The sequence below is a fragment of the Poecilia mexicana genome, unplaced genomic scaffold, assembly GCF_051168715.1.
Source record: "Poecilia mexicana isolate PSO_F unplaced genomic scaffold, ASM5116871v1 scaffold_6, whole genome shotgun sequence".
Taxonomy (NCBI): domain Eukaryota; kingdom Metazoa; phylum Chordata; class Actinopteri; order Cyprinodontiformes; family Poeciliidae; genus Poecilia; species Poecilia mexicana.
This window is the reverse complement of record NW_028263375.1, coordinates 6,268,060-6,538,059: the sequence shown is the minus strand read 5'-3', so window position 1 is coordinate 6,538,059 and position 270,000 is coordinate 6,268,060. Positions and strand designations below refer to the sequence as shown.

At 38.5% G+C, this 270,000-nt stretch overlaps 9 protein-coding genes, 1 long non-coding RNA gene and 6 other non-coding genes across 22 annotated transcripts in view; 10 read left to right on the top strand and 6 right to left on the bottom strand.

The window, feature by feature from the left end:
* znf423 (zinc finger protein 423) overlaps positions 1-28,749 on the bottom strand; it is a 180,649-nt gene extending 151,900 nt beyond the window's left edge. The window contains exons 1-2 of the mRNA XM_088006140.1: positions 27,734-28,749; positions 907-969 (exon numbers count right to left, since the gene is read on the bottom strand). Coding sequence (XP_087862266.1) covers positions 907-969; positions 27,734-27,773 — 103 coding nt within the window. The 5' untranslated portion in view covers positions 27,774-28,749. The remainder of the gene's footprint in view (positions 1-906; positions 970-27,733) is intronic.
* Positions 28,750-45,018: 16,269 nt separating this feature from the next.
* Positions 45,019-56,267, bottom strand: LOC106921679 (uncharacterized). The gene is made up of 9 exons (XM_014993503.2): positions 56,079-56,267; positions 55,840-55,926; positions 53,445-53,518; positions 53,165-53,303; positions 50,379-50,578; positions 47,274-47,552; positions 47,029-47,196; positions 45,801-46,043; positions 45,019-45,695 (listed from the first exon to the last, which is right to left on the bottom strand). Exons 1-9 carry the CDS (start codon positions 56,138-56,140, stop codon positions 45,658-45,660), a joined length of 1,290 nt encoding a protein of 429 aa, XP_014848989.1. The 5' UTR covers positions 56,141-56,267; the 3' UTR covers positions 45,019-45,657.
* A 2,820-nt stretch (positions 56,268-59,087) lies between these two features.
* cnot1 (CCR4-NOT transcription complex, subunit 1) lies at positions 59,088-87,775 on the top strand. Of its 2 annotated transcripts, none has more exons than XM_014993512.2 (49): positions 59,088-59,234; positions 62,058-62,356; positions 63,157-63,264; positions 65,734-65,832; positions 66,152-66,220; positions 66,367-66,421; positions 66,561-66,764; positions 66,851-67,019; positions 67,821-67,947; positions 68,134-68,244; positions 68,703-68,873; positions 68,949-69,076; positions 70,021-70,261; positions 70,390-70,509; positions 70,650-70,772; positions 70,876-71,027; positions 71,826-71,976; positions 72,085-72,298; positions 73,276-73,398; positions 74,529-74,653; positions 75,029-75,315; positions 75,395-75,473; positions 75,573-75,815; positions 75,889-76,029; positions 76,764-76,943; positions 77,043-77,159; positions 77,246-77,356; positions 77,615-77,692; positions 78,163-78,340; positions 79,050-79,204; positions 79,348-79,644; positions 79,737-79,877; positions 80,347-80,451; positions 80,532-80,651; positions 80,961-81,155; positions 81,258-81,400; positions 81,883-81,991; positions 82,070-82,239; positions 82,688-82,919; positions 83,750-83,998; positions 84,086-84,249; positions 84,496-84,613; positions 84,700-84,801; positions 84,907-85,080; positions 85,166-85,315; positions 85,693-85,873; positions 86,101-86,233; positions 86,311-86,445; positions 86,854-87,775. In XM_014993512.2, exons 2-49 carry the CDS (start codon positions 62,255-62,257, stop codon positions 86,930-86,932), a joined length of 7,158 nt encoding a protein of 2,385 aa, XP_014848998.1. In that variant the 5' UTR covers positions 59,088-59,234; positions 62,058-62,254; the 3' UTR covers positions 86,933-87,775. The 2 variants fall into 2 exon arrangements, with proteins under 2 accessions (XP_014848998.1, XP_014848996.1); XM_014993510.2 differs by having other exon boundaries at positions 71,826-72,000.
* A 938-nt stretch (positions 87,776-88,713) lies between these two features.
* Positions 88,714-88,785, top strand: trnap-agg (transfer RNA proline (anticodon AGG)). Its single transcript has one exon. It is a non-coding gene; the product is annotated as a tRNA-Pro (tRNA).
* Positions 88,786-89,633: 848 nt separating this feature from the next.
* Positions 89,634-89,705, top strand: trnap-agg (transfer RNA proline (anticodon AGG)). Its single transcript has one exon. It is a non-coding gene; the product is annotated as a tRNA-Pro (tRNA).
* Positions 89,706-90,535: 830 nt separating this feature from the next.
* Positions 90,536-90,607, top strand: trnap-agg (transfer RNA proline (anticodon AGG)). Its single transcript has one exon. It is a non-coding gene; the product is annotated as a tRNA-Pro (tRNA).
* Positions 90,608-90,981: 374 nt separating this feature from the next.
* Positions 90,982-96,725, bottom strand: setd6 (SET domain containing 6, protein lysine methyltransferase). 2 transcript variants are annotated; one of them, XM_088006139.1, is made up of 9 exons: positions 96,653-96,725; positions 96,356-96,430; positions 95,518-95,662; positions 95,291-95,432; positions 94,368-94,562; positions 94,154-94,289; positions 93,663-93,861; positions 92,181-92,317; positions 90,982-91,482 (listed from the first exon to the last, which is right to left on the bottom strand). In XM_088006139.1, exons 1-9 carry the CDS (start codon positions 96,677-96,679, stop codon positions 91,156-91,158), a joined length of 1,383 nt encoding a protein of 460 aa, XP_087862265.1. In that variant the 5' UTR covers positions 96,680-96,725; the 3' UTR covers positions 90,982-91,155. The 2 variants fall into 2 exon arrangements, with proteins under 2 accessions (XP_087862265.1, XP_014849000.2); XM_014993514.2 differs by having other exon boundaries at positions 93,681-93,861.
* Positions 92,926-92,997, top strand: trnap-agg (transfer RNA proline (anticodon AGG)). Its single transcript has one exon. It is a non-coding gene; the product is annotated as a tRNA-Pro (tRNA).
* A 247-nt stretch (positions 96,726-96,972) lies between the features above and the next one.
* trnap-ugg (transfer RNA proline (anticodon UGG)) lies at positions 96,973-97,044 on the top strand. The gene has a single exon. It is a non-coding gene; the product is annotated as a tRNA-Pro (tRNA).
* Positions 97,045-97,984: 940 nt separating this feature from the next.
* On the top strand, positions 97,985-98,056 carry trnap-ugg (transfer RNA proline (anticodon UGG)). Its single transcript has one exon. It is a non-coding gene; the product is annotated as a tRNA-Pro (tRNA).
* Positions 98,057-98,831: 775 nt separating this feature from the next.
* bbs2 (Bardet-Biedl syndrome 2) lies at positions 98,832-107,880 on the top strand. The gene is made up of 18 exons (XM_014993516.2): positions 98,832-98,946; positions 99,449-99,582; positions 99,705-99,932; positions 100,029-100,154; positions 101,212-101,274; positions 102,083-102,160; positions 102,286-102,390; positions 102,856-102,942; positions 103,039-103,174; positions 103,317-103,456; positions 104,308-104,437; positions 104,528-104,699; positions 104,817-104,943; positions 105,054-105,173; positions 105,618-105,755; positions 106,047-106,159; positions 106,289-106,437; positions 107,164-107,880. Exons 2-18 carry the CDS (start codon positions 99,469-99,471, stop codon positions 107,268-107,270), a joined length of 2,133 nt encoding a protein of 710 aa, XP_014849002.2. The 5' UTR covers positions 98,832-98,946; positions 99,449-99,468; the 3' UTR covers positions 107,271-107,880.
* Positions 107,881-110,479: 2,599 nt separating this feature from the next.
* Positions 110,480-116,734, top strand: b3gnt9 (UDP-GlcNAc:betaGal beta-1,3-N-acetylglucosaminyltransferase 9). The gene is made up of 6 exons (XM_088006138.1): positions 110,480-110,608; positions 110,689-110,808; positions 111,141-111,461; positions 111,786-112,027; positions 112,395-112,650; positions 114,011-116,734. Exons 1-6 carry the CDS (start codon positions 110,501-110,503, stop codon positions 114,353-114,355), a joined length of 1,392 nt encoding a protein of 463 aa, XP_087862264.1. The 5' UTR covers positions 110,480-110,500; the 3' UTR covers positions 114,356-116,734.
* On the bottom strand, positions 115,889-132,602 carry phaf1 (phagosome assembly factor 1). The gene is made up of 16 exons (XM_014993521.2): positions 131,355-132,602; positions 130,040-130,122; positions 128,949-129,032; positions 128,800-128,843; positions 128,379-128,458; positions 128,210-128,304; positions 126,423-126,487; positions 126,156-126,268; positions 125,598-125,731; positions 125,410-125,493; positions 124,718-124,800; positions 124,547-124,590; positions 124,404-124,453; positions 123,822-123,880; positions 123,593-123,665; positions 115,889-123,061 (listed from the first exon to the last, which is right to left on the bottom strand). The coding sequence occupies exons 1-16, from the start codon at positions 131,416-131,418 to the stop codon at positions 122,966-122,968; spliced, it is 1,251 nt and encodes a 416-aa protein (XP_014849007.1). The 5' UTR covers positions 131,419-132,602; the 3' UTR covers positions 115,889-122,965.
* Positions 132,603-133,168: 566 nt separating this feature from the next.
* On the bottom strand, positions 133,169-173,322 carry cbfb (core-binding factor subunit beta). 4 transcript variants are annotated; one of them, XM_014993525.2, is made up of 7 exons: positions 172,824-173,322; positions 172,322-172,408; positions 165,052-165,168; positions 146,429-146,545; positions 146,237-146,332; positions 144,538-144,607; positions 133,169-136,729 (listed from the first exon to the last, which is right to left on the bottom strand). In XM_014993525.2, exons 1-6 carry the CDS (start codon positions 172,899-172,901, stop codon positions 144,578-144,580), a joined length of 525 nt encoding a protein of 174 aa, XP_014849011.1. In that variant the 5' UTR covers positions 172,902-173,322; the 3' UTR covers positions 133,169-136,729; positions 144,538-144,577. The 4 variants fall into 4 exon arrangements, with proteins under 4 accessions (XP_014849011.1, XP_014849010.1, XP_014849009.1 ...); XM_014993524.2 differs by having other exon boundaries at positions 133,169-136,734; positions 172,824-173,321; XM_014993523.2 differs by lacking the exon at positions 144,538-144,607.
* Positions 173,323-194,604: 21,282 nt separating this feature from the next.
* The window catches only part of LOC106925363 (guanine nucleotide-binding protein G(o) subunit alpha), a 106,695-nt gene continuing 31,299 nt past the window's right edge, over positions 194,605-270,000 (bottom strand). Inside the window, exons 5-9 of one of the 2 annotated variants that reach the window (XM_088006136.1) lie at positions 233,256-233,416; positions 220,786-220,914; positions 218,362-218,491; positions 201,557-201,710; positions 194,605-197,296 (exon numbers count right to left, since the gene is read on the bottom strand). In XM_088006136.1, coding sequence (XP_087862262.1) covers positions 197,109-197,296; positions 201,557-201,710; positions 218,362-218,491; positions 220,786-220,914; positions 233,256-233,416 — 762 coding nt within the window. In that variant the 3' untranslated portion in view covers positions 194,605-197,108. Of the gene's footprint in view, positions 197,297-201,556; positions 201,711-202,152; positions 208,235-210,663; positions 210,818-218,361; positions 218,492-220,785; positions 220,915-233,255; positions 233,417-270,000 lie in introns of those variants that run through there. The other variant, XM_088006135.1, reaches the window with a different exon arrangement.
* Positions 224,492-226,064, top strand: LOC148158607 (uncharacterized). The gene is made up of 3 exons (XR_015763007.1): positions 224,492-224,644; positions 225,325-225,749; positions 225,926-226,064. It is a non-coding gene; the product is annotated as an uncharacterized LOC148158607 (long non-coding RNA).

The window sequence follows — 270,000 nt, the reverse complement described above, 5'->3', positions numbered from 1 at the left end:
GCAATCAGTGTGAGTGTAAACGTTGAGCTATGGGTCCTGGTCAGCAGCAGCTCATTTGCATTTAAAGTGACAAGACACCCGGAAACATCTCAAAATACGCAGAACTAAACTGCGTATTTTTATCATTAATAAGAAAGAATTTGTGGAAAAAATGCAAACATGTTTTGTATCGCCCTGGTCAATTTTGGTGTTTTATAAACCAAACTGAAAATTATTCATATAAATAACAAAATCAGGCAAAATTATTTTTTCAAATCAATTTCTGTCAATATAAAACTTATGATAAACTTATTAATAAAAGCAGCGGATGTGGGTCTGTTTGGTTAAAACAAGTTTCTTTTGCAGTCAGTGAAAGTCAAATAAGAGTAGCAACACTTCATCATAAAGTCACTCAGGTAAAAATTACTGAGTAAATTTAAGCAACTATTTCTTCTTTTGTGATTTTGTGGAAGATATGATTTAAGCAATTGTTACTGCAGATGCTTATAAGCAGATGTGGGGAAAAATTCAGTTTTTGATTTTTTTTTTCCTTGTAAAAAAAAAAGGCTAATGTTGAAACATAAATGCATGCAAGTTTCCACTTGGCGGCAGAAGCAAGAAGGAAGCGACAGACAGACTTGGAGAAGATCTTACTGAGGAACAAGCAAAAAAAGAAAAGCTCATCCATCTCTGAAACTTCTTCCCCAGATATCAGACAGAGAGAAAATCTCTCGCTCCTCCCTCCATCTCTTCATAAATCTCCTCGTTTCTCCTCTACATCCATCTCCTTCATCTAACACTTTTTAAAAGTCCCTTCATCCTTCATGTTTGTTCACAAATCTTTCCCAGCAGGAGTTTATCTCCTGGTGTGGATCAAAAAGAGTCTCTGGAAGTTTATTAAAGTGCTTTCAGGTCATAAAAACTGACCTGTCTGGACGGCGGATTCATCCCACGTCCCTCCTCCTTCCGACGGTTCTCCTTCTTCCACCGCTGAGGGGAAAACAGCAGAGACACAAAGAAGACGGAAACTTTATGACTTGCATACAACAACTTGCATTTTCAAAGATAATAACCAACATGAAGGATATGAATTTTATTAAACAGGACAGTTCAGCAGAAACATGAAACATTACATGTGGTCAGTGTTTTTATTGATCTGTTTGATTCATAGCTTTAAACTGCATGGAGTTTTATTTTTGGAGAACTTTCAGCTGTTTACTTCCTGGTTGCACCTTGAAAAGAGGACGACTTCCTTAAAGCTCCAAAGCAAAATGATCTTTAAAGTGTTTATAAACTGTAAACTATATTTGCATGTACTAAACTGTGCAGCATGAGTAAAGTGACCTCTGACCCCATGTAGCGACAGACATAAAAACATTCTTCATGTTTAATGTTCTTCGGGCAGGTACAGTTATTCCTCAAAATGGGAAAGATGCCACCTTCAGAGACAGAAACTAAAGTTCACACAGCAGGTTTGGAGGCTCAATTCTGATATATATATATATATATATATATATATATATATTTTTTTTTTTTTTTTTTTTTTTTTTTTTTCTTTTCAGAAATACAATTTTTTTTGCCTGGTTATTAAAGAAAACAGCAATAAGATTTTTGTGTGAACGGTTTACTACCCGCATGCGCTGAGGAAGAAATCTGATGCCACACAGCAGAGCTCTGTCTCCATGTTTGTTGGTAACAAGAGTGGCGGGATTGTGTCGTGATGCACTTCAGTGAAAAAGACTTCTTCATAATTTCATAGTTATAATTTTCAGCCATTGTTTACGTTTAGATTTACCGTCTGGCTTCTTCCGGTGCAGAATTATGACGCATGTCTTACATCAATGACATAAAAACCAGATAAAATCCGACACTCCAGACTGCAGACACTTTGAAAACAATCGGATTGATGCCTGAAAACAAACGGGCCTGTTTAGAGACACAAATAAGTTTTCTTTGAGGGGGTGAAAAGATCGGAAATGGCTTGTGTTTGAGGGAAACAGGCGGATTTGGGTCGTCTTAGCCTGCTGTGTGAACGTAGCCAATGATGGGGCTCTGGTGAACCATCAGAGGCTCCAACCTGAGGAAGCGCCAAGATTTTCTCACGTTTAAAATATTCAGAAAATAAGCTGATGACAAACTAAAAACAAATAAAACACAATAAATATAGGAAATATAATCTGGACACAGTTTAAAAAGCCAGCTGACAACTCTGATATCCTGGGATCTCTGCGACACGTTCACACGCTGAGCCGATCACAGGAATGTGATACCAACTTCCTGGGTACGACGGGAAGAAGGGAAGCACAGCTGGCACACAAACAGGAAACGGCCGGAGTCAGCACACAATGGGATTTCCTCTTCCCCCCTTCCCCAGCACGCAGCGTCGCACCTCTCCCCGCTTACGCACGGCCACTTCTGATCCCTGAAAATCCTCCGCTCTGCTCCCGCTCCCACCGCTGACCTCCGCCCTCCCTCCGCTCCCAGAACAGCAACACCTCCCTCCACGTCCGCAACAACTCCCCCCGGACCGCCGCCGACCTTGCATCAGAGCCGAGCCAAGAATGTGGATCAAAACAAGAAGTTATAAATCAGCCGATTGTTCCTTCGTAAAGATAAACTCTGCAGCAGGAGCTGAACTCCACTTCTGTAAGGAGAAACGTCTGATTAGCTCCCTATAAGCTTTTTAACAAGTGCCTGTAATTTTCTGGATAAATAAATACAATCCTGGATGAGTTGCAGGTTTTTATGGGGAGCGATGCTTTCTGGCTGCATGCTGTGTGGAGTAATGATGCTCTGACCGGCTGCTGCTGTCAGCTGTGTGTGAAGGAAGGGAATCCCCCTAAAGTACAGATCAAGCTTGTTTCTGATGCTGATTTCTGGTTTTCTGTAGTCTGATTTTCTTTCCAATGATTCAAGTTTATCCATCAAACCATCTGTGCCTTTCCTCTGTCTTTTTTAACTGAAGTGCATTTGATCCCATCCAGACCAAATTATTTTCAGCTCTGATGTATTTAATAAACAAGAACAAAATCAGATTTTTGGGGATTCAACAGGAAAGGTCTGAGTGTGGATTTTTGCTTTCCTATATTTAAATTTGCTGAATTTAAATATTTGCTGATGCCAAAATTTTCTGATCCAAACTGGGTTTTTTTTTGTTTTTGTTTTTGAACAAAATCAAAACAAAATCAGTCTGCAGAGTTGCTAAATCTGTACTGAACAACCAGCATTTTTACTGAAACGACTCAGTACCTGTTAGGAAGCAGGCAGCATTCCTGTTGCAGCTAAAGCTATGTTGCTCTTACTGTAATACTTTCAGATTGCGCTTTGCACAAAACAGAACTTTATATTTGCATTTTCTCCTTTTCAACACTAAGATATCTTAGAAGAAATGAAAGCTGTGGCCTGACCCAGTAATTAATCTGGCAAAATCTAAAAACTAAAATTTGCTGATTTCCATAAAGGTTTGTATTTATATACAGTCTGTGACAATATTATGATATTATGCCATATTTGTAGATAGCAAAAAAAAGGAATCAATTTCTGCCAAAAGAACCCTGAAATTTCTAAATTAATCTCAGAAATTTTCTAGAGCAAAAACTTCTTTCTGAGCTTGAAAAGAAAAAAAACTGTCACATTTCCAGAAGTCGAAAATTTTCAACTTTTGAATTCAGAGGTTTTATTCTAGAAAATTTTTGAGATTAATCTGAAATTTTCTGAGTTTGTACCTTGAAAATTTTCACCTTTTGAGGGTTAGAAATTTCTTTTTTTTATAGAAAATTTCTGAAAAATGTCAAAATGAAACTTTTCCTCTGGCTTAAATTTTCAAAGTAAAATCAGCCAAAGATCAATTTAAAAGAAATAAATTTCAAGTTCTGCACAAATCCTGGATCGGATTGCTGTCTGCCTGACCTGGACTGATTACCAAACCTAAAGATCAAAGAAAAGCTACAAATGTCAGACTGAAGCATCTATAACAAAAAGATGATTTAGGATTTTTTTTTAAATAAAATGCTGCGATTGGAAGAGTAACTTTGGATCCGATAAAAGCCCGTTTTTCCTGATGAGGCTGTAGGGAATAACATGTGTTTCATTAGCCAAGCACACACACACACACACACACACACACACACACACACACACACACACACACACACACACACACACACACACACACACACACACACACACACACACACACACACAGCTTTATTTAGACTGTGTCTTCCTTGGAGACTCGCACATCGTGAACCGTTAGAGTTTGTGCAGCACATGTGCAACTATGTGCAGGGAGGGAAGAGGAGGGAGCAGAAATCTGCATCTGATTATTAACATCTGAGAGGAAGAATGAGTGGGAGAGGTAAAAAGAAAAAAAGTCCAATTAATATCTTTACACTAACAAGAAGAAATCCTTCCTTTGGAAATTTAAAACTGGCACAAGAAAACAATTAACAACCCAACAACACCAGTAACTCTGATTTTTACACCAAAAGCAACACGTTTATACTCCACTCCTTTCATTTCCTCCTGAACACCTGCAGAAACGGGTCAATTAATAGATTTCCGTTTTTAGTTGCACGTAGGAGTGATGTCCAGAGAGTCTTCTCACATTAAATCAAGAAATCTCTGGACTTTTTGGCACAGCAGGACGAGGATTTTCTGCAGATAAAATGCCGTCATTGCATGAAAGAAGACACTGATTTACACAGAAGACAGAACATGAAGCATGTTTCATTAAGTATGGAAAATGTTGAAAAAAGCTCCCGGCTTGATGCAGATGTTACACCTCTGGATGCTTCCTAACTAGTTAGAAAAACTACTCTCCACCTTGGATGTTTTACCGTTTTATTGCTTTTGTAACTCAAGCACCATCAACAAAATCTGGCTTTTTATTTTCACAAATAAACAATATTTAATGTCAAAGTGAATTAAGGTATCTGAATCTTTTCCACACTGAAAAAAAATCTTTTAGCTTCTAATGATGAAAACAAGATCAAGTTTTGTTTTAGTGCAAATAAATTACTTCCTCTTTCAGAGCTCAGATCAAACATTGATATATTAACACTTATTGAAAAAGAAATGAATATTATTTCATGCTTTATACAAAAATACTGACAACTAAATAAGAGTACTTAAAGTAAATAAAGTAGCATAAATATTCACCTTTTTCTAGTTGGTATTTAGGTTTCTTCCATTCTTCCTGCTAAACTGCTAAAGTTCAGGTTGATCAGCTCTTTTGAAGTCCTCCCACAAATTCTCTATCAGATTGACATCTGGGTTTTGACTAGGCCACTACAGAACAAGGTGGATTCCTTCTTGTCTTCCTTGTAGTTTCAGCTGGAGGTGGTTCAACTTAAAATGTTAAAATAAGTGAACTCAATTTAAAAATAAACTAGTTTCTATGTTTGAACGATAAACATTTATTGTTTAAACTTGAATTGACTCCCTGCAGAACGTTACTCCTTCCAAATAAAGGTGGCTGCCATGACAGGTTTTTCCTCTGCCTACATCCCCCAGAATGCCGTGCGGTTCTGAATCAGAGTTCAGTGAAAATTCTATCAAACATATGGATATTGATCATGCATCAATATGTACTGCCATTGATTTATTGTCCAACTCTAGTAGAAATTAGCTGAATATTCGTTTCTTTTTCAATAAATGTTTAAATATTTAACTGAAACAGAAACATACACAATTTGAAGTTATTTGTTCTTGTAACCATCAGACATTTTCTCTCTATCATTTTTTGAAAACTCATAATGAAATGCACTGCTTGTATTTATCCACAATTTAATTCAAACTACAGCAAAATACCTGATTTTTATCTATAAGACTGATTGATGTTTTGTAAATTCACAAATAATCTCTGGATTCATAAACTTAATTTTGCTCTAAACATTATTTGCATTATTTTGTAATGAACCAAGTCAATAAACTGGATTTGTATGTTCACAGTTCATTTATTGATGTCTGATCTTGTTATTTTTCTCCCGTAAGGTGACCTGGGTTTTTAGTGCCTGCTTCTTCTTGAGAACCGAGTAATCGGATGCAAAAACATGCATCACACAAGCAGAGGAACACACTCCAGCACTAACCTCTGCATTACAGCAGCTACAGCACCAAACAACAGCCACTCCTGTCTCTGTTGTAATGAGATGCTACGCTTCATTAAGCACACAATTATACCAGGTTGTCCACAGCGACAAAACACACATTTACATGCAAATCGAACCTGAGATGCAAATGAGAATTTACCAAAACCAGGGTCTGTCGGTCAACAGCAGGCAGGAGCCTGGAGTGAAACCAGAGCAGAGATATTAGAGGACTAATGTCTCTGCAAGATCTACAGAAACTCATCCATGCCTTTATCTTTAGTCGCATAGATTACTGCAGCAGCGTCTTCATAGGTCTGCCAAAACAAAATAAAAAAAATCAATCCTCCAGCTGCAGCTGATCCAGAACGCTGCTGCTGGAGTTCTGACTAAAAACAGGAAGATAGACCACATCACCCAGTTCTACAGTCCTTCCACTGACATCTAGTCAATATTTTAACTAGATGTTAAAATATTGTTAGTTTATAAATGGTTTAACATAATGATGCATTAAAGATCTGCTGCTGTTGAATCAATCTTCCAGAACCTCTCAGGTCTTCTGGTTCTGCTCTGTATACAGAACCCAACATGGAGAAGCAGCTTTCAGCTTCTATGCACCACAAATCTAGAACAAACTTCCAGAAAACTCCAAAACCGTCAAAACACCGAGTTCTTTAAAACCTGACTAAAAACCAGCTGCTTAGAGTTACTGACCCATAATAAATGAAACACCGACCAACATTTTGATGTGAAATGACGGAAAACTGTGATGTTTCACTTGTTGATTTTTTGTGTTTTGATGATGACTTGTTGCTACATTAATATACTAATAAACTTGATTGATTGATTGATTGATTGATTACCAAAACATCAGAACAAGAGGATTTGAAACCCAACACAAATATGGCTTCCTGATGCTTTTTTTATGAATGTTTTCATCTTCTGAACTGCAGGAGGAATGAGATGAGAGTAAAATTGAGCTTTCCAGCAACAAACACTCCAGATGTGAAACCAAGTCCCGCGTACAGTGGAGGGTCCAGGATCCTGTGGGCCTTGTTCTCTCTATAAGTTGGGCTCTGTGACGCAGAATAGTGACGTTTGTGGAGTATCAATGACATTAAGGTCAGATACAAATTCAGGTTGCATTAAAAAGATCAGATACGGGTGGCATTAAGACAAAAAGATGGGATTTGGGCCACTTCAGGCTGCAGTGTGAACGCAGTCTAAATCTGGTGAATTCTGTTTCTTTTCAGCCATTAATGGTTCAACAGACACAAAATTCACCTTTTCCTAGACAATCTCAGTCCTCAGACCAAAACGCTACAGAAAACCTCTGAAGCTGAGGAAAAGAAACCATCCGAGGAAGCCCAGAAAACTGGATGATCTAGAGCAGGGGTTCCTGGAACGGCTGAATTTCCTCATCAGCATCCAGTCACTGAGCTCTGCAGAGGCCTAACGAACCTTTCACTAGATTCAGGCCATGCTTCACGCTGCTTTTAGACAAACTGGAGTAACAAGCTTCATCCGTTGTAATAAATTCTGGTTCATGATGGTTGGAGTTTTTTTCATGCTCCATATTTTCCCAGTTCATCACAGACGATCAGACGGTGAAGCACTGCTACAGCATGGCTCTGCATCATCATCACCAGGTTCTCATGTACAAATATTTACACAGTTGTTGTTGTCATTAATTATCTGCTCACGCTCCTGCAAAGCAAAGCAGCCCAGCCTTCCTTGTCGCTCCCATTTTCCTCCTGTGTTTTTAACCCATTTCCACTGTTTACTCCAACACACCTCATTTCTAGTTTTCCTTTCGTCGTCTCTTAAAGCTACAGTATGTAACATTTGCAAAAAATATGTTTTTCCACATCGTGACATTTCAGTATGAGGCAGAAAAAATTAAGCTCTTCCACCTCCTCCCTGAGCTACTATAGCAGTCTGCAAAAATGCGCTGGTCCCAGTCAAAAACAACCAATCAGAGCTGTCAATCATGCTCGTATATGCTGCTGAATGTGCGAATCATAAACAAACCATTTCTCCACCGTCCTATGCTAACTAGCCTTAGCATCTGTTGCATGCTAAGTTACAGTGACCCAACTGTAGGGTAGCACAGAGCATCGGTTAGAGGGTGAGCATGAGAGTGATTGACAACGCTAAGACCCTCCTCCTGGCTCTGATTGGTTGTTTTTGATCCGGAGCGGTGCATTTTCTTATGTTACACTGTCACGACATAATGATAATTTTAACAAATATGTGTTTCTTTGTAAAAGTTACATTCTGCAGCTTTAACTGCTTGAGATTTCAACCCCTATCAACCACAGCAAGTCACTGATTTATGTTTATTTCCAGTTAATTTTGCTGGACAATAAATTATCCCAGACTTTATTATGATAAATTATGATATTGTTGTTTTGAGACCATTTTCCAGTAATATAATGGTAATGGCAAAATAATACAAGAACACATTCACAAAGATCAACAAATTCTAATGAACATTTAACAGTGGAACTGTTATGCAAATAAATAAACAAAGCAACAGAATTAACAAATAAAATTAATTCTGGAGTCTGTAAAAAACACTGTCCTTCAGAAAAACGCGCTAGTTGAGACCAGAGGACCAAACTGAAGATCCAGTTTTTGGTAGAAAGAGAGAAAAAAGAAAAACAATAAATCACACTAATGGAAATTATTGAGCTCTTTTTAATTTATCATGTCATTAATTGATTTATTGATTATCGCGACAGGTCTACTTATAGCACACATTAGCTCGCTACAATCTTTGTTTTACCTCCAACAAAGCAGAGTGAAGGAAATCCTTTGTCTTTTTTCCATCTAAACAGCCTGCACCCACAGTATCAGGGCCATATATTCCCAAAGCAGCCCGCGGTTCCGGTTATTCCCACATCTATTTGACGAACGGGTCAGCGCGGCCAATCTTCCGCCGGCCAGGCAGCCCAAGGAGGCGGGACTTTGGGCCAGGGTAGCCAATGACAGGCGGGCTCTCCTCCCAGAGGGCCGTGCTGATTGACAACCGGTGTTGGACGGGAGTCAAGAGGCTAATTGTCATCTGACACTCTCTCCCTCTTTATCTGTCTGTCTCCCCCATCTCTGTTTCTGCTCCCTGTGTCCCCTCTACAACCCGTTTCCTCCCCCATATCCTCCACCCAGACCAGCGCTCCCTCCTGGATCCAGAAGGACTCTCTCATTGGCTGGCCCTCACATCCCTCCGGAGCGACTTTGTGATGCTACTGGCCTGGAGCTGATGCCAATCTCCATCCCCAGCCAGCCCTCAGGGACCACCAGCACGCCCCCCCCCTCTACATCTCCATCCCAACATCACAAACTTCAATGGCTTGTGTCAAACACACACACACACGCAAACAGATCAACTCAGGGGACGGGGACAGAAGCTGATTAACCAAATACTTTTATCAGCAGTGAAACTGCTCTCTCTGCCTGCCTGCACTCTGCACAAAACAGCCTTAAAACACAAAAAACATCCCCAACACTGTGTCACGGGCCAGAAACACCAGGCCACTCAGAGATTTGGGACTGGGCGAGTGTTCGTCCATGTCTGCTTTTGCCTGTGACATTGTGAGCGAGTTGGGGGACAGAGTTAGCAGCGGGCTTGGATGGATGGCAGAGAGGAAGACAAACAAGCACAGAAAGCCTGGCGGACAAGCTCCGTCGCCCTCGCTATCTTTTCCCTTTCCGCTGCCTCTCTTATCTCGAGTCTCTTCCCTTTTCCTCTGATTTGACCCAAAATGTTTGCGCTATCTGATTCTGTCTCCAGCTGCGACGGCAAAGTTGGTTTGGTTGTCACCTTCAGTCTGCCAGAGAGACTCGGTTGTACAACTTACAGTTTCCACCCTTTACAGATTTCTTCTGGTTTTGTTTTTCTGTCACATTTAAATCCTTTACATAGTCCATCAAATTTTAATCAAATAAAGCAACCAAAGGAAGCACAAACAACAGCGTTTTTACTTATTAATGCTGACCTATTATGCTTCTTTGAACATGGCCTATACAAAACATCACCATTATATTTTTTGCACATTCTTAGATAATTAGATTTTAGTCTGGTCAGTTCTGTCTTACAGCCTCTTGTCACTTTAAATTCAAATAAGCTGCTGCCAGCAACCCTCAACTCAGCGTTTGAACTCACATGTGAAAATGGCTGCAAACACATGCACAATTACACAACAATACACCTTTGAAAAGTAGAAGTGGAGCCTCCTGCACAACCAACAAGAATGCAGCAAGTGGTTTCTGTACAGTAAGCCAACAGCAAAACACTTGTCTTTTCTAGCAGCCATTGTAAAAAAAAAATCCATTATATAACAAAAAAATGTATAAAAAAAAATGCAAATGTAGGTCCATTTAAGTAAAACAACTAACTGTGATTTAAAAGCTAAATCCTGCCAGATCTGAGTGACCAAGAAATGACCTAAGCAGAACCTGTCTGACAACATGAAGTAGGTTAATAGGTTTATAAAGTAATTAACCAATTTAGCTACAAACAATGTTTTTGTTTTTTTTCCCTGCTTAAAACTGAAAATCCAACATTCTAGAAATGGGATCAGTAAATTGTAAGCCTGGAAAATAAAAAGGGTTTTGCATTTTTGGATCAATAAGCAAAAGACACATAATGCCTTAATTCTGGAGTCAATCCATTTTCTCTTTCTTGGTCTGCTAAAACAAAACAAAAAAGTTTATTCTAAGGAACAAGATGAGGAAATGAGTCAATCCATCCTCAAAAACATCTCTGCATTTAGTTAAGTTTAATTAATAAGGAAGTGTATAAAAGGTCTGGATGTTAATAAAAGTTGCTGAATGTTTGTGGTCCTGTGTACTTTTACAACCGTTTTATATTGAACAGACACATTTAGAACCATCTATAAACTTAACAAGATAAATACCTGATGTGTTTTACAACTGCAACGTTAATAAAGTCAACTATTTAATCAAAAGCAGTTACACTGAAGAACTTTTGTTTGCAGCCACAGAATACAGATTCTGTGGCTGTATGTTAAATTGGAATAAATCTTTAACTGCTGTTACATTTTATTATTGGCACGAATAAAATTCACATTAATTTAGAGTTTAAATTGGCCAGATAGACAAGAAGGTGCAGAGAAGAAAGTTAGGAGGTCAGTGGTGATAAATTGTGTTGAACTGAAAGAAATTAAAACATAGAAAAAGGCTTTTATTTTGCTGAAGGGTTGGATTCTTTCAGCTCCATCTGTTGTCTGAACCGAACTAAATAAATAGTGAGTATTTACAAAGCTTTATAAATGCAGAAAGCGCTCCAACACAGAACAAATCTATGGAGTACAGCACTCATTTCTCTCTCTCACACACGCTTACAATCAGATGAGCACAGAGTTGATGTTCAGGGCCAAACAACACAGCTTGAGTTTAAAGAGCCTCTCTGATCTGACATTTGTTTTTCTGTCTGTCAGAGAGAGAGAGAGGCGGGAAGAGAAATCGATCACAGGAGAAACAGGTAGGGGAGGGGGAAGGAAATGAGGCGGAGGGCTAAACTTAGAACAAGAAGGTTAAAAACGACAGAGGAGTTGGAAAAAAATGAAAGTGAAAGAGAAAGAGGAGGGAAGAACGACACAAATATCAAATACCAAATACATTGTGGTCTGGAATACAACCATGATAAAAAGAGTTCATTCAACAACAAATCCAGGGTTTTAACTAGAACTGCAACTTCAATTATTTTAGTGATTGATTATTCTATCAATTATTCTAATACATTAAACGATGCAAATAAATAAACAACAGATCAATTTTTTAAATGAGAAAATAATCATTTTATTTCCTAAAATAAAAAAATAGCATTCCTTTCGAGAATTTGAACCAGGTGAAGCCGAAACTGCAACTTAAGGAGTTTGTTGTTGTTCTTTTGTGTCTAAAATGTAAAGTGTATTTTTTGTATAGTTTTGTCTTAATTCCTGCTCTAATTATGATTTTCTTTCACCAAATTACATTTTTGAGTGGAGTTAACAATTAGTCGATTACTAAATTAGTTGACAATTATTTCAATAATCGATTCATCACAATAAATCGTTTCCGAACTAATTAAACATGAACAATGTGGTTTTTACAGGGTTTAAAAGGATTAAAGTGTAAAAAACCCACAAAACACAGAAACGTCTGTGCTAAAAACGCAATAAAAAAGTTCTATAATATACATAAATATTATATTAACAGTGTTGTTGTTTTTTAAATAGTATATTTTAACATTTCATGATATTGAAATTAATTTCAAACTCTGATTATGGTTACTGTAAGTACTCAAATACAAGGAATAGATATTTATCTCATGTGTTACATTGTTTTAACATACATTTAAGAAAATAAATCATTCTGAACTGTTATTTGGTCGTGGCGGTGCACATGTACTTTAATCTGAACTGAACATTTGTTTTTGGTGCTTTTTGAAACAGCCTTCATGAGATAAAACAACGTTTTAAGTCCTTTTATTTTCAGTTCTTCTTCTATTGTCTTTGTATTGATCCATGTGTTTGAAATAAATGTGAAGAAGGTGAAGAAGAGCACACATGTGAGACAGGAGGAGAGGTGAAGCAGGGCACAGAAAGAAAAGAGAGGGCAGCAGGAGGAGGAGGAAAGCATTCCTCTGGAGCACCTCCACTCTGGGGAAGCCTCCAGAAATAACTGAACTAGAAGACACCCCCACCTCCCAGTAAACACCGCCTGCATCCACCAGTACAGACTGGGCCCAGAGCTCACTGTCAGAACACCTCAGCTGCAGCAGATCGCGCACACATATGCAGAACATGAACAACGAGGGCAGCGAGGGTTGGAGGGGAACATAATTGCTTTCTCTTGTAGCGCAGGCTCAGGAGTGCTTTTTGACTGAAGACACCAATTTCACGCTAAGGCATTATTTAGCTTGATACAAACTTGATTAGGCTTTAAGGGCGGTGAGACAGAGAGAGAGAAAGGGACCGTCGGAGAGGAAAAAAGGGAAATAAACAGCTTTGTGTCGCTGGCGGACAGATTAACTCGCTCGTCATGCTCCTTCTGGGAGAAACGAGGAAAATATACACACAGCACAGCGAGTGTGCGCTCGGAGCGTGCCTCGTTGTTTGCTTTATTATTCTCCACCAGTCTTATAATCAAATATGCTGCCATACTTTCTATTTTTAAATCGTTTTTTTTTTAAAAGAAACACTCAAACTGTTTCAGCTTGTTTGTGAGCTTCCTCTTAGGAAAACAATATCATCAATATTCTGTCATAAAATGCAGATAAACCTTGAAATCCTTCAGTGGAGACTGATTGTTGCTCAGTCACAGATAATGAAGGAGAAAGAGACTAAAAGCCTTTTCACACTGCTTATAATTTTTTAATCCTTCCCTGCAGGCATTGGAGCACGAGCACCAACCAGGTTTAGTTAAACTCGCTTGTTCTCCATGCTGATGTCTACAATTAGAGAACAGAGAGATTATGCATGTATTTAGCAGGAGCTGTGCTTCCATTAGAAGTAAAGTTTGGCAATTTGTCATTTTTTCAAAAATAAATTTGCTTAATGGAAACATGTCAATTTTGAAAAATTCTTGTTTTCATTAAAAGTTTTGCCACTAGGATGAGGTGGTTATCAAAACTCATATATTTCACAAAACTACGATGGAAACATTTCCAGACGTCAAAAGTCACATGATCGACAACCGGACGTTACTACTGGTGGAAAAGATGAAGAAGTCGACAGGAAGTGGTAGGAGGACGACAGCGTAGCATAATTTTTACTGACTTGTGTCGTGAACAAACTTATTCACGTGTGATTTCTTGTTAAATGAAGAAACTGCAATTGTGAAATTGTGATTTTTTTTTTACTTTAGCAGAACATCGACAATTTTTTTGCACATTTTTGTAATGAAGCAGCTACTGTTATCCTCCAAACATCAATCAAAAAATGTCTCAAATAATCAAAAAATATGGAGGAGATACTGCACATATCAAATTTGTTTTATGCTGAGCAGAAACCAAAAAGTCCGTTTTCAAATCATGGTTTCATTCATTAAAGATAAAAACCAAATTCGACCTGATCATGTGTGAAAAAGTAATTTACCTTCAACATAATAACTGATTGAACCACAGTAGAGGCAACAGCTGCCATCAAGCAATAAAAAAACAAGTATACTTCACACCTCTTGCAGAAGCTAGCTGTGCTACAATGCCAAAGCTATGTTCAAAATAAGCAGGAAATATATTACTTTGTAGCAGCGAAAAACTTTTACCATAACTTTTGAGAAAGAATACATTCTTTTCTTTAGTTTTTTAAAGTTTAGCTGGGTTGTTTCTGAGTTTCCACAGGGGTTCAAAATCCTCATTTCACCCAGACAGAACAAGTTTGGTTTTGAACCTGCTTAATGTCCACAGATACATTAAAACCCCACCACACAGTCTGTTGTTCTTCTCTGCACTCTCCTCTTTTCATTTTGTCTCAGATGGTGTGAACTTTTCATGAGAGCAGAGAACACACTCCCTCCGCTGATAAAAACCAAGTCTAAGTTTTCTGAAGATAACAATTAATCTTCCAACCTGAGCAAATCTTCACTGTAGGTCTGCAGCAACGATGATTTTTATTTAAACCCCGCTGTTGGATGTTTCTTAACTTCTAAATCCAATATGGCTGCTGTATTTATAAAAGGCAGCTTCAGTTACACACTTATTGTTCTTTACTTTTGTAGATAAAACTGTAAGTTTCGAAGGCTAATTTATTTTTAGTGCTAAACAGAAGAAAAACCAATTGTTTATGGTTAACCTGGAAATCTCACATCTGAGACGATGTTATCCTGAAAACTTGAAACTTTTTAGTGACGTCATTCCAGATGTGAGTTGTGAGCATTTTCAACATTTTTAACCATGAACTGCTGCAAATTTAACTGTTTTCTAAGTGAAACAAAGGCTTTGTTTACAAATGTAAGCTATATGCAACTTTTTTAACGGCCCGATTTCAATATTTTCACCCAAAAAATTCAATCTGTGCCACTTCCATATGTGATACTAAATCGAATATATATCCAACAGAAACGTCTGCAATCACAACAATCATGTCATGTTTTGTCCAATTATTATTGTACAATAATGTAAAAGATATGCATCTTAATTCTAAACCTGAAGAAGCCAAACACGATAAATCTGGACCAAGAAAATGGCTGAAGCAGCAGATTCATAGCTAAAGGCCCTGAACAGAGTCTCTGTGTTAGTAATTTCTCCAAATTGCACCAGAAACCTGTGATGAATCTCATCCACGTTGAGTTTGCTTCATGCTTCAGTAAGATAATCGTCTTTTTCCTCTTAATCTTCCCACTGTTTTCTTCAGTGATACTAATCATTTGTCAGAACCTGATGCTCGTTCATTCAAAATTAAACTGTCTGAAAACTATCTACTGTATGTAGATCTGTAAACTCAAAAGGTAATTTTGACGGCTTCACATTTCTGTCTGTAGATTTAAGCTTGTTTATTAATAAGCTGTTGGTTGCTGGAGCTCAGACTGGTAACAAAACTTTCCATAAATAAAAAAAACAAACATTGACCCACATTTTTACAGAATTTCTACTTCTAAATGTTTTCCTGAAGCAAACTGCTCTGGTTTTATCATCAGCTTCTAATCAAATCTGAAATGATCTTCTGTAAATTCATTCAGTTTTAATATGCATGTTAAAAAATTACTTTAAAAACAAGTTTGGAAAAATAGCTTTGATTAACAGTTTTTACAACAAATAAAAATTCTGCAGTAAATGAGTAACTTTCCAAAAAGGTTTGCATCAGGAGCAACTAAGTTACTTTAATGTGAAGATGTAATTAAGTATCTATTTCTAACTAATCCAGATTTTGTTTTGTTCATGTCTCCTTATGTTTAGAAACTGATTAAGTAGTTGAAAAGTTAAATTAGATGCATGACGAACAAGAGACTACGTAAGAAGGTGAAGGAACTCTCAATATGTTCCTTAGATTTTCATGCATGACCCAATGTTTCTACATTTCTTTCAGACTGAAGCGAAGGAGGAATTTAGAAAATAGAAAACTTAATTTACAGACACACGTCAGGTCTTATTTTTCACCGAAACAGTTTCTGCAACATCTTTTTCAGCCAGGAGCCTCTCTGCCTCTTGCTGTTTTACTCTTTCCTTTCTCCTGCTGCAGCTCGCTCCATTGTAGGCCTCCCAGCTGGACGCCGTTGCCTTTTGACTGGGAGGTGAATGGAAAGGAGTTAGAAAAACCAACTGAAGACTCCAGTGCTGAAAGGAAACATCGGTGGGTCTATAGCGAGGCGCGCTCTACAAAGAGCTGGGAGAGCGCTCGATAAAAAGCAGAAACACAACAGAAGCAGCTTGTTCTGCAGAAGACTCCCCGCTCCGAGGACAATGAACATTAGTCTGGGTCCCAGCCCGGGTTCTGGGCGTTTTGGGGGGCTGTGTGGATGCTTCAAAATGTATATGTATGAACTAATGTTGAAGTGGCAAAACTGGAAACAAAAATGTAAGATGCTGGAATCTCTTTGGGTTGTGAGCTTAAAAACTGGCGGAAAATGTTAATAAAAAAATCTTAGCGGTTGTAGGATTTCTCTTTTGTCTTTGGTAAAAGACCACAAGTCTTTTCTCCTGCTAGCGTTAGACTCATGCGTTTGTTTTGGTTGTATTTACCCAGAATGCACTGTGTTGTAGTCCGCTTCCTGCTTTTGGAGTGGTCTCCATTCCCATTCACATTCACATTCGAACCGCACCAGAGTTCACTTCATCCGAACTGAGACTAAGGTTTGCAGCCGGACCAGAGTTCAGTGTATTTGTCCGGATCAGAGTTTTATGTATTCACATTTCCCCAAACAAACCGAATTAGATTAAAGCAGACTAAACATGGCCGGTGTGAATGCACCCGAAGAAACACAAATTCCCTTTTCCCAAAAGTCCTCCTTTCATCAACATCAGTGTGTGGCGCAGAGAGAGGAAGGGGAGTGCATTAAATTCATTATGCATCAGCCAGGTGTGCAAAGGGGAACTGCTAATTGCCCCTCCACTAATGTTTAATGTACAGAATATGTTGGGGTGGGAGAGAAGAGGAAGACTTTAAGAATTAAGAAGTGTTAGAGAAATGGTGCAAATCTGTCCAAAATCCCAAAAATTCAAAGACAGCTGCAGATATTTATAAAATCACCACTCTAAATGTGAAGAATTTACATCTTGGAGACTAAAATCAAATAAAATATTGCCGTTATTTGCCACACTAACATCTTACACACTCAAAGACACCGTTGCTGTTGGTTTCAGTGTGTGTTTGTTTCCGGGGCGTTGGGGACAGGGATGGTGTTCAGGTTCAGTGAGTTTGCAGCTGATAGACAGGACTAGCTAAGCTGCTACCGCGGTATTGGCCTGGTCTGCTGGTCCCACGCACACGCAGCCGCCCGACCGCACCAGGTCGGCGGCTGATAAGGAGACGAGCTGGCATGATGCACACCTCACTGAGGATCAAACGAGATCAAGCTGCTACGACCTTTTCTTTTCTCATCCAATATTTCAAACATCTAGTTTACGTCACACCTTAAATCTAATTATTTTGTTAGAAATATGAAACAACTTCATAATTTATTTGAAAATTGTCATCTACAGCAACCAGGAGCAATCATCACCAAAGTCTGAGAGGTGCAGACATTAGAGGTCTGCACCAGCGTCAACTTGAAACTGATGCTAAAATTTGCAGTTGTGCACACAGAGAAAAGTCAGATTCCCTCTGGAGAAACTTTTATCATCAGATGAAACTATGTTAGAAGGATTCTCTGTAAGTCGTTTAAATGTAAAAACACAGAACCAACTGTTGAGCACGGTGGAAGCAGCATTATGCTATGGAGTAGAGGTAAATTGCACTGAGTTGATGGGAATAATGAAGGAGTAGAACTAACTGTAAATTGTTCTCAAATTGACAGATGATTTTAACCTGAACAGTTTGGTTTTTTAACATGACGATGATCTAAAACACGTTTCAGAACGGCTAAAACAGGCTAGCATTAAGCTTCCAGAATGGCCTAACTAAAACCCTAACAGGGCTGTATTACAAATTTCCCAGTCACATAGTGACATTTTACAGCACTTCAAGTACCTTCAGTTGTAAAAAAAAAAAAAAAAAGTTGTACATATAAAATATGCCATAAAAGAAATTGGGCCTCTGTCTCTTTAAAAACTCCTGCTCTTTCTAAAGCTCCGCCTCCAGGAAGTCATCACAACAAGGCTCCTCTATTAACCCTTTAACAACATTTTAAGCAGCGTTTCACTGAGATGTAGCTCCTATAATAAGCTCAGCAGGTGTTTGCTAATTGCTGCTGGCTAGTCTGAAGGAGCTGATTGGTTGAGCCATGGAGAATGTCTGCTCTATGAGGCAGGAGCTTGGGAACTGCAGCTCTGAGGAGGAGCTGTGTCCCTGAGGGCGGAGCTAGGTCCAACCAGACGTTTGCTCAGGTGAGTGGTTGCCATGGAGATTAAATGATTTCTCAAAAATGCAAGAGAGAATCAAAGCAACACTCCTGGTTTATTTTACATGAAGTTTTATATGAGGTAAAGCCCAAAAAAGTACAATTTTCATGATACCTCCCCTTTAAAGATTTGGAAGTCATGCTTTAAACGAACTGCACCAATTCTGCAAAGAACAGTAATCAGATACCCAGAAAACATGTGGTACAGGTACAACTCGCTGGAGGAAATTAAGCTAAATATTAATGGGATACATATCAGCCAATATTTCTACCCTGAAAAAGAACACTTAAAATCAAACATGATGAATAATTTCTGACTGGAAGTGTAGTCCGATATCTGTTTAAATCTCACTAGTCTTTGCTTTAAAAGGGATTATTATAAAGATGTTGTTTAGACTAATTTTTACTCCTGATTAATACCTGAAATCCTTTCTGGATCAGCTAAAATAAATTTAAGAGTGACTACTTTCAATATTCACACATTCACTTTGTTTTCTTCCCAGAGTGAAAGCAGGCCTAATCTACTTAGGTATGTGTTACTCTCTAAGCTTTCCATTGTGGAGTAATTTGGTTCTAATTGAGCGCAGATCCACATGAGTCCATTACATTCAATTCATGGTGCCGCTGGGCTCCACCAATCACCAATTACATTAGCTTGTTTTGTCCCGTTTATCAAAGAAAAATACCAAAAACTCAAATCCACCCCCTGCTGAGGAGTCAATGGAATTTCTAACAAAGCTTTCAGAGAGCCATTTAATGGTTCAGCAAGCCTTAATGCAAAGCAACGACAGGCTTTTTATACAGGAGCGACACGTGCAGCCGTCGCAAACCCGCTCTAAAGCAGCGCTAACGCTAAACGGGATGTTTTAGAAAAGGACACACAAAGCAAAACGCAGCCTTTACAGTGCTGTTAAAACTCAGACGTACCTCCGAAACACTGCAGCCTTCATGTAATCAAAACCACATGTTGGAGGTTAGAGTTTTATAAGAGCGGGTCGCCTGTGAAAGAGTCCGCGCTCTGCCAAAGGGTGACATTAAAGACCCGCTGATGGCAAAGCCAGATGGAGGGAGGAAGACAGACAGACAGCAGATCTGTGCTGAACACACCATCTTTGTGTGACATAATCCTCAGCCTTTATAGTAAAACACAAGAACCGTGAAACGTCTTTCCAAATTAAACTGACTCTCAGTGCTGGTTGTTAAATGCTATTCCTGAACTGGCTTCCAACTGAATGTCATTTCTAAATAATTTAATTTCGATATGACGTGTTGGTGTTGCAGTTATTCGGCTCCTGGGCTGTTAACTGACAAGATCACCAGGAAAAGAATAATTACCATCTCAGGATGGGTTTATGCAGTAGAGCATAAGGTCTTCCACTTTTTTCTGGAAACTCTGGCTGCTTTTCCACTTATTTCAGTCCATTATCCAAGTCATTAAATCTGACCTACAAGTCACTCAAGACTCAACCGAAACGGAGGGGCTGTAGGGTTGGGGGGGCTAACGTTTTTACATTTTTTAAAGTTTTAAGTGTTTTATGTATGGGAGACAGAGATGACAATTTCCCTGAGGGTTGATGGAGTTTCCTCTTTCCATTCATCCGTCATTGAAAAACAATCCTAAACTCCAGAGATGCACAAACACAAAAACAGGAAAGCAAGAAAAGGAGAAACTTTAAACTGTCTGACAGACAGAAAATAGGATTTTAACACCAGCAAAGATGACGAGTTAGCTGAAAACTGGACATATAGTAGATGGTCAACCAAATTTTTACTTTATAAACTAAAAACTATTAATTTCAGTTGAGTTAAACTTTTATTAGATGATAAAAGTTGAGCTTAACATTCCACGTCTTGATTTAGCGTCAACCTTAACTTAGCATTGCTTAGCTATATTTAGCTTAGCCAACCTTAACTTAGCATTGCTTAGCTATATTTAGCTTAGCCAACCTTAACTTAGCATTGCTTAGCTATATTTAGCTTAGCCAACCTTAACTTAGCATTGCTTAGCTATATTTAGCTTAGCCAACCTTAACTTAGCATTGCTTAGCTATATTTAGCTTAGCCAACCTTAACTTAGCATTCTATTGTTTGGATAATGATCTAAGGAATCTCTTAGGCTCCGAGTTAGGTTTTGGGTTTTTTTTGTCCAAATTCCTAAAAGACCAAAAACAAATCCAGGATGGTAAAACAGCACTCTGTATTTTCTTTTTTAATAAAGAAACAATAAACTCTGCGATCGTCTCTGACGTAGACAGATTACGTGACTTTTTTCCTAAGAAGGTTGTATAAGTTTCTCGGCTTCCTTAAAGCTCACAGATTCTCTTTATCTTATTCACTTCAAAACAAACTGGCTTTCACATCATCGCTGCAGAGCAGCTGCAGGCTGACCGTTAATGTGAGCTGCATCTGTCAGAGTCTTTAACAGAGAACGTATCTCTGCATGTCGATGGAAAAATGACCGATCTATTGGTCTGACTGTGAAGAAAGAACTGGGGAGTGAAAAGTTCAGACTCTGTGGAAACCTGTGATGCATGTAGAAAAACAAAAACATACATGTATGTTCGTACTGTAAAGACCTGACCCAAGGTTATTACAGTTACAACTAACAAAATAAAAACTGAAATTGAAAAAAACATTTTCTTTAACTGAAATCGGTATTTAATGACGACTAGAGCTGTATTGTGTCTTTATAAAACTAAAACATGCTTAAATTATAGATATAATATCCTTTATTTTTGTGTTTATGAACTTATTTATCTTTTTCCCCACACAAGCTATTTACATAAGTTATCTGCACTCCATACTCCTCCTGGCTAGCAAAACAGCGATGATAAAACGGTATCTTCTGTTCAACATCTATTACCTAATCAATACAATAGTTTTACCTTTATGAGTTCTGCACACAGGGATTAACCAAAGTATAAAAAATGTAAAAACTACTACTGTAACTAAGCTGAAACTAAACAATATTTAACTAATAAAAACTAGTAAACACACTAAAAGTTAATTAAAACTAACTGAATTAGAAAACCAAAATTAATTAAATAAAACCCAAACCCTGACTTGAGCCAGTATTGATCTGTAAATGTGTACATTTAGACTTTTTCTGTCCAAAACTTCACTATTATAATTCATTCTGTTAAAATACAAAGCAAACAAAGTGAAAGAAAGGATCCCGATGACGTAACTGAGAATCTGTGTTTACACGAATCAGTAAAACCCTGACCCTGTTTGCATGTAAGCATGGAGCAGGAAGAGCAGAGAGCAGGACAAGAAGGAAGGAGGAGACGGAGTGATGTCATTATCCCAGATCCCTCCAGCAGCAAATCCAACCGCCACAGAAATCATTTGGCTCCAAACAAACAGTGGAAAACAAAGCAAAGAACAGCTAAAAAGTGAGCGCCCCGCTCCGGTCTTCCCACTCTCCTCCATCTCCCTGTCACATGCGCTCAGCTCCCGTTTAATGTCCTGCAAATGAAGCGGATTTATTAATGTGTAATTAATTATCACTACATAATGCATGAGAGACTCCAGGGGCTGAGGGCTGAGAGGGAGAGAGAGAGATAGCAGACGCAGAATGAGATTTCTGCCTTCCTCGCTTCACTAAAGACACATTAAAAACGGATTAATCCACTGAAATAATATTTAGATAAGAGGGAAGCGGAGCTTGCTTTCATTTCTTCCTCAGGCTCATCTCTGCTTTCTTTTTAACCCAGGAGCTCCATCATCGCACCATTAGTCCATGTTCAATTAACAGACAGCAATTAGTCAGGTCCCGTCCCTGCTAACAGGGTCTAATCGCTGCAGAGGCTCGCCCGTTCCACCAAATCCGTCAAACGAACCTGAGGGCCGCTGCTCATCAGGACGTTTCCAAACATCTGACCGCATTTCTTCACGCTACAAATCTGTGAAAAAGACCAACAGCCATGTGGGAAGAGGATGGACTGATGAAACAAAGAAAGCCCAATATAATACTAGTAAATATGCCTCATTATTTCCATTTCTTTGAGAACCCATTTCCAGCAAGCACATAAACCACATCTATCCTTATTAAACAAGACTTTTTTTATTATTATTATTATTTCAGTTACGGTTTCTACAGCCTGAGTGAAAGTCCTGACTTTCTGATAAAGCTTTCTGATAACTTGACCAAGGTCTCGTTCTCTCAGGCTTCCAAAGAAAATGTCAACTGATAAATACAGGAAAGCTTCACCACTCTAATCCTGCTATGGATTCCTCAGAGCAGCTGCTTATCACTTCATTCAAATAATAATAACATCCAGAGAAAACCGGACAAAGATATTAAAATATGCGTTAAAGTGCTCATGCACATTATTTTTATCTTTTCCAAAAGCAAGGAACATTTCTGTAAAGATGTGTTTTAAAGGAATGCTGCTTTATAAAAAGATAACACTTATCAAATAAAACTTTGTCTCAATTTTTTTGCTGACAGAGAAAAAAATGTAAGCAATAAGTTGCAGAAAGAGCAAAAACGCATGAAATTAATTGAAAAACAAAAATAATGTAACTTCATAGTTTCAGAGATAAACAGCCGAAGATTCAGAGTAACATCTTCAATTTTGACCAGATCCAAGACTTCAACCTCTTCTTTACAGAAACTGAACCAACTGTAGCTTTCTACCTAGAAATACAGATAAGATACAAATCATCAGGGCTGTAGTGATACAATAATCCACGATACGATACAATACACGATATTCTGCTCACGATACAATATATATTGCGATATTCAGCAAACGATACAATTCAATATACTTTTGCAAATTTCTGAAAGATTTTAGAGGGACAGAGTGATTTTGATGACATTTTGTGACTGTTATAGAGTTAATTTAACTGAAAACTGATTAAAAGCACCAACTACACAAAACCTGGCTCTGGTTTGACATGGACACAGACTTAAAGTCGACAGCTGGAGAAAATGAATCAAAGAAGTGGTGAGAAAACATGTTTCTTTTAATTGAAACAGTACAAACTGTAGCTTACATGCATTTGTAAAGTAAATAAAGTGCACCAAGTACCTGCTCTGAATAGTTTGATACCTTTTTAACCTTGACACTTAACATCTGAAGGAACCGCTCTAAGCCTGATGACCTAATCACTCTCCCAGCGAAGCAAGCAGTGAGTGAGCAAGGTCACAGTTGGATGCTACGATACTTGCGGATGAATATCGATTTTTTTTTCTAGGAAAGAAAATATCAATATATATCGCAAAATCGATATTATTACACAGCCCTACAAATCATAATGTGACATGGTGATCAAAGAGTGAGGAACTAATTTGTCTTAAGTTCCTGATGGAAAAGGATACAGTACACCAAAGTTTGGCCTGCACAACGTTAAATCATAATAATCATGGCAATATCTATATTTACAATCCTAAAGGTTCACTTTGATACAAAATGAATCAGGTTATTAACGTCTGCATGACCATATTATATTAGACGAGTTGCATGGATGTTTACTGTCCTTCGATGCACCAAACAGCCTTCTCAGGATCCAACACCAGTTTGTCATCAGATCAAAATGTTCAGGGTTCCTTGATGAGGTGGTCGGCTTAAGATTATCTTCATTTATTCTTCAAACTTTAACCCCAATCCATATTAAACAAATGGCATCGCAGTGCATACTGCTGGTTGATGCATTTAACAACTCAAAATGGAGGAAGTTACAAGATTTTATGCATTTAATGAGCAGAGAAGAAAGCTCACTTTTTTAAAAAGATTAATTGATATATTTCAAGTTCTTTGCATTCATCCTCTGATTTGCAATATATTTGACTAAAAGACATTGATTAGGATTAGAAATGTGCTGATCAGCCATTTTTTTTGGCCAGTAAGAAGCTCCAATTTGAGCCCCAATCAGCCGATCCTGATTTTGACCACTTACGATACATTCTGAAACAACGAGCTTCAAGTTTATGACAGAGGTGTTGGTTTGTAATTAAAGAATAAAATAAAGATTTTTCAATAACGTTTATGGATCAAAACATGTTGCAAACATTTTGGAGATTTTTTTTATCAAACTCTAAAGTGCAACAAAGAATAAACAAGAATAAACATCAGAAACAGAGCTGCATTTAATGAACATGGGGAAAATACAGGTAAAGGTTTTAGTATTTAATCTAACAATGAAGAGAAGAATTGGTGGATTCCAGTCTCTGAGAATTTACTTTTATATTTCATGTCAAAATGAAAAAAGAGAAAGAGTGACAAGTATAAAGTTCAGCAATTATAAATGTGTGTATTATCACGCCGCTTTTGATTCACTACTTGCTATTTATATTTATAACATAAAATGTTGCACTTAATGCACAAACATCCCAAGACAAATTATATAATTTGATATAATATAGAGAAGCACTTTGGAAAAGGAGTTGGGATGAATCTCATTAAAGCTTTTCTTTGCAGCTTTAATGACGGACGACAGAAACCTGACAATATTTCTGACATCGAACCTCAGACTGGTGAGTGAACGATCTGTTTCTGATCGGGTCGCTGCGATCCGGTCCGGACCTGCAGCAGCAGCAGAGACGGCTGAGTTGGGATTCTGCTGCTGATGCTAAGCCGGTCAGAGTTGGGTGAGCAGGTGAAAGACAGAAGAACATGAAAACACAGATAATCCCTCGGTGATGCCCACCTCACCTGCTGCACCCCTCCTACCTTTTACCCCTCACCCCCTCCCTGCTTTCCTCCTCCATCTCTCTCCCCCTCACCACCGCCCCCACCCCTCTACCCCCCAACGCCAGGTTGTGCCAAGCTGTCAGAGGGGCAAGGTGCGGACGGGAGATAGCAAACACACACAGGAGTACACATAACACATGGTGCTTAAAGGCAAGACAACAAGGGCCGTATTTGCAGAAAACACACAGATAGAGAGAGAAACAAACATAAAGAGGGAGCGAGAGAGGGAGAGAGAGAGAGTGTGTGTGGTGGTCGTCTGCATCGGCTTTGCCTCGCTTCGCTCCGCTCGGCTGCTTCACTGAAGCTAAGCTCCGGTTATCCAGGCTGCTGAGACCTGCCGGCTTCAACGACGAGATCCCACTTCCAAAAACATGAGCGCAAACACACACACACACACACACACACACACACACACGGATCTACTGATCCGGATGGGATACAACAACCATCTTCATCCCATCTCTCACATTCTGATCAGAGAAAAACAGGATTGTAGATTCTCATGTTCTCCAGATCTAAACGTGACATTATTTAATGTAATTTTGAGTAATTCTGTTATTTTACAGTAATGATTTTTGTTTAATCTTTATTGGAGACTCTTCAGTCCAGCTATACATAAAGTTTCAATAAATCCACTCCGATTTCCTTTCTTTTGAGAGCTCTGTGATCGGCAGATACTTGCATTTGAAGTCGATCTTATCCACCTCAGCAAAGAGGCATTTGACCTGCGCCAGGTCACGTCTGCATGTTTGCAGTTAACATTAACCACCCCATGTTGCCCACTCGACAACGTTCTTTCTCTAATTAGCAACATTTCAGACCAATAAAAAATCTGCATCGACCAAAATCAGAATCAGCAAGTGACGCTTTTTAAAAAGTCTAATCAGTGCACACATAGTTAAAATACAGAAACACCAGCTGCGTTTCCATTACAAAATTTGCTGATATTCTGCTAGTGCAGAAAAGAAAACACAATTTTGCAATTGCGTTGTTTCCATTAACTGAGAAATGCAATTAAAATCACACGTGAATAAGTTTGTTCATGACACGCCATCATCCTCCCACCACTTCCTGTCGTCTTCTTTGCCATTTTCGTCACTATTAGCATCCCTTTGATTTTGTGATTCATGTGATGCAAAAAAGTGTTTCCATTGCAGCTTTGTGAAAAACTAATTTTGATACATCAGTACAAAAGCTTTTTATCAAAAAACTTGAGTTGTTTTTTACTTAAGCAAATATATTTTTGTAATTCCAATTTGTGCAACTATGTAGTCGATGGAGACGCAGCTACTGTTGAAGGAGGTGGACGATGTGACACATTTCTAAACCAGAAACAGATCCATGCTGCAGGAATCAACTCAAAATGAACCAGAGTTTGCCCAGGATTCCTGAGGCGGCTGTGGAAAGCGAGAGCTGTCACTGCCGATCACATCTTCCTCCCTACAAGAGCTAAAAAGCAACAGTTTTAAACCGTTTTCCTGCACACGCAACCCGCAGTAGAAAGACATAAAAACCACAAACCCATCCCCGAGGGAGCGCATTAACACGTTCTGTCAGAGATTCCTGCACAGCACATGCAGCATCCCCTCTAAAGAATGAAAGGCGTCCCGCCTCAAAGCAAAGGCTAAAAACCTCCAAACATCCCCAAAATATATCCAACAATCCTGATTTATAATTAATACCAGGAAGGCTTCACGGACACAGGAGGAAAAAAGCAAAGGAAAAGCGTGGATGGCTTTAGGAAATAGAGGAAAAGGGGGGAGGAGGAGTTGGTGACCACATGGTCGGACAGTCCCGCTGCCCATCTGGGTCCCATAAAGGAAACAGGGAGGCCAAGGACACCACATGCCCCCCCTCCACCCCGCCCCTGCGCGATGCCCACTCAGCCATGCACTGCAATGAACGCCACTTCATGACGATGGCGGAAAAACTCACGCCTCGTTTAGCAGCAAATAAAACTTATTTTTCAAACAGAAACAATCAATTTTATGGATGTTTAGATAATAAATATGCGGGAAAATAGCCGTTATTAGGCTTAAATAAGACGGAAACCTTCAAACCGCTACAATTATGCGGTTTTCCATATTCTAAAAGCATATTTAGTACATTTTTAAGAGTAAATAAAAATTGGGATTTCTCCTCTAATTGGAGATCATTCAGTGAACCACAACAAGTTGGTGTAAAAATAATAAAACAGCCCACGCTGTCAGAACAATGATCCACCCGTGTTAGCTAATTAAAAAACAATTTCCACTCAGTCAGGTATACGCGGACAGGACTTGCTTGTTTTTTTTATTTTCCACAGTCTGACTCAGTAAACTTCAGGTTTTAAGCCAAGCAGCTGTAGAGCTTCACACAGCCTGCTTACAGCCCTTTAGGGGAAAATCAACTTAAATTAAATTAAGAGTCAACGCTGCAGCGGCACAAACTCCGGTTCCGCTCCCAAACCAGCACTTTTCTTACCTTTAACAGAGCGCGGCTTGGCCTGTTTCCGTCTGGACATCTCCGCTTTGCGCCCTGAAACCTGGATTTTGTCTAACTGCTCTCGTTCCGCTCCTGGTTTCAGCTTCCCATGCAGGCGGCGGAGCAGCCAGGCTGTCCTTTCCTCTTCCTCCCTCTTCTTCTTCTCCTGCTTCTTCACCTCCACCACCTCTTCGCTGCTTCTTCGCCTGTTGCAATGCGGCAGCTTCGGTCACTGCCGTCAGTCCGGCCAGTCAGCTGCCGCTGCTGCTGCGTTTTGTGGGAGAAGCGGACACAACTTCCTCGCTCGCCGCGACTCCGACAACCTTGATTTTGTTTCTTCTCTTCTCTCTGCCGCGCCGCCGCTGCCGCACGCGTTCCGCTTTCTCCGACCTCTTCCAGCGCTCGCGGACGGACCTGTGCGCGAGCTGCCACCCACGCGCGCGTCCAAAAAAAAAAAAGAAAAGAAAAAAAAACACCAACCAACACCTGGACAGGACCTCCACGCGCTGCGATAGAGAGAAGTGACAGCCAGCACCTCGTACGGATTGTTGTTTTTGGTATTTCGGGTATTTTTTTCAAATATTTTCTATCGATTGAAGCGCGCCTTCTTCCTCCTCTCCTCTTCCTCTCAGCTTCTTTAGTTTAGTGTCACTGTTTCAGGCTGTTCTGGTTCTCTTCCCCCCACCCCTCCAGGAGCCGAACCGGGCAGAGCCGTCCGTTATTTCTACTCTAGGTGTTGTGGATCTGGTGGCATGGACAGTGCGCTCCTTCCCCCCTGCCTCTCCACCCCGAGGGGAAAGCTGCTTTTACAAGCCGTTCTGTTTAATATTTCCTAATAAACGGCAGGCTGATGTTTGGAGCGGTCTAACCCTGCGCTAGCCTCTGTCTCCCTGCTTTTTCTTTGTCCTGACTCTGGCTACCAGCCTCCCTCCTCCTCCTCTGCCTGCCTCTGCTGGCGGGGCTGCGGCGCAGACACACATAATAAAGCCAAGGCAGGCAGTGCTTGGCTGGAAATGTAGCCGCGTCCCAGCAGGGGGATGTGAGAGAAGGGTCCCGGCGGGGGAGCGCTCTGATCCCGCAGGGAGCAGCTCGGCACAGCCCGGGTTGGCTGAGGCAGAGAGGCAGGAGAGGGAGAGAGGGAGAGAGCGAGAGAGGCAAGATGGGCAGAGGGAGGGAGAGAGGGGAGGCAGGGGAGGAGAGTTATGCAACAGCGGCGAGCTGTGGCCAAATGGCGCAACTGCAACCTGGAATTGGACTCAACAGATCAGATGTGTCAAACTCATTTTCATTTTTGGCCAGAGTTGGGTCGTAACTAGTTACATTTAATTTGCATAAAGTAGAAATTTCTGAACTCCAGAAGTTGAAGATATGGGAGAAAATGATTGTCATAAATTTTCTGCAAAAAAAAAAGGGGGAAATTTCTGGAGTTGGCAATTCTTGACTTTCTGAGCTTTGAATTTTGTCAATATTAAAGCTTCTTTTTTCTCACACAAAATTGACTTTTGAAATTCAGAAATTTCCAGGCTATTTTCAAGCAAATTTCTGAGGTTAAAAAATTTTTTTTTATTCTTGTAAACTTTGACTTCTCGAGCTCAGAAAATTCATTTTTAAATTTCTGAAATTTATCTAAAAATGTCTGTATTTGTCAGAGAACAGAATTAGACTGAATATATCTGTCCTTATGGATTGGGCACATTGGATGGACAGACCAGAGGATGGATGCATGACATTTAAAACTTAACATAGTGGCAGTAACATGTGTTTTCCAGGTACATAGTTACTTGATTGCACTTTAAAATGGTGCTATGTTATGTTCAGTTGTTATGAAAAGCTATAGAGATCCAACATACCTTAAAATAACTTTACTTCGTAATTTAACACCTTGAAATTCGGACTCTGTCTCTTTAAGAACTGCTGTCAGGAAGTCATCACACCATTGCTCCTCTATTTACCATTTAACATTTTTATCAGCGTTTCACTGACAAGTAGCTCCTACAATGAGCTCAGCAGGTACTCAGTTCCACCAGGTGTTTGCTAATTGCTGCAGGCTAGTCTGAAGGAGCAGAGATGGAAACTGCAACTCCAAGCAGGAGCTGTGCCTTGAAGGTGAATCTAGGTCCAACCAGGCGTTTTGCAGCTGAATGGTTGCCATGGAGACTAAAGGATTGCTCAAACAAGCATCAAAGAATCAAGACAACATTCCAAGTATGTTTTTGATGAGATAACATTAAAACATGATGTAAAACTCAAAAAAAGTTGATTTCACATCCGTTTAACCTTCATGTTCTGTTGTTTCTCTGGACCACACTGACTTACAATCTGGCAGTGAGTGCAGACAAGCAGGCCCTTTGTGTAAAGGGAACGTTACTCCTCGGTTTAAAATCTGGTGACATTTTCCTTAAAATGTGCCTCTCTGCGTCCTCCGCTGGCCTTTAGGAGAGCTGCGCCCCTTCAGAGAGCTGCTTTCACGGCGAACAGAAAGCATCTGACTCACTGTACACACATAATTCAATTAGCCACACATGTGTGTGCATTTATGTCTACATGGTTGTGTGTGGCTGCGTCTCCTTTGAAGCTCCTTTATTCCCAGTAAAGCAAAGAGGGGACACGTCTGTGGACAATATAAAGCAAACAAAGAGGGAGAAATGAAAATCACTGGGTGCTTTGTTCTCGTCTCTCTGCTCCAACCGAGCGCTCTCTGACCGCAGCTGAGCTTTTCCATGTTCCCTGACTTTCCCTCTCCCGTCTCTCGCTCTGGTTGTCATGGATAGCCCAGCAACGTGGAGCTCCCAGTGCTGACCAGCGGGGCCACAGATTGAGCCTCCCTGCCCCCCTACCACACCCTGTCCTCCCCGCGGAGAGGCAGAGAAGCCTTTAAGACCGACCCCTGCTGGAGCTGCTGGAGGGGGGAGGAGGAGGACTTCTTTTCTCTCTCCATCCCCTCAGTTCTCACCCACAAACCTTCAGCCTTCCCTCCAAAATGAAATGAGCAAGAGGTGAGTAAAGTAACCTAAAAATGTGCCCAACTAAAGCTGCGTTTACACTGCAGCCTGAAGTGACCCAAACCCGATATGCGACCCGAATCTGATCTTTTCATGACAATGAACAACACAGATCACATTTTTTTCAAATGTGACCCACTCTACTTAGATATGTGTTCATAAATCTGATACTATCCGATCTTTTCAAATATGACCTGTTTCTTAACGTTCAGGTCGCATTCATCCGACCTGAACGTCACTGATACTCGCCCACAAGCATCACAATCAACAATGTTTTTGATTGTTGATTCAATGTTGCATGACTGTGTTTTTGTGTTGAATGATGAAAAGCACATTGAAATGCCTTGTTGCTGAAATGTGCTATGCAAATAAAATCTGATTGATTGATTGATTGATTGATTGATTGATTGATTGATTGATTGATTGATTGATTGATTGATTGATTGATTGATTGATTGATTGATTGATTGATTGATTGATTGATTGATTGATCACTGTTTTGCGCCCTGCCTACCAACATGGCGGTTCAGTGGCCCGGATCACTTCCGGTTCAGGCTTATGGGAATTCAATTCAAAGCAACTATATTAAAATTAAATGTTGCTGTAACTCATATAAACTCAAAACATTCATAGAGTTATTGTGGATGGTGATGACTGTTTGCAGGACAGATGTTTTGCAGCAGTCTGTGTTACAGTGAATTTGAAGAAGCCTCTGACAGAAGACAGTCTGTTTTCCTGTGTATTGAGTTAAAATGATCATTTAACATTTAGAAATCCAATCATCAGATGGACCAAAATTTAAAGTTATGTGGAAATTTTGGTAGTTTAAAGACTAAAATGAAAATAATTCATATAAATATCATTCAAATTACAGAGCACGCCTGTTACTGTTGGAGAGAAAAAAAACAACTAACGTTTTATGATTATGTTGGATTTTTTTTTTTTCTCCCACCAGACAGGCTCCATAAAAAAATTACAAAATCAGGGAAAATAAAAAATTTTCAAATTTTTGTTTTTCAATATAAAACTTATGAAACTAAAACTATGCAGGTTGACTGAGTCTGGTGATTTTTTTATTAAAACAATCTTGTTCTTCATTTGGTGAAGTTACTCACAGTAAGTCAAATATCCAGAAATGTTACTTAAGTATCAATACTTCATAATTAAATTACTCGAGTAAAAGTAAAAAGTACATTCTAAAAATATTACTCAAATAAACTGTAACTGAGTAAATGTAACTAGTTACTATGCAGCTCTGGCCATGCAGGACACCCATGTGTGCATGTCTTTGTGTGCGTGTGTGTGCGTGTGTGTGTGTGTGTGTGTGTGTGAGGCTCCCCCTGTATGCTGCCAGTGGCATGGAGGGCCAAAAGCCCCCGCTCAGCGGTCGGTCCCCCATCCACCTCCGGCGCCCCTCCCCGTTTGTGCCTGTAAATACAAAGAGCGGGGGAAAAAAGCCCACATTACAAGCTCCTTAAGGGTCAAGGACAGGCCCCACTCTGAATGGCTTCTAAGGGCCTTATTGTTGAATCACATAGCCAGCGATTACACCCTCTGTCATCTCCACAAGGATTTGGCTTTTTAATGCACACAACAAGAGAACATCAAGCAGCAGCTTCTGAATAAGTCCGCCAACAGACATGCAGCGGGAATTGATACAGACAGGACATCAATAGAATAAACCAGCAGCAGATGTAGCTTTATGGCTCCAAAATGGGGATTTGGCTCAAAGATTTCATACCTTAACAGCAGCGAGACGGAAAACAAGGAGCCGGAGGTGATTCCATGAAGATCTCACTGATCTTACACCTTCACATTAAATAAAACCTACTGCTGGCTGGACACTGGGCTATTCAGTGAGCTGCGCTTACATTAAACTTTAAACCTGCATAAGATATTACATGAAGGCAACATTTACATGAATATTTTTAGAATTTCATTAGTTTTCTGAATAGCTATGCATAAGTAACACATTCTGCCACATCTTCAGAAATGTATCCGAAAAGATAATGATTTTCTCTTCTTGATTTTTATTGTGTTCAGTTTCTCTGACAGTTAAACAAAAATGAGCCATTAGACTAATTTATTAAGACAAATTTTTAGGATGATTGAGTTACACAACTCTTAGACATTATGAATCGTTTTAAAGACTTAAAATAAACCACACGTTACTATGGGAACGAACAGTTCATCAACTCCGCCCCACGCTGAAATCTGATTGGCTGATCGGCCCAGAAGGTAAACATTTATAATGACAGATGTTTTCAGCAAACATTTTGTTCTACAGACTCAAATTCTCCTTTAATCCACGTTTGAAGGAAAATGGATGGATGGATGGATGGATGGATGGATGGATGGATGGATGGATGGATGGATGGATGGATGGATGGATGGATGGATGGATGGATGGATGGATGGATGGATGGATGGATGGATGGATGGATGGATGGATGGATGAATGAGTCATTGCCTTGTGTTTTCGCTCCTCTCTGCTCCTGAGCTGCAAACTGCCTGAACTCCTGGTTAGTTAGTGAACCTCTGGCATAAGCAGGAAAGGTGCACTTACTTTCTCAGATGCAGGTTTTACCAACTAGAACAGAATCTGATTTTCATGTTTTCACTTTTTTATGTCCTTTCAAAAGAAAGATAAGAAGCTAATTTTATGTTTCTGTTTTTTTAATGACGATAATTCAAAAATAAAAGTACAAAGTACAACTTAATTAATAAATAATGTAAGGACTGATTTTAAATGAAATTGAGGGGAAACTTTTAATAAACATTCAGCCTTCAGAAAATGGGAATTCGTTTTGTTTTTTTTTTCAAACATCATCCTTCCATCCAGACTGAGGATTTTCGCAGCTCACGTGGCGTCAGCTGGACGACGACACAATGCGAGGTGAGAGCATCTGCAACAGGAATAAGACTGAGAGGGAGTGAGAGTGGAGTTACGGTCAGAGAGCGCTGCGAGCTGTTTCCACATCAGTCGCTCTCTGTCTCCCAGCTATCAAAGCCTGGAGTTCCTGAGGTGAAGAGGCACAGAAAGTCTATTCTCCACTGCTGAACAAAGTGCTGCTGAACATGGCTCCTCTGCATTGTGCTGCTTCCCCACCTGCCACCTGCGAACACAGTTCATGTTATATTTATGTAGCCTAAAGCACATTCTCTCTCCCCGCCTGCCTTAATCCCTCTGCTGCCTCTCGTGTCTCTCCCTGTCCTCAAATCTCATTCTTTTACACTTTGTATCGCCTTCTTTTATTTGAAACAAGTTCATGTGTGACCGACTAAAATGCTAACACGAAGCTGCATCGTTTATCTGCTGTTAACAACAGAAAGGAGATCATTTTTCTGCAGATGCACTGCAGTCGCCTGCATTATTCCTTACTAGTTTGAATTTCAATTTAATGCATGCTCTGGTGTACATGCTGCATGTATGCATGAATGAATAAAAAAAAAATCTGATTATGTGTGCTCACTGCTGCTTGTGTGTTTGTCTCAGTGTAAGCTGGGTTCGTCAACTGATCCAAAGGTGAAAAAGTGGGAGAGAGTTTAGCCTGCAGCCATATACCAATAAATATTCAGCGTGGAGACAGAGAAAAAAGATCAACATCATTTTCATGTTTGCTTTGAGGCTTTGCTCATTTCCAGCCTGACTCGCTTCCCAAGGATTTTGCAGAGGAAATAATGTGTTTTTGTGAGTAATGTGCAGAATGAATGAAGCAGAAGTTCTTGCTGTTGAGTTTGGAGTCATTTTAATATTAGAAGATAAGGCTTGACACATCTAAAGTCTCCAAAAGGTTCTCCATCCAGGTTCAAGGTCGTCCAAGCTTTTAAAGTTATATTCTAAAGTAGCTTAGCAATAATTTTAAATTTTGAGTTTCTTTCAGAATGAGCTGCTTTAGGGCTCTGTCTTTTTTATGCAAATCTGCTGCTGGCCACGCCCCCAAATCAAAGTTTAATCTCTAAAATGGCGGCAAACAGATGTGCAACTATACAACCTTTTGAAAAGCAGAGGTGGATCCTCCTGCACGACCAACAAAAAAGTAGTTTCAGGATGGTAAGTCAAGGACAACAAAACACTTATCTTTGCCAGCAGCCGTTGTACAGTACATACAGTGGTAAAACCAGCTAACCAGCTCCATTCGGGTTGTTAGTTGATTGTGACTTCACAACTGGGAGGTTTTTGAAACGGCTTGTTTTCCAAAAACAAAAAAATCAATAACTTATTCCCAGAAAACTTGATTGGAGTATTGAGAGACCCAAATGGAAGAACAAAAACATGCAAAAAGTGAATTTTGCATAATAGTTCCCCTTTAATGGCAAAATGAAATATGAGTTATTTGTCTTTGTGGCAATTTTTATTGATAGCAAATATAATAGGAAAGGTAAAATATGAATTCCTGGAGAGTGAAAACATCATTATGACCACCATGAGGCAGCCTTGCTCAGCCTGAGTTGGTCATAGCGGCACACACCTTTGTTCAGTTTAACTGAAGGCTGTTATTACTGCTCTCTTTGTAAATTTCTTGGCTCAGCTGCAGGAAAGAACATTTTCTTTGTGTTAGTTTTGAACAGGAAAGTGGGAAATTGTGTGTCTAGAAGCCATGTGCACACACACAATGACACGTTTGTATTCCTGGGTGTGTGCCCCGTCTCTCAGGGTCGTGTGTGTCTGTGCCATGAGACGTTGTTAAAAAGAAACTGTGGCAATGTGACAGCCCTACAACGAAAACCAAATCTACTTTCCTTCGCTCCCTTTTCTTTCTTCGTTCTCTCGGTTCTCATTGAGCGCTTAGCGCTGAACAATGCTGCACTTCCCCCGACACTGTCCCTCTGCAGGGAGCCCACCCCCTTTATCCTAATTTCCCTCCACCTAAAGCAGAATAGAGCCCCGTTAAAGAGCGTCATTATTGCCAGGCCATTTTTTTGTTTCCATACTCTCCGAAGAAAGAGGAAGTGTTATCTGTGGCGGACAAACTTAACCCAATTAAGATCTGGAGGGGCGCAGGGGCTTGGCTTGGGACACGACTGAGGCTGGTGAGCTTGCCAACCAGGCACCGGGCCAACCAGTCAGCCAGTAAACCAAGTAGGCAGGCAAGAAGCCAGCCGCCCACTCAGACAGCCAGTCAAACAGTCAACCAGCCGGGAAACCGACCAGCAGTCTGTTCAGTACACCTACCAGGCCGTTAAAGCCTCCATGAGAGCCAGTCACTACCAAACATCCTGCTGCATGAACAGGCTGCGGGTTTCAAGGCTTTTTCTTTCTTCTGCATTTTGTCTACATGATGTGATCTCTGCTGTAACAAGGTGAATGTGTTTTTATAAGACAGATACCTTATTTTTACCTGCATCATCTTCCACCGTAAAACAGTGACTGCTTTTCTTAAAGAGCACTGCTTTATTTAAGCAAATATATTTATTTCCTTTACATATTTACTAAAACTGACACCATGTTGTGACAGTGTTGTGAGAATGCCTATTAGGGTCATTGTAGATAGAAAAAAAGAAAAATTAGGAGTACATTTCCACTGAAAACTTTTAAATCTTGAGATTAATCTAAGAGTTTTTCTAGAAGAAACAAAGAAATTTCTGACTGTCAAAAGTCCATACTATGCAAAAAATATATAAAATAATGAATCTAAGAAATTTTCTTGAAATAATTTTGGAATTTTGGAATTTCAAAAGGCAATAATTTGCTAGAAAATCTTTGGAAATTTTAAGATTAATCTCAGCAATTTTCTAGAAAAACATTGGAAATTTCTGAATATTTCAGAGTTTTTTTTCTAGGGTGCATGTGTACCCCCACGCATGCACAGGGAGAACATGCAAACTCCATGCAGAAAGACTGGGGCTGGGAATTGAACCCAGAACCTTCTTGCTGCAAGGCAACAGCTCTACCAACTGCACCACTGTGCAGCCCCAGCAGGATTCTTTCCACAGATTATTGTTTTATATCATACTGTCACAGCATAATGATAATTTTAATAAATATGTAAAAAACATATAATTTTAATGAAAGTTACATACTTCAGCTTTAAACAAAAACAACAACAAAAATAAATAAACGCTCAGATTTGGATGTAATTTCTTCTACATGCAGCCTAGGTGTATAAACGATTCAGTTTGCAAACCGTCAGGAATGAGGCGGGTCTCACGGAGTCATCTTGAAGGTTTGCATTGTCCAACTGCCCAGTATCCCGGGTTTAATGTTCGCCACATGGTGCAGGATGTGCTGGTGCCCTGGGTGTTTCCACAATGGACCACCGTGGCGTCAGGAGTCTCTGCTAAGCCAAAAATAATTCATACTCCTTGCAGATTTAGACTTAAAGTAATATTAAAGGTTTGAGATGGCCCAGTAAAAGTCACGACTTCAGTTTGATAGAGAAACAGTGGAGGGTGCTAAAGATTAGGGTGATGGTAAGAAGGTCATCCAACGTCACTGACCTGGACTTCATCATGAGAGTTAAATTGTCAAGGAGAGTTTTAAGATCCTTAAAGATTTTCTCAGGGTATGGATCATTTTTGACATCAAATTTTACATGTTTTATCTTTTTTAGAAACACTAAAATTTCTGATTATTTCCAATCAGAAATTAATTTCAGGTTTGAATGAAAATAGTTTTAATTCTAAACCCATCCAGGGTGAACATAATGTTGACTCTAAGTGACAACATTAACTGGAAACTGTTGATCAACCTGTGTTGCTATCCTCTCTGGTGCATTGGCCCACGGGTCAGTCCCTGGTTTGGTAAAGAATTCAAACCGGTGTCAAAATGGGACCAGTTCTCTTTTTAAAATCTGAAGTGGTTTATATGTGAAACTCAGTCTAAAATATTTCTTCCTGCTGGGAGTCACTGTTCTTATCTCAGCAAGCTGCTGTCTCAAACAAATCTGGTTTGTTCATGTTTTTTCTGAACAGTTTTTATAATTCAAACCGATATTTTTCCATGGACGGGGCCAAAAAGTTTGCCAGCTGGGATCTGATAAGATTTAGGGGACAAGATGAGACTGAGAACAAAATAATGTGATTTTTGTCATGCAGCTGCAACATTTACAACTAATTTTGGCATTTTGACTCAACCATGCAGAGCCCTTAGCTAGCTGCTGGAAGTTAGCGGTACAGTGAAACTAAAGCAGCAGCCAAGAAAGTGTGTATTTTCCAGAAGATCTCAGTAAAATACTGAATGATTAGCTCTGTGAGTGTTGGAGAACATAAACCAAAACAAACTGTCCAGCTAAAACTAAATGTAATCCTTCGATTTACGTACAAGCTAGCATTAGCAGAGCAGCTTGGACAGTAAAACTTTCTTGCTGCCAAGACAGAGCCAGTTTTCTGGTATTAGAGTCAGCAGATAATGACTGTTGACAACTATAGCTCATGTCCAGATTTAAAACTCAAAAACTGTTCCTTCAAACGACGACACAAGTCTTCCAGTTTGGCTCTGCTGGATGATTGTGACAACATGTGATCTGCAAAACACATGACAAAGATCTGCAAAAATCTCTCTCTGTGAATACAACAAACACATTCAGTGGAATGCATTGCGGTGGTGTCATTTCTCAAGCAGAGCCTTTTGCAATTAGCTAAACAACAAAAGACCTCTTGTCATATGCAAATCCGGACTGAGACTGAGACATCATCGCCCCATACATGAGAGCATCCACCCCTCACACCGAAGCAGGCACAGCAGCATGTTCGAAAATCATCAAACCTTCCTCCCTCGGTGCCACACCTCACACTGGCACACACACAGAAACGCTCACCCCACGATCTGCGCGCAAGTGCCAGATACACACTCCCACAGCCAAACATGTTGATAATTAGAGTCTTGTTATTGGAAGGTGTTATCACAACAATTAACACCCTAATGTGTGCATGAACGCATGAGTGTGTGTGGAAGGGTTGTGGTGATGCTGGGTGGCAAGGACGTGTGTGTGCGTGTGCGTGTGTGTGTGTGTGTGTGTGTGTGTGGGGGTGTGCGTGCGTGTGTGTGTGTGTGTGTGTGTGTGTGTAGGTGTGTGTGTGTGTGTGTGTGTGTGTGTGGGGGTTTGTGGGGGTGTGTGTGTGTGTGTGTGTGTGTGTGTGCATTCCATTAATTCTGCCACTGAAGCTCGACGCACTCCTTCACAAAAACACACACAGCGAGAGTTCGATGTAACAATAAAACAGTTTCCAATTCCGTGAAGTTCCTGTGAATTCTGACACAAAGGCAGCAGGAATAGGTGGAGTGATAGATTCTGATTGATATCCAGTGGGGAGCAGAGAAAGAAGGAGGAAGAGGAAGAGAGGAGGAGGAGAGGGGGGAGTGAAAGGTGCATGGAGGGAGAATGAGAGGAAGGGGGAAAACTGAAGCTGTACAGCACAGAAAATGGATTTCGTGCATTATCGTTTTAATGACAGAGACTTGTGATGATGTTTGTGAAAAAGGAGGAATAAAAACTAAATTCAAAAGGTGGAGACGTGGAAAATGTGCAGGAAGAAGTGGGAAAGCATGAGGAGCAAAGCTGACGGATGAGAGAGCAGATGAACAAAACCTGTTTATCTGCGCTATTCTGGAGCCAAACACTGAGATGGGAACGCTGCAGAAAATAGCCCATATACTTTCCTGTAACTTTCAGGGAACTCACTGGGTACTTTGAAGAATGAGGCTGTGTTCTGTGACTTATTTATAAGTGATTTATATTGAGGAACTATTCTAGATCTTAACTAATAAAATGAGCAAAAATAGCCTGATAATTTTTCAATACAAACTGGAAGTTAAGAGAATTTGAGGGTCAGATTTGTAAAGTTATTGAAAGCAGTACTGGGTTAATAATTTCTAAGTTCTGGGAAAGTGTTGATGAGTAAAAACAAAATCTTTTAATTTATGAAAGCTAACTTCTACGTTCTGGGAAAGCAACCTGTTCCAAAATGCATCTAGTAAATTCAGACAAACTAGCCTCAAAGTTCTGGGAAAGTAATCTCTAACTTTTAGGAAAGTAATCATCAAGTTCAAGCAAACTGGCCTCTAGATTCTGACAAAGTAACTTATAAGTCTTAAAAAGTAACTACCAAGTTCTGAGAAAGTAACCTCTAGGGTTTAGAAAAGAAATGTCCAAGGTCTGGTAAACTTTCCTCCATGTGGAAAAGTAACCTCTGAGTTTTAGGAAAGTAACTTATAAGTTAAAGTATCCTGTAATTTCTAGGAAAGTGACTTATATATTCAGTCTAATTTAATCTAATTGCATACTATCAGATTTAATTTGTCAGGTAAAGTTTTACCAGATAACATCTTAAGACTTGAACAATATTCATGCTTTTCATGAAAAGTCTGACAACTCAACTCAGCATTTTCACTCCAAGGTGAAGCTTGTTCCCAGAACTCTTCCCTTTGCCTCCCAAACCATTTGCGGTCTTCCTGGGCAAGATTTCAAGGCGTAGTCATGGGGAGAAGGTTGTCTGCTTTGGAAATGCCGGAGTCTGTTTGCTTTTTGCAGATGTTGTGGTTCTGCTGCCGCTTTCAAGCCGCAACTTTAGCAAGAGTTGGACTGTTACACAGCTGAGCATGAGGTGGTGAGCATGAAAGTTCACTTCTCTAAATCTGAGATCATGGCTTTCCTCTGGGAAAAGGCGAAGTGCTTCATGCGGGTTGAGAATTGTCCCTAAAAGACGACAGCAAAGAGGATAAAATGAATAGATGACTCTGGATTTGTCTGGATCCCTGCAGTGACTGATCCGGTATTTTGAGGTGAAGAAGGAGCCGAACTAAAAGGTGGATTTTCTGGATTTACTGGTCCAGCTACGATCCAGCTCTGACCTTTGACAGACAGAATGAGATCCTGGTACAAGAAGTTGCCTCTTCTGCAGAAAGACTAAACTCTGGGAGTATTTGGTGTAGAGAGGGAACCCCAGATATAGAAACGACAGACAGGACACAACCGCTGAGGTTTAATCTCTTCTCCTTTTGTCCTGGCCCGTTTTCTGGTTGATACTTTGAGGAAAGCTCACTAGCTAGTGTTGCAAAGTCTTTAGAAAAAGAAAGGAAGGAAAGCTAGGCTTAGATGGAATCGTCAGGGTTGTTTTTATTTTTGGGGTTTTTCTGGGTTTGTATTTTTGACCTTATTTGTTTTCCATTTCCTTTGTTTTCTGTCTGACCTTAAATCGGTGCATTCTACATTGTTGAGATATTTGTTGATGTTAGGAGGCCCTCAATTAAGGAAAGAGTGGAATTTAGTCAAGTTATTTGTATTTAGGGACATCTTTATAACATTTTATTTGGAATATATAATCAAAAGGTAACTTCAGATTATTTTAAATGTTAGTTTATGCAATCAGACCAGCTGGACCAGCTCTGGGAGAAGGCTATTCTTAATATTTGGTGAAGTACATCTTGTGCTAGGTTACAATTTATTTAATTTAAAATGCCACATAAAGTTCACCACTCAAAGTCCCAACTGTGTGAAATTTACCCACAAGTGTTGGATCAGTGTGAGACATGAAACCTAAACCACAACATTTTGTAGATTTTGGAATATTCAGCTGTTCTTTCTGAAGCTCTTTAAATGCCAGATTGACATAAAACCCTTTGTAACAATTTTTGGTTTTCCAGTTGGTGTACTAACATTAGTACAGTGTATAAGGTACAGTGTGTGTCCCTTCTAGCCAGGCACACACATTTTACGCCTTTGGAAATTCTCTAAAACACCTTCAATTTCTTTGTGGTTTCAAGATGTTATGTCATTTCTAAAACTAGAGAAAGAAGATCTGATAACTGCAGTGGCGTATCAGGACCAGGCAGCAGAGGAGCAAATTTCAGGCAAAAACTGACTTTTTAAAGTACAAAAAAGGGAAATTTCAGAACAAGTTGAAAATTTGCTAGAAAAAAATTAGAAGTTTTGAGAATATTCTCACAATCTCAAAAAAAGCATCCCATAAGAAAAAGTATTGAATGACAAATTTTCATTAAAAAAAGAAACATAAAACTTTGAGTGTCAAAAGTCGAAATCTGTCGACATTTCAAACTCATAAAATTTCCAAATGCTGAAACATTTGTCTTAGAAAACTGGTTTTTCATTAAATTTTTCTAGCAAATTTTCAACTTTTCAAACTGAAATTTGCTTGTTTTTATAGAAAATGTCTGAAATTAATCTCAGAATAGTTGAGTTTTCTGAGCGTAACTTCAAAGTTTCTGAGAGTTTGGGCAGAAATTGACTCATTTTCTCCATTTTCCATGGCCATAATATGCCATGGCAGAAAACTGGATCAGGTTTGGGGCTTTTTAATACGTGGATGTGCGTTTGTGTTTGTCGTTTTAGCCATTGTAAATTCTGCTGAAGCTGGAACATGGTAAAATATGACCCAATATGTACTTAAAAAACAAAAAGGAGACATACACAAGAAAAGTGGATTACACTGAATTGTAATATTGCATGTTTCCTTTTTCTCTAAATAAATACATTTGATAAGAAAAAAAATTGACACAAAACCATGATTAGAAACCTGCAGAAGTATCAGATAAAAGTGAGACCCAGAGTGAAATGTTGAAATTTTGAGTTTAAGACACCGGAACAGCAGCATTATCCTGTTTCCAGACACGTGTCCAATCAGAGTGTGTGTGTAGTGTGTGTGTGTAGGCTGGAGTAATGAGGTGGAGACGGTTGTCCATTACTTCCTGAGATGATGGGCTCTTCACAGCAGCGCTCCCACAGCTGGAGAAGACGAGGAGGAGGCTCCATGAGGAGAACATTCAGCCACATTCACGTCGTGTATGTTTGTGTCGGAGCATCTTTAACTCCCACTTCAGCCGCTACGATGACAGTAATAACAATAATGATCTTACTTATGGTACACTTTTAAAAGAAGGAGATGGATTTTTTTCTCTCTCTTATGGAAAACAATTGGAGGTTTATGGGAAAAAGAAACTTAACTGTTGAGAAATGTTTGAAGAAAGATTCATTTGTTTAATGCTCAACACAGATTTAATAAAATGTGGTAAATCAAATTTAACAAGATCTTTATGTTGAACATAAACCCACATTTCTTCCATGTTCAGATTCAACACAGATATTTAACTATTACAACTTGGCTCACGACTGGATGGAGAGTTTTCCCACAGATTCCCAGTTAGATTTAGTTCTGGACTTTAACTAGGCCACTAACACATGAACCTACATTCAAGTACGCCATCCATTGTAGTTTGGACAAGCATTTTCCTGCAACAGCTGCTGTGGAGCGTTATTTCATGAACCAACGCATTAAGGAGAGCGTTTCAATCTTATTGGTTGAACCCAAACGTCTGACATTGTGTCATATTAAAGCTTTGACAAACATGATGACTGTGGATTTTATAGTTCAAAATAGTCTCAAACCAAAATGAAGTAGTTTTTTGGTCAAGTTTGTTTGTCTTGAGTCGTAGCTGCAAATTTATATAACGAAACGTAGTACGCAAAGAAATGTGATTAACATGACTGCATATTCATGAAGTGAAGAATTATGAAACAAGACCTGATAAACTTTGACATGTGAGAAAAAGAACATCTTTACATTTACATCTGGAACAAAAACATTGTTCCAATTTTTTTTATGTCATTTCCAATTTTTATAACTTTATATATTTTCAAATATTTCAAGTGAATCGTGTTTTTGCACTATTAAACATCCCAAGTCCACGTGTTTTTTTCATGTGACTCACGTCCACCTGTCAAAATGTGTGTACCATATTTAATGTTTTTTTCTTTAATAATCTCTAAATAAAACTCATCTTATAATTTGTGCTTCTCATTACGTGTCCTCGGCTCACCGAGGTTGTCAAAGAAACATTTCTATGCATTTTGAAACCCAACAAATATTTCCTAAACATGACTCATAGCTTAAATATTTATTAGTTAAATATTTTGACGACAGCAGACGGTAAAAACTAAATTGACTCATGAAGTTCAGCTTTCACTGCAGTGGGGGGGGGGGAAAGCTGGACTGTGTCGCCCTCTAGAGTTTAAAACGTGTAAAGACAACATGCACAGGATTTGGCAGACAGGGAAACTTTTCAGGCATGAAAACGTTTTCTTTAAAATTACAACCGAGCAACCAACAGAACTAGATGGATAAATAGAAAACTAAAAGCACTAGTTCCATTGATGGATTACCTAAATTAAAACATGGAAAAATGTCAAGTGAAATCTACCAGTAGAACTAGCACCTTATATTAATTATTGACTTAAAACAAGATTCCATATCTTGTTGAAAAGTTACTTGCAAGTTAGTTTTCTTATTTATAGTGTACTAGGATATTTACACAAGAAAATAGACTAAATTACTGAGTAAGATGCAGTTTTTGGAGCATAAAGCTAAAAAGCAGTAAAATCATCAGGAAGGCCAGCTCTGTTTGGATGCTCCCTCCATTCAGTTCAGGTGGTGGGAGACAGAACAACTCTGGTTAAAACCTCATCTCCTACTTCTTGCATGAGTTGTTGAATTGGAGAGCGCCATCATTGACAAATTGCTGCATCCTCGATGCACAAAACAGCGTCAACACAAATCCTTCCCCTCAGCAGCTGTTACTTTATGACCTTCTCTTCTCCCAACAAACGGTGTCTATATCCCACAGTCACTTTCACTTCCTTGTAGTTATTTTTGCATAAAGATGCAGAACACGCATTTCATTTGAATCTGAATAGTTCTCATAATTACATTTTCAAAATTCTTCCTTCATACATTTGGCTAAACTGTAAGTTCTTTGTTAGTATTTCTACCTTTACCTAAATATGCATATTTCAATTTGCCTGTTACTTTGCTGCTGATGCATCTGAATGTTCCCACAGACACTAAAGGACATTTCTGTCTTATTCTCACGGATGCAGATACACAGTGACGTTAATTCAAACATGCCCTTTCAATTGGTGAACAGGAAAGAACTAAAAAGAGGAACAATTTGGGTTTTCCAGACATAACCCTAAACTCGTAAATTCAATTTTATGCATAGAGCAGAAAAACAGAATTTTGTTTCAATCTCGTGGAAATGTTTTTAGCCCAATAAAGGCTACAATGACTAAACAAATAAAAAAAGGATTTTATTCATTCATGAGTTTCTGCAGGAACATCCCTTACCTTTTGGTTAAAATAAAATGAATGAATGAATGAATAGCTGACAAACTGCCTGTTATATAAATATGATTTTCGATGTTTCCCGTTTCAACTAAAGATAAAAAAGTTCTCACTAAACACTGAAGCATTTCAAAGGTTTTCCAAACATTTGAAACTTCAAACCACAAACCTTAACACAGCTGCAATGAAAGAAAACCAGACTCAATATTCACATTTAAAAGAAAAAAATGACAAGATTTAATTGCCATCAGAAATACAGAACAAACAGGCCTTTCAGAAAGAAATACGCTTAACAGTTATATTTAATGTCTGCAGAGTTTGGTGCGTTTGAGTCCATGGGATCTAAAATCTCTGTACAATGCAGAAAGAAAATGATGGCCTGCTTAGTGATGAACATTTACATATTTAACTGAATTTTATAAACAACAAAAATATGCAGAATATCAAAACTTAAATCCTACACAATAAATCATAAGAACTTGCTTTTTTTTTTGTTTTTTTTGCTGAATCATGTTTAAACTTTTGTACTTTGTGTTGCTGCTGATGTTACCACCACAAAGAAAAAGTTACATTTCCTCCTTAAATATGAAACTTCATCAGAAAAAAAAATGGCAGAAAATTGCAAATAAAGCTGGACTATTTGCAGCAAGAGCAAGTTTTAACCTCTTGCTGCAAATCAGGTTAAAAGCCGGAAACAACAAAAAGAAAAAGGCATCAAAACATGAAAATATGTATTACTTTATGTGTTATTTTAATAAGAAACACCAACAGGGGATTCCTCTGGAAACTTCCTGCTCTGAAGTCATCTGAAATACTAAAACGCTTTGTGTGTTACAGTGTCGGCCTTCAGTGTCTTGGTCCACCCAGTCGCAGATGGGGACCAACTGTAAAAACGTAAAAATAATTGCTTACTCACAGAAATCATCTTAAAACTAATCCTGCAATTAGTTTGTCTAAAAAGGCCAAAGATCTCAAATGAAGAGATTTACCTGGTGTTGACAGAAGAGGAGGACGAGAACCCTTCAAGGACGGAGGGGCCGCCCTGGGCCTGGACCGGAGGCCCGGGTAGAGCGGAGGAGCGTGGTGGAGCAGCGGCCCTCGGGACAAACCTGGAGGTCCGTACAGATCCAGAGAGGACGGGGGGACCCGGGAACCCAGGGGTCCTAAAGACATCCCAGGAGGAGTCCGATGCAAAGACAGGAGCGGAGGAGGTTTGGTTTTGGGGAAAGAGCCTGAGGAGGAAATCATTTCAGGACACAAAGATGAAAAATACCAAAGCACCGATAATCACTGCAGTGTTGGTAACTAGGCATGGGCTGGTATGAGACTACCAATTATGATTACAGTGTTATTTCACCTTTTCTTTAGCATGCTTTGATGTGAATGCTAATTAAATGTTAGCTGAATTGTGAGCTGATCTTCAGCCTCACATGACCTGCTGCTGCCAGAGCCACTGCTGTTCTAAAAAACAATTAGGACAGATGTGAATTTAACTGGAGTTTCAAATCACCTCCACCTCTAGTCAGCCAACTTTATCTGGAAACTGCTTTTAGATCGCAGGTGATGTGGAAATTTCATTCCCCTCTAGCAAACACATTCATACTTAATTTTCAGCATATAACACAATTAAGCTCTACTGATAAAGTTTGCATCCAATCGCTTTAATCATGTTATTGTTTAGATCCAGAAATCTTGCGCATGCACACAACACAGGAGGGCAAAAAACCTAAAAAACCTATTCTACTTGCCGTGTGTAGCTGAGCTGCTGCGTTAGAACAATCCAATTAACAAAATGAAACCTGGAGGTGTAGGCATTAATTCAGTTCACTGCACTACAGCAAAGGGAAAAATAACGCCGAAAAAAAGTTGAACTCATTTTTTTCTCACTCTATGTCGGCTATTGAAATTTAATAGCAAAACAGTGCGTCCGTTTTTCTTTCATATATTACGTGTACATTTAAAACTTATGTCGACAACCTGACCACTAAAACCAATGGTTGTCATCGTTTCTTGCCCTCCAGTAGGGAGCCGGGGGGCGAGATCTTGCATGTGTGACATCACGCTTCAACGTTTCTATACCACAGGAACAGAACAGAATATTTTCATGGTTTTGAAACTAACTTTTTCATACCACAGTATACTTTGAAACCAGCCCATGCCCATTGGTAACTGCATGTAGATTTAGTAAAATAGGACGTAGCTGTTTGCAGTCCTGACCTGGTGTTGGCAGCAGACCTACAGATACAGGTGGAGAGTGGTCCCCAAGAGATCCTACTGAGGCAGACTGAGGCGGTGGGCCGGGTGGGGTAGGAAGCAGAGGAGGGGGTTTCCCCAATCCTGGGGGTATCATGTTCCCTTTATCATCCTCATCACCTAAGGCCAGAGCTGAAAAAGAAAAAAAAACATAAACTGCAGCCATTTGTTCAGACTATATGAGCCCCAATCAGTCACCAGTGTCTCACCTTGCAAATGGTCCTGTCGGGAAGCGACGTACTCCGAGATGGATTCCAGCTCCTCCAAATACAGATGCACCCCGTCGGCTAGCAGCGAGAGGAGATGTCGGATTTCGGAGGGAACTGTGTGCCGTGCAATTTTTTCTCGATCCAGAAAGTCGTCCAGCAGCTGCGATGCCTGCGCTGCGATGTCTGCAGGATCCCTTGGTGAACTCTCCTTGTGGAGTCCACGACTGTACTCGGCTTGGACAAAGTCCAGAGCCTGGTCTTTAGGCATGTTACGGTGGACTGGGAGGAAAACGGGAGTGTTAAAACCGAGCTGGAAGAAAATTCAACTTAGAGTGAAGAAAAGGTTTTTAATTGTTCTTTTCCATCATAATCAGGTGGATTTTATTTTTTAATATTTGTTCAACAAATCTTGCGTTTAAAACGCTGAGGTTTAAGGAGATAATGGGTAGCAGTGTGGAGCTTATGCAATCGCAATAAAATTTCCTTACAAGCTTCTTTCTGTTGAAGTTTTGCTTTGTTCATGATCCAGAAAATTCAACAATTTTATATTTGATTTTCAACTGTGCATTTAACAGTTTAGTCTTATGCTGTAAAGGGCAAATAACTCATTTATTCACTCAATTTTGGTGAATTAGTTGGACTGTCTACTCATCAAAAATCACCTGAAATGTTGTGCATTGTGCATTTGTATTGGCTTAAATGGCTGTTGATTATTTAACCAGTGAAATTTGGAGACAAAAGTCTCTTTTTTTAAGAGTAAGGACTTAAATGATTGGGGCACATGCTGAACAATAAAATGCATCTTTTGTGTAAATGACAAAACTTGTGTTTATTCTTTTTGTTTTTCCATCTTTTTGTATAATAATGTTTTCTTTGGATTAAATTATTGATTTCCGCTAAATGGTGGTAAGGAAAATTCATGTGTGGGTTAAGCAGCAGGTTGTGTTGCACCCATGTAAAACTTGGAAATTCAGATTTAATTCAATACTGCTTCATTTATTTCAAAAGAAAATTAAATGTAGCTCTAACAAGACCGTTACTGTGTGACAGCTAACAAATGTGTTTTCCTTACAATTGTGGCAGGACTTGAAATTTCCTAGATTTATAGCCATTTTTTTTTTCATTACAAAAGGGAAAAAAACAAAAATCCTTATTTTGTGGCAAGTTCAGGTTGAATTTATTTGGCTTCTCATCTTACCTAAATTGTTATTTTATGACAGTTTTCTATTAGTATGCAGATTTATGGTGCATGAAGCACGTAAATGAAAGTCAGGTTTAGATTTTGTAAATGGCATCAAATGTGAAAACTCGATGAAAATAAGGAGTTTCCCCTCCAACTTGAGTTGTGTTTCAGTTAATTGGGTCATTTGTTCTGTTGGTTAAACCAAACTTTTTCTGACAGGCGCCCTCAACAAAATCTATAAAATATACAGTAAATGTTTGTCATAAAATATCAGGTAATTTCTCTGATCTTTAGATCTTTCCTTAGAGTTTCAACTGGATAAAAGTCAGGAGATGGACTTGGTCATTCTAGTTGGTTCTTTTTCTGAAACTAATGAAAAATGTCCATTGCTGTGTGTTTGGCCCCTTCGTCTTGCTTGGAAATTCATTTTCAGGCTCTTACCAAGAGTTTTTTAATGCATTTCTCTACGTTTCTTCAGGAATATGAAGTGTGCCAGAATGTTTTTGGGAGGTGTGATGTGCAGAATCAGTCTTTCTACAATATTTATAATGACTTCTAGTGAGTTCAGTTTTGGTCTAATCTCAGACTATACCAGTATTTCACTACCTTCTCCAAATCTTCTGCTGTGAACTTTAAACTTTATTTTCATGAGTGGAGTCTTGTGCAGTGAATGTGCGCATAGATTGTTACGTTGGAGTGAATTGCACGTTGTTGGCAACGTGTGATGGGATAAATTTTACCACTTTGCTTTCTACAGTTTATTAACTTTACAGACATTGTTTCTTTCAAGTGTTTGAAACTGATTTTCCTATAAGAACCACATGGGTAATGACACAAAGTTGATTACTTTGGTTATTACTGACATTTGATGTAAATTTGACTGTGAATATAAATATTCCAAATATAGCTGGATGTGCATATTTCATAGCTGACCAAGTATTGCATCCAAGCTGGTCTTTGTGATAGTGGCAATGCAAATTTTGATCCTACCATTAGATATAGTGCATTGTGAGGATGGAAACGTAGGTTGATTTCCAAGAAGATTGTCATCACAATATGCACAAGTTAAAATTCAAACTACTTTTTAAAAATTATTGTTCCCTAGTGAGGATTGATGATGTATCTTTGTTTTATAAAATGCAAATAATGCAAACTCGATTTCACAAAGCAAAGATGGTGATCGATTTACAGAATGCTTCTCAACTGGATGGACTATAGTATATATTTTTATGGAAAGTTGTCACAACTGGTCTGTCATTGTCATTTACTTGTTGTCGCAACTGACTACTTAATTAGACCATCTCGCCCTTCACAAGTCAACCACTAAAGTCAGCCAAGGCAATGTTTAAAATCCCAACTACAGTTTTTACAAAAGTGAAACTGGCAGTCAGAGTCAGCAGTACTGCCTTGTGGGCCCCAACCTCAACTCTGATTACTTTTCTTATTCAACTTCCAATCTGGCCACCTGAGTCTTTCCACAGGTCAAACTGAAACAGGACAACTGCATAAAAGGTCAGGGTTATGATTAGCCGTTAATTCCTTTCAAAACGTGAAGGTTTTAACCAAGTCAACAATGTCAGCTCAAGCCAAAAAGAACAAACGACCCATCTTTACAATCATGATATAAGTTTAGTTTTTTCTAAGCATCAGAGTTTGCATTTGGTGTTTTGTTATGGTGTTTATTTCAGAGGCTATTTCCTGAAAAGTTTAGTGCTCATGGTGTGTATTTGCTTCAACAGAACTCAATTTTAGTACCCGTTTAAAAGATGAGGAGAATAAGAAAGCTTTATGAAACTTTTATGTCAATGTGTTAAGAGCAAAATGCAGTTTTTTGTTTAAGTGGAAAGAGTTTTAAAGAACTGAGGGTTGTAACGTACATGTTCTGGGGAGGGCTTGAAGGATTACGAGGGGTACGGACTTACTTTTGAGGGACTCTGAGAATATGATAACAGTGCAGGAGGACAGAGCTACGTTTTTCTGCTCCACCAGTATACATAACGGGGAGCCGTCTGCTCGGACGTCCTGCAGGGCCCGGGTCAGGCCCGATTCCGCTTGAAGGTACAGCATTTCCACTGACAGGCCACGCTCCTGCAAGCACTGGCTTAGCGATTTGGGGTAATCCCTTTGAGAGGAAGAGAAACACTTTGTTAACTAGACTTTTCTGTGTTGAGTTAACTAGATGGCATATAAAATAACCATTTCTGAGGTGAAGATGAGAGTTATTTCTTCAGTTAAAATATATATTTTTAAAAACAAAACTTATTTATTGAGTTTCAGTTGATAAGGTATTTTTCAGATATGAAATTGTGCAAGAACTTTTTTTAAAGTTCATCTGTAGATCGGTGTGATGATGGAAACGGACGCAATAATCTACTGGCCACTTTATTAGGAACTTCTTCAGTTTCATAACTTGTTACCACAAACATGAATTAGCTAAATGCATGGCAGGAACTCTATGAATCTAGAAATATTGAAGGCAACTTGCTTGATAACTTTAAATATGAACCAATTTCACAGTGTGACTACTTTTAGATAACGGGAAACTGAAGCTTCAATACAATAAAATTGAACAACAGGTTGGATGAATGTCACCTTTTCCAACAAGTCTTGATTTATTGGAGAAGGTCTAAACTTAGCATAAACATGAAAATGTGGATTGTCCTGGCTTGTATTGGTCTAGACTGAGGACAACCAAATAATGATGTATTGGATATTTTATTGGTTCAATCTGGATCGCTTGGTACCAACTGAGCATCATTTAAACTGTGAAGCTTCTCTGAATAATATCGTTGGTCCTGTCCACCACTTTATGACTACTGTCCATCGATGCTCTGATGATTACGTCCATCAGTCACCTGATGGAAATTGAGCAGAACATATTTGGATTGTGGCGAAAATCAAAACTCTCATGAAGCATAAACAAGAAAACTGCAGAAAATTAATGATGCCATCATCTCAAAAAGAACAAAATATCTAAAGAATGTCAAAAGCTTATTGAATCTTTAACAGAATTAGAATTCTGAAGGCAGACCAACACTAGAAAGGTGTAATAAAGTGGCCAGCGATTTAACCTGAAGACAGTCCTGGTTTTAACCTTTTTCCTCATGTATATGCAAAAAACAAGACATCTAAAGTGTCTTGTGTGTCTTCTGACCTACAGCCATTGTTCTGATAGGTTATCTGGTAACTGGCTGAAAACTCCATTCAGCCAATGTGTTGCATCTGTTCCAGACACACCAGCTCTGTGGAAATCAAATTATCTGAACCAAATCATATGTCCGAGTTGGACTCTTACTGGTTTGGGTTTGACTTTTTCAGTGAGTGTATTTTAAGCAAACAAGAAGCCTTATTGGCCAACTTATTTGCATTTTCAGCAGAAAGTGTGAATGTTGTATGCAAAATAAAAGCTGAAATGTAAACATTAAATATTACCCCTCTTCCATAGAAATGTTTCAAGTGTGAAAATGGTTGTTTTGATGTTTCTTCTGTCAGATGGACAAAAATGTCTGAATGTAAAGATTTAGGCTGCCTATTGCATTTGTTGTGGTGTGTGATTGACTGTTTTTCTACACATAAGCTTACATTTAAATCAATTTTCCAACCTGGCAAAGAAAAGTTTGTTTTTATGGTGTAATGACACGCAACCCATTTTTAAACTGTCCCTGTTTTCATCATGAAGGAAAACTTACCTGTCTGATGGCTGAACCACCACACAGCGACAACAGCAGCCAACAAAGAGGATTAACTTTTAATGTGAAATGTTTGGTGATCATTTCTGGGTGGATTTATATGGGTGTGCATGTATGACTGAATAAAAGGAAAAACGGATCAGTTTCTCTAAAAAAAAGAAGTTTACGTTAGTGAGAATACAAGCTGAAACTGCACTAAAACGAGAACCAATCAGATACATAGTGAACCATTAAGATATTACAGCAACATGTGTGTTCACATATCTGGCATCGATGTAGAAGACTGCATATTGTTTATGTTCCAAAATCAGTGGTAATTGTTATTAGTCTGAAAAAACTGCAGTTTTTCATCTGAGGATGCCTCAAAGATGTAATAGTTTGTGTTTTTAATATGAACATCTGCTGCTCCATGTTGTGTTGAAAGAAAAAAAAAACACTTCATGTCTGGCTTCAGTCTGAAAGAAGTGGAGTCAGAAAGCTTAACTAGATGCAGCATGTAGCTCAAATGTTTCAAATCCTGGCCTTTGTGTGTTTTATGTCCTTGAATGATTTGTGCCAAGTTTCCTTACCTGTTCCATTTATATTTTTCTTTTTCATTTGAAAATGGAGTAATTTAATGCAAAACTGTGTGATTATATGGGTTCACTTCAAACCAAGCTGCCATCACACTGGCTTCAAGTATCTGCTACTATAAGGTTAGTCTTATTTACTGGAGCAGTCAAGAACTAGCACTGATGCATTAGATATTTGCTGAATAATGACACTAATAGTGAAATTATTCACCATTATACCCAATAGGGTATAGATGCCCTATTCGTAGCGGTTTAAAAAGAAACATAAGAAATTCAAATAAATTCTCAGTCAACAGCAGATCTGAAAAAGTGTTTCAATTAGAACACATCCTGAAACTGCAATAAACGATAAATATCCATTAGTGGAAGCTAAATATCCTAAGCAGAACATCCAAATCTAAACTCAGCTGAACTCTTCAGTTGAACAACTGCTAGAGGAAAACTCACAGGAACTTGTTGGTGACGGACAGGACCACGCAGTCGGCTGGCTTTCTCTCCTCCTGGACCTGCTTGTAGAACTTCTGGTACAGAGCTTTACGTCTGTCCGCCGGAGTGACGACCTCGGTTTTGACTGGCGGGTTCAAGACTTCAAGAAATTTGGGAAGGGGTAGCGGGATGGGTGGAGGAGAGTTCACATTTAGATGATGGGAGTAATTTAAGTGACCAGGAGTAGTAATTTTATATTAAAAACATAAAAGGTTCTGCATGATGAAAATGAAAGTCTCACCACTTGGCTGAGGTTTGTATGCCTCAAACTTGACACTAGTGGAGTAACCTTGAAGCTGTTCCAGTTCTTCATAACTAGAAATGGAGCAAAACAAGTTTCAATGTGCAGAATTTCATTGAGTTTTTCTGGGTGGTTATAATATACAGATTTCTGTGCACTGAAAACATAAAGCCCTGTTTAAAAACTGGAGAGGTAGGTACAGTAACGCGAGCAAAGGTAGCAGGAATTTTCACATCCTTTCCTCTTATGTATATGCAAAGTATTTTCTAAATATTTGCACAGTTGAACTCCTGAAATGTGTACATTTGTTAAAGCTGATCTAAAAAACAGAAAAACCCCAACAGGTGACGACACAACTGATGCAGCACACACTGCAGCAAAAACCACAGCAGCCAACAGTGGAGTACAGTATTCAGAGTGACAGCGATCAGATAAGACTTATCCACTTCCTTCTAACTTAGAGTAACTTGTACACATAAACGCACTATGCACAACAGTAGAAACTGAAAACTTGACACCATATAAAAACAAAGGTGTCATGTTTTTAGGAACTAATTTCTGAGAAAAACAGAACCAGATCTGACCTTAAAAATAAAAAAGACAATTTAAACAGCCCAAATAAACACTGAAAATCCTGCTGAAAAACAATATTTAAAACAGACAGAAGCTGGACTGTAGCTGTTACACATGTGGTAGTTGCCATGTTCTTGTTGCATTGGTCCAACCTGCAATTTGAAGTTTGTAGCAATCATTCCTCACCTGTTGCATCTGTTAAATGTGCTGAAAGCGAAACACCAATTGCACATTTAATACTTTATGCTGTTGCTCTGTTTGCATAATGTAGATGCTATACTATACTGTAACAATAATCTTCTATCTAGATATCTATCACTGCGGATATGTATAGATATCCCCAATACATGGATATTGTTATTGTAAAAAAAATTCTGATAAGAATTTTGATTCATGATGATAAATTACTAGAAAATTTCTTAGGAAATATAAAACATGTGCGATTCAGAGAACAAAATCAGAGTTTCTGATGCCGAGTTGGGTCCAGATGTCCTTAGGTTTCAGTGTCAAGTCCTAAAAAACAAATATGTTGATCTACAGAACCTCTGATTCAGTTCTCTGAACCACAAAGTGAGGCAGGAACCTCTTAAATCTCTGCAGTGCTAAGTGGTGCAGATTATTACATCTGTGTTTATAACACCTGACATAAGTGCGCCAAGCTGCAGATCTATTTGTCCGTTAAATGGAATTCACAGTTGAATCATTAGTTTCTCCAAATCAGAATTTTTTGTTCCTTAAAGTTTTAAAACCAATAATTAAATTTAAGTTTTGATTCATAAACTGATGTAAAATTCAGGCCTTTTGATCAAAGCCATGATGCGAAAGATTTCCAACCTAAAGATGAGGTTCTGTTTTTGTCCAGCAGATGGCATCTGAAGTCTCAGAAAAAACTGAAGAAACACACTTAATGTGAAACTATAAACAGGCTGCAATACACCTGATGAAATGAGAATCTGGATAATGGAGACTTTCCAGAAATTAATGTAAAAGTCAAAGTGAAGCCTGACTGCTGTAGAGAAAAACTTCCCTGTTTCCTTCTGAAGACAAACTAAGTTGATATTTTTCTTCTACATAACAGACCGACACTGGGGAGTGAAGCGGAAAACTGATCTACTGTGTTTCTACTGTCAACATCGGCAGCAAACGGGAAGATTGAAACTTTTCTTCTGGACTCAGATCATCTGAAGGGATGGGTGAAATCTTTAGGACCATATAAAAACTTTAAATTATTTTAACTTATCCAATCTGTTCTCTGAGTTCAGACACGTCTTCTAGCAGAAACTTGCGGTGTGGGAAGAGATGAATCCCAGAACTGTTTAATAATCAATATTTCAATTCAATTTAGTTTATTTCTATATCGCCAACTCAACAAATTTTTTGTTGAGGAACTTTTATAAAAAGAAAATGGATCCAGGGTTAATATTTTTTATTCTAACGGAATCATTCAAATGTTTACTTTTCGATTCCAGTTCAACTGGAATCCCAACGAAAAAGAATAAGCTAGAAGCGAGTGGTTTCATTTTAGTAAAAGAGTTGTAATATCAGCTTACTGCAATATTTGCAACAAAAATACAAACAAGCTCCAGGTGGAAATCTTTTACTTTTCAAATGCATATTTATTCAACTAAGTAAAATAATAAGTACACTGAAATAATAAGGGGGAGCGATTTATAATAACACTATACAGTACAAATTCAACAAGCCAGCCCTCCATCTACAGAGAAAACAAATGGTCTAAAAAGTATAGTTTCCAGTGAAAGCTGCACCCTACCGCCTCTCATGTGTTTAAGCTGTTGTGTTAGCCGCCGTTAGCCGCTTTTACCTGTCCAGAGCATCCTTTAGCTCCTCGGTTCTTTCTTCTCTACTCGGGTACGGAGCCGCTCTCCGGAAAAGCCGCAACTGCTGAGCACTGCAACACAACGAGAACCCTTTTAACGTCGACATCCATGGTAACTTGAACATATAAGTTCGCACCCGCTGCGGAAACATGCACTTGTAATTGGGTAAAGTTGTTGTTCGAGGCTTCCGTGCAGGCTAGCTGCTAAGGCTAAAGAAGCTAACCTTCCGTTTGGACTGCCGGACGGTCTCCGCACACCTGCAGCTGGTTTCGCCCAATTCGACATTTTTCTAAAACTGAAACTGCAACTTGACTAAAAACAACACATCTGATCTGACGAATCAGATAAAAATGCCCTGTCGATGTCCCTCACGGATGTGTATAGCATGAACGCTCCAGTGGAAATGAGGTTTTAAAAAGGGGAGGAGCGCCGCGCTGATGAGCCCTTTTTAGGCAACTACCGCCACCTAGAGGGTTATACTGTACTTACAAGTCATAGTCTTAATTTTAGTCTTTTAAAAACCAGAATTTGCTCATAACTGTATATTTCATAATGTTTTATATTAAATCAGATGTCTTGATTAGGTACTCATTATTTGAGTCCCCCTTTTTAACAAATACTTGTTTTACTCTTACTTGAGTCATTTTCTACCCACTCCTTTGTAAGAGTAGCATTACTTCAATATATTTTACTCAAGTGAAAGATAGCCATCTGAAAAATTACTCAAGTAACAGTGAAGAAGTATTAGGTAAAAGGCTGCACTGAGAACTTGCTGTCTAATTTCAATAAATATCTGAAAAGAATGTAGTCATTCAGACAAATACAATATGTGCAAGTTCTAATTAAAAGTTAATAAAAATAAATCACCTCAATGCAAAAATAAATTCAGACAGAAGAGACACTCATTCCCAAATCTACTTTTTCCATAACATTTAACTTTTGAAGTAAGTAATGTTTGCATATTAGGGCAGAGCAAAATACTTCCAGAGATAATGTCTGTGGCTTATTGTATGTTCACTTGACCTCCAAATGGCATGACAGGCTCAGAAGATCTAAAATAACACTAGATCAATGAAGCCTGTTTACAAACCAGACATCCCACCAGACTACTGCACAGTGAAAGTAAAAATTAAGTTGCGGTAAAACTACTCCTAGGAGTACATTGACTTGAGAAAGTTATTCAGTTAAATTTAAATGAGTAAATGGTAAAAGTTTTATTAGTTCACATCAGGTTAAATTTTAGTGAACAAAGAAACGCAATGCTTGTCTGTCATTGGAAAAAATTGTAAACAGGTAATAAGAAAAGACAAAATTGACGCTTTAAACTAAATAATAATAATGATGAGTCTGATGAAAACATGTACAAGATATACACAATGACATGATAAACATTGTGAAAATATAATTATAAAAAATATTAAGATAAGGCTCAATATTTGCAAAGGTATACCTGAAACATGTTAAAGTAACATCTTCTCTACAGCTTGCATAAAAAAACTATAAGAGGACAAAATAAAAAATATAAAAAACTGATATATCTTTGTTGCAAGTATGTACACCCTTTAACCAGTAATTTATTAAAGCACTTGGATTCAGTTTCAGCATTAAGTTTTTTTTTGTTAGAAATCTGTCACCATCCTAAATCTTGACAATATTTGTCAAAAGTTTCAAAAGTTCTCCGACTTTCTCAGATGTCTTTAGAATCACCTACAGATTTTTTGTCAGATTTATCTCTGGCTTGGCTATTAAATTTTTTTTAATGTCACAAAGTCATTATTTTGTTGATGTGGATGTAAGTTTAGACTCACTGTGATTTTGAAACACAAAACCTGTCTTCAACTTCAACTTTCTATCAGACACTGATTGGCATTAAGAGCTGTTCATAATTTTTATCAACACATTGATAAAAAAAGAAGAAAGTCCAGTTCGACATGGAGAAGAGTTACCTCAGAGCATGATGCTGCCACCACCATATTTTACTGTTTGTATGGTCTTCTCTAAGTGATGTGAACTGTAACCAAAAGGTTAAGTTTCCATACTTGACCCACTTACCAAAATTACTGCACGTCACGGCTCATCCAGAGGTTCACAGAAGAACCCTGTACAACATGTACAGTTTCACTTGCGTCAGCTAAGGCAAGAGTTCATGATTTAAAAATAACAGACAGTGTGACAATGACATATTTCCAGGCACCAAAAATAACATAGGAAGCTTTTACATTTGGTTAAAACAATATCTGGAGAATTTCTAAGACATTAGGGAAAATATTCTGTGGAGTGGCATGACAAAATTAAAGCTTTTTTGAAGTTATGTGTCCTGCAACATGTAATATTTGAATAACTTTCAAAATTCCTCTACATTAAGGAATTTAGCCGTGATACAAATACGGCTAAAAAAAAACTGCAAACCCTTGAAAGTAGTTGATCTCCACAAGGCTGGCTTAACCATTTGGCAATAATATATATTTTTTATGAACTCAAACATTTAGGAGTGACAAACAAGCAAAGACTGCAAAAATCTATATGGAGAGAAATCCTTTTTCATGGCGTATTGTGTATTGTGTATTTTATGGCGTATTCAAGTCAAGTCAAGTTTATTTGTATAGCACATTTCAGCAACAAGGCAGTTCAAAGTGCTTTACACCATAAAAATATTATATGGTAATCACGTATGAAACAAGCAATAAACATTAAATTTTGTCAAATGCCATCCTCAAAATTATCAAGCCAATATACATCAAATACATCAATCAATGTTCATATTATTATTGATCAAAGGCAGCTGTAAACAGGTGGGGATTTAACCTTAATTCAAAGGAACTCGGTGTTTCAGCAGCCTCGCTGTTTTCTGGAACTTTGATAGAATGACAACAGTATTTTGGTGCTAAACCACACAATCACTTGTAAACTAACAAAAGTAGTTTAAAGTTTATTCTCTCAACATTTTGGTAGACCTGTCAAGACACTGCTGCAGAAATCAATTCGACTAAAGATAAACGAATGGAAGAGTTTCTCAAAAATATTGTTTGGACATAGAACTTTAATTATGGATATGTTTTTCAGGTGATAAAAGGCCAACTTTGTAACTGTCTTTATGTGTTTTTACCTACGAAAAACTGTTTAGAATTAAAAAAAAAAACGCTAAATACCCTAGTTTTCTTCGGTTGTGTTACTTATATTATTTGTTTCAGGTGTCTGGCCTCATCGGGTAACTCGTGCACGTCTCCGCCTGGTAGCGTGAGCGCGCCGAGCGGTGACAGACGCCATTTTATTTTGAAAATCAAACTAAACTGGAGGCGCTGCAACCCTTCCATTTCATCAAGTTTGTTGTGGGGAAACTAGAAGGAATGACGATCTGAATTACTTTACTGGAAGCACGGTGAGACTGAGAATGTATTTAACAAACAACAATCGACAGGATTACATTCAAAGAAAAAACAGAGATTTAAGTAGGGGGGATGTCCGTTTTACACCAACATGAGGGAGGGGGAGTCTAATTCCTGAAAACAGCTGTCATTTTCTTTAGGTAAAAAGTAGCTTACTCTTCAGTTAGTAGTGTTTCTCGTTGATGGAAATAGGATAGCCACTTTGTGTTTTGTTGGTGGTATCCGAAAGCCACCGCCACGTTTGGCTGAATGAAGGTTTACAGACTGGTTTAAGAAATCAACGTTTGTAGCTACGTTAGCATATTCAGAGATTAGTTGGAGCCGAGGAAGGCAAGCTAATAAGGCTAATGCTACCGTTGGCGAACTATATCTCGTAAAACTAATGTCCAATGTTCAAACTAAACATTACATGTGACTGTGGGAATCCTTACAACTCATAATGTAGCTGATTGATTTAAAACCATTAAAATGGAAATATTTTTTCCGTTCACATTTATATGAAACATACTCGTGCTGCTAACGTTAGCTTCTCGCAAATGCTATTTTGGTCATTTTTAGCTTAGGAAAAATTGAAAACACATTTCCTTTGCTCATTCCTAAGTTGAAACGTAAACATAAAATATATTTTTACCAGGTCATGGATTAATGGACAGGGAGTTATGTTTTATTGGCTTTAAATCTATCAAATATGGTAGCTAGGTTCTTAACGGTGTTTACCAGCGTCATGGTGGTGGTAGCCGAACTACACACCTAGGTTTCCTCAGTAGTTGCTGAATGTGGTCGCTGAAGAGTCAAATATTTTCCAAAAGTAGTGAAATGATTTTATATCAGTAACATTGGTGGACGTTTCGGGGCTGCTTTGAACGCTCTGCTTTATTAATTTAATTTTTGTTAGCTTCTTAGATTTGCTAACTTTCATTAGCACGTTCTTTGTCCGGAGAGCGACTTCTGTTATTTTTGTATCTGCTCGCTTGAATGCGTGGAAAGGGCGACACTAAAGGTGGCACTAGTTTTTTTTTAATATTAGTTATTTTTTTTAGAGGATGTGTGCTATCTTTGGATTAGTCAGCTGTCAAATGGAAAATTTAGACTGGTTAAATTTGAACTTTGAGTGATCAGTGAAGTTATTCTGTCTGTGGAAAAACGAGTGAATTCAGTCTATTTTTATGGCCCTTAGACTACCTTTAATATGGCCCTCTTGGCCAATTCCACATTTAAAAATACAATGTGTGACCAGGGAAACATTTATTCTTATGGCCCGTTAACAATCCAGTGTAGATTTTATTTGTTTGAAGATATAGAATAGTGCCAAAAACACAGAAATGACTGAAATACCCTGCTTCTGTGTTTCTATAAACAGAATTAAAGTTATGTGTACAACTGGTGTCTTAAGTTTTTATTTTTATTCAGTGTAGAATAATATATTTTATGCTGCTGGTCATTTCTGCCCTTTGATGTGTATTTTTTCACTTGTACTATCTTTTTTTTGGAGAAAGAGGAGCCTGCCAATTTCATTTTGATCATTCTTAAATACATCCACTTATCAACTAATAGTTTAATATATTTTTCAGCAGTATTTTGTCTTGTATGCATTATGAAAATATACTAATGTGATTTGCTCATAGTTATTTTGGTTTGATCAGGGACCATTGGATTTCATGACAGTCACTGGCCCAAACAAGAATCAGAACCACAAGCCATGGATTTGTGGTGTATTATAAAATTATGGAGTTTGAACTCATTTAAACTAGAGGGATATTATTTTTTAAATTTGAATACAGTTAATATTTTTTTGAGTCATTTTTATTTTTTTTGCAAGCAAAATAGTAAATCTAACAACTCATGTAGAGTAGCATAATATTTACATTCATTTGGTCACTTCTGGGAAAATATAAAATTAAGCAGAATTTCACTTTTAGCTTTCTATTTAAACCTGTAAGGTTATAATGCATTTATATTATATGTGTTACAGTTAAATTTTGAAACTTGTATCAGTTGCTGATTTTAAATTTGAAAGAAGCAGACATGTTACATTTCCTGTTTTTATGTCAGTGTCACTGTGGGGTAGATTATATGGGTGTTATTGATTTAAAAATCTCAATTATTTCTAACTGGTAGCTATTGTGAAATAATCACATACATTTCTTCTCGACCGTTCCTCTTATTCAAAAAGAGGAGTCAACATGCCAGTCTGCATCAGCCAAATACGTTTAACTTTTATTCAAAGTTACATCTGTCTGTAAAGTGTGACATGACCCTTAATAAGTCATTAGGTATTATCACTATAATATAATCATTCATTATAGTCTTATTGCAGAAAACTGCAGATTTTATTTGTGTGACTGAAACTCTTTTCTTTCCTCCTCACACACTTGGGAGTTGGGATTGGTGCAGTTAACTTAAAATCTATTGTAGTTACTCTTATTCACATAATTTGGAGTAACGGTGCTTTTCTTTTAAACCATAATCTAAGAGTGATGCTATCATTGACTGGGTTTCCCTATTTTTAAGTCATATTCTAGACTCTGGTGGGTGCAGATGTGTTCTCCAGATTGTATCAACATTCTGCCTCAGCAGACATAATTTATGTAAATATCTTTTTTTTTTTGGACAGCACAGTGTAAATACACATAACTGACCACTCTAAACAGAAAATGGTTTAACATGAACAGAACTTAATTAAATGTAATCCCAGAACATTTATTATGCTTCTTGAATAATGTTTTGTCTTAAAATTATTTGCTCACATAAAAATATTAATACAAAAAAAAAAATCTGTTTCCTAATGATTTATAAAAACTGTTCTTCCGTTACAGATGCTGTCCATGGTTTTAAACTGAAGGATTCTACCTGCTAGCACTGGGAGCCACCGATCGGAGCACACATTTGGAAGACAACATTTGTCGCACCTTTTGGGGGGGGGGAGCAGAAGTAACCTATCACTGAAGTGACTAAAGGGGAATAATGGTGATTTTGCGCCGTGCTCGGCTGCCTGCTTCCGCCCCAACCAGCAATGAATCTTGACTCGCTCTCGCTGGCTTTGTCTCAAATCAGCTATCTGGTGGACAATTTAACGAAGAAAAACTACAGAGCCAGCCAGCAAGAAATACAGCATGTAAGTAGGAGCAAAATCCACTGCTTTTAGTCTGTATTAGTTTCCCGGATCTGCTTGTAAGTCAGCGTAAACTGTCAAAACATACAGAAAATCTGACATTTAATTCAAACGTTCATAGTTGTGTTCAGTCACTGACGTGAATAATTCTCCTTATAAACACCAGGTGTGCCTCTTGTATGTTTCATCCTCATTGAGATTTGAGTAAACACCATCAGAGTTATGTGTTTGACTTAACCAACTTGTTGACATCTGTTTTCTAATGTTTGGCTGTCATTCCAACACAAGTTCTGTTAAAAGCCACCTGCAGAGTTTTGTTTGGAGTTCAGTGTGCAGTGATGAGTCTGATTAGCCCAACTAGATTGTGCCAAAAAAAATTAGAAAAACTTTTGGATCCTTCAAAATGTGTATTAATTTAAAATATATTTAGTTTTATCTACATCATCCACCCTCTTCGTTTAGATTCTTTGGAGTGACTGATCATTGTTTGCTTCATGCAGTCCCTCTTACAGCTTAATTGCTGCTTTTGATGTTTTCCTATCAAGAAATAATGATTTGGTCTGCTCACTTTGCCCCATCAGAAGTCGGCTATTTGTTTTCTCAAGAACAATTCCTCATTTTTATGTCTTTCTCATATCAATGCGTGTAAGGTACATGATACAAATAAGCTTTAGGCTCGCATGTAACGACTGTTTAGAGAAGAAAACGGTCTTTGTAATATGGATTGCTTATTGGAGAGCTTGTTAAAGCTTTATCTACATGGATTGTGTAAAAGAAGTTGTCTCCACTGTGGTTGATTCCAGATTGTAAATCGTCACGGTCCTGAGGCAGACAGGCATTTACTACGCTGTCTCTTCTCCCATGTGGATTTCAGTGGCGATGGTAAAAGCAGTGGCAAGGACTTTCACCAGGTAATCTTTGAACAATCACATTTATCTCCCGCTTGTGTTATTGTGGGGCAACATTTTATGGCATTTTGAAATATTGGAAAGCTTCCAACTTTAACTAACCTAGACTAACTTGTTACACTGGTGTGCCTAGTTGCTTTTCATAGGTGTACCCAAATGTTTCACCTCATCATATTTAAAATCAGTTTTACAAGTTTTTTTTTTTTCTTTAAATCACTGTTCATTAACACAATTTTGACTTGAAAATGATTAACAATCTAGCTAACATAAAGTAATTTTATTGACATTTATTTGCACAAGAGAGGAAACTTACTGAAAAGTGTTTAAAGGGCCCCACTGAGCTGAAATTTAAATTTAAAAACAGAATTTTTAAAAGGTTTTATTGGCTCTATGGCCTTCATTTGATAGTGAATTGACAGGAAAGTGAGTCATGAGAGAAGTGGAAGACATGCGGCAAAGGTCACCAGGCCGGGAATCGAACCTGCGACGGCCGCAACAAGGTCGAAGGCCTCCTTATGTAGGTTGTGCTTAACCCCTGCACCACCAGAGCACCCTTTAAAAACATAATTTATGAAAAAGAAAAATGGAATAAAATTAAATATGCAAAAAAAATGTAGAGGCTGAATATCTGATAAATGTGTTAAACTGAACGTTTTACGATGTTCAAAATATTTTTCTAATGAAAAATTATTTTGGACTCGAACTAAGTGAAAGGAAATTCTTCCTTTGCAATATAGTGTGCAACACCGAACTAATAATCTGATGGCATGTGATATTTTTATAGATGCGTTAAGATTTTTCAGTGTTTCAGTTTGAAATGTATCAGAACCGCAGCGATGTTCACATACACTTTACTAATTTGCAAATGTGGAGAGTTGGAGTGTGAGATTTAAACACACACTAAAAATTCTTTGTTTGCATTGATATGTATGCTCACATCAGTCTCACTGTGCGCACAAATATAATGCCATAATTATCAGCAGTGGAATACAAAGAGATCAGTTGCTCGTTAACCTACCAGCTCCTGTGAGGTTGATGGTTCCAGGTCCCGCCCATCTCTATTCCTGATTGGTTTAAAGGCCTAATATGTGTATGTTGTTGAACCACAAGGAGGCTTTCAGTGTCTGAGACTTTTTCCTCGACTGAGTGCTTACACCGGCCGTAGCCTCAGATATTTTTTAGGCGCCCTATTGAGAAATGAGGTCACATTTGTGACCTAATTCAGTGTTTTTCAACCTTTTTTGAGCGAAGGTACATTGTTTTAATTGAAAAAATCACAAGGCACACGACCAACTAAAAATGTAAACAAAGATACTCTGTAGCTGCCTATATTACGTATATAGTCATTCTTATCAAAATGTCTTGAATAGGAATCAAATAAACACAAAAAATTATTTTTATCATATTTTACATTTCTTATTTCAAATTGCACGTAACATGTCCACTTCAAAAATACACCTGAACACCTGAAAGGTGCCACAACACTGTGGTGTGTGAAGCATGAATGTAGTAACATTCATGCATCACTAATTCTCTTGTTTTAACCTAAAATGCTCTGTACCTACTGCCATCTAGTGATGATAAAATTACATGATTACGCTGCTAGTCCTGCTACAGCAAAGACAGCATTATTTTCAGATAATTAATTCGTTTTCAAACAATCTTTTAAGACCAATTACCATATTTTCCGGACTGTGAGCGCACCACACTATAAACTGTACCTTCAAAATTTTTTGAACCCCCCCGGAAACTTATATATATATATAAGCCACACCGGGCTACAGGCTGCTGGTATCCCCCCGCTCTCAGTTTCCCATAAGGACCCAGCAGAGGGCTGCGTCCTAATAACTGCTGGATATCTTAAGGACGCAGTTTTCCGTCTCCAAATCTGGTTTTGTTTACGTGCAGCGGCTTTATTTCCCTCCTGTACTGCCAGATCGATACTCCTCAACTTAGAAGCTGCATCATATGAGTTTGAAAAGATTTCTCCGTTGTGCCTGCTGCTAGTATGTGCTTGTTCGAAATGAAAATTAGCATGTTCTTCTTTGATTTCCAATTTTGACTTCCAATGATTCACTTCCTGCTAAAGAGCCCCCTGGTGGTTGAAGAAAAATCCACAGAAAAGCCGCATGTTCAAAGAGTAGGAAAAAAGTAGCGGTTTTTAGTCCGGAAAATACGGGAGGTGAAATTGGATAATTTCCACGGCACACCTGACAATCACTCATGGTGCACTAGTGTGCCACGGCACAGTGGTTGAAAAACACTGACCTAATTGGTTGCACTTTAGAGCCCTGTCTGTATAAGTGAAGTTGTACCAAATAGAAATGGAAATTGACCCGTTAAGTTGGGAGCATTCTCTTTCTTTTCATGTCCAGTTGCCACAGCAAGTTCTTTTTCTTTTGTATAAAATTTTGAAGTCTTAGTTTGTTTCTGCTGCTGATGCATCTCTATTCTTTCTTTCCTCACTACCAGACACAGTTTCTGATTCAGGAGTGTGTGTCGCTGATATCAAAGCCAAACTTTATCTCTACTCTCTGCTACGCCATCGACAATCCCCTGCACTACCAGAAGGTAAGCAGTGTTATAAAATGCTAGTGGGCTCAGTTAACGCCCAATGCTTCCACTGTACTTTTGGTTCTGGATTGGCAGCCAGTGGTCTTGTCATTGGTTTAGTTTTAGAGCTCAACTGTAATCTTCTGTTCTTGCTTCGAAGAAATGCTCAGACTTTTACTGAGATTTTAAATTATTCTAACTTGAAGTGAAATTCAGGTCTATTTAACTGGTGCGCAACAGAACTGGGGTGTTGTACGTTAATTATTGTACGTTTAATGTGTGCAACAATCAAAAATTTAAGTTTGATCAAAGATGTTCTCCCTAATTTATCTTTCAGAGTTTGAAGCCATCCGCCCACTTGTTTACTCAGCTGAGTAAAGTACTTAAACTCAGCAAGGTTCAAGAGGTGAGGAGGATCTTCACTGGACTTTGTTTAGAGATATGTGTGCTAACGTATCGCTGTTTGATTTTAACTGAAACCTTTGTGTTCTGTTTATCTAAAAGCTGACATGTCAGAACCATCTTTGTGACTTATTTTTTTTTATTTTCCAGGTAATTTTTGGCCTTGCTCTGCTCAACTCCAGCAACACAGATCTTCGGGGATTTGGTAAGTGTTGTAGCAGAGTCTTGCATGTTTCAACATAAAATAGTTTCAGGTTTTTTTTTTTTTTCTATTAATTTCTCATGTTTCTCCACCAAATATTAAATTTAACCCTGATTTTTTTTTGTTGTTGTTGTCGTTTCAGCTGCACAGTTCATCAAGCAGAAACTTCCCGACCTTCTGCGGTCATACGTTGACGCAGATCTCGGCGGAAACCAGGAAGGTGGCTTCCAAGACATTCCTATAGAGGTGTTGCACCTGCTGCTCTCCCATCTACTGTTTGGACAGAAGGGAGCCAGTGGGGTAGGGCAGGAGCAGATTGACGCCTTCCTTAAGACACTTTGCCGAGGTATTAATAGGATAAAATAAAAATATGGCATCCGTCTGCCTGATGATGTTTGAGATTGAACTTATGAACATATTTCTGTGTGTCAGATTTCCCCCAAGAGCGCTGTCCTGTGGTGCTCGCACCACTGCTGTACCCTGAAAAACGGGACATTCCCATGGACAGGATCTTACCAGACTCCGGGGAGTTAGCTAAGACCATCATGGAGAGTTCTCTCGCAGACTTCATTCAGGAAGTTGGTTACGGCTTTTGTGCCAGGTGAGTTCAGTAAGCTAATTACTGAACTCACCAAGTAAGTTTTTGTTCTTCACCACAGACACAAAATTTTACAAAGTATTTTTGGTCCAGTTTTTAGTGCAAATATGTTAGTTTTGTCTTATTTCAAAAACACCAACTTTAAGGTGACTTTTCAGCAAGATATAGAAGTTTGTTTTAAGTAAGCAATTGCTTAATGTTGATAAATTACTAGTTCCATTGGCAGATTCTTTCACATATAACAAGACATTTCTCCCATGTTATAAGTGAAATAATCTGCCAATGGAATTAGTAATTTTTCATTAATATTAAGGAACTGTTGACTTAAAACAAGTTCCTATTTCTTGCTAAAAAGTTACATTCAAGTTATTTTGGTATCATTTTAAGTGTACTGAAAAATTTACACTAGAAATTGCATAAAAATACTTGGTCAGATTTTGTATTTTTAGTGAGTCTAATCTTGTTGGAATTTAAAATGGATGCAATTAAAGAAAAACTGGGACTCTGTTTGAAACTGAAAAGTCCAAAATTTTCAAAACACATAATCTCAACAGCCAATACAGAAGGCAGAGTAACTCTATTCACAAAGTTACAAAAAAATAAAACAATTTCTGATTATAGAAAAATGTACTGCTGCAAAAATTAGTTGCAAATTGCAATGTGATGGTTGCAGTTTGAACCCTTCGATCTTTATTTCTGAGTTCTGTTCTCTTTGTTCAGTATGAAATGAGCTGTTGGGAATTATTAGTTCCAGGGTTTTCTGGACATTCACCCCTGACATGGTTGGTGTCCTTCTGTCTCCAGTCTTGACGAATGCAGAAACATAATCCTCCAGTATGGGGTGAGAGAGGTGACAGCCAGCCAGGTAGCCAGGGTTCTGGGAATGATGGCCCGGACACACTCCGGCCTGTCTGATGGCATCCCACTTCAGGTAAGGCATCTGTTTCTCGCCTAAAATTAATTTCACAACATAGGTTTGATGCTACATGCTTTACATACACTGGAAGTTTTAAATATAATTTTTTAAAATTTAAATGCAGCTCGTTCAAATTTTTTTTATTTACACATTATTACATTGTTGTTCTGTATGTTTTTGATTTTAATTTTTTCCCCACAGTCCATTTCTGCTCCAGGAAGTGGAATTTGGAGTGATGGTAAGGACAAGAACGACGGCTCACAGGCCCATACGTGGAATGTTGAGGTTCTTATTGACATCGTCAAAGAAGTGGTAAGGAAAGGGTTTGATCGTGAAAATAAACCTTCTAGTTCTTTTATGTTTGATTGGTTGTCAGAATTATCAAGATTTTTTTTTTTCTTATAGCAAGGGACAGAATTTGGAAATAATAATGGAATTACTCTGAATAAACATTCTATTAAAGAAAGTCACTTGGTGCTATTTCCTGGAGTTCTGCAGGTGTGATGCTATCAGCACAGTTGGGCATTTTTATAGTTATTGAACCTAAAGTGCACAGAGTGGAGGCTTGGTGAAGTTGAAAAAGTCCTAGAACATTTTTACTGAACCATAATTTATATTTTCATTGCAATTACCAACAACTCCACCAAGAGGCTCTCCAGATATTGTTCAGTTGCAGTTCTGTTTCCGAGCAGAATCTTGTTCTACTTGCTCAGAAAAGTAACGGTGTTAAATGTTTCTTGTTTGTTTTTTGTGTTTCATGACTGTCTTAGAATCCCAACCTGAACTTCAAAGAGGTGACGTACGAACTGGACCACCCCGGATTTCTGATCCGGGACAGCAAGGGCCTGCAGATCGTGGTGTATGGGATCCAGCGGGGGCTGGGGATGGAGGTCTTCCCCGTCGATCTCATTTACCGCTCGTGGAAACATGCAGAGGGACAGGTAACTGCTGTTGGACAAACATAGGATCTAGATTTGACATAGTATTTTGTCTAAGTGTGAGTTTTTGTTTTTCAGCTGTCGTTTATTCAGTACTCTCTGATAAACCCAGAAGTGTTCTGCTTTGCTGACTACCCATGTCACACTGTGGTCATTGACCTCCTTAAAGCCCCACCTGAGGATGACAACAGGGAGATTGCTACATGGTAGGAAAGCAGGAGTCTTACTGCTGCATCCAAGAGATATAATATGAATGTGTTACATGCATAAGGTGTTACTCTGACAACAGACAAAAGGTTTGAGTAACTCTCTTTAAAGCAGGGGTGTCCAAAGTGTGACCCTTAATATTTTTTTGTTCAGCGTCTGACCACAAGTCGATAAAGGTAAAAATTTGGCCAACAAAATAGAAAACTTCACCCCAAAAAATGTGTAAAATGTAGGATTATCTTTTTGTGAAGCAACATTCCAAAAGTCTTTTTATGTTTTGGATCTTTAATGATACACTGCAAAAGCACAAAATCTTAAGTACTTTTGTCTTTGTACACTTTAAATAAGGTAAAACTAACTCACAAGTAACTTTTTGGGACAAAGTAACTTTTTGGCACAATAGGAGTTTGTATTAAGTCAATAAATCCTTAATGTTGATGAAAAAGTACTAGTTCTATTGGCGGATTACTTAAGAAAATTTCCCCATGTTTTAAGTGAAATAATCTACCAGTGGAAGTAGTACTTTTTCATCAATGTTAAGGATTTATTGACTTAAAAAAGCTCCTATATTTTTGCTGGAAAGTTACTTATAAATTAGTTTTCTTACTTCAAGGATACTAAGATATTTACACAAAAACTAGACAGATATACTTGGTGAGATATTATGTTTTTGCAGTGTATACAGATTTCATTTTTAAAAACATGGTGAGCAGATTAAACAAATAAATTAAAAAAACACAAACTAATTTCTAATTTAATGAATTTTATAGTTTAAAATATAAAATTGTTATTTTATAGTTTTTATAGCCTATAGTTTAAATTAGCCAGTTTTGGCCTCTGGAGCAAAAAGTTTGGTCACCACTGCTTTAAATGTTCATCCCTTTCAAAATATCAAACAGTTTTCCGTTGATTTCTTTCACAAAGTTTCTGTAACGTCCTGCAGGAAAAGTCTGGACTTGGTGGAGAGTCTCCTCAGACTCTCTGAGCTTGGGCAATACGAACAGGTGAAGCAGCTCTTCAGCTTCCCCATCAAGCACTGCCCGGACATGTTGGTGTTGGCTCTACTGCAGATCTCCACCTCCTGGCACACGTTGCGCCATGAGCTCATTTCCACCCTCATGCCCATCTTTCTTGGCAACCACCCCAACTCTGCCATTATCCTGCACTACGCCTGGCATGGACAGGTTGGTCCTTTTCTAATTTTAGCTGAATAAACCAGTATTTGCCTTTTATTAGTTGACATGTTTTTTTTTTTATTGTGCCTTGATCACTGGCTCAAAGTGACCTGTTATTTTGGTGTTCTCATCCACAGGGTCAGTCTCCTTCCATTCGTCAGCTGATTATGCATTCGATGGCTGAGTGGTACATGAGAGGGGAGCAGTATGACCAGGCCAAGCTGTCTCGCATCCTGGATGTGGCCCAGGACTTGAAGGTTTGTTTATACTGTTTAATCTTTTACTTATTTTCCAAAAATATGGATTCATCTTCATGGCAAAAACATATTTTCTGCCATTGCTGAGTAAAATTCTAACTTTTGTAGTTCCAAATGACTAACTCATTTTCTCTTTTCAGTCTCTATCGATGCTGCTGAATGCTACTCCGTTTGCCTTTGTCATTGACCTCGCTGCACTCGCCTCTCGCCGTGAATACCTCAAACTTGATAAATGGCTCACTGACAAAATCCGGGAGCATGGAGTAAGTCTGAAAAATATATGCAAATACTTTTAACAGAGCTTTTGCTAAATATTAAGTCATTTAATCCAAAATTTATTTATTTTTTGTTTCTTCCCCATCAAAGGAACCGTTCATCCAGGCATGCGTTACGTTTCTGAAGAGACGCTGCCCATCCATCATGGGAGGTCTGGCTCCTGACAAGGACCAGCCCAAAAGTGCCCAGCTGCCCCCAGAGACTTTAGCCACCATGCTTGCCTGTTTGCAGTCATGTGCAGGGTGAGAAGCAGCATTGTTTGTTGTTACAGCTGTTGGTGTTTGGAATGAAACTAAAAAATCTGAACTCTTTCTGATTATTGAATGCACCATTACTCCACTGGGGGTATGATGCAACAACAGCGTGGGAGCTTTTACTGCAGGATTTTGTCATTTTCATAATCTGTGATTGAGCAAAAAATGTAAGAGGCTGTTAAAAAGGAAATGGCATTTCTTTTACAACATGTCTGCAGGGAGCTGAATATTGTACTCTAATAATTTTGTTCGGCCCCACAGTTCAAGAATGATACAAAGGTGGATGATGTAGATGGACAGGTTTTATTTCTAATGAAGGCAAAAATAAAATCTTGTCACAATTGAAAATGTTTTCATACTTTCTGCGTTCTCCTTAGTTTTCTTGTGAATAGGACCACATCTATCCAGTGACTTTTACATGAAAGCAGATGTTGGTGCACGCACATCTGATTTTCATTAGTTTATTAAACATGGGTAAACTCAGCAATATTTTCAAATGTTTTCTGTTCATATTGCTGAAAAAAGTCCATTTTGCAAACCTTTTTTAAATCTTTTCCTGCAGAAAACCTTAAACGTGTGGCTACCAATATAGTCTGTAATTTTAGATTTTTAATTAATGTTGTATTATTTGCAGCTTAATTTTGATTGTAAAATGTGTGATTAACTTCTGTCGCATTTTCATTAATGTTTTAAACCATTTTATCTTTATTTTTCTGCTGTTCTTACTTGACCAGTAACGTGTTTACAGGTATATTTAATTTTCCGTTTCCCCTCCTCCGCCCTCAGGAGTGTGTCCCAGGAATTGTCGGAGACGATCCTCACCATGGTCGCCAACCGTAGCAATGTAATGAATAAAGCTCGGCAGCCTCCACCAGGAGTGATGCCGAAGGGGCGCGCCCCAAGCACCAGCAGCCTGGATGCCATCTCACCTGTACAGGTATCGGCATGTGACAAACAAACGGTACTTTGACAGAAAACATTTTGCATTGGTGTAGATCTGCTGCGTTTAGCTCTGGTTCAGTCTTTTCCTCCTTCTGTTCTCCAGATGGACACTCTGACTGGCATAAGCGCCTTGAGTCTGGGCAGCACCGCCACCTCCCACACTCAGAGCTTGCAGTGCCTCGCCAATTCACTGACCTCGGCTCTCACTAACCCTCTGTCCCCCTCAAAGGCCTTCCCTCCTCTTCCAAACCCAAACCCCACCACACCTTTTGGGGTTCATAGCAGTATCAGTTCCCAGCTTCCTAGTATGGACTCTGGTACTTATCCTTTTTGGTTTTCCTTCACACACCAAAACATTCATATTTCTGATCAGACAGTTTAACACAACACTGTCACTGTAAGTTTAACAAATTAGATTAAAGCTGCAGTTTGTGATTTTTATAAAAAAAAGATTTTTAGATATTAAAATTAGGCCTGTTGCAATAAGCAATGAATCAATCGCATAATAAAGTTAAAATGAGGTCAATGATTTCCATTTCAATTACTTAGTTTTTCCTTTATTCTCTCTTTCTACCAAAAACTGGATCACAAAAGTGATCAATCTGATATTTTGGTCTCAACTAGCCATTTTTAATGATAATTGTGTTTACAGAGACATTTTATTTATTGTTTGTTTTTATTTATTTTGGATATTTAATGTCTTCCTGTTCCAGTGTTAAATGTTCATTATAATTTAAAGATGTGTTCTTGCATTATTATGCCATTACCACTATGTTACTTAAAAATGGTCTGAAAACATCATTATCACAATAACTTCTGGGAAAATTTATCGTCCAGCAAAATTTGTTACGACAGACCAAGTTAAAACTACCACGTTGTTGTGACAGTATATTTATTACATGATAATCTGTTTAAAAAAATTAGCTGCTCTGCATTCTCCCAGTTCTAACTGCAGAAATACACAGCTTGGTCAGAAACAACCAATCAGAGCCAGGGGGAGGGTCTTAAAGCTGTCAATCATGCCTGTGTACAGCAGAGCCTGTAATGAATGCTCAGGCTAGTTAGCATGACCACCAATGACAACAGATGAACAGTTTTCCTGATTATACCTAGTGACAGTTTTAACAAATATGCTTAAAAACCCCCAAACAATAGATTTTTATATACTGCGTCTTTAATGAGTAATTATAGTTGCATAAAACCAACATGAATCCAAGGGGCTATAGTAAAGCCACAGTTAGGCTGAAGTTCTGTTGGTTAATCTTTGTGTGATTGAAGTTTCTGCTTTGTTCAGCCATCAGCTCCAGCATTGGCTCCAGCATCGGCTCCAGTCTGGGAATGCCGTCAGTCAGCACGGATCCCTTCGGCACCAGGAAGATGAGCACACCTGTCCTGAACCCTCCTACCTTTCAGCAGAGTAAGATGAAGGCCTGTAAGTGGCGATGGTAGTGGTGTGACTGAGAGCCCCGCCCTGCGTTGCTCTGCACTGTATTTCCTCTTCAAGTAACGACTGCTTTAGTTTGTAAATTTGATCTTGAACTGCTTGATTTGGAGCCTTGAGTTAATTATCATGAGCTCTCCCACTGAATTTGCTTTAAATCTGTGAAAAATTGTGGCAATTTTTGAAGAGGAAATACAGCTCAGTCTTCCATTCCTTGTCTGCTTACGCTGATTGCCCCATTTTATTGTGTTTTAGAAGATATGCATGTATCAGAGATTGAAATGGGACAATTTTTCTCTAAGTTTGGACATTTATTCATGCGAAGAACTACTGTTTTGGGTGTTCATGGATAAAGCAGCTGCATTTTGTTCAGTTTTGGGATTATTAAATTATTACTTCTATTAATGGACTTGTAGTATAATTTCTTTTACGTTATTGCCCTTAAAATGGAAGAAAAACCCAAACAATTGGCAGGTCAGACCTAGAAGAAAATCTAATTGGCCATGCAGAGATGGATGCATCTCAAGTGAGATTTTTTATTTTATTTTTATTTATTTTTTGGTGCTGAAACCCATCTATAATTTACTTTTTGTATTTTGATCTTAATTCCCAATAATGTTGTTGAATTAGGGAAACATCTGCTCCCAAGTTCTGATCCCAGGCTTCCCACACAGACTTAGACGCTCTGGAGTCTGCGATGACACCACAGTCACTTCCATTTTCACTAACAAAGCAAAGGTCACAGTTACTGTTGGGGAAATATGTGCAGATTTGATTACTTGAAGCTTTAGAAGTTGAGGTGATCTCTGTTGGTTCCTTTGCCAAAAAAATAATAAAAAAATAAACCAAAGGGTTAAAAAAAAAAAAAGACGGAAATCAGGAAATGTTTTGTACTGACATGTCAAAATTTTAATAATGTTTTTGGCAGCGTTTATATTTGTAAATACTAAAGCCTGCGAGCAACTTTTTTTTATTTTTAAATGATACCTTTACATTATTGTATTGGGCTTATTTTCATCATTCAGTCAGTGCTGATGCTCATAAGACTTTAAATTTGTGCTACAGTGCGATCTAAAGGTAATATTTCTGCTCTTTCTGTTTTCTAGCTGATCTTTCTCAGGTGTGGCCAGAGGCTAACCAGCACTTTAGTAAGGAGATCGACGACGAAGCAAACAGTTACTTCCAGCGTATCTACAACCACCCACCTCACCCGACCATGTCTGTGGACGAAGTAAGCTCCACTTTGAGTGATACTGTTGTCAGGTTTTTACTTCCTGTCACTGAATACACTAAATAAACTCATTAAGTTGTAAATGACCTTTGATTTAAAGCCTTTGGTGTAAATCTGGAAAACTTTCTATTTCCTCTTATTGTCTAAATGTTGCCTCTCTGTTCATTTGTTCATCCTTTTTGTCTAAAGATTTAAGACAAATATTTAGACATGACTGATAAAATCAGTCATTTTATCAAATGGAGAAAACATTGGAATCGAATCCTTAGACACTGAAAGATTCACATCTCTAGGAATTAGACAAGAAATGCTTGGTAAGATTTTATGTTTTGTGTGAACTCTGGTGTTTTATCTCTAAATATTGTTTCTCTCCAGGTTCTGGAGATGCTTCAGAGGTTTAAGGACTCGACCATCAAGCGAGAACGAGAGGTGTTCAACTGCATGCTTCGAAACTTATTTGAGGAATACCGATTCTTCCCTCAGTATCCGGACAAAGAACTGCACATCACTGCCTGCCTCTTTGGTGGCATCATTGAGAAGGGTTTGGTCACCTACATGGCGCTGGGTCTGGCCCTGAGATACGTTCTTGAAGCCTTACGGAAACCGTTTGGATCCAAAATGTATTACTTTGGAATTGCTGCACTGGATAGATTCAAAAACAGGTCTTTAAACGGGTTTTTCATCGTCATTCATGTGAAATGTAATGTGTTTAAGGCTAATACATATAATTTCTCTTTCTAGACTTAAAGACTACCCTCAGTACTGTCAACACTTGGCTTCAATTGCTCACTTCTTGCAGTTTCCTCACCATTTACAAGAGGTAATGATGCTCTCTGAGTGTTTGTAGGGCTACGCCGCGTCTCGCCTTCATATAGATTAACTCTCCCGCTCTGCTTCTTTAAACATCCTGTGTGTGCAGTATATCGAGTATGGCCAACAGTCACGTGACCCTCCGGTGAAGATGCAGGGATCCATCACTACACCTGGAAGCGTCGCCCTGGCCCACGCTCAGGCTCAGTCCCAGCAGCCGCCCAGCCTCAAAGCCCCCCAGCCGGGCCAGCCCAGTACACTGGCCACCACCACCACCACCACAACAACCACTGCAGCCAAAACAGGCACCATCTCAAGGCCCACGCAGAGCACCTTCAAGAAGGATATGCCTGTAGGTTTGATGTTATAACTCATTATTGTTAATCTGCAACAACACGCTCACAAACGTTGGTTTCTCCCACCAGCCTTCCATAAACACTACCAACATCGACACGCTTCTGGTGGCGACGGATCAAACCGAACGGATTGTAGAACCTCCAGAGAATGTCCAAGAGAAGATTGCTTTCATCTTCAACAACCTTTCTCAGTCCAACATGACACAGAAGGTAAAGAAAAATTCATCTCATCTTTATTTTTTTAATTTCAGGGATGTTAACATTGCCACTTGCAATTAACCTGAACATTTTTACGTGTTAATATTACATAACGCAGATTAAACCTAAAATGTTTGGACAGTTTGAGACAAAATATTTTTTGAAACTGTGAATACAGTGGAAGTTTTCGAAATGTGGGCAGTTAACCAGGGCGGCATCAGAAAGGGGTGTGGAACCCAAGAACTAGAAAATAAAATGTCTTATCTGTTGGCTGATCCTTGAACAAGTTTGGTACAACTTTTATGCATTCTGTCCATATAATTTTACATTTTAAAGCTCACCAAGAAAGAAAATAGTTTGAGATCATTAAACTCATTCTAGTTTCAAATTTTACTTTTTTCTTTAGCATCTTCAAATATTAGTAAATGTTCTTCAATTAAATAGTTTCTGAATTCCAGAAGGAAGAATTTGTTTCAATTCTTTATTCATTATTTCCAATATTTTGCATGTACAAAGTCTTTGAATTTTAAAGTACTACTCATTAAAAAGTTTATTAGTTGGCATCCTTCTTTTATTAAGAATACTAATTTTTTTGTAACTTAACCAATATGTCGGTACCTCTTTCTATCTGTATATTTTCTGAGCAATATGACAAAGAGGATATAGCCAGAAATACTAGAACTTTACTCCCTGGTGTTTCTTTGCTCTTCTTTAAGCAGCATCTGTTTTCTTTTTCCAAAAAACAGGTAGAGGAGTTGAAGGAAACGGTGAAGGAAGAGTTTATGCCGTGGGTGTCTCAGTACCTAGTGATGAAGCGCGTTAGCATTGAGCCAAACTTTCACAGTCTCTATTCCAACTTTTTGGACACACTGAAGAACCCGGAGTTTGTCAAGATGGTTCTCAGTGAAACTTACAGGAATATCAAGGTACACCTTCACTTCAAAACAATGTTATTTAGTCCCTGTAAGGGCTTTAATATTATTTTGCAGGCATCACCATAATAATCATGATCATCTGTTTGACAGGTGCTTCTAACCTCTGACAAGGCAGCTGCTAACTTCTCCGATCGCTCCCTGCTGAAGAACCTTGGCCACTGGTTGGGCATGATCACACTGGCCAAAAACAAGCCAATCCTCTACACAGTAAGAGCTGGAGTCATGCTGTAAATACTAGCACAGTTTCTGTCCTCCTACAGCAGCGTAAAGCACATTCTCCCTGTTTTTTTCAGGACCTGGAGCTCAAATCTCTCTTGCTAGAAGCCTATGTGAAAGGCCAGCAGGAGCTCCTCTATGTGGTTCCCTTTGTGGCCAAAGTCTTGGAGTCTAGCCTACGGAGCATGGTGAGCAAATGGATGAATGTGTTCTGGTTAATGTGTCGGTTCAAGTTGATTTTTACACACAAATCAGGGACAAAAAGACCCAAAAGAACATAAAATCTGAACTGTGATTTTTAACTTTGTAGTGTTTTTTTTTTTTTTTTTTTTTTTGTGCTCAAGATTTTCTTTTTTGACATTTTATGTACAAAACTTGTGCTGTGGTTTTGTAAATGTACAATATAAATTTGATTTAATTGCTAAATCTATATTTTCATGCTGCAGGTCTTCAGGCCTCAGAACCCTTGGACTATGGCCATCATGAATGTTCTCGCTGAGCTCCATCAGGAACATGACCTCAAGGTAAATCACTTCCTCCACCCCAGAGGTGGAGCAGCTCTGATTTTCTTACAGGTTTCACTCATCTTGGTGCCATAATTTACATTCTCACTATATGAAAAATGGCAGACTAAATTAGATGAATTTTTTGAATATTTGACTAATCAGCAACTGGGATTTTGGTGTATGTGACACATTTAATGTATTTCAACAAGGGGTCTAGTGGCAACTGGTGCATCTAGTAAACAAAAACTGGGTATAGATGGAAAATATGTAAGTTTGTTTAAAAATTATAATAAAATGAGCTTAATAAAAAAAATACACTTGCACACAGTTGCTAAAGTACAGGAAATAAGGGAGGTAATTGACCTGGAGTTGGTAGTTCACTGTTGACGGTATCATAAAGTGGCGGCAATTTATTCAGTTGTTTTCTATCCAGTCCAAAACCAAAATGGAATAATTTTTTTCTCATTTCTTGTTCTTATCTTCTTCAGTTGAATTTGAAGTTTGAGATTGAAGTTCTGTGTAAGAACTTGTCTCTGGACATCAATGAGCTGAAGCCAGGGAACCTGCTGAAGGACAAAGACAAGCTGAAGAACCTGGAGGAGCAGCTGTCTGCACCAAAGAAAGAAGCCAAGCCACCAGACGAAATCCTGCCGCCTCCTACCACAGGTTATCACCTCATGCCAAGTTTCTGTTTTCACATTCTTCAGAAACATACTGAAAAAATGGCCATAAATATTAACCTTTTGTAGCGTTAAAGTAAAATGTGCATTAAAGCTGCAGTACTTTTGAAAAAAAAAGTTTCTAACACATTTGTTAAAATGTCGTCATGTTGCGGCTGTATAAGAGACAGATAATCTGTGAAAAGATCAATCTTCTCCCTGACCTACTGCTGCTGTGTGAATGAGTTCACTGCTTTCGGTAAACAACCAATCAGGGCTGGGAGGCGGGTTTTAATGCTGTCAATCAATCTCTTGAACACGCTGCTAAATCTGCAAAAAGCAGAGGAACAACTCACCGTCACAGAAAAACTATTTATCCTCTGTGATCGGTGGCCATGCTACTAGCTTTAGCATTCACAACAGACTGCTGACAGGAATAAGCTACATGGTAGCAGAGGGCAAATGGGAGGGAGCTGCGCATACACAGTCATGATTGACGGCGCTAAGACGGTCATCCTGGCTCCTATTGGTTGTTTCTGGTTAGCACTGGGAGAAGGCAGAACAGGTTTTTCTTAAGCCTTCCTCTACAACAACATGGTGACAGTTTCAACAAATATGTAGAAAATATTGTTTATAAAAGTTGTATACTGCATCTTTAAAATGACTTGCTAAAGTACTTATTGTTGTTTTTCTGACCTGCTTTTTGTGGCCAACAGGTGACTTTGTTCCGTTTCCAGCTCCTTCTACAACCCCGGCTGCCACCACCACCACCTGCACCACCACCGGGCCGCCCACGCCTCAGTTCAGTTACCATGACATCAATGTCTACGCCCTGGCAGGCCTGGCTCCACATATCAACATTAATGTCAACGTAAGTCGAAAAAATCAAGCAAATATTAATGATCCCGGGAAATATTTGGCTGAAAATTAGATACTTTATAAATATGATCCACTGGTCCAGCGGACGCCTCTCAGTTGATCTGACAGGGATCCTGTTCTCCTTCCTGCCTGCAGATCGCTCTGCTGCAGGCTCATCCTCAGCTCAAACAGTGCGTGCGTCAGTCTGTGGAGCGAGCGGTCCAGGAGCTGGTGCACCCCGTGGTGGACCGCTCCATCAAAATTGCCATGACAACATGTGAGCAGATCATCAGGAAGGACTTTGCCCTGGATTCGGAGGAGTCTCGCATGCGCGTAGCCGCCCACCACATGATGAGAAACCTGACTGCTGGCATGGCCATGATCACCTGCCGCGAGCCGCTTCTGATGAGCATCGCCACCAATCTGAAGAACAGCTTCGCTGCGGCGCTCAGGGTGAGCCGAGTGCCACTGGCGGCTCACGCACCTCAGTTTATTCTTTCCATGTCGGAGTCCTTCATGGCTTCTGTGTTCGTCGTTATCACCAGGCGCCGACGCCACAGCAGAGAGAAATGATGGAGGAGGCTGCAGCCAGGATTGCTCAGGATAACTGTGAACTGGCCTGTTGCTTCATCCAGAAAACTGCAGTGGAGAAAGCTGGACCTGAAATGGACAAGAGGCTGGCCACAGTGAGTCGATAACTCTGACTCTTCTCCATCATGGCACCTGTTGGTAGAGGTGCAGAAAACTAATTTAAATTCCTAGTCATGGGATTTCTGAATCTATTCAAGACTCAAAAAAGATTATAAAATGTGTTTTATGTGTTTCTCTCCTATTTGTGAATATTATATATATTTTATTATACTGGTCATTTAAATTACAGAAATGTATTCACCAACCTATTTTAAGTATAAACTGGTGAAATTTGATACAATATGGAACCTTACAGAATTGTTTTAAATGTTCTAGTTTATTGTCTCTTCCTCTAGTCAGTCACATAATTAAACAAGTTCCTTAGATTGATAATTGAATTTTGGTGGAAAAAATAAAACGGAATTTGAAGTATAACAAAACAACCTCAGGTAATTCAGTAATTCTTAATATTACTGATCCAAACGCTTTTTACTCATCATTGTTTTAATCTGCTCTTTGCTGAAGGAGTTTGAGCTGAGGAAGCACGCGCGGCAGGAAGGCCGTCGCTACTGCGACCCCGTCGTCCTGACCTACCAGGCTGAGCGCATGCCGGAACAGATCAGACTCAAGGTAACGCCGCCGCCCTGCCCGGTCATGAAGCTATCAGCTAGTTCTCACCCAGCCTCGCTCACTGCTGCTCTCTGTCTCAGGTGGGAGGAGTGGACCCTAAACAGCTGGCTGTTTATGAGGAGTTTGCGAGGAACATTCCCGGTTTCTTACCAAGCAACGATCTCTCCCAACCCACTGGCTTCCTGGCTCAACCCATGAAGGTAAATTTTTAGTAACTGATTAACGGAAGGGTTATAGTTGGAAAACCTCAACAGGATCTTAAGATGTCATTACATTAATAAAATTACATCTTAGGTTTCAAATGAACTACATTTTCTATAAAGAGTTTGTAATTACATGGAGTTATTTAATTTTGTGTTTTTTTTTCTGATAGTTTCTTCCACAGGAGTTTTGAAAATAAGTTGCTTTACTTTATTAACCACTTCCCATAATTCAGAACTTTCTGACAACCCCATAAAATGTAGTTAAATTAGAAATGATTTTAACTTTATTTCCTTTACTTTGCTTAGCAACAAGCCTGGGCCACTGACGACGTGGCTCAGATCTACGATAAATGCATCACAGACTTGGAGCAGCACCTTCATGCCATTCCTCCAGCGCTCGCCATGAACCCGCTGACCCAAGGTCTGCGGAACCTGCTGGAAGCCGTGGCTTTGGCACGAAACTCCAGGGATGGCATTGCTGCCCTGGGCCTCCTGCAGAAGGTAGGACTGCTTCAGTGGCAGACACCCGGCAGCTGAGGCGTGGTTGTTATGGAAACATATGAGGCTCCTGATGTGTAACGGAGCTGCTTTCTCTGTCATAAGGCCGTTGAAGGTCTCCTGGACGCCACCAGTGGTGCTGATGCTGACCTGCTGCTTCGCTACAGAGAGTGCCACCTGCTGGTGCTGAAAGCTCTGCAGGATGGACGGGCCTACGGACCGCAGTGGTGCAATAAGCAGATTACCAGGTAAATTCACTGCTCTGTATTTTAGGACAGTTTAATACTAACAAATATATATATTATGGAGTCTTTCATGGTTTGTATGCAATCTACAAAAATGCTGGAATTTCATTTAAGTATTTTCAAAGTTTTAAAAGTACCTGATTTCTGTACAATTAATATAAATGTTGTCTGGCTTATATTATTTACATTGATCAATGTTGTTACTCTTAGTGTTTTGTTCTCTGATCAGTCAGGTGTGAGTGAGACACATTCCAAAACATACATTTTTGTTATATTTTAGTTTTCTTTGTCCCTGCTGTAGAATATAAAATATTATCACAAGATATTAATATCGGTAATAAATTATATCATCTATCAGTGAATTGAAACTTTTAGTGGAAACTTGCCTCAATCTTTGAAAATGTCTGAATTTACCTTTGTGAAAACTGCACTCTTGTGCTCTGTTAATGAAAACCTGACGTGAAATCTGCTCTGTGTGTTTATAGGTGTCTGATTGAATGTCGGGATGAATACAAGTATAACGTGGAAGCAGTGGAGCTTCTGATCAGGAACCATCTGGTGAACATGCAGCAGTACGATGTGCACCTGGCGCAGGTAGAAACACTGACTTTACTTCCTGGTTTTCTCCCTTTAGTCTGAGGCGTTACTGAATTGATTTATGTCGTCTTTCAGTCGATGGAAAATGGACTCCACTACATGGCGGTGGCATTCGCCATGCAGCTGGTGAAGCTGCTGCTGGTGGACGAGCGCAGCGTGAGCCACGTCACGGAGGCCGACCTCTTCCAGACCATCGAGATTCTGATGAGAACCTGCGCACACTCCAGAGCCAACGCACCCGAGGGGTAATGACCTCATTCACAAAATAAAACTAAAACAGGAAGTGCCAGATTTATTTACTTATATTGTGTTTTCAGGCTGTATTTTAATCTTTTCCTACATACATTAATGTTTATTCTTTCACCTTCATTTTTACACCTGAGTACAGGTACTTCATTCTGACTCATCATTTGGGTATAAAAGCATCAAGACTCGACACCAAACTAAATCATTGAGGATTTTAAGGACTTGTAACCAAAAAATAAAAGTTTTTATTACATTTATTGAGGACATAGAAAGCAACGATATTTGTTCTTTGCTATAAAAACTGTTATAAGATATTTGGAAAAGATGATTACTAAAATGTTGGACCATTATCAATAATAAGAAGGCTAATTGTGTAATTGTGGTGATGAATTTGAAGTTTATCCTGATATTTTGGACCTCTGCTGACTCGCTCCTCATCATCTTCAGGCTTCCCCAGCTGATGGATGTCGTTCGCTCCAATTACGAAGCCATGATTGACCGGGCACACGGAGGGCCCAACTTCATGATGCACTCTGGGATTTCCCAAGCTTCCGAATACGATGATCCTCCAGGTCTGAGGGAGAAGGCAGAGTACTTGCTGAGAGAGTGGGTCAACCTGTATCACTCGGCTGCAGCTGGCAGGGACAGCACCAAGGCTTTTTCTGCCTTTGTCGGCCAGGTTAGCACTCCTTTACAGGCTTTAGTCTACAAGTTACAAGTTTATTTGTATAGCACATGTCGGTAATAAGGACGTTCAAAGTGCTTTATGTCATAAAAACATAACACATTACATTTTGTAAAACGCCATCGTTGGTACTCATCAAATATGTTGATTCCATAATCAAAAGCATCTCTAAACGGGTGTTTTGTTTAGCCTTAATGTTAAGGAAGTCAGTGTTTCAGCTGTTTTGCAGTTTTCTGGAAGTTTGTTTGTGGTGAATAGAAGCTGAATTCTGCTTCTATGTGTCTGGTTCTGGGAATACAGAGCAGAACCAGAAGATCTGAGAGGTCTGGATGGTTGATGGAACAGCAGATCTTTACTGTATTGTGGTGCTAAGCCATTCATTGCTCTCAGTGTAGCGACTTTAGATTTGGGGTGATGTGCTCTGTCTTCCTGGTTATAGTCAGAAACCAAGCAGCAGCGTTCTGGATCAGTTGTAGTTGGAGGATTGATTATTTTTTTAGACAGACCTGTTCCAGGAATCAATGCGACTAAAGACAAAAGCATGGATTAGTTTCTCTAGATCTTCCTTGGACATTATTTCTGTAATCCTGGAAATGTAATTCAGATGACGGAAGGCCGACTTCGTAACTGTTTTCATGTGACTAAAGGATCGGGTCAGAGTCCATCACTACTCCCAGATTTCAGCTTGACTCCTAGTTGTAATATGTGAAGCTGTGCTGACTCTAGATTGTTCCTCTCTGGATCTGAAGATAATTTAATCTTGAACTAGTGAATCCATGTGTTGCTGCTGTTTCTCACATCCTCCCTGGTTGTTTTCTCCTCAGATGCACCAGCAGGGCATACTGAAGACCGACGACCTGATCACGCGGTTCTTCCGGCTGTGCACAGAAATGTGCGTGGAGATCAGCTATCGTGCACAGGCTGAACAGCAGCACAACCCAGCAGCTAGCGTAGCCATCATCAGAGCCAAATGTTACCACAACCTGGATGCCTTTGTCCGGCTCATAGCCCTGCTAGTGAAGCACTCTGGAGAGGCCACCAACACCGTGACAAAGATCAACCTGCTCAACAAGGTAAACTGGGTTTTTCTGCTTGATGTTGATCATCTAGTCCATCTTAATCTAGAAGTAAAAAACTGACTCTGCTCCGTCCTGCTTCAGGTCCTGGGGATTGTCGTTGGAGTGCTGATCCAGGACCACGATGTCCGTAACACGGACTTCCAGCAGCTGCCGTACCATCGGATTTTTATCATGCTGCTGTTGGAGCTCAACGCGCCCGAACACGTCCTGGAGACCATCAACTTCCAGACACTCACTGCCTTCTGGTAAAACAAACGAGATGTTTTAAATTTGGGCAACATTTAAATTCATATACCAGTTTCCTGGCATAAAAACAAAGCTCCTAAAGAACATCAGATAAAAGACACATTAGACCAAAGAATGTTGCATTAGCAGATAATAGGTAAAAGGACAGTGACTTGCACTGTTTTTGCAGAATGTCAATATGTTGTAACCCCTTACTTTGTTTATTTGTGAAATCAGATTCTTGAAGTTTCTGCTCTTCCCTGCAGCAACACGTTCCACATCCTGAGACCCACCAAAGCTCCCGGCTTCGTGTACGCCTGGCTGGAACTGATCTCCCATCGCATCTTCATCGCCAGGATGCTGGCGCACACGCCCCAGCAGAAGGTAGGAGAGCCTCGAATTCCCCCTCTGAGGTTGAAAACTGGTTGTTTTCATCTTTCAGAGGTTAAATAATGATGAACTTCTTTCAGGGTTGGCCCATGTATGCACAGCTGCTGATTGACCTCTTTAAGTATCTGGCTCCCTTCCTGAGGAACGTAGAGCTCAACAAACCTATGCAAATCCTCTACAAGGTACAGGCCACGAATAACGTTTGAATAACTCTGAATAGGAGGGTTAGCAGTTTGCAGCAATCTAATGCTTCTCTTGTCTGAAATGTGTCCTTGTTTGTTGTTCAGGGCACACTGAGGGTGCTTCTGGTCCTGCTGCATGATTTCCCAGAGTTCCTCTGTGATTACCATTATGGCTTCTGTGATGTTATCCCACCCAACTGCATCCAGCTCCGCAACCTTATCCTCAGTGCCTTCCCACGCAACATGAGGCTTCCGGATCCCTTCACGCCCAACCTAAAGGTAACCAAACGCAGCTCCAAACTTTAACTTTTTGTTAATGAGCTGCATATTTGGAGTTGAATTTAATTCTCCACTGTTCCTTCAGGTGGACATGCTGAGTGAGATCAACATCGCTCCCCGTATCCTCACCAACTTCACAGGCGTCATGCCGTCTCAGTTCAAGAAGGATCTGGACTCCTACCTGAAGACGCGCTCACCTGTGACTTTCCTGTCTGAGCTTCGCAGCAACCTGCAGGTTAGAAACCACTTCCTCCTCTACCACAGGGTGTCTGTGCATCCTTAAAAAGTCTTAAACCCAACCTGTGTATCAAAGATTAAGGCCCAAAATGTCTTAAACGCAACCTATTATGATTCCTTGAACAGTTTAGGAAATATCTATGGCCTATACAAAACATGTTTATTACATTGTTTGCACAAAATCATTCTCAGAAGATGAGATTTGTTTGTTCAGTTCTGTCTATTTTGAGCTGTTTTAGAGTTTCACTTTAAATCCTAGTAAGCTGCAACTCACCACAGCCCTCACCTCTGAGTTTTTAACACTCACATGTGAAAATGGCTGCAACAACACGCAATTATATAACTGTACATTTGCTCATTTTTGTTTTCCTCCAGGTGTCGAACGAGCCAGGAAACCGCTACAACATCCAGCTGATCAACGCGTTAGTGTTGTATGTCGGCACACAGGCCATCGCTCACATCCACAACAAGGGCAGCACCCCGTCCATGAGCACCATCACACACTCTGCACACATGGACATCTTCCAGAACCTGGCTGTGGACCTGGACACTGAAGGTAGGAAACCCTCTGAGTAATTAATCACTTTATTGTGTGATAAATACAAATTTGTATGCCACACCTTTCAGCTTTTATACAGAAATAAATTTCACAGCTACTACATCAAATGTAATCACATGAAACTGTGATAATATACCAAGAGTTTGTGTTTGTAATGAAGAGTGTGAATACTTTAAGGCTAAACCGAATCACCTGATGGCATTTCCATTTTCTCGTGTTTCCAGGGCGATACTTGTTCCTGAACGCGATAGCCAATCAGCTGCGCTACCCGAACAGCCACACCCACTACTTCAGCTGCACCATGCTCTACCTGTTTGCTGAGGCCAACACCGAGGCCATCCAGGAGCAGATCACCAGGTGAGAGCCGCTCGTCCCGGGTCGGGTCGACCTCATCAGAACCTCTGTCGGCTGATTGCACTCTGCTTGTCCTGCAGGGTTCTGCTGGAGAGGCTGATCGTCAACAGACCTCACCCCTGGGGACTCCTCATCACCTTCATCGAGCTGATCAAGAATCCTGCCTTCAAGTTCTGGAGTCACGACTTTGTTCACTGTGCGCCTGAGATCGAAAAGTAAGTTTAACTCCGGCATTTTCTTCACCGGGTTCATATTTATTAAAGGAATGCCATTCATCGCTTTTTAGGCAATAAAATGTTTATTTTCTTAAACAACAATAATAATAATAATAATAATTTGTATTTACACATTTTAATGTATTTCTAATATTTAAAAAAATAGCTTAATTGGTTCAATAAAAAAATATGTATATGTATTTTTTTTAAAGTCTGATTAATCATCACAATTGATCACTAAGATTTGGGCAGGTTTTTTTTTTTTGGGAGTTGGGTGGGTTTCATGTTGTATTTGGGCTGGAAACTGTCAGACCTGGCAACCCTGGCTGTGATGCTTACTGTGTGTGTGTGTGTGTGTGTGTGTGTGTGTGTGTGTGTGTGTGTGTGTGTGTGTGTGTGTGTGTGCAGGTTGTTCCAGTCCGTGGCTCAGTGCTGCATGGGGCAGAAGCAGGCCCAGCAGGTGATGGAGGGCACCGGCGCCAGCTAACTGTGTCACAGAGACACCGCGGCCTTCGCCCATCCCATCACCACACACCCAGCTCCCAATTCACTGTTGGCACTGGATAAACTGGCAACCACAGTTTCATTGTTTTATTTTTCTATTAAATGTGGCCGGAAGGACTACTGTTCATGGATCTAAAGAGTTTCGTTTTTCCCCTTTGGGATGGAGAACGGGAGGAGAAATGCTGTTTAAAATGCTTCTTTTGTTGTAAATATTGAAAAAAAAAGAAAAAAAAGGGAGAGCAGGGAAGTGGACGAATGAATTAAAGTTCACATGTTTGATTAAAACATACCTTTGACATGTAAAGACACCTGAAGAGTTTCACTACCAAAGTCTTTGGTTTGCTTCCCTCCCACACAGATCCTGATTTGTGACTTTACTTTGCTTCCTGAGGCTGAATGGTTGACGATTGGAGAGAAGAAACTGCCTGCTACTTTTATTTGGTTCTTTGAGGGTTTTTTTTGTTGTTGTTTTTGTTTTTTGTTTTTTTCCTGAGTGGGACTGAAAGTTGAGGTCACGTCTCTCAGGTGTGATGGTGGTGGAGACTGGTTGCTGATGGTTTGTCCATTTCAAACTGGTTCTGGAGGTCTCTCTCCCTGGCACTTGTAAAAAAAATGTGCAAAGTGATGATAACATCGTAAATGACAACTTGTACAAAGTTCCGAACTGAAGAACAATAGAAGGACCAATACAGCCCATTTTGTAACATTTTGAATGTTTTGTAAATGTATTGGTCCGTGTGTTGTATTTTGTAGTTCTTTCTAGTTTGCCTTTAGTTCTTGCTACTTTAACTGCAGTATGCATAAATAAAGAAAATAAAGCATTCAAGGTGCAGCCATGTTTGCTTTCTCAAACCGAAACATTTTGGCAGTTAATTTAATAATCTCAAATGATGGCTTAAATCTATGGCTGGACAATAATAATATAAATAATATAAATAATAATATAAATAGCAATAGACAATACATCTATAAGAATATCCGACCCAGAGCATTCTGGGAGATGTAGGCAGTGGAAAGACTAACTGCTCAACCTCACGGCTAGCTGAGCTAAACTAGGTTGGTGGAATCAACTGACTCGCTCACACTTTGGTTACCTAGCAACAACCAACTGGATTACAGCAGTTTTCACAAATCATAAGTAGCTTATCTGCTACTGGGAAACTGAAATACAAATGTTTATGTCACATTATCCTAAAGTTTATTTAACGAGGCCGCACCGGAAACAGGGCGGTGCGGTTTATGAAGACGACCACATGGTCAGATATTTACATTGTGAAAGGCGCACACTCTTTCTTCCTTGCATTCGTTCAGACTAAACTAATATTTGTGATATAAACACATTTTAGACATCAAAATTTTCAGAACCATCTTCAAATTCAGAAGTTTGCATACATTTTCTTGGTATTTTGTGTTATTTTAATTTTTTCTTTTTTGAAGTCGGCCATGTTTGTACTCTTACTCCATCCAGCCCATTTCTCCTGACACTTCTGGTGTTTTCTACATTCTTTTGTAACCTTATGACAAAATAATTTTCTTTAGCATTCATTATAGTTTTTGTTGTCATCTGCTGTTAAACGGAAAAGAAAACCGCAAATGAAAGTGTTGGATTGAACCTACAGCCGCCTGCAGATGGCTGAAAACTTAGTTTTTTCAGAAAACAAACTGACCACCAGAGGCGGTGTTGGACCAAAAAAATGACCACATCAGCAAACATCAGACTTAGATTGTAGGACAGTAAACCAGATATGAACTCCCTATGGACATGGCTCGTTGGTCTAGGGGTATGATTCTCGCTTAGGGTGCGAGAGGTCCCGGGTTCAAATCCCGGACGAGCCCTCTTTTCCCCCCATACAAATCTGGGCTTTTTAACAGTGTCACAGACTTAAGTCTTACAATTCAGACTATGTGCTTTTCTTCAAGTTATATTTTAAACTGAGCTGCTTCACTCATTCTACACTGAACTGTTCAGGTCTGTGGAGTCAATTTATTTGTTTTTTCTTTTCTGCAGTGAATGTGTGAAGTCTTTAAAAACTTCTGGATTTAAACAGTTTTGTGCTGCATGAAGTTTGAATGTTCTCTCTGTGCATCCGTAGGTTCTCACCTGATAAGTTTCTGAGTTTGATAAGTTGAAAAATGGCTAGAAACCCCCCCAGAAATTTTTAGATTGTTCTCAGACATTTTATTGTAAGAAAAACTTTCTCAGTTTCAAAGGTTGAAAATGTTAAAAGTCTGGAAATTCAGAAGTCGCAAATTACCTACATTTGAAACCCAGAAATGTTAATTTTTTTCTAGAAAATTTCTGAGATTAATCTCAAAATCTGTTTTTTTCTAGTTTAAAAGTTTAAAATTTAACTTTTCCAAACTCTGAAATTCTCTTATTTTAATCTGAAATGAATCTAAATCTAAACACGTATACCCGTGTTTAATCTGTGAATTAATCTGCAAGGAAGCAGATTAATTCACATTTTCAGACAAAAGTTGCTCTCAGCTCATTTGTCCTCAGAAATTCACTTAGAATAAATATTTAGAGTTTAGTGAAGGTTGAAAACAAGCCTTGGCTTCTGTATCACACACACTCCATCACTAGAGGGCACTGTTGGAGCCCTGAATCCTGACCTGCCACATCAGCAGACTGAACATCTGTACTTAGAAAGCACAGGCAGATGTGAACATCTGTCAGAGGAGGCTCGTTGGTCTAGGGGTATGATTCTCGCTTAGGGTGCGAGAGGTCCCGGGTTCAAATCCCGGACGAGCCCATTTTAATAATTTAGTATCCGTGCACAAGTGTGAGTTCTTACTGGGATCCCTGGTTTCATCCCATAGTCCAGAAAACATGTGTTCACTGCGTTACCTTGAGTGCAGAGTGCAGCTCGGAGTCTGTGAGGCAGCCCTGATCACTGAACACAAACGCTGCGTTCTCCTCCATCATCTGGGACAAAACCTTGAAGCGCTCATCAAAAAGCTGACGCTCCGGCTCAGACTGAACGTCTGCAAGGACAGAAGAAGAAAAACAATTTAAAATAATTCTGTAAGGTTCCATACTGTATCATATTCAATTGGTTTATATTTAAACAAAGATAGATTTTGAATAAATTTCTGTAACTTAAATTGCCAGCTGCCTGGCTTTTTAGAATATCAAAGAATTATTCAAAATATATACAGTGAGCAAGTGCATTATGTATGCTACTTGCAAATAGAAGCAGCAAAAATATACAACTTAAACATATTTTTGAAATCTATTTTTTAGCATTTTGAATTATTTCAGGAATCCCAGAAATCTGTATTTTTTCTGCACATTTATTATAAATCATATGAGAAATCTCCAGGAAAGAGGATTTATTTGTTCATTTTAGACAGAGGTTGCTCTCAGCTCAGTTGAATAAAAAGAACTCACAAATTTCTCCTCACAACACCAAACTTTTACCCTTTCAACCTCCGGAAAACACCTGAAAACAAGTCGCGTTTGCAGTTTGACACAGCCACCACTAGAGGGCACTGTTGGAGTCCTGGATCCTGACCTGCCACATCAGCAGCCTGAACACCTATACTTGGAAGATGTGGCCAGATGTGAACATCTGTCAGAGGAGGCTCGTTGGTCTAGGGGTATGATTCTCGCTTAGGGTGCGAGAGGTCCCGGGTTCAAATCCCGGACGAGCCCATTCTAATAATTTAGTTTCCATGCACAAGTGTGGGTTCTTACTTGGAACTCTGGTTTCATCCCACAGTCCAGAAAACATGACTGTGAGGTTAGTTTGTCTCTGCAGGAGTTTTTGGGTTCTTTGGGTTCTAGAAGTGGGCAGATTGATATTTACTTTGCATTGAATTAGTACTTTAGTTTTAGATTCTGCCTCGAAATTTTATTTTATTTTTGTAGTGTAGATTTTCCAATCTATATTGTATTGATATCGATATCGGTGATTTTGGCCCATTATTGAAAATATTCCAAAATATTCAGTATTACACACTTCTAATGGTTCCATATTGCATATCACACTTATAACACTTCTATTTGTAAAAATACTCAAACCATAATAATTTTTTATCAGTTATTTATTGGAAACACCGTAATTGCAAAATTGTGTTTTATTGACATCAGTGGAATATCTTTGAAGTTTTGTGGATATTTGTAATGGAGCCGCAGCTGGTGAAGCTGTGAAAACGAACAGAAACAAGCGCAGACAGATGTTTATAGTCTGTTTCCAGGAGTCAGGACGCGGTGAGCTCCAGCAGTCTGTGCAGGATGACTTTCTGTCCGAAGCGGACCTGCAGCGCCCTCCACCTCCTGCTGCTCCGTCCTTTCAGATCTGCTCCGTCCTCCATCAGCTTCCGGTCGCTCTCCAACTCTGCGTCCCCGTACGACCTCAGCGTGAGCCGGGCTGCCTCGTGGATCAGACGTTTCCATGACGACTTTAAATCGGGGAGACCCTCGTTGGAGAAGGCGTGGGAGATTTTATCGTCGTCATCTTCGTCGTCGTCCTCCCATCCTTCGTTGTCTCTGAATTCTGAGAATTCCTCCTGCGACATGCACAGAAGCTGCCGCAACAAAACAGGAGCTGAACGTCAAACTCATTTTCATTTTGGGTCATTTCAAAATCACGTAGAATGGATCGATAAAATCCAGTAACAAACTGCTAAAATATTAATAAACAGCTGTTCCTCCATCTGATAAATACTTCTTAAAATGAAATAATATTGAACATGTTTTGAAACTGATCAGTCCCTCCAGGATTCTGTGATTTTTGTGCAATCACAATCACTGATTCAGAAATATTTGCAAAAACATTTAGCTATTTTTGTGCTTATGTATGACAGTAAATGTGACTTTTTGTTTAATAACGGGCTATTAATCGAAATCAAGTAAAGCTGAGGAAGCAGTGTAGCAGAAGTAAGAAATACTGCCACCTGCAGGTGGGAATTAGCATCACATAAACATAATGTTTTTGACCATTGTGTTTAAAACTTGCAGTAAACTCACCATGAGGCAAAATATTGCGAAAAAGTGTGGAGAGACTGTCCAAAGAGACAATTTGGGAGTAGAGAGATAAAATACTTTGATTTGATTGTCACAATAATATTTAAGCACTTATTTAATCCCTCTGGAGTCTACAGGACCGCATAAAAACCTACGGAGGGCCAGTTTGGCCCCCGGTCTATGAGTTTGACACGTTTGGTCTAAATGTAAAGTTTTTATCTCATATTGGAGGGAAAGCTGGGATGTTTGCGTTCGTTACCTTGAGTGCAGAGTGCAGCTCGGAGTCTGTGAGGCAGCCCTGATCACTGAACACAAACGCTGCGTTCTCCTCCATCATCTGGGACAAAACCTTGAAGCGCTCATCAAAAAGCTGACGCTCCGGCTCAGACTGAACGTCTGCAAGGACAGAAGAAGAAAAACAATTTAAAATAATTCTGTAAGGTTCCATACTGTATCATATTCAATCGGTTTATATTTAAACAAAGACAGGTTTTGAATAAATTTCTGTAACTTAAATTGCCAGCTGCCTGGCTTTTTCTTAAATAAAAGATTATTCAAATTATTCAAAATATGTACAGTGAGCGAGTGCATTATGCAGGGTAGTCGCAAATAGAAGCAGCAAAAATATACAACTTAAACATATTTTTGAAATCTATTTTTTAGCATTTTGAATTAATCCCGGAATCCCACAAATCTGTTTTTTTTTTCTGCACATCTATTATAAATCATATGAGAAATCTCCAGGAAAGAGGATTTATTTGTTCATTTTAGACAGAGGGTGCTCTCAGCTCAGCGGAATAAAAAGAACTCACAAATTTCTCCTCATAACACCAAACTTTTAACCTTTCAATCTCCGGAAAACACCTGAAAACAAGTCGCGTTTGCAGTTTGACACAGCCACCACTAGAGGGCACTGTTGGAGTCCTGAATCCTGACCTGCCACATCAGCGGCCTGAACACCTATACTTGGAAGATGTGGCCAGATGTGAACATCTGTCAGAGGAGGCTCGTTGGTCTAGGGGTATGATTCTCGCTTAGGGTGCGAGAGGTCCCGGGTTCAAATCCCGGACGAGCCCATTTTAGCACATGATCGAGAAGCAAATCAGTCATTTTGTAAAGTAAATACTTCTTTTATTGACTGGAGGAAACAGACTTACATACTTTAATGTGTTTTATTTATGAATTAACTTTCTTGCCCTAATTTATATAAAGCCTTTGTTGACAGTTGACTTAATTCTGTCCTGATCTGCTACATTGCTTAGCAGAAAAACAGGCATGTCAGTAAAATATCTGTTTTTGAAATTTGCAGCCAGTTCTTTTAGAAATTTTACAAAATAAGCATTCAAAGCAAAAATCACCTCTTAACAGATGACCATTCAGTTTCTGTTCAGTTGAGTTACTCTTTTCCCTGAATTAACTCTTTTTGCATATATTTGTGTCCAAAGAGACACTATTTTTCATACACACAAACAAGTAGTGCTGATCTTTTAAAGCTGCCGTATGTAACTTTTATAAAAAATATATTTTTAAAAGTTTAAAGTTACAAACTGCAGCTTTTAAGGCCTTTTTTCATTAAGACCGGCAGAGCATTCAGTGTTAATAATAACACTTTCTAAGCTTCCATAATTTTTTCCTTCTGTGACATCAGAAGCGGCACTAAGTACTGAGTACTTTTACTTTAACATCAAACCAGTTTGAAATGTATGTTTTCTGGAAATGAAAGCATGTCGATGAAAATCACCCTGGTTTCCAGAGCTACCTTGCGCTGCGGCTTGGTAGAGGCAGGTGACAGGAATGTCCGCCGTGTCGTTGCTGTTCTCCGGATACGGCTCCGTGAAACCGTACATGTGCAGCAGCTGCCAGTTGGCCATCTGTCCGTACGTGTTAAAGACCTCCTCGTCTTTACGCAAGCGGCGCACAGAAACCATCTTCAGGCTGTCCTGAAAATAAGGATTCAATTTTCCACTTTTCAAACTCAGAAATTTCCACGTTTTTCTATAAATATCTGAGATTTTCTGGGAGAAATGTATTCCTTTTGTTTTTTTTCCCTTATCTACAATAGCCCTAGTAAGTAGATTTATATTTGAGTTGGATCACTTTTCCAACAATACACATACACATATTGTATGAGTGTGTGCATGCCTGGCCCCCATGCACTAAGTGTTGATGAAAACAGTTTTAAATTAACGAGGTTTTTCTTTTCTCGATTTTAAAATCGAATTGCCTCCTTACAGGACTGAACTCCAGGTTAGCGTTGTGCTTGGATACGTGGTTCAGCATGTCTGCCATGGGAACCATCATGGGAGGGTTGGGGGCCCTCTGCTCTTCATCATCTTCATCATCATCTTCCTCCTGCGGCTCCTGGAAGCTTCAGTCAAAGCAGAAATGAAACGGGCTCAGAAATGAATGTTAAAAACGTAAAGATTTTGGGTTTGTGCGTGCTAACCTGTAGGCCATGACGAAGGCCACCAGCTGTGTGTACAGCTCCAGAGTGTGTGTGTTGGGGTTCCACAGCTCCGGATGTCTCATTATGAAAGGCAGGACTATATCTGTGTACTCTCTCTGGATGTTGGATAAGTCCGTTGCCACCGCCTCTGGGACACCTGTTCCCTTCAGCAGTTTGTCTCGCTCCTCTTTAGACCTGAGGAAATCATGAAGCTGTTACTCAGCTGAGCTTAAAGGTGACCTATTTATGTTTCCTTGAACAAGTTAGAATAGAATAGTTTTCTATGCAAAACATGTTTAATTCATTTGTTTTGTGTACAAAATCATTTTCAGATAATGAGATTTTAGTCTGCTCCTTTCAGAATGAGCTGTTTTAGGACCTCTGTCACTTTAAATCCAACTAACCTGCTACTGGCCACGCCCCCCAACTCAATATTTGGGAAGGGGGGTCGATTTTACTTTGAAAACAGAAAAAAAATGGAATTGATAAAATCAGAAAGCTTTGATGTTATGAAAATGGCTGTAAACAGATGCGCAAATATACAACCATACATCTTTGTAAAGCAAAAGTGGAGCCTCCTGCAGAATCAACAAGAATGCAGAAATTGGTATCTGGATGGTAAGTTAACAATAAAACACTTGTCTCTTCCAGCACCCAGGTGACCAAAATGTCCTGCACCTACACTTGGGTTGCTAGGTAATGGCGCAGTGGCTGTCAAATATGACTTAAAAATCATGAGGTTTTTGAAACGGTTCATTTTCCAGACACCAAAAAGCATTAACATATTGTTAAAAATCTGCTGGGTGATTTTTTTTTTAAAGTGCTTTGCCTGTTTTCAGAAGCAGTTGAGACCCAAATGGAAGTATAAAAATGTGCAGAATGTGGATTTTGCATAATCCACATTCTGCTTACCAGAAGCCTACCAGAACATGGGATGATCCAACGCTTTGAAGCCAGGCCACAGGGAGAGGTACGGCCTCCAGTGGGACTCAGGAGATGTGGACTCATAAAGCAGAGCCAGCAGCAGGGGAACCCAACCAGAAGAGCTCTCCAGAGATGACTTCTCTGTGAAAACAGAAACAAAACACATTTGGGAGTTGATAGAATCTGGAAGTTTTGATGTTATAAAACTCAATTTCAGTAGAATCACCTTTCTTCAACAAAGCAGAAACCTTTGTTGTTTCCTGGTGGAGAAGAGCAGATCTGGGGATGGTGAACAAAACCTCTCCTTCCTCTATGTCTTCCTTCGCTAGCATCCCATAATCTGCCACTGTTCCCTCTGTGCTCAGGCACACCTACAGACAAAAACCTGGGATCAATTACAGACAACTGGCAGGAAAACGTCACACACTGAACCAGGGTCTTAAAATGAGGCAAAGACTCACTTTAAAATCCTTCATGAGACTGTCTTAAAAAAAACCCAAATGTCTTTAGTCAGAGGCTTTTTCACATTCACTGGAATACAGTCTGCTACAGGAGAGCACAACCATCACCATCTATAACAACTCTATGAAGTATTATGAATTAATATGAGCTACAACATTTATTTTCCCTTTGGAATCAACTAAGTATTTTTAAACGAATTGAAGTTTTCTATTGGAGTTAGGCCCAGAAACTGTGATGGCCACCATGCAGAATGTTGTTTTCTGTGTCTGGTGAACCATTTCTGGCCAATTTCTCTGGATCACTATTCTGCTGAGAGACCAAATAAAGACACATTATTAGTTTTCTGACAGATTCTACCTGATTTTTACTGAAAACATCCACTTATTTTATAGACTCAATGATTCCTACTTTCTTGAAAGAGAAACAGGCCCACAGCATGACAGATCTTCCACACTACCGTTAGACTGAGATGCTATTCCACATATCCATCCTTCTGTTTTACAGCCCCTGCTGAAAACTTCTTTGTTCCAGTAAAACTGAGGAAACTGCATGTTTACTCTGCATCCTGGCTGGATGTCAGAGTGCAGAATGTAATAACAAACCTTTTTACTCAGGACCAAACCGACTCTGTCACACCACTGGAGGAAGTCCTGCAGGCGCTCTGAAGCATCATCCACCTGCATCAAACAAAATCAAACATGTGCTGATATCTGGCACTATTTTTACGCTCTCAAATCCACGTGTTTACACCCAAAGAAGCAGCCTCGTGGACTTCAAGACCTTATGACAACAAACATTTTAATGAACTCCGTTAGTTAGTAGTTAGCATAGAATTCAAGATGATAATGTTGATTAGTATCATATTTTATGTATATGTTAAATCAGAACAATGTTACAACCTTTACTCGCTTCGCTTCAGTCGCCATAGTCAGACTACAGGTATGGCCGGATGCTAATGCTACTTAGCTTACCATGAGCTGGGATAAATTTAACCTGAGCGCGGACTTGTAGGCAGGAGTTTCTATCAGGACAGGCTTTATTTGAGACAAATGCAGGACAGAGACAGTAGTGACAGATACAATCATTTTTGTTGAGTCATTTTCAAAGTAAGGTTTGATAGTGCTTGCAGAGTGATAATGGCAAAACAAAAACATCTGTCCATAACATAGGCGTTTTGTGTACTTTTAAATTCGGACATACTGACGTGCTACTTTCAGATGGCTCGTTGGTCTAGGGGTATGATTCTCGCTTTGGGTGCGAGAGGTCCCGGGTTCAAATCCCGGACGAGCCCTTGTTTTGGTTTTACTGAAAATTATTATTAATTTATTTACCTTAATAGCTTCAATCTGTGCGACAGACTGGCGACATGTCCAGGGTGTACCCCGCCTCTCGCCCGAAACTTTAATTGGAGGTAGGCACCAGCACCCCAGTAGGGACAAGGGTGTAAAGAAAATGGACTTCAATCTGTGAATCGTTCTACAGTTCATATGAATACACCAAATGAGCTTAAACCAAAGTGGATTATTAAAAACACATGCCCATAAACACAATTTGTGTTTAAAATAATAATAATGAAACAACTGCAAAGCAAACAAACAATAAAAAAAAAAAAAACTGAGATTTTGTGGTGATTTAGTAAGACTTGCAAATTGGATCCTGTGGCTTTTTCTTAAGCGGTTCATTCACTTCCCTAAACACTCCTTTAAGCCAGAATTAAAAACTTTGTCAAGAGGAGGAGTTCAAAATCCTTTCACAGATGTTTAAGACCCTAGTAAATTGTCCCCTGTAGAAATGAAATATTTTCAAAATGTTTGCACTTTCCTAGTAATTTAGAATTACTGTGATAATCTAATTTACATTTATTTATTTATTTATTTATTTATTTATTTATTTATTTATTTATTTATTTATTTATTTATTTATTTATTTATTCATTTATTTATGTAATAAATAAATATAAAACAAACAGCCTTTTCAAAATTAAAATTTTGCATTCTAAGTTAATTTTAATTATTAGTTATATTTCCATTTTCACATTGTATCAAAAAAATAAAAAAATAAAAACATTGTTTTTTCAAGGTCAACAACTTCAAGAATCAATCTTGCAATTCTGTTACTGACCAGTAGAGGATGCTGGTGCTGCACAAACCATATATACATTCAAAACTGCCACATAGACAGATTTCATATTTTACTCCTGGAGATTGTAGTTGTGGAAATATGGACTTCGTGGCTCGTTGGTCTAGGGGTATGATTCTCGCTTTGGGTGCGAGAGGTCCCGGGTTCAAATCCCGGACGAGCCCTTATTTTCTGTTTTGAGAGATAATCTGCCATCTGTTGAATCTGATTGAAGTATCACAGACTTTCTCAGTTGCTTTGTTGCATTTCTTTGTTGCATCACTATTAACATTTGCACGATAACTATTACATTTCTCGAAACACCTTTTTAATAAAATTGTGCACAACTGTAAACAATGTCTTCAGGGTCACCTGAGGTTCACCTGAGGGACTGCTATGTGTGGAAGACATTCCTAAAATCAGCAGTTAGGAAATGTATGCTTGAACTATCATGTATTTGTATGTGGTTTAAAACACAAAATGAGGTATGTTAGTGATATTCTTTTAGTTTCTGTTATGATCAATATAAAGGATTTATTCGGACCAATTAAAAATAAAATATTTTAGTAATATTAGGATGTAATCATCATTGGTAAAACTATACTTAAAAATAATCAGTTTAAATGTACTACTTCTACTACTAATAATAATATTAGTAGTTATTATTATTATTATCCTTAAGAGCCTTGTTCCCATCTTTTCTCCACTCACTTCTTTTTAGGTTTTCTCAGGTTTTTGTATCATCATCTTCATAATTACCTCTGTAGTTGATCCAAAAAAATCTTTTATTTTCTATCTTTCTTTTCTCTCTTTTTTTGCTTATTACAAAAAGTATTTTCTTTCTGAGAAAATATATTTAAATATTTTTCAAATTTTATTTTTTAATTAAAAATTAAATTGCAAATATAAAATAACATAAAAATAATACAATTATTTTATTTTGAAAAGAAATGACCGGAAGTTAGCCTGTGAACGTTACGCCGAACTATGTAGCTACTGGTTAGCCGACTTCAGTCCACCAAACCCCGACAGTTAACAGCTGAGAAGGGGCTCGGGTCAGTGATTACACAACCTGGTATGTCTTTCTTTTTTTTTTTTGTTTTTACAAGACGTTGTTTCTTGATTTTATGTTCCTCGTATGAGTTTTGGTGTTAGAAAGAACTGACTTGACATGATTAGCTAACTTTTTAGTTTTATCATCAAAATCTCTGAGTTTTATGTCATTTTAAAATTCCCTTATTGCATTCTAATTATTTTACAGCAGTAATCACATGTTAACCAGTGAAGGAGCTGGTTTGGTTGTAAAATATGTGTTCTTGCTCCGCAAATCGGAGAGAGATTAGCCAGATGAACAGCTTTAGCGTGCTAGTCGCTGTTGCTAGGCAACAGAAGTCGCTGCTGTCTAGCTGAGGTAAAGCCTGTAATTACATTAGAGACGCAAAAAACCGCGTTGCCAACTGGTTACATACGCGGAGAAACGCTTTACGGACACCAGTAGTTTGACAGTTTTGCGTCAGCAGTAAGATAAAACATGAAGTTGTCCTGAAGCGGTTTGATGTTACGTTTCACTGTTTAAGAACAAGGAGGCCGCGTCACGATGGTCCCCATCTTCACACTGAAGCTGAACCACAAGATTAACCCCCGCATGGTGGCTGTTGGAAAGTTTGATGGAGTTCACCCATGTCTAACAGCAGCAACGCAAGCAGGAAAGGTGAAGGGAATATGAAGCATAACTGCTCAGCAAGTGTCAAAATTGCTGAAGGAACATATATTGAAGGAACATACTGTATATTAAAAATTTTCATTTTGACCTTAACTGTTCTTCTTTTATAGGTTTTCATCCACAACCCTCATGATCGTGGTCAGCGACCTGTGACCCATCGACTGAGCCAGAGCACCCAGGACTCTGACATCTCTCTTCTCAACATCAACCAGGCCGTAACATGTTTGACTGCAGGGACACTGGGACCAAACACCACAGGAGACACACTTCTCGTGGGATCTCAGACCAATCTGTTGGCCTATGATGTTCACGACAATACCGACGTTTTTTACAGAGACGTAAGTGGAAGAACTATGTTTGGAGTCACTGGATGTAGAGCAGACTCCTTTTTTTGTGATGTTTGTTCATAGTTTAATTGTTTTGTGTTGTTCCAGGTTGCAGATGGAGCTAATGCCATTGTTTTGGGAAAACTGGGAGACATCTCCTCTCCTCTTGCCATCATCGGAGGGAATTGTGCTTTGCAAGGTTTTGACTATGAAGGGAACGACCACTTTTGGACAGTAAGATTCGATGCAAATACATCTCACAGAATAACTTCAGTTACTATTGCAGTCCGATTATAAATCAGAAATAATTAGAGTGATATGGACGACAGACATTAACATAACTTTGAAGTTCAAGTTAAAATTGTAACTCTTAGCACATGTAAATTTATCTTCCTTTATGTATAACAAATTCTGACAAACATTTTTCTGGAAGGGATATTCCTCCAGAAAAATCAGTAAACATTTAGCTCAGTGAAGAGTTTCGTTCAGATTGAAATCAGGTTCCAGGACCTTTATTTATTTTTTTTATTTGTTTATTTTTTTAACAATCTTTAGTTAGCTTGATATATTATTTAGTGTGTCGGGGACACAATCAAGATTTCTATCACAGATAAGCAGGCCCATAACATCAGTGATGTGAACCCGACCCTCATACTCAGAGTTGGGCAGTAATTAGTTACTTTTACTCAATTACATTTACTTGAGTAACTTTCTTGAAAAAAAAAAACAACTTTTATTAGTATTTTTACTATGCTGTTACTTTTACTTTTACTTGAGTAATTTTATTATGAGGTATCGCTGCTCTTACTTGACTAAAATTTCTGGATTCTCTATCCACTCAATGAAGAACAAACATGTTTTAACCAAAAATTCACAGACACACACCTGCAGTTTTTGTTAAAGTTTTATCATCTTTTTACTAACTGATTCAGAAAAGGTTTTTTTTTTTTTTTTTGCCTGATTTTATGTATATGAATTATTGTCATTTTTGTCCTTAAAATATAAAAATTTCCACTTAACTTTGTATTTTGGTCCATCTGATTATGTAATTTACCAGTTACTCAGTACTTTTAGATTTTGAAAACAACAATATTGTATCGTGGTTGAATACTTGAGGGACGGCTCTGTTAAAAATATAACATAAATGCTACGTCACACATTTCCTTTGTTGCCTTAATGTATCGCTCATTTCATAAACTTGTTTATTTTCCTGAACATGTTCATAAAATGTGTTCACAGCTTATATCTCAATATTTCTTTAGGTCGTAACTATGACTTCCCCTTTTCTCAGGTAACTGGTGATAACGTTAGGTCTTTGGTGCTTTTTGATTTCACCGGAGATGGGAAAAATGAGGTAAGTCTGAGATTTGAAACAATAATAATATTATTAGAATTAGAACAAAATCTGAATGATAAATACTCAAAGAGCTTACAATCCTTGATCAAACTTAGCAATCTGAAGTTATTTGGATTTGTATGTGATCAGCGATTCTTACAATACAATGGCAACCCCAAATTAATGTATTAACACAAAACTGAATAATGTGACCTAATTACTTTTATTTCAAAAAGAAAAGAGTCATTCCTACCACTGATAAAATAATATACCGTAATTATTTTAGCTGTAATGAGGTTAACCATAATTATTATTTATAGATATTGTGCATAACAGTTAGTAATAATGATGATATATTGCAATTCCTTTTTTTTGCATGTCATATTCTTCAATAATAGTTCATTATCATAAGCTATGATAATGAACTATTATTTCATTATCATTATTTTCTGGTTTTGGAAAATATGAGAAATCACAACAATGTACTGGTGCTTGATTTATGCAAATTATTTTCAGGTATCCACCTAACAACCTATTTAGAGAAGTTACTACTTTTTAATTGCAACTGAAAAGATTGATGAAATAACCAAATGTTTCAACTTAAAGTTGTTCAAAAAGGCTCATGCTCAGTTAAATATTAAACTTTTATTTTGAAGAGCTGCAGGCCCTGGTTAAAAATGTTAAGGAAGTGCTGTTTCAAATTCAATTTCAAAAATACTTTGTTGATCCCAAAGAGAAATGAGATGTTGTTGTAACTCTTATGAATTCAGATTCTTCAAATAGTCTTTTCATACCAAACAATAATAGTTTTTTTCTTATTTGACAGCTTCTTGTTGGTTCTGAGGACTTTGACATCAGGGTTTTCAAAGAGGATCAGCTCATCTCAGAACTGAATGAAAATGAGGTAAATAAACATGTTGTGTTGTTGTTTTGAATGATAAAGTTTAAAAAAGCATTACTGGCTTTGTTAAATACCTAAATAATCGTCCATGTCAGTTCAGAATATTTAGTTTTTTCCTGTCTTCACAGACAGTGACGTCATTGTGTCACATGCATGGCAGCAGGTTCGGCTACGCTCTGGCTAACGGCACCGTTGGAGTGTATGACCGCACGGCCCGCTACTGGAGGATTAAGGTGCATAAGAGTTCACAGAAATCTGAAATCTGTTGTTTGTCAACAGATTTCCCTAAAACTGCCATTTTTGCGGGTTGAAATTGGCACTGGCCACTGGCCAAATGCAGGTGAGGTATGAAGTGGCGTGTGAATCTGAGCAACCCACATGCCACTGTGGCGGCTTGGCAGTTTGAACAGAATCTCGTTTTTTTTCTGAACCCCTGGACAGCAGTGGACAAAAACTGCTGACGATGACTTCAATTCATTTTAGCTGTCAAGTTTAGAATATAACATGCCAAATCTTAAATGTACACGAAAAGACAGCTCTAGCAGATAAACAACTTTGTGAATGTGTGTAACCTGTCAACGTTTGATGCTGATTAAAACAAACTTAGGTATTTTACTACACCTCTGCTAAGGTGTCCAAGCGTTTTAATTTGTCTGTATATTATTACTAATTAATGACACACTGATCTTCCCACTCAGTCTAAGAACCATGCAATGAGCATCCATGCCTTTGACTTGAATGCTGATGGAGTTGTGGAGCTCATCACCGGCTGGTCCAATGGAAAGGTCCGTGCCCGTTCTGCAGGAATGCGATACATTCCTGCTTCTGTTTCCTGGGTTTAGCTCTTTGGAGTCTCTGCTGACGTCCAGCTCTTGTTTCAGATCGACGCGCGGAGCGACCGCACAGGTGAGGTCATCTTTAAGGACAATTTCTCCTCATCTGTGGCTGGAGTGGTGGAGGGAGACTACAGGTTAGACGGACAGGTACAACTCATCTGCACCTCCATAGAAGGAGAAGGTGAGTCCAGTGTGTCAGTTTCTGCTCAAAGCCTTCTAGCTAAATTTTAAATAGTGTTACTCCTAAATGTTTTTTTTTTTTTTGAAAATCTGATTTGTCACCCTTTGAAATAATGACATCTGGCCATGTTTGTATTTTCCAGTCCGTGGTTACCTGCCAGCCAGTAAGGATTTGAAAGGGAATCTGATGGACTCCAACGCTGAGCAGGATCGCATTCGGGAGCTCAGCCAGCGCAGGCAGAACCTGCTGCTGGAGCTGCGTAACTATGAGGAAAATGCCAAGGTGGTCATGGTTCTTTTTCATTTACAAGCCGTTTTTGACCTCTGATCATGCCTCTGACACATGCACAGATTGGCAGTAGATTTTCTCATTTTGTTGCTTTATTTCAAAGCAACAAAATAATTTGTGCAAAACTCATAATTTAGCACAAATTCTGAATTTGTGCAAAATTCATAATTCACAAAAAACTACAAAGATGGTTTTTGGCAATAAGTGTTTTTGGTGTCTGTAAAATAAAATCTTTCAAAAACCTCCAGGATGAAATGTCACAAATAAACAGGCACTGCCCATTACCTGGCAACCCCAGCAAAGCCCAGCATGTTTGGTCAGCTGGTTTTCCCACTGTATGTGTTGTACAATGGCTGGTGGAAAAAACACGTGTTTTTGTTGTTGACTTACCATCCAGAAACCACTTGCTGCATTCTTGTTGGTTGTGCAGGAGGATCCACTTCTGCTTTTCAAAGATGCACAGTAGCATTACTGTGTTTCTGTTTGCAACAATTTTCATGTGCAAGTGAAAACGTTGAGTTGGGGGGCGTAGCCAGCGGCAGATCATTTGGATTTAAAGTGACAAGATGTTCAAAATAGTCAGACCTGAGCAGGTTTCATTGTCTAAAAATGATTTTGTGCAATGAACATGTTTTGTGTAGGCCGAACACGGATCCTAACCTGTTCAAGGAAGCATTTTTTTCCAGATTACACCGTCTAGTCTTATGTTTTTTCACTCTTTGTTTATAAATGCCTTAAGAAGAGCTGTACTATTAATTTCATTGTACTATTTACTGGACAATGACAATAAATCTAATCTAATCTAATCTAATGGTTAAAACCTTCTCCCACGCCTTCTGTTTCAGGGTGTGTCACAGACAAACAGCGGGATTGGCGTAATACCAGCCAACACTCAGCTGCAGACAATGCTGTCTGTCAGAGCAGCTACGGAGGCCCAGAAGGCTCATGTAGAGCTTAGCATCTCAACTCCAAATGGTTGCTCCTTCTCACACTCCATGCATGTTAAACATCTGTGTTCTCAGCGAATCTGCTAGAATTACTGTCTGTGTGACGTTTTCTCTCCAGAAACAATCATCCGTGCGGTTCTCATTTTTGCTGAGGGAATATTTGAGGGCGAGAGTCACGTTGTCCATCCAAGTGTCCAGAACCTGTCGGGCTGCGTCCGAGTCCCCATCATCCCCCCTAAAGACATACCAGTGGATCTGCACATCAAGGCCTTTGTTGGAGGGAGGACCAGGTGGGACATGTAAAACAGCTGGAGTTAAACTCTCCATAATGTCGAGAAAATGCTGAAAATCAGAGTCCTTTAATGATTCATTGTAACGTTTTGCTTTCTGAATCATCCCCTCTGCAGCACTCAGTTCCACGTGTTTGAAATCACTCGCCAGCTGCCGCGTTTCTCCATGTATGAGATCACAGAGGACTCGCCTGCTGCTCCTGCTGGAACAGTTTCCTTCAGCATCAACGAGCGACCGCAGAGGGTGGGAGGGAAGGAGGACAAAATAAAGAACCATTCTGATGGGGTCCAGGAGGCATTCTCATATGAAACCTGCTCCTTTCTCTTCCTGTTCATGTTTTTGTGTGAATGTAGGTGGTAATGTGGCTCAATCAGAACTTCCTGCTTCCAGAGGTGGTCGAGAATCCAAATGTTACATTTAATTCCCTCCGTGGAGGAGGACTCATGTCTTTTCATATGGCCACTAACGGACAGGTAAACAATAAAACACCAACCTACTTTCTTTTCTCCTTTTTTTTTTACATATGTATACTGTTTTTGTCATTAGCTTGTGTATGTTGTTTTGCCATGATGTATTGTGTTAATTAAAAAGAGCATTTAGACTCTTAAATTAGCTCTGGAAGTTGCAGCTTTCAGCTTCAGTTTTCCAGAAATGTAATTTTTCATATCTCATATTCTTGCATTTTATGAATATTTTAAATATGCGGGTCCAGTCAGAAGTTTAGATCTGACTGGATCTAAACTTCATCATTGGTGTGATTGGATATTAATTTGGGGCTTTTTTAAAATGTATTTTAGTATTTTTTCCATGCTGGAATGATGATTCAAGATGCAACTCTAAAAACATACTTAGGGTTATTTAATCCACTATTAACATCCACCTAATTGAGCTTCCTGATTTTTTATCTTTTCCGTCAGATCACCCTGAGGACCGATGATATTGATCTAGCGGGCGATCTGGTCCAGTCCCTCGCCTCCTTCCTGGCGATGGAGGACCTGTCGGTGGAAGCAGATTTCCCATCATACTTTGAGGAGCTTCGCACAACGCTCACTGAGGTTCTCACTGAAACTGAGATGTTTCTTTTTATTTATTATTTGAAACATTTTTAGTTACAAAAACCCCCAACTCTGCCTAAAAGGCTCAGTTGTTTCTAGTGTCAGTCGCCTATGATGTAAAGTTGAACCAGACACAAATCTCCAAGAGGATTCTGCTGCAGTATCGTTTGGTTTTCATTTTTAGAAGTATTTTTATGTTAGCTCTACTTTTACTTGTTTACCAGCCGTTTCTAAAACAAATTAAAGCAGAATGCTGTTAGTGCTGCTGAGTCGTGGATGTTTGTGCCACAGGTGGACGAGTTTCACTCTGTGCATCAGAAGCTGACTGCTGACATGGCCGACCACTCCAACTACATCAGAAACATGTTGGTCCAGGCAGAGGATGCTCGCCTCATGGCCGACATGTGAGCCACCAAAACATAAACTTGACTAAAACCGTTCATCTTAATACTACTGGCTATGAGAAGTGCCGATTTTCTGAAATCATCAGCAAACATAATGTTCAACAAACACTGTTGTGCTTTCATCTGTAGGAAAACGATGAAGAAGCGTTACAGGGAGCTGTTTGATCTGAACAGGGATCTGATAAATGAATACACGATCCGTTCTAACAATCACAACGCCCTTCTGGCTCGGCTCAAGTCTGTCAACCAGGCTATCCAACGGGCCGGCCGGCTCCGAGGTACGCCACCGCTGCGCTGTAACATGACAAATGTGGACCCTAAACCTCTTCACCTCTTACCACATTAGAACCACAAACTTCCATTTGTTTGTTGAAGTTTCGTGTGATGATTAGTCCAACACAAAGTTGTGCAAAAGTGGAAAGAAAATTGTGCAAAGTTTCAACATTTTTTGCAATTAATCTGAATATTTGTGTTTAATTTTTTTTTCCACTCTTGTGCTGACTCGTTATTTGATAGTTTAAAGCTGATTTTGATAGAAGGAAGACATGCGGCAATGGTTATCAAACCCAAACTTCTGAATCCAGTATTTCTATCTATTTAAATTTTGTTTTAAATAAATTAAGCATCTGATTATAAATCCACGCCTCACTTTTCAGGTTGTTGTTTTTTTTTCTACATAAATTGGAAGCTGTAAATTGTTTCCTTCTTATTTCACAGTTTTGCACTACATTGTGTTGGTTTCTTACATAAAATCTCAATAAAATCAAGCTTGGTGTTTTGGAAACATGATAGGAAAAAAGTGAATATCTTTTCCAGACATTCTAAGTAACTATTCACAAAGACAGAAACCTGGTTTGGATTACATTAGCTAATATGTTAACAGATACAGTTTGGAGTTGGTTTTAAAAAAAGAAAACTCTTAACAATAGAAGAAATAATTGGCTTATAGTTCCCACATCTTCTTGTTTTTATATATTTTTTAAACTATTCTTGTTTGTCCTCAGTGGGTAAAGCCAAGAACCAGGTGATCGCCGCCTGCCGAGACGCCATCAAGAGCAACAACGTCAACGCGCTCTTCAGGATCATGAGGGCCGGCACGGCTTCTTCATGAGGACAGAGTGCAGGAATCAGCCAGCTAGCCGGATGTTGATGAGTGCTAGAAAGGACGACACAAAATGTGCAAAAGATTGTAGGCATTTGGGACAAACACTGACTCAGCCTTAAATGTAACGAAGCAGCACCCAGTGCACTGGGGAACACCTCTGTTAGGTAACTCAGAGAACAGACTTAGAGCTGCAGGTTAGCTGTGTGGCTGGTTAGAAAGGCCCGATGTAGTTCAGCGTAGCTTTCCACAGTCTTCTGTCTGACTGCATCTTTAGTTCGGGGTTAAATCTGAGTCTTTTAGCGCCGTTTCAGGTGATGGTGCACACAAAACAAATGTTTAAGCTTCACAAAAAAGCCATCAGAACGTTTTGACCAAATGACTGTGCTGGATGTGGTCTCTGCTCGATGGAAGCAGCTGATGGAGACGGCTGCAGCGAGGCGCGGAGCTGCTGGCGTGGAGCTGTTAGCTCTCCCAGTCGTTGTCTTCTTTTTAGCCAAAGGAAATTGTGTGATGTTTCTGCTGGAACGAGTGTGATCGTGTGTGTATCTTGTTTACCTTTTGTAGATTGTTTTTGTGATTGCTGCAGCGTTCCTATTAAATTTATTAATGTTTCAAATGTTTTTGTCATTTAGAATAATAATAATTTTAAATTATTCTAAACTAGAGCATCATTTATAAAACTGGACAGAATACTGTGCAGAAGTCTGTTGATACAGCTCCTAATGTTTCTTTCAGTTTTATGTTGTTGCACACAGTTTAGAAAAATAAAACATAAGCACAGACAGTTTGAATATAGGAACTGAAGATTGCAGGGATGTTATTTTTCATTGCAACAGTCAATCTTATGAAACAATTGAAAACAAAACTTAATTTATAGGGCAATTTTTGTTTTCTCTGGCGCCACCTGCTGGTAGTAGGTCCCTAATAGGTCCGAATGAGCTGAAGGATGATGATGCACCTCTCAGGTATTGTGTTTTTACGGCATATTTATCTGTTCTGACACTTGCTTTGCCTTTCACTTTTCTGTGATAGTTAATTATGTAACAAACCAACATGGTTAGGAACATGAAAGTTAATGAGAAAAGGTTTTCTCGGGGAACTGTTGATCAAAACAAATTTAAAAGACTGAAAGAAAGTGTGGCTGTTTAATTAGGAGTTTAAAATGAAGATCCGTGTACGTTTCCGTCTGTCTCATCCATTTTGCTTCCTTTCCAGGAGGAGATGTTCAGCCTGCAGGACTGCAGCAGACCAGCTGAAGTCATGCTGTGGGTTTTCTTTCTTGCTGAGTTGGCATCTGGATTTGTTCCGCTGAAATTTAAACCACATGGTCGAAGCAAAGAATGACGATGTTGCCTTCAGGAACCTGTGGTGTTGGCTATTATCTCACACTTTCTACTGCACTTCACCTTTACCTTAAAAAAATCTAAATAACTTACAGCACTGACAAACAGTATAGCTGCTTTTTAGTGAAGAAGATATTCTTTCTTTAGTTGTTCCTACAGTTTCTGGTCAGAGATTCGCTACGTCGCTACGCCCCCTGGAAAAATTAACTGTTTAATAGTCCAAACGTGTCATGTTGCGTTCAGTCGTATGAAAAACAAAATGCGGCCACTTATTGAATTGATTTCCGGATTTGGGTTCATTTTGTTGCGCCGAATTGTTGAGGCAGAACATTTTTTAGGATCCGTACCATCAAAAGGATCATCGTCATGTGCATCTAATATTTCCGTACTGCACGTAAATGCTTCATGAGCGCAGTACCAGCTCAGACAGAACCAGAGGAAATTTCAGGTTCGGTTCTGCTGAAATCTTTGTGTTTGGAGAACGTCTGAGTCAGACTTTGTGTTTATCAGATGAGGATGTGGAGCAGAAAGAGATGCAGATGTTTTCTCTGGCCGCTTCCTCTGGTAAGTCTGGATGTTTTGCGGGATTATCGCTTATTTGACGCATTTCAGAGTTAAAATATTTGTTTCATGCGTGCACTTTTTTCTGTTTCAGGAAATATTACAAGTTGTTGATTAACAGCTTACTTGTTAGGTTTTAATTTTTATAATAACAGACACCTACAGCAGAGGAAATATTTGAACAAAACGATATTCTGGCGCTACTTATTGTATAAAAACTTGAAAGTTATGTAACTGTGATTTTTTATTCATTACATTACATCTCAGGAACTGCGGAGAAAAGTCTGGCATTTCAGATTTTTCTCTTCCTTAGTAAAATTAGTCAAGTTTTTTGTTTAACCTAGAAGCTAAACTTCATATCAATAGTTAAAACAAAAAAGAGGGAAATTCTGAATTTATTTTGTAATTTGCATTTCAGAAACAAATTTAAAACATGTCTACATATAAAATAAAACAAAGCTGAAATATGAGCCATTTACTGCTCCATAGAAAAGGCTGATTGTCTTAATCTTGAGCCAAACAAGAGAGCTGTCAACTGAAACACTGGAGAAGAAAATTCATCAGGACAGAAAACCAGATCAAACAAGATTTCAAACAGGAGAGGTCTGACTGAGTGAGGTGACATTCAGTGAGTTATGACTCTGATTTGGCAAAAGAAATGCTGGAATATTTGTTTAAAATGAAGGAAAAGAGAAGAACAGCAGCACATTTCCACAGTTACTCTTGTTTTTTGGTCTCTTTCAGCAAGTTTTTTCTGCTGCTTTTATTTGAATGTGCTCAGTATGTAAATAAAATACATTTTTCTCCTTTCCTAAATAATAAAACAGTTAAGCTAACATGCTCTGAAAGTTTTGTTTTTTAACCTTTCTTAGATTTTCAGAGCTTTTCAGCTTTTCTTTTCAGGAGAGATTACAGGACTGATAGAGGAAAGGAACAGTTGAGGAAAATCAGAGGTTGTGATGCAAAATCTGTCATTTTTAACTGATTTTATGCTGATTCAGTATTGGTGTGCTGCTTTTGGTGTGTGTGTGTGTTTTTTTTTAAAGAATTTCCAAATTCAATGATGCGTGAGGATGGAGAAACCTGGGATGTTTACAGACTGACATGGCCGACGCCAAACTTCTGTCCTGCTGAAGCAAATCCTCAGTGATGTAGAAAAAGCAGAGAGAGAAAAACAGGTGCATCATTTTATTAATTTAATGATTTATGCTAAGCTACGTTGCTTTTTTGTCTTTATGTTGTTGAAGGTTGGTCTGGCCACTAAAGGTTAGTGTGTTTGTGTTTCAGGTCAGAGTTCGTCCAGCTGACTGAAGATGCAGCAGAGCTGAGAAGATGCTGAGGAAGGTGGTGATGATGAGGAGGGTCCTCCATGTGAAAGGAGATGTAACGTGCACACTCGTCCTCCTGGTGGCGCTGTGTTTTCTGCTCTACGCTCGTCAGGTGAAGAGGAAAGTTAAACCGGTGGTGTTTTGAGGAGAAAACGTTCCTCCGTGTTAGTTTTGACCAGGCGGTGTTTCCAGGTCGTCCTCTCCGCTGCGTGGAGCCGATCCGTCTGGAAGCTGCAGATCCACGGATCCACCAGCTCCAGTCGCTCCCTGCTGGGATCCAGTTCACACACTGGGAGGAAGGAGGCGCTGCAGGCAGGAACTGACACATCGATACATCCATCTGTCCATCCATCCATCCATCCGTCCATCCATCCATCCATACATCTATACATACATACATTTTGAAGTCATAATAAACCTGAGTTTAATTTTTGGCTGCTCTCTGTACACGATGCAGCTTCTCAGCTTCTCTCATCACTACAAACCAAAACAGTTTTTTCCTCCTGGGATAATTATCTTAAAAAGCAGAGGCAGAAATTAGCAAACCGATCTCCTCATAATTAAAGCTTGAATCAAAAAAGATGAATCTTTCATCATTTGTTGTTCTGTTTTCCTTCCTTTTTGAAATCCAGTCCCCACTTCAGCCACAGCTGCCTTCCTGTAAACCCCGACTCAAGACCAAACCTTCCCAGTCCAAATCCAGCCCTCAGATCAGATCCAGGTCACGAAAGAAGAAGGCCATTCCGACCGCGGCTGCTGGAAAACGGCTGCCGACGCTGCCGCCATTTGACTTCGAGAGATATCTGAGAGAAAAGGACAAAAGGAGCTTTAATCTGCTCATCGACCAGCCTGAGAAATGTCGCATCAGAGGAGAAGAGGAAGGAGGAGGAAGAGGAGGCGCTGTTTCGGCTCCCTACCTGCTCATTGCTGTGAAATCTACAGCTGCAGATTTCGACAAGCGGCAGGTAGCAAAATTTTATGAGAATAGTAATATGTTGGTCTAGTTTTTGAGCAAACTTCTTAGTACATCTGAAATAAGACAAAAATAACTTAAAAGTAACTTTTCAGCAAGATATAAGAGTTTGTTTTAAGAAAATAATTCCTCAGTATTGATTAAAAAGTGCTAGTTGCACTGGCAGATTATTTCACTCATGGGAAAAATGTCATGTTATAAGTGAAATTATTGGAACTAGCACTTTAACAAAAATCTTTTATAAAAGTTACCGCTTTAAATCTATTAGTCAGATTCCTTTTGCAGCTATTAATTTTTCTCCTCACCGTGGCTCCAGGTTGTGCGTCGGACCTGGGGGAGGGAGGGGACGCTCCACCCTGGCCGGTCCGTTCGCACCGTGTTCCTGCTGGGGATTCCCAGAAATCGCTCCTCCCTGCCTCTGTGGGATCGGCTGCTGGCCTACGAGAGCCAAGCCTTCCAGGACGTCCTGCTCTGGGATTTTGAAGACACCTTCTTTAACCTGACTCTGAAGGAAACACATTTTCTGGAATGGGTCAACAGCAGCTGTCCGCATGTGAAGTTAGTGTGAATGAAAAAGGTTTAAATGATGATTATTTTATCCTCATCTGAAGCTGTAATGAACTGCGATTCCATTGACTATATAATTATTCAATCTGACATTTTGAAAATAAATTTGCTTAATGGAAAAACTCCAATTTCAAAAAACTCCAGAATCCATCATCCTCCAACTACTTGTCTTTTCTTTGTGGTTTAGACCAGTGGTAACAGGATGTGCCAGGATGCTTTTTTTATGATTTATCACAAGAACAAACTTATTCAAGTGTGATTTTAATTGCATTTCCTCTTTAATGGAAACATATCGACAAAGTTTTGCACAAATATGTGGTGGTGATGCAGGCAGTAATATCCTTCTGCTCTCCCTCAGGTTCATCTTCAAAGGCGACGCTGACGTCTACGTGAACGTGGAAAACATCCTGGAGATGCTCCAGGACCGAGAGCCGGGGAAGGATTTGTTCGTGGGGGACATTATCATGAACGCCAAACCAATCCGCCGTCGCACTTCCAAGTACTACATTCCGGAGTTTGTGTACGGAGTCGGTCTGTACCCCAGTTACGCTGGAGGAGGAGGGTTTGTGATGTCAGGACACACGGCTCGAAGGCTGAGCTCCGCCTGTCAGCAGGTAAGATAAAGATTAAAACTCCGGTCTGGGCTACTTACCGAGGTAAACGGGTTTTAAAAACAGGCTACCTTGTTATGCTTCTTTGAACAGGTGGGCAACACAAAACATGTTCATTACATTTTTTTTTTGTTTTTGCACTAAATCCTTATTAGATAATAAGATTTTCGTCTGATAAGTTCTGCCTATTTTGAGCTGTTTTAGGGCCTCTGTCACTTTAAATCCAGATCCCCTGCTGCTTGACCCCCAAGTCAATGTTTAAACTCGGATGTGAAAATTGCTGCAAGCAAAGGCGCAATTATACAACCGTACATCTTTGAAAAGCATTAGTGGAGCCTCCTGCACAGCCAAAAATAATGCAGCAAGTGGTTTCTGGATGGTAAGCCAACATCAAATCACTTGTCTTTTCCAGCAGCCATTGTACAGCACATACAGCGGTAAAACCAGCTGAGCAAAAGAGCTCCAGCTGTATGTACTTGGGTTGCTAGGTAACAGGCCAGAACTTTGCTGGGGTTGCTAGGCAACCTAGTTGTGTTTAAATCAACTTGTGTGCATTGGTTCATTTTATGGCTGAAATAATTAATTTTGATGAATTGATTATTGAAATAATTGTTAACTAATTTATTGATTGATTAGTCATTAATTGGAGTTGCTGGAAGCAATACTCTGAGCAGTAATTAAGCCAAAACTGTACAAAAAATATAAACACATTGTTATGCAATATGTATATAAGATAAGATAAAAAATATCTTCTTTGCCAATAAATATGTTCTCCTCAGAAGGCCTGAATTGACATCGTTGTAACTTCACCCAGTTCAAATTCTGTTATGAAAATTTCCTATGAGGCACATTTTATTATCCAGTTATTAAATGTTTAAATTATTAACCAATTAATTTAATTGGTTAATTTAATTGGTTAATGATAAGTTCAGCAGAAAGAGCTGAGCTTTTTACATGTTGATGTTAGAAGTACTTTTTTAGCTGCAGATTCATCCTTTGGTTAAGCATTCACTAAAGAAATCTGTTATTGCATTTTAGGCAAAAAGAAAAAAATCTTATGTAAAAATGGAATTAAATTATTCTGACAATTAATCGGATTAGAAAGCACATTTTTCAGATTTTTTCTAACCACTATACTTTTTTTTATATAATATTAGAATTATACTAAAAATGCAAACAAATAATTTATTACTACAATAATCACTAGTTGCAGCTCTAGTTCTTTTAATCAGTTTCTGTTAATATCTTGAACAGCTTTTGTTATGGTGTAAGAAATTACTATCTATTAAAGCAGACTTCTCCATCTTTTACTACTAATTCTCCGTTTTATTAGTTTGTGGCTGATTTGTGAAACTTCTCCCAGGTGGAGCTGTTCCCCATTGATGACGTCTTTCTAGGAATGTGCCTCCAGCTGATCGGCGTCAAACCTTTACGCCATCAGGGGTTTCGCACCTTCGGGATTCCCCGACCGTCTGCGGCGCCACACCTCCAGACGTTCGACCCCTGCTTTTACCGGGAGCTCATGGTTGTTCACAGCCTCAGCGTCCCGCAGATCTGGCTCATGTGGAGCCTGCTTCACGACCCCAAACTGAGCTGCCACTACAGAACCGGTCAGACGTCTGGACCCTTTAAATGGAGAGGGAGAGTTGGAGAGTTGGCAGCAGATGAGGCGGATTACGGCGAGAAGCCAGTGTTTCTCACACATTAGTTCCTGCCAGGCGGGGAGAGCTGGAGCTGCTGGTATCGTGCAGCATTTGAGGACAGTAGGAAACGATTTTATCCAACCCAGCTGACGGTTTACCTGCCAGGAAATGAAAAGGCAAAGGGGAAAATCTCTCCCAGCTGACTCTGCAGTGAAACTCCAGGAATGTATTGTGACAGTGACCTTTGGGGCCGATCTGTCCCCAACTTATTTATCCACTACCAGAGGGAAAGTCTTTGATATGCAGATAAGTTTATGAAAAGTGAAGGTTTTTTTGCACCACTGAATTTGTAAAGCTGCTGTCACACTAGCAGCGTTTCTATTACAAATGAGCCAAAACTTTAATTTCACAATTAGTTGTGTTTCTATTAAATAAGAAACACAATAAAAAAATCACACATGAATATGTTTGTTCACACAATAAGTCATTAAAAAACATCATCCTCAAACTAGTTCCTGTCATCATCTTCTTCGGGGTTTTCACCAGTAGTAACACCTGGTTGTTGGTCATGTGACGACAACAAAGTATTTCCATTTCAGTTTTGTGAAATAAACCAATTTTGATTGGCCAAAGAAACCACCTCATCCGAACGTTAAAACTTTTTAGCAAAAAAAGTGTTTTTTTTCTATAATTGCCATGTTTCCATTTAGCACTTTTACTTTCTAAATGTCAAATTGCGCAAAATGAAATTACAAAAGTTAATTTGGTTAATGGAAACACGCCAAATAAAAAAAACATTTTGTTTTTCACAAAAACAAAAGTCGCAAGTTGTATTGACATTAGTTTACTTTAGAAAACTGAAATAGAAACTTTTTTTGCATCACATTAGTCACATGATCAGCAACCGGATGTTACGATTGGTAGGAAAGACGAAGAGGACGGCAGGACATACTGGAGGATGATGATGCGAAATTGTGTTTTTTTTATTTTTTACATTAGTGGAATATTGAAGTTTTACGTACATTTGTAATAGAAACACGGCTACTGTCTTATATTTGTGAATCTAAAAATGCTTTTTACATGTAAAATTTGAGCACATTTTGTGAAGCGTTGAGTCCTGTGGTGCTCATGTGTTTTACTCATGACGGGTCTGATTCCACATTGAAGAAGCAGCTGCACTGATAAAGTACTAGAAGTGATTATGCAAGGTCTGAATTTCAACATGAATGTTGCAAAATATTTCATGCTAAAGTGTCCAACTCACAGAAAGGCATCCTGGACAGTTATCAGATAACAGATATGACAGCCTATTAGGACCATTCTGCATTTAAAAACAAAAACAGAAAAATCTGAAAATTTTGGGTTTTTTTTTAGAAAAAACAAAACATTTCTGAGTTTTATAATTGTTTTTTATACTGTTTTGAAGATTAATCTCAAAATTTAGAATTTTTTCAAGCAAATTTTCTCCTTTTCGAACTCAGAAATTTTTTGAGATTAATCTCAAATTAATGGAGTTTTGCGGCGGATAGTTTCTCCTATTTTTTCTCCCATTTTTCTTCTGACCGGAACTACAGTTGTCTGAACAAAAACAGAAAAACTTTCCATTTCACATCCACATTTTATTTTTCTGTTTTCATATTCTGGTTGTGCAACACAGAAAATAAACTCTGTTGTCAACAAACAGCGAGTAGCTTTGTTGAAAATTTCAACAACCATCAAAGGACTTCTGCTGCAGCAAAACCTTCAGTATCATGCGTCTCTTTGCACTACATGGTTTTATTGCCGTTTATTCATGGGACATGCTGGATGAATCTGCTTATTATTTCATATACAAAGTTATTCAAAATATGCATATCAAAAAAGCCACATTCCAGGGAATTTCACGTCAGTCTTAATTACCTGCCCTGCTTCCAAAAATGGGATTTAAAATATAAAAGTCATTCAGAAAAATATCATGAGAGCAACATTAGAGTCGAACTGATATCAGATTGCTCAACTGAAGCTTTACGTTACAAATAACAGCAAACTGTTCAATTTAGATATATGTAAAAAAAAAAAACAGAATCACACACAGCTTAGGGTCTTCATTTGTGTTTTTTTTTTTTTTTTCCATTTTAAAGATGACATATCCACCTGAGTTTGGGTGCGATTAAACTACCCATCAATCTAATTTAATGCTGGAGGAGAAATTTTTGCATTTCGTGGATGTATCTAAGCTACAAAGTGTCATGTTTGGATATTTTACTGCATAGAAGGCAGAACCTGTTATTGTGTTTAGAGAGACCATTCCTGAGGGGACTGGATGAAAGAACGACAATATGAAAGTTTTTTACTGATGTAAAATAAAACAGGAAATAAACAACCATAAATGGTTCCAGCCAGACATGTTGGCTGGAATCTGAGAAAACTGTTCAAAACAATGAAAAGACAATTTGTCAAATGAATGAGAAGGTCTTGTACTTTTATACGTCACCTATAAGTTTAAGTAATTTAATCCTTTTATAAGCAATAATTTGCAGAACTGATTTTTTTCTCTGGCTGAACAAAATGAACGACAGATTGGATATCAGAGTTCTTAACTATGTTTCTTCAACATGTTGAAGAAAAATGAAAAACTGAATAACATTTTGACAGCATCATTGCCACAATGCAGCTAAACCCTCATTTAAAACACTGAATAATTATGGGAAGAGAAACGAGACGTTTGGCCTCTTATTGTATTATTCAGCCACAGCAGAGTTCGCTTAAATAAATTAATCTGGTGGTACATTTGTTTGAAGAAATAAAAGCTCTAGTGTCTGTGCTGCCAGAGTAACTATTTTTTTAAATGTTGTCTTAAGTGGCAGTCATTTTATGTTTAGGTACATTGTAGATAGAAAAAAGAAATAAATTAAATTCAAATAAATTTCTGTCCAAAAAAATCCAAAATATGTCTGAATGTCTAAACTCAGAAAATTTTAAAAAGTTTAACTTTTTTTTTTTTTACTTTTTTGACTTTTATGTTGATTTGGGGCAACAGAAAATGAATACGACGGCGTATTAGGGCCAATGTAGACAGGGTAAAAAGAAGGGTAAATTTACACAGTAAACTCAAAAGGTTTTAGATTCCAGACATTTTCCATAAAAAGGTAAAGACATTTCTGAGCTCCAGAAGTTGAAAATATGTGGGGAAAAACTCAGAAATTTCCAAGATTTTTTCTAAAAAATTCTCAGCTTTTGTACATATTCTGTTTGTTTTTTTTTTTCCAAAAAAATTGTGGAAATGAATTCCAAAATTTCTGAGTTTTTCCCCCAGCACATTTTCAACTTTGGAGCTCAGAAATGTCTTTTCCTTTTTATGGAAAATTTCTGGAATTAATCTAAAACTTTTTGAGTTCACGGTGTAAATTTACCCTCCTTTTTACCCTGTCTACATTGGCCCTAAAACGCCATCGTATTCATTTTCTGTTGCCCCAAATCAACATAAAATAAATCGGATGAAAGTTAAACTCTCTCATTGAGCACCAGCAGTTTTTTAGTCTATTCAAGTTCAGTCAAAAAGCTTTGATCTTTGGACTGAACACCTGCTGGCTGATGAACAGGTTCTACCTTTTATACAGAAAATCATCCCCAGCACAAATGTTACACCTAGTGGCTAAACTAGGGTATTACATACAACACAAAAATTGCTCCCACAAACACTATCCCGCAGAAACGAACATCTCCAGCACCAAGCAAACAAAAACTGGGCTCATACATTTCTTTTCTCAATCTGAACTTGGAAAGATTTCCCCCAAAAAAGTTAAACAGAAAAAACATGGACACCATATATAAAAACTACAACACCTTAGTCTGTGTTGAACATATTTGGAAATATGGATATTTAGTATCATTTAATGCAACTAAATAAGAACAGGAAGGGACTCTTTAGAATTATTTATAAATGTAATAAAAATGCAGTTCCTGATAAAGAACAAATTAGGGCAAAAATATAAAATCTTACCAATTAGTTTTGATTTAGTTTCCTGTGCAAATATCGTAAAACACTTGAAATAAGAAAACTAATGAACAAGTATTTTTTTTCTGCAAAATATGGCAGTTTGTTTTATGTTAATAATGTATTAATACTGATGAAAAACTAGTAGTTCCACTGGCAAATTTTTTCACTTATAACGACATTTTTTCCATGTTATAAGTGAAATAATCAGCCAGTGAAACTGGAACTTTTTCATCGATATTAAGAAATTATTTACTTAAAACAAACTCTTATATCTTAAAGGTTACTTTGTCTTAATTCTAGCGTGATAAGATATTAGCACTAGAAACTAGACTAAAATTAGCTGGTAATATTTTGTGTTTTTGCAGTGTGGAGGTGAAGTTGATGGTTTGCAGATGTTTTACTGCAGCAGCATCACTGAATGTATTTCAGCTAAAGGGGGGTAAACACTAGATAATAATGGGTGTCCTAACACTTGGTTTCTTTTGTTTACAATTACTTCTGCAAATATTTAATGTTTATGAATAACCAAATAAGTAATGGGTCCCTGTATTTAATTTTTTTTTAGATTACTAATTTATTCAATTTCGCGTAGCGACAGAGGAAGACCACAACTAGATCTTTAGACATGGAGGCTGATTTTAGGCCTTTTTTATAGTTTTATAAAACTAAGGTGACAATAATATTCTAGATGTCATGAAAGCAAGACAAACAAATAAATGCATATCTGAAATAAAAGCAGAAAAATACTGAAAAGCCCAACCTGGGATTCTTTGCAGAAATGAGAAAAATAACTGGAACAACCATCAGCCCATGCAGCAGGTTGATGCCAATACTCAATGACAAACACACACACATTCACCAATTCAATTCAAATGCATTCTCACGCAGAAAATCATTTTTACAGAGGAAAAAAGATAAAAACAGGCTCAAAGGGAGATGAGGCACAATGTTGCATTTTTTTTCTTAGACTTTTTTTAAAAATACATTTTCTTCCACCAAAGTGAGTTTTGGGAAAATGTTTGACCACGACATGTGACAGTTTCCACCAGAAAACATACCAAAGCGGAGATCAGATCAACTTTAAATATGGGAAACATAACAGAACCCCAAAGAGATATGTTGGAAGTGGGTCTTCAAAACCCAAAAGGTTTGTCTGAGAACCTGAACATCCAGGCTCACCCAGTCATCCAGACGGGGGCTGCGCCACGCAGCGAAATCAGACAGATATCAAACTTTGTCCAGCAGAGAATGATGTGTAAATGAAGAGTTCATGTGCTTCACAGAGACGTCCGTTTACTGGCTGCCCTCCAACGCTGACCGGCTGAATCAGCCGAGAGCAGAAACTGTTTTCTGATCAACTTTCTTCACAACATAGAAGAGAAGAAACCAAGTCGTAACAAAGAGGATGCCATGAAGAGCTATTTACAGCGTTTATACAGCTTCGCATGGACTCCACAACAGCTCTTCTTTTGAGAAACACTAAAAAGCTTCATTGGTTAGAAATTTAAACACTAAAATGAGTTTCTCTGCACTTAAAAATGTTCTTGCTACTTTGAACAGCCTATCTGGAAATTCACTGCTGCCTCAAAAGAAAAACATGCATTTAGTGGCTCAGATTATAGAAGTGTGAAAAAAAACTAAATAAACTAGTTTGGGATCCTTCAAAGGAAAAATCACAAAAACTATTCTGGAAAACATTTTGTTTGTGTAACGGCTCAGTGCCTGAAAAAAACCACCTGATCTGTTCCACATTTTGTCTCGGTACAAAAAACAAACTTCTATCATTTTACTTGGTTTAATATGATGTAATAAAATAAGTGGGAAAAAAAAGATACATGATTATCAACATTTTTCCAAATAAAATGCAATTTAAATATTCTCCCTTTACAGTGAGACCCTTAAATAAAATCAAGAGCAATAAAATACTTATTTAGTAAGGAGTTGACTGAACACTAACTAAAAATATATAATCTACAGTTTCAGATTTAACTCTGAATTAACGCACCTGAATCAAATGATCAGCTAATTTGTGGGACTTTGTAAAATTTGATTGGATGCTGTGAAGCTAATTTAGCCATTTGATTCAGGTGTGACGGATATATTAATTAGAATTACAAAAATAAATTTGCTTAATGGAAACGCGCCAATTACTAAGTCTTTGTGATACGATGAGGTGGTTTTTCAGCCGTATCGAAATTAGTGTATTTCATAAAAACGGCACGAGTCATGTGATCAATCAATGTTTCTACAGGCGGAAACGACAAAGAGGACGACAGGAAGTGGTAGGGGGATGATGGCATTTCATGTTTAAAGTACTTGTAGCCTCTACAAACTTAATCGTGTGATTTTAATTGCGTTTCTTATTTAATGGAAACAACATAATAGCATTTTCCATTAGCAGACTGTCAAAGTTTTGCGCATATTTGTAATGGAAACGCAGCCGTTTTAGATCAAAGCATATTCATGTGTTGGAATGGTCCAGTCAAAGTTCAGGTCTAAATCTAATAGATCTGTGGCAAGATTTTAAAACTTATATTCACAGATGTCGTTGAAACAAAGAGTAGCAGATTGTGTAGAGGCACAGTAAAGTTTGTGGTTGTAGTTTGACAAAATGTGGAAAAGTCCAAGAGTGGATTCTTCTTTGAAAGGCACAGGACTTAAACCAAATATTTTGTAAAAGCGGGAAAAGAAAAAAACATTTGTATCAAGGAACAATGAGAGAATTTGTCTATTAAAATGAATGCACAGTTTATTAATTAGTTTGTAATTAAAAACAAGGTAAATTTACACGCTGGGTGACAGAAATGTCTGATGCTGTTCACCATTTCCAAAACAAAGTCGGGTTTACAACCAGAGAAATGACGGCTGTTCTCTACGTCACGGTTCACTGAGGACGTCGACCACGGTACGAGCTGACGGTAAACACGATGCGTCTCATCCAGAACGGATGAGCTGAGTCGGCTGGTCATGTTGGATTATTACTGAAACACGGATTAAAAGCTGTACCACGTCTTCAAATTAAGATGGAGTTAGGAATATCTGAGACTCTGCAAGACAAGAAAACACACCGATCAAATGGAGACTTCCTAAAAGGTCTTTGGCTTTAGCATTTGGCAACTAAACAGAGAGAGAACCGCAGATGGATCAGAAGCAGAACGGAAGAAAGCACTGAAGAAAGACGAAACGTTGTCGTACAGAACGCGACGGCGCCGCCGCTCATCTGCACCAACACACACACCCACACACACATCCCTCCTACTCTTCAATACATATCCATCTCAAAGGATGGGGCACGATCAAGTAAAAATGTGTCTATTAGTGCAAATGTTAAAAACAAAAAAAGGAATCACAATAAATTATTATTATTACACAATGGAAATGGTTGTCATGGTGAGGGAGAAATGGGCTTTGGACGCCCAGGCAGAACATGCAGGAAGGTTGTTAAAGCTGCAGAATTTAACTTTCACAAAAATATGTTGTTTTTTAACATAATTAAAACTGTCACCATGTTGTAGCAGTTTGAGACAGATAATCTGTGAAAAGATCAATCTCCTCCCAACGTCATCTAAAAATACAACCAATCAGAGTCAGGAGGAGGGTCTTAGCGCTGTTAATCAACATCGTGTACACGCTTTAGCAACTTACCATTCAAGGAAATCTATTTACCTGCCATTATCTGTGGCTATGCTAACTAGCTTGAGCATTTGTGGCAGGCTAGCAGAGAACAAGCGGAGGACGTGAGGGTAATTGACAGCGCTAAGACCCTCCTCCTGGCTCTGATTGGTTGTTTCTGATGGAGCTGTCAAGTTTTTCACAGATTGTATGTCTCATATTGTACTGTCACAACCTAATGATAATTTTAACAAATATGTAAAAAAAATATATATATATTTTTTAAAATAAAAGTGACATGCTGTAGCTTTAATCAACCGAACGAAGCGAGAGCGCTTCCTGTTGTGCTTTTTGGAGATCGCTTCTCGTTCAGAGTCATGCAGGTTGAGCTTCAACCGTCTGAACCGGCCGCCGCTCATCAGAAATGTGTCGGGGTTGAAATGATGGGACAGGAAGCGACTCAGCTGGGTTAAGGAAGTGTTTGAGGGAAGATGGAGATGTTTGGATTGGGTCAGGCTGGGTCTTGTGATTTAAAACAGAAATGGGCGCTTAGCTTGAAGTGTGTCTGGGCTCACGGTGCAGGAGTGGACGGGTTTGGCTGGGCCCAGTTCGGAGCGGTCTTGAAGCAGGAAGACGAGCAGGACTGACCGGGATGGCAGTGTGGTTGGCTGATGAAGTTTTATTAGTTTTATGTTTTCCTGCAGCGTTGATGAACCCGAATGCGTCACCTCACGATGGCATGAAGCGTCTCTGACTGTACAGGCAGCAGAACGGTCTCTGAGGTTCACAGGATGCACATTTTACAGCTTTCTTTTCGAAGCATGCGAGCCGCTCCCGCAGCAGGACCGGGTACCCGCACGACGGGGCATGTTTGGTACCAACAGAACCCTGGGTGCTGGTACCAAACAGGAGGCAGCAGGTCTGGTTTCGCCGTCGACTCGTTCACTCTGAAGCACCTGAGCCAGGTTGTAGTGATTCTGTCAGGCCTGCTCAGGTAAAAAAAAAAAAAAATCTGGTTTCGGTTCCAATTCAGTCAGCAAAAGAGCTGTTGTTTGGGTCGGCCAGAATGGGGCGTGGTTCTGGTTCAGTGGGAACTAGCGCTGGACTCGGGTCGGGCTTGACTGGTGGTCCTGGGAGCTCCATAGAGGGTGACTGATGCTATGTGGTTGTTCTGCATCACCTTCAGAAGAAAACAGGGTCGTGTTAGAGAGACGGGATGCAGGTTCAGAACCAGCAGGTCTATTTGGGGCTTTTTGTTCCTCCCTAAAACCTGATCACCACTGGGATGGACTGACTGGAAACAAAACAGACACAAGTCTGGCAGACATCTAGAAGGCACAGACGAGAATTAGGACCACGGAAAAATAAATAAAATAGATAAAACTCTGACTTTAAACTCAGGACAGAATTTTTTTCAGAATCAGAATTGATTAAATTTCTTAGGCCCCATCAGGCAAATTGGGTCTGAGTGTAGATAAATGGCAGGTTTACAAATCCTATAACAAGGAAGAAACAATTATATCAGTATTTTCATATATTAACAATCTGAATGTTTAGTTATATGTTTGGATTCTGACAGACAGAATCAGAATTATGACCTTAAAGGACAGTTTTATGTTTTCCAGGCACATAGTGCCATTTTATAGCATAATCAAGGAACTATGTTAACTTCAGCTGTTATATCAAAAATGTTTGTTGTGAAAGTACCGACCTCAAAAATCATCCTCTGTAGTCCGAAGCAGAAAGTGGAACCGAACGGGTTTGTGTTGTTGGCTGATGAAGACCTGTCAGGAATAAATAAAGATGAGAATTTCCTCTTGTGTAAAATATCACAGAATAACACCGAAGGAGCACCGTCACTTGACATACGATCCGTTTAAAGCCTTCATGTCATCCATACCGACTCTGTTCTGTGAAACCGTGACGGTCGGAGCGTTTACCTGTGAAGGACGACGGGTTTTTCCATCGGATGGCCCAGAAGCTCCTGAATCTGATCCCACTGACGAGGAAACACAAAGACACCTCATCAAAACAGATTTTTAGAAATAAACACATGAACACAGCTGCTGACAACAGAAAAAAATTCAGCAAACTGTCAATGTACCAGATTTAAAAGGTATTTAATGGACACAGCAGACAATCATTTCAGAGTCAGGATGCTTTGAAAACAGCATTACTCTGCACAAAAACTAATCACTTTAGCTTTGAGGGGTTATTAAAAGATAATGGTGATAAAAATGAACTCGTATCAGATGTTTGATTAAGACATAAAGCTACTACACTTTTCCTGGCTTGCAGCAGAAAATCTAAATGTGTCTGTTTGGATTTCCAGTCACGGTTCTGCCTGTCACTATAACACATTTTGTTGGATGATAAATTACGGCAATATTGTAGTTTAAAAAACAAAACAAAAACAAAAGAAAACAGGATACGAAGTTTAAAATCAAAATGTCCAAACTTTGATAGAATCTGTTTTAATATTTCAGAGGAGGCAGAGTTTCATTTTTCTTCTCATAACTGACCTTGCTGTAGGTGGTTAAGATGCAATCCTCCGTCTGAGAGTCTGCTCCTTCTGAGGAGTCAGAAACAACAACAGGTTGAAGAAAGATCCCACTAGAGCACAAATACAGAGGTTAAAACTCTGACCAACCAAGGGACAGCTCACCTTTTTTGATGACCAGCGGGATCTTAAAGTCACATCGATGGTATCTGGGACAGCAGAAATAATCAATCACATCAAACTCCGCAACAGAAGGATTAATGTGATTAAAGTTGAGATATAGAAGAGCAGGTAACAAAATGACAAAAGGTGGATCTGACAGCAGGACATATTTACATATTAAAGTTGTAATGCCCAGGGAAGTTCGTATGGAGGACGAACTTCTTAACCAGGTGGGTCGTCGAGTCAAACAGGATGTCCTGAAACACAACACAACCCATCGATCAGCTGCAGCCAGGTAACCTGTAGCAGAGGGTAAACGGAGACCAACGCAGCCCTGCAGCCGTGCTGTGCTGCTGTTTATAGCTCATCTCTGCAGCAGCCAGATGAGTTCAGCTTGTTTACTTTCCCAGGGCAGGCTGCCCAAACCGCTCCGGGGAATTCAGGCAGTGACCCACAAAGGTCACTGGATAAACATCTGTTTGACTCCGAAAATGACAGAGAGGGGCAACACAGGCTCATGTTGTCTAAAAGACACCGGCTGGGATGGAAGCACATTAAAATGCGTCGTTAATGATACCCTGTGATTCATCGTAGGGCTAAATCAGATTAATAGATTTTTGAAATAACAATAATTGTATTTTTAATATTGTATGAAATGAATTAAAAGAAAAATGTGCAGAATGTGTTAATTTGTTTATGTGAATAATTGTCAAACTAATCTACAGAATAAAATAAGTACTGCAACTTACATCTAATTTAATTAAATTTAATCTAATTACATCTCTAAGTTCCCAGAATTACAACATTAAAACCATTAAATGTTTGGAGCCATGCTGCCAACATCTTATAAGGCTGGACCCACGTACCACTCCGAGGGTGAAGTAGTTGAAGAAGTAGTCGTTACATTTAGAGGGAACCTGCTTGTGAGGAGACGGAGAGTGGATCTTCATCTAAACACAGGAAAAGGTGAACATTTTTATTTCAGGTTTCATTTTACTGACACAATGTGAATGCAACAGATTGACAAGACTTTCTAAGGACAAACAGTTCTGACCTTGTCCTCAGATTTGTAGAAGACTTTATGCGGCGAGCCCAAAGCGCCCAGAACATCCTGACAGGAGTCTCCAAAGAAGATGCTCCGCTCCAGGTACCGGACCTTAGCGTCAGCCATCACACCGAGTCCAGAACCTGCAGCAGGAACCGAGACAGTCACACAAATAAGTTACAAAAATGTTCTAGTCCTGTTTTTCTCAATGCTCAGTTTAATACAGTATCAGTATGATTAGATAATATGTCTATTAGAATATTTAATAAACAGAATATTTACTGAACTCCGACCCAAAACTGCACAGGTAAACGAAATGAATCAAGCAGGTTCTGTTACTGTTTATAATCAGAGTTCACTGAACTTTACTAGAAACTTCTAGAAACTTTTATAAACTACAAAACTGAATTCCTGTTGTCTGCTAATCCACCTAACCCTATATATTAATAGGGCCAGTTTTAACTAATGGAATATTCCAAATAATATGGCTGGAAGAGTTTTTGCACTTGGATGCTTCAAAAAGCAGCAGACTGACGACACTCAGTCATTTTCTTTCAGGTGCGTTACCTGCTGTGAGAAGGCGGAGCTTGAGCCCCAGAGGACCCGCCCCATCCCTCAGGACGTCGACACACTCTGCAAAGATGTTGCCCATGAAACAAGCCAACGGCATCGCAGGAGCTCTGAGGAAACACAGGACACATTCCAGTCTGAACTGGTTTGAAAGCTTATTCTGCTGCTGCCTACTTTCTCCTGATTAGATTCGACATAAACGCATTAATGTCCTCTAGCAGGAAGGTCGCTGGGCCACATGGAAGTGTTGTGGTCATTATGTACTTTGTTTCTTGGAGGTTGTTGCCAGTGTAGATGTGCATCCTCTTGACCATGGCTCCATGTGGAATCTGCAGGAAGGATGAAATAACAACACAGCTAGTGAAGCTGGCGCATCATGTTAAATGTTTACGAGGTATGAAAGATTGAATTCATAGCAAATAATGAATTTTATTTGTCCATTCAGGAGTTATTCTGACATGAAATGTCATTTTTGTATAATATACCAGAGACGTAATGGGGACTGACATCAATGCATCTTGAGTTGGGACTGAGGCTAAAACAATTAATCGAATTAATCATGATTAATCGATCACAGATGGAATGGATTTATTTCAACTGAAGTATACAGACTTCAAAATGGTCATTTGCTGAAAGAATAAAACACTCAGCATAATAATTAAGCCAAAACTGTACAAAAAATATGTATATTTTGCATTAAGGTTAGAAAAAAAGAGTAAACTAGAGGAATGCTACATTGTTGCACTTTATACAATAAAATGTTTATTTTCTTGTTAATTTGTTTACTTACATCTTTTAATGTATTTCTAATGTATAAAAATGGCTTAGGTGGTCAAATGTAGCTCCAGTTAACCAGTAGCAGAGGGTAAACAGAGATTAATGCAGCCCTGTAGCCTCACTCTGCGGTAATTTTAAAAAAATCTGATTTATTGATTAATCGTCAAAACAACTGAATACTAAAATAATCGTTACTTGCAGCTCTAGTTGGGACATGTTTGGATCACGATTCTCAGCCATAAGATGCCACATTTGAACTAATGTTGACTTGTATGAAAACAGCCTGACACACAGCAGTTGAGCTCAGAGTATAGGCATTAAGATTCTTTCTTTCCTGGTGTTTTCACACCTGACACTTTGGAAGATTCTGTTCCACTGGGGTCCAAAATTGCAACAGTGTTACATTTTCAGTTATTGCTGTTCTCTTTCACAGTGCACTGTGTCAAACCCTTTTTTTTTTTTTTTACAGTAATCTGTTCCCATCCTCCTCGCCTGTGGGGGCGATGCACCAAAAACCACTGAAGGAAACAACACAAAAGCCTCTGAAGAAGACAATGAAGACAACTTCCTTCTTCACAAAATGTAAACAAAAATGGAGTGACGTCAAATTTTAGCAGATGTAGGATTTCTCTTTTGTCTTTGGTAAAAGACCATTTACCCAGAATGCTCTGAACTGTAGTCCACTTCCTGCTTTTGGAGCGGTTTCCAGTCCGCTTAGTGTTCACATATGCATTCAAACAGCACCAGAGTTCATTTCAACCGGACCGAGACGTAGGTTTCTAGGCGTACCAGAGTTTGCCTTTTTGGTCCGTACATTGCAAAAACAAAATCTTACCAAGAATTTTTGTGTAGTTTCTAGTGCAAATATCTCAGTACACTTAAAAAAGACTAAAATAACTTACAAGTAGCAATAAATAGGAGCCTGTTTTAAGTCAATAGTTTCTTTAAGTTGATGGAAAAACACTGGTTCCACTGGGAGATTATTTAATTTGTAACATGTAAAAATGTCTTGCTGTAAGTGAAAAAATTCTGCCAGTGGAACTAGTACTTTTCAATCAATTTTAAGGAATTATTTATTTAAAACAAGCTCCTATAACTTCCTGAAAAGTTTACTAAGATATCTGCACTACTCGACCAAAACCACTTGGTAAAATTCTGTGTTTGCAGTGCATCAGAGTTGGATTACAGCAGTTTAAACCAGAATGCACCTTAAGTCACCAGGTTCTGGTCTTAAGTCTTCTTTAACAGGCTGAAGGGAACCGGTCCATTCTTACCTCGTATTTTGGAGCTTCATTCCACGAATCCAGTTGAAAGGAGAAGGAAAGTCCTCGAAAGTTGAGATGGAACAATTGCTCTGCAGCATTATAAACTGCACAAAAAGAGACAATGTTCATTAAACTACATTAAAAGTTATTTGTGAATAAAATCTTTGTTATTAAGTACCTCCAGGGTGAGTCGCTCCAAATGACTGGTCTATTTGCTCTATTGTGGGGACGATGGCCTGAGAGTTGAAATGGACTCCACTAAAAGACAGCACACACAAACGCAGCATGTTGGGTCCGTTAGCATTCATACAGCATAGAGCTGCGTTAGAGAAAGAACGACTGAGAGCAACTGGAAGTGGTTCAGCAGGAAGAGACAATAACAGAGGCCTAATCTAACAGATACATTAACACAAGCAGATTCAATTCCTGTGACGTGACTGAGCAGCTGTGGGTCTCACAGAGAGCGATGACTGAGCTGTGAAAGTGGCCTTTTGGATTTTATAGCTCAGACTTATTACCAACCAACAAGAACGGCTTAGATATGGATGAAGCAGAAGTCCAACATTATCTATCATGTTTGTAAAAATCCTTCTACTCACCAGTACTTCAACTTGACTTTGCTGAGGTCGTACACTTCAATCACCTAATATGTAAAAGCAAAATCCAGCCAGGAATAAAGAGGCGGTAAGTGACAAAGGTCAGGGCTACAATGGGAGTTTGATATCTGTGCTAAATGAACCATTCTCACCTTGAGTCTCTGATTTGTGGCGTCAAACAGCAGTTTAATCCCATCCTGAGTCAGGTTCAGTATGAGGTCGTGGCTGAGTGGTGTCTGGAGGGATAATGGGAAATCCCGGTCATACTTTCTTCAAAACAAACAAAAAACAAAACAAAACAAACAAACAAAAAAAAAACACCACTGTTTTTTTTACATTTTTCTTGCTTTTTCAACCCCAGAGTCTCTTCCTGTGCATCAACTGGGTTCACAAAAGTAAAACTTTTTGGTAGTAAACTGTTTTTGTTAGTCGCTTCTTTCATCCAACTCATTTAAATGCACAAGGTGTTTTTTTTCACTGATTTTAGTTACAGAGAGTCCACATTGGAAAGTGATAAACAATATAAATACAGGTGACAAAACAAAATAACAGCTACAAACAGACAAGCAATCCAACTTTAAGAATTATGCTAATTTTGTTTGGCTGATGCTTGATGAACTAGTTATTATCTGGGTTCTTTGTTCACTGTAAACCCTAAACAGAAACACATTTAATTATCTGTTACATGATTATTGCAATGTTCACCAATCTGATCTGTGCAGATTTTACACATTTAATTGAATGACAGAAAGTAGAAACTGATGTTCACTGTACTAAAGGTGCATTAAATGCAGAAAAATTAAAACAAGGTTTCTTAAGGCATAATTTATAAGCTTCTTAGGCCTAACAATTTACAGTTTTCCTGCACTCTACATGTTTCTAAATGAACAGCACAATAAGTCTATGTGTGGCATAGAGTCACACAAGAAGCTTTAACTTAACTGAAATGATTCATAGGTCAGATAACTAAAATTGGAATGAGAACGTGTGCACAAACAAAAAACTTAGATAAAAAATGATTAAAACCACCATTAATATCAGTAAACTGAATGCTGGACAATGTGTTTTTAAGGTAGGTGTGGCTTACAGTCTTACCAAAGATTTAGTTTCAAAATAAATCTTTTCAAAGTGCAGAAAGTCTGCAAGACGTCCAGAGCTGCCAAATTCTTTTGCAAGCTGATTAACATTTTTTAAGGTTACACAACCAACAGAGGCCGTATGAGCAGAGCTGCAGCTGGCTCACCTGTTCGCTGTATAGCACCTGGACATTTTTGATTATACGGCAGTGTTTCTGGAGGATAGAGATGGCCTGGGAAAATGGCATCCCTGTGAAAATAAAGACATGCACACGTAAGAGGGGAATACTGTTACAAAGTCCTGAAAGTGGAGTCATCCCACTGCTGCTAATTCAGGTCATTCATTAGTTATTGCAAAGTAAATTTAATCTCAAGGTACTTTACTAGACAAGAGCAATTTATACTGAGGTGTACAGAGACAGACAGGTACATTAACTTAACTGAAAAGTTCATTTCTTTAAATAATTCAATTCAAAAAGCAAAACTTGTGTATTATATAGCCTCCTGACACACAGAGTGATACGTCAAGTTTATGACAGGTTTTGGTTATTACAGCTTGTAGATTAAAACTCCCAATCCAGATTTTTAAAAACTTACAAAACATGAGCCAAATTAAAATAATAAAAAAAAAAATTAAATCTGATGAATCGCCACCAAACTACTGAATAGGAACAATGCTCAAGGCTCCAGTTATCCCTGTCACATCTGCATGTTTTTTTTTAACTCAAGTTTTTCCATCCACTTAACTTTTCATACAGCATTCCATGAATACAGATTGTCTTCAACATATTGGCTTACCCACATTCTGGACATAAGATTGTCCACTACACCAGCATTTCCTAAAGTTTGGGTCACAAATAACTGTGAGGCCAACTAACCTAAATAAAATCCCAATAATAAAGCAGAAGTTTTCTATAAATGTAAAAGATTTTTTTTTAATTGGCCTTGAATAAAAATAAGAACAATATATTGGTCAATACAATGTCTGCTGAAAATGATTTTGTTTATTTTAACAAAAAATGTGCATTCTCAACCAGAAGTCATTTTAAATTTGAGGATCAGAAGCTGAAAAGTTTAGGAAATTATATACTAGACAACATAACACTTTTCTATTAAAAACCTTCTATACTTGTTGTCACCTTCCTAAAATAACAGCCTAAGTCAGTTTTTGCTAAAAATAAATTTTTTTTGGCTAAATCATCTTTTTATGATTAACAGTTTATTTTTTTCCCCTGCAAATGTAATTTTTTTGGCAAAAATGACATCACCATTATTTTAGGAAGGCGACTAAATACAACTTTCTAATTTTTCAGGCAATTATCACAAATTCACAGAAATAAGAAAAAATCACTCTGTGGATAATAAGACCATTTTTAATTTCTCTTTTGAGTTAAATTATGTAAATAAAGCTATCCTAATTTATTGATACAATGACATTGTCACATAACTTCATCCTAAGTGGTTCTAAAGTTTGACACTCACCTAAGGCGAATTCCCATTGCTCATTTCCTAGTGATCTCTCAGGCACCACCTCCAGATCCAGCATTGGCAAGTAGTGTGGGGGCAGCTCACCTCACCTCAAGACTCTGTGGGACCCTGCCTCCGTTTCTGCTGGCTCTCCCTGATCACAGCGACTTCTCAATGCACGTTCAGCGTCCTATTTTAAATCATATCAACTTTTTTCACGTCAAGCTACCAAATTCATGAGCATCAAAGCGGGTCCTTCCTTATCTCATGATATTTGTCCGGGGTTGTAAATCAGCTACAAAGAAGAGGTATAAAAGTGTTTAAGATTTTTCTACCTATGGAAAAACGGTTCAAAACATAAAAATAGCAGAAATATCCAGCACGGACTGACAGCTTGCTGATAAACAAATGACGCAACCTGCCAGCAAACCTAAAACACACAAGACGAAGCTGTCAGTCAACCAACAGTTTGTTTATGAACTCTAAAAATCAATAAAGACAACCTGACACGCTGCAGAGCAGAGATCAGTTCAACTTGTTCTGGAGCGGTACAACAGATGGTACAGAGGAAAATAAACACATATCAACTCTGATGATTATTCCCTTTCCAATACAGCCGCTATGTTTCGTATCTGTGAATGTCGGGCGGTTACGAAAGGGGGGAAAAGATCTAAAAATGTTTTTAATCTGCACTGCAAGCTAACGTTAGCCAACCAATTAGCTGCCCGTGACGGTGTCCTGGTTATTAATTATAACTATAAATATAAATAACGGATATGCAAACAGAAATACTTGAGTCAAGCGCGAGAAAGTTATTATCCTGCTTGGGATTGAAACAAAGAGACGGCGTGTGCTGTCGCTGCTGTTTTTCTCCCTTCAGCTCAGGAGCTAGCTTCGCTGCTGCCCGCCGGGGACGCACGTTCAGACTTCCACACGACGTGACGCGTCCCTTTGCCCGGTAAATGGCCGCTGCCGTGTCCGTTCCTCAGCGTGTCACCGAGTCCGTTAATGTCGAGGGGCCGATGAGAGAGAGACGCAGCGACAACAGCAACTTCAGACATCAACAACAGCCAGCGGGATCAGCTGATAGCTCTACTTCCTGTGCTCGGAGAACGTCATAGGCTGGCGTGATGACGTCACTCGCACGTTTCTATGTGTGCTTTTTTGCGTAGGCAGGAAAAACATAAACATATCGTTGTAGCCCCTGATGTAATGTAGGGGGGAAATGTCCACAATTATAGTTTATAAATACATCAATAAAAACTAATATTTATAGATGTAATAACTTGGAATGCATTTTTATTAAAAAATGTAAAAAATTATTTACTATAATTTGATATATAGAGAAGCCTATTTCTATATGTTAGATACTCATTTCGTTTAAATATTTTTAATGAAATCCTATCTTTATTGAATACATATTACATAAATAATAAGTTAGAGGTAATGCTATAAATAAAGAATGTATCCATACTTGCTTATTATGCCAATTATTTATGAAATAAATAAAATCTGAAACTTCATAATTCAAAATATAAATGATTATTTCAGTACTTTTTCAATTATTTGTGTTTATTACTGAGGGATAAATATGGCTATGGTTTTAGTCCAGATAAATGCAATTATATGTGTTTATATATATATATATATATATATATATATATATATATATATATATATATATATATATATATATATATATATAGAGTTTTCTATGGTTTGTACATGAAAATAAAATAATAAATATATTGGTACTACTTTAAAAAGTACTGAATCCAAAAAGGACATAAAATGCTGTCTAAAAGAAAACAGCACACATCGAAGGCAAATAGAGGAATTGATACACATTTATTGTGATAAACAATCTACATTTTGAAATGAATATCTCATATTATATGTTAAACTCCTCTGAGAGGACAAGTTCAACATTAAAGTAGATGAAAACACAGAGCACACAAACAGTAAGAGAAATGCAAGAAGGTTTACTCAAGCTACAAAACATCCAAGTCGTTCTAACATATAAATAAGTTAAAAAAGTAACAGATAATGTTGAAAAGAAAAGAAAATTATATTTTAATGGTTTGACTTAATGCCTGCATTAAGAAAAGGAAAGGATGGATTTGATGCTCAGTTTTTTTTTATTTTAGTTCACTTGGTGCAAGTGGTGGAGAAAAGATTGAGTTTTTAATTTTTCTTAAACCTAAAAGCAAATTTGTGTTTTTCTTTGGAGAGTTCTCAGTTTTCTTCCAGGTTTTATGACTTGATTTTAAAGCTTCAATTCAGAGAATTTGGAACAATTTTCTTATTCTATTTTATTTTTATAGAATTTCTCATTGTCCAGGTATAATTCCAATAAATTTCCTTCAAATAGACCAAATCATCACAAGAAAAGGTTTCTTCTTAAGAACCTTTTCCCTCCTCATTATATTTCTGTTTTCACAACAATATAATTTATTCTCTAAACATGAGACATTAGAGAATTAGCAATCAACGTTCCAGTTTAATTAATGGACTCTGTATTTCTATACATTTAACTCACACAATGACATCAACATTCTCTCCTTTACTTCCTTTAAGCTAAAAACATCACAACCGACCATAAAACCATTCCTCACCATCCTGCAGGTTCACACAGAAAAAAAGATTTTAAAAACATTTTTGACTAATTACTTACTGAACCAGCTGAGAATAAATCACCTGATTGCCAGAAGAAATAACACAATCGAGCCAATGAGATTTACCATTTTAAAAGCTAGAGTAAAGTATTATTTTGTCAGATAAAGTCGTTTTTGTTGTGAACCCTGAGTTGATTTTATGGCTGCATTTGCAGAGAGAACCTGAACAAACTTGGTTGAAAATCTGAACTCCAGCTTATCATGTTTGTTTTGTTTAATTTTTTTTAAAGCTCATTAAAATGCTGAAACTGTACAAGAGCCTGAATTTATCTAAATAAGTCAAACTTAAAGGAGCCAAAGGCAATACAACCGTTCATTTCACAAAGTGTAAAACATTTTCTGGTTACAGGACTTGACTCAATCCACATTCAGGTGGATTTATTTAAAAAAATAGAACAATACAAAAATCATTAATAAAGAGTACATAAAAAAAGCAACAAAAATCCTCAAACCTCCCAATTCTCTGGAGATGCTTTTCTTTTTTTTTTTTGGTTTACACAAAATATCCTGCAGCTGCTTCAGGTCTAAGCTGAGAAAAGAACTAAAAACTCCTACTGAGACGAGAGAAATATAAAAAGTAAACATCCTGACTTTCACACAACAAAGGAAGGTGACGACATACAGGAAAACACATGGCTTCAATCGACGAGTGCTGTAACCGGACAGGGAAAAGCAAACCGCATTCAGGCTTTTATGGCCCTGCAAAGACGAGGAGCATCTGGGTGACGTGGAGTCCGGGAACTAAACGCATCTCTGATGAGTTATTCATTCTGATTCAGTTAGGAACTGGTTCAGTTCGTAAGTTCAGTTCAGTTCTCTGGAGGAGCAAACTGTGACTAATGTGAAGCGAGCCGAGAAAATCCGAGCTTCATGATCACTCAACAGATTTTCATTTACAGATATCATCACTTCACAGGACATTGTATGTTTTTCTTGATTTTGGTCCAATGTGTTAGAATATTTTAGGATTAAATGTTTGGCTTTGCAGTGTTTGGACTTCACTGAGTTGAATATGGATTTCACAACGATCACTTTAAGTTACATCTCCTAAATTTAACTTTAAACTTTCTTTTTAACTGCCTCAAGATGAAACAGTTATTTTTCTAAATAGGGGTTGTGATGAGTTGATATGAGCAAACATATCAACTCATATGTTGATATGAGTTGATATCCAAGCTGCAGCTTGGAAGATTTTATTTAATGGGGGACTAAAGTAAATCTTTTAGGAACAGTAAACTTTCCAACTAGACTTGCTAATGTGTGCAAGTTGGAACTGGTTTAAAACAAAAAACCATTTCGCTTGTTATTTCCATATTTAGGAGTTTGGGTTTTACTCAAAGTGGCGTGGAAACAGCTGCACAGCTGAAAGTGGTAAGCTTAGAAAGCTAACTCTGAAAGCAATTAAGGTGAACTGAAGGAAAGTTATTAATTATAGTAAAAACTGCAACAACAGTCAACCGAGATTCCTTCCTACGATTACTCTGACTGCCAATAGCTACTCCACTTAACCCCACAATGACCGTTAAGCTTTAATTTTGTGTTGAGGTTCTTTTTAATGACTCTGAAAATCATAAGGAAGTACCGTAATATGCTGCAGCTTTGTTTTTACATTAGAATAATAAAAAGGAAGAAAGTTTTTATTTAAGGGTTAAAACGTTTTGAAAACCCGACTTTGAGTCACCCAGTTGTTCCTGATCAAAGAGCAGACAGAGAGCACTCCAAGGATAAAGAGGCTGCGATGCAAGCAATAAAGAGCAAAGGAAGCCCCATGTTTGATTTCATGCAATAAAAAGACGAGCAATGTGGAGATCAAGACTGATTGTATCACATAGTGCAAAACCTCTCGGAAGACGAAGGACGTTTAAATCTCCTCCATGTAGCCGTTTCTATATCTAGAGCCTTCAGGTTGTGGCTACAGAACCTGTGATGTTTAAATGAATCTAAATTTACACAAAGCAAACACTTCTTAACCCTCCAGCCTGGTAAATATGTCTTTGGTTTGCCTTTCTATAATTTTTTAAGTCTCCTATTTTCTTCCCTCCCTCCAGCAAAGTGAACTTTGGTCTCAGAAAACAGCAGGTTTTAAGAAATTAAGTTGATAAAATGGAAGTTTTTCACAAGCATATCAGCAAACATGAGGTGTTGAAACACTGAAAAAATGCATATATATATATATATATATATATATATATATATATATATATATATATATATATATATATATATATTTTTTTTTTTTACATCATGAACTGCTGAAACCTCACATTTGATTCATGCTGTGAAGCCCTGACTGTGACCCTGAGCCACGACTTCTACCTTTTCTCTGCTCCTTCTTGTTCTCACCTCTTCCTCTTTCTCTCATTATCAACGTTTTGCATAAGTTCTCCAAATTAAGTCAAAATCTCAACGTTTCTTTTTTCTTCTTCACCCAAATATTCCTGCTTAAGTCTTTGGTTTCTTTTAAATCGTTTTTGTTAATTTTATATTTCCATTTTTGTCTGCATTCAAAAGTTTGAAAAATACATCAATTTTGAGGAATAATGCAAAACAACTGGCCAATGAGTGCGGTCTCCTGCTGACTGCGTTGAAATCGAACAACAAACAAACAAACTGCTTCAGTTTCCATTTTTTTCTTCCTTCTTCCGTCCTCAGCGCATCTTGTGTTCCACGTCAGCGTTGGCCATGTTTGAGCCAGGGCTGGGGTCCTGCTGTCGTCTGGACTGGGGAGAGACAGGGATGGAGGGATGAAGAAGGGAAAGAGGAGGAGAAGGGCAAGAAAAAAAGAGGATGACGGCCAAAAAAAAAGGATTAAAGAGAAAAGACAATAAATTAAGTACAGCATTCAAAAATGGTACACATGTTGACTAATAAATAAAAAAAAAACAATTTGATTTGCACTTTTATCTCACAGTTTGACATTAAAGCTGCAGTATGTAACTTTTATAATTAGTTTTTCATGCTTACTGAAACCGTTCCACTTTTCTCTCTGCAACACTGTAGTTAGCATAGCCTGCACAAATGCTAAAGCTAGTTAGCATAGCCACCGATGACAGCAGATAAACACCTTTCCTGTAAAAGTAATTTATTTCTCTTCCTTTAGCACATTTAGCAGCATGTTCATAAGGTTGATTGACAGCACGAAGACTCCCCTCTGGGCTCTGATTGGTTGTCTTTGGCTCATTTCATTCAAACAGCAACAGTAGCTCAGGGAGGAGTTGGAGGAGATTGATCTTTTCACAGATTATCTGTCTCATAGCATACTGTCAGGACATAATTATAATTTTAGCAATAATTTAGAAAGCATTTAAAAAAAAAGTTGCATACTGGCAAATGTTTTCTGAATTCAAACTAATAAAATAATTTGTAGTACCCTCTATTGCCACTAGATGGAGCCAAAACAGCTTTGAAACGCATCGCTTACTCCTGTTTTTACACACTGATGTTATTTTAGTTAAGGTATCTGGTAGACAGACAAATACAGCAGCAGGCAGACAAACAGACACATAAACTGGCAGACTTGCAGGCCGACACACTCACTCACACTCTCACACACACACATATACACACGCACACACAGTTGATCGTTAGGTCATCAACAGAGGCCGTCAGCATGAGAAGACTTTTAAAAATATTTCCTGACTCGGTGTGGTGGGATAGTGTTTGCGAGGCCATGGTGTGACCCTCGGCTGCCGTAACAAAAATACTTGTGGTTGTATGTTTACACTGAAGTGATGGCTGGGGGGATTTGGCACGGCTCGGGTGATAGAGGTGAGAAGGTGCGGGAGAAGGTGAAGCCGGGAGCAGACAGAAATGCAGACAGAGATAGTGGAGGGGTTGCTTAGCTCAAGAGGAATGCAGTTTGTGTCATCTCAGTGACTCACCGTAATAGCAACACACTTGCAGTCACATGCACACACACCAACACACACATACACACACGCGCGCGCATACGTACAGTATGTCATGCTTCCATTTTCATTGCACGCAGCCAGACTGGCTCCTCAGTTGTTTTAATTAAAACTGCTGCTTTCAGATATTCACATGTGGCTCAGTTACAGTCACATGACTCCTGGATCAAAGCAGAGTTGCAACAAACAACTTGTAATTGTTCAGAGGAGTATTATGTTGAATTTGTTTATAGTGATTTTTTCTTTTTTTGCTGCAGAAGACGGAGAACATCGGGGCAATACATAATACATAAGGTAAATACAGCAACATTTAGTTAAGAAAAACTAAATGCAGAAACGAAGAAAACTTGGGGTCATTCTCTGCATCAAGCAAATTCTCACCAAGTATTTTGGTTCATTTTCTAGAGCAAATATCTAACTTATAAGTAAGTTTTCAGCAAGATATAGGAGCTTATTTTAAATAAATAATTAATGAATATTCATAAAGTACTAGTACCACTGGAATAGCTTTTACTCATAACATGGGAAAATGCCTCGTTAGAAGTGAAACATTCTGTCAGTGGATCCAGTACATTTGATTGATATTCAAGAATTATTAACTTGAATATCAATTCTGTTAAAACAAAACTCATATTTCTTGCAGAAAAGTTACTTGTTAGTTTTGTTTTATTAAAAGTGCAATATGATATTTGCAATGAACAGTATTAAGCTAAAACACAAAGCTCTCAATTTATCTCCGTGTTTACATTTGACCCTCATCTCTGGTCCAATGATATTGATCCTTATCAAAAGAAGGAAATTCTAGATTCAAACAGTTAAAAGCATCTTCCAGAGGTTTGAGCTGCAGCTTCACTGTGTTTGACTGAGATGTCCTTTAGAAACGTGTCAGTGGGACAAGTCCTCAACTTCATCATCTTTTCCATCTTTGCTTAGTAAACACTGACACAATGGAAAGGTTTCTACACTTGAAATAAAATGCAATTAGCTTTAGAACCTGGTTTGAGTTTTATTTTTCCAGACATTCTTCTGTGGATTTGCTGGATGATTCAACATGACCTTCCATTTGCATTTGTACAAAAATCCCCTAATCTCAAATTATCACCAAAAACCCTATTATGGTAAGCAAACATTATAAATATATGACAAAATATGAAGAAAGAAGCTGAAATATGCTCATATAAGCTGTTTTGGATCAATTGGAACGTATGTATGATTGAAATAAAATTATACTTTTTTGTAAAGTGCCTTTAGTCAACATTTTTTGTGATTCAGTTGTACATAAATAAACTTAATTGAACTGCTAAAGAGAGGTAAGGTAATTGAAGTCGACTAGGGTAAAAAAAAAAGCAAAGTCAGTGTAAACTTAAGAATTAAGTAATAGTTTAATCGACTAACAGTTACTGTTTGTTTCTTCAGGGATTAATAAAACAAGGGCAATAAAAGTGAAATAAACATTTATTTGACCTTTAAAGTAAAGAGGAATCCGATCATTTGTAAGTTTTGTTTTTAGCGAGATGCTATTCTCTCTTTTGCAGCTAAAATCTTATTTGGTCAATGTCAACATGTGTTATATATAAGATTTATTTAATTATCTTAATTTTCAAATAAAGTGAACAAATAAAAGCAAATTGGACCTTTATGACTTTAAAATGCCTGAAGGATTCATTAGGTGAACAAACAAAATTGGATTGTCTTCCAGCTAATAAACTGAAAATGAGTGGAAAAAGAGTCAAACTCAGTGAAGGATAAAAACCTAAGTGGTGTCTGCACACGTCTCTGTCTGAAAACAAAAACCTCCGTACAGAATGGAAACCTCATTCCCAACTGAATGTGGATAGTTTGTAACTAGTGTTTCTGTCTCCAATTAACGCTTAAAAATTTTTTAAAATTTCAAATGAACTATTCATGTTTTTTTTTTGTTTTTGGTCAAGTGCATCAATAATTCAACTCATAACTATTTCCTGTTATTTTTCACGTTGGAAAATCTGCTGTTTTGAAACCCCAGGTGGTTTCAGGGATCTTTTGTTTTCCAGGATTCATGGAAAGCAGAAGTACTAAAACCATCAGCAGACAAACGTGTGTTTGTGAAGCTTTATTCAAATCTGACACAGAGAGCCTGAGTGTTTGTGAAGAAGGGAGTGGTCTGTGCTAATCATCGGGGCCGGAGAGAGCTTCTCATATTGATCCGAACACAAATGGGAGCCTGCAGGGCCACGAAGGGCTGCTTAACCACAGCTCAATACTCACACAGCTTGTGTATGTCTGTGCGTGCGCTTCGTGACGAGAGCAGAGTGGATTTGCTGTTTCTGCAGGTTTCTGCACCTGCAAAGCGTTTGAATATGTTTGTGAACTGGAGTGTGTGTGTGTGTGTGTGTGTGTGTGTGTGTGCGTGTGGGGGTGTGTGTGTGTGTGTGTGTGTGTGTGCGTGTGTGTGTGTATGGGGGTCTGATAGCAATCAATACTAATGATATATTAATGCTTTCAGTGCCAGCTCATCATTTATGGACAAATCTCTTTCTGCAGAGTGCTTGGATGAGTGTGTGTGCGTGTGTGTGCGTGTGTGTGTGTGTTTACATCTGGTTATATTCATGTGGATTGAAAATCTACAACACTTCAGGGGTCCAATAGCTTTTAGGTACCTGACTGCTGCATGTTTAAATAGTTTGAGATTTAATATTTTAGTGAGAACGACGCAACGTTTACTGAAGAGGACAGAGTGAAATTAAAAAGCTTTCATCTTAATCTATAGCTTTACCATCTATCACTGTGACAGCTACCTTCTGACCTTGGTTGATTGGAACATCACTGCTTTTAGATTAAAAAATAGAAAAGTTAAATCTGCTGATATGACAAGACTTCTGCAAAAGACGTTAATATTTTACTACAAGTCTAAAAAAGTCAAAGAACTTCTTGACCTCTTCATTTTTCTGCATAGATTTTATTAATCCAACCACTTCAAAGAGAAATGTAAACGTTATAATTTGTTTGACCTACATTTTTGAGCTACAGAACAATTAAGTTTATTTGATCAATATAGTTTTGATTCAATCCTTAGACATAAATTGAGATTTCAAAATTCTGGGAATGGAAAAGTAGCGCCAGTAAACAGTGAGGTTTCCAGGTTGGTATGATGAGCACTAGAGGAAATATTATGAGATGTTTCAATAAAAATTTGCATATGAAATGTTATCTCCTGATGGGAATCTGGTGGTTACAGGAAAGCAGAAAATAAATAAAGACCACATCAATTATTGCCTTTCTGGTTGAAAGCTAATCTGCTTCCCTGTCTTTGACTTTCCTCTGATGGAAAGGGTTACTCTGTGTTTGAATAGCAAACAGCAGAGATAACTCGATCAGCCGCTAACAAGACACAGAGAGTCACAGAGAAACAGAGACGCATAGCGAGGTGGAGCGCAGACCACAGAAATGCAGAGGCCGAATCTGTGCAACTATTCAGCAAAACTCGTCAGTCACACCCAAAGAAAAAACTCAGAGCAGATCTGCAGAATCTTCCTGCAACGTCTGGCTAACACTCTCACTAAATCATCGACTTCATTTTATTATGTTGGATAACAAATCCTGATGTGATTTAAGATTTTAATTCTTCCGTGTCCAGCTTCAGATTCTCTAATGTCAGAGATTTTATTCTCAGTTTAAAAATGTAATTTTAATCTCAGCAGGTTTAACTACCAACAATCAAAAATAGCCATTAATATTTAAACGTTCTTAAAGTTAAATAAGATTCTTGCTCCCTTCTTTTGACACTTGCACCTGATAAAGTGTCCATAACCTTCCTTATGACTAGTGGCTTATGGTGCTGACTGCTGTTATAATGAAGGCCTTTGAATGTCTGAGTCATGGGACACATTAAAGCCAAACTCCCACCACCATCTACAGTTTGCTTGTTGTTCTAACTGCTCTATAGATGAAGCGATAAGACGTTCCCTGCACACCATCCTGTCCCTTCTGAAGACAAAAAACAGTTTCACCACGATTCCTTTATTTTCTTTTCACAGTATGATCCCACATCTCTCACTTTGTAGCTCGAGTTTAGTTTTAATGTGAGAAAAAGCACAAATAGTAGCCAGTAAGACCCAATACTCTGTCAGACTGAGCACAGGAGTTCCTCAAGGATGTGTATTCGGTCCTTTAGCCTTTAGTGTGCTCACACTTGCTAAGTAAGCACAAATAGTTAATAAAGTTAACTGATAAAACAAGAATGCAAGGACTAATCAGTAAAGATGAAGATACAGAGAAAAACTGAAACACTTAAAAATGTGAACAAAACCAAAGAATTCATCTTTAAAATGCAGAAACATGGTGTTTACCAGTATTAGCCACTGGTTGGCTCCAGCGTACAGGAGTCCAGGTTGAACTTAAACTACATTCACACAGCAGGTCTCTGCTCAGATCAGATCTTTCTGTTTTTGCTTGGTTGTTCACATTACAAACGAACCACAAACAGATTCCTGAGTGAACGGTTTACGGAAAAGAGTCTGAGCTGTGTTTACAGAAGAAATAACGGTCAATCAGTTTTAAAGTTATTCAGCAACTGGAGCTGGAGTTGGACAGTATCGTCACAGATCATAAGAAGATGAAGGAAGCTAAGAAAAACGAAAGCACAACTGGAACTTACTGCAACGTCTGTAGAGAAGTTTGTTTGAATGCGTAGTTGGAACCAGAGGGACTGTGATGTGATGCGCTTCACCGACACAGATTTCTTTCATAATTATAATTTTAAGACATTGTATGAAATTGCATCTGGCTCATTTCTCAGGACAGAAGTCAGAAAAAGGTGGCGCGCACTTTGAAAAATTATAGGCTACGTATCCGATTTAATACCACATCTGGTTTTCTGGGGCTGAAAAGATCAGAACTGGTCCGTTCAGACTGCCATGAAAAAGTCAGAGACGGATCGCGTTTGTCTGCTGTGTATCCTTAATGTCTGTTGGTAAGGTAAAAAAATCAAGTACCCCAGTTTTTCAACAACTTGCATAAAATTTTTTAGCTGATTTATTTGCTGATTTATTAGCTACTTAATTGTTGATGATTTTTTACAGTGTTGCCTTAATTCACTCAGGTGTTTGGACAACTTTCATGAAGTCCCACTATATCGTTTCAGCCAGCTCTGGACTTCGACTAGGCCATTGCAACACTTTAAGTTTTCTTTTTGTTGTGAATTTGTTTCTGTGTTGGGATTTCTGTTCCTTACAGTTGGGATTACCTGCAGATAATCTCATATTTCACTATAAAACACTTTGGTATACAGAGGGGTTCCTGGTGAAATCAATGATGGGGAAAGTATTTGTTCTCTCTTTTGTTTTTTGGCACATTAATGTTTCAGATCAACAAATTTTAATATGACACAAAATTACATGGGAGAAAAGAAAAAGCTGTTTTAAATGGTGATATGATTTATTAACGAAACCAGTCTGGCCCTATGTTTAAAGCTAATTACCACTGTTGCTAAGTCAATAATTAACTTTTATTCATCACTTCTTTTTTGTGCGGTTTCTCTAGCCAAACCCATTCAGTATTACTGCCAGCCTTGTAAAATGGTTAACAGATACATTCGATTGGCTGCTACTTTTCCTGTTAAGCCCAAAGAAAGCAAAGAGGGTGTGTTTTTTATGTGGGTGATGTTGATGCTGCACACACTCAAAGTAATGTAATGAAGCGCCACAGGGCAGGAGTAGGTGTAGGTTTATAACACTAAGAAATAGCCTGGGGCTAAGTTTTATTTTCAACCTTTGTCTTTACGGCACCAGCAACCCTGATGTAAATAGGAAGACCTCTGAGAGCCGTTCTGTCATTTCTCCAGTAATAGCTTCACCCTTTGGGCTCTACAAAGGACACGCCTCTGCTGCACAAGCTAGACCAGAACGAGAATAAGTAGTTTTACCTCAGTCAGAGAGCAACATCTGTCTTTATTTGAGTAATTCAATATTTTTCAGAAGGTCTTCCTCCTCTTGACCTCCATGTTGGCTCAGTGTCACCTTAAATTACTGCATGTCGGCGATGAGCGCCGTATGCACTCAGAAATGGATGAGAACAGCCTCCATTTGGACACATTCTCCATTGTTAGAGGCTGAATGTGTATCTAAGCAATTTGTTGCACCAAATCTAAAGCTTTTGACACAGAGAAGAATTTTTTAGGAGGAGATGCTGCTGCTTTTATTGGTTCATTAGAAGAAAGAAGTTTTTCTTATTCTTTCTGAGCCTCAGGGAAGAAACATGATATCAGTCAGATGAAAGATGACCTTCAGGGAGCAACTTTACTTCTTTCCTTCTTTAAAACGGCAGTAGTTTTTCTCATCAAATGGCCTCATTTTCAGCTAAATTTAATTATTTGCAACATAGTAAAAAAGCACATTTTATACACATACATAAATGCATGCACATATTTGAACACCAAACACAAACAGGCAAACATACAAACACACAGATATAGGAAATAACAGAAACGTGAATGCAAAGACACAAACAGGGCACTTTGGCACACGCACACACACACACACACACACACACACACACGCACGCACACACACATGCAGACACAGAAGGTGGTTTAGTGCATGACAGTGTGATAGGTGGTGAGAAGTGAAGGACACAGACCCTGTTCTTTCCTGCTGGCTGTCTGTCTTTCTTTGTGTCATCAGTCCCAGATTTTAGAAACCACAGGGTCCTAAAAAATAAACAATTTGGTGTTCATTCGAAGGGCGTCAGCTTCGCATCGATGCCTCTGATCTCCCCAAAGCCTTGCTGGGAAAGTGAGGTGACTTCAGGTAATCATATGCAGTCAGGGTGCCTTTTAAATCGTACAACATAACAGTTTTAACAACACTTCATATTTCAAAACAAATGAAGTTTCACAGTTTTGAATAAAAGAATCCAAATTGTTACATGTTTCTGCTTTTTTTTTTTTTATAATACACTACTTTCCCTTCTGAGGCTTTTGGGGCATCTGACAAAAACTGAATCAGTCATTCAATAGTTCAAAAAAAATTAAATGAGATTATTTAGTCAAACTGATCATGCACTAAACCTACAATTTGGAATAAAAAAAGTGAATAATTTCATGAAATAAAGCTAAGGCACACAAGCACACGTCACACAACTCGGAGCCACCAAAGCGCTAAGCAAAGAAAGGTGTGCTGTAGCTTTATGATTGTCTGTACACATATACAGGCACCTGGCAAAAGTATTCATACCTTAAACATTTTCACATTTTGTCACATTGCAACTGCTTTAGTGTGTTTTAGCAGGATTTTATGCGATAGGCCAAGTCAAAGTAGTACATAATTCATATAGAATACAATGAAATACATAAACAAGTTTCCATCCAGGATTTTTCTGTGTACGGGTACATCCGTCTCCCCACAGCATGATGCTGCCACCACCATGTTTCACTTTGGGTTCAGGGTGAAGCGCAGTTTGTTTTCTGTCACACATATCATTGTCTATCAACACCTTGAATGTTCTCAAAGGGCCGTTTGTGGCAAATTCATCGATAACGTGGCCCATTAACAAACTGTTGGAGTGTTTTACCTTTCTCTTGGTTTGATAAGAAAATCTTTTCAAATTTACATAAATTACCAGTAGACAGTAAAAACCCACTTTGAGTTGACTGATGAAGTAATATTTAAGCACACAACCGTTACCTTAAACATCTATTAATGGTCATCTCGAGGACCGTATGAATGATGGGAGTGGGCCGGATTTGGCCAGCGGGCCTCCAGTTTTACACAGCTGATGTAGACCAAAAACTTAAATCTTGCCTTCATGTGACTGGAGCAACTTCTATCATGTGATTAAAGATGAATGCATGATTTTGACATTTAAATAACTTAGATAACGCAGTTCTATAATAGTCTATAACAGAAAATCTCTATTTTTGTTTGCATTAAACTCTGAGGTTGTACTGTTCACAGGTTGTTCCTTTGCAAAGCTTCCACAGCTTGATGAAAGCTGGGATTATTTTTAGTCAAAGTCTGGCAAAGCCAGCCAGAACACATGAAATGGACCAGAGTTCTGCTAAAGAGCAGCAGGTTTCAGGAGAGTTCACGTGACTCTTTAGTCTATGCTCATCTTATTTAACTTCCAAATGAAACAGGCTCTCTGTATTTTACATTATGTAAAACATCCATATAACACTACTGAGCCTTCTCTGTTGGGTGTGGTTATGGGTGGATGTGAGTCAACAAACAAATATAATATTCATGGATATAAATCCAACAGTAATTTACAGGTTTCTTTCATTTCTGTTTGTCTTTGGAGACTCCAGACCTCTGAAAACATACAGACCCCCCCTCACCTCTAAATCCTCTCGGTGTGACCGGTCTCTGTCCTCAAAGTCTCTGGTTCTGCGCCGAGCTTCCTCAAATGCTGCCTGAGCCAAAGCGTCCTCGTGCTGCACACACAAACCAACAAGTCGTGATCAAACTTCAAAACAATCAGATTCTGGGACAGAGAAGGTAAAAGCAGCGTGAGTGAGAGGATTTCCTACCTGCGCTCGCTCATCGTCGTACTCCAGATATCCCATCCCGTCCAGCCTCTGTAGGTCAATCCAGCCTCTCCAGATCACACAAACCCCATTCAGGATCATCGGCGCTTTCAGATAGACCTGAGGAGACAGAGACAGACTCCTGTTAGTCATCACATCTGAAACATCATGATGAACAAACCCTGCACTGCTCCACAAAATGAAACAAATGAACAAAAAAGTAAAACTAAAGATACTTTTTTTTCTGAGTGATAAAAAAATTCTGTATTTTGATTCTGTGTAGCAACTAAGCAGCTTGAAAATGTTGCCAGTTTCATGTGTAATTTGTTTATTTTAAATGTGAATGAAAATAATCAAACTCAGGAAAATAACTTGAAATAAGAAATAAGGCACTTTAGAGGCAATTCAGGGACTGAATATTCCTGAGTTGCTTTTTGTCTGTCTGCTATATTGGATTCAACAAACATTTTCTTGCACTTGCAGGAGTTGATAGTGTACTGTATGATTCACTAGTATCCACTTCAGAGGTCTGTGGGCATTTACAACATACAAATCCATGAGAAACATAAGAAAATGGCTTTCAGATTGTTGTACGCTGTACATAGAAGGGTTTGTGCAAATTTGAATTATGACAATAAATAAGCTTAATGGAAACACAGTAATATTGAAAAGAACTCATGTTTTTTGATAAGTTTTCGCCCCAAGATGAGGTGGTTTGTTGGTCGCATCGACAAAACTGAAATGAAAACACTTTTTTCACGAGTCACATGATCACCAACCGGATGTTACTACTGCTGGAAAAGACAAAGAAGACGACAGGAAGTGGTTGGAGGATGATGGTGCAGCTTGTCGCGTGAACAAACTTATTCATGTGTGATTTTCATTTTTTTCTTTTTTAATAGAAGCAGTGCAAATCGCTAAATTATGGATTTTTGGCATTAGCAGAATATCAACAAAGTTTTGCTCACATTTGTAATTGGAACACAGCTATTGATATTTTTTTAATGTCTTCCTTGAGTAAAATTGTTTTATTGAAAACATGAGTCTTTCCAGAACGGACAAATTTCAATTAAGAAAATTTATTTTCTGAATTTGAATTTATGTGGTCAAAGGAACTGCAGCTTCCAGTTCAATGTTTTGATGAATTATGGACATAAATAGCCATCCACTACTCAAATATCACATGTAATTTAATTGTGTTTTTTTTCTCTAGGACTTACACCACACCATGTTTTCACTGGTTGTGGTTCTGATCCCTGTTTGGGTTTATGATATTTGAGAGAATATGAGAAAAGATTTTCTGAAAGTATACAACCAAGAAAGTCTGAGCCAACGCTAGAAAACTCATTTGAATAATCTCTTGTCAAAGCCGTTGTAAAATATGGGGGCTGCAAACCGACTCGTGTTTGGTGGGAAACCAAACAAGCCAGAAAAAGCCATTTTATTTCCAACTAAATTTTATAGACATGTTTTTTGTGTTGGTGCTTATTTTTTACAACCATTGCTCCAGGAAAGGAGAGAAATGGAACATTAATCTATCCAGCAAGTTCTGCTGAGTTGTTGCCTCAGGTTTCAGAAGATTTTAGAAAAATATAAAAACAAAAAATCAGCTGCTCCTGTTTGACCTTGTGCTGCCATGTTTTGTCTTCGTCTGGATCGAATAAGGACAGCAAGAGGAAAAACTCAGATAATGATGGATTTCGTTTTTATAAAGTGTTTTTTTGTTGATTCAGCAGCGCTGTGAGGTCAGTTCAGACTTTGTCTGTCTTTGCTCTCCAGGTTGTGTTACTCACTCTATGGCTCGATTCCAGAGGGAAAGCAAAGTAAATATACAGTATGTGTGTGTTTACATGAGGAGGAGGAGCCACACACACACATCTGCACCGTCACAGAACCATTTCTTTGTTTGGATTTGCTTGAATTTCTCAGCTCCAGTAAGAACAACCAAACTGTGTCCCAACATTTCGCAAAACAGTGAAAATATTTAGTCAAGAACAGACAGAGAAAAACATTTAAAAGAGTGAACCTCACCAAAAGATGCTCAAAGCTGATTTTAATGATGAATTGGGAAAATTTAAAAACAAAACAAGATGTAATTCTGCCGTCTTAAGAATAAATATTCAAGTATTTAGTTCTGTTTCGGTCTTGGACATATTCTAATACATCATCACACCGCTAATCACCTTCCTTTCATTTACACTGCATACAAAGATTTATTAATTTAATGCATAATGAGTAAAACATTGCATGAAAACTTGCTAAGGGTGAAGATCACAACTAAATATATGTAAACACTAATCAAATGTTTCAACAATAATTACAGATAACATTCATTATAGCATGCAGATGCTCTGTCTGCACTCATGAAGATCCACTCAGTTCAACCTGTTGTTTTTTGAATAATTATGCTAATTATTATTTGACTGTTGAACTTTGAGCCTGAAATATTGAGGCAACCACAAAGTATCGAGCAGCGATCTCAGGAAACATCACCCACTCTCTCCATGCAGATATGATAGCTTTTTATGTATTTAATATGATTTTGTCAGCACTTAAATAAATAAATGCACTTAAATATTAGCTCTGTGCTAGTGCTAAAACAGCTTCCACTGTGTGTACTACTGCATATTAGGGTATATTTGGTGGTTAAACTATTAAAACTGGCAGTTATAAGCCTTTTTAAAGGAGAAAGTATTTATGGAGCTCAGCTAGTCGTCAGCTGTGGTCCCTAAAGCCTGCAAATACTGGGGGTCAACTGCAGCTTTAAAACCAAGAAGGCCCAGATCGGTCATGTGTTAAAACCCTGGAGTTTACTGTGACTGTACAAAAGATGGAGGACGCAGTCCGACTGGCCAGCTCGATGTCCCGCTTACATCTGAGCATCACGCTTAAAAATTAGACACAAGAAAAAGTCATAAATAAGTTCAAAGTCACGTTTTGTCCTAACTTGCCAGAATGGACCCACGCAGTCTGTCAGAAGCAAAACACACAAGTTGCATAAGAAATGACAAATGTATTTGAGAGTAAATCTGCAAACTGTGACAGAGTGGCTCAGTTTGTCTCAGGCCTTGAGAGTTTATAGATAATATTTTTATCTATGTAAACACATATTTAGGAATGAATTAACAAAACCAAACACTCCTCCTGAAAAACACACACAAACACAGATTATCAGATTTTTATGCACAGCATGAGAAGAACTCCACGTTCCTGCATTTTAGCTCCGGCTATTTTTGGACAGCCTCTCACAGGACCTCTTTTACCACAGCTACCCACAGTGCACCGGGGTTGCAGGGGAGACCGCACCCCAAGAGACTGTGGGTTTTGTGTTTATTCGAATGAATGTTTTTCTGTGTGTGTGTGAGTGTAAAAGCAGGAGAAATGGCTTCCACATCTGTGAAGCTGAACGATGCTTTTAAAGGAAAGCTTCATTTGCTCTGACAAGGAAAATGCGTTCATATGTGTGTGTGTGTGTGTGTGTGGTTGTGTGCGTGCGTATGTGTGTGTGTGTGTGTGTGCTCATAAGGGGAAAATATGTAGAAACGGCCCAACCACAGACTTCCTCCTCTGAGAGAACCATGTCAACCCCCACATCTCCATTTGCTGAGAGAAACATACGAAGACGTTGGAGCTCACGCTGCAGCAGAAAGAAAAACAAGTCGAGTGAAATCGAAGGCAAAAGCTCCGCTGTTCTTTTTGGTTTCGAAAAAATTCTGCACCTATTTGAATATTGGAGCCGCTCACTCAGACTTACAGCTTCAAGTGAACTCAAAGGCCTTCGTACAATGACTTTATTTACGTTTTTATCCACTTCGGACAGAATTAAACAAAAAAAATCCATGTCAATCCATCAAAGCTTAGTTGTCTGAAGTTCATATCTGCTCATCATGCACTTGAAGTCTGTATTCATTTTGGACTTTACTTGATTAAACATCCAATAAAGTTGCGCGTCGGCTACATCTATTTTTACTCCAGACATGATTTTGCTTCTGGCAAAATTCTTGTTGAATATTTGACGCCTCTTTAGCGAGAATCACTAGAGTTCATTCAAACTGGTTCGTTAACTGGTTCAAACTGGTTAACATGCATTGAAAAGGAGCAGGTAGAAGATACAAGACCTTATGATTTCCTGCCCCTCTCACTCATCAACTTACAAACATTGAAATCTCCCAACACCAGATAAACTCTTAAATTATTCCACAACAAAACGCTTAAATCTCACATTCTCATCCTTAAATATACAATTATTTATAAATTTTTAATATCAGCAATAGCATTTTTGGTCTACGAGACAGGCATTATACAATATATTTCCCATTAAGCTTCTTTTTGAACAGATTTTAAGCTGGTTTATATTTGTACTCTAAGTTCATCATTCAGTCCATTCCATAAATTACTCCACACACTGATTTACAAAAACTCTTTTAAAAATAAAGTACCTATTCTGTGTCAGCAAACATTTTTTGTACACTGTGTGGCAGTTAGTGGTTTCTTACTTTAGGCTTAAATTGTTTGAAGTATGTTTGGAGGACTCAAGGCAAACATCCTCCCCCAAAAAAACAATGTCAGGCATGGTGGTGGCAGTGTCATGCTTAGAGGCTGTTTCAATTCTCCAACTATAGCAACAAATAAAAAGTTAAATGGCAGGTACTCCATAAAAACAACTATTTCTAGCATAAGTTCAAACAATACAGACAATAAAGCTAAAAGCGAAAAAATGTAACAATATTCTTATGCTGAAGTTAGGATGAAGATATGAGGAGAACAGTATTTTTTCTGGCTTTTTCCATTATTCAGTACCTAACTTTGTCCTCCCATTTTTCCCACTTATGGCGCTATGACCACATCATCCTCATCATCCTGATTTTCTGCTTTAGGCATGTAGATCCCATCATTGTGGCTCATGTTCGGTGCAGAACAGTAGAAGAGGAAGTGATGAAGTTTTTCCTGCCTAATCCCACTTTTTTGTATTTAAACTGGACATCAGCGTAGAGCAGCGTACTCTGAGCATTTGCTGAGCTTTTTGCTATTTTCAGGACTTCCTAGACGCTGTGAGTGTGGGAGTGTATGTGTGACGCAGATTCACTGGGATCTGTTGGCAAATAGTCTTTCATTCAGCAGAATACCAACCATACAGTCAGCACAATCACCATCATTGCACACACAGACAGGCCAGTGCCCACGAGGTGTGCAAACACAATGGCTCTCTGTTTCTTAGCCTTGTGAGTTGTGGCAATTTGCCTGTCCTGCTCTGCACACTGACAAACACATGTTCAGATCAACACTAAGGCGTCTTCACACCTGATGGCCCTGTAGAAAAGTTGCAACATTTGTTACGATTTCAGCTGCTGTGGTTCACTTTTGCTCTGCATTGTCAGTTTTAAAAAGCTGTTCCCCTCGCCCCCTGCGGGGGCGCTGCACCAAGAACCACTGAAGGAACAAAATGAAAACCTCTGAAGAAGACCCTGAGCAAAACTTCCTTGTAAACAAAAACGGAGTGGCATCGGATTTTAGTGACTACAGGATTTCTGCTTCATCTTTGGTAAAGCACCATAAGCATTTTCCCCCTGTAGTGCTGGACTCTCGTGTTTGTTTTGGTTCTATTTACCCAGAATGCCCTGCGCTATAATCCACTTCTTGTTTCTGGAGTGGTCTACGGTCCACTTAGCGTTCACATATGCATCTGAACTTCAACCAAACCTGCATCCAGCAGACAAAAATCACTGAAAAAAGTCAGGAATCACTTCAATGTGACGCAGAAACAATGGACTACAGCAGCCAAGTGGAAATATTTGTTGTAGCAGAGATTAGAGCCATAAAACAACAGAGGAAAGACATGAAATCAGCCTCATTTTTCTCTTCTTCAGCTGCTGGTTCGATAAGTTGCACTTAGTGCAGTGATGCATACACTGCTGGAAAGATCAGAGTTTGGGCTTTAATTTGAAAGGTCACCTGACCTACACTGTCTGAGTTTTTTCCAAGTCTGTGTCTTTACCGGGGGCGCTCAAGTTGTACAGGTTAAACTTTGAGGTGAAACAGCAAAGTTTGACTTGATGTTACTCCCAGGTGAAATTTGTACTTGAGGTAAATGAATTACACCGTAAATAAACACCAAAATGTAAGTTCATATTCAGATCCACGGCCATTTTGTCAAAGGTTTTGATAAAAATTTCATTAATGTTTCAATGCATGACAGGAAGACTACAGACATCCACAAAGATACCTCTTATGGGTGTTTGCGTGCGTGCGCGTGCGTGTGTGTGTGCGTGTGTGTGTGTGCATATGCAATGTCTGAGGCTGGAGGCGTACGCTGATTTCGCGCTATAATTATGTTATTATCCAGAGGAATGTTACATCAGAGAGAGTCATCAGAGTGACTGCGAAGCTGTTTGACTCCATTACAAAGACTCACAGCAGCATCAATGTGTGTGTGTGTGTGTGTGTGTGTGTGTGTGTGTGTGTCAGAGAGAGAGAGGGACAGAGAGAGAGAGATTAAAGATGAGCTTTAAACACGGGCTGGAAAAGTGTGTGTCTGTGTTATTCACTCAATAAATGCGTGTGTGTCTGAGTCAGCATCCAGTCTTTCTTTCTTTCTCTCTTTCTTTCTTTCTCTCTTTCTTTCTTTCTGTTAGCTGTCAAAGGCTATCGCTGGATTCTCATAACAGAAGAGGTTTTTCCAGTAAAACTGTGTCGGGATCGCTGCCAGGACAATAACGCACTGAAGTGCATTTCACATTAATCACTCCTGATTCATGTTGTGCTTCCACGGCACACATGGCGGTCCTTTCACATCCTGCAACAAAGACATAATAACTCCTCTGATGCTCTGAACATGGCTGTGCCTTGGACATTATGTTGTCAGAGTGAATCAAACAGAAGCTGGAAGAATAAAGGAGCAAACTTAACACAAGCAGACGAGAAAGTACTAATCTTTTCAGATATTCAAAGCACAAACACAATTTGTTTGCTAAGATAAAAATACAAGATGTGCACATTAAAGAAACCTACACTAATGGATTCAGTGTCAAATTCTTCATTCTTCAGTTTCCTGTATAAGAAAACTGAAAAATTGATGGTATCCCACCATAAAAGCTGGGTTTGAAATAAACTATTGCAGATTAGATGTTGTTAGTTAACTTTAAACATAAAGTCGTAGCTTTGATCTTTCACCATGTTGTATTGTTACTGAAACACTTCAGAATAAGGTGGTCAGTTACCATGATGGTACAGTATCAGGTTCCTGTAGCAGGAGCGTTTTTTAGATGACACTAAACTCTTGGACTTAGACTTTAAGTAAACGCAGAGATCCTAGCTTTAAAAAAGCACCCACAACTCCAAATTGCACCTACACTGAGCTACATGTTGGATAGTAAATTATACTATGATTTATCTCAGGTTAGATAAAGACTCAACATTCTTTTCAGATGAGACTGATGATTAAAAAAAAGCACAAGCAATGACTCATAAATTAATTTTACATTAGTCACAGTTTGACTCATAAAAACAACAGATTCAAGCTTTAGTCTGTCGATCACATTACCGGAGATTAGCAATAAATTCACTTGACTCTTGATTTCTAAGTGCATGTTAAGTTCTGCCTATAATTGGTGCTGCATGTTTTTAAACAATTTGTCATGTGAACAAAGTGATTTTAATTTCTGATTTGATAAAAACACAGCAATTGCAAAATTGTGTTTTTTCAACATTAGCTGAATATCAACAAGCGAGAGAAACTGCAGAGGCTCGGTGGTCCTGAGACTCATCCAGCTTGTTGTCCTAAAGGTTCAACTCAGTTTGGTTTTAGTTTTGGCTGACTAATGAATACGTTCTTGTGTGTTTTACAGGGAAACTCCAGATGATTCAGAAATGTCAGGCAGTAATGGGCTGTGTGTGTTTGCAGCAGCTGTGGTGGAGCAGGTGGAGATAAAAACGTTATTAAGCCTTCAGCTTGAATCCAACCAAACATCCTCAGACACACACACACACACACACACACACACACACACACACACACACACACGCACACACACACACACACACACCTGTTAAGACAACAGAAGAACAGCACAGTGGTCTCCTTTCTTATGCTCACTCTCTCTTCTTGTCTATTCACACCATGTAATTACGAAAACTGCAGAATAACATGCAGCAAACACCCACGCAGCGTCACATGACACACAGCGACTCCTGGGTCATCTGAGATGATGACTAAAATGTTGTTGCATCTGAAGGAAGAAAAAGGGCAAAAACATCACATCACAAGACGTCTTTAAATCTGACCATTCAAGATCATGTAGAGAACAAAGAGGAGCGTCTTATCGGACACATTTTGTTCAAGGTGACTTGTGTTTATGTCCAGAGTAAAGACTTTCTCAAGTTATTTTTGTTCTGTTGTCTGATGATGATTAAAGTTCCCTTTGTGAGTAGGTTTGTCACCAAAACAAATTTTGCTGCGACGATAAATTATCCCAGAAGTTATCGCAATAAACGACAATATTGTTGTTTTGAGACCATTTTCAAGTAATTTACTGATAATAACGGAAGAACACATGATTCTCAAACTTTAAACTCTAATAAACATTTAACACTGGAACTGGAAGAAATTTTAAATATCCAAAATAAAATAAACAAACAGCAAAAACAACAAATAAAATGAATCATGAAGTTTGTGTAAATAAAATTACTCTTGAGAAAAAAAAGAGACCAAAACACCAGACCTAAGAGAAAAGAGAAAAACGATAAATCATGCAAATGGAAATTAATGAGTCTGTTTTAATTTAAAGATTAATTGATTTGTTGCTGATTGTATTAATTGATTTCAGGCCTGTTTGCGAGCTGAGTGAATTCATCCCAGGTCCCTCTGAGTTTTTAGCTTCTGGTTTAAAGCGTTTACACGTCACGCCATGCAACAAGTGAAAGTCCCTTTGGTTTTACATGTGCATGGAAATAATATGCAAATCCTGACATATGGCAGAGGCAGAAATACTGAACAAAAAGTCAAGGGAAGGGAAGATGGTTAAACTGAAACAAATAAGTCAACAGGCCGTGACAATGATTAACAAATTAGATTAAGGGGCATTTCAGAGAGTGTGTGGAAAAATAAACAAGCAAATAAAGTTTTTGTAAGTAATAAGAATTATATAAATTCATTTTTATAAGTAAGTAAGTACTACTTCTGCTAGGTGGATCAACAAAAACTGTAAGTTACGTTAAATAAGCAAAATTATATCTTATTTATGAGATCAAATGTAACATATGAGTGGAAAAGTTTCAAATAAAAAGTTTCCGTTTCGTCATCTACCAGCACAGAAGCTGCATGAGAACTGATCCGAAAACACAGCAATTATCTCCCTCCAGATGTTGGGGTCCAACATTCCTGACCTTCCCTTTATTCTTTATTCAAATTGATCAGAATGCACAAACGTTGAAGTATTTCTCCGGAGGACTTCTGGCCTCCACAGAAACAGGAACAGACACTTTCAGGTCCAGGTGAGACGAGTTGGCAGACAGTTACTGGAGCTCAAGAACTGACACACAAGTGATGGCTTTCACACCGGGATGAAATCAGTTTTCTGTCTGACTTTCAGCACCTCCGATCATGTGCGCACAAAATTTACTCAAACACAAAGACAGCGAGCCACACAAAGAGATCATGAACAGGGACCAGCAGATGGGACCGGGCATTGTGGGAGAGGGTGTGGTCATCGATTTAAGGCCTGCAGGAGGCAATATGATACGCCGTGGGAGGAGGTGTGTGTGTGTGTGTGTGTGTGTGTGTGTGTGTGTGAGAGTGTTTGGGTGTGGAGAAAAGATTGTTTAGGTGCACTGATGTCTGGGTGACTCGGAGGTAGACTCACTTTAACGGATTTAAGCGAAACAAGACTCATTAAAACCCAGTAAACACCCGCTGCCCCCTGCTGTGGACCCAGCCTCACATCACACTCATCCAGAGGAGAAACGTACAGACGGAGAGCAGCAGTCGCAGAGGGAACCAATTAGTGGTCTGGCTTTGATGATGTCACTTCCGCTCAGAGGGAAACGCGATCCTGCGCCCTCGCCCGCAAACACACACACTTGATGTTGCTGTGACAGGAGAGTCCTTCAGGCCTGGAGCTGATGAATAAATTAGAGGGCTGCAGAGGTGTAACCTGAAACGTGATTTTAGGGGGTTTCTGAGAGCGACTGAGATCACTGCCAACTGCAAGGACGCAATAAATCTGACAAAACAAGCTGAATGAGCCGTAATCTGATCTCATCTTCTTCATCTGGCCGATGGGATAGAAGGAGAAATAAATAACAGCACAGATCTAATTTTCCACATTCACTAACTTTATGGTTATTTACAGCTTCACCTGAGAGTTTCTGAGCATGTGAACCAAAGAATCCCCTCTGCTAATTCTGTAGCACATTTCAGAGCGTACGCAAACAAGTTTCAAGTTTTCCAACAGATTGTCACTTTCACTTAGATCTGGACTTTGACTAGGCCATTCTAACGCATATATCTGCTTTGATCAACCATCAATTGTAAGTGATACCTGGAATATCATTTACCCTTTACATTTTCTCATCATTTGTTTTTAAAGTTGCACCACTTTTATATTTTTGTATATTTTGTTTGTAGACAGCTGTATAAAAAGTTCAGTGTCTCTGAATTGCAGATTTAAAGCACAAATAGCAAATAAAGAACCTTAAATTTTCTCTCATTAATACTCTATTCTTGCAGTTGTGCAAGATAAATTACACAAAAGTGGATTTAATTACATAAGTAACTTCTGAATCCAGTTCGTTTCCCAGAGATTCACACCTCACTTTTAGTTTCACTTCCACTTTATATTTATACACTGCATCAATCTCTGATCCTTAGCAACCATGTAGTCACAGTGGAGAGGAACCAGAACCAGAACCAGAACCAGAATCAGAACCAGGCTGACCTCCTGGGTGTTGAGAGGACAGAAAGACACCGATGCATTGAACCAGGACTACTTTCCATGGGGGATAAATTTAACAAATGCTCTATAAAGTTAATGGCAGCAGTTTCTCCTTCGTCCAGAATCGACTCATTAGCTGCGTTTCCATTACAAACGTGCAAAACTTTGTCAATATTCTGCTATTGTCAAAATAAAACACAGTTTTGCAATTGCAGTGTTTCCATTAAATAAGAAATTAAATTAAAATAATGTGACAATAAGATGATAATTCATTAAAAAACATGATCCTCTAACTACTTCCTGTCGTCTTCTTGCATGATGTGGAAAAGGTTTTTGCATTTTTACAAAATAAACCAGCCAAAAAACAAAACAAAACAAAAAAAACACATCCAGGCAGCAAAATTTCATAGAATTTCATAGTTTTTTCTAAAACGTTTCCATTTTTGCCAATTTATATTTGAAATGTCAAGTTATCTGAAACACAGCTACAGTTAAACAGAGAAGAACTGAGTTCAATTTTCCTTCCATGGTAAGAAAAAAGGCAGAAAATGTCAAATAATAGCAGAAGAAAAATAATGGAGAGTAGTAGGAGAAATGAGGGAGGTAAAAAGAGATCAGTGTGTCCATCAGAAGGAAAAGGAAACTGAAAGGAGCTTCTCATGTTCATTTAAACGATAAAAGAAATCAGGCTTCTTGAAATTTGCTTAAGCATAAATCCATAATTTCTAAGCAACATTCATATTATCATAATCTCATATTTGGTTTGAAACAAATTTAAAACCCAACACCTACAAATGTAATAAACCAGAAAATGATGTTAAAGTGATTTCCTTTAGTTTTATTATCAGGGCAAAGTGAACAACTCTCAGTAGTCAGCTCACAGCATAAACTTTAGAAGGTTTCTCAAATTTAATGAGACGTTGATAAACAATGTTGAGCTTCTCATTTTCGCTCTGCCCCTCCACCACCCACTCACTCTAACCACAAATCTGTCCTTACGCCTCCCTTCAGTCTCTGCTTCAGGTTTATTCTGCAGTTTGTGTCACACTGCAGACACACCGTGCTTACACACTCAAATCCTGGTCTTTACTCTCTGAATCTGCCTTAGACTTTATTTGCAACAGATGGTCTATTAAAGCCTCTTTGTCTTGATGCTTCAGTGAAAATGCAGAATCAGTCGTTCTCTTTTTACAACCGGTACCACCTCAATAAATACCAAATACTCCAAGTAGATCCGGCTTGATACACATTACTGCACACAGTCTGTAACTTTATAGTTTGTTGTGCTATGTCACATAAAAAACAGCAGCAGAAGTGCAGTGGAGCCCCTGTATATGTGGGAGTTAAGAACCACAACCAGCCGCTAATAGCAGAAATCCACAGTCCTTGAGACTCCCTCTAAAACACATATAACTGCCCATTTAATAGTTCAAACATCAAATGAACCTCAATATGCATTAACACACACACGGTGGAAGCCATCTTGGCGCTACAATAGAAGCTAACAGCTACAGTGTAGAACTGCATCTGGATATTTCAGTTTCTTCAAGATATTTAAGACATTCGTCAAAAACAGAGCTTGACGTAAAAGTGAAAGCCTATTAATCTTGTGCTTCTGGACTTTTTTAAGTCGACACTTTGTGTTCTTACCATTGACAAGAATTTAAATATTGTTTATTTAGCTTTGTGTGTTTTTTTCAGCTTTGTGTTTTTTTTCCTTTTTCATTTGTGTAAGAAAAGTTTAACAACTAAATGGAGTTGCATTCTACAGAAAACTCAACTGAACTGGATGCACTGTAAAACGTTTACTTCTCACTCTCACAGCGTTATTGGTTCAGTGATGCTAGTTTGACAAAGCATCCATTTTTACTCAGAAGGTGAAACTGTCAGTTTAGTAGTTGAAAAATAACAGAAATGTTCCTAAGAGTTGGAATTCTGAGAGGAAAAAGTCAGAGGTTTATTCCCGACCACACTGTAAAAATCCAATATGGCTGCCTTCCATTTCGGATCATGTGTTTCATTACACCTTCCATGCACTCAATAATAAATATTTTTAAAATACATTTACCATTTAGTGAACATGCAGCTGCATGGTGTGAAGGCACATCATGCAGATAAATGCATTTTTATTTGATTGTGCTGCTGATATTAGTTGACATTCGTTTCAATTTTGGAACTAGAACATGAAAGGATCATAAATAGTTCACCTATTGGCTCCTGGTGGTCATTAGAGATGCATCCCAGTACATTTTATTGTATTTACCTTGGGAATAATTGATACCATATTTTCCAGTGACTACCACCACATGGACCCGGATGAAGTTTGAAGCAAAGTTTGAGAATCTTTGGGGTTGATGAGCAATCAGCTCTACATGCTCCACTATTTAACTTCAAGACCTTGTTTTAAAAAAGCTGTTAAATTTAATTAAATTATGACATTAAAAAACTTTGGGATGCATTCAGTGCAGCTTCACACGAATCCAACCTTAATCCACTCAAAAAAACAAAAATGATGCCAGAAACAGATTTTTAAAGAGGGAGTAAAAGAAGTTGAAAACATTTAAATTATTTGACTTCCTTTTGTTTTCCGCCGTCGTCCATTAAATTCAGCAGAAGCAGATTTTGTGTCTCGTCTCAGAGACAAACAGCCGCGATCATCACATTCCTTTTCCCCGGCTCTTATTTTCTTTAAGGAATGAAAAACATTTTTCCTCGGAAAACATTAAAAACCACAGGAATCATAAGAAAAATAACAAGTTGGACTATTTAATGGAGTGATTTTGAGACAGATTAATAAATCTCTGTCTTAATGGCAGATATTAGTTACAAGCCTTTGTTGTTTTCTGAGAAAAATTGCTTAATTTTATTTCTTCAGAGCTGACGAACAAAGTCAATCCACTGCTTTCCCACTGGGAAGCCATTGTGACTTTTTTTTAAACTCAACGTGTGGCTGAGAGTCATTATTAATGCTGCGGTTTGATTCCGTAAAGTCTCTGTGAATCTCTAAAGGTGAGAGAAACGCTGCAGGTCAGCTTCTGGTGGCTCAGTTCATGTCCTCTGCAGATGTAAGGATGTGTTGCCCGTTAGCAGCGAGCTCTGAGTGAACCACAGCTGGCTCCCATTAGCTGCAACAACACAAGGAGCCAGAGCTCACACACACACACACACACACACACACACACACACACACACACACACACAGACACACACACACACACACACACACAGACACACACACACGCACGCACACACACACACACACACACACACACACACACACACACACACACACACACACACACACACACTTTATATTCAGTCGCCAAGTCTAACCTGGCTGGGTTGCCCGTCTGGTTTGGCACCATCTGTGTTTGGAAATGCAGGCGGGGAGAGGGAGAGCGGATGGAGGGATGGAGGGATGGAGGGATGACAGAGAAGGAGGGAGTGGGGGATGTACGGCAGGAACGGGAACACATCAGAGAAAAGACGGGAAGAGCAAACACACACGAGGCGAGGACGTTTATGCTAAATCCCAAAATCTTATGAAGTGTTCATTGTCCAGTTTCTGGTGGGAATATCTTTGTAAACTTAAATTAAGACAAAACTAACTTTCAAGTAAGTCTTCAGCAAGATGAAGGAGCTGGTTTTAGGTCAAGAATTCCTTAACATTTATATGAAAAAGTTCCACTGGAAGATTATTTCACTTATAACGTGAAAAAATGTCTTGAATCAATCTGGCACCTTTTCCATCAATATGAAGAAATTATTGACTTACATAAGCTCCTATATCTTGCTGAAGAGTTACTTGTAAGTTAGTTTTGTCTTATTTTAGATATTTGCACTAGAAACTAGACCAAAAATACTTGGTAAGATTTTGTGTTTTTGCAGTGCGCTCATGCAAAATATGTTGAAGAAAGTATTCTTTAAAAATCAATTTTTTTAAATAAAAGAAAACGATGGAAAAACGTAGCTTATTTAATGTTCATTTCAATTTAGTTTGTATGAAAAGTAGAACAGAAAGAAGTGTAAAGTTATAATATTTGCCCCCTAGTCAAATAAAATCTCTTTCTGTTATCTGTTCAATAACATACATGTTGGAACTGCAGGCAGATAGTTACACTATGAAACATTTGCTGTTCTGAAACATTACTCCAAAAATACTCTAAATAAACAGAGTTACACATGATGAATTTCATAGAATTAAATGAAACACAGCCTCCTTATGAGACATGAATTGTATTTCTAATGGATTATAACAGAACTCCATAGATATACACACAACACAAAGTTATTTAAGAGCAACTTGTAAAGTAAGTAATGTCCAGCATCCGAGGTGTGAGCATCAGTTAACGAGTTAAAGTTGTGACGTTAATTAAGCGAAGAAGCTGCAGACGAACACAGTATCTGTTCCTGGGCCTGACAGCAGCTTCCTGCAGGAGGTCCGCAGGGATCATGATCAGCGTGTGTGAAACCAGATCCCGATAGAGCAGCGCTGCAGAAAATCTGCACAATTAAAGGCTCTTCTAAACAGTATCACCCACCCAACCCCACCCACCGAGCAGATCTCTGCTTTCAGGAATCCACATCGTCGCTTCGGTAAAGTGGAATATGAACGATAATAATAAAAAAAGATGGAAAAGGATGAAACTCTGAGTACATTTATTGAAAGTGGAAGTTAGTGAGAGTAAGGGAAGCAGAAACTTTCGTCTACTTCAACAGAAGGAGTCGTAAACGTCTTGGTACTGACGTCTCCTGGCCTCATTAAAACTTTATGCATCTGTGAGCAGCGTTAACGTGACAAAAACAAACCGCCTTCAAACACATGCATTCTTTCTGCTTTTTGTCTGACACCGGTAAACACCAGCAATGCCCAGCACACATTCATACACACACACACACACACACTGGTATTAAATAATTAACAGTGTGAGATTAGTCAGTCAGCCTCGGGCCATGGAGGTCCATCGATTCCTCAGAATGCATTTTTAATGAGCCGCCAGTTGGCATTCATTTCAGCTGGCCAGTGTCCGTGGACGTGGCGCGTTCACACACACACACACGCACACACACATACACACACGCACAAACACACACACACACACACACACACACACACACACACACACACACACACACACACACACACACACACACACACACACACACGCACACACACACACACACACACACACACGTACACATGCTGGGGGAGACAATTACCATGCAAATGAACCCAACTTCAGTGATCTACTGAACAGAGGGCGTCACCCTGACGAACCTTACGTTCCTCAAGTTTGATCTGAAACTTTTGTGAGTGCAGCTGCAGAAACAAAATCTTACTAAGTATTATTTTAATTTCTAGTGTAAATATCTTAGTACACCTGAAAAAATATAAAACTAATTTACAAGTAACTTTTCAGAAGGAAAAGTTGTGCTGCTTTTTCTGTCTGAAGAAATGCGCAGCTTCCAGCCAAAAATAACCAGTCAGAACAGCGCTGTCAATCACTCTCGTGTACGCTGCTCAATTTCTTTCTTTTACTCAATGTGTTTCTGATTGAGTGGTGTATTTCTGCAGTTAGTACTGGGAGCACTGGGAGAAGGCAGAGGAGCTCAGTTTTTTCACAGATTATATTTGCTCATATTACATTGTCACAACATAATAATTTTAACAAATATGTAAAAAACATATATTCTTTTAATAAAACTTACATACTGCATCTGTAATTTTGCTGAAAAGTTGTTTGTAAGTTAGTTTTGTCTTATTTCAAGCCTACTAAGATATTGGCACTAGAAACTTGACCAAAAATACTTGGAAAGAGTTTGTGTTTGTGCAGTGAGGCTTTTATTGAGTTTGTGAGGTGTGATCTGGGTCTGAAATCAGGAGGAACCACAGAAATCCCCCTATAAAGTCTCATGTGTCCAAAACACTTTGCAGACCACAAAGAGCCTGAACCGTTCTTATTCAACATGACAGAAAGGATGTGAAGTCCAAAATCTTCAGTCATCTTTATGGTTTGTTTCCAGTTAGACTGGACTTGTAATCTTTTAAATTAATTTTGACAGCTCTTCTTCCTAATTTAATTTGAAACTATTAAAAGTCTCCATTATAACACAGTCTGACAGAAAATACGACGGCAGTGCCAACAAGGTGATTCCCACAGCGCTGTTAGCTGGAAACTTGGCACAGCGTAGCTGATCAGAAGAAGATTGGTGCATCAGGTCCCGTTCTGGATTTATTTCTATTCCTTCACTAAACGAATTTCAGATTCTGATTATCTGTTGGAGAAAATATTTTAAGCTGACACTTCTTTATTTGTGACTCACTGCAAAAACACGAAGCCTTACCTCGTATTTTTGGTCTAGTTTCTACTTTAAATATCTCAGTACATTTGATTTAAGAAAAAACTAACTTGAAAGCAACTTTTCAGCGAAATATAGGAGCTAGGTTCAAGTGAATAATTCCTTAATATTGATGAAAAAGTACAAGCAATAAGTGGAATTAATACTTTTCCATCAATATTAAGTCATTCCTGACTTACAGCAAGCTCTTATATCTTGCTGAAAAGTTACTTGCAAGTTAGTTTTGTCTTATTTCAAGTGTTGTGAGATATTCGCACTAGAAACTAGACCAAAAATACTTGGAACGATATTTGCAGTGTACTTACACAACATGAAGTCCAGAAGGTCAGATTTGAATTTTTTCATGCTCTCTCTGTCTATGCACTGATTTTCTCCAGTTTTGCCCTCAACATTCAAAAACATGCTTATTAGGTGTATTGAGAGTTCTGCACTTCTGATGTCAACATTTGTTTGACGTTTGTATGACGACTTCTCCAGGATACACACAACCTTTCACCCAGTAGCTGCTGGAGATGCGAACCAACCCACAACCCTGCTGCCACTGCTGGTCCAAGGGTTGGACTTAAAACACTGACGGGGTGTCAGAAAACCTCAAGAACTTTTGAAAACTATAAAACTCCAAGAAAATTTGGCGCCTTAGGAACTAAACATTATAGAGGTTAGGAGATGGTCTAAAACTGTACTGTATGTTCGGACAATTTGTGACATTTTCATTTCTTGAAATGGTCTTGGAAAACAGGAAGTGAGAGCAAAGTTGCAAACAGAAAAGAATGCTGTTTGTCTTAGCAACTTCAGAATGCACCGAAAAACACAAAATTTTAAGTATTTTTGTCTGGTTTCCAGTCCAAATATCTCAGTAGATTTGAAATAAGATAAAACTAACTTACAAGTAATTTTTTCAGCGAGCTTTAAAAGCTTACTTAGAGTCTATAATTCCTTAATATTGGTGAAAACGTACTAGTTTACTACAATATAATATGGGAAAAATGTCTTGTTATTACTGCAAAAATTTGCCAGTGGTACTCGTTACTTTTTTATCATTTTTAAGGAATTATTGCCTTAAAACAAGCTGATATATCTTGATGAAAAGTTACTTGAAAGTTAGTTTTGTTATATTTCAAGTGTAATGAGAAATTTGCACTAGAAACTAGACCAAAAATACTTGGTAAGATTTTGTGTTTTTGCAGTGTGGCAACTGTGACATCAGAATTTGACAAATTGAGAACCCATAATGTTTCAAATCCAGAGTTTGCAAACTGTAGAAAACATATTCCAGTGTGAGGAAGTTTGACGTGAAGGTCGCTCTGAACCGAGCAGTTGGTGTTTCACTCATCCTACCTTCCCTGTCTCTCTTTCGAAGTCGACGTATTCCCGTGATGGCACCTGCCTCTGGTCGCCATGGAGATTGGCTGGAAAAAACTGCAGGGAGAGGTTTGTTCCTGTTGCCACGAAGGCCTGCAGACAGAGAGAGGACGATATCAGGATGGACCCAAAAATCTTAAATCTGATATTCTGCTGGGTTTTTAGGACTAGGAACTTAAAGTTGTGGGCATGGAGAAAGGATTCATTCTGGAAACTTTGTTTGGGAGAAATGTTAGGATATGTTGGGATTCCTCTAGAAATAATAACTCATGACTGGTCTGGAAATGCTTTAAAGCAGGGTGTGTGTTTAGCAATTATTTTTGAAAAGTTGACCATGACAAAAATTATGATTTATTATTCAATAAATCAAATAAAAAAAGTGTATTACCACAGGTGATATTTTTCATGATGTAAATGCAGTCTTTATTATCCCAAATAAATCTGGGACAAGCGTTCAGTGTGGATAAGATGCACCTAAGAAGGTTTGGTTCTCTACTTGGATTTTGACATGGATTGAAACATAAATAGAATTATTATTATTATTTTTATTAAAGTGACCTTAATCCTCTTCCATAAAAATGGTGTGTTGTTTAGAAAAAAGCAACGTGTCCAGTCGTGGTTCTGACTGCTCACAAAATGAAACGGTTGCTTTTGTTCCTCAATAACACTCACATACAAACATATAATCAAATCCCACAGCAGCTTTCGCCATTCCTTTCATTTCTTTAAAATGGCTTTGTGCCATAATGAGATGCATCTCTCTCCAGATGCACAGAAACACAAACCAAATGGAAAAAGCAACAGAATGCATTTCTGTCCGGCAGCCATGAAGCGATAAATTACAGAGAAGCAGCAAATCCAATTAGAGAATTTGAGTTTTTCTCGGCCTCGCTGTGTCTGTATGTCTTTTGTCTTTGCGTGTGATATATGTTGCTGAGACGGATCGATACTAAGGGCATTAGAGATAGGACTGAAGATGGAAGCATATGAATTATGCACCCTGTCAAATGTGGAAGACTGAGAGGATGAGAAGGAAAAAGTGAATAAAACAGAGGAAGGACAGAACAACACTGAACAGATGAGAAGAAATTAAAGGGTTCGAACTCAAAGAACGCCCGAGTCATCATTTCTGCTGGATTTGAAGTATTGGATTACAACCATCTGATTCTAATTTGCTGCCTACTACTGCTGGCAAGAATGAGACGGAGCGGAAAGCCAGGAAAGAGAGAGGAGCGATGGAGGGAAAATGAAGGGAATAAAAATAAAGGGGATGAAATGAAGCAGGACGAAGGTTGGAAAATAAAGCAAGCTGGATCTGAGGAAGAGTGAATCGGAACAGAAAGAGGAAATGGAAAGAAAAAGACGAAGAGAGGAAAGGAAATGAAATAAAAGAAGGGCAGCAGGAGGGAGTGAGAACAGAATCATGAAAATCAATAGTTTAGAAAGCGACTCATCTCTAATGAGCTGAGCTGAAGATAATTTAGTTCAAATTATTGTTCAATTTATCAAATCAATCCTGAACACTTAGAGCCGGGCTGCGAGTCCCGACACTCAACCCTTCTTGTGTGTGTGTGTGTGTGCGTGTGTGTGTGTGTGTGTGCGCAGGAGGGAAACTATTTAAAACACAAACCTGCAAATACGGCAAACCAATTTCACATTTATTAGGCCTGCTTTATGCGGATGTTTTTTCTACTTTGGGGGTAAAATATCCATGATTAAAGAGTTCATTTATTTCAGTAACTCCTTAACAAACTGAAACACGTCACATGGTTTAACGCACGTTTCAAACTTTATATGTCTGATGATTATGATGATTAAAGCTAATTTAACATTATATTATAACAGACAAATAAGAAAATAATTTTTTAATGCAGAAATGTGGGCTTAATGAAAATTATGTTTAATATTGCAATACAATATAGCTGGAAACTTTATTTGCATAATTCTTACTTACACCACTATAATTATCTATTATATCTAAAATCAATCTTGTTTACATTTAAGCTATACCATTTTAAAGCCATTGTTAGAATATTAAAACTTGCTGTATAACTTCTGGTAATATCAATAAATAAAACCACAGTGAATCTTGAAGGGATATCACTGGGATGGAAAAGGAATCAATAAGTAATTATGCTATTTTTGAATTCGCTGATTTACACTGACAATGACTAGTTCTGTGTGACTTGGCTTCTCTTTCTAGCTCAGAGTCCCAAAACTCCACCTACTGCATTTTGATTTATGTTTGGAAGTAAAATATCTTTTTGAAGGATGTGATATTTGATGTGGTAACTATGAGCAACCATTTTGTTTAGGAGGAACAGATCCAGGCCGCTTTATTTAAAAAATGTGGGAAAATCGTTAAAGAAAAAGCTAAATGCTACAGAGTAACTTTACTCTGCAATTTATTATTAATCAGCCACAAAAAGCTGAATATTGGTCACAGTGATACGTTCTGAATGCTCATGTTTAAGTTACATGTGACTTACTCAATACATAATAAAAATAGGCTTAAAAATATTAATCATATTGACAGTTTTAATTTTATTGAGTAAAAAAATCTGCTTCTAAATCTGATCCTAGCAGTAAAATAGGATATAAAACAAAATTCATTCAACCACAGAAAGAGGAAAAGCATCTTTCAAAAGATGAAGACGATTATGTAAAAAGACTGTCAGTTTTGAAAAAATATTTTATTTTATTTAAAGATGGCATCTTTAGCCTTTTCATTAAGCCAGAGAAAAACCTTTCACATTTTCTTCCACATCCAAGTCAGGACTCAACGTCAATATTTCTTCCAATCAGGAAAAAAATGTTTGGAAAATTAAAAATGAGTTTAAGCCTAAAACTGGAGTGGATAATTTTGTAACTTTATGGATCCCACATGTCCAGAATGTTTTCTTTGCTCTTTCCTGTTTAACTGCTCCGAATATTTCACTGGGAGGAATTAGCCGGTAAAAAATGCCAGTAAATATGTTACTGCTTATTTGTACAGCAGGAGCCGTTTAAGTGATCCTATTTCAGATTTTACTGTTTGATATTTTTACAATATTTAACAACACTTGGATGTTTAATCTGTGTGTTTGGAATGTTTTCATTTAAAATTATGAGTCATGTTTTCCTTCTGTATTTTTATTCAAGTGTTTTATTAACTCTATGTACAGTTTGATTCAGCTAAATTGCCTCCTTTCAGTCAGAGCCATGCTAACAGGCTAGCAGTTTGAGTCAGACGTGTTGAAGCAAAAAGTCATCTAAAAGTTTCTGGAAAGAATTTGAGTTTGAGATGTAGAGCTGTGTCATTGATCTTTGTTTTGTTTTCTTTTCTGGACGTTTATTATTATTATTATAATATACGTCTTTGAATACAGTGCAGAATATTCCAGGGGAGCAGATCTGTGCATTACTGTTGCTGTTTCAGTACCTGAACATTAAGTGGGAACATTAGTCATTATGACTCGACTGCTGCAGTCGCTGTTGTCCAACGTTTCTTTACTTGGACTCAGGTTTTCTCAGCTGTTTATTTTTCTGCCTCACAAAGCAACATTTACTGGACAGCAGCAGTTAGTTGTGTATTCTGAAGGCTAAAATGTGCTAAAATATAGATGATAATAAATAGAATCCACTATGTTGAGATTTATATCTGTATTTATAAGCTTAGTGATTTGTTGAGAAGTAGAGACATCTCTGTAGGATTTAAAAACTCAAAAGAGGATAGAAAACTAAAATATTCCAGTAAAAGATAGTTTTGGGTGAGGTTTATTAGAACATTTTTGTTTGCATAATTCTTAATTTGTTTATTTTGTCTTGACTTGTTAATCTTAGAAAACCTCTTTAAAGAATAAATTGCTTATCTCAACTATATCATTGCAGCTGCTGTCAAATAACGATAATAATAATAAAATACACTTTCTGGTAATTTAACAACATCGAGTTAATTCATAGGTGAAAGTTTAAATGATAACTATAATTTGTTACAAAGCTAATATTTTGTGTGTAAATAAATAACAGAAATAAATCCTAACAAAAAACTTGATAAAATAAATAACTGACTAAAGGGATAAAACCGACAGTTTAAATCCAATACATTTTTCATCTTGAACAAATACAATAATCAAAAGTTTCAGGCAGAAGTGCTAGTTCAATTGGCTAAAAATAAATGAAAAAAATATGTTGTGGTTTTTCACCACAACAGATTTTCACCACATTTGTTTTGAAATTGGTAAATAAATTTCTTTATTGTTATTGTACAAGAAAGCACAATGAAATAAAAAATAGTAGCTAAATAGGGAAAAACAACTAAAAAATTGATTTAAAAAAGTAGCAAAAGGAATAGAAACAACTGGTACATTATATTCAAGATACTGTAACTAGAGATTGACATTAATATCTGTAAATTTCTGAGCATCTGTAAATTTGTAATTTAGTATTTTTATGTGTGTTTAAAAAAAAATAAACATTTTAAGTCAGAATGTTTTTCTGTATATGCATCGACTGATACTAAACCTCAGATATTGGTATCGGTATCAGCAGTGAAAAAAATGGATCTCTAATTAGAAATATTGCACTTGATATGTATTGATGTCGCACAAAAATATATATAATTGTTCAGAGTTTGGATGAATTTGCAGTATTTATGGCAGAAATTATTTTTTAAATTTAGTAAAACTGGTTTAGTAGTTATTTGCAAAATATACCAAATATAAAATTTAATCACTTTGATTTTTAACACAAACTTCAGCAAACATTCAGAACAACCATATTAAATTTCTCTTTTAGCTTTTAGCATACTGCTATACAGATTATAAGGAAACTAATGTCTGATATAAGCTGGTTAGTTAGCCAGGCTGTCTGCTCTGCTAGAACCTGCAGTCAGCTGAAAAACAGACATGCTGCTGATTCTCCGTCTGATTCAAAAGTGTAACCTTAAAAAGTGACGCTCCTTTAGGTTCTGGCACATGGGAAATATTTCCACTGGTGCCGTACGTTCAGACCGAGCAGAGCATCCATCTCTTCGTATCGGCGGCATGTGAAGTCAGAGAGAGCTGTGGTTTTTAAATGGTGGGAGGCAGATTCAGCCCAGATGTGTCTCTCCTGCCACTAAATATTTCCCTGCAACGACACCAGCTATCTGCTGGCTGCAAAGTGAAAAACACAACAATATTCTGGTGAAGCACCCTCAAACAAAAGAACTAGATCTGACTCAGATATATGCAACATTTTTGATTATTTTTCAATAATGGTCATATAAAGCAGAGAAAGTGTTTGATAGATGAAGCCAGATTAGCTTTTAAATAAAAGCAGTTTTTGTTGCATCATGGTATTTTCACATCATAAGGGTCTTACATACATTTATTTTCTCAATAAATCATTTAATGATCACTAACGTTTTTCCTCCCGATGAAAACAGTTTTTGCTGCAGGTAAACATGCCAGACTCATCCCAACATCTCATACATGGCAGCTTAATGACGGCCCAGTTAAAGCCCAACTGCGCCCAACATGTTTGTGTGATCACACATGTTTACATGAGCTGTCGACTGCATTATTATGACGATGATGATGATGATAAGCACAGCACGAGAAGATGAAGATAAGAAGTTAAAGCTGGTGGGTGTCCCTCCTTCTTCCTGGTTTAAGGTTCTGACAGAAGTTCATTTAAATTCAAATTAAACAAAGTATGACACTTCTTATCAACGTGATATGGAAAGATTTTAAATTCAAGCCATTAAAATAATTTAATTTCTATTTTAGTACCTGAGTTTGTGGATGGATGCTCAAAACACTGCCAGAATAGTTTTGTAAACATTTTACCGAAGGTGTTGGTTGTCATCCTCCCAGCGCAGGAACGAGTTGTGCTATAAATAAGTTTAATAAAAGCTAATAACTGTCAGGCTTGTGGTTGAGAATATTTCAGTGCTGGAGCAAGATCTCAAGTTTGTATCCAGCTTCAACTTGTTTAGCAACAGCATAAAACAAACTTTGCCTTCTTTAGCCCTCAGGCGGGCTTTGACTGTGAATGGCAGCTGTGGTTGCCAGGGAAACAACACGCACTCACCACCTTGTTGGGACATTTTAAAAGTTTCACTACAGCTTTCACAGCAGCAATTCTTATTTTAACTTTAGCAAAAATGATCTTCATAATCTGTTGAGGTTAACTCATTTAGTTTGGTGTCTTTTAGTGGTTAAACTGATGTTTTACTCAGAAATGCTGATTAAAATCTACACAAAATGAAAACAATATTCTAACAGGTTATTTTAACGGTGTGTGCTGTGGTCTCAGAACCAGTTCACAAGAAACTTCCTGATCAAATTTGAACAAGTCGCTGCCACAGGTGTAAAGATTATTATTAGGTCAGATGTTTGGATGGAATAAACAAGAAGTAAATAATTATACACTGTTTATCCAGAAAACATTCAGTTTTGAAGCAAGTCCTACTTATAAAATGTGGTTGATTTGTTTTTTTTATTTATTTATAGAAATATTAACCATGCAGCTTATTCCCAGTTTATTTTGTTTATCTTCTTTGATTCTATGGTTTATCAATATCTTTTTTAAATTAAAATTTAGATTTCATTCCACAGACAACTGACACCTATAAATATTAAACAGAAATACGACAGGATTATGCCACATTTTCAGACTACAACTAAAGCAAGCAACTCCGGTTCATACTACGAATATGAACGTTTGTAAAAGTTCTGAATTATGTGGAATAACTGTGATGTTCAGCTGGCATGTTTTCCATCAGTTTTCTCCTCTGCCGTTTGGCTCAGGCTTCAGTACAACGTTGTGCTCTTGTGTTGGAACTTAATTCAAGTATATTAAAACTCCAGAAAAGATTATGTTCATAAAGGCCATAAATTCATTAGAAAAGCAGGTTACATGTAATATTTGAATCTTAAATGTTTGTTTTTAGTGGCTGTAGTCAGAAAATCTTCATATTTGACATAAATAAAGGCTTGAAAACATCACTGCGTATCTATAAAGTGTTTCACTTTATGATTGAGTTGCTGGATCACATTCACTATTTAATAATATTGTAACGTATTGACTCCAAGTAGATGAGACCCTGGACTTGATTCGCCCGGTACTTTGTGTCTAGCACCGCCTCTGAAGGCTCCAAATCCAAACATGCAGAGTTCCTTCCTCTTTGCTGGGTGTCATAAATGGCGCTCAGTAATCAGAACCATCCCGCTCCGTTTTTACTTGATTGCACTGAATTAAATAAATCTAGTTTTGGACTCACGACTTCTGATCGTCCGTCCCTGCAGGCGTTCTGGAAGCGGGCTTGCCTCTCCTCGTGGGGCCGGTCCCTGAAGCCAGTGTATTTGATCTGCACAAGAAACACATCAGTCCCCAAACAAGCACAATTTAACTCAACAAATCCTTATTTATCGGGAAGAAATGTACAATTTACTGTAAAAATTTTGATACATCTTGGGCATTGTTTTTGCTATTTTCAGCGAAAATGTAAAACAAAAAAGTTAAAGCTGCACAAAAAATAAAACACTGAACCTGAAAATTGAATTAAAAAATAACTTCTTAAAAGAGTGAAGAAATGTGAGAAATAAAATCTCTAACTTAGAGATGATAAATCCAACCACCGTTTGTGAAGCATCTGTAGTTAATATGTGTCCCTGACTTTAATCAGCATGTGCAGAGATGAAATAAAGGCAGATGAGATGAAGCGGAGCTCTGCCCGCCGCTTTCACAGCCTTTCTTCTCTTTATTTCCGCCGTCTCACTCACCTCACACTCTCTGCTTAACTTGCGGAAAAACTCCTCATTCTCAAACTTGCTCCTCTGGTCCGGGACTACCCGCGGCATCTTCTCCGACCCTGCGCGGCCACTCGAGCCTGTTTCCTCCTGATCCCGCACACTTTAAAGTTCCACAGTGCGTTTTTTTGCCGACCGTCCCGCACTCAGCCTCTCTCTCTTTCTCTCACTTCTCTTCCGTGTCTGTTTGTCTGTGTTTTTTTCCTCTCTCTCTTCCCTGTGTGGAGCAATGTGCTCCCTGCTGCTGGCCTCAGTGATTGGGACTGATGGTCTGCCTCAGTTTGGTGCGGCTCCTGCGCGCTCCGGGTCGCCTCTGGCTCCAAATGGCTCGCAGAAAGTGACCCGCTGCGGTACATAAAGCTCACTTTGGCCTTGAGGCTCCCCCTCCTCCTCCCTCCTTCCCTCTTGTCTCTCGACGAGCGCCTGATCTTGAGCCACAAACGAGCGCTCTCAGGTCTACCTGCAGCTTTCCGGGTGATTCTCTTCTCGTTTGGATTCGTGCGTAAAAATGGTTTTTACGCACGAATAAACGACTAATTAAGGATTAATGGTCAACCTCATTTAAAGTAATAAATTTTACGCCTCAAAGCTGTTTTAGGTTATTATGAAAGAGAAAAACAAAAGTTAAACATTTATTCGTCATGTATCATAGCAGCAATTGTTTAAAAATACTTTATCGAAGATAAATAAATAAAATGAATAGTTTGTGTTGCACATCCTGAAGGCAACAAGAACAAGGGCATTTCTTCTTTGTTATCAGCTTCAGCCACAAAGTTCCTCTGCCTGTTTCCTTTGTGACACCTTCTCCGCAGCTGTCAGTGTTGAAAATTACGACACTTTTGCCGGAGCTTGAAGGCGTCAACAGTCTACTTCCTGGCTCCGCCGAGTCGCTCTTGTGACTGTACACCCAAAATACCGCCCCCACTCCACCTCCACCCCTCGTCATTCACAATACTATCACAACCACACGCTGCAGCCACTGCGCATGCGCGCTTCCGACCGGACCGCAGGAACTTTATGGGAACCGTATGTGTGAAGTGAAACAGAGAGGAGGAAGCAGACAAACTGAGTTTGAATTTTTAAAAAATCCCGTAATAATCCTAAAATCTTCCGGAAAATACACAAAATGTGTTTTTTATGTCCTGTTGTAGTTGTGGGTCATAGGTGAGTTTTCAAACTTTGTGATTACAAACTGAGATGTAATCACAAAGATCCAGATTTCCTGTAAATAAATCAATCATTTTACACACTCAAAATGCACTTTTTAGATCACAGTAACGTTTGGATCAAATTGAAATGGACTTTTCTCTGAAAATTGAAAGAAAATTCATAACAACAGACAACCAAAAAGCACTTGCAGCACGATTGAATTGTAAAGATTCAAAGTGAATCTCTGGAGTTTTGTTTTTGCTCAAAGTAAAACGTGTACTTTATCCAAGATTACTATTCCTTTAGACAAATGAGGATAACCCAGATGATTATGTAATTCCTTTGTAATCTTCTGATTATTTCCTAGCCTCGAAGGTAAACAGAGGCACACCTGTGGATGAATTGTAAGGCAACACCTCAAATAGATGCAACATCATGAAAAAGACCTGGCTGAATCAGCTAAGAGTGTCATCATCCGCAAGGAAATGAGTTCTGTACTTAGACGGGCTGAAAGGAAGCAAGAAGCCATCACTCAACAAGTAATCTAAGAACACAAATTAAAAGTTGCACAGTAGAGATAAATACTTTAATTTTTTGAGACATGGCCAAAGCTAAACCTGGAAGAAAACTGGATGCATGCAGGCAGACATGGAGGCGGCATCATCACGTTGCCACATCTAGGAGTCCATGTAGATCTGCTGTTTGCTTTCCACCGGTAGCTTTTCGTTTGAGTGACTGGTCTTAATCTACTTATTATTATTTTTTAACACAGTTCTTTTGTAAGCTAGCTGTACCGGCGCACTTTGAGCTCACGTCCCCTTCCAGACCTGTAGGGGGCGCCCGCGGACCAACAGTGGTCTGTGAACCACAGTTTGAGAAAGACTGGAGATTACAAAAGATCTAGAAGCACAATTCCATAAAATAGGGTGAAATACAAAATGTACAAAAATAAAAAAGCAAATTATAAAATTATAATTTTGAACAATTTCATAAATTATCTTTGAAATTCCATAAACGGATTTACTTTCAGGAGAAACAAGCTGGCAGTGGCTGAGGGCCAGTGTGGAAGTAGTTCTGGACAAAATGGACTAATGGGCTCAGGAAGCATTAAAAACATTAACAACTCTAAACAGACGACTTCAACTTCCAGCTGCGGTTAATTTCCAGATGCATTCATGACTTTTTAAAATTGCTTTAAAAGTTTTAAATGATCTGGTCATATTATTCAAATCGCATCAACTTTACATAACAGTAAGACGTAGCAGACCAGACAGTTTATTCAGATGCACAAAGTTCCAAACTGGGGCCAAAGGAGGTCCAGATGCTGCAGTTTCTGTCGAATAAACTCAATATTTTTCACCACAAAACGCTGATTTGGTAAAATATGATTAATATTTAAGTCTAAACATTCCTGCATGCATGTTATATTTGACTGTGTTTTGCAGTCTGCTGATGTGCTGCGCTCTTGACAGTAACACCAGTGAGGAATGGTTGTTTGATCCTGCAGTAAGCAGACAGATAAAAACATGTTTCCATCACTCAGAGTAAAAGTGACTGTGAGACTCAGACATTTTTTTGTTTCTTAATCTCTCTCAGAAATCTTTATTAAACCATGAACATGAGCCAGCAGGCTTTCAAAGTGTGTTCACATTCTGGTGCTGCGTTTCTTTGTCGTGACATGTTGTGTTGTTTGTTTTGAAGGTGTTTGTCGGGATGTCTGCCTCTGTGTGTGCTGGGAGATCAGAAACGTGCGTTCAGATCAAAGAGGAGAACTTCTGATGAAGCTCTAACTGTGTGGAGGTTTGAGAGTTTGAGGGTTTCTTCTAATTTTAACTGCGGCAGAATTAGCGGGGCTCTAAAACTTTTGGCCTAGTTGCGGTGCATCTGTGCTGAATGTTTTAGTGATGACTTTTCACGCTCAGAAACAAGGCCTCCGGCAACAGCATATGCTCTCAAACCTTTTTATGGAAAGAAACGCTCCTTTTATGACGCCCGTGTCATTGATTTCTACCAAAGATCAGCCATTCAGATAGCCTGGGGAATACTCCCTCCTTCACACAGAGCTCGCTTTTTTACTGCCGTGTGTGTGCATGTGTGTGTGTTCTGGTTGGAGAGTCAGGGGTGATTAAAAACAGTAGCTGATGTTGTAAAATGTTTCATTAATTAGTCAGAAAGTCTGTGGTTGCCATGGAAAATAGTTCTGACATTCAGTCTGGTCCAATCATCACAGGACAGAGGACTCGACCTGGAAAGTTTTCTCCTTCATGTTCTGTGTTTACTTGAGCAAAGCGTAACTCGGTTCACATTGATTTATATGTCAAACTGCTTTGAGACGTCTGTACTTTGTTTCATTAGTAGGCAACAAAATACAACAAGTGCACTATAAAACTATATTAGTTTTATTGAACTGCATACATTTCAACTATTTATAAAACAGTCAAATTAAATTAAACATGATGCTGAATGGCAAAAAAAAAAAAAAAACCTTACATACTTTTCATTAAGCTCACATTTCTGTTTTTGACAATAATTTAATTGGTCTGATTTAATATTCCAATTTTAAACTTCATATTTTCATTATCTGTAAGTGGAAAATCATCATAATTGACAGAAATAAAAGCTTTTGAGCATCAATCTGTGTGTGTAATTAATCTATTAAATGTGTTTCACTTAGTGATAAACTTTGTAAAATAAACACGCTTTTCAATAATATCCTAATGTGTTGAATTGGACTGTTGTGCCATGATTACAATTTAATCTGATTAACTATAGAAAAGTGAGACATTTAGCTTCTTCCATTCACCTTTTCCTATTTTTTTTTCTACATAACATTACGCAGACTATTCTGGTACTACAGTGTAACACGTTGCCATGTTTTTCTGTTTAGGTTGGAAAATGTTCTGACTTATTGCATAAAATCTCTTCAAACCCTAAAACATGTCTCATCTAGTGTTCAGACTGCTATATGAAGCATTTAAGAGATCTGAATCTAACTTTAATTAAAAAGAAAGTGATATTTGTCTCATACTGATTGCAGTTTGTATTAAAACAAACATCCTTTAGTTTTTCCTACCAGCTGATCTCATATCTTAAAATTAATTTGCTAACTGAGGTTCTCAATTTTGATGATCTGTTAACTTTTTCTGTTCTTCTAAATTTACTGTAACCGAATAGTGAATGGCTCGTCAGCGGAGGCGGAGCGTCAGAGTTGATTTCAGTGAAATGACTTTAATAAAGAATGACTTCACGGTAAGAGTGTCGGATCATCGTCTCCTCTGAGGGAAAACATTCCGACTATCTGTGATGAACATCCAGTTTTAGCACGTTTCTTTGCAATAGAGTATAAAACTCCAATCATGATTCACTGTAATAATTGCAGAAATGCCCTAAAATTGTTTCCTGGTAACAATAAAAGATTCACATTTATATAGGAATAATAATAGTCAGCTTAATAAAAATATCATTGGTTGATATTTTTATGTCAATGAACAAAGACAACGACTTTAATTTTCTTAAATTGAAAACTCTTTACAACCATTTTGAATAAGAAACTGAATTGACTGTTTCTAAAGTGCATTGAGATGATGTCTTGTGAATTAGGGCTATTAAAAAGGTGAATTCAACTGAATTGAATCTGATATAATAAACCAATTAACACATTATCCATATTATCTTCAAACCTTTAGCCAACTCCATTAAATCTGGAGTCTATAAGTAAAAGAAAACTCATTGTGATTTTCTATAGTTCAAAAAGATCTATTCATTTGTTGTCTATTTTTACCTTTGATGCCTTGCATGGTTGTGGGGGCTGATGTATATTTTAAGGATTGGTAAAATGTAAAAGGTTTCAAATCAATTTTTGTTTTTAAAGATGACTTATTATATTTCCTTGAACAGGTTAGGATAGGTCTATAGTCTGTGCAAAACATGTTCATTACACTTTTGCACAATATCACTTCAACATGATGAGATTTTAATCTGCTCACTTCTGCCTATTTTGAGTTCCTTTCAGTCTGATCTGTTTTAAGGTATCAAATGTGCAATTATACAGCTGTACGTCTTTGAAAAGCAGAAGTAGGGCCTTCTACACAACTAACAAGAACACAGGAAGTGGTATCTGGATGGTAAGTCAACAACAAAACACTTGTGTTTTCCAGCAGCCATTGCACACCGCATGCTGGAGCTCTGCTTGGGTTGCTAGGTAACGGACAATGCGACACCAAAAAACATTAATTTGATGCCAAAAACTGCCTGGGTGTTTTTTTTCTTTTCTTTTTTAAATGCTTGGCCTGTTTTTAGAAGCAGTAGAAACCCAAATGGAAGTGCAAAACGTGAAAAATGTGAATTTTGCATAATACGTCCCTTTTACACTACATTAATAGGATCAGTTGCTTGGTATATTTTGTGTTTGTCTTGTTGCACTGAATCAAATCAAATCTACCCTATAGTCAGTAACTCTCGTTGCATCAAATCATTTTGTATAGCTTTTTTTAAAATCTAAAATAAACCAGATTGTTGGGATGAACAAACCTGAGAACAAGCCAGCTCCATAAAGAAAGTCTCAGGCTGAGATTTGACCCCAACTGCCCCACCAGTCTGATTCAGACCATTAGTTATAACTGAATAAATTAAATGTATGAAACCTAATGTTTAGGTCGAAACAAAATGATAATATCTGCAATCCTCCACATCACCTGGTTGTTTCTTTTCTTGTTTCTCATTGTTATTCAAGCATCCAAACAGAAAAAAAATAGTCTTTGTTCACTGGGTGAGAAGATGCCGCTGCAGCCTAATAAATATTTAAAATGCAGCAATAAGGCAGAAGCGGAGAGAAGCTTGTGATGCCACAGCGACACAAAGCTGACTCCAGTGTTTGTCATCTGCTTGATGTTTGAGAAGAACAAAGTTCCTCCTCATCCGACCTGCTGCTGGATGGCGTCGCCTCCATTTTAACAAAGTTCTGTCACAGAAATGAGCTGTTTGCAACTTTCTGAACTGTCAGCTTCTCTATAAAAGACACAGAGTCTGGGAACTGAACCAGAAAAGTAGCAAATGCATTCTGTTTGAGTTTTTTGTTCTCATCTCCATGTGATTTATTTTATTTAGGGTGGGACTCTGATGATCCCATCATGAAGCCAGCTGCTTCTTTTAATGAAATGACCTGCACACCGTGTGTTCACTGAGACGCTGCTCCGACCGTCTGCTTACATCAGTGACTGAGAATCAGCCTGAACATCCCAGCATGGTCACTGTGACCCTCTTCACACAGACACACACCTACACACACTGATGTACGGTATGGAGGCGTGCAGATGCTTCAGCGTGCATGTGTGTGTGTTTATTCCTGGTCAGACGACGGGATCCCGTGGCTGAAAGACAAATTTGGAACGGCGCAGGGTCCAGTATAGAGTTATAGAGTTACGGTCAGCCAGTCTGTCTGTCTGTCTGACTGACTGACTGTTTGCAGAGGAGACGTCTGCAGGACCTGCAGAGGACTCAGCAGAAAATAACAAACATGTTCCCACGAGTAGCTGAGATGATTAACAGGTTTATCTGTCTTCACTCTGGACTGTAGGTGATGACTTTCACTCTTATTTAGAAGAGGCATAAATTACATAGAAAGAAATTAAAGAACAATCTGTTTTGGTGCCCTCTACTGGAACAACGCAGAAAATGCTGGTTTTTAATCTTCCTTGAAATGGATCCACAGAAACACTCAAACTTTCCTTTTTATGATATTTTCTGTTCTTTTGTGTTTTTATGGACTTTACCCGTTTTATCAACAACAAATAAAATCTTTGACTTGCACTGAAGCACTTTGAGATCATCCCATCAATTTAAATAGCACTTTATTCTTGATATTTTTCATGGAAATTGTTTTCATAGGAACTAGTTAGCTAATTTATTTGTTTTTATAAATGTTATTGTTATAATTATGTTGTATTTAATAACATCTAACACTTTGGATGGAGTAGTTTGTGAACAAAAAAGGAATGTCCCAATGGAGATAAAAAAAAAGTCTATTTTATTCTATTTCACATTTTGATTTAATCCATGACAAAAATCATTCAAATTAATACATTTTACATTATTGTTCTTGTTCTATTTTATTGAATAAAAGTTTTGGAAGTGATGTTAAGTTAAAGATGTACTGTATCAGTAGTTCATATTGTTTTTAAATAGTTTTGCAGAGTGATCAGATGTATATTTATTAACTGCAACAACCTTAACACTTACTTTTTGTCATGGATCAAAGCGTTCTCCGGGGTTATGTACGAAGAAAAGACGCAAATAAAACTCACATTTTCATCACAAAATATTTCTTATGTCAAGTATTTGATCTGGACATCAGTGTTTTTTCTAAATCTCTTGCAGAAGATGGAATGCAGTTCATTACCTACCTACCTATCTATCTGGGTGTGGTGGTGCAGTGACTCCATCCCCCCACTAGGTGGCTCACCCGTTCCACTTCAAATAGGAAAAATAAGAGGATTTTCCAGTATTTCATCCAAAGAGAAGATCTTCAGAGGATTTCTCCGTCTCTATAACACCTAATAAAGACAAACTGTCACTGTGGAAAATAAGTACAGCCAAAGTCTCTAATGTTTCTTATGTTGTGTAATGTTCTCACCCACAGAAACCTCCAGGGATTGAGCAAAACTGAGCGTCTGAACTTCCTCTTCTGATATCCTGACAGTTTACAAATGGTGCCTGTAAACTTTAAGCAGAAAGTTTGTCTCTTTAAAATAAGAAGCATTACTCCATCTAATTATTGCCATAAAATGTTACTCATTTTCATGTCTTCAATGAACTTTATGTCACATCATATGTTTTCAACTTTATTACTTCCTATTACAGTACAGAATGCTTTATTATGTACCACTTTTTTTTTTTTAATTTATCAAAAGCTTAGTTTCATTCATGGAGGTTCTGTGTGTGAAACTGGAAACAAATCAATATTTTCATAGCAAAGCAGCATTTTTAAGATCATCTCTCTCTTTTCTTTTGTGAAGCACACGTTCCAAATCAAAGAGATGCTGTAAATATAAAAAGCTTACTAGGAAAGCTTTTCCCGTTTTTAATCAAACACTGAGTTATTGACCAGACTGTTGGACTTAGCAGTTAAATATCTTCTTCTGCAAAACCCAGTTAACTGAGACGGTTTATTTTCTTAGAATCCTCATGAATGCAAAATGTACACGCTTAGGAACATTTATGTGTGTAACTGTGTTTTTTCCAAGCAGCTGCTATAACCGGGTAGTCAATGTGTGCAGCTCAGATTCCAGTAAGTAAGCCAAACATTTTACCCATTTTTCAGATCTGAAAACAAACCACATGAACTGAAGTGTTGCTGAGCTGGTGGGGATCATGTGCACAGGCACATAGAGGGTCAGATGGGCAGTCAGGTGATGTGCACAAGGTGGAGGCCGGCTGAGAACAACTTCTAGGGCACAGTATAAATTCAACAAGCTCGCATAAAAACCACAGGCTGGAGCCGAGGGTGATGATGGAGGAGGAGTTTGTGTGTTGAACCGTGGAGGCAGACAGATGCTCAGTGATAGATGATGACATCCAGGTGCTCACACTCAGTGAAAGAAGGAGGGGGAGATTATGATTAGTATGATGCTGGTGTCATAGCACAGTCTGGACATCTGTGCCTGCACAATAACCTCATTAGAAGCTTGAATCATTGTTTTCTTCACAGACATTTTAATTTCATTGTGTCAGGGCTGCATCTTATTGTCTGCACTGCTGCTTATGCAAAGAAAGTTATTTACTATGAATCTGACAAGATCCTGCTGGTTTCTGGCTCCGTTCTGAAGGTCAAACCTGAGGAGAAAAACCGGCTGATTTAGTTCAGGAAAATGTGACTGTGTCCTGAAAGGCTGAACCTCATAGCCTGATAAATACAACATTCATAAGGCTAAAACATGTAACTTTACTCACTAATAACTGATAATCACAATGTTTTTTTTTTGCATTGGTCGACAGGTGCAACTGTTCAGGAAAGATCGAAATGAGCTACAAACACATAATTGATGCAAACACTACAACACACACAAAAAACAAATGCATCAGAAAAATGCTGCAACCAAAGGAAATAAAAACAAAAGGGAAACAGGCGCACATATCAAAAGTAACAGCAAGTACAAAAAGTTAAAAACTTGCTCCACAAAATGGAAGAGCTCCAGACCACTAGGGGGAGTCTGGAGCATGTGATATTATCTACGTAGATACGTTGCTGTTCTATAATATTGCAAAAGACCACATATTTGAAAAACATGTCAAGCCTTCCTTAAACTTTCTTCTGAAAATCTCATTAAATCATGATATCACATCTTTACTGAGTGTCTGGTCCCATACGATTGTAGTCGATGCCCCCTACTGGACTGTAGGACTTCTGCTTTGTGAAGCGAGTTTGCATCGTTTATACCTTAAGGTTTCCCCCAGAAAACTTGCTAAGCCTGTTGGTCGGGACGCCGAGGCGGTCCACCGGCGGTCCACCATGTTTTTGTATTAAAAAATGTTAAGTAGACAGGAAAAGGAAAAATATTACTGGGTAATTACATCGCCAGTGTAAATAAACCTACAACTAGTCTTAAAAACTAATCAAAGAATCCAATTAAAATGAATATCAATTATTTGCACTTCTGTTTAATCCAAATTAAGTCAACGTCTCCATCAGGCCCCCCAGGATTTCTGGGGCCCCATAAACGCTAATATTTTAACACCAACCATAGATAAATAAATGTAACATTTGTTTATTGAGAAGCTGTTAGAGATGCCAATGCTTTTAGCAACAAAAGGGGCCCCAAGGTCAAACTCTTCTCCAGGCCTCATACAGCCTTGGACAGGCCCTGCATGATTAGTTAAATCACTGCACTACGTGCAGAGATGCGCAACAAACGGAAGATTAAAATATTGCTGCTAATGTGACTTTAGTAGCTCTTCCATTTCGTGTCTGTTGAGGTTTTAACAAGGGAACACAGAAACTATTCTGGATGCTCAAGTTTGTGGGACGAGTTTTTCTCATATATCTGCGGCCGCGCGCGCAAACTCTGGCTGACTAAGCGGATAAAGCATTTGATATGGTTTGATGCTTCGTGTAACCGGAAAAATAATACTAAAAATAATAAAATAATATAAGACCATCGTGAAGCGTGACTACGAAGCGAGCGTGAAAGCTCCTCACCGGGCTGAACCTGCATGATGAGGTTAGCGTTGGTTCGTTAACCACTAGCACTCCAGCCAACCGGGACCATCTGCATATACTTTACAGGGAAGACAGAGCAACACGCTGGGTAGTGTGTTGAGTTGTCGCATGATGTTTTGCTTACAAATATAAATCAAGTGGCCTTGCCAGGAGGGACAGGACGAGGGGCATTGGCAGGACGAGCATCAGTGGCAGGAGGGGCAGGACGAGCATCAGTGGCAGGACGAGCATCAGTGGCAGGACGAGCATCAGTGGCAGGAGGGGCAGGACAAGGAGCAGTGGCCAGAGGGGCAGGACGAGCATCAGTGGCAGGAGGGGCAGGACAAGGAGCAGTGGCCAGAGGGGCAGGACGAGCATCAGTGGCAGGAGGGGCAGGACAAGGAGCAGTGGCCAGAGGGGCAGGATGAGCATCAGTGGCAGGAGGGGCAGGACAAGGAGCAGTGGCAGGACGAGCATCAGTGGCCAGAGGGGCAGGACGAGTGGCAGTGGCAGGAGGGGCAGGATGAGTGGCAGTGGCAGGACAAGCATCAGTGGCCAGAGGGGCAGGACGAGCATCAGTGGCAGGACGAGCATCAGTGGCAGGAGGGGCAGGACAAGGAGCAGTGGCAGGACGAGCATCAGTGGCAGGAGGGGCAGGACAAGGAGCAGTGGCAGGATGAGCATCAGTGGCAGGAGGGGCAGGACAAGGAGCAGTGAGAGGCAGGACAAGGAGCAGTGGCAGGATGAGCATCAGTGGCAGGAGGGGCAGGACAAGGAGCAGTGAGAGGCAGGACAAGGAGCAGTGGCCAGAGGGTCAGGATGAGCGTTTTCCAAGAAGTTGCTCTCAGCCTTATAGCTACTGCTGTCCAAATCTTTTCCAGGGAGGTAATAATCAAACATTTTCTTCATACCTGTAGTCACCAGGTATCCTAGTCCGAAGCAGAGTGGAAAAAACAAGCCGACTGACTTCTTTGAGAAACTAGAAATCATTCTGAAACGCTAAGTTTTCCATTTGGATCCTGACTGACTGATGAATATCAATTATTTGCACATCTGTTTAATCCAAATTAAGTCAACGGCTCCATCAGGGGCCCCTTAAAGGCTATAGCTATATATATAGATAGATATATAGATAGATAGATAGAGAGATAGAGATAGATAGATACGAAATGGAATATACCTGCATGATGAGGTTAGAGCTGGTTCGTTAACTACTAACGCACCGGCCAACCGGGACCACATACGTAAACTTTACAGGGAAGCCAGAGCCGGGCGCTGGGCAGTGTGTTGAGATCACCACATATAATTCTTTGTTCGCAAAGATGAATCATTCTCACCACTTGCTCAATGCTCCTCTGAAAATGCAGCTGCAAGTTATTCCTGTCTTCACATAGAGCTGCACAACCAGAGCGGATGCAGTTTTTTTAAGCTCTCACCTTGATGTAGAGTTCTCCAAAGAATCATAATTCCTCACAGGGGGTTGATGTAAATGTATCTGTGATTGCAGCATAGTTTGTTTGCAACATTTTTCTGTTACTTTTGTTTTTGATGTGTTTGTGTATTTTAGAGTTTGCATCACTCATGTCAAGTCATTTCATTTCGCCATTTTCTGCGCATTTGTATCTGTCGTCCACTGTAATTTTTTATCATGGACATTTGATTCAGCTCAAAATGACTTTGTGCTTCAACCCTTCTTCCATTTGCTTAGTAATTAAATTCCTTAAAGTCTTTGGCAACAATCAAAAAGCATGTTTTCTTCCTGTAATGACAACATATGATAAGGTGTGAAAAAGAGATTTTGACTCCTGAAAAAAATGACACCAACATCAAGACTGCTTAAGTCCTGAGAGAAAAAAAATGTTTTATCTTTGAAAGCATCTGAAACAATGTCTGCAGAAGCTGTACTCACATTTTCCAGACACCAATTAAAAGTTGGGTGCTATGAATCTTCAGTCAGAGTTGCTGCTTCTTAAATCCAGACTGCGTCGCTGGTCTTTCAGTAGATTAACACTGGCAGCGGGTCGGGCTCATTAAATCAGCAGTCCTCTGACTAAACATCTCAAGGTGAATAATGATTATTTATTCTGCTTGATCTCAGTGAGCACCCTCCACCCTTAAAACTTCTTCCTGCTTCTTCCTTTTTTCACAAATCTCTTGAAACTTTCAGTCAAATCCACATAAAATTGCTGCTAGAACTCAGACTATAACTTCTGAAGCAGCATCTTGCCGCTGATGTGTTTCTTAGTGATGTTATTTTGAATTTGAGAGAAATAAAAACAACACAAAGCCTACTTGCTTCAAAGGAGAATAAAGTATGACATCATTTTTTAAATATTAAAAGGTTTATTTCCTCAGTTTCACCAAATTCTCCTTTTTTGTGAGCAGATGTGCAGCTACGCTCATTTTCATTTTGTATATCTGAAATATGTTTTAAAAAAGTAATTCAGCCAATGATCATCCTTAGGAGAGAGACAGAGGGTTAAACACTAAAAGAAAGGTAGAATGAATAGTTTATATAATTCTTATCCTCTCTCACTATAATCCTTATAAAGTTTGAAATTAAATTATCTCCATCTCAAATGTGAGATCAAAAGCTGATCAGAGGAGGAGCAAGTCTGGAAAAATTATGTTGAGAGCAGGTGAAGATCTTACAAACCGACACTCTATCCTTGGATTTAAAAGCCCTCTGCAGCAAGCCAAATCTGCCTGTAAATTAACACAATGATAAATGACCACTTGTGACAAAAACTGCAACAAAAAATTATATAAAGCAGTCTCACAGCATTCATGAAAACTCAATTCAATAGTGCCTTTTTGTTCTTGAGACCCACTGTGCCAACTGCTGAAGATTGTTTTAATATTTTTTCTGGTTCTAAAATATATTTCCTTCAGGTAATTGATGGAGAAGCAGAACATTGTGATTGTTTCTTGCTAATTCTTTAAAGCTGTTATGTGCAACTTTTATAAAAATCTTTCTTCTACATGTTTGTTGAAACTATCACTATATCATGACAGTATCCTAACTAGCACTGTCAATCACGTCTCTGTGTGGTGCTGCTCATACCTCCTCTCTCTGCTAAGATGCAGTCAACACAGCCTGTCATAAATGCTAAGGCTAGCATTGGTTAGCATAGCCACCAATGTCGGGCGATAAACGGTTTTTATGTAACAGTAAGTTGTTTCTCTGCCATTAACATATTTAGCAGCGAGTGCATAAGATTGATTGACAGCGTCAAGCCCCTCCTCCTGACTCTGATTGGTTGTTTTTGGCGTTTTCTTCAGACAGCAATAGTAGCTCAGAGAGGAGGTAGAGGAGAACGATCTTTTCACAGATTATCTGTCTCATAACATGCTGCATGGTGATAGTTTTAACAATATGTAATTTTTTTTTTACAATAGTTACATACTGCAGCTTTAAAGAAAAAAGGGAATCAAAATCCTTCAATCCATGTTTGACCTTTTTTAATAACTTTGAAAACACTGGAAACACATTTTTCAGAGATCAATTAAAACTTGTGCGTTAAGGATTTTTATAACATTATTATATATCATGTTTCTGAAATCTAACAACACTAGCAGTAAAGTTTATATTTTTGAATGGAAGCGTCTTAAAACAGATGCAGCTTTCTTTTTGCAGCTCGTCAGCTTCTTTTCATGAAATGCACTGAGTCGGGTCTGTTACCTAATGATGCAGCGCTACAGTGAGGGAATTCGTCCTCTGAGAACCATAAGGACCAGAACGCTCCAGCTCCATTAAAATGTGAGTGTGAGACCTGTCGGCCGGATTTATGACAACACAAAGCAAACATTCAGCAACAACAAAGTAACAGGATACTGATGGGTTTTAGTTTGAAGTTTGTGGCTCCACACCAGCATAATGAACATAAGAGGGAGAAATGTGTCTGCACTCTAAGTTATATCACTGTATGTTAACAACCTCCCAATGCAACACCTTTTCCTACAGCAAACTGACTGCTTTAATCCAGACTACTTATCTGAAACCGTTACTGCTCATATTTACTTATAGGAAGGAACAAATGAGTCTGCACAAAAGACATGTAAAAACTGTTTTCAGCTTTGCATCTGCAAAAATATAGTATTTGCATACAAGAAACAAATTCACAGCATAGATAATATCTCAGACTTCTCATTCAGACAAGAATGAAGCCAAACAAATTTAATACAACAATCAAACAAAATGGAAAACGAACACATAGAAAGTATGGTGGTGGAGGGCTGATGACTGGGGCTTTCTTTGCACCTTTCAAAAAATTAAATATTCCATATATCAAAAAGTCAAGAAATGTTATTTTTCTTTTAAAAAGAACAGGATTTTATGACAAACATTTAAAAGTGCTCTTGAAAGTGTTGATTTCATAAGAGATTTAACATAAAAACAATTGAAAGAACCACTGGCTTTTGTTGGTAAAAATGTTTAAACCCATTCTTCCTCAACACATCTCTATTTTATATTATTACTATCAGTAAAAATAGAAATATCCCTTATTGTGGCAGAGTGAATAAATTCTGATGCAACAAGCAAAGCGACAGACAAGATTAAAAAATGTATAAAAACAGAATAAAGACAACCTAGTGTCCAGTAAGGGAAACATTTCAACATGAATACTGTGCAGTTATTCTTGTCCAGTTCCTCAGTTAGACATGGCTAACTCAACAGCAATAATAACAGCATCTTCCTTTTCTTTGTGTTGTCAGAAATAATCTGGAAAGTTTTTCAGATAACCAGGGAAAGCTTGACACATCCAAAGAGAAAAGGATTATTAAATCCTCACAAAGCACACTGAAGTAAATCTGACAGAGTTTTTTCCTTTTAAGTCCTGCCTGTCTTCATTGATTATACTGACTTTGAGGCTGACCATGAACATATTACTTTTTAGTATCTGCTATTAAATATCAGCAGAGAGAGAGAACAAATTGTTATGTAGTTGTCAGTGGGGATTTTTTTGGATTAAATCAACACCATTATGCACAAAGTTCATTTTCTCAAAGAGATAAAGCTGAGATAGATTCCTAGATCAAATTCTAAAAAATGTTTAGTAGCATTTCTGTTACGTAATTTCATCTGTTTTATTTTCAGTTCATTAAAAAAATAAAATAAATCTCCCAGTGTTCATAAATACCTCACAGGTTGAAAGGCGCTAAAGTAACCCTCAGCTAAGATTTAGTTTTCTTTATCCCTGGATGTGTTTATGGACTGACTGCTCATCACTTCATCCCCACTCGGCTACATCAGAAAATCGATAACTCTCTGACTCTGCTGCAGAATTTACTTTAATTTCTCCTCAAACTTCTGACATCCTGTTGTACTTTCACGAGCTGCTACTAATGTGCGTAAAACTTTTATGATATTCCACTAATGTTGAAAGAACACAATTTCGCAATTCCTGTATTCCGTTAAGAAACACCAAAACTTGTTTGTTCGCACGACAAGTCATTAAAAAACATTTCACCCTTCATCCTCCTAACACTTCTTGTCTTTTTCAACGTTTCCGCCAGAAGTAACATCCAATTGCTGATCAAATTATTTGAGTGATACAAAAAAGATTTCCTTTGCAGATTTCCTAAATACACTAATTTTGATAAGGCTGAAGAACCACCTCAAACGTTTTTGTTTTTAATGTGTTTACATTAAGCAGGTTTATTTTTGCATTTCAAATTTGTACAATTTCATAGTCAATGAAAATGCGGTTACTGTCCCTTTCATTTTTCTTTTCTTTTCATGGGTGAAATCCCACTGGTTGAAGCATAATTAAAAACAACATTATAAACAGACCAATGTGTTTTGGCTTGTGGCTTTCTGCAAAGTCATAGCAAAACATTGAGGAGTTTACATTGAAACAGAAAAGGTGGGAAAATTCAAATTAAGCAGTTAAGGGCGTGGAGTCACATGGTTGAAGCAGAATCTAAATATTTGGGTTGAATCACTTCAACATGAATTAAATGGTTTATGTACTTACCAGGTTGTGAGAAGCAGAGCGGCCCATGTGATTAGGCTGTTCAACTACCAACCTCTTCTCTTTCTGCTACTTTCCAGGTCTTAAACACTGTAAATAAAAGTCAGGGATTTATCATTCAACATTGATTTAAGACGCACTCTTACAAAATACATTTTTTTCCATCACATCTTGAACGGCCATATCGAAACACAAAGTCAGCCATAGTCCTAACTGGGGGAAGTCAGAATTGCTTGGGAAATCTGACTTCGGAGGGCTTTCCAGGTAATTAGACGTTTCTGACTGAGAAGTCGGAATTTTCCACTTCCGAGTTCGACAGGAGCAGCAGTCAGTGATGGTTAACATTCTACTGCTAGCCCACTTGCCATTGGCTACATTCTTAATGCTCAATTCAGATTTTTTTTTTTTTTTACTATTCACACATTTCCAGATATATGTGACTTATATGTGATTTCCCGTGTGAACTGCAAACGCGCTAAAAGTCTCCGGCATGCGCAGCAGAGGGCACAATAACGTTACACATAGCTAGCGTGCTCAGTGTTTTACCAACCGGCATAAAAAAAACAGAAGCCCCCAGAGTTTGCGGCAGTAAACATGGATGCTAATGACAGAGCAAAACTTACGATTTTAAAGTTGCTTTCGACCGGAGCCAGCACATTAACGACTTTATCCTCATTATAGTCCGCCATGGTTGTTGTTTTTCTTCCCGTTTGCGCATATCAGGACGCAGAATAGTGACGTTTGTCGACGTTCAGACTCAGATCAGATTTGAAAAGATCTGATGCGTATAGACCCTTTTCACATGACGTCACACAACCTCCGTTTTGGCTCGAAGCTGTGTATCCTTAGTTCCGGTGTACATAGTAAGTAACGATAAAGTTGTCTATTTCATATATATGTAAAATGGACACATATATATCTATATAGAGACATATATATAGAAAGAGAGATTTATATATATATATATCTGACAGCATATGTTGATCAGACAGAACACCGGAGCATGGAGTTTACACAGTCTCTAAAACATTTGCCTAAAATAAGATTTGAAGATAGATCACGATTTGCAAACCAATTTTCTCTGACAACAAAATCTAAATTAGACAAAGGCTAGAAATTCTTCACCGAACAATACCTGTTTGACTATGAAGGTAGGTATTTTTGTTTTGCATAACCGTTAGCTTAGCATTAGTGAATTTTGTTAGGTAGCTAACTACGTGACATAACTGTTCCTTAACCAGAACTTTTTACTGTTTTTGAACTATAACGTTTTAGGCTCTAATCTTGATCAGATTCTTAAATTATAGACTGGAGTTGCCACTCATCCCATAAAATAGGGGTTTGTTTGTTATAAGCAGAGATGTCCGGTGCCGCCGCTGCTTTGTAATGCCTTCCTCTAATCGGACCACTTTTTCCGGTAACGAATAATCTAACGAGCTCGTATTTCAAACCCAGTAATCAGATTAAAGTTATTTTTATGTCCTTTATTTTCCATTAATACAGAAAATGAACCTCTAAACGTTACATCACTGACAGGCGGCGGTGTATATGTTTCCTAACTGTGGCTAAAGCTGCTGCTAGCTGGTTTACTCATGATCGGAGGCTGGTTGGAGAATGGTAAATTGACAATGACTAATAACGGTTATCTAACACGTAAACACTGTTTTATAAAATACAGAAAGTGAACCTCTAAACGTTACAGCACTGACAGAGAGTATATTTTTTCCTAAATGTGGCTAAAGCTGCTGCTAGGTGGTTTACTCTCCGATCGGAGGCTGTTTATTTTATACACAGTTAGAGAATGGTGATTTTACAATAATTAATAACAGCTATCTAACACTTAAATGCTGTTATTATTAAACTTACCTTTTATTATATCCTTAAGATTATGAGAATGCGGGAATTTTTCAGCTTGGTTCCCAAGGCAAAATCACACCGGAAGTAAAGATACCCAGGTTTGAGTTATGGCGGCCATTGTCTGACGTCACTGTGAAAAGGGTCTATTGGGTTCAGGACCACGATTCAAATACAGTGGGCTGCATTCAAAAAATCCGATCATGGCAGTGTTCAGACTGTCATGAAAAGATCAGATGCAGGTCTCATTAGGGCAAAAACTTAGGATTTGAGTCACTTCAGGTTCAGGCCACAGTTTGAATGTAAACACTGACACCACTACAGCTAGTTTTAGCATTTTAGCTAATTTTAGCTCCTTCCTCTGGATGACTGAAAGCTGGACATAGACACACATGAAACTAATTCCATATTGTTTTAACATCTTGATGTAGTTGGCATGTTGCAGAATTTACACAAGTGAAAAGTGCAGAGTCACTTTCAGGGTTAGTGGTCAGTTTGCCCCTTTACCAATGCGCCACATTTCTTGCCTACTCATTGCCATTTCATCACTTCCTACTTCTATTTTTTCCTGTAAATAAACTTCATACTGAAACTTCAGACTCATACTCATACTTTCCTTTGTAGTAAAATATTTTCACAAATTATGGACATTTTACAAATAATTCTTAAATCTCACTTGAGATTTAGTTATTCACTCAATATATTTGCATCCTTTTTCATTTATTTTGGGTGCGAACCCTGTTTATTCTGATCAAATCAGAATAACACTAATAAACCTTCTTAAACTGTCAGTTGATGAAGGGAATAAAAACCAATGCATGTGGAAGAAGTTTGATAGGAAAAGAGTAAATCTGAAGAGATGAATCCACTTCTCTTTCCAATGTTTCTTTTTTTTGTGTGTTCCTGATCTATTAGCATTTCATCTGATGAAAAAGTACAAAATTCTTCGTTGTGGTTGCAATGTCCTTCAGTCGCTCTCACACAAACACATCTACACTAAATGCATACGTCTTTGCTCTATAAAAATATAGGCTATGTATATTTCATAAAGCAGTGGGAAAAACATAAAAAACAAAGTAAAGGAAAGCAAAACACTGCATATTTCTTGCAGATGTTTGAGGCTCTGTTTCCTGCACTTCTCTGTTATTATGTATGAACTCAGTGAACCAGGCTGGTCCTTGCAGCAGCAGCGAGGATGAAAGCAGTCGCTCTTTGCCTCAAAGCTCCACTTACATCGACTTTCCCATCTACTGTGACAAGGACGCTTTGTGTTATGCTTTATGTCAGGATAAGTACTGGATGTGTAGAACTTTTTCTTGGTGCTATATCTGAGGAAATCCAGTTACTGAAATGTGTATTCATGTTGCAGAATTACAGATAGATATCCATGTACATGTAATAAATCCCACTGGAAGAGGTTAAGTGTACTTTGTAGGACATTCCTGTAAATACACCAACAGAGGAGGAGTAAGTGAATCCAATTTCCTGTTGACAGTAAGAGTGTGGAGAACAAGAAGCACTTTAGGAATTTGTGTGGAGAAGACCAGAAGACGTAAGGATACAATTACAAATTTAATGGCAGGAAACCAAACAGATGGGTCAGATGTTTCAAAGTCAGTCACAACTATAAAGCAAGTGATACTTCACCTCTTTACCCCCAAACTGCTGAGTTTCTGTGAAAAAAGACATGGAATGGCGTGGTGCTGTGAATGCCCTTTGACCTGGTGTTTGGACCTACCTGCAGGAAGTGGTTTCTGGATGGTAAGTCAACAACAAAACACTTGTCTTTTCAGCAGCCATTGTGCAGTGCATTCAGCGGTAAAACCAGTTGACCAAACGTGTTGGAGCTCTGCTTTGGTTGCTAGGTAACAGGCTAGGCTTTGCTGGGGTTGCTAGGTAACGGGCTGGGCTTCGCTGAGGTTGCTAGGTCATGGGCATTTGGGAGATTTTTGAAACAGCTCATTTTCTAGACACCAAAACATTAAATTATTGTCAAAAACACTGTTTTTTTAGGTGCTTGGTCTGTTTTTAGAAACAGTAGGAGCCCAAATGGAAGCACAAAAGTGTTCAAAATTTTAATTTAGCATAATAAGTCTGCTTTAACAGCAAAGCATTGTGGTCCTGTGCTGTTTTTAAAACTGCTATATGAATAAAATTTTAATGAAACTATAAGTACAAAAACTTTTCATACCTTGGACTTTCTCCCGTTTCTGAAGACAGTAATCACATTTCCTTTTAACAGTGAGAAACGGCGAGGAGATTTTTTATAATGGAGAATGCTGGATGACAGTAACTCTGCAGTGAGCAGCGCCGTCACTCTCAGCTTTTATTGCCCTTCGTCTGACATGAAATTAAATCAATGCTGTTGCTGGAAGCTTCCTCTGCAGGGACAGAGATGCATTCCTCTAATTTACTGCGGCGCTTCCTAACTGCTCCGCATGGCTTTTTGCAGCTCAGGGTTGGAAACTCTAGATTTAAATGTTTTATCTGAGTGAACTATTTGGAACAAATGTTAAACATTACATATTTTATTGGGACGTTAATTTTATGCTGAGGTTGAAGAGTCAAAAATTTAGTAATGATGTAAGAAAAATGGTAAAATGTAATATGAAGTCAACAATTTGCAACTTTTGAAACTCTAAAATTTCAATTTTTTTAATATAAAATTTTGGAGATTATTCTCAAAATAAGCTAAGCTAAGAGTGGAAAAACAAGATAAAGCTACAATTTAGAACTAGACTTGATTGTTTTACTGTCAGAAGCAGAAACAAACTGAAAGAGTTCCTTACGTTGGTTATTTAAGGCCATTTGGTCGTAAATAACTTTATGCAGCTGCTTTTATCTTGTGGAAAACTGGACCTCATCGGTTCAGTAATTTTTATTCTAACGCAGACTTTGATGCCTTTTAATTTCTTACTGAACTTGCTATTCGCATCATGTGTTCATAAAAACAGTGACTCATATATTGTTGTTATTGCTGATGACAGATTTTTTTTTCAGCAGAGCTCAAACTTTTTTCCAAACTGGATGCCTTTCTTTTAATAAGGCAGATATTATTAACTGATCTATAATATTTTTCATACACAAAAATATAACTTCTTTTTTTTAAAATATTGTACTTATTGCTAATAATGGGAAAAAGAAAACATCACACTTTGGGATTTTAGAAAAATACTGAAAATACCTTTGACTTGTTGAATTGATTCCACTGTGTTTTATTCTGGTGCTATTAATTAAGATATATTTTATTCTTGAACTATTAATCTAGGCAGTTATACATGTTTACAGAGTCTCAGGGCTTCAAAGGGTAACAAATGAATGATCAAATATTTAGCCAGAATTATCTTGTTTTCTCTTTTCTTTGAGAAGAAATGAGAAAAAGAATAGTCTTTTAAAACATGTTGCTCCGTACCTTCTATAATTTCCACCCTGAAAAACGAAGTTTTAAATATTAAATGTTCATGGTGGAAACTTTTGATCACATCTCTAGAATTTCTAATCAGTTGCTTGAAGCTTGAATATGAAACAGCGATGTGTAACGCTTCTTGCAGCTGAAAGTCAGAAAACCAGAGACAAGAAGGTATTTTTTCTGTAGTCATGAAAACAGTGGCTTTTTAATGTAAACACTACATTCGATTGGTTTTTCCAGCACGGACATCCCACATGAAATAACAACCATTCACTAAAGAAGAGTAGAGGGAGAGAAAGAGAGAAAAAAGCTGCACAGAAAAAAAGCATTCACTGGGTAAAGAACAGAACGTAGGTAAGAAAAAAATAAATCATGAGGATAACAGGAACAGAATGCAAAAAAAAAAAAAACAGCTTCATCGTGTCATTATACAGTTTTTTCTTTTTTAAAACCTAGAAATCAAGAAGGCAAGAAAGAGAGGTTTCTATAGATAGATTGATGAGGGGGAAACATAGATCAGGTATGAATAAATAACAAATTTCCAAATCTACTCATTGTGTGTCTGTGTGAGTGTGAGCGAGTGTGTATGTGTGAGGTGAGAACTGTGCTTTTCATTATAGACCTGGAAGGTGTGCACTAAACTGAAAAGATAGAGAAGAAGAAGAAGGAGCATGACTTTATACAGCGCCGATGTGTTAACATGCGGCATCCCTAACTAGCGGATGCAGCCAGAAACGTGCTCTCCCCCACAAAAAGAGTGTTTTTCTTTTATCCCCCCCAGAAATAATAAAAAATAGATATCGTTATATTATATTTAATCGTTCTGAGTCAGGCTAAAGTGAGGAGACGGTTCTAATGCAGGGAAACAGGCAGAACGGTAAAAGGAGGTGGAGCTTGGGCCTGGGGGCGGGGCTTAGGGACAGGGCACAGATCGGAGCGTTACAGCAACACCGGGTTCTCCGTGGTTCCTCGTCAGCTCGCTGTCCGACTGGAACCGCCCACCAAACATCGGCTCATGTAAAATGGAGAAAGAAAACGTTCCGTAGCTACAAATCACGAGAAATCGTCATGATGTCGGTCAGTGTCGTGGTGAAGGCGGTTTTTCTCTGGGAGATTTTTGCCCTTTGTGTTGCTGCAGGAAAAATCTAAACATTTCTTCACTTCAAAGGTTCACATGTGAGCTATTCCTGCTCGGAAACTTCAACTCACATTTTTCTGACATATTCTCATAATTCATCCCTCACCCCCCATTCAGAAACCAATCAGCTTTCCCCTTCAGTTGCTGCTTCCACATTTATTTATTTTTTTTATTGTTTTTCTATTTAGTTTGCACTTTTTATGAAGTGTTTTTTTTCCCTCATAAGCAGCTTTATGCTATAAGTTTTAACAATTATCTGGTCTTTTTTTTATACAAAGTTGAGTATCTCATGCTATTTCTGTTGGGAATGGAAAAGAAGAGAATGACAAGGACAGGAGGGGGGAAAGGTCAAATCCCGACGCCTGGGCGCCATGCAAGAGTCGACAGCGAGGAAAGAGAGGATGGCGGGCGATTGGTCAATAAATAAATTAATAAATTAATTAGTTTTCTTGAATGGAGAATGTTATTAGGTTATTATGGGGAGGAAGGTAGAGTTTTACCTGCTTCTAAAAGCGCAGCTATCTACAGCGCAGTGCCTCTGTTACATGGCACTGACGATTCAGTCAGTAAGCGAGTTTCCTATTGGCTCTCGAGTCCGGCTGTGGTCAGCGGCTGGCCAATGACAAAGACCAGATTATGGAAACAGGAAACCAGGAATCCTGGGTGGAAACTGGGTCTTGAATGTGAAGATGTTAAAAGTTACTCAAATAAAAAAAACAAAAACATCTTAAAATGTCTTCTCAAATGTAAACAACAAAAAAATAAGTCAGTTTAGATTTCTTTTTAACGTTCTTATCCAACTTGTCAGGTGCATTTTAGTGCTGCTCACATATACACATATTTCTGCAAATAAAAAAAAGTATTAATAATCCGCAAAACAGCCCAAAACGACCAGGATTAAACAGGAAGTACAGGTGAGAGGTGAGAAAAATCAGTGTACAGACTCAATAAATATACACACGATAATCAAAGAAATAAAACAGCATCATCATTTTCAAAGTAACAATACATAAAAAAGTATGCAAGAAAAAAAAGTACAGGCTTCGGTTTTGTTAACAAAACAAAAATAAAAAAAAAAATCACACAGTCGACCACGTGACGGAGCGGCAACAGAGGCTTTCCTCAACTTTGTTCAAGATGTTTCAAGGCTGCAGGTTTGGGGTTTTTTCTACTAAAACTAATTTTGTTTGCTTGGCAACAGACCCAAAAAAACATCAGGGGGAATCAGAGCAGAGAGGACACAAGAACTAAGAACATTAGATAGATTTATATATATATTTATATTTATATGCATGTATGCCTATTTTTTTTTTAAATCATCCTCATTATTAATATGTACCTAGTTGGATTTTTTTTTTTTGTTTTTCTTTAGAGAATCATCATCATCATTATCATCATCGCCATCATCATTTCCACAGCAGTGCCAAAGGAACAAGACAGAGGAGGAGGAGAAAGAGGAAGAGGACAGGAAGGATGGGAGAAAAGTGTGGGGGTGGTGGTGGGGGGAGGAGGGGGGTCCAGGGTGTGTGTGTGGGCGCGCTCAGTACAAGCCACACCCTCGAAGGTTGTTGGCGATGATGATATCGGTCACAGCATCAAACACGACCTGGATGTTCCCCGTATCCGTGGCGCAGGTCATGTGACAGTAGATTTCCTTATTTGGAGAGCGGTTCTTGCTCTCGAACTGTGCTTGGATGTAAGCTGCCGCGTCTTCATAGGTGTTGGGTCCTGGACGAGCAGAAAGCAGAACAAAAATACTCAATTTAAATGAGATTTTATCAGATTTTACATTAAAACCTGCCTGTTTTGCAGAAGCTGCTCTCAGTTCAGTTGCATGTTGATGTAGTCAACTTATAGAACAAGTGATCACCAACAGTTGAGATAATGCTGCCATCCGCTGATCGTTCTCCTGCTTTTAGCTTTCTATTTTTATGAACATGAAAAATAATCCTAGGCCAGTTCTTCTGTTTCTTTCTGTGTCTTATCCGTCTTCGCAAGCCTCCAGTCGGTCGTGTCAGATGGTTCTGGTTGTGCTGGAGGTTTCTTCCTGTTAAAGGGGAGTTTTTCCTCTCCACCGTCGCCACATGCATGCTCAGTATGAGGATTACTGTAAAGTCAACAACTCAATGTAAGCGATAGTCGCTACATCCAGGAGGAGTAAATGCTACAAATCACCGACTCGATCCAATCTGCTGGGATTTTAAATAAAAACTTTTAAAACTATTCTGAATAATCAATTGAGCATAATGTTCTGATTGATAAATTGGAATGCATGCATGACTGAATCGAAATTATTTTTTTGTAAAGTGCCTTGAGACAGTACTTGCGAACTGGTGAATATCTGTTACAGGTGACCCACTATGAATCCTTGAACAGGTTAGGATAGATCTATGGCCTAAACAAAACATGCTCAAAAATCCTTGTTAGATAATAAGATTTTAGTCTGCTCAGTTCTACACATTTTGAGCTCATTTAGGGCCTCTTGTCACTTTCAATCCAAATAAGCTGCTGCTGGCCACGCACCTCAACTCAACGTAAAAAAAGCTGCGAACAGACGTACAACTGTACATCTTTGAAAAGCAGAAGTGGAGCCTCCTGCACATCCAACACGAATGCAGCAAGTGGTTTCTTAGTGATAAGTCAACAAAACATGTTGTCTTTTCCAGCAGCCATTGTACAACGCACAGCGGTAAAACCAGCTCAACATATGTGGTGGAGCTCTGCTTGGGTTGCTAGGTTACGGAGCAGTTCCTGCTGATTTGTGATGTTATATTCTGGGGTGGGGGGTAGGGTTGAAACCAGACACCAAAACAGACATCAGAAAACGTGCTTGATTTGTTTTTAGAAGCAGTAGAAACCCAAATGAAAGTACAAAAATGTGCAATATGTGACTTTTACTTAATACTTTCCCTCTAAGGATGCAAAGCTGCAAAACCCTCCAACTCCACCTCAGCCTTTCTGTCATATAAAATGAAATCAGAAAAGTATTTCCAGTGATCAGAATGAGGAGTGTTCAGACCTTTGGCTGGACAGAGAGGCAGAACATGATGCAGCAAAAAGTAAAGGTGGAAGCTGTCAGAACGGCTCAGTGTGACTATCAGAGCAGCGTGAGAGACGGGTGCACCGCTGTGAGTGTGTGAAGAGGCTTATCATAGCTCACCACGCACGTCTATTACTCACAGTGCTTTTATCCGTCACCACTACATCTGGCTCCCACTTCCACGTCAAGAAGTCTTTCTGCTTCCCTCTGCCGTTTTTGCAGACTCTCACTGCCAACAACTTTCCTCTCCTCCCTGTGCTCGCTATCATTTCTCCACTTGTGGAAATGCAGTAAAGTAAATCTCTTCTTGAAGTGAGGTTTTATGTTCCTCCAACCATTTCGCTCTCCCTTTCTCTGCTGGAAACTAACTTGCAGCTGTAATCATACCGCAAGATTTAAAGTGGCACATTTTTCAGACGGTTTATAATGCAGAGACAGTAAATCCACATCTGAAGGTCCCATGCACAACTAATGCCCTCAATCAGGCAGCTGTTAATCAGAGAACAGACCTGAGGGTTTTAATTTCCAGGAAATCTCACTCAGACAGTAAAGATCAGTCATTCATGCTTTCGTATCCAGTTTTAAATGGGATCAGGACGTCCACACTGCTCTCTGACTGAACAATCTTAAGGTTAATTTAAGGTTTTAGGTCAAGAGTTGGATCTCCAAAGTAACTCCAGCTGAATGATCTTGTTTGCCTCTTTGCCAAAAACTGTTGGAGAAAATTGATTTTCTGTCCCAACAGGAAATATGAAACCATCACTGACAGTCAGAACCGCTGAAACATAAAAGCAGCAACTTGAGCTCTGACCAAAGGCGATGAAGGCAGCTCAAAGTTTGGTCAATTTATTTAGCAGTTTTAAACAGTCAATGTTACATTTGTAAGAAATTCTGAATCAGAATCAAACCATTTTGAGAAGTGGAGTTATACTGGGCCAACACTGCAGATACAGGAAGCAGTTTTCCAAAATTTCCTGCTAAATATTTCTTAGTTCAAAATCATCAACATTTTCTGTTGTAAAACAGAGATAATCATTAAAAAAGTAAATCATTTATCTACGTTCCTAAGCAATACAGACATCTTCACCCTCCTTTGCCAAACTTGGATAATTCTTCCTGAGGTCATTTCACCTCCTGCTGTTTCTCCAGAGTCTTTAAAATATGGAAAAATATGGAACTGGCTTTTCCAGGGCTGAATAAGCATGAAAAAAAACCCCATAAAACTGAATGTGGAAAACAGCTTGTTCCACCAGAATCTTAAACATATTCCTTTTTTCTAAAGCAAAAAAAAAAGACTTTATAAGGTAAATGCTCAGAAAAAGTTCTGCTGACCACAAAACAGACGTATGACAGGAAAAAACAGCTACTAATAATTTTGATGTGACCATTTCTAGAAGCAAGAACTTGATCATTTGGGAAGATAAAAGTGGTGATTAAGGTGTAAAAACCCCCAAAAAGTTCTTTATGATCCCCATCAGGAGATCAGTGCATAACCTGTGAATGTGAAGCTTTAATGTTTGCAGCCTGAAACTGCTGGCAGCATGACCGTCATAAATTCAGGCTTGAAATAAAGATATTGTTTCAACAATTCAAGCCTCGACATCTCCAGATCAGGAGATAATGGAATGAGTTTCTCATCAAAGAAAGCTTGAGGTCTCATTATTTCAGCAGATTAATGGGATAATAAAGCTGTTGCCTCAAGAAAAAGTATAAAAAAACCTTGATATTGTTTTTTCTAATGAGAAAATCGAGCTGTTATTGAAACAATAATGAGTTTGAGAGTTTATTTTCTCAAGATAAAGAAACAAACAACCTCAAGGTAATGTTATCTCCAGCTAATGAGATAATGAAACATTAACATGAAAAACAAACTCCAGGTCATATTTAGAAAACTAAATCTAATGAGATAATTAAAACAAGCCTTACATTTATCATCTCAAAATTATTCAAGTCAAGAAAACTGTAACCTAAACAATCTTAACATCACTTTATGTCTACATGCTGATGACAGTAAAGCATTTCCATGTCAAAATTAATTTCTTAACTCCATATTATAAGCTTACAATTTTTGACAGAATTAATTTAAGATCGGCTCAAAATCTGTTTGAGTTACTAACTGTGAACTTTTAATAATCAGTGCTGTAAATGAGAAGGTGTTTACGTCTTTCATTTTTTATTTTAGAAGTTTAAGGTGACCAAAATATTGTAAAATCAGAGAAAGATGACCTGAGGAAAAACAAATGTTTTTGCTCCTGCACATAAGTTGTAGCTCATTTGACAAAAACAAATAAAAACTGGCAGCTACTCTTGAAATCATATTCCCTTAACAACGACACCAATACTACTACTACTACTAATAATAATAATAATAACAGTAAAGCATATTGTTTAAAAAATGTAATTCTGGGGACACAGTTGGTAACACCCCTGCCTTTCAGCAAGAAGGTCCTTGGTGCAAATCCCAGTCTAAGGTTTTTCTACATGGAGTACTGGACTAAATGCCATCATCACTTGAAAACTGTTTTTTTGTAATTGTTGTTATTGTTGTTTAATGTTAATCTTTATTTTAGGACCTAAAGCCTTTAAATGTGACAACATCCCTTTAAGAAATCATCACAACATGGCTCTTCTATTAACCCTTTAATGTTTTTACCAGCGTTGCTCTGAGAAGTAACTCCTATAACGAGCTCAGCAGATGCACAGTTCTATCAGATGTTTGCTAATTGATGCTGGCTAGTCTGAAGGAGCTGAGTGGAGGAGGAGATGTGTCTCGAAGGCAGAGCTAGGTCCAACCATGCGTTTTTCGCAGCTGAATGGTTGCAATGGAGATTAAAGGATTTCTCCAAAATGCATGAAAGAATCAATGTAACACTCCAGGTATGTTTTTGGTGAGGGAATAACAATATAATAATGTGATACTGCCTCTTCAAGTGAAAAATATCTCTCACCTGTGTACTCTGGGAAACAGATGCTGAGTGGAGACTTCTTAATCTTCTCTGCAAACAGATCCTTCTTGTTGAGGAAGAGGATGATGGAGGTGTCGATGAAGAACTTGTTGTTGCAGATGGAGTCAAACAGCATCAAAGACTCGTGCATGCGATTCTGAAAAGGAGCGGGGAAATGGTGAGAGAGGAGCGGGAACACACAGGAAAATGGGACGATGAGGACGGATGACGGGGAAGACGAGAAAAGAGGAAATTTTCAAAGTTAACAGAAACTCAACAAAAGTGAAGATTTACACAATAACATGTTACTATTAAAAGTAGAGCGAAAGAGTGATGAGAGAACAAAGAGGGAAACTTTTCTCTAGAATTAATGCTTCAACATTTTCCTCAGCCATTATGCTGCTCTCATTTGTCTCACACTCAAACTAGCGGCTGTTTTACTTGTTTACGGAAATCCTTTGTTAATAAATAATTACAGCTGTGGAAAAAAAGACAAACCCAGAAAAAGAAATCGGAGGAAGAGAAGCGAAGAACGAGAGCAACAATAAACTTCTTGATATCCAGGAAAAACATTTTAGGAGGGAAAATAATCACACATCTCCGGTTGCTCATGTGGTGCTTTATTATCATTGTCTCATGTATAAATACAATGTTCAATAAATTATCAACAGCAAGGGAGTTACAGCACAAACAGTTTAGCACTTGCACACATACAGTATATACACATCCATATACAGTTTGTGCAGGTTTTGCAGTACCTGGACAGTGTTTACAGTGTTGGTTGGCATGGAGACAGAGTTAACTTATGGTAACAGGAGAGCTGGGTTATGGGTGTGATGAGAAATGGCACAGTTGATGCTCCAGAGTCAAATCTGCTCTAATGCAGCCGGGAGACTTCCTGCAGGAGAGCGAGCGACTCCTTGGCTTGAGTGCTCATTACGGAAAAGTGAGACTGAAAATCAGGAGATCGCTCATAAGGGCATGTAAGCAAGGTCAGGATGGGAGCTGCTCTGGAGCTAATCAGGGAAATATTTGGCACTTTGTTTTAGTTCTTCATCTGTAGCGCTGTGGCATATCAGCAGCTTGTTGTGGAGGGAAAAAACAAACAAAGAAAAACGTGGCACAAATGCAACCATTTCTCTGCTGAAACCATGTGGCATTTTTTATCTGAATTTAAGACCTACACTGGGAAATAACAGATAAACTACATTACCCACAAATCCCTATTTTATGTAGCCAACACAGATTAGATATTTACTATCAAAGATCAAGTATTTTTTTTGGTCTTGGCCGTTTGGCCCCAACACACACACGTCTACACACAGACACACTGATGGCTCATTGTTCTTCTCTCAGCGCTGTTTCCATCCTATTAACCCCTAACTGCTTTAGTGCTACAGTGCGGTACTTTATTTCTAGGAAACAATTGGATGTTCTGGAAGGTCAAGCTGAATCAACAGATCACACTGTTTAATCAATACAAACACTATAAGCTGCTACGAAATGTTGGTTCTTCACTGATTATTACAGAAAAAACTTTCTACACGTTCTATAATGTATAGATGAGCAAAACTCAAGGCTTGTATTTATTATAAAGACATACATTTAAGTTATGTTTGGAAAAAAAACTGACTAAATAAACTGTAAAAAGAAAACTCCCCAAAGGTTTTCACTAAAACTTTTAATTGGAAACTTTGGGATGTTTTGCTCCATTTCCTCATGTAATGTGGACTTTTGTAAATCATAACCTGCTTTAGCTGTTATTGCTAAAGACAGTAAAAGGCATCAGATCTTGATTTGTCTTTCAGGTTTCATATTCGCATGTCTTTTTTTGTTCAAATTTAAACAATGGAAGGCTTTTTTCCAATTAAAAATAGTCATAATAATTACTGAATAAAACTAACAATGAAAATATCAGAACTTTTGTGAATCCTGACAGGTACAGTACCTGTACCTAACAAAGCAAAACATCGTAGAAAGGTAATGAACCCAGTCATGACGAGGCAGAACAACGTGAATTCCACACCACTGATCCCAGTAGACACACTCCATGAAAAGTCACACATAATTCTGCTTCTTTTCGTCATGTTTAGACCCAGAAAGGACGCCAACCGAAACCGCAAGAGAGGAAACAGTGAGTCGGCAGCTTCAGCTTGAAAACATGATGATGATAAAGTGAAATGACCATCAGAAGGTGCATTTCTGGTTCTGAAGCTCAAATGTTTCTCACCAACCCTGCTTTCAAATTACAACATAGCTGCAGTGTGTATAAAACCAAGTACAAGATACAGTCATAAACTGGTTATTTGACCAGATAAACGTTTGAATCTTAATAAATCATTCATACAAACATTGCTCATAAAATGTTACTAATAGTGATACTTAAGCAAGCTACTCAACAACATTTTGAAATTTCTCAAACAGGTTTAATTTGATTGTTACATTATTTCCGGATTTGATAACTAGCAACTGGAGTATAAAGGTCATGTTTCCCTGCAATGAAATGCAAAATGCAAATATAGGATATAAAAAAAAGTAAGGAATATATAGGATTTTTTTTAACGAGTTCAATGTTTGGTTTCCTGTTAGACCTTGTCCAGAGTGTATCTGAGAAGATTCCTGCATAATGCTTCTGTACATCCTGATCTTAAAACCATTTATCAAAAGTTTTTAAAAACCTTTAAACTTTTTCTGGGAATCAAAGGAATCAATAGGAGCCAGGTTGAGAGGTGCAGGTAAACCAAAATGACTTAACCACATGTCACGTCAGAATGTTTCCAATAAACCAGAGACTCTAAGACATCTGCAAAGACATTTCAGTTCTGGAAAACAATTAATATACAAAATGCTTAAAGCTCACAAACACACTAACTGATTTAGATGTACAAAACACATATTAGATAATTTAGGTTTGAATTTTGTTAATGCTGTGAACCAACTGGGGGTAAATTAATAATACTGATCAAGAACAGCTGATAAAACACCTCCATGTCATTCAGTGCTGCCAGAATCGAGGAGATGGAGCTCAAACAGCATGTTGTCACTTTCTGCTGCGAGGCAAATAAAAATGAAGACTTTTATTTTATCACTGTGAACTGGAGCTTACAGAACGTCACGTACATGGAAGATTCAGCAGGATGTCTTCCTCCAACTGGTGACAGCTCTTTATGTCAGGCACTAAACAAAAAAACTAACAAAACTAATAAACTGCGCTCGTTTGCTACTATCCTATTTTATAACCTTTTCTGGCTTAATTCAGTGAAATTAAACAACAACAAAAATTTTAAGGCAAAGTTTAACAAGATGAATGTTTGTTGATGAAAAATGTTGCCAGTAAAGTGCATTCTCTGGATTTGGAGACCCAAGAATTTAGTTTCCATTAAAAGAACCCAAAACATGCAACTTCCCCTGTGGATTTAGATGGAAAGTAATTTCCATGAAAAGGCAAGGAGAACTTTATTACTAAATAGTTTTAATGCACAGAACAAATAAAACAAAATAAAAAAAATCAAGAATACAATTATTGTTGTACTATCTATTCTACCAAGAGATGTTTAGAACACAGTGCATCAATATTCTTACACACAAACAGCAGATTTTCTGTTTGCCAAATCAACCAGCGTCCATCTGATGCTTTTAGCTGCAAACGATGGGAACATTTGGCAAAGGAAGGTGTGGCGACATTTTAAAAACCCCAGGGCCGTTCTGTGTGTTCAGTGCATGTGTGTACGCTTGCCTGTGCTGCTGTGTGTGTTTGTGTTAGCGTAAAGGGTAGACAGGTGCCTTGCGGGTAATTAATCCACAGATAGTGACTCCACCACTGCACCCCTGAGCTGATGCTGTCTCCCAACACAACACGTACACACACGTTTGTGAGCTGACCTTTCCTGTTCTGTTAAATGACACATACACACACACACACACACCATTAACTGTACGCAATCTGCAAACACACACAGACAGAAAATCCACAAGCAGAATCTCACACAGCAGGCCGATCAACAGCCTCGGGGAGCTCTCCGTCGCTAATTAGGAAATTTGGCGCAGATGTAGAAAGATGAGCTGATGATGTCATCTACCTGTTTAAAAGTGAGGCAGAGGATGAGAGTGATGAAGCACGAATCACATCAGACACTTTCACCGTGTCAGTAGGGGTGGGCAATATGGACTTAAAGTTTTAACACAATATTCTGTGGTTCTGTTGTGATAATGATAAAAGTGACGATAAGAACTTCTCTAATTGGTAACTGTATGGCTGTGACTTTTATCATTAAGTGTGATTTTTATTACAAAAATACTCACAGTAACTGTTTTAATCATATTTTCAAACATTTGGATATTTATCAAAACTCTTGTTAAATAATGGAGAAAATAGTAAAAAGAGCAATTTTGACAGTAGCTATAAATGTACAAAAAGCTGTTGCTGTTCCACTAATGTCAAAAAAATAGAATTTCGCTACTGCAGTGTTTCCATTACAAGAGAAACAATTAAAATTACACGTGAATAAGTTTGTTCATGTGATAAGTTATTAAAAAAACATGGCCGCTCCATTATCCTCCAACTACTTCCTGTCATCTTCTTCTTCGTGGTTTCTGCCAGTGGCAACATCCGATTGTTGATCACGTGAGTCGTGATGCATAAAAACTTTTCCATTGCAGTTCTGAGAAATAAACCAATTTTGATACTACCAAAAAACTTCATAGTGCCAAATCTTTTTATTGAAAGTTGAGGTTTTGCAGAAGTGGTGTTTTCATAAAAAAATTTTATTTTGACATCTTGTATGGCCGATGAGAAACACAGGTAATAGATATCAATTGGAATTTTATCACGATAAATGATAAACGATGTGATAAACGCCCACTCCTACCTTCATGTAATAATCTTTTCTTCAATCTGAACCCAAACCCCAGCCATACACTCTCTCCAGGTTTCAGTCTCCCAAAGCTCAGCTGTGTTTTTACGGCAGGAATGTTACAGAAAGCAGCCTCAGATAATGGCTGTAGTCTCAGGGCGGGCTGAAATCGATGCGCCCATCCAGCCACTATCGGTAGCTGCCGGGCTGAGTCAGCTTTTCTAGCCCTTTGTTTTAAGTGGTTTCATAATGGAGTTGTTCACACTGCAACATGAGGCAATGATGCAACCTCCTCCCAGCTCAGATCCTGTTTTCCTCCATTTACATCCTAATTGTCTACAAATAAAAAACAAAAGCATACAATTGATAATTATGTAATAAGGAATGTTAGAGTTGAAAGTATTTACTTTCGGTTAACATGGTGAGATTTTTAATAATAACGTTCTTTGTTTAAAATGTGGTTGATTCTCAGGTCCTATGTCTCATATCAGAAGCCAGAGGAAAAACTAGGCAAAAATGGTTTTCATTATTAAAAACGGTAAAAAATACTACATATCCAAACAATATATTATTTGTCACTAAGCAGAAAACAGCGTAGAGAAAAGTGTGGCATCCCGGCTATTCATAGGCGATATGGACCATAACCACCAATGAATAACTAAAACATCCCCTGAAATGCTTATAACTCCCTACTTTAAAAGTTCAAACACCAAATATACCTTAATATATATTAATACAGACAGTGGAAACCGTCTTAACACTACTGCAGAACATCAACCATTTTCCTCATTTCCGCTCCCAGGAGTTACAGCTAATCTGTGTCAAGGAAAAATAGGATTGGATGCTTTGCAAACGATGTCAATGAGCATTTTACATTTAGGTATTTTAGCTACTCAAGCTTTTCTTTTGAATAATTTGGAGTCACATTCCACAAAAAATCCAAAAATATAAAGACATAGCTAATGTAGGAGTGTTCAATTAAAACCACAGACATTAGCTTACGTTTGTCTTCAGAGACTAGCTAACTGTGGTAGCTAGTCAATTTTCTGGTTTGCTATTGTGTTCAATCACCATAGCAACAAAGATAGCAGAGTACTGTGTGTGCGACTGATTCAATGAAATGCAAACTCAGTAATGCAAAAAAAATCAGGTAATTATAGGAGCTAAGATTACAAATGCAGCAGCCATGTTGGATTCTGAATGAGGTTGGTGAGGAATCTCGTGATATGAGGCCAAATAGCATGAAGCATTAAGCAATGGAAATTTCTTACAACACTATGTATGCATTAATGGCTTATCTAACAAACTTGTTAAGCTTTTCTCACAATTGCCCCTTTACAGAATGAACCAGGACACCGTTGTTTGGTATAAAGGCCTGAGACAGAGGGGCTAGGACAAGATTACTGGGGTCAGGTAAGGTCAGAAAAACAACAGTACGCAGCGGGAGTGGTCCAGGACTGAACAAGCAGAAGTTTCAGCCAACCAACCAACGAGTTAAATCAAGCTGGACCAACAGTCTGCTCTGTAGTAAAGGAGGACATCATTTGACCAACTCTCACAGGATGACCAATCGAATTGGCCAATCGAATTGGCCCCACACATGTGACATAACAAGGTACCACAGAAGTAAAAGCATCCGGTCAGTACAAGCCGCAGCCCCGCAGGTTGGTGCCTATGATGACGTCTGTGACAGAATCGAAGACGAACTGGATGTTGTTGGTGTCCGTGGCGCAGGTCACGTGAGAGTACACCTCCTTGTTGGGCGACTTGTTCTTGCCTTCGTACTGAGACTTGATGTAGGCAATCCCATCGTCGTAATTATCTGGACCTGGAGAGGACATGAAGCAGGAGTTACGACCAGTTTTAGATTTTTAATTTGTTTAGTTTTATTTCGTTTTGACTTTTGTTTGTTTAATTCTGTTACTTTTAATTGAAACTGAATTAGTTCAATTCAGTTACTTTCTAGTTTTTATTACTTTTAGTTTTTTTCATACTTTGGTTAATTTTTAGGTGCAGAATTCAAAAAGGTTGCAGTATTGTTTTGTGATACATCGATAGGGAAATGAGTACTCAACAGAAGATGCTGTTTTCACAAAATGTAGTTGATTGTTGTTGAACAACAGACTCTGGCGTTTGTTCCCAACTTTTGCTGTCGCCATTTTTCAGACCAGCCGCCATTTTGTGGACTAGCATAGGAAAAGTAAGGAGTGTTGTCGTTTCCTGACAGTTGACTTAAACTGCTTGTATGAAAAAAAAAAAATCCACATCAATTTGAGCGACTAATGAATAAATACACAAACACAAAAACAAAAGATATTGTAATTCTAGTTTCAGCATATTTTAGGAATGGATGCAGAATATAGTCCCAGCTAGTTTTCTCCCACTTAATGAAAATGTTTCGGTTGTCATTATTTAGTTTATTTTTGATAACTTTAATAACCTCGGTTACGATGCAGCTTTTAACGCGTTTTTCATCCAAACCGTTTAGATCCGTGAGCCGCCTCCTACTTCCCCATCATCCCCCTTTTTTCCTCCATCAGCGCTATTTTGTGATTTTCTTTCTGAAAACCGAACCTTTGACTCTTGAGCTCAGCAAACATTGTGCTGAGGTTGTGCTGAGCTCGATGCCAGCGCGCTTTAATAAACGTGATGCATGGACAACTTCCTGAGACAAACTGGAGCTGTGAGTTTGCTCCAGTAAATGGAAAGTGATGGACATTAATACGTCCCGTTATTGTTGCTGCAGTGCGGCGCTTTCTCCTGGATAACCAGCAGCTACAGAACGAAACTCTGACAGTTCTGACAACCTGAAGCTAAAAACACTGGAGCCATTATTTGTACAGTGAGTGTGGTGATCAGATTAACGCCGGAGCCAAATCCACTGTGGCTCCTTTCAGGTCCAGTTCATAATTAGCCGTTGGGGCGAGCGCCGCCTTCTGCCAGCTCTTGGCTCGATTTCCTTTGTTCTTGTGCTTTTGGGATGAGCCTGAACTCAGAGACGAGTCATTTTTGGTCCAATGTCTCGGTGGCTCTAGGCCATCAGCAGCCGCTGCCTGTCTGCTCCGGCAGGAAGTTGGTCAGAGAGCAGCTAGTGGGGAGGGAGGAAGAGGGGAAGGAACAGCTTTGGAATCCTAATCCCTTCTTTCTCACAGTCTTGCTGCTTTTTCTCTTTCTGTACCCTTTTTTCCCACAGTTTTTTTTCTTCCTAATTTTCCTCCCACTCTCAGGCGCTTTCATGTTTGGTTGTTTTGTCTCGTGTTTTCTCTTGTCTCACTCACACTCAGGCCCTGGAAGTTTGGACCCTGGAAGCCCTGATCTCATTCTCTTCTGCTGTTTTCCTTATTTTGCTCTCTGTAACTTTCATCCCTGGTAGGATGAACCTGCAGCTCTGTTGTCTAAAATTTATCTGAATATTTCTTCCTTTTTGTGTAAAATGGCCACTATGATTACTGTTGACTTTTATTAGTTGTAGAAAAGTAAGGAAAAAAGAGAATTCAAATTTAATTTAAATTTTAAAGGTTTTGCTTTCAGAAAAATTCATACTTGAAATTTAAGTATATTATTTAGCAAAATGTTACTTCTCACAACTACCTGCTCAATAAGATTGTTTTTCATTTGGGCTCTTAATTAGTCTTAGTTTATTAGGACTGTTATTGTAAATGTGTACATGTAATCAAGAGAAAAATAATTTTAGCATCCAAAAACAAACAAAAAAATATCTACAAATAAATTGCAGGCTAACTGTTTAAAATGAACCAAAATATTAAATTAAAATTCACAAAGAAATAAAGGTCTTGTTGCCAGGATGGAGAGCCATCTAGTGGTTTAAACTGAAAACTGCAGGCAACTTAAAAGCTCATTTCTGTAAAAAATTGGATTTTAGAGAAAGCTTTTTATTTTTTTATATAATGAGGGAATAATGTCAATAAAAAAAGAAATGATTCACCAGATTAACAGATTTTCTTTGTCTTTATAGCACAGTAATATTGCATAAATGTTGTTCCTTTTATCTTTTATTTTTATTCCTCATATTTGTGATTAATGTCTGTACGCTGAGCGTGTGAAAAAAAAAATAAAGCAGCAGATGCTAAGATGGTTCATGTCAATAAAATCTGAAAAAATATTCCAAAAATAGTTGAGCAAAAGCCCAAAGATTGGGATTGTCTGGTTTTTTTCTAGAAGTTAGGCAGTTTGGTGACTTTCTAATGTTTTAACCAGAATCCAGCATAAAGGGAACAGTCGCTGTGAAGGATGTACCGGTGTATTCTGGGAAGCAGATGGTCAGCGGAGACTTGATGATCTTGTTTTCGAACAGGTCCTTCTTGTTAAGGAAGAGGATGATGGCAGTGTCGTTAAACCACTTGTTGTTACAAATTGAGTCGAAGAGCTTCAGTGACTCGTGCATGCGGTTCTGCAGGAGAGACATCAGAACATGTCAAACGGGACAGAACTCAGAGAAAAAACTCCAAACTGCAGAATATCATGACGTGTGCAAACGACACGTAATCTGAGCTAAAGGAGGAACTGTGACGAAAGCTAAAACCAAAAAGCAGAACAGAAGTTTGGGGGAGTTCCTCGTAAAACCACAGTTTGTGATCTGAGTTTGTGTGCGTGTTAACATTTTTTATCAGCATGCAACATTCAGAAATGATTAGTAAGACTCACTGGCAGTGAGCTTAATGAAGCCATGCGTGTTGAGATGTTAGCTGTGTGTTAGAGTCTGCTCTAACTGCATCATGCTAAACTAAACGAACCCTGTGAAGTTTTCACCAGTAGGGGCGCTGCTGAGCACAATTTCCTCATGTCGCAACAGTTTGATTGAACCTGACTTGTCAACTGAAGATGAATCAGCCCAGTAATTAGTGAAGGGATGAATGCATCCCTTCACTAACTTCCTGTGGATGCACCACAGGAAGCTAACAAGATGAAAGCAATCATTTTTAATATCAACTATTAAAAATAATAACTATTTTTAAACGTTAATATAACTATAATTATTTAAGAATAAACAAGTATTTCACAAAATGGTCAGATTTGCACCCACTCATCAAGGACTCACTAATACGAATGGAAAATTATGTTTGAGGCTCTTATTAAGAGATATCTTCAATTAAAGTTGAAGAAGAGGAAATAAAAACATGGAAGTCATCCTCCTTGTTCAAAACTAATTATTGGAAGGAAGAAGGTGAATTTCCAGCTTCTGGAAATGTCTTCCCAAAGCATAAACCTTTGGGAAGATTAATGCTTTGGGATTATTTTGAAACACTACAATTAAAAAAGAGAGAGGTGGGAAATCCCTTCTTGACTACAAAAACAGTGAGACTTTATAGGAGACCGAATATGATTGGGGCTTTGTGTGTAATTTTAACCTTCTGCTGTAATAAATCCAACTTGTGGATTTATTACACAATATGTTGCCTAATCACCTCACTTTGAAAAGGAACAATTTAATAAATCAAATATCATAATAACATGACGGTGATGCTGAGTGGGTGAAAACATCAAACCAGAACTGCATGTAGTTAAATGATCACAACGATAACTCCACAGGGTTCTAATGTAGAAATAAGAAGAAACATTAAGAGCAGATGTAAAAGCTGCTAAATTAATGTTGCAGCTGCTTTGGTTATTTAGTATCAAACCTTGTTTATTACATGAAACCAGAACACTTGATTATTTTTCCTTTTACAAAATTTCTCATGCTTAATTGTGTTTTCGGTGAATCATTGCCACCTAATTATTCACAATGGATTAAAATAAATGTTGGATTAAGGAGAAAACTAACTAGCTGTTTCAGTGTTTTTTTTTTAATGTGACAGGTAATGAAAACAGACAGATTCCTTCAAACTGTGAGCTGAAAGCAGTTTCTCTCTGGTTCTGATCCAACATTCACTTGAGGAGAAAGAGATCGATGGGATCCATCGACCAGATTCATGAGAAACGACTGTTGGAGTTTCACAAACCAGGAAAAGGAAGAAGAGAGATCTATTAATAGAGATGCAGCTTTTCATTTCCGATACCAATATCTGAGGTTTATCAATCTGATACAGAAAAACAGCTGAATTGACTTAAAACAATTTTTTTTAACTAAAAATACTAAAATAGGAATTTATTTGATAATTCTGCTCTAGTACAGCTCACTGAAATACACCAACAGCGTCACAAGCTTGGTCAAAAATGTAAAAACAACCTTAATTTGTTCAGTCAGTGCAATTAGGAGTAAAACAGCCAATGTAAAATAAATAATGAAGAAACTGAACAACAGGGTGACTGCCTTGGTCAAACGTAAAAATAAACTCCAACAAATCTTCTTCCAAATGGATCAGAAAGTGCAACTAGGAATTATAAGCTTAACGTGAAATAAATAATAAAGCATAGAATTAGACCAAATAGATCTGCCCTTATGGATCGGGAACATTGTCGCCGATACCCGATCTAGAATGTTTTTCAATATCTGGACTGATACCGATATTAATAAGGGATCAGTGCATCTCTAGCTATAAAACAGAGGAAACAGCAAACACAGAGAGGACCTGCTTCCAGCCGCTAAGGTGAGTGTGTCAACCTATTGGAGGTTTTCATACCTGGCTGTGGGTGGAGCTTCTGCATCTGACAGCTGATTGGTTAGAGAGGACAGTCGGTGGCGACAGTGACAAGAGGAGTAGAAGGAGCCAGAGATGCTGCAGGGCGGAGCTTAGAGAAGGAACAGAAAAACGCAAGGGACCCGCCCCCCGCGTCCGCTTCCCCTCCCCTCCTCAACCAGACATGCTAATGCTAACACACATCCGGTGCTGCAGAGAGAGTGTTCACAGGGCAGGAAGGCAGCGTTCACAACGAGCAGTCGTCATTTCAGAGAACACGATGAAGAGGAGCAACGACCAAACACAGTACATGCGCATCTGAAGAAGAAGGAAGGGAGTGACAGAGAGTAAGTGGTGCAGGGCGTGTTTGTACCAACAGACACTGATGGGAAACCAGTCAGAAGCTGGAGGCGGAGCCTGTCAGGAGCTTTTACTGCCTTTCCCAACAGAGAAAACAAAACCAAGCAGCTCAAAACGTTCTGGAGTGAAAGGTTTTAATTTCTGGTGGTAAAATAAGGATCCTCCAACAACAGAATCATTAAAGAAATTTATAAAATGGATAAGATTCAATAAATTAACATGTAAGAATTTTATAAAAATTGGAAGACATGTTTTTATATTTGTTGCGAAAGCCAAATATAAAAAGGACTCAAAATGAACTAAATAAGTTTAGATAAGATTATTTTTTCTCCTTTTTGTGATACTGATGTGACCTGAATTTTTTGGTTTTGTTATCTTTAGAACTTTCCATCTATCATATTCCTCACAAATATCATACCTGTGCAATGTATTTGTATGAGTTGTTTCTTTTTTAAATATGTAATACAAAAATTAAGTTGAAAAATGAATAATCTGTTTGCTGAATAATCTTTAACAAGTTTTGTCTCATTCAGAAACAGATGATAATTTTTAATAACTTCATCTTGTGAATATCATTTCTTAAGATGTTGAACATTTAATGTTTTTGATAAAATAGGCACACATTTTTGATTTTTGCACATGATTTCTGTGAGCAAAACTTTCCCCTTAAGAGCTTAAAAACAATAACACAAAAGTTTTTGGTTTTTAGTGTTTTTCCTTTGCACTCTGGTAGCCAAGTAACAACATTTAGTGACCAAATTCACTGTTGTCTAAATTAATCTAATACAGTAAGACAATAATCCACCTCTGCATGGCCTAGTCAAAGTCTGACTAACAACCACTCTAAAACAAAACAAAACTGCATAGCTGAATCAAAACTGCAATGTGAAAGACTAGTTCCTAGTTATCACAAATACTTTATGGCAACTATTAGGTTGAAGGGGCACTTACTTTTTTAACAGAGGAAGGAATGCTTAAAGTAGCTTTTCCCTAAATAAATGAAATTATTCTTTGAAACTAGCCTTTTTATAAGCTCTGAAATATTTCGGTGTGACAAAAAACAGCAAACATATGAAAAGAGGCAAATACTTTTGCTCTGCACAGCAGATGACTAATCCACCAAGTTAATATTCAGCTGAGTTTGCTCTCCAGTGCTGTGACACACATCAGCTCTGTTACTTACCCACAAGTCCTTTCACAGGTGTTTTGACATTATAAAACTATACACCTCCCTTTGACTAAAGTTCAGCCTGTTTGCATGCAAATGTTCCTTTTATGAGTCTAATTATTGAAATACAGAGACAGGAGGCTGAGCACAGCTAACAGCTTGCAGCTCTGCCTCCCACAGCAGGTTATATCAGCTTCAGGAGCTGGTGCTAAAATATAACATTCTGGTTCAAGATTTAAATGGTTTATAGACTATTACTGCCTGAAAATATCTCTTTTAACTGATCCTAAAGTGTTTTTGGAAAGAGAGACCGTTAACCTGAAAAGTTCAGCGTCTTATAATATCATATCAATTCCTTCACATTTTGTCATGTTACGACCAAAAACTACACTGGATTTTACTGGGAGCTGAAAAAGTTGAAAGTCATGTATAAATTCTGATGTAGGAGAAATATTATTAGAAATAAAAATCTGAAAAGTCTGCATTTGCATTCAGCTGCATTTACTCTGAACAATGAAATACTGAGCAGCTTCATTAGCAAACAGAATCAGAAATCCAGCTGTTCTATGAAGGCATTTTACCATGGCTTCTGCATTTTACCAGAAGCCATGTGAAGAACACAGCAAACATTCCTCTGGTAGGTTCTCACATCACCAGACCAAAAACTAACTGTGGCGCTGCACCAAGAACTACTGGAGGAAACAACATCATCAGAAAACATCAGAAGACACTGAGCGCAGTTTCCTTCTTCACAAAACATAAACAAACCTACTGCATCAGATTGTGGCAGTTATAGGATTTATTTTTTGTCTTTGGTAAAAGACCACAAACCATTTTTCTTGCTGGCATTGAACTTTAGTGTGTGTCTAGGTTGCATTTACCCAGAATGCCTTGCGCTGTAGTCTACTTCCTGCTTTTGGAGCGGTCTCTGGTTCACTTTGTGTTCACATATGAAACCACAGCAGAGTTCACCTCAAATGAACTGAGGCTGTTAGGTGGACCAGAGTTCGCTGTCTTGTTGTGCTTCAGAGTGTGATTAGCATTCACACTTTAACAAACGGGACTTTAAACGGACCGGAGTTGAATTAAAGCGGACTGAACAGGGCTGAAAACAAATGCAGACCAAACTTTTCAGAATTTATTTGTGAAAAAAGATGGAAACCAAAATAAATAATTTTCAAATCAGTATAATTGTTTGGTTGTAAAACACCTGAACCAGAACTTGTCACTGAATAATAACCAGGAGTGAAGATGGATTCAAATCCATGTTTCCACTGCTTCCTTGCCGTTACAGGCAGATTAGCAATATAAGAAATGTTGCTTGCTAATTAAAACTCCAGCAGAGCAGTGAGTTTAACGAGCTGCCGGATCGGGTAATGTGTTGCTTTTACTGGGAGGTCCTTCGCTTTTTCTTCCAAATTGTGGAATATTTTTGCTGAACTGGAGGCTTTTGGTAGTAAAACAGAAAAGGTTGTCTGCTAATTAGAACTCCTACATTATTTCTAGCTTAGCGATAATAAAAATGGATAATAGAATGAAGATCAGGTCTGTTTAAAGCGTCCCTGGGTTTCTGTGAAAACCTCACAGTTTTGTCTCTCTGCAAGTGCCTCAGTTTACAGACGTCTGTCTAACAACTACAGACACGGCTGTGTTAAATGAGTCAATAAAGTTCTCTATTTATTTCCTCCATGATGGATTGTTTCTCCCTGTGTGGTTATGAACCAACCCTGGGATTCTAATGATGCTGACTGCAGGCGACGATTCTCTCCGTTACTGTTTAAAATGTCATTGAATGACTTTAAAACATATTCACAGCACTAGCTGCACTTCCAATCACCTTGAAATTGTGCAAATTAACTGGTTTAATGGAAACATGCCAACTTGAGGTAGTTTCTCTGCTGTATTGAAATTAGTGTCTCTTGTAAAACGGCAATGGAAATGCTTTATTCTCATCACGAGTCACATGATCAACAAGATGTTGGTATTGGCAGAAAAGATGAAGGCGACAACAGGAAGTGGTGGGAGGACGATGGAGCCGCGTATTTTTAAATGGCTTATTGCATGAACAAACTTATTCAAATGTGTTTCTTTTTAAACAGAAACAATAAAATTGCAAAGTTTAGTTTTTTCGACATTAGTGGAATACTGACAAAGTGTTGCTCACATTTGTAAAGGAAACGCAGCTACTGACAGATTCTTACTTAAAGTTAACCTTTAATTTAACCAACATGCTTCTTCAAACCAGAAAGTACGATTAATGTAAGTCGGCTTGAATCTGTGGATGGAGCAAAAGATTAGGGTTTTGGCCAAGAGGCCTTCCAATGTCAAGGACTCTGAAATTAATGCAAACAGTAAATCAAAAAATATGAGTAGAAACATAAAAAACTGGTCACGTGTCATTAGTAATTCCATTAAAGGATATTGAGAATTGTATAAAAATAACAGCTCTTACACATTGTCTGCCAGGAGTATAAATAATTATTTTTTTTGTTTTTCCACAGCCTTTTGCATCATTTCAGACGTACTACATGGAGATCTGGGTGGCTTTACCCATTGACTCAAAGTAGGCAGGTTGTTTAATAAAATATGATCCTGTGTTTGTATGACTTTAAACTTTTGGATGATTTTGTGGACGTGAATAATTTTGGGCCTGACTATGTGTTTGACCTTAATGAAACTTGACCTATTTGTTGCCATTTAAATGCTCACACATCCATTGTTTCCTGTTGTACATAAATAAAAAAAATCTTCACAGATTCCTCAGTTTATTATGATCTAAGAAAAAATATTTCAAATGTACTGGAAATGAAAAAAGTAGAAGTATGTGAACATTTTGGATTCAGTTTACCGTATCAGAGTGTACAATGATGCAAACATGTAAAAGCTCTATGGTTTGAAAGTTTAGAAAAGCAGAACGGGGGCCTGATTAGGATTTGAGAATCACTGGTTTAGTGAAAAATGAGGGTCCAAAGTGGCAAAGGGCTGAAATTACCCTGAGATTTATTGGTCAAATATTATTTCTGAATGGAGGCTATGATGCTTTAGGTCAGTAATGATGTATTTTACCTTCAAGATACTCAGCAAATCCTCATTAAGGTAAAAAGGATTGTGAGCGGTGTTTACTCTGTGATCAGATGGCTTTGTTACAGCTCTGAATGAACTTTGATCATTTTTTAAAGCGTTCTCTGTAGCCGAAATGCTTATTCCTAAATTCTGGAGACATTTATCCTTTACTGTCTGAAGCCTTTCCACAGGCCGTCTGTTTACTGTCGGCTTATTCAACACTTTCTACGTTTAAAACACACATCGCGTCTATTTTCAGAAACGTTCTTCTGGAATAACTGAAAAGCAGCAGACACTCAAATATATATGGATAGAAAATCTGAGTTTTTATCTTTGTGTTCATCTTTCAGATAAATTAATTACACAATGTAAAGTTACTATTGAGATTGACGGTTTCAAAAATCCCCTTTCAATAATATTTATTAAACACATTTATGTCATCCTTAATATTTTTTTCTGACTACTGAATAAGCCACATACAGGAGCATTTTCACATAAGCCTTTTTATTTACCAATAATATTTATATTTTTTAAGTTTGTCACAGATGAAAATAAGGCTACATGTCGCTAACATACAAACATATCAACACCTGACTTGTCAGGTGTTTAAGCTGTTAAAACTCACCAAGTTACAAACAGCTATTTGGCTCAAGGGGATTTATTTGACTTCAAATCACATTTATAAATAATAAAACAGCTATAAATAAAGCTATATGTAAAATATTGTTGCTAATCTAGTGTTGGCTGTTTCCGGAGTCGAACCCAGGCTCGTCACGTTCTTACCGTGGTTTCGTCCTCATGCAGAACCTGGTCGTATCCGCTCAGAGCCACGCAGAAAATGATGGCAGTCACATCTTCAAAACAGTGGATCCATTTCTTCCTCTCCGACCTCTGACCTCCCACATCAAACAGCCTGCAGGGCAGGAGAAACAAATACAGCAAAATAAACGTTTGTGTAGGTGCAACGCTGTCTATTTTTCCATTTTAGCATCTAAAAACACAGTTCCACTCTGGAAACTGTTTACACTCTGATTATCTGTGCTGCAGATATATTAATGGCCTGAAACACCTGAAGGGTCAGGCTGCTCAGCTTGAAGTGAAAAAAAGTGGATTATAATTACACACACAGGCTCCAGTGTGTACATAAAGTGTCAGTAACATGTAGCTAACTCTCCATTAGCAAGTTGGAGAAGTTGAACAAAACACTAAATTGTTAAAGAAAAGACAGCAACTCCAAAAGCAACAAATGCCATTAAGCAAACAAACATAAGCTATCTTAATTATTTGAATAATGCAGAAGACAGGATTACTGAAACAAAAGTAAAATAGAGAATAAAAACACAGTTGACCTGTCCATCTGGACAGCTTCACATTTCCATTGAGTGCAAAGATTTTTGAGACTTTTGGAGACTTTGTTCTCGGTTGCGAGCGTTTCAGTCAACACTGGAGTTCCAGCATGAAATCCTGAAGCTTCATCTACAGCTGATGGTTAGGGTCAGTTTATCACACTACACATTAAAACATTAAGCTGCTGGAGTGGCACAAACAAGAATCCTGCTGAAGATTTTCAGAGTAAACTTAAAAGCCGAACCATTAAACGCAACATTAATGGAGGTGGATGCATATATTTGAGCCTGAATATATATTTGACTGGATGTGGTTAAGGAAAAAAATCTGCAGTAAATTCAAAATCGTTGCCATGATTTATTTTCTGCAAAAAAAAGCTGAATTATAGAGCAATTCTAATTTAATTATACATTTTTTTCTCATTTAAATGTTCTTGTAAAACCACTACAGATATGCACTATTTTTATAGTGCAGGGATTTAAGCTTAGCTGGAAAAACCAAAACCTGGTTGGATTGCTGAAGAATAGCTAAAATGAAGTGTTTGAACCGAGAGGAAAATGTCTGAACAACAGATGTTATCCATTACGTCATTTTGCCCCAGCAGAAAATCACCCAGCCTCACTGTATTGTGTTTTTGTGGTGTTGGGAATGAGAGGTCTGAGTCCGGAGAGAAACGGAGCCAGCCGTGTGTGTGACAGGCCTAATGGTAGGCAGGCTGACGGGTCCCACCCGTTACAGGAACAGAGGAGCCTCCCACTCCCCACATCACCACCAATAATAGCAGCCCAGCTGGAAACCTGCAGGATGTGCTTCTGAGACACACACAGCGACGGCGCATCACAGCCAGCTCAGTGGAGAACCTCGATCAGCAGCACAAACATGCATCTGAGCCTGTCGCAATAAATCAACTAATCGCATGACTAATTAAAATGAGTCGTTAAAGAAATACTCCCCTTTAAAAAATTTGAAAAGTCGACATTTTGAGAAATGCTGCAAACATTTGACACTTAGTTTGAAGTATTTAGTTTGCACTACCTCCCTGTTTTCCCTGTCAAATGATATTGATGATGATGATGATGATATTTTGTGAAATGTACTTTTAGTTACCAAGACTTCATTATCCATCTTACTTATTGTTGTTTCAGTGTTTTTTATGTCTATTTTGGATATTTAACATGTTTTCCAATTCCAGTGTTAAATGTTCTTTAGAAATTAAAATTTATTCTTATTTTTATTATATTAGTTGAAATTGTCTGAAAATCAAAATATTAACTTTAATCACAATCATTTCTGTACAAAAAAGGATGAAGGCCACTGCCAAAAAAAAGAACTGTGACTTTAATTTTCTACAATCAAAAGTCAGAATTCTGAGATTAAAGTCCAAATTATGATTATACATGTCAGAATTCTGAGATTAATGCCAACTTTTATTATTTTTTTTCAGTTTTTCAGTGGCCCTAATTCTCTTCCATATTTGAGCAAATATGGAAGAGGATGTGTTACTGTGACCGACCTCCATGCATCTACAGCTTCGATTTGTTGATAAAAACAGCAAGAAAAAGGCATAATGATGCATCCATCCAGATAAATAACGGCCCTTTAACAGTTTACTAATCCCTCACTCTCCATGTTTGAGTTGCTTTATAAATGATGTGCAGCCGAATTATGACAAAGTCTCATCCACTCCATTTCTCACCTCGCCTCTCGCTCCCTCCGCTCCGTGCTCTAATTGAATCTGACCTCGTTAAAGAGCCAGAGAATCATAAATATAGATACTTGTTTAAACCATCGGATCTAATTAATTACAGAGCGGAGTTTCTGTGGTGTGAGTGGAGTGGGGAGCAGGTGGGTCATCCCAACCTGAAGTGAAGGTTTTTGAAGGTGAAGTGCGTCTCGACGATGCCTGTGGTCTTCACTCGGGTCCGGAGGATGTCCTGCTCTGTGGGCTGGTAGTCGGCCGCACCGATCCGATCTAGGCTGTCGAGGTAGCTGCACGCACGCACACACACACACACACACACACACACACACACACACACACACACACACACGCACACACACACACACACACACACACAGAGGGGAAATGTTAAACAGCAGCAGATGATCACTGCCCAGAAGATCAAATTATGGTCGGATACTGAACTATTCTGAACACAAAACTAACACAAACCCAAATATTAGACTTTTACGAGCACTGAGGCAGATTCAACATCAACTGACTTTATTAACACATTATTTTGATTTTATAGTCACATGACTTTATTCTCATATTACTAAGACTGTCTTCCTGTAATCAGACTTTACTCTCATATTTAAAAAAGAAATATCATAGAGTTGACATGAATTAAAAATCCAAATAAATAGAAGCTGTAAAACAAGATGGTGGACGTTCTTCCTCTGAGTTGTGGAAACACAATGAGGGCATTGGTGAAAAAATTCAGGTTTTCCAAAAATCAAATCTTCAAAAACCGTAAAATCAACGTATCGCCCAGCCCTATGTGTACATGATAGTTACATTGTATTTTCATTCTGTTACATGATGTCAAACTTGTGTGTATTTCAGATTTTTCTGTAATGTTTCTACATTGTCTTGATCAAAATATGTCCAGACTTTCTGAAGCTCTTTGAAAAATTTTCTTTGGTTTTCTACTAATTTTTTTTAGTACAGTCAAAGCCTTCTCAAAAAAACAAAAGACTTCATTATGTTCACTGTACATCCCAGAGACGCTGGTGGATGTGAAGCAGAAGAAACAGAGAGAACGACGCTGGGTGGTCTAACCTACTTTCCATGACATCAGAATGCTGGTGATGAATATTATGGCTCAGGTGGTTTATAGGTAACATTACATAACAGTGATAATATCACTCCCACCTACTACATTACTGTCACTGTAACTGTAGTTAATGTACTTATTTCAGGGGTTCTGCCGGCTGCAGATCAGCTTCACTACAACATGCCGGGGAAATCGGCTCAGCAGTAAAACAGATGGGCTGATCTTACCTGAAAAAGCTTCATCATCTTTATTGTATTTCACACAAAGGAGAATAATGTTTTTAAAGTGCAAAGCATTATTCATATTTACCGCTCCTGTAGGTGCTAAGCTAGCTGAATGTCTAAATGACATCCTTGCCAAGTGAGCACAGCGAGCAGCTGCTTGTTTAGAAGAGACGAAGAAAGGCAGGGAGGATGAGGTGATGAGGATGAGGTTGTGTAATGGAATATCCCTGGAAGTGCACCTTTATTTTTACTGTAAATCAAATGATCCTGAACAGAGCCGTGCAGAGATGCATTCCAGCAGTGTGTGGAGTGCTGCTCTCACTTTCAGCTACTGTAGTGATACTCAGCAGTAGTTTCTCGTCATGCTAACTGCCTGGCGTTGTGTTGTAGTTGGTAGCACTACTGCAAGTTTCTGATTCCCCCCCAAAAAACAAGAAAACATTTTCTGCTGGACTTTCTGGCCTGGTTTTGTTTCTCTGAGTGTAAAGAGTGCAGAAGTTTCCTCCCCAGATCAAAGATACACATGGTTACTGGTAGCGACAGACTTCCCGTATTAAACTTGAACCCTCAATTAGTGGGAACTTGCTGAAGGCCTCTGGTCAAGAGACCGGGAATAACAGGAGAGGTTTAGTCTGCAGAGTCATGAACACCTTCAGTAAGACATCGTTCAGTCTGCAGGCCAGGAGCAGCAGTCTGGGTGGTCTGACTGCTTCTTAACGTCGTTCAACTCATGCTCATTATTTCTTCATATTTAAGGTAGATTGATGGCTTAAAGCATATTTTTCCACCTTATTAGGACTCTTTATTTCAGTCCTTCTTCTGTCCATCAGACTAACAGGCCAAACCAGGAAGAGGCAGACAGCCACTCTCCTGTGTTTACATGCCTTTACTGGCTTCCTGTTAAATGTTGAACTGAATTTTAATATTAAATTATTTTGTTTTTAAGGCACTACACTCATGTCAACATAACCTACCATAGATGCTAAGGCTAGTTAGCATAACCACAGATGACAGATACATGGTTTTCACTGTTTCTCTGCTATTAGCACACTGAGCAGCGCAGACAGGAGGTTGATTGACAGCGCTAAGCTCCTCCTCCTGGCTCTGATTGGTTGTTTTTGTGGTCTGCATTTTCAAATAACAATGTCACTGGGAGGAAGTGGAGGAGCTTGTCTCATACAACATGGTGACTGTTTTAATAAGAATGGAACAAACATTTTTTAACAAGTTTCACACTGCAGCTTTAAGATCAAATTTAAAAAGCTAGTGACAGATCAGTTTAGATCAACATAAGCAAAAATATTGATTACTAAAAATTAAATAGTGGTTAAAAGGACCCAAACTGTTTCCGCAACCAATCAGGTTTTATCCGTCTCTCATACGCCTCACTGTTTTCTTCTAAAGATTTCTGAGGAAGCAATCATAAATCACTTCTCCCAAACAACCAAACACTCTGCTCTCCATCAGCAGAGGTGAACCCTGAAGTACGGACTGAGAGAAGAGATGTGCATCATGCGCACTCAAACGTCCTCCCAACGTAATGGATATAATGCTTTTTTATTTTTAGATTGGAGATGTTCTTTTAGGGCTAGCAGACACTCAGTTACTTCCAAAGGAAAAAGATAAAGGCTCGAGGGAGAAGATACGTTGACAGAGTAAGAAAAGGTAGATGGAAGACACACACAGCTTCACTGATGAGAACTATTGATTTTATAGGGAAACATTGCTTAGATTGTGGTTTGAAAAGGAAGAAGAATATGACGAGCTGGTCAGGAGAAGACGAAGAAAACGAGAAGCAGAAAGCACTCTTTACCTCCGGAGGCACAACTGGGCATTAATCTGCAACCGCAGTGTGTTTTATGGAATGAAAATGAACGCAAACACGCACCACATCCTACACAGGCGGGCTCTGTTTGCTCCCAGTGAGCGTGAGTGGACAGGATTAATGACGACTCGATGCTGAGACAGGTTTCAATTTACAAAGTGAAATGGCAATGATTAGATTACAAGGCAATCAAACAACCCACACATTCTTAGCATTAATGCAACAGAAGGAAGAGGAGTTCAATTGAAAAGAGAATTGAGAACAAATTAAAGCTGCAAGCAGTGAAACCCATCCAGGCCTCTGAAGAATTTTATTGTCAGAGACTTTTCAGGTGGCAAAAACCTGAAGAATATTCCTTTATCATGTGTCAAAAGCACCAAACTATCACAGATAGAGTCTGGAGCAAAGCATTTGTAGCATTATTGGTATTTTGTGTAAATCCGCTAAGTGTGGCAGACATTTGTATTCAATCTGCCAAACTCCATTCTTACTAAAACCAGCCTTCTCTGCTAATATGACAGCAAGTGTTTGAGCTGCGTCTCTGCTACACTGAAAAAAGTGATTTTGGAGAGTGGTAAATATGATCTAAAAAAATCATATAAAATGTAATAGATTTTTTCAGTTAGCTAAGGAATTATAAAATAATGGGTAAATTATACATATGCTACCCATTCGTTAACAGTAAAAACCTGTTACATAGGAAAATAGAGTAAAATATACCCCCGAATCTTGAGTCCGGTGCACGCGTCCTGATCCACACTCCGTACCAGTAGGTGGCGGTAATGCACACCATTAAGTTGTGCATTACTTAATGGTGTGCAGAAGAAGTCCGTTTTTGAATGAGCGGGACAGGGAACTCTGGATCCTCTCTGCCATCGAACCGTGAGCTGAAGGTAAGCTATTTGTGAATAATAGCGCGAAGGCAAATTGTAATATTTGAAATGAGATATTTCACTTCACTTATATTCAATATGCATCTGTGTAACATGCCATTACTTGAAATCAAAGTTTGAATCTGTCCCTGGCGCCACCATGACCGTTAACCGTCTGGACAACTAAGTTGCAATGAAATGTGTTCGCGGTGTGCTTTTTACAACATTAGCTAGCATGCATGACTGTGTCTGACCGCTGGTTTTAAGGTTAGAAACTAGTCAACTCCAGCTTTTTCTAATATATTGAATGGGCGGATGTTTAGGATAGATTGTAAAGGGGATAGTTCAGCTTTTGCCGAGTGTGGTTAAGGTATAATGGTCATTAAGTATCTGCAGGTCTCTGCTCCCACTTCACGCTGCACCGAAATACACTGCTGTCAATGAGGAACAATTCATTAGTGTATTTTCGCCTCAGTCTTAAAATACTACTATACTAATATGTCGCCAACATATGAAATGACTGACGTGTTTTATGTTGTTTACCTGTTAGCTCTGTTAGCTCCCTTAACATGGCAGCTGGAGTCGGTCTCCGCCGCGGTCTGTTTAAAAACAAAATGATCCGCTCTCCAGATTACCTGCATGCCCATGCCTATGAGATCTGGTCTCATTTAAAATGTTATTTTTGTCCTTTTATTACCTAGATCAAGGAAGAGTTCAGACGTATCACTACATTTTCGTGGAGGAGACATTCATGCTAAAGCTGCGGTCTAAAGGAGGGGCTGCTGGTTCCAAGATGCGCTGGACACTATAAATGACGTATGTTGTTTTACTTTTTTTCCACAAATATGTCATTATTGATATACGTGAATTAAAAGTGAAATAATTTGTAAAGAATTGCTTTGTTGTGAACAAAGTTGAGCTCCTTACCAACTTAAACTACCCTTTTTTTTTTTTAGCAATTCTGTCTTACTGTATGTAATTCTCTCCCCACTCTCCACTAACAGTCTTTTCAGTAAATTGTATCTCCCTACAGACACAGAGCATTGAGAAAAAAAGGGATGCAGTTGTCTGCTGCCTCATTAACTACCTTGGTGAAAGACTAGAAGATATTTTCCATGACTGCCAGGTATGTCATTGATAACAGATGATTGTTTAACTCAAGGGATCCTCTCTCCCCTTTTCCTTTTATCTTCTAATCACTCCCCTTTGCTCTCCTTTAGATAAGTTGAAATGTATTGAAACAGCATCTTCAATTAAATTAATAATGTGTATCTTCTTTGTTTCTTTCTTTTTAACATGTAGGAATGTGAGGACTACACAGACAAAACAATGAAGGTGATCGTGATGCACAACATCATGGCTGAGGAGGATCCATCAGATGTGTCTAGTGATTGAGGGAAACCAAGTGATGGAAGGATGTGGAAGCTGAACAAAGGCATGTGTGCTGCTGATGGGACTGATATATGCCCTCAATCTTGACTATCCAAAGCAGCTCAAGAACACATTTGAAGCTTTTCAAAAACTTTTTTTGGAATTTGATGGGGTAAAACTACTGAAGAAGGTCCACAGCCTCAAAAACAAGCTCATGCAATAGACATACATTTCCCCTCTCGTTCCAAGAGGATCTTTTGTCTGGACAGATATTTTTAATGGAGTATAGTTTTATATTTTTGTCCTCTTCCCTTCTCTGCTCCACACACAGACACAGAAATATATGTACAGATGGATACATAAGTATGTGGCAGCCTCTCTCAGCCCACTCCATTGTTCTCTGATTTCTCCACATTAACAGAACTGGTAAAGCAATAGAAACTGGCCAGTCTGGTCAATACCACTGAGTGAATCCTGAAGAATTTTGAACTCTCCCTCTTTCCCTCCCCATTTGTTTTCTTTTATTCTCATCCTATCTCTGAGAGTGAGAGCAAGCACAGAAACTAAAGAATGTTGATTTTCTGATTTGTCTTTATCCAGAAGTTTGATACTGTACACACACAAACAATCTCATAGAGTTTGTGTGTGGATTTTGTGGCTTTTAAAATAGAATAAGGGGTCTCTGAAAGTGTTGTTCGCACTGACAAATTATCAAGAAAGAAGATTTGAAGCCATTAGCATAGTGAGTTATAAAACGGGTTTATTCATTGAAATGTTGTGTAAAGCTGTTGTACTGCACTTTATTAATTTTTTGGATAATTTAGTGTATTATTGCTGCTTATAAACAAGGCAGTTCAGTTATTTGTGTATAAATACACCTGCAGATTGCTGATTTGCTCAGTCACTGTTGTATGTGGCTGAAGAAACACAAGTAAGAGTTTAGACACAATAAAATCTTCATGTGACTGGACATCCATTGCACCTCTGCTCTGATCACCTCACTTCTTTCATTTTCTCTTCTCTCCTCACTTCTCCTTTTCTCTGATCTACTCCTTTCTTATTGAGCAGTCTGGATGTCCTAAAACAGGAATATGTTTTATTGTCCAACATTTGAAGTTGTTAGGTTATAACGCAGGTTCATTATTTGTAATGTTCTGTGACACTGTTGTGCTGCAATTTATTCTGTGTTTCTGTTTTTGATGACTTTATGGATTAAAAACATTGAAAAGGTGTATGATCTGAATGTCTTTTTGGGGGTAAATCTTACCTTCTCAGAATAAGTAATGGTTATTAACTGATTTTCATTAACCTTTATTTGTAAACATCAGGTATTACCTACTAGCAAACAAGACATAGTTTTACCTAATTTAGCTGAGTAAGTAGCTGTTGAATATATACATAAATATGAGGTAAATTTTACCCAATTTCTTTAAGTATTTCATATATTTTTTGTTCAGTTATTTTATACTCAATATATGGTACTAAATTTACCACAAAAGAGTGGATGCAAATTGTTACCTCAGATTTATTAGGTAAATTCTATAGCTTACTTTTTTCAGTGTAGATCTGCACATCTAGAGACTGAAACGTTTTCCCATTTCCCTCTACCAGATATTTCAAACTCAGATTGAGGAGAAAAGCTGTTGGTAAATCCTACTGAGAATCTTTCAAAAGGATTTAGGTCTGAACTTTAAAACTTAAAAAATATTCTCATGATTTGTTTTGTATGGAGGCCAAGAAGTTTCATTTTGTTTTCAGCTGAGCAGAGTAACTTCTGCCTCCTGTTTCAGTCTGTTTCAAGCTTGTGTCAAACTTTTCAGCAGCTTTCTTATTGCCATCCTTTTATAACTTTGAGACTAATCAAACGATGACAACAGATTGATGAGTCATTGATTCAACAGATTCTCTCCTCCAGCATTACGGCGGTCTAGTTGACTGTTCCTCTGATTAACGCTCTCCTTGCTCCAGTCTGCCAGTTTGGGTGGACTGCAGCTTGTTCATCCTCTCTTTGTTTCCAGATGACGGATGAAACAGGGTTGACGTTCAACGCTTGTTGTTTTATAACGTAACTCTGCGTTAAACTTCTCCAGTTAACGATTGGACCGATCTGTTAATATCTGTATCTGTCCCGATATTGAAAAAATATTCTAGATCTGGTGTCAGTGACAATGTTCCCGAGTCATAAGATGAAATCTATTCGGTCTAAATCTATGCATGGTTCTCTCAGCGATGTCAAACTTTATTATTAATTTTACTTTATATTTAAAATTCCTAATCACACTTTGTGAAGCACTAGAAAGAAACTGCTGCAGTTTTTTTTTACTAATTTAGTAAATCCATTGTTTTTTATCAGTTTCAGTTTCTTTATCATTTGTTTTACACTGGCTGATTTACTCCTGTTTGCTTACATGTTTGACCAAGCAGGTGAAGCTAATGTGTGAGCTATACTTGTGCAGTTACCAAATAAATTTTCAATTCAGAGCTTTTATGTCTGCGTTTGAAAAAAATGTACGTTTTAGCCGTTTTTCTGTATCGGATCAGTATCAGCTGACGATAAACCTCAGGTATCGGTATCTAGAAGTGAAAAAAGTGGATCAGTGAATCCCTACCTACAACATTCTCTCCAACCTTTCTGCTGTTTCTTAGTCTTCATGCAGATGTTTGTTTGCTAGTGAAACTCTGAACCATGAAAAAGTCAAAGAGCTCTTTGTAATTTTGCAAGACGCTGTACGATGCGTCTCACCCTGGCAGTTACAACAATAGATGTAAGAAATGTTTCCTCTTTCCATCTACTGCAGTGAGCAGAGTAACTATGAAGGCTATCAGTCTATTTCTACAACTCCAGTTGTTTGATAATTGAGTTAGAAAGGTCAGTCAAAGGTCAGTAATTGTTTCGACTTATCCATTTGTCTTTCACAACCTTTCCTTTGACACGCGGCTGACCCCTCTCTGCTGCTTCTGCTTGCCGTTCACCCTGCAGCCACTTCTCGCTGCGCTGAACTTGCACTAACACTCATGTCAACATTATTTTATGCACAGCACCGTTGGCCGCCTAAGGACTCACACACAGACAGCAACGTAAATTACATTTAAAGCAGCCTGGAAAGGGATGATAAGTTTTCTGTCTGGTTTCTGGATGACATATAGTATGTGCACAGCTGCTGCATTAGTCTTTCCTCTCAGACTGATATTTCTCAACATGGCGCATTAAGTTGATTAACTCCAGACCCCTGAGTGTGCTCGCCTCATTTCACTGGTGATGTGCAGAATTATAGACGAGTGGTGGATTTAAAGCCCGGAGAGGCTGTTACTGTTCAAGATGAGCAACCGATTGGTGCAAAAGCTAATAAATGTTCATTTGGATAAACAAAGTTTAATTTTCTGTAATCATTAACAGTCCTCATCCTGCCCTCTGACTTGGAGGAGTCTACCATGTATGGTATAGGAAAGATCCCAACCGCTCTGTCTATATTAAAAGTTCTCATGGCTGAAGCTTTCAGAAAACTATTTGAACTATTCCAGATTATTTTGGTTGTCTCTTTCCTCTCCGATGCTCTTTTTTCTCTACAGCATCTGAACTGAGAAGCTTGACTTTGTCCCTGACCCAGTTCTGTGTTTATTTGGTTATATGTTTTGATCGACTCCTCCAGGGCTGTCTTATGTCATCGATCCGGTTTGTGGTTTTCATGGACAGCATCTCAAGGCGTCGTCGTGGAGAAGGGGGCGTCTGGTTTGGGAACTGCAGGGTCTTATTGTTGCTTGTCACAGATGATGCGGTTCTGTTGGCGTCACCTCCAGTGTGAACTGGAGTGGTTTACTGGTGAGTGTAAAGTGGCTGGGATGAGAGCCACCCACCTCTGGGCTGGGGGTCAGTCTGCCTCAAGCAGAGGAGTTTAAAGGGGACATATTATGTAAAACTCACTTTTTGCGCATTGTTGTACTTCCATTTGGGTTTCTACTGCTTCTAAAAACAGTCCAGAAACACACAACTGTTTTTTGGATATTAATTCATGTTTTTTGGTGTCTGGAAAAATAAATTTGTCAAAAACCTCCAGAATGTAACGTCACAAATCAGCAGGCAGCTGGGGTTACCTAGCAACCCCAGCTGAGCTTCAGGTCATCAGGTCAGGTGGTACAATGGCTGCTGGAAATAATAATAATTGTTGTTGACTAATTGTTCAGAAACCACTTTCTTCATTCGAAGATGCATGGTTATATAGTTGCGCATTTGTTTTTAGTCATTTTAATATGACTAAATGTTGAGTTGGGGGCATGAACAGCAGCAGCTTAATGGTATTTAAAGTGACAAAGGCCCTAAAACGGCTCATTCTGCAAGGAGCTCACAATACGTAGAACGAAAATCTCATTATGTAAGAATCATTTTGTGCAAAAAAACAATGAATAGACATGTTTCGTATTGCTACACCTCCAAAGCAGCAGCTGCCTAAAGAAACCTCATATTAGCTTTTTAACCCTTTAATTTGATTGACAGCACTAGTTTTTTTTGTACCAGGATTTCATAGGCTGCCTTTTGAGACATTGTATCTACTTCATGTTCTCAGGTGATTTCATGATTTATCAGACCTGACAGTAAATGTGGCTCATGAAAGTTAAGTCATGATGTAACAAGGAAGCAATAATATTTTCACAAACGGTCAGGTTGATTGGATAGATTTGTCTTTTAATACATAAGTCATCATTTAGAAACTCCATTTTACATTTACTCCGGTTATTTTGCCTAAAATAATAAAAACAATCTGTAGGGGTATATCTGTAATATGTTTTCAGGGCCAAGTATGTGACATTTCTTTACATAATTGTTTAAAAGAAGGTCACCACAGCCGAATGAATTCATGGCTGTTGCTTAGTAACCAGTGTTGGGATGGTTAGATACCACCCTCTGCTGTGATTTACTGACACAGTTTTACTTGTGACTTCTTCAGAAGCAGGGCTGACAGAAAGTAACATAATAAAACCACAGAGCAGCATGAAGAAGAAAAGGTTTCTGCCGTCACTGAGCAGAGGAAGCAGGATAAGGAGAGCAAAGCTATTTCCCATAATGAGGGATATAATGATGGTTTTTCTAAAAACAACAAAACCAAAAAGAATTTTAGTTTCTTACACCAATTTACAGCTGCAGCATAATCAGAGGCACTGCTGCATTTAAAGTGGATCTTCTGAACAAAAAGTCTAATTCAAAATCTGTTGCAAAAAAACTCAAAGTGCATGTTTTCTTGCCTCGGCATGGACTGTTAAATATTGCCAACTCAGAGAATTTAGCTACCAAAATGTGGCATTTTGACATCATTCTCAGTGAGCGTACATGCATGTTGTGTGATCGCCTTTCTAAATTATGGCCGTGTCACAAAGGCAGGAATGTAAATCGCAGATGGAGTGTACAGTATGTGCATTGTGGTAAATAGGTCAGAACACTCAGGGCCTTTGCACACAAACACACAGAGGTGGCTTCAGGCGGGACCTACTCCTTTCACACAGCAGCGCTCTGCTTTCTATGGAATAAAAACACGCATTACGTGCATGTGTGATTACAAAACCTGCACCATGCACAGAGATGTCTCTTTTGTTTCCAAAAGAGCAGAAAGCTTTGACCACAAGTGAAACATCACCAGATTTCTGGGGTTTCTCAGGAATGATGCACAAACGCACACTTAACAACAGTTTGTGTGGTCTGGTCATGTGATGTCTGTCCTGTCGTTTCATTGGCTGGGCACTCTGCTTGGCTGCACAGGCCACAATATAATAGGAAGTGTGCATCAATTTTTAATGTGACATTTAACACACACACACAAAGTGACAAATAAGCTGCAACTAAAAGGTTCATGTCTGAGTTCACTATCAGTTTGGACATCAGTTTTCAGCACTTTTTATTGGCTTTTACCCCAAAATGATGCTGAAACTCTTCCGTGATAATATCTCCACTTAAAAAAAAGAGGACACCAATTTCAAAAATGCATTTATGTTCTTCATTTCTTCTCTGCTCACTTTTTTTGTTCGATAAGTACTCTACCTTCTCCTTTATTGTACTGTAAAGCTTTGATTTGATTCCTGTTACGAATAAAATGATCTGGGCTTCAGGACATGTGATCAACTCAATGGTCTGAGATTTGCAGAAAACCAGGAATTGAATTAAAACAGGCGTAGAAAGAATAAAAGATGTGAACAAAGACAGATGTGCTTTGTTTTAGTTATTGTTGTTGTTCTATTTGAACCTTTAATTTTTTTATGAAAATCTGATATGTGATTTAAAAATATGCTACTGTACGACAAAACAGTTAATGATGACTTCAACAGTCAGATCTTTAAATGGTTCTGCTACAAACAGCAAAGTTATGTTTAATGTGTACAAGCTCTTCTGTGTCCTACTAGCAGTTATTAAATCTGAGCAGACTAAAAAACTTAGACAACGAACCACAACCGAGATGAATAACTTATGACATTTGGTTACATTGTTCATATACTTTACTACAGGCAGGTTGAACTATTCTTTCTTATTTTATTTGAACTATTCTTTCTTATTTTATTTTTAGTCCTTTCAAAGGACTTTTCTAGATTTCCTGATTCTTCCTCATTATTGGTGCCGATTCTCTTCAGCGAGCTCACAGTAACTTGATCATTTACATCAGCCCTGTTTAATCCGCTTCTATCAAACTGTAGATAGTTTGTCTATAAAATCTGGTTTGTTTGACCACACAAGCAAATTCTGGTCTGCCTCAGAACCTCGGAGTGAAGTCTGATGCGATTTGAATGCAAATGTGAACGTCAAGCACACCAGAGACTGCTCCAAAACAGAAACAGGACTAAAGCACAAGGAATTCTGGGTAAATACAAACATAACTAATGCACCAAATGCAATCATGACCTTTTACCAAAGACAAAAGAGATTTCATAGACCTCTAAACTCTGAAACCACTCTATTTTTGTTTACACTTCATGAAGAAGAAAGTTGTGCTCAATCCTCTGACTTCCTCAGAGGTTTTAGTGCCGTTTTCTTCAGAGGCTGTTGATACAGCGCCACCACAGGTGAGGAGGGGTTCCAGCTTGCTCAAAGTTCTTACAGGAGAATAACCAATCAAAATGACTGTTTCAGAAGAAGGCAACCACAGGAAGTAAAACATTACCCAAAAAGCGCTCACAAGTAAAGAAGAAACTCGTATCAACAAACCTTAAACCAAACCTCAGTGAGTCTCTAACGTCTGATTTGTAGAACTCTACATGAACAGATTTAGAAACATGGACGTACTACTGCGCTGAGTCGTTGAGCTGGTACTCCCGGGCGCGGCTGAAGCACTCCTGGATGCCCGAGTCGGCCCACAGGCGCATCATGGCGCCCAGCAGCTCAGCAGAGTACGGCTCTGTGTCCTCCATACGACTGACGACGTCACACACCATCTTAGCGTCCGCCTGCAACACAAACACAAAAAAGAAAACAACCGGTTAGCATGCTGCTAGCTATTTCTGAGGGACTGATGAAAACACCTCAACACAGCAGGACGTCTACTCGTTCACTTCGACAAATAATAACTGATGAAGTGTTAAATATAGCAGAGAACAAGGGCAAAGTTCAAACAGGGAGAAGAAATGGCATAAGTCCTTAAAACAGTGGAACATGAGCTATTACTGAGCAAAACCACCCAACAGAGCTGCTCTTACAGAGGCGTCACTCCTCATCTATTTTCATCACTCTTCATTATGGGCAAACCTTAAAAAAAAAAAAACTAATATAACAACACTGGACATTCAGACTGAAGTGGCTGTTTGAAAGCTGCACATACAGAAGATCCAGAGGGCTGGAAATAGACGGAGCGCTCTGGCATCTCGCTCAGCCTGGCGGAGGTTTGTTTTTAGGCTGTTGTCATGCAGCTGTGATCTGGCCACGCTTCCCTTCAGGGCCAGAGGCTGCTGATCAGCTCCGGGCTCCTTCCACACAAAGACGCCCCAATGCAGCACTTCTCACAGAGTCACAGCATAATAAACCGCTCATATGATCGCAAACACCCGACAACAGAGTGTTAATCTGCTACACTTAAAACATACAGATGTCTATGTCTTCATATTCGTGGTTTAGGTTAGAAGAAGCAAAACATCACAAAAAAAGACAATATTGATAGATTTTCTTTTTAAAATCAGCATTTCTCAAACAATTTTGTTTTGTACTTGAAATGACAAGCCAAAAAACTTGATTAATAAATGCATTCAGTACTGGGTTAAAGGTTAAAACCACCCATAATTCATCCGTTTTCCTTCTAAGCATCACCTGAAGCGTTTTCCTTCGTTGAATCATCTGAAGAGGTCCTGATTAAAACCTTCTCCAGGTCTTCTGGACATTTTCAAAAACTTTTTATTCAAGTTTGGATACATTTTTATTCACTTTCTGTCCAGATTTCAAACTTAACCACGAAACAATTTGATGGTCAAGTTCCACTCATGCTTGAAGTGAGTTATTCAGTAGAAACATGTACTAAAACCATGTTTTGTATCGCCTGTGGAGGCTCTCCTAACCTGTTCCAGGACTAATTATAAGTCACCATTAAATCACAGATTTTCTAAAAAATATTTGGAAACTCAATTTTGCATTTACTTGTTATTTTGCCTAAAATAATTTAAAAATCTCTAACGGTAAACCTGTAATACTTTTTAGGGTACTGTACACAATGTTTTTTTTTAACATAATTGTTTAAAAGATGTTCACCATAGCCAAATTAATTGTTTTAAATTAAAAAAAATTCTGCTAATTTGATTAAAAAAAATCAGATTTTAAAGGTAATGCATTTGCTAACAAGAGCTTAAACACTGGGATTTCTGTCAGCAGAATTTTTTTACTAAAAAAATAAGAAATTTTACATCGTTCTGGAATCGTCCAATCCTCTCTCTGCTTCCTTGACAATATACATTCCTGGATTAATCTGTTTTCCCCACACAAATGTAAACGTCAGCAGTAAAGGCGATCAGATTTACACAGCTTCTGTTATCTGAGTCAGTGACGCTTTAGATTTACAGACCACAGTGAAAAACAAACAGAACGTACAGCAGGATTTACTGTGTTACTATAAATGTGAAATAGGAAACCCAGAGAGCTCAGCGGCAAAATAAAGACATAACACAGCGACAGGAGATAAATATCAATTAAGGAATGCATTAAAATCCACCTTAGACCCAGTAACTGCTGTCACTAAAACAATACATCATTAAGCTTTACATCAGAGAACTCAGCATGAAGCCAGTGGAGCGGTATAGTGTGTCAGATTTGGAGCCGATTTTCATCGAAATGTAATTATAGCCAGACATTATAATTAGATTGTGCAGCACTCAGGCTGATATTACACCACCTGAAGTCAAGGTCTGTGTGAAGTCTGACATTCTACAAAATTTACCAGCAAAGTGACTGAAGCTGAGCACAGACTGAGCGCTGTGGTGATTTAAACACAGCCGCTCTGATGAACTCATGGATTGCACAGTTTAACCCCAAATCAGAGCCACAAGCTGTAAACGGCTTAATAAGCAGGTTTTCTTTGTTCTTTTGCACTTTTACCCTCTTCTGTTGCATCACTTTATTTGCTGCCTTTGGATCATTAACAAAGGTTTATACCATCATTACACTCCAAGTGCTTCTTTACTGAAACTCTGCTCCCAATTCAACAAGTCAATTCAAGACTTTTTTGAACACTGCAAAAACATAAAAAAGTATTTTTGTCTACTTTCTAATGTAAATATGTTAGTACACTGAAAATAAAATAAAACTAACTTATGAGTTTCATTTTATTGTTTATTTCAGTCAGTCAGCAATAACTATAAATGTAACAACTAAAAGACGAATGAAAGCAGAAATAAGTATAAACATATAATATCTGCCTCCTATTCACATAAAACAAAATTAAGTATTCAATTCAAAAGACTATTGCAAACATATTTCAAATATACACAAAAGATAAACAAAAAACTGTCAAGATTATTCCATAAACTGATAGCTTTTATTGAAAAGCATCTTTCTATTGTCATTAAGTCACTTTTTCTCAAGATATACAGTATTAGCTTGTTTTAAATAAATAATTCCTTAAAATTGATTAAATAGTTTTAGCTCCACTGGCAAAGTATTTCACTATTAACATAACATTTTTCTCTTGATATAAGTAGAATTAGAATTTTTTAAATCAATATTAAGGAATTATTTACTTATAATAAGATCTTAAATCTGGTGAAACATTACCTACAAGTTAGATTTGCCTTATTTCAGATGTACTAAGATATTTGCACTAGAAACTAAACCAAAAATATTTAAGATTTTGTGTTTTTGCAGTGAAGCTGCTGCAGAGAAAGTTTTCTGAAGTGTATTTATATTGCATATTTCAGCGAGAAGACGGTTTCATGCCACTGAATCTGTAAGTGTGTGTTGTTTAACAGATGATAAAACTCTACATGAAGGTTGCACACATGAACATGGAGCTGATCCACCTTCAGCTTCGATTACAACACATGTGCATGACTGTGATGAGTCTGCAGTATGCAGCGCTGCATCATTCATCTGCTGCCAGCATGCGGCTGAGTGACGTCTGAGATCCTCAGTTATGTTCTGGAGCGCCTGGTAGCCACGCTGCTTCTAATATTAACTCTGAACCAGAGTCTCAACTCTTTGACAAACCAGCAGATCGTGACTTGGTCGGCAATGAGCGAGGAATTAATATAATGAATAATAATAATAATTAAAATCTAAAGTCGCTGACATCACCTCCTGGTAAATCCAGAGACCGGGATTCCACAAAATCAGAGGAAATTCTCACATCATTTATTCATTTTAACTTGAAAAACCTTCTGCATGATCTCACAAAGTTCAATAACGACCAGCTGAAACCTCAAAACCAAGGAGCAATTTTTACAAAACAAAACCTCTAATTATGGTGGACAGCATAGCTTTTCAGATTTAAATTAGAACTGGATGATTTAATCAAGATGAAGCTTTAATCTGAACAGAAGGAACGAAAGGGTGAACGGGCAAAGGAGAACGAGAAAAAAGAGTGGGACTGAAGGAAGGAAAGGAGAAAAGAAGGAAGATAGGAAAGAAGGAGGTAAGGAGAAGAATAAAAGGAGGCATTAGAGGATGAGTGATGGAAGGGACGAAGGAAGGAAAAAAGGTGAAGGAATGAAACAGAAAGGAAGAAATAAAGGAAGTAAGTAGGTAAGGAAAGATGAACGAACACAGGAGGAAAGTTAAAACTGAAGAAAAGAAAGAAGGAAACTAGGAAAGTTGTGGCAGAAATGACAGGATGAGTCCCAGTTGAACCAGTTGACCAAGTTGAGCCAGTAGACTGGTTCATCAGAATCCACCCAGAGCTGCCGCTCCTCTTCCTCCCTCCGTTCCCGTCTTTCCCTCTTCATCTCCATGTGCAAACATGTCACCTCTCCGCCCTGCAGCCAGCGGGCCTCTGGTCCCTCATCAGCAGTCCCTCCATCCCTCCATCCTGACCTCCATCTGCACTCGTCCCTCTGTAACATTGTTCTGTCCTTCATCTGTCTTTCCGTCCCAGCTCACCGACATGTTTGTTTTGTTCTCTAATGTTCCTCCCTCTGCATCATATTTCCCCCCCTCTGATTCTCCTCAGAACTTCTGTCGTTTCTTCGCCTGTTTTCCGTCTCTTCTCGCCTGTTTCACCCTGCTGTGTTCGGTTTCCCCTCTGCATCTATTTTTGAACACCAGCCACATTCACCATGACTTCCTCCTCTTCTTTCAATCAAATCTGTCTCTTCCCTGCTCGTCCTTCCCATCTCCCCTGTCAGTTCCTCTGCTCTACCCATCATGGCAGAGATGAACTCAGCTGTGTTCTGTTGTGTCGAGCCATTTTTCAAACCTGACACCAAACGCTGCATGTCAGTTGTTTTTGTTGGTATTTTAAACTGAATGTCTAAAAAGTTGCCAGTTTAGACATTTAACATATTCACTGAAACTAGATTTAATAGCTTACAGAGTATCTGATCATGTTATGTATCATGTTTATCATATGAACAATAAGGTTCTGTATTTGCAGATTAACCTAATTGTGGATTTTTCAGGGGAATGTAACTCCAAAATCTGCTGATTCAAAATGTTTCGTAAACCATTTGAGGGAAAAAGAAACTTATGAAACTTTGGTGCAAAGCAGCCAATCCAGAAGCACCTTTTCTGTTCCTTGGTGCTGATTGGCTGGATCCTTAAGAGCAGAAATAAGGAGGTCTGTAGATATCATCTTCTGGTGTAGTACAAAGATGGTTTCCACTGTGCAAATCAATGCATTTAAGGTACATTTGGTGTTTAAAACATTAAAATAAACATCTTCTGTGCCTCAAAGTAGTTTGTTTTGGTGTAGAGAAATTTATTTCCACCCTTTATAAATGTTGCTTTTCTAAGCTCTTAAAACAGCAGTTTGGGGCATTGCTTTAAAGTCATTTAGCTGATTATGACTGGTTTATTGAGCTTCTGCGATGTGGCAACTGCAGAAAGTTATTGCAGCAATCATCCTGAGTATTGATTTATTTTACTGTTGTTTAGGACTTTAGGTGATTATCAGCCAAAGTGATAAAAACACCTTTGCCAGTGAGTCATATTGTGCCAGAATTCACAAAGCAACATCACCTGGCTGCTGATACGCATGTGGGAGGCATATTTCCACTTAGTATTTGTGAAATATTAGAGCTAAAGCTTGTTGTCAGGCAACCATTCTGGCCAGAAACCCAAGAAGGTAATGGAAAAAAATTATTAAAAAGTAAAATTCAAGCATTAAAGTACAAATTGTGGCAAAATAAAGAAAAAGCACGAAAACCCTACAGTACCATTTCATCTCTTATAAACCAGGATCAGCCAGATGGATCTGTCGTCAGCACGTTTCAGATAATTTACTCTCCAGCTTTAGTCTCATCATTCCATCATAATCAGTTTCATAAACGTAATAAACTCAGACAGGATCATTCACCACTTATCAATACAGATTGGAAAAACTAAAAACAAATAAAAATCTGACCATCAAAACTCTTCCTGTTTTTTATGTTCCCATCCACTAACAGGCACCATGATGAGAAAACATGGCTGTTTCCTTCACCTGTCTGTCAGATGGACCACAAGGCACTGCTTATTTTACATAATACTTTCATTGTACCATATTTGGGTTTTTGTGTGCAAGTTCGGCTTAATATGTACAAATCCTAAGTGTACAATACAGAAGAAATCAGTCAGGAAACCCATAAAGTTTGGGAAATGTACTGAAATTCCTGTAAAAATGAAAATTGTACCATTTACAGCAAGAAAACATCAACTTCCACTCAACATGCAAAAACTGTTTTGTGACAGAGAGGGGAGTTATAATTCAAGGGAACAACCAAAAACAGTTTTTGTATATAAATGTGTGGAGATGATTTATGGAATGAATAAAACGATAAACTCAAAGTACAGATAAAAACCATCTTAAAAAATGAACTGATCTGAAAATATGTTGGCTGGAATGGTTCTTCAGAGGTCGAAAATATTCTCAATTCTCTCTATTATGATAACGATAAAAACTGTGTCACAGCAATGACAGCCCCACAAACACAAATACTGTTCTTAAAAAACATTCCCACGTATGATACGCTTCTTTAGGACACCAGTAGCATAAAGAAGTGGCGTTTGTATAATTAAACTACAAAGCATATCTGTACTTAACTGTATTTTCACATTTTTTGGTGCTTTCATTGAAAGGGTTTTTTAAATATAATTAACTGAAATTTATCATGACAATAAATCTGAATTATCATTATAATAAGAAATTTATCATGATAAATCCCACCACTACTTCTAAATGCCATTTTTGTAGCAAATTGTGTAAAATTACAAGTCAATTGGCACAACTGTTTATATTATTATATTTTTTCAGTCTTTCCTTTGTATTGTTTGTTCAAAATAATTAGATAAATACACATAGTGCATATGGTTTTGTTTAACAGCTTTGAAACAAAAATGAACTCCTGTTCAGGTCAATTTTACTGACTTCTGTACAATCAGATCCAGTTTTGTTCACAGAATAACAAACACAGAAAGTGACTCCGCCTCGTTCAGTCGAGACATTTCTTTCCCAGAGGGACAGAAGGGGGTGAAGTGCCAGAGTCCGTGGTGTGACCTTTGACCGGGATGTGCCAACAAGTTCCTCCTAAAAGCCGAAGCTGCTTCTCAGAGTCATCCTCTGCTGGACACTGATCCCACTCAGACTGAGCGGATTTCAGCAAGCCGGAGGAAACGGAGCTCCACGTTTTCCTGCGACTGTCCTGTGTGAGCAGAGCCACACAATGCCTGAAATGGACTGGAAGTTGTGGGCTTCAGGGGGTTTGAATGGAGGAGGACACCAGATGAAACAGAGCATGAGCTTCCTGTGTGAGTGTGTGTGTGTGTGTGTGCGTGTGTGTGCGTGTGTGTGTGCGTGCGTGTGTGTGTGTGCGTCCAGCTTTGGTTTAAAGAACTGGGCACTGCGCCACAAACTCACTGAATATCCAGAGCCAAAGCCCAGGAAACTCTTCAAACATATTAAAAAGGCGCGGCTGTTTATTTTCCAATGAAGCCATGAACTGAAATTCTGCAAATATCTTTCAACACTTGATTTTGTCACACATTCAGTTGTAAATTCAAGGCACAAGATCTAATTTTCTGATCACACAGATACGTAGTTTCAGTGAGATGAGCTTGTTTTGCTGTTTTGACCTGATAAAAGTTTTTCTTTTTCAAGAGAGAGAAATCTTTGTCACACTATTTTGGAAGTAAAATATTTTAAATTATAACTCCTTTTAAACAACTGTAGAAATTCAGTTCAATTCATTTTATTTATATTGCACCAATGCACAAACTCACCTCAAGATGAGTTATTTCAATTTTACAGACATTTCAGACTTGTTCTTTTTTTACAGTGCTAGGAAGAAAACAAGCCTGGAAGTCCTGCTGCTGCGTTTCTGTTGTGTAAAAACTGCAATGTGATATTTCAAATTTTGGAATGTTGCCTAAAAATGCAAATAATTAGGTATGATTCCAGTAGCAGCATTAAAATGAATGATATAGTTTCCTGTAGTTGCTTCGAATCGTGGCTGATCTGTATTCTCACCAGAACCGCACCAGAGTTCGTTTGGAAGCAGACCACCTAAAAAAGTCGGATCAGGTCGGGTCGTTTGGCTCGAGACCAGAATTGAGTCCAGATCAACGAGCAAAACTAACTCTGGTCCGATGAAAGCAAACCAAATGCATCAGGTGTAAATATCTGAAACCCTCCCTAAAAACACTAAAGTTAAAAGACCAAATCTATCTTAATATACATTAAGTTTCATTTATGGGGAAGTGTTTATTTCTCCTCAGTTTATATCAAGGAAAATCCTGTAACTTGAGAAGCTTTGGGTCGTTTAGTTTTCCTCCCATACTCGTGTCTTCGTACTTCCTGTCATGACCCGATCCACAAGATGCACAACGTGACTTTCTGTACCAGTTGTGGTCAGGAGTCGATTCCTGGCGTCTCCAGGGAGAACAAGCGCAGCTCAGCTGTCAGAAACCCGACCCAATCGACTTCTTTAAGCCTCTGTAAGCAACTTGGTTTCTCTAAACTATTATTTTGTTTTTCAGGCTTCATGCTTTTAGTCATTAAGTTTGTGAAAAGCCACTGAGGAATGAATAAACTGATACTCAAAAAGCAACAGAAAACACCAGAGTCCAGATTCTAAATGGACTCGAGATCAAAGACCCGTATTTTGGTACTTTGGTCGGACATTTAAAATGGTTGATCACTGTTTAAAAGGTACATTTATGACATATATGAAATAAAGAAACTGATTTATAACTCCTACTCATTTTAACAATTAACAGATCTGTTTAGGAGACTTTGTTGAAAAGAAATAAGTGAAATGAATCAACAGACAGTGCAGCAAAAAAGTAAATAAAGAATATATTTGGATTTCCAAAAACAATCGGGTCATATTTCGAAACAGAAAAACACAAAATTCCCCCAAAAAGATTTAAAATAAAATATAGAACGAATCCAGATCTGTTTAATAACCGCCTGCCTTCATCAGCAGGTCCTGTCATCAGACATTCATCTCATTTTTGTTTGGAACTTTATTTTCGTGTTTCTAACATGTCAGCCGTTTCTTCCTCTGGTGTGTTTTACTGAGTAACTGGAACATTTGAAGAACAGAACCAGATCATTCACATCCAGTAAAAACGACGCGTATAAATGAGTTTGACTGGCTTTTCAACAACGCCAGGAGACTCCTCAGCCAATCGGATTACTGTAAAAAAATAAACCCAGCCTTTGGAGCAACTTGTTCTGTGACTCAAACCTCCTTTGTGATCTGTTTGTTGACTCTTTGGGTCTTCTGCTGGTTCTGGAAACCATTTATTTTGTTCACACCCGTCCCCTCCCTCCCGCTCTCTTCCTCTTTCTCCTCCTCTGCTGTCTGCCGACGGAGCGAGACGCCCCACCCTTCTGCTCCGTCTCTCCCTCCCTCCTCTGCATCACGTGGCGCTCGGCTGCAGTTGCCATGGTAACCCTCCTCTTTTCCCGGGATGGTGAGATAGTCCGACTTTCCTCCTCCTTTCTCTCTCTCTCATCCTTCCCATCCATTGTGTTGCACCCCCTCTTCTATCTACCCATCCCTCTGTTTTTTCCTCCTCTTCCTTTGTTTTCCAATCCTAGGATGAATCTGTCCGACTCACATCAGAGACAGAGATGTTAGAGAAGCATCCGGAGTTGGGCGCACGACCTCCCTCACCCCCCGCCTTCCCCTCGTTCTCTCAGGCAGTTACTGAATAATAAAAGCGATTAAATATTTCATCGGCATTCAGCCCTCCTGCAGTCCGCCTCAGCAGCTCTTACTCTCAGACTCGTGCCGCCCGTCAGCGTGTGTGCCGTCCTTTACTGTTGCCACCCTGGGTGAGCTCCCTGCAGCCACACCCATCCCCGACCACGGAGGCGGCGGATGTAGGGAATGTACAGTATGTGCTGTTAGGGAGTTAAAATCCACTCAGGGCGGGGAAGACAGCGAGAAAAAAGAACTGCTGTTCAGCCTCACACTCAGCAGCACAGAGGAGAGACTCACTGTTTGTAATTGTGGTTGTGCACACAAAGCGTGGAGGAAAGGAAGGATACATTCATGGGATGCAGATCCGTGTTGCAGGGCAGCTTTGTCAAATGTTTGATTTGCTTTAACATTTCAATTACGTGAAATGCATCAACTTATATTTAAAATAACATGTTTGCATTCAGCGGGCATTAAAGGTGGCCTATTATGCTTCCTTGATCAGGTTAGGGATAAGACTTATGGACGATACAAAACATGTTTATTACATGTTTGACACAAAATCATTCTTAGACAATGAGGTCTTAGTATAATCATGCATTTTTGAAAAGCAAAAGTGGAGCCTCAAACACAACCAACATGAATGCAGCAAGTAGTTTCTGGAGGGTAAGTCAATAACAAAACATTTTTTTTTTTCCAGCAGTCATTGTGAAGTGGAAAAACCAGCTGACCAAATGTGCTGGACTGGAACACAACTTTGTCAGGTGATGGGCTGGGTTTCGCTGGTTTGTGACGTTACATTCCAGAAGTTTTTGAAATGGCTCGTTTTCCAGGCACCGTAAAACATTAACTTATTGTCAAAAAATGGCTGGGTGTTTTTTTTTTAAACACTTGGACTGTTTTTAGAAGCAGCAGAAACCCAAATGGAAGTATAAAAATGTGCAAAAAGTGAATTTTGCATCATAAACAGCAGCCACTGGGAAGGTCCTGCTGGTTGTATTAAAGGACAGGATGTCATCGAAAAGAGAGGTTTTCCCAGGGGAGCAGTCTGCTGACATTAACCAGACGTCTCTGCTGTTTGATAATGTCCTTCTGGCTCTTCTCATCAGACAGTGATCTCCACTGTCTGTCTGTACAATTGAAACTCAGTTGAGAAGTAGAAATTGAGAGTTTGAGAGCCGAGTGAGCGTCTGCAACCAGATGTGAACAGAGTGTCAAGTACTGCAGGCGTAGCAGCAGGTGCACGAGTTCGGCAGAGGAAGGATAAAAAAACAGGACAAAGAGGACAAGGAAATGAGTTGAACAATCACAGGAGCAACAGAGAAGGCCTTCACACCCAAAAATTGCACAGGATGTGCTCCTTCTGCTATTGTCAGCGTTTCGTTTTGCTTCACAGCCACTTTCACAGCTGCGTTCTGCGCCTGCCAGACTAGGACTCAGGCAATGCAACCTGTTCAGATTTCCAGGAACTCTCAGTACTGCTGTTCCTAAAGCCCGAGCGTGTTAGTAAGATACCTGAAGTACCACAGCCAAGGTGGTGCTTTTAGCAGAAAACACAGAAAAAGGCTTACAGGATTCCACTAATGATTTATTTATTGCCCCAAAGTGATGCTTCAAACCAACAACTCGTCATCAGACACAGTCACTGAGCCGAGCTCCATCTTACATCAGCAGGTACTTAGAACATCAAGTCTCATGAGAAACATGTTAATTGGGAAGCAAACATCTACAGCAGGGGTCACCAACTCCAGTCCTCCAGTCCTACCATCCTGTAACTTTTAGATGCGTCTCTGTTCAAACACACCTGGATCAAATAAACTGCTCGTTTCCAGCCTATTGCAGAGAGGAATGAAAGCTGGTGAGGGAATTCAGACATTTTGGAGCAGAGGTGAATCTAAAAGTTGCAGGATGGTAGCCATTGAGGACTTGAGTTGGTGACCCCTGATCTACAGTATATGGAATAACAATGATCATCTGTAAACAGGGAAACGGGTTTGCTGTTGGTTTGGCAGCTTACTGTTAGATAGAGCAAGTTTTATTTACAATAAATATACAAGTAAAAACTAAATTTAGAAGGTTCTGGGTTCGATTCCCAGCCCGAGGTCGGCAGAAACCAGATTGGTCTGATTGAGTTGAGGTTGGCTTTCACCAGCCCAAACAAAGCAGACCATCTGAGTGAATGGGCAAAAGTCAGTTAAAGGCAAACCTAACAGCTCTGGTTTGACAGGTCCTGAAAGAAGGTTTTCTGCTGTGTCTCACAGTTGGGCATCACCTACCCAGAACCACCACTGACTACCAACCTAAAATGTGGCATCAACAGAGACTGACAGACTGCATGTCTTAGCAAAACGACTGCAGCAAAAACAATGAAAGGGGAAAAAGGACAAAATAACTGTTTAACTCATCATAGATAACCAGTATCAACTGGTTATCCAACTGGGTCCACTACACCTTAGTATGCCACATGAGATCAGACAACTTTCTCTACTTCTGTAGCTGTGCTTCAATTACAAATGAATGCAAAACTTTGTCAATATTCAACTAATGTAAAAGAAAAAAAAAACAATTCACATGCAGTGTTTCCAATAAATAAGAGGCAGAATTAGAATCACACATGAATACCTTTTTTATGCGATAAGTTAAAAAACATGGGCATCGTGTTATTCCATCTACTTCCTGTTGTCTTTTCTGTGATTTATGCCAGCAGTAATCTGGGTGTTGATCATGTGACCTGTGTGATGTGAATAAAGTGTTTCCATTTCAATTTTGCAAAAATAAAACTAATTTTTGATATGGCCAAAAGAAAACAAACACATTATCCTAAAGCAAAAAAACAGTTTGCAGTGTCCATTATGCAAATTTATTTTTGAAAAGTCGAATTGTCCAAATGTATAGTCAATGGAAACGCAGCTCATGTTTTTGCAGTTCTGACTGAATTAAAGAGTCTCAAAACCTTTCTAGTTCTTTACAAAGTTCTTGGATCAGATCTGTCATCTATCACAGAGTTCATCATTTCCAGCTAATAAACCCAAAAACAGCAAACTATTCCTGGACTGAAAAATATATTTTAACATACCACAAACATAAGTAGCCAAACTATGCCTTGTACCTGCAGAAAAACCCATTGGCTCATTTCACTTCCTAATCCAGAAGCAACTCACAGCATCCAGATATAAATGTAAGAAACAAGGTTATATTACAGAATAAATGCTCTCCATTAGGTGATATTATTTATGTGAATCCTGTTTCTCTGCAGACTGTTCTTTATATGTTAAATCTTTATGCTTTAAAGCATCTCTGGATACTTTAAAAACTGGCTTCACATTAACAGGACTGGCATATTTTTATGTACACAGCTCTACCAGATAATCCACCGTTTTTATTTCAAAACAGTGGGTTATGTTTGAAACAATATGCTAATAAGTCATACCACTTATTTATCACATTTATACAATCTAGGTATTTGGTCAGAGTCTGAGTGTAGCTCGAGTGAATCTTCACTCTGCTGCCAACTGATATCCTGACAGAAATCTTTTCACTCATCAGAGCTGCAGCTGAGGTGGGAGGTTAAAAAAGTCCTGGAAGCTATTCCACTCAGGAGATATTTCTGATTACCCAGCAGCCTCAGGGAGCATTGGATCCTGCTGATCCTAACCAAACAGGCGTCACACAGAAATGACAAATCTATGTTTAGTTTCCACTTTTATTGTACGGTTGGAACTATGAGCATTATAATGAAAATACATTTTAAGTGAACCCATTTTCCAAGAAAAATTATGGAGCCTCAGTGAAATTTCAGCTTCTAAAATTTGGACTTTGAGTGATTCTTGCTGGTAATTTTGACATCAATCAAGTGGAGTCCCACAGTCCAGAAACATGAATGTCGGGGAACACATTTTGTGAAATGTCAAATTCTGTGACGCATCCCTTAATTTTACAGAATTTTTATTATTGTAAAATCTTACAGTCCTAATGCTGTCCCTGAATTAGGACAGGAGAATTGCTGCAGAATAGAATCTGTCTTGTTCCTTTACTACTGGTGTGATGTTGCAACATATCAGTGGCATTTCATGCACATTTAAATTTGAGGTTCACTTTCATGAGATTAACTCCAGACAAATCATCAAAACTTAAGTAAGACTTGTGCAATGAACAGACAACATGCCAGAAGCAAAAAGTGCCCATCCATCAGCCAACTGCGTAAACAGACGGCAATTTGGAGCAAATTCTCATCAGTGCAGATGGAGCGTTTGCATGCTGTGGCATGTATTTCTCCAAAATTACGTTGGGCTATAAAAGTGATTAATGTAGTAAGTCAGTTTGGTGGGAAAGCAGATTCTCAAAGTATGACCTGTTGTGGGAAAGTGCATGTGTATGTGAATGTACAAACTTGAGCCAATTTGCATGTGGTGCAGGTGCAAGAGTGAGTAAATGTGCATCAATGTGCTGACTTACTTTACTGGCAGTATGTACTGTTGGGGTGTAATGATACACAAAACTCACAAGAAGAGATGAGACACAATACTGAGCTCACGAGACGGAACAGTTTAATATTGCTGCCAAAATTCATTATTGCTATATGATTTTGCCACAAACAACAAACAAATACAAAGTCTTCTTTTCTGACTTCTTGAATCTCTTTAGACATTTGGACAGTTCTTTAACCACTCATGATCTGCAGTACATTTCGCATTTCCCAGTTGCTACTGGTAGGTTGCGCTGTGATAGCAATGTGACTCAACGTATCGCTAGATCTTGTTCTACCCCTAATACACTGCTGAAGCAGTTTTTGTCATCTTAATGCAACATTATTGGAAACACACGCTCTAATGAAGTAATGGCTGGAATGAAATAAACCTGATAAACAGAAAAATGGCGAGTCAGCATGTTCTGTATCTGTCAGCCTACACAAAAGTGAGCTGCATGTATGTCAGTCATTCCCTTTAAATATTATAATGTTTGAGTTGTAACATCATACATAGAATATGGAATTTTTGAATGTGTAATAAATCCATTGTGGGATAACAGTGACGGTTTCTTTACGAATCAGATATAGACATGCTTCTTAGAAACGCAACACAAATACGCAAAGGTGAAAAAAGACAGGGCCTCCTGACTAAAAATTCATGATTTATTAGCTGCTTTTCTCAGAACTAATAAAGGGAACAATGATATATAACAAAGGTACTATTTTATGCTTCTTATAAATTTCTATAATTATTTTTAAGGATCAACTAAAATTGGTTAAAAGCTTTAAAACTGTTTTTATGTTGCCTATCTTCTAGACTTGTAGTCTAAAATGTTCAATGACATGTCTGATTATTCATCTGAATATAAACGTTCTGTAAATACATTTTAAGCTCAATTAAGTAAATATATAGAAAACTGAGTGAACTTTTAAAAGGCAGTTTAAGTCTGTTGAGTTTCATCTTAAAGCACCTGAAGAAGTTTTCTTGCTTACTGAAAGTTAAGGGGAAAACCCAGAAGTATGACCAGACCTGGTTAAATGTTTGATTGTAAATATCCAGAAAACTGATAATTATTCCAGCTTTTAGTTGCAGTCTCACACAAGCAAGCAATTGTGCAAAAATCAAAGCTGCAGTGATCTGCAGCTTTTTTATATAAAGAAACCCAGTTAATTTCAACCTGCAAGTCAAACACCAGGGAGTCATGAGACTGTTGTGAAGGGGGGCTAAGATTAGCCGTGCTCTTTTTGATAGAGCACAAAGTAGCTCAGTTTATCTGAAACACTGATTAAGGCTGATCAGGCTCTGGAACATGTAAAATACGACTCAGAGTGAATACAGTAAACACCACTTAATTTAATCTCCTTGCAGTAACAGATTAGTTGCCTCAGATACTTTCAATCAAATCCTAAGTGTCAGATGCACACATGGCTGTTGCCATTGCAGCTTTTTACTAATGTAATTCAGTTCCTGGGCCTGCTAACAGGCAGGTGGGTGGGGGTTGAGGAGTGCAGAGGAGCAGCAGAGATGGAGAAATGGGACCAAAGAAAGAAAATCCACTTAAAGGTATGAAAATGACGGGAGAGAAAAATGATCGGGGGGCCTCTGTTCCGGCCAACTGCATGCAAAACGGCGAAGCCAAAATACAGCGTCCAATCGCAAAGGAGATGGCTGGTCAGGTGACCGACAGGCTGAGAGCTCTATAGAGGCGGCTGCGAGCCTGGTTGCCATGGCAACTGGTTGGTATCCTAGAGACTGGCAGAGAGGGGCTTATAGGAAAGTGAATGGTAAGACACCCAGAGGAGGGAAAGAGATGGAGCAGAAGCCTCGTCCCGCATCTCACAGCCAAGAAAATGCACAAGCACTTCAAGTCTTATGGCGGCATGTGAGGGCGGGCGTGTGTGTGTATGTGTGTGTGTATGTGTGTGTGTGTGCGTGCAACGTTTAGGCCGCTGCGGCCATTACAGAGAAGTCCTGTTAAATTAGATTATCTTATTTTCACAGCCAAACACACATAGAGCAGTGGAAGCACAGACCGTCCCACTACATTCAGGTCTGATGCTTCATTGAACTATAAATAATAGCAACCCATGCACACACACACACACACACACACGCACACACACACACACACACACACACACCCACACACACACATAAAGGCTCAATCACAAGGGACACAAGGACGCTTGACAAGCCCTGCCTGGATATGCCTGGGTGTGCGCCAACTCATCCCGAGAACATGTTGTACTGAGTCTCATATCTGCTGATTCTGCCTTTGTAAAACAAAACGATCATCTTTAGTTTATGTGTATTTATTTATGTATGTGGTAATTTGGTTGAACTAAGTGATATCTTACCAGCTGAAGTTGTAGCTGGTGACATTTCAGCCAGAAGAGCAGCTATTTGCTGTGATTATGTAACTGTTTGCATCTGATGGGGTCAGATTGTAAATGCAGGTCCCTGAAAACAGTTACAACCTGAGCATGAGAGAGAGCAGGCTTTAACATGTAAGATGGTGGAAGAAAATGAAACATATTAATGCTTTTGATAATTAAACGGCAGGCAGAATGAAATGCATGTTGTGAGTCTTGTTCATATGAAAACAGGTCAGTGTCTCTATGATGCTAAGCTAAAATTTGAGAGATTAATTACATTTTTAAGGCAATAATAAGTTAGTGACAAGGGTATTTATTTCTTTTGAAACCAAATGTTTATACGTTTTGTTCATCAATTTTCTAAAGCCTTGTATTTCTAAACATCTGATATTGTAGCACATAATCTAATCTCAAGCTAGCGCCCCACCATTTAAGATTTTATAAGTTGCCATGGCATGAGAGTTTTAACTCAGACTATGCAGATGTTCTGTCTGCACTGAGGAAGATTCACTTACATGTTCAGTTCTTAAAGTAGATGAAATGAGGAGATGGGCCTGGAAACCTGATCCAGTTACAGCGGTTCTGTCAGGAGGACCAGGCCAAACTATTACGGCAACAATGTCCAAAAGTTTGTCCTGTTCTGTACAGTTTAAAGAAATTCTTGCAAATTCTAAATTCAAAGTAAGTAAAAGAATAAAAAAATATATCCTATTAACTAATTATCTTTCTCTTGATTTTGAAAGAAATTGTTATGGTAACCAAATTAAAACAGGAAAATTTTATTCTCAAGTTTAAATTGTATGTAGCATATGGAGTAACACTGTGGCTACTGTTTAAATGTTACCTTGGTAGCTTGAAAGCTGCTCGTACATTTATTTTTTAATTTTACATCCAAAGAACCAATATAGTCAATATCTCATGGCAAGAAACGGTAATCATTTCCTAAAAAAACAATATCACTACTTCACTTCCTTTTGCTACCTGAACACCCAGACAGTCAGCACCCAGCACAAATTGTTGGTCATTGAAACAAGTTAAAATGTCTTGTTCCACTGATCAAAAATATTTGGAAATATTTTGCACCTTTGCAGAATTTATTGTAGAGCAGTATGAGGTTTTTCTAACTCCACAAATCAAAATCTTAGCATGGCTCAGCAGCTGCAGTCCATCAATATGTTTTTGGTTTCGCCATAATCCTTGCAGATGTCACCAACAAATCACAGGAACAACAAACAACTATTCACACAACGAATAGGCCTGTCACCATAATTAAGAAAAAATAAGATATTTTCCCAATAATTATTGCGATAAATAATAATACTGTTGTTTTGAGACTATTTACAAGTAATATATTGATAATGGTGTAATAATACAAGTTTGCCCTCTCAAAGATCAATAAACTCTAATTTTCTGAAGAACACTTAACACTGGATCTGCAAGATATGTTAAATATCCAAAACAAAACAAAAACAACCAAAAACAATAAATAAAACAGAAATAAACTTAAAACTGAAACCATAAATAAAATGGATTGTAATCTTGTAAACAAAATTTGGAAATTATCAAGCTCATTTTAATTTATCATGAAATTAATTGTTTATTGCGGCAGGCTTAACAGCAGATATGAAGGAGAATTAAAAATGCATGGCTAAGGACTGTGGGAGAAAAGGAGTATCTGGAGAAAACCTACATACTGTAGGAGAACAGCTGGGATCTGAACCCAGGAAATGCTGCTCTTAACACTCACTGTACCATCATAAAGCATGTGTGTGCGTAGTGTGTGTGTGTGTGTGTGTGTGTGTGTGTGTGTGTGTGTGTGTGTGTGTGTGTGTGTGTGTGCGCACAGTGTGTGTGTGCTCCTGTCAGCGCCCTGTAGGCTGAACTTTCTGCAGTACGAAACCAGAAAGCTGTGGTGATGGACTTGCTGCTCGACTGAGTAGCCGCTTTAACAGCACATCTTCCATCTTTTTTTTCCCTTTCCATTTTCCTCCATTTCTTTCTCACCACTCTGCCCATTACTCAAGCTGCTCCCTCTCTCTCTCTCTGAGGTGTAAGGATGAAGAATAGTGAAGCGAAGCAGCTACGGGCCGAGCGCCGCGGTCAGAGGGAACATCAGTGCTGAGGCATATTACTGTATGCATGACAGCATGCATACAGGATGCACTATAGCTGTGAAACCCAAAGACAAAACATGCAGGCACAAGGTCCTGCTCTCTTCTTCTACCTAGCAGCACTTCCTGTGTGCGTCACCCTCAGCATCACAGCAACACCGTCTCAGGCTGTACAGTCGGAGCTTCTGCCGGTTTGTTTTAGTGGATTCTCATTCATACTCTGCAAATAAAACATAGCCAGTAAAAAAGAACAATCTGGAAGGATTTTAAATATACATTCAAGACCAATGTTGCACTGTTTGAAAAGCTCTGTAAAAAATGCTCCACTCTGGTTTGAATTGCAAATAAGTGCCACTTTAGACAGGCGTGATTCATGTCTCTCTGAAAGAAATGAATAATGATTCCTCATCACTTGGTGTAAATGATGGTGTTCCTCAGGGCTCTGCCCTCGGTTCGGTTTGTTTTACTTATTATGACATTACCTTTATATTTATACAACTTCCAAGACAATTTATCATCCAACAAAATCTGTTATCATGACAGGCCTGGGTTTTCCTACATTCCAACACAGATTTCCTGTTTTCTTTCAGGTCTGATCTGACTATTGCAGTTTTTTATTTTATTTTTTTTTAAGGAGTCCCACACATAAAGAAAAAATGTGCTGCACCTTCTTTCACCGATGCAGTGGATTTAAATCAAATAAAAAACTTTAAAAAAAACAGGATTATCCCAATTTATGTATAAGTGTAAATATATCTGACTTTTAACTGAAATGTATTAAACTGAAAATGAATTTGGATCACCCCATAAATTCACTTTTCTGTAAGTATGCTTGTTTTTCTTGTATTTCCTAAACAAAGTCGTCGTTAAGCTTTTCTTTTCTGTGATCTGTGTTGCACCTGAACAAATCTGCAGTTTTTCTAATGAGCTGGTAAAATTTATCTAGACATCATCATAAGAGTATTTTTTTATTTATCTTCCTTTGAACAGTAATGTTGCAGCACTCACATAATTTACAGAAAAATCAGTTTGATTATTCAGATGAAAACAGATTCCAGCATATTTCCCTTCTGAAAACAAGAACCTGTTCACTCAGACATAACATGCAGTATGTTTGAGTGTGCAGACACTCTCCAAGGATACATTTTATTCTCTTTTCAATCCCTGGTTTAAAGAAGAGAGGGATGATTCACAGACGGATAAAAGGAGGGCCAGAGAGAAGACAGTGAAAGGGAGACGTGAGAAACAGGGAAATGAAGGATACTTGGTTGATAAGAGGAGAGGGAGCCTCCAACAAGCCTTTCATTAAAAGTCCAAACACATTGGGGCCCATGTTATGTCACCACACACACACACACACGTACACACACACACACGAACACGCACGCACACAAGCACGCACTCATTGGAGTCTTTCTCCAAGAGCTTATCAAGAGAAGAAGCACTTGAGAGGAAACACAGACAGAAGTGGAGCGGTAGAGCGAGGAGGTTTGTGTGGAAAAATCAGGATGGATCAAACGCCTCCTTGTTGGGTTTAAACCCTGAAGCCAAACCCAACGGCCACGGCGGCCATGACAGCCGTGTGTGACGCCGGTGTTCCGATGGGCTGCACTCCAGCACTGAAGCAATGGGTTTACGTTAAGAACAACTAACTTTGTGAAAACGGGTTTAAACTAAAGTTAGACTGTATAAGCTCCATGTTTTATGTAGAGGTTTCATAAAGCACAAAAACATCTGTAATCACTGTGGAATATTTCAGTCCAGCTTTGATAAATAAAGTGTTTCTTAGGGCAAGTAAGAATCAGAAGTCCAGATTTTTTTATGTTGTCACAAATAGAAAAGAGGGAAAATGAACCTGAATGTGCAGTTTGGAAAGGCTGCGTTCAGGGCATAATTATCCAGTTAGTCTGACTAATCTAAATACACAAGATTCTGATGAGATGCAGTCAAGTAGAGCTATAAACACAGAAATAGCCCTTTAATTTAGTACCAAATTACAAGCTGTGAATCAGAAACTTCATCAACCACCTGTAATAGCTGCAAACTTAAATACGTCACAGCTGTTGATCCAAACTATTTAATAAATCTTTACACCTCCACTACAGACAGTTACCAACATTTAAGTTTGCTATTTGTAACGAAGCAACAAATGTTTGAGCTGCTAGACTGATTAGTCATTTCTCTGGTCAATTAATGTGCAACAATCTGAATTCATTTCAGTCTGAAAGGTGTTATTGTTAGTTCAGTTGCAGAACCAGTTGAAGCCGTTGACAGGATTTGTTAAATGTGTGGATAAAAAGATGGACAGGAAATGAAACTGGTTAAAGCAGGAAGGCTTTGAGAAAAATGGCACACAAAGTGTAAAATATGAAGGACAACATCGATGTTTCTCATGTGAACGCAACGTTTTCCAGCCCAAACTCCACCTTAAATGCGAACGCAGGGGACACCCCATTTAGAGATGAATTATTAATGTTCGGCCAGATGCAGCTTTTTATGGAGTTAATAATTAAAGAAAGATGAATTAGTGGAAGGAGGTGGACCAGCAGTGGGGACGGGGTGTCTATGTTTTTCACTAACAAGCTCAAAATGGAGGACTGTGCTTCCTGCCCTCCTTTCTGTCAGCTGCCTCATCCATCCATCCATCCATCCATCCATCCATCCATCCATCCATCCATCCATCCGTCCATCCGTCCATCCGTCCGTCTCTCTCACTTCCCTCCCTCATCTTTATTTTTCCACATCAGCACTGATCATTCTCGACTCTCCCACTCCTTCACTCTCCTCTCTCAGGTGTCCTTGTTACCATAGCAACAACAGACCTAAGAATTAATCGGCTACCATCCGAGTGCGCTGTTTTCATGCAGATATGATACACACACTCACACACACACACAATGTTGGGTTGACATGACACCATTTTTGCAACAGAGAGTTTTTCTCTGCTGCAACTTTTATTTGGCTTTACATTCCAAACACACACACACACAACTCACATGCACACACACGAAAACCTAAACAGTCAGGGTTGAACTGGAATATTCAGGACAGCAACAAAATAATAAAAGAAATAAAAACAACTTCCAAGCTTTTGTTTTTCTGAATTTCCAGTTAATGTATGAATGTAAATAATTTACATAAAGCAGCTGGTTGATATAAAATGTAGGACACCCAGAACAAACTAATCATGGTGAGCTGCTGGAATAAAGTGACCTTTCACCTCATCGTTGTTGGGTTCTAGTTTTAATTTAGACAGAAATGATCAAGTCATTTACAGTTTCTAAAACAAACTGTGTATTTCAGAAATCCAAAAATATCAAGCCTGCTTAAGGACCCACGGGATTGATTAAAAGGTGATTTAGTAGCTAAATCACCTTTTAATCTGGTTTGTGTGATGATATCCCACACAAACCAGGACAAAACATTCACTTTCTAAATATTAAAACACAAGAAGTTACAGTGGACAAAAATACGGCTTTATCGACCGACGACAGGAAGAAAGAAGGGCAAAGAGAGGAGGAGAACGACAGAAAGAAAGAGAAGAGACACATGCTGATGCTATCTGCTAACCTTCAATTAGCAGCGGTAGTCAGCAGGACATTGATTTCCCTCCAAATGCCAAAGCAGTGTGCAAACACTCCCATCCACCTCCACACACACACAGGTAGGTAATAATGCCACAAGTTATTTCATAGTGATTGGTAATGAGTAAAATGCTGGTAATGAGTAAATGTTGATGAAGCGTCGGTAATATCTGAAGCCCCACAGCTGCATTAGACACACAGTCAGGTTTTTCCTCCGACTCCAACTTTACACACACGACAGAAATACAGGAAGTCGTTTCTGACCCTCATTCAGGTTTGGACTGAACTAATCAGGCCGACTGGTTCTAAGGCTACCGATGTATTCAGAGAGGTTTAAACATTTAATTAGGGAGAAACTGGTCAGGTGTTAAGATCTATATCGGTTCTAATATTGATAAAAACTCTAGATCAGGTATCAGTGACAAAGCTCCCGATCCACCAGGGCAGATCTATTCAGTCTAGTTCTATGCTTTCTGCTCTGAGGATGTCATGCTTTATTTATTTATTTTACATTATATTTAGAAAAACTAATTGACCTTTATGAATCATTTGAAAGAACATTTGCTGCAGTTTATTTTTACATGTTTGACCAAAGTAGTGAACTTATTATTTTTGTCAGCTTCAGTTTTTTATTATTTATTTTTCATTGGCTTTTATACTCTTAATTACGCTGACTGAACAAATTAAAGCTGTTTTTACATGTTTGATTGAGCTTGTGAAGCTGTGAGCTGTCACTTTGATGCTGATGTTACAGGATTGTTTGCTTTCTACTGCTGTATAATTTAATAACAATTTAGATTGTTAAAGACAAAGATTTCTGAGCTGAACTGCAACAGACGCCAGTAAATCAAGAGCCAAGTCGTAAGGAATTAGGTAAATATTCTCATGTATCAACATTTCTAATTTCCTCTGAAAGGATTGAAACCTAACCTTAATAAGTTGCTGTTTAGTTAGGAATTGCAGGAAGTCGCAGTGTTTTCGGTCCCAACATTAATGAAGTGATGTTCGCGCTCTCTTCAGACGTCTAGCAGCTCCAGAGGTCGCTGAACGGCGTTTTCTCTCCAATTACACGGCAAACAGCCGGGAGAACCACTCACAGGGACTAAAACAAACCATTTCTTTTTCAAATGCCCAATTAACACCCAAAATCTCTTCACTCAAGACACTAATGATTCACATGTCGCTATAAAACCGTATTAAAGTCATGTGGCTGGTCAGATTCCAGCAGTTTGTTGGTTTTCATAGAGATAATTTCGGACCTCGACTCTCTGCTTTCAGAGCTGATAAAAGTCAGCTGAAGTATAAAAAAAAGAAAGAAGCGTTTGTTTATTCTTTCAGAAACTTAAAGAAAACAGCTGAGAAATATTTTTATTTCCATTTACTGAACCAGACCTGGTGGTAAACTTAATGTTTGTAACATCAACATATCCATCGATGCCGACTTTAAATTTGGCAAATTGTTTAGGTCTGCTCTCATATGATGACAAAATGTCACGATTAGTTTCATAGACAACATTTCATTTTCCTTTGGAATAAACAAAGTATTTTTAAATGAATTAACTAATTATCTGATTTTTTTAAGTCACACTGGATTTTATTTAGTGGTACAGGAGTAAAAGGGGCTGAACTTAAAAGCTATGTAACATTATGAGCTGCAGCGTGTCGGTCCATCCTGACCCAACATGGAGGTGTGAAAACTTTATCACATCAGCTCACAGGTTAGCTCAACCCTCCAAGCTGCTGCTGTAATTTTCATGCTGCTATAGTTTTATGTGGATGTTCAATTCAATCTGACTATTATTGCGTAAACAAGCTGTAAATGTTTTATGATGATAAAGACATATTTATGCCGTCTGGCACTCTGATGGTCTCTGGACTTTCTAAACTCCTTGCCAGCCTAGTTATCTTTAATATTATTACATTCTAGACAACCTTATTTATAAAGACGAGGAAACTAAAAGCTGCAGAGCGACAGACTCTGAATAAAGTCTCCTTGCAGTCGTTCAGAAACAACCAGTCAAAGCTCTTTTTGACCACTGGGCTTTGGGTTCAATAGAATCTGAACCCAAAAAGTCTCTTCATTTTAAGCAGGAATGTTACTGTTAGTCAGCTGATTCTGTGTTTAATCTAAATGATGTACATGTGATGCAGACGTCCGGTATGCAGTAAAAGGACAAGACAAACAAAAATAACAGAGCAATAAGAGAAAGTACAACTCCCCTTTAATTTCATTAACTCCTTTCCCTCCCAGGAAAGAAACACAAAGAGCTTCTCTGTTGGATGAAATAGAGTTTATGCATCTATTAAATGCAGCTCATGCTGGTATTTGTTACTCTGTTTCTTCATCCTCGCTTCGTTTTTTTCCTCTTTTTCTCGGACCGATATTCTTTGCTGCTCTCCATCTGTGCAGCAGAAATATCAGCGCTGACCGTGTTGCTGCTTGTGTGCATGAGTGCGAGGTAAACTGTGTGCAGCTGGACTCGCACGTCGTCTGCAGATGTTATAGTTTTTACATGAAGTCTGACGTTTAATACAGAACTCTGCAGAACAAAGGCGCCGGAGTCGTTCTCATGGAAACAACTCGATGGTTTTTAACGGTTCCGACATCACCGCCCATCATCTCGTCCACCGTTAATCTGAGACGATCGGGCTGCTCTGACCTGACCGGACAGGCCGCCCTGAACTGCTCAACCTTCAGGGAGGATCGGTGAAGCACATCAGCATAATCAAAATAATAAGTCAGATGATGTGACGGACTCATCCACAGACGATGTTTTTGTTGTGAAAAGGTATTGTTGTTTACATCGGGAGGAGCTGCAGAGATGATTGGATAATTCTGCCTGATGTGACTCATTCTAAGTGCAGGACTGTTAGTATTCCCAGTTTAGGTAGTGAGTCAGCACTGATGGACAAAAATAAAAAGACAATTTGTGGTACTAGAAAGAAAAAAACCATCCAGTGTACTAGTAATATGAATAAAAAAAATGTTTTTTTCAGTTTGTTTTTTCTGGTTTCCTGCAAAGTGCTGAAATGCAGCCATGGATATGATCTACTCCATAAATTACTATTATTTTAGGGCTGATACTTTAACGTGGTCATGTTGATTAATTAAAACAGAAAAAGTGTTTGATCGCTCTGAGGGCGTGGCCATCCTGATCCAGATGCGTCACCGCGCCAGAATCCATTCAATCAACCAATTTTTACTTTTTTCAGGTCAGTAGAAATATGAGAAGGAAATAAATTCAAAGATGTTAAACTGTTGCGGATTCCTTCCTCGATATTGGGATTAAAATAAGCAGGCAGGGGTCAGCAGAGCCGCAGTATCACGGGCCAGAAAGAGTTCTGCAGCGGAAAGAAGGTGGAGCGGTTCTGAATATAGAACTACACGGCACAAACCCTCTTCTGCAAGCTTTAGTCATTTGGAGGTTTTTTTTGACCCAACGTAGTTAAATCATTCTGGAGAATATGACGAATCGAGCTGCAGTTTGAATGTGACTGAATCTGGATGAACCACAGCATGAAGCAAAGACACAGCAAACAGACAATACTTAAATATTATCTATCTTTATAGATTTAGTTGTCAAACTCATTTATTTGAATTAAAAATAATTATTTTGTGTGAAAAACTGCTATTTGATAAAAATGTGATTAATTAAGTCAAATTAATCACAAGCCAAAGACTCCCCAGTTTCTAATCACGTCCCATCAATAAATGATCTACATAATTTCCTTTTTCTGCTTAGCTTCAGTTGTATGAAGAGCAGTACATTTCAAATAAAAACTATAAAAATATTTTTAAAAAATTTATGGAGATATTTTGTCAGTCACAGGTTTATTTGTTTTTTAGTTCAGTATTTTACAGCCAGTAATGTCTTTACCACTCCAGCCTTCTGCTGTGATGGACTGTCAACATGTCGGGGTGCAACCCGCCTCTCCGCCCGGTGACAGCTGGAGACTGGCACCAATACAGATTCAAACGTCTGAGTTTCTCTCTACGAGGCCCACAGATACATAAAACAATCCCAGGGATCTGCCCGAGTGTGTGTGTGTGTGTGTGTGTGTGTGTGTGTGTGTGTGTATGTGTGTGTGTGTGTATGTGTGTGTGTGTGTGTGTGTGTGTGTGTGTGTGTGTGTAAAACACAGAGAGAGTTCAAGGAAATGTTTATATAACCCAGCAACAAAATTACAGCAAGAGAAGAAATAGAAATGGGAGCTCAGGAAATTAAAGGGTTTTTCTCTCTGCAATCATGCTGCACACACACAGGATGAGGGCCAAACGTAACCCCTGACAACACTCATCCAAACATATTTTAGACAGACATTTCCCAGAATGCCACAGTCCAGACTGGAAAAGCAGAATGGACCTTTAAGAGGCCCAGTTCTTGATACAGCAGACCGAGACACTTTAATTATCTCTGTTTCTATTTTGAGGTTGATATAATTGAGTCTGAACAGCATGAAGGATTTACATGACAGAGGTTCAATACACACAGGACTTCCACTGAAAGGGTCTGAAACTGTAAAGACAACATAGATGTGACAGTAAATGTTCAAATACTCAATAGTTTCACTCGCTGCGCTGGCAGCTGGAGGAATTCCTATCCTCAGTTATGGGGAATGCGCAGCCTGGCATGGCTGCAGATTGGCGTTGGGGGGCTTGTTATGAAAACTCCCTGTCAGTAGTTTGTCTTGAAAGCATGCCCAGAGGAACACTAGAGTTACCATTCAGCATTTATCAGGGCTCATCTGACATCCCGCTGGCAGGAGCCGCCGGAAAACTGATGTGGTTTGTTTGAAGGTTTCTCCAGGGGTCACATCCGGGTTGGAAGAGGAGGATAAATAACCGACACCTCTAGACTTACAGAGACGCCACGTCACTAAATAACACTTCAAAAAATGATTTGGTGAACGCAAGTTATCAGTTAATGATTTGATCTAAAGTTGATTAATCTTATCGATTAATTGATAAGCAGACATTTTCTTAAAAACCAAAGTTTTCTCTGGTATCAAGAGGGACTACCGTCTTTACATAACGTGGTACAGAAAGAAAAAACAATAACATTTCAACATTATTTTGTGTCAGCTGTATTAAATATTAACTGAATAAACCATTTCTAACCACTTCTCTTTTCTGTACTGGAATGGGCCCGCCATCTTTATTTCTGTATCAACTGGCTCCACTTAAGGATGACCAGAGGTGGCCACGCTACAACATTATAGGGACTAAGTGGACGTTATTAGTTGATCAACTGCAACAAATTTTAATCTAATAAACAATTAATCAACTTACATTGTTTACATCCCTACTTTAAAAGTATTTTTTCAGTTGGCTGTACTGTTTAATTGTAGAAATGTTTTTTTGACAATCATAAAACTAATACTTCTGACATGATGAAAATGCAAGTTGTTACACAACACAGCTGAGAAATGTTGGCTATATTACTATGCAGGTGAACAGGCCGAGTGAGTTGAGCATCAAAGTCATTTTTACACACAAAGAACCAAGTAGAACTGGTTAAATGGCTGAATTTTAGAATCAGTACATCAGTTACTCCTGTGGGCTGTTTCACATCTGCAGCTGTTAGATCACCAACATGTAAACAAGGGGATGATTATCAGAGCGTTGCATGTGGAAACCAAAGGACGATCTATAACGTTTGAAGAAGACAAGACCTTTCATTAAACTGCAACAATAAAACGCTTTAAAGTCCATTTGGTAAGATATCTAAAGTATGGAACTAGATAGCACATCTGCACTCACTATAAGCCACATCTGTTCAACTGCTTGCTAAGACATATAGGCAGCCAACCAATCAAGGGACAATGGGCTGGTTTCTACCAGGTTAGGGACCGACAGGTCCTCAGATTAAAAAGCCATTGAAAATTTGTCAGATGCAATGGAAATGTCCCTCATAAAAGGTTTTTGTAATCTTTGAGATTCAAGCCATCTTGGCATAGACATTCAGACGTGTAGCAGTGGTGAAAGTTGTTCTGGTGGAACCACCAGTCCGGTCATTTTACCACCATGGCTAAATGAAACACCAGTGAATCCCGTGAAAGCTTTACTCACTGTAGGCTTCACATGATGAAAATTCTGCATGCATCTTAAAGGTAGGTGACTATTTTTAGCTCGGCCTAATTAGCTCCACCAGCGGCTGGTTGACAGCAACAACAATGCAGGAATATCAGTCCACAATGAACGCTACAAATAGTTTCCATTTGTATTCCAGCGGCGTTAGGAAGACCTTGTGAACAGAATTGACTAATTATTAGCAAGCAGCTCCAAGGCAGCAACAGATAAACTTAATCCTGCTGCTTTGGCCATGTTCTATTTTTTTTCTACATGGATGTCTGCAGGGAATGAAGCTTAACTTAATGCAAACGGTTTAAGGCTGGGATTTTGTGTCGCTGCACCTTAAGTGTGCACACATTGGGAAGCAGCATCATGCTTTATTTGTCATTTAAAGCAAAGCAGAAAGTGATGATATTCTGCAGTTTAGCAGAGGGAAGGAAACAGGAATTCAGGCTCTCTTAGCCTGATCCTCTCTTTCCAAACGCTCACAGGGACGTAGCGGTGAAGCATTGTGTGTCAGCGCACTAACCCCAGAAGACCAGCTCCTTGGTCTTTTCTTCTCTCCATCCCTTCTTTCATCATTTTTCCACCTCAGGGAGAATAATTCATGTCTCTGTTGCTCCCTCTTCCTTCTCTCGTGAGACTGAAGTTGTGTTGTCTTCCTGCCTCTGAGCACCTGAGAACCAAATCCCTGATGTCTGCATGCACCTTTCAAAAAACCTCCTCTGTTAGACTCATAAATGGAAGCAGCTTCATGACTGATCACAGGCATGTTTGTGACTTTCATCACACCAGCTTTCTCACCACTCTCCATGAACTTAAGCATTTTGGGGGTTTAGCAGTAAAGTTTAAAATGTTGGTTGTGATCATGAAAAATATACTAAATTTTCTCTGCAAATACCAAACAGCTCATTCTGCTATAAACTTTAGCTTGATGTTTATTAGATCGGATGGTTGAACACATTGGAAATATAGCAAATTATGTATTTAGCAAACAAAGGCCTCATAAATGAATGGGAGAAAAGTACAAAACCACAAAAATGTCATCTTCTCCTCTGGCTAAAACTCGTGGTCACACACTGGTTAAATAGAACCTGAAGATCCATCTGGTTTTTTACATTCACCCTTCTTTCTTAGAGTAGCCATCATAAAAACCAAGGCTCCTGTTTTGAAAAGGTCAAAAACTTCTGCTTTCCAAAAGGAACTGGGTCCCACCGCCCCCACATGCAGACGTATTACCAAATGAGATGTACAAAAATGCTTTCCATTAAAAGTGACCACAAACAGCCCAAAAGCAGTGACTGTTGAGTCAGTTAGTGTTGTGGCCACGTCTTTTTATCAGCGTTTGTTCAGTCAGTTGTTGCTGACGTCTCTGCTGCTGGTGTTTTATGGGTCGGAAACTGAGAAGCATGAAAATTGAATGAATTACAAAGTCACAAAAGAATGAATGCCAGGAAATTTACGATTTGTTCTTCTGGTGACCAAAAATCAGCAGGAAAAAAAAACTTTATTAGCATTTTTCTCTGCAGGGCTTCAGATTCTGAGCTGTGAATGGGAGGAGCTGGAAGGAACTAAATGAACTGTCTGAATGGGATTATGACTGAAACTAAACTGGACTCGTTTGATTATTGGGATGCATCATATAAATATACACAATTAATGTGAATTTAAATATATGACTATGATAAGACACGGTGACATGGACAATTCAAAATGAACCAGGGACGTTTCTCGTGCATATCTGATGCTTGTAAGTCAGGTTAAAAAAAACATTTTTTTTCCTATGCGATCTTATTTTGCAGCTCTATAATTACAGCTACATTTCATTTCCTTCTGTCTCTGCATGTGATTTTTTTTTTTTTTTTTTTTTAGATTTAAAAATTTTATTGCACAGACAAAAGTGTTTTGCAAACCAGCATCTGTGATCGACAGCCTTGGTAACCGTGGAGGACAGAAGCAAGGAATCATGGTTCTGTTCTTAGTGCGGTGTTGTGGCTCGGCGTGGTGAGACGGGTCCATGTGCCTGTCATGTGATGCTGGCAGCACCAGTCTGGTTGCTGAGGGAGTCAGGCTGTGACTTACACCTGTGTGTGTCTGTGTGTGTGTGAGATGGAGAGAGCGAGTCAGAAAGATGCTACCAGGCGATTTCTGGACTGGTTGTACGAGGGTGTGAGTGTGTGTTTTCTTCCCTTAAGGCTCCACTCTGAGTCTTCCTGATGTTATGCACTTTGACAGACTTTCCTATTTAAATGCACTGCTGGTTCACCGACACACAAACAGAAGGGAAAGCATTAAAACGGGCGGCTGCAGCTGAGTGAGTGGATCTCAGAGCGACTCTGACCTCTGCTCCAGACGCAGAAACGATCCTGTCAGGTGCATCACTTCAATCATCCCACTGCTTTACTTTTATGCAAATGAGCAACTCAATGAGTAATTCAGCAGTGCTGTCATATATACACACATAATGTCACAATGTGAGTCACCAGGGCTGCAGAAACATAAAATATGCTAAATATTTTAATAAAACCTTTATCCAGTCAAAAAATGTTGTCAGCTTGTAAATTAAGAGAATATTAGAATATTATGACCCATTTATCACCTCAGTTTCTAAATTTCAGGTAATTTGTTTCAAACAGATTCACATTAACAATTCAAAAACCATAATATAAATTTTTGATAACTATTTGTTTGAAACGGAGGTCAGCATTGCCTGGTCCAGCTTCCTTCCCCCTGCCTAAGAACATCAAATGCATGTTTCTGGGTGGATAAAAGTTTACATTTTCATCCATTGAAATTATGTATTTTATTTTGTTGTTGTTGTTGTTGTTGTTGTCAAAATCAGCTTCTCAGGTTTCCAAGAATCTAATTTTAGTTTTTCTGAGGACTTAAAGGCGTAAAAGATGCATTATAAAAGAGAACCAAATGATTGCTTTAATTTACTTCTTTCATCTATTTCCTGAGCTGCTTACCAGCAGAGTTGGTAGGATGCTCGATTTCATCCCAGTTTGTACTGGTTGGCAGGCTATCACAGTGACTGGGACACACACACACTCACACACACTCACACCAGCAGGCAGTCCAGATCATAAAACCTACAAGTCTTTGGACTGAGGGAGCAGAGAGAGCATGGCAGCAGGACTGAGAGAGGGGGCGGAGCCAACCAGTCAGAGGAGAAGAGGGAACAGAAACTGGGAACAGTGGAACTGGGAACAGTGGAACTGAGCAGGGAAAGCTTCATCAGAGAAATGTTGCAGTAAAAATAAAAACCTGGCATTTTTAGACCCTAACCTGCAGCAATAGTGGAACAAAGACAACACTGATACAACCAGCATCCCTGATCTCAGGTGTAGGATCACGGTCCTCCCTGTTGCTAGGATACGCTTCATTTCTGACAATCTCACTCTAACAATGCCGAAAATTCTCTCTGTTCTTGCTCTGTGGTTCACTATTTTATCCTCTAAAATCCACAACGTGTGTATCTTTGAGTAAATCACTCCTCATCACTCCAGGGCTTCAAACTGAGGCAGTTCATTCCAGCCCGTCACCTCCCATCTGCAGAGCTGTGAGAATAGAAAGTCCAAAAGATGAATGTCGGAAATCTGAGGAAATAACTCTCAGCTGCACCAACCTGCCAAAAGACAAGACATTAAATGACAATGGCTGAAAAAAGACAGAACAGGAAGTCAAAGCAGGAGGAAAAAAAGATGAGAAACATGATGAAGGAGGAAAGAAAAGAAAAAAAACCCAGGAATGACAGACCGAGGAGGCGGAGAGACGATGAGGTGATGCTGAAAATAAAGGTGGAAAGTAGGGGGCGGCATCAAAGAGAGCACAGGACTTCAAACAGCAACACACACTCCAAAAAACACACAAACAAGCTTCAAACATCCAATTGGGAGTGTGTGTGAGCGCATAAAAAGCTCAGTCCACATGGTGACCTTCTTAACCTGGTTGGAAAGGATCCGTCACACACACGCACACACACGCACACACACACACACACACACACACACCAGGTGTAATGATCTATAACCTAAAAGGTTATAAATAAACTCCCAGTTGATTTCTACTCTTATTAACATCAGGAACCGTTTTTATTTGTTGTGGAAAATATATCAAACATTTTTCAGCTCACCTTGAACAAAACAGCTAAAATATGAAAGTTTGTCATTCCCTGAAATTTACATTTCTAATCCTTTGATTATTGATCAATAATTGATTATTAATAGGCATAAAATAAATTAAAAAAAATGGTTACTTATCCAAGAACTGGGAACAATTTCGTGATTTTTGGTCTAACAGAACTCCAAGGACAAATTTAACATCAGACGATCCTCCACAATGGCTGAGCTTTCTTAAACAAATGGTTATCAATTATTGTATCTACAGTAGTGGATTAGATTGTCAGATCTCTGGATATGAACTGGATTTGTCTTAAAGTGTGCGGTAAGATTTTTTCTCTTCTGTCTTTTGATCTACAGATTTTGTGGCGCTCATCACTTGCCTTCAGTGAAAACTGTTTGAACCACCATCAATGACCAGGTTTATCTTTCTGATTTCACCAGCATCCAGCATTCCCAGTTTGGTCAAATCCTTTTGCTCGTCAGCCATTCCTGCTCGTCACATATTATCTGGACAGTTTCATTGGCCAATTTTTTTAGTTTCTTTATGAACAAAGAAAGGTTCAGAGTTGGTGACCCAAAGGGAAGCTTAGAGATTCATCAGGGTTTCTTTAAAGAAGAAAGCCTAAGAAAGTCTGTTTGCCACCTCAAAAAAAAAAACACTGCTTTCTGTCAGTTTTCTGTCCCGTCGCTTCATCCCGTCCGTCTGTTCATCCCATTTTCCCCTTATGGTGCAGCGTTTCTGTCTTCAAGAGTCCGTAGAGATGCCGAGTGTTTCTCCAAAGTATTTGTGCTCTAGTTCAGAAGACGTTGCATCCTTTATTTCTTACACTTTGTCCTTAGATGGAGTACAAACTGCAGTCATGTTGGGGAACTAAACAAACTCTGTTGGAGTTGTCTTTTCTCCGCAGCAACATGTGAAACTTAGTGCCATTTATTCTGTTTCTGAGCGATAGAAGAACCGGATCTTTACTGCAACTGCCAAGCAGACACACACATACTGCCATCTCTCCAGCTTTGTCTGAATCCACTGAAGCAATTCCTATATGGAAAGTGGATTTAAAGGTTAACCCATCAGTAATGCAGAGACTCACTAAACAGCTGACACAGGATGGCTTCAGGCTAACTCTTAAGAGGTCTTGGTGCTTTCAGAAAAGTCAGAGCAAAAGAATAAAGTGAAGCTCTGCAGAGGTGGAAGAAAGGTCAGCCATGATTTAATAAAAAATCCAATTTACAAAAAGCACATTTATTTAATACAAGTAAAGATTGCACAATTTATATTTTTCATATATTGGAAATAGTTTATTGCTTTTCGACGTATATGCAATTTTTTTAAAGTTCCACATTCCTTGGATTGGAGGTCGACATTTCTAATATTTTAACATTATAATTTTGTCCTTACTGTATGGTGCATCATTATTCCTCATTTATTTTGTTTGTTTTCATGACTTTTTATCTTTTGTGTGAATCTACATGCCTAAAATCTGATGCTATACCTGAATTTCCCCACTGTATGACATAAGAATATTTCTATTCTATTCTATAATGAGTAAATAAAATGTCCACTGTACAACTACATGAGTCTCGCATCCGATTCCAAATATTCTCTACGGTTCAACTTCTCTCCTCTTACTAAGCATCTTTGGGTTGTAAACAAAACCAAATAATGTCTCAGTTATCCATAAACAACAAAGCTGAGCCACATCTGGTCTAACTGTGAAATTTTAGCAGGTATGAAAATCAAGCTGTAGACACCTTTTAGCTGGAAATAGCAGGAATAAATAATTGATGAGGAGGATAAACTCCCTGAGGTAGTTTGTTGTCAACGCAGCATCATCACCGTGTTGGAAAAGCTGATCTGATCTCAGTCGGTTCAATGCTTTAACGCCGTTGTTGTTGGAAGGTTTCATGGAGCCATTTTTAAAAATTGATCTGCAAATCCATCATGGTGTCAAAACCGCAGGGACAGTTTAGGGGTTTCTGCACATTTAAACAATCTGACAGAACAGTATCTAAAGCATTCATTTCATTTTTCTCATTATCTCCATGTGACAGATACACCAACCAACCAGCTTAAGGTTGAAATTTATTAGACCACCTTTCCCATTATCAGCTTGATCTGGTGATCAGCAGCTCAAAACTATACAATTTTAAGTTTTTCCTGCTTTTTAAAAGCATATGACCTGAAAACTCATCAACAAACATCATGTTTATGATTTTGGAGTTCATCAGTAATCCGATAAAAGTTACCGACATACTTTATGCTTTGCTCTCTCTATCAACAAGCAGCAGACTTTATAATTTTAAGGTTAATATTTCTTAATAAAAAAACAACAAACATTAGTACAACCCCTGGCAAAAAGTATGGAATCACCAGTGTTGGATGAGCAGTCATTCAGACATTTCATGCTGTAAAACAAACTCGGATCAAAAACATGACACAATATTAAGGTCGTTCCAAAGTGCAACTTGTTGGCTTTCAGGAACACTCAAAGAAATGAAGAGAAAACATTGTGGAAGTCAGTGAATGATACTTTTATTGACCAAACACAGGGAAATAAATATGGAATCACTCAATTCTGAGGAAAAAAGTATGGAATCATGAAAAACACATAAACAAAAGACCATTCAAAATACATCACTAGTATTTAGTTGCACCATCTTTGGCTTTTATAACAGCTTTTAGTCTCTGAGGCATGGACTTGATGAGGGACAAACAGTATTTGGTGCCTACTCTCTTTGATAGCAGTTGCCAGATCAGCTTTGCAGGTTGGAGCCTTCTTGTGGAACATTTTTTTCAATCTCCACCACAGGTTTTCTATTGGGTTGAGATCTGGACTATTTGCAGGCCATGACATCGACTGAATGTGTCTTTCTTCAAGGAATGCCTTCACTGTTTTTGCCCTATGGCACGATGCATTGTCATCTTGGAAAATTATTTCATCATCTCCAAACATCTGTTCAATTGAAGGGATGAGGAAACTGTCCAAAATGTCAATGTAAACTTGTGCATTGATAGAAGAATTAACCACAGTCATCTCCCCAGTGCCTTTGCCTGACATGCAGCCCCATATCATCAAGGACTGTGGAAATTTGGTTGTTTTCTTCAGGCAGGCCTCTTCATAAATCTCACTGGAACGGCACCAAACAAAAGTTCCAGCATCATCACCTTGTCCAATGCAGATTCTTGACTCATCACTGAAGACAACTTTCATCCAGTCATCCACAGTCCATGATTGCCTCTCCTTAGCCCATCGGAATCTTGTTCTTTTATGGTTAGGTGTCAATGCTGGTTTTCATTTAGCTTTCCTGTATTGAAATCCCATCTCCTTTAGGCGATTTCTTACGGTTCGGTCACATACATTGACTCCAGCTTCCTCCCATTTATGCTTCATCTGTTTAGTTGTACTTTTTTGGTTTTCAAGACAAATGACCTTTAGTTGTTTGTCTTGACGCTTTAATGTCTTTCTTGGTCTACCAGTACGCTTGGCTTTAACAACCATTCCATGCTGTTTGTGTTTGGACCATATCTTGGATACAGCTGACTGTGAACAGCCCACATCTTTAGCAACCATGCGTGAAGGGTTACCTTCTTCAAGAAGTTTCACAATCCTCTCTTTTGTTTCAAGGGACATTTCTCTTGTTGGAGTCATGGTTCTCGCCACTCCACTTCGTCCAGCAGCCCTCCAAGGTGTCATGACTGCAGGTGTTTTGATCTGCACACTAACGGGCACATCTAATCTGGGGCAGGTGTCCATTTAGGGAAAGGAAATAGACTGGGTGTGTCCTTTTTTCTACCTCCAATTTGAGTGATTCCATACTTTTTTCCTCAGAATTGAGTGATTCCATATTTATTTCCCTGTGTTTGGTCAATAAAAGTATCATTCACTGACTTCCACAATGTTTTCTCTTCATTTCTTTGAGTGTTCCTGAAAGCCAACAAGTTGCACTTTGGAATGACCTTAATATTGTATCATGTTTTTGATCCGAGTTTGTTTTACAGCATGAAATGTCTGAATGACTGCTCATCCAACACTGGTGATTCCATACTTTTTGCCAGGGGTTGTAGCATCACAATGCATCCATGAGATGTGGGTCCACCAAACAGCCATGCATACAGACGCCTGAAATCTAAAGTCATGTTTTAGATTTTAGACAGTTCAAGCATCGACGGGCAGAACATGAAACTTCATCCAGAAAGATGTCAAGCTGGGATTTGAACCCAGAACCTACCAGCTAGTAAAACATGTAGCTTCCCTCTAATGGAAACATTCATTCCTCTCGCTGTGAACCAGACATGTGAGCGAAGGCCGTTTGGTGAACGTGGAGGCCACTAAAAACATTTGGCTCAAAAGACCTTGCAAAAACATTGCATGTCTTACCAAGTAGCTTGATTTAATTTGTAGCACAAGTATCTTACTAAACTTGAAATAAGACAAAACCTAACTTACAAGTAACTTTTCAGCAAGATATGGGACTTTAAGC

Coding starts and splice junctions, on each gene's coding strand:
- setd6 (XM_088006139.1), bottom strand. CDS start 96,679: ATGGCGACTGAAGCGAAGCGAGTAAAG. Junction 94,290..94,367: donor GCCTTCGTCATGGCCTACAG/GTTAGCACGCAC, acceptor CTTTGACTGAAG/CTTCCAGGAGCCGCAGGAGG. Junction 93,862..94,153: donor CTAACCTGGAGTTCAGTCCT/GTAAGGAGGCAA, acceptor CCTTATTTTCAG/GACAGCCTGAAGATGGTTTC.
- b3gnt9 (XM_088006138.1), top strand. CDS start 110,501: ATGCTGAGGAAGGTGGTGATGATGAGGAGGGTCCTCCATGTGAAAGGA. Junction 110,609..110,688: donor TTCTGCTCTACGCTCGTCAG/GTGAAGAGGAAA, acceptor CGGTGTTTCCAG/GTCGTCCTCTCCGCTGCGTG. Junction 110,809..111,140: donor GGAGGAAGGAGGCGCTGCAG/GCAGGAACTGAC, acceptor TCCCCACTTCAG/CCACAGCTGCCTTCCTGTAA.
- cbfb (XM_014993522.2), bottom strand. CDS start 172,901: ATGCCGCGGGTAGTCCCGGACCAGAGGAGCAAGTTTGAGAATGAGGAG. Junction 172,409..172,823: donor AGTTAAGCAGAGAGTGTGAG/GTGAGTGAGACG, acceptor TTTCTTGTGCAG/ATCAAATACACTGGCTTCAG. Junction 146,333..146,428: donor ACGACGATGAGCGAGCGCAG/GTAGGAAATCCT, acceptor TTGTGTGTGCAG/CACGAGGACGCTTTGGCTCA.
- bbs2 (XM_014993516.2), top strand. CDS start 99,469: ATGGTCCCCATCTTCACACTGAAGCTGAACCACAAGATTAACCCCCGC. Junction 99,583..99,704: donor CAGCAACGCAAGCAGGAAAG/GTGAAGGGAATA, acceptor CTTCTTTTATAG/GTTTTCATCCACAACCCTCA. Junction 102,391..102,855: donor CCCGCTACTGGAGGATTAAG/GTGCATAAGAGT, acceptor CTTCCCACTCAG/TCTAAGAACCATGCAATGAG.
- cnot1 (XM_014993510.2), top strand. CDS start 62,255: ATGAATCTTGACTCGCTCTCGCTGGCTTTGTCTCAAATCAGCTATCTG. Junction 70,510..70,649: donor ATGTGGCCCAGGACTTGAAG/GTTTGTTTATAC, acceptor TTCTCTTTTCAG/TCTCTATCGATGCTGCTGAA. Junction 79,205..79,347: donor ATATCAACATTAATGTCAAC/GTAAGTCGAAAA, acceptor TCCTGCCTGCAG/ATCGCTCTGCTGCAGGCTCA.
- LOC106921679 (XM_014993503.2), bottom strand. CDS start 56,140: ATGTCGAATTGGGCGAAACCAGCTGCAGGTGTGCGGAGACCGTCCGGC. Junction 53,304..53,444: donor ATACAAACCTCAGCCAAGTG/GTGAGACTTTCA, acceptor AATTTCTTGAAG/TCTTGAACCCGCCAGTCAAA. Junction 47,553..50,378: donor ATTCTCAGAGTCCCTCAAAA/GTAAGTCCGTAC, acceptor TTTTCCTCCCAG/TCCACCGTAACATGCCTAAA.
- phaf1 (XM_014993521.2), bottom strand. CDS start 131,418: ATGCTGGATCTGGAGGTGGTGCCTGAGAGATCACTAGGAAATGAGCAA. Junction 126,488..128,209: donor ATGAAGCTCCAAAATACGAG/GTAAGAATGGAC, acceptor TCCTTCCTGCAG/ATTCCACATGGAGCCATGGT. Junction 125,494..125,597: donor TCTACAAATCTGAGGACAAG/GTCAGAACTGTT, acceptor TCCTGTGTTTAG/ATGAAGATCCACTCTCCGTC.